This window comes from Chlorocebus sabaeus, chromosome 12 (genome assembly GCF_047675955.1).
Source record: "Chlorocebus sabaeus isolate Y175 chromosome 12, mChlSab1.0.hap1, whole genome shotgun sequence".
In the NCBI taxonomy this organism is placed as follows: domain Eukaryota; kingdom Metazoa; phylum Chordata; class Mammalia; order Primates; family Cercopithecidae; genus Chlorocebus; species Chlorocebus sabaeus.
The window spans coordinates 10,220,492-10,508,849 of NC_132915.1; the positions used below are offsets into that span (position 1 = coordinate 10,220,492).

The following is a 288,358-nucleotide window of genomic DNA, read 5'->3' on the forward strand; positions in this document are numbered from 1 at the left end:
CCTGACCTTCTCTGCAGTTCACAGGAGCAGCAACCAAGACACCACACCCCTCCCAAGGGCAGCAGCTGAGAGGTCATTTCCTAGCACACAGTTCCCAATTCTCATCCTCTGCTTCCATTCAAAACTTCCTCAAAAGCACTTCCTGTTTTCTGTGACTCTCCACTGAGTTTTGGAGAAATCTTATCTTCTGCCTGGAGTTCTGGAGCAGGTCACAGAGCAGGTGGGGGGTAGTTTGGAGGGGAGAATACTCACAGTCTGACCTCAGTCTCATGCCTGCAGATCCGTGGTGTATATAACACAAGGGGAATGATACTTTCTTGTGCAAATATGATTTTTTTTTCTTGACCTCAGTCTCATACCTGCAGACCCGTGGTGTATATAACACAAGGGGAATGATACTTTCTTGTGCAAATATGATTTTTTTTCTTTTTCATGTTCCCTTTACAAGGATGTCTACCCTATACAGACAGGGATATTGTTTTCTCACAGATGATCAGAATTTTAACAATGGGAATGTGAAGAGAAAAAAGAATCAGTGTTCAGAATTAGACTTTCCCGATAGATTCCCGAGTTCACAGTGATCCAAAAGCCAAGGCTGAAGAGAGAGAAGATTTTCTAAATTCCTGGAGCCAGTCTGAAAACCTCTCTTATGAACCTAGAGGTCCGCGTCATCAAGGAATTAACTGTCCGTAGCTTGGTGGAGTTGGAGAAAGAGGCAAGAAGAGTCACCTCCCGAACTGGGAGAGTGACGGGTTTTCTGCAAGAGGCTGAGGGCTGTAGCCTCCTCACACTCACACCTGGGGTGGCTGAGCTTGGAGCATGTGGACTCTGGAATATTTCCACACTCAGGCTTGCATGGAGGGTGGGGAAGCAGGTCAGACAGGTTGGGATGACCAAAGGCAGCAAACACAGACTGCTCAGAAGACCCCAGGACACTTGCACAACCATGGGAGGAAGAATGGCTCCCTGAACAATGAAAGAGACTAGATTTGGGGGAGTGTGATCCAAGTCAAATTTATTTCAAGAAGATTAAAGGAAAATGATAGTTCTGGAAAGCATACTGGAGTAATGAAGCCCAAGAGGAGGGTTACTGCATGGGTGAAACAGAAAGGGGCTAATGAGTTCCCAGAACGTGGGAGGAAATGGTCAAGTGTTGATGAAGCCTGGAAAATTCAAGTTTACAACCTCTCCTTAGGCCTACACTGTAATTCCCATGGCCACACTCTCATGTTCGGTTTTATTCAGGCATTAACAAGGACAAAGGTTGACAAACATAGGAAAGGAATGCTAGAGTCTCTTTCATGGTGTGGACATTCTCTTCATCAGCCTCATGTACTCAGCTTTGGGGTGATACTTCCTGGCTGCTGCTCTTCTTCCCCCACACCTCGTCTTCCTCCTGGCTGATTTCTCTGCATGATTTGCATGGTGGAGTGTTCAGGGAACTTGAGGGAACTACACACTCTATGTACAAACCTCATCCAGGCTGTGCCAGATAGTATTTTAGAATGGTCAGGGCTTAGCACCCAGGATCACCCATCCAGAGGCTTTGCAAGGGGTAGGCAGACATGGCCCCGAGAGAGTCCATGGCTTGACGAGTTGAGTGCAGGTTGAAATTCAGGCCCCACGGGCCCTCCATCTAGGCAACTCTGAGCAATCTACAAAGTCTGCATGAGCAGACAGAGAATCTGCTGCTGCACACACACAGAGCTCACCCCTGCTCACTAGGGCTCACCTCCTAGGATGCCTCCTGGGCAGACAGAAGTTAAGGCTGGCTTGCCACACTCACATTCGAGGACCAGGGACCTGCACCTGCCTTTGCTACGCTGACCAGTCTCCCAGGCTGTCACCACTGCCCTTGAAAGAGCTCACACTGCTGATATTCCAACCTCCTTTCTTGCTCTTGCCAAGAGGTGGCAAGAGGGTTCCCTTATTCACCAGACCACTGAAAACCAAACATTTTTTTTATTATAGTAAAAGAGACATAACATAAACTTGGCCATTTGCACAGTTTTTGAGAGCAGCATGAAGTTCATTTGCATTGTCGTGCCACCATCACCACCATCCATTTCCAGAACTTTCTCTTCATCCCAAACGGAAACTTCTAACCCATTCAACATTAAATCTTCGTATCCTTTTCTCCTAGCCCCTTAATTTTAAATGGATGAGGATAGTATTTTTGAAATAATAATGTTTATTTCCTGTTGACTTTCTTTTCGACAATCTGCCCTTGATACAGACAGAGGTATCCATTGTCTTGGGAGTAGTTAAGATTGTGAAAGGGGAAATGGAACGAAAAAGAGCCAAATGTTCGGGGTATAGCTTCTATTAATAAAACAACATTTTCGAGACCCTGGCTTTCAGCAAAAAGCCAGGCTTTATAAACAGAGGCAAATGTCCTTCCACATTCCAGCGGGCTGCTGGGAAGCTGGGTGGGCACTCAGGATGGCCTGGCTCCAGGTCACCTGGCCTTGCACCACTGTCTTTAGGAGTGAAAACAGTCCGTGAGCAGCATCATACCTGTGCTAACAAACAGTGGAGCGGGTATCGTGGAGGAGGATTCAAGGCGTCTTTAAAACCTGGAAGACAGAACAAGGGATGAGAAGTACAGGTGGCAAGTGTCAGCTCACGTAGAATTAAAATCTGCTTTTCCAGTCATCCAGCTCTGGGATGATTTGAGCAGAGACTGACTGACCCTTGTATTTCATGGCGAGTGATGCTCTGGCTGAACTTCGAGACATCCCATTTCCTCCTGACTCTTGGATCCTATGCCCCTATTTTAAGAGCAACCAGAATTACTGTGCTTCCTAAAGTGTGGCCTCACGCAAGGGCCTTGGGTAAGTTTTAGTGTTCAGGGGATGGAATAAACATGGTCATGAAATATGTCACGAGATGGGTGGGGCCTGAGGGCTTTCCCTGAACTTCTATGCATAGCAAAGAGCAAAGGCTCCTGAGCAAACAAAACACAGAAATAAACCTTTAGAGTCATGTGGCCCATGGTGAACTTTTCACTATTTCAGGGAAATGGAGAAAAATGAGGAGCACTGGGTAATTTTTTTTCCTTTTCCGCTAAGATTAAGTTATTCCATTGAAAGAATGTTAATTATTCTCAGACTATAACCTTCCTACTTTCTCTCTCTCTTTTGTTTCTTTCCTTCCTTGCTGCTCTTTTTTTTTTTTCCTCCAACAGAGTCTTGCTCTGTCACCCAGGCTGGAGTGCAGTGGCACTATCTCGGCTCATTGCAGCCTCTGTCTCCCGGGCTCAAGCGATTCTCATGCCTCAGCCTCCCCAGTAGCTGGGATTACAGGCGCGTGTCACCACGCCCGGCTAATATTTGTATTTTTAGTAGAGACAGGGTTTCGCCATGTTGGCCAGGCTGGTCTTGAACTCCTGGCCTCAAGTGATCCACCTGCCTCGACCTCCCAAAGTGATGGGATTATGGGCGTGAGCCACCGTGCCTGCCCTTCCTTGCTTCTTTACTGTCTTAATCATTTGGAATATTTTTTCTCTATTTATTAATTTCTTTCCTTCTGTTTCTTTTGGGGCGTTATGATTGGTGACAGCATTGGATAATTATTGCTGTTTCTGTGTTCTTCACAAAACAAAGTGTCAGAGTGTCAGTCCTCCATGTTCTTTATAAAAGTTTGCTATTTCATAACATTCCCAAAGTGTGGGAACCACTGGCAATAGCAAGTCTTCTCAAGGTTTAAGAGTCAGTTAAGAAAAAAAAAAAAGCAGCCAGGCGCGGTGGCTCATGCCTGTAATCCCAGCACTTCGGGAGACCAAGGTGGGTGGATCATGAGGTCAAGACATAAGACCATCCTGGCCAACATGGTAAAACTCTTTCTCTACTAAAAATACAAAAATTAGCTGGGCGTGGTGGTGTGCGCCTGTAGTGCCTGCTACTCGGGAGGCTGAGGCAGGAGAATCACTTGAACCCGGGAGGCAGAGGTTGCAGTGAGCCGAGATTGTGCCATTGCACTCCAGCCTGGGTGACACAGCAAGACTCCATCTCAAAAAAAAAAAAAAAAAAAAGCTACTCTTTATTGGATCTTTATTGGAAATAGCCTTAAGGGGCAGAGAGAAGTAAGATTCCTTTTTATTTCTCATTTTCAAATAAAAAATGAAAATAGTCATTCCAAAGTGACAAGAGAGAATATAATCAAGCCTTTAGTGTACTTTTGCCTGGCTTATGGAGGGATAAGATAAAAATGTCACTGGGTGAAAACAATGAGATAAATTCACAGCTGGGAACATTGTACAATATTGCCAGTGTTGCACATTTGCTCAGTAGCTGGCTGTTCTCCGTGTCAACAGGATGTATGTGGCTTGTTTTGACTCAAGGTCTTCCAGGAGTATGTGTCCAACCACCAAGGTGGGCAACAGAGTTTGGAGGCTGAATCCTTCGATACCTGGAGCGGGATGGCAATGGAACCACACAGAATGGCCCAGAGCACTGAGAAGGCAAAAGGCACCTGCACAGAAATTCAGCCCATAAAGTCAGGCAGAGAAGGACATGGATGACAATTGGATAATGAGTATTGGCATTAACAAGCATTGAAAATAAGTCACTAGACAATTAAACTTACAGTGTCAGAAAATCTTACAGCTTATGTATAATCAAATGAAACTAAACTTGATAGAGTGTTCACCAGATTTGACAATAATCTTTAAAATTTATGTCATTGCCTGTAATGGGTTTGGAGCTCAGAGTTTTCTAAACCAGTAATAACTGTAATTATTGAGTAATTAATCTGTCGTGATGGTGGAAAGAATGAATTTTTTCCCCTCTTGCTAAAAGAGTGAGATTACAGAAGTTGTTATATGTAGGAAAAAATTTGGTAAAAATTATAAAGTGTGTTAGCCATTGATTAATAACATAATGTTTTTCTGGGAGAAAAGAAAACCAGATAGAGTGCAACATAATGCAAAGTTTTGCTCAGCAATTAATGTTTTCTCTTTTTGGATTTTAATTGTCATGTACCGACAGCCAAAAAACCACATATATCGTGTCCAGTCCGAAATACAGGAAAAAATGTGCATAAAGATGTTTAGCCCAGCTTTGTTTTCAATAGGGAATAATGCCTGAGTGTTTCACAGTAGAGAATTGGGATATGACAACATTATTATAGTATCTTGCAGCCATTAAAAGGAATGTTTCTGAAAAGCTTCTAATAACATTGTAAAAAAACTGTGTCATCATCTTCCGTTTAAAAAAAGCAGGGTATAAAATCCAACACTTCATATGATTTCAGCTACATTAAAGCATGTCTAGAAAATACAACCAAAGGGAATAAAAACTTTCATTGCCTTAAATTACCCCAAAGGCAAGGGGCAGCCCGTGACCAGGGAGGGCCAGCCTCAGGACTGAAGTTGCTGACTTGTGCCTACGGTGGCAGCAGCTGCTGGTTTCTCCTTCCATGTTAATCTGGGTCACAGAATCTCGTGATTTACAGAAGCAGCTCTGGCTCATTCTTGGGTGACTGGCCTGCCTTCTTGGAAGACAGGATGATGCTCATCAACACTGGCTGTGACGCAACCTGAGGGCTCTGCAAACCTCCTGTGGGGCACACACTGGGGCAGGGGCCTCAGCATCTGAGTCTCTGCTCTGAGGATGGAGCGGGCAGGATGGGTGAGGCAGAGAGGAAGAAAGTTCTCCGGATGTCCTGGTTAGTCACCCTAATTGTGGGAAATGCACACTCATGGCTGAATCAGCAAGAATCAAGTCTCTTGGCCAGAAAAACAAGCCATTATGGCCTGAGAATCTCTCAGGACACACACACACACACACACCACACACCAAACACACACACACACCACACATCACACATACACACACCACACACACCCCACAGCACATACACACATGCACACATACCACACACACCAAACACACACACCACACACACCCCAAACACACACACACACCACACACACCCCAAACACACACACACACACCACACATCACACATACACACACCACACACACCCCACACCACATACACACATGCACACATACCACACACACCAAACACACACACACACCACACATCACACATACACACACCACACACACCCCACACCACATACACACATGCACACATACCACACACACCAAACACACACACCACACACAGCCCCACTCACACTACACACACATGCACACACCCCACACATCTCACACACATCACACATACACACACCACACTCACACCACAAACATGCACACACACCACACACACGCACACACCACACACACACCATACCACATGCACACCACACACATGCACACACCACACACACACACCACATGCACACCACACATGCACACACCCCACATACCTCACACACACACATCACACATACACCACACTCACCCCCACACACACCACATACACGCACACACACCACACACACCATACCACACAGACGCGTGCACACACACACCACACATATATGCACATACCAACAAAGACAGACTTACCCCATATATACACACATACACACATGCACAAAACATACACGTGCATATGCACACTATGCTACACATATGCACGACACGCGTACACATACATTAATGTACATGTACACAAGTGCACACACACATGCACAAAATACAGATGCATAATCTGCATATACATGTACACTCATGACACACATCCACACACGTGCACACACATATATACTGCAGTATAATATTCTTAGTAGAATAGTATGAGGGGCCTCAGTTGTGGTCAGATGACCTGACGCTTAGTCTGCATTGTTAATAATTGAACCGTGTAATTTTGTCTAAATCTTTTCATCTCTGCTTCCAGCTGGCAAAGAGTGTGGTTGACTCAAACCTCCTGGAAGTTCTCTTTAGTGGTAAAGTTCTGTGATTTCAATGGGAAAAGACGGTATCGTCCACCCAGAGCTCACCTGAGCTCCTTCTCTGTACCCTGAGGAGGATCCTGGGGGCTGGAGTCACAGCCCAGGGTGCTTATGAGGCCGTCCTCACCCAACACCAGCCCCAGGAGTGTTGCCACCAGGGATAGCCCAGTGTCTCCAAGGACCTCTGCTGTGAGCATTCCTGTGGCTTCTTCCCTGCCCCTCCTCCTCACACCCACATACTTCTTCCCTCCTTTCGGATCACGAATCTGCCTTGGGAGCAAATAGGCAGGAACCAGCAACCTTCTGAGGCCCAGCGCTTCCAGGAAGAGGTCAGCAGCTGTCTGTCCCAAAGGCATTTCCAGGAGTTCCTTTCTGCTCAGCGGAGGTGGAAGGGGGCTCACTGCTCCTTAACTCTCCCTAGCAGAGGTGTCTCCCTGGTCCACCCTCTCTGGCCGTGGCACTCACTTACGGCAGACAAGCGGCTCCTGTCCTGAGTCAACGTCTGGAAGCCACCAGGCCCTGGGTGGGGAGGATTTGGAGCCTGTCATCAGCATGTGACTTTCGGTTGTGATGCTCAAGTCTGACCTCATCCTCAGGTTGCCACGCAAAGCCCAGCTGTGATCCGGATCGCTGAAGATTGCCCTTGACAGCACATTCCTCAGGCAGCTGTGGAACTGAGCCCTGAGGACTCGGTGAGCCGGGGCTGGGCCCTCACCCTCACACTATTCCTCATGAACAGTTCCGTTTAAGTTCTCAGGAATTCATAGTCCTGCAAAGACTGTGGTGCCAGGTCTCACATACGAATTCAAACTAAAAACAAAACCCTCTGCCAAGCAAAGGAGAAAAGAAGTCAAACAAAATGCTCACTGCTTCCCCCTCTGAGAACGTTCCTTTTTTTTTTTTTTTTTGAAATAATAAATATTAAATTATTTAAAAAGCAATCAATCCCTTTTCCTGTCCCCCTTTTCTGGGGGGCCCTGCTTGGTTGAGCTGTTCTAAATACAACGGGTAGTCTTGTACAATACTCTGGCAGCTTTATTGTTACCTGGACATTTTTAGGTTTCAGCTTTATGTTTTTAGATTTTTTCAAAGAAAACTGTGGTAATATATATAAACACAAAATTTACTACTTTACCCAACTTGAACTGCACAGATCAGTGGCATTAAATATATTCATATTGTTGCGGAATCATCACCACCATCCCCTCCGGAAACTTTCTTCATTTTGCAAAACTGAAACCATCTTTTAATTAATTCATTCATTTATTTTGAGATGGAGTCTCACTCTGCCACCCAGGCTGGAGTGCAATGGAGCAATCTCATCTCACTGCAACCTCTGCCTCCTGGGTTCAAGCGATTCTCCTGCCTCAGCCTCCCGAGTAGCTGGGATTACAGGCGCCCCCCCACCACGCCCGGCTAATTTTTTTTTGTATTTTTAGTACAGACGGGGTTTCATCATGTTGGCCAGACTGGTCTCGAACTCCTGACCTCAAATGATCTGCCTATCTTAGCTTCCCAAAGTGCTGGGACTACAGGCGTGACCCATCACACCTGGCCTCCATCTTTTTATTATTTTTTGAGATGGAATTTTCACTCTCGTTGCCCAGGCTGGAGTGCAGTGGTGCAATCTCAGCTCACTGCAACCTCTGCCTCCTGAGTTCAAATGATTCTCCTGCCTCAGCCTCCCAAGCAGCTGGAATTTCAGGCACACACCACCATGCCTGGCTAATTTGTTTTGCATTTTTAGTAGAGACAGGGGTTCACCATGCTGCCCAGGCTGGTCTCGAACTCCTGACCTCAGGTGATCCACCCACCTCCGCCTCCTAAAGTGCTGGGATTACAGGTGTGAACCACCGCACCTGGCCCCTTTTTGCCCTTAATGAAAGCTTTCCACTTACTTCTAAGCTCAGATCCCTGCACTTCCCTCTTGGTTTTACAGCCCGGCTGTTATCTAGCCGTTGTTTATGCGAGAACAGCCAGGCTGGGCCCCTCACTTTGGAGTGACTTTTCTGTGGTCACTCTATCAGGGCTCAGGAAGACCAGTGTGATCTCTGAACAGCGACAGGACCAAATGTAGTTTTATGATTTTCGTGAATCCTGTAGTTGTCACCCTGACACCTTTCTACAAAAAAGACCAGCAAAATTTCCACTGAGTTCTCATTCCTTTTAGAAGGTGTAGGGGTTTAGATTTTAGAATCCATTGCAACTCCCACAAATGCCTTCAAGCCCACACCATACCGACTTTGGGTCCCTGGGATACTTTTGTCCACAATGGAGACCTCAGGCACCCCAAGGTGGCCCAAGTTTGGACGTGGTATCCAGAGACTGTTACACTATAGTAAAGAGGTGATGAGGAACATGGCGCCTGAGTGCATTTCACAGCAACTCTTAAGAGACAGGATCCCATGATTGGCTTTTCTGACTCCTAGAATTTGCACCTTTTGATTCTCACCATGGACACAAGAGGTAAGCTATGGTCTTGTTTCCTCCCTCCTGCAGGGGAGAGAGCCAGCTACGCAGTGGCCAGTTTCAGCCTGACCAGAGCTCCTGGTACAGAAGACCCCAAACTGCCCCCTGAAGAGTCCCAAGATGGGGCATTTCCCAAGATGGGGCAGTGAGGTGAGTGATCCTTAAGCTCTTGACCTTTGGGTTGCAATGATTCCTGACTGTGGTCCCAACATTTCAGGAGCCTGGGAACCCCACAATCATATGAACAGGTGCTTGTCCTAGGACTTGCATAAAACAAAAGCACTGGCTGGGTATTGTGGCTCAGGCCTGTAATCCTATCACTTCAGCAGGCAGAGGTGGGAGGATGGCTTGAGGCCAGAAGTTTGAGACCAGCCTGGGCAACATAGTGAGGTCATCTCTTAAAAAAAGAAAAAAAAAATTAGCCAGGCATGGTGGTGTGCACCTGTAGTCCTAGCTACTTAGGAGGTTGAGTCGGAAGGACTGCTGGAGCCCTGACTTTGAAGCAACAGTGAGCTATGATCATGTTACTGCACCACAGCCTGGGCCACAGAAGTCAAGCCCTCTCTCTCTCCCTCTCAAAACAAGAAAAGCATTAAGACTTTTACAGTAACTCAAATGTGTTTCCCCAGTATCCTCCCTCACCTTTCTTCTACTAACAGAACCCTGGTCTTGGGGAGAACTGCTCCTCCCCCAACAACTCACTGGGTGATGAGGCCAATCCTAATAACTCTGTCTTTTCCAAATTTGCACAGGGATAGCTATGTGACCCAAGCTAATCCACTAATCCAATCAGAGTCCCACTCTGGGATTTTACATATAGATGCTGCAAGAGACAAATCCCTTCTCTCTGGTTTTTAGCTACCTGCTGCTACAGGAAGCAGCCTTTTGAAGTAGGAGAGAGTGAGGCCAACATTCAGGAAGGAGCTGAGATACGAAAAGGAGTTTCCACTCCTTAAGGTGACCACAATTTCCATTTCAGTCTCATCCTCTGTAGACACAGCTATGTCTAGTTTTAATTTTATTCATCAGAACTTCTTTTCTCATTATAAACATTAATCATGTTTATTGTGGACAACTTGCTTGAAACAAAAATGAACTGAAAATGTAAGAAAGGCATGAAGGTCTTTTTGCTGTAGGTTTTCTCTTCCTCCTGGTGTCATCCCCTTCATTTTTGTGTAGAAGTGGCAGAGCTTCCTCTGTTCCCCATTGCCAAAACTAAAAGAGTCAATTTGGTTTTTTGGTTCACCCAAGAAAAATCTAAGGGGTCTGTTTTATTTACAATGGGAAGAAATGTGAAAATTATCTGGGCTCTTTTCACGTTCCCACACCATTCCAAATTTTGGTAATAATCAGCATCTAAAAAACCCTGAGAGTTTGGGTGTAATGATTTTGTAGGTTTTGGACTGGGTTGTCCTGCTATGTGGGATGACAACAGTAAAAACACAACAAATAAAAAGAAATCCTTTTGAATTAAAGATCAACAAAACGAATGCAACGAGCAACAGTTTATTTATAAAAAAAGAAAAAAACAAACAACTTTTTAACGACATTTTATAGATTAAGTAAAAATACCAGTATTAATATATATGTATATACATAGTGCATATATATATATACATATGATATAACATTAACATTACATGCTTCTCAGGACAGAAGAATTAGGACATGTTCCCTCCTATCAATTTAAAACTCGATCACAATTTAAAATCATGGAAGAAAACTTGCTTCCTTTATTTTCTGCTTTTAGACTTCAAGTACAGGAAGTTATCAAACCAGGATCTAAATGTGGAAACCATCTGCTATGCACCAATTACAAGGGACTGCCACCCACAAATGATGAGTCAGGGGTCTTCTGAATTCTTACATAGGTCTCTGTAACCCTACAACCGTGTCAACCTTCTACCTGAGATGAGAGGGAATGAGGAAGCGTGACAGTTTGTAGGTTTCATGTGGACGTTCACATTGACATTGGAACAAAAGCAAACCGAAAAATGTCTTCCGAGAGCAACAACACTGACCATGAAATCACCCTGGAGGAGGATTCCTTTCTCCCCTTTCCTTGCCAAACAAAACACAGAAACTGTCAGAAAACAAACACAAAACAAAACTCAGGGTGAAGCACCTCTGGCGATGATTAGCATACAGCAAGGGACAGAGAGGTAGCGTTTCCTTGGTGACAGCTCCTGGCTGACTCTGATGATTTCAAACACACCCTCTTCTGCAAAAGGCACTCACATATTGTCTGTTTGTAAGTCATACAGTGGGATTCCATACATGGGAGTTTCTCCTACAAATATAAAAGAGATAAGCTGAGGAAATGGTATAACAAAGAAAAGCGTATAAGAAATACACATTTTGGATAAATATGCACTTTTCTTTTTTGAAGGACAATCAATATAGTAGTTAAAAAAAGTCATTGAAAAGTTAGGAATTCCAGCAAAATTATCAGTAAGAAGCAAGGTACTGGAGGATGAGAGATGGAGTCCGAAACACTGAGAGGAGGTACACTAGCTTTTTGAGTGGCCAAAGTAAAAGATTTGCTCTGAAACTACAATGACCATCCACAGACAATGGAATGAGAGGGGGAGGGAGGTAGCGGCAGAGAAACAGGTCAAGCCGGAGGGAGGAGTGGTATCCCCCTGGCTATGGGCACAGGAAGAAACACCCTCAGCATCTCCAAAGGAAAGGATGGGCTACACCACCCCCTTGCTTCTGCAGTCCAAACAGACCCTGCCCAAGCCAGAGGCTGTCCTCACCGGGACACAACAGAGCTAATGGAATTGTAAGAGGTGCCGCTGTTGCAGCTCGAGGCATAGGCCTCCTGGCCATTGCCATCCAGGTTGATTTTGAACACAGAAGATGCCTTCAGCAAAAAGTCTGCAGCATCCCGGCGACCCAGCTCCCTCAGTTTGGACATGAGGGTGCCGACCGTGCTCTCAGGGTAGGTGGTCCACTCCCGCAGCAGGGCGTGGAGGGGGCTGGGAAGGAAATCCTTGGGAGCCCCGTTATTGGTGTTGTACTTTGCCACGAGGTCAGGGAGGCCCAAGTTCATGGCGAGAAGGCACCAGTCCTTCCCCAGGGGGTCGGGCGGGTCCAGCAGGCGACTCAGTTTCCTCCGAGTGAGGAGGTTCAGGTCTGACGCGTGGATGTCCATGCCGAGGCTGGCCTGCGAGTAGACATCGTGACACCCGAAGCACATGATGCTGCTGAAGCTTTCCTTGTACCCCCCCATGGTGTTGGTCAGTGAGGTTTCCTTCAGAGTCTGTGCCCGGAAGAAGTCCCGTGGCTGGTAGATCATGACAGGCTCGTGGTGCTCCCGCAGCTGCTGGGGGCTCAGGTAATGCTTCACGGTCAAGAGCCCTGGCAGCGTGGTGGCCATGACGTTCTCGATGGTGCTGCACACCGAGTCCAGCAGCAGGCAGCACTTGATCTTTTCTGTCTCCAGGCCGCGGACCTGGACCTCAATGCCCTGGCCGTGGTTGACCAGCAGCACCAGCAGCTCGGCCCCACGGTTAGCCAGCTTGCAGCCATTCACCCACAGGCGGATGTCCGCATCGCCCTCCGCGCTTTGCTGGTGGATCCACCGGCACAGGTTCACCTGGACCTTGTGAAAGATGCCACACGGGAAGGGGGTGAGGTGCTCCACGGGCACGATGCGCACGCCGCCATACACCATCACCTCGTCCTCCTCATCGGCCCAGGAGCGGTGCAGGCTGTCTGTCTTGATCAGGGCTGGGACGTCCACCATGGTGCCGCTGCTCAGGTCCCGGGCGCAGATGTCCATGGCATCGAGGATCTGCAGCAGCTCCTCCACGTCGCTGTCAGGCACCAGGCGCTGGATGTCCTCCACGGTGTAGCGGCCCCGGTAGTGGTGCAGCGCCCGCGGGGTCTCCACGGACAGCAACTTCCCCAGGACGTTTGTGCAGAGCCAGCGGGGGTCCAGGAGCAGCACGTCCTGAACTGTTTCACTTTGCATGATGTTGATCTGCGGGGAGACAACAGAAAGTGACGCTTAGGGGCAGAGCCCTGGCCAGGTGCACCAGCCACTTAGAGCACAAAAGGGCCTGATCCCGGCAATAGAGGCTGAGCAGATGCTCTAAGGAGTGACCCGAGGCCATTCCACATGGATGCATCTCAAAAACCAAACACCGAGTGGAGAAAAGCAGCTTGAAAATGTCAGAATAGAGATTCTGAAAAACAACTCCCCTGGAGTCTTCAAAAAGGCCAGTGAAATGAAAGAAAAAAAAAAGGGAGACAGCAACCAAATGCAATGAGCGATTTCAGACTGGATTCTGAATCCCAAAATAAGTACATAAATAAAAATACCTTTAAAAGAAATTCTTGGGACCAGTGGCAAACCCTTGTATGAGGATGCTATATTCAATCATAGTACTATATTAATGTTGTGTTTCTGGAATCATCAATTATATTGGGTTGCGTGGGAAAATATCCTTCTCCTCGGGAGATATAGGCTAAATTATTTAGGGAAGAAATGTATCATGTCTGCAAAATAAGTAAGTAAATAAATAGAAAGGAAAGGAATCGAGCAAATGTAGCAAAATGTCACCAATTGATCGGCTTAAATGTAGTAGGCTGGGTACCGTGACTCATGCCTGTAATCCCAGCACTTTGGGAGGCCGAGGCAGGTGGATCACTTGAGGTCAGGAGTTTGAGACCAGCCTGGCCAACATGGTAAAACCCCGTCTCTTCTAAAAATACAAAACTTATCTGGGCGTGGTGGCTCATATCTGTAATCACAGCTACTCGGGAGGCTGAGGCAGGAGAATCACTTGAACCCAGGAGGCGGAGGCTGCAGTGAGCCGAGATTTTGCCACTGCACTCCAGCCTGGGCAACAGAGTGAGACTCTATCTCAAAAAAAAAAAAAAATTAATTAATTAAAAAATAAACAAATGCAACATATATGAGAGTTCATGGTACTATCCTTGCAACTTCTCTAAAGGCTTGAAAAGTTTCAAAAAAGAGAACATTGTATTATTAAACCATTATGTGAATGTTTAACACACACATAGAGAAGGCCTGGAAGGATATGCTGCCATAGTTGGCCTCAGAGAAGGGGAGAGAGGAATGAGACCAGAGATGATGACCCAAGGGGACTTCAGCTTTTGGGTTGTGTTTATTTCTTAAAAAAATAAAAAAGGAAAAAAAAAGTGACAAAAACCAGAAGGAACTTTCCCTTTATGGAACAGTTCTGCTTCCTCTCTTGGAGAGTGACCGTCGCACTGGACTCCCTCACTTGGAGGCTCCGACTCCACCAGTGACCAGACGGTACTTTCTTGCCCACAGTCTGGCTTCAACCTGAAAGATGCCCCCTGTCTATGAGTCTATTCGGAATTGAACCTAGGCTGAAAATTCCTGGAGGGCAGAGTCAGTATCGATCTAGTTCCTGATACAGCATTGGCTGGAATACCATTTGCAGTTTGCTCCTAAACACTGCTCATTGCCTCAGGCTCAGGAAAGACAAACCTGTCCCACAGAGGAGGAGAGCAGGGAGCCAAGACAGTCAGCTAAATGCAGTGTGGGACCCTGGCCCAGAAAACAGAGTCAGAAGGGCCACTGGGGAGTTCTGAAGATCTGCAGATTAGATATGGAAGGCAGGTCTGGGGGAGGCCCTGGGCCAAAGTCAGGCCACACGATGTAGTTTCTGCTGCTTAATGTCCCTCCTTCTTTACATCTTCATTTATTTACTCAAGTCTCAAGGGCAAGCAGGGATGTCATGACAAATAAATGAGACTATATGCTATGATCTAGAAAGTTGCTGGTCTAGTACTAGAAAGCCAGGGACTCCTGTGCCAAAGGAGTTGAGTATTAGAGTTGACACATTTTTTTTATACCCAGCAGTATCTTTTCATCTAAGATGCGGTCCTTCACCTGTGTTCTTCCTTGGATTCAATCACTCTAAAGTATTCCTGGAGGTGTTGGCAGATTCGCTGGCTGTTTAGGAGTTTAAAGGCTGATGAAATTACTGCCAGGAGGCTCCAGTTTTCAAGGTCGCTGGCTTGTGGATTCAGGTTTAGTTTCAAGAAAACATGACTCATACAAACTGGCTATAGGGCCAGACCTGGCACCTGAGATTGGGGAGGTAAGCACCTGGCTTTTAATACTCTCAGAGCTGCTTTTGGTTGCAATATTCAGAACTGTTCTTCTTGGCCCACACTAGTTCATGCAGGCTCCCGATTTCACACGGTGGAGAAACATGAAGGCATTGCACCCTTTCTGGGGACAGGCACATGATGCCATTAGAACAGGGTTTCCACACCGCGCCCCGGTGCTGAATGTCACAGAACCAGAGCAAAGCCTCCCATTCTCAATCATTTCTGCAGGGCATTGCCTGCTAGAGTTTTTTAATGTGCATCTCTAATTGTGATTACTCTGTGTATCTGTGCACCAGAGTTCTCTGTCTTTGTGGCTCCAGACATCGTCTCCACAAGGATACCTTACTGCCTTCCTCAACTGTTTTTGCGCCCAGGAGATCTGTGTGGAGCTGGTAACTCCACGCTGATAGAAAGCAGCCATCCTGAAGGCTGCCAGGAGTAGCAGGCTAAGCTCCCAGTGCCCAGGGGGAGTGAAGAGAGACCCAGTCACCCAGGGCAGCAGGCACTGCACTCCCAAACGAACAGACTCTGGAAATAAAAGCAAAACACTGGAAACAAAAGCAAAACACAAGACAAACTGACAGCTCCTAGGGTGAGCCGAGAACTGCAGTTCAGAGCGTCATTTGAGGCTGTTTGTCACACGTCTGGAAATATTGTAGGTAGCTGGGCCATTTCCACACTGCTTCCCCAGGCTCACACCACCTCCAAGAGCTGGAATTTGGGGCAGGCTGAGTCCCTGGTACCTCTCATGGCCCCCTGCCTGGGCTCCCAGGGCCTCACCTCGCCTGTGCTGTGGAGCTGCTGAGCAATATGCCTGAGGTCCTCCTCGCTGGCCAGAGGGTTCAGCTGGTCCTGCACGTCGTACACAAACTGCTGCAGCGACATCAGCTGGTTGGGTCCATTGAGCTTCCTCCAGGAAGGCAGCGTGGAGATAATTTTCTCACACAGGTGAGTCATGGGAGGGCAGACCTAGAAGGGGCACGGCGGGACAGGTTAACTCACCTGCAGCTGTGGGTGCTCCAATCAGAGCCACAGTGGAAAGGAAGCCTTTCATTCAGGTGCCTTGCATGTGATTTGATGAATGAGTGGGTTTATTTTTGTTGTTGTTTATTTATTTTTTCTTTTTTTAGACTGGATCTCGCCATTGCCCAGGTTGGTCTCAAACCCTTGGGCTCAAGTAATCCTCTTGTCTCCGTCTCCTGAGTAGCTCTGACTACAGGTACACACCACTGCGTCCAGCCAGTTAGTGCCTTTTGGGTTGAGTCCTGAGGCAGTTGTTTTTTAGACTTGCCTTGAAACCTAATCTATTGTGCAAATATAAAGTTTTATAAAGGCTCTTTGGTTCATGTGAAATAGATTTTGAGTCTTCCAGGAATGTTTTTGGAACTGTGGACTCAGTCACTCAATGAGCTAATGTTCACCAACTCCTAATGTTTCACTCTCTCATTTCTTCCTCCCCCCCGCCTTTCTTCCCTTGCTCTCTCTCCCTCTTGTGACTCACTCAGGCAATGATCATTTTATGAACAGAGGAAAAGAGAATGAGTATCATCATCAATATTAGAGTGAGTGTTTACCAGTAAATTAGGCATTCATGGGGACTGTTGCTGAAACAGTGTTTCCAATTAGACCCATTCTTGGTATACAGGCTGAAGTGGATTTTTAACCTTTTAACTTGGTTAACTAAATCAGCCTGTGTCACAGACTCCTGTAATCCACATACCTCTGAATTAGAAACCACACAAGCCACAGGCTGCCTGTGCCGTGAATTCCACACTCCCCTCTCAAATTCTTTCATGTCAGCTAAATTCCACTCTGCATTCAAAAACAAAATTCTCAGGGGTGAGTGCAGTTGACATGGTGGGCTCCACCTGCCTGAGCTCAGGAGTTTAGGGGCTAGGTGGGGGGTGTCTGAGATGCAGCAGATCATGCCAGAGCCCAGCTCAAAAATCTCCAGGGATTCCCTCCTGCCTCAGGAATGCAGCCCAGTCCAGACCTGGTGAGGAAGCGCTGGGGCCTCACAGACCACTGTTAGTTCCCGGATCACCGCCCCTGGTTTCTGTGACAGATTCCTCCCAGGCCTCACCAGGCTACCCCCTATCTTCTGATGATGCCACAATGGGGATGCCCCAAAGAGGATATCTGGTGTGAAGGGCAGGGTTTTCTGGAGACAGGAAAGGGTTTTCCTAGAATTCTGCAAGCATGTCTGGAACGCGAATCTGGTGTGGAAAGCACAGCATTTTCCTATTAGCAAAGCAGTTAAAAAAAGAGAGAGAGAGAGAGAGAGAGAGAGAGAGAGAGAGAGAGAGAGAGATACACCCAGAGGCAGCTTCCAAGGTAAGAGAGAGAGACAGGCATCTGCCCACGTTTGTCCTCAGGCCTGGGCAGCAGGAAGAGTCCAGAGTGAATGCCACCACTTCTCCACTGGGATGCCTGCCCCTTTCTTACCAATTCTGGAGAGCTTTTTGAGCATTATGATGTGACCCTTTATCTGTCCAATGCATTGAGAAGGCTTTTTCCAAGCCTATTTCACCTTTCAGCTTTGGTTAATTGTTTGCCAGAAAAAAATTTAAAACATTTTTAGATTTTCAAATAGATGTATTTTCTTTTAAAATTTCTAGGGTTTGGCCGGGCGCGGTGGCTCAAGCCTGTAATCCCAGCACTTTGGGAGGCCGAGACGGGCGGATCACGAGGTCAGGAGATCGAGAACATCCTGGCTAACACAGTGAAACCCCGTCTCTACTAAAAACACAAAAAACTAGCCGGGCGAGGTGGCGGGCGCCTGTAGTCCCCGCTACTCGGGAGGCTGAGGCAGGAGAATGGCGTAAACCCGGGAGGCGGAGCTTGCAGTGAGCTGAGATCCGGCCACTGCACTCCAGCCCGGGTGACAGAGCAAGACTCCGTCTCAAAAAAAAAAAAAATTTCTAGGGTTCTAGATCTTGTTAACAGGTTTCCTCAGTCCCTAGTTATTTTGAAAATACACTCTCCACAATTTCTATTCAAGATATTTATTGTTTTATGTTTTTACATTTAAAAGTTTTAATCCATTTATTTTTGGACTTTGTAGGGTGTAGGAATCCAACTTCATTTCCTTCCAGACAAATAGCCAGTAGTGCCAGGTTCATTTATTAAATAATCTTTACCCCATTAAATTCAAATAACCTATTTATTTTCCATTACATTTCTAAAGATATTATGATTTACTTCTACACTGTCTAAGCTTTTCCTCCTATTTAACTGTATTGATTATCAGGGGCTTTATAATATGTTCAATTAATTTTTCCATGGAAATTTTAAGATAAAAATCCCAATCCCCTCAACCCATTCAGATGCTAACTGAAATTGTATTACATTTATATAACTAGGGGAAAATAAAATATTCAGTCATATCTTGCAACCCAAGAATGTAGTCTCGTTCCCTATGTTCATTTATTCTTTTCTGTCTTTCAAAAAAGTTTGTGACTGTTTTTCTACTTTTCTGAATTTTTAAAATATTCCACAATAAGTCACTTTTGAAATTTTTTTGTTTGTTTGTTTAATTGGCCAGACATGGTGGCTTACACCTGAGCCTAGGAGTTTCAGACCAGCCTGGGCAACACAGCGAGACCCTGTCTCTACCAAAAATCAAAAAAATTAGCCAGACATGGTGGTGCATGCCTATAGTCCCAGATACTTGGGAGGCTGAGGCAGGCAGATTGCTTGAGCCCTGGAGTTCAAGGCTACAGTGAGCTATGATCACACCACTGTACTCCAGCCTGGATGAGTGAGAGATCCTGTCTCTGAAAAAATAAAATAAGTATTTTTAAAGAAACCAATAAATTGGTAAGAATTTCGTAAAATTGAAGTGGTCCACCTTTGCCCATAATAACCCTTCATCTCCCATCATCTCTAAGTCTTCTTTTCTTTTCCCAGAGCACTAGAATAAAAACGTGTCCAGGCAGACACCTCTTACTGGGTCCCACTATGAAATAGTTCCCTGAAACTGAAGGCAAACCAGGAAGTACAAAGGGGTCCAGGCCCTCTCTAGGGTGTACTTACCGAAACAATCTGGCTTCGTATTTCTTGCAGGTGATTTCGAAGCACCTTCATGTCCTTTGACCCAGACGCCCCAGCATCCAGAACAAACAGCTTATTTGAAATGTGAAGATCATTTCCAAACCTAAGGGAAGAGCAGCAGCCTCCTCAGCAGTGACTCAATCTCCCCAGGCCTTTCCATGGAGGGGCCAGGCTCCTACTGGCCGAAGAGGCTGGTAGGAGGCAAGGAAAGTCCTGGTGTCCTTGCAAAGGCCCCTCCCCATCCCTGCTGTTGGTGGGCTCTGCCTCGTCACAGTGGGTGCAGAGACTCGGGGAAATTGGCATACACTCAGAGTCACAGGAGCGGGAACTTCAGGTTTGCACGAAGCAGCAGGAACACAGCATGGAAAGATGGCAGCTTCTCCCGAGGCAGGAAAGGTGAGGCCTAATGCTCGCACCTTACAAGTGAGGACAAGAGATACTGTGGAAAGTGGAGGGACTAAGAATAGAGGTGTGAATGCAAAAGCTACAACACTGACCTAAAAATATTAATAGAAGCCCCATTTTTATATCTGACAACAGATATAGTGTCTCAAGACAATAGATAAGTGTCTCAAGTTGATAATGCAAGATCAGAGATACTAGTATATTATATAAAGCTGCAGGTTCAAACTTTTTCGACAGACTCTAAGTAAAAACGTATTTTACATCATAATCCTATACATACCCATACTCATCAGTGAAACAAACGTCTTACAAAATAATACTTGACTTGAAAAGTACTCTGATCTATCCTATCCTATCCTATCCTGTTCTGTCCTGCCCTATCCCATCGTATCCCATTGCATTCATCCCATTTTAAAAAGAATTGGCCATGACTTGCTAAATGAATTTTAAGACTCACTAGTAGGTTGCAAGTTATATTGTAAGCTACACTGATGAGTGTTTCTGAACACTGAATACTGCATACTGAAATCTAAAGAGCTAAAAGAAGTCACCTCTGGGCAGTGTTGCTGGGAGGTAGGAAGAAGGGGAAAGACGGCTGCCTTTCATCACGTGCTCTTCATTTGTAGTTGATTTATTGTGTGGATTCATTGTTTTAATAAAAATGAAAAATAATCATTGTGCATCCCTAATCCAGAAATCTGAAATGTTCCAAAATCCAAAAACTTTTTGGGCAAAGACAAGACATGCAAAGGAAATGGTTATTAGAGCATTTCAGATTTAGAATTTTTGAATTAGGATGTTCAACCACTATGTATATGTAAATATACTGAAATCCAAACAAATATGAAATCAGAAACACTTCTAAAGCCAATCATTTCCAATAAGGGATACACGACCTGTACAAGAAAAGAGTCAACCAAGAAAGAACGACCTTTAAAACCTTTCTCTGGTTCATGAGGCTTCCTCTGTACTTTTCGCACCTCTGCTTCAGTTCTCAGGGAGAGGAGGCTATCCATGAGCTGGAGGCTAAATGGCTGCCCCTCACCTGTTCCTGATCTCTTTCAGCAACGATGTGTCTTTGTCATATCCAAACTCGCCTCCAGCCGGTCGAGGAACATTCATGATGTCAGCATGGGTGGCCACCAGGACAACTTGGAGTGGGTTCTTCAGCTTGCCACCGAAGGCTGGGGACACAGAGGGAACTGCTTCAGGGCGTGAGTCCTCCTACCTGGCTGCCTCTCCTGCCCAGGTGAGGGGGGTGTGTTGGCCTCATGCCCAGGCCGACTCTCCAGGTACAAGTGCAACCTGCCACAGACATGAAGGCCCCATGCCCGCTGTGCACTGTGACCCTAGAAGGCCCCAGCCTGGCCAACGACAGGATGAGCCATCTCCTAGGCCACAAGGAAGGTTGCTCAAAGTGGACCAGAATGACAAAGACAGTTTCTCAGTCTCCAAATAGCCCCTACTTACAAGGAGAGGGAAAATGTAACCTCTGACAAGGGGGATGCCATTTACAAGACCAAAGAGAGACCTCAGAGTGCAGCAACACCACAGAGATGGGTGAAAGATACAAACCTGCAAGTCACACAAACAGCCTCTCACTTAGGGGAGTGTTTAAAACAAACAAAAAAAAAAGGGGAAAGAAAGAGGCAAAACTCGCATACCCGGAGGGGTATTAAGCCCAATTCCTTGTATTATTATATGCTTTTCTGGAAAAAAAAAAATTGACTGCTGAGTGTGGCATTTCACCAGGAAAGGCTGCTTCTCTTGTGGGCAAAGACCAAAAGAAGTTTACTTCATGTTACCCTCTCCTCTGGGAATAAAGTTAACACATTTAGTCAACATGTTCCCTTTCTTCATTTCTCTTTTTTTTTTTTTTGAGACAGGGTCTCACTGTGTCACCCAGGCTAAGTGCAGTGGCATGACCTCGGCTCATGCAGCATCAACCTCCCAGGTTCAAGCAATCCTCCTGCCTCAGTCCCCCAAGTAGCTGGGACTACAGGCACATGCCACCACACCTGGCTAAGTTTTTGTATGTTTTGTAGAGATGAGGTTTTGCCATGTTGGCCAGGCTAGTCTTGAACTCCTGAGCTCAAGCCATTCGCCCCCCTCGGCTTCCCATAGTGCTAGGATTACAGGCGTGAACCACTGCACCCGGCCTCTTTCTTCATTTCTTAGTGGAATTACAGGATGAAGAAGAGCTCATTCTGCTGACTAATTCTGTACCCTTTAGGTAAAGGTGCAGTAGTTATCCAAGCAGGGATTCCATTTTGCACCAAACATACAATGACCATGGCTCTCAAGTGTAGAAAGAAAGTGAGAAATGCCTTTCAAAGGATTGTTCAGAAATCGGCCTTTGAGGCAGGAATATGCAATTGTGAAATGAAAACTCCCTGCACAACACCACGAACACCAGAGCCCCAGGAATCTCCTCAGAGTGGACGTCTCCCAGCAGGAAGGAGAAAGGAAGGTGGCTCAGCTGTTAGCCACAAACAGTGGGATCTGCCCATGGCCTGGTGCAAGGCCAGCAGCAGCAGTGGCAGGAGCAGAGCAGGAGCCTGGAAGGAGGAGGTGATTCCTGGCCAACCACAGCTGGGACATCACTGGCCCGCAGGGACTTAGCTCACCTATGGGTTCTTCAACTGGGACAAGGGACTTCAGGAAACTGAGCCAGAAAATCACTTGGTTCAGCTGGATCTCATAGGGCTCTTCTAGACTAAAGACAACAACATGGATTGATGTGGGATCATTTGCAGCAAAATAGTCATAACAGCAGAAATACACAGGATTTCCAGAGAACTCCCATACGCTGAAATCGCCAACTCCTACAGAAAAAGAAAAATGGTAACAACCGTGAAACACCACTAACTAAATTTCAATCATAATTTCTCTTAGCATTCCAAGGATTCGAAGTAGGCATAGTGATACTTATGGCATTCTTCTGTATGTGTATCATCTTGTTATGACTTGGGTATGGTTTTTCCCCACTAAAATTCACGTTGCAATCACTGATGCTCAGTGAGGTGATGAGGGAGGTGACGCCTGGTGGGAGGTGTTTGGGTCCTAAGGGCAAATCCCTCCCAAATGGCTTGGTGCCGGTGAGAGTGAGTGAGTGTGGTCTTGCTCTCGTGAGAATGGATTAGCTCTCGTGGGAACAGATTAGGTCCTGAGAATGTGGGTTGATGTAAAGCAGGTTTCTGTCCCTTCCCATGTGTCGACTTCCCCTTTGACCTTCTGCCACGTTTAGACCCAGCTCGAAAGCTCTCACCAGAAGCAAAGCAGATGCTGGTGCCATGCCGCTTGAACTTCCCAGTCTGCAGAGCCATGAGCTAAATGAACCTCTTTTCTTATCAATTACCCTGTCTTGCGTATTCTGTTACAGCAACACAAAATGAACTAAGACACACATCTACTGAAGTCCAGATCGACTTGTGTCACGCTTACATATCGATAGCATGTATATCCATGTCTGTTTCTCTACTTATGTCTACACCTGCTTAACTCTTTCCCTAAGTTTCATTATTATTTGTCTATCTATCTATCTATCTATCTATCCATCCATCCAACTCATGACTACTTCTAATACCCTGGAGTGCTACACATACACACACACATACACACACAAATAACATGCATGTACACATATATGTGCATACCTGGGTGCTTACATGGAAGAGTGTGTGTGTGTGTATACATATGTATTTTGTATTACTCCCCCTCAAATATTGGTATATTTTTAAAAAAGAGAGAACCACCTGGGGAAAAAACAAAGATCCACCAAGTCATATTATGCAGAAGTGTGAACACCACATCCATAACGACACAGTTGTAGCCTCATATATCCTTAATACGGACACTCCACCTTTACTTGCAGAATTTACTCCTGACAAGGAAGGAGCCAGGGACAAACTGCCCACTTTAGGATCGTGATTCCCAAACTCACAAAGTCTCACAGAGGATTAAATGAGAGAAGGTGGGTGAAAAGACTTTGTGTACTGAATAAGTATACATAAATTTTGGAACATGCCAGGGTATAGGATATTGAATGTAACAGTGACTATGAAAAGTCACCTGAATTTGGCTCAACAGACACTGACTTGGCCAGGTAAGCGAGGGCCCTGTCCAGGCTGCTCAGAAGAAGCACGAAGCATGCGCAGGTGTGAGAATAGGGACTGACCTGGCCAGGTAAGCCGGCTCCCAGGAAGCCTGGAACCTCCAATGAACCTGAGATGCCCCCTTCTACACTGCCACATCCTGCCAGGACTGTGGCCACCCACCACTGGCCTCTGGGGCCTGGCAGGACCACTTCCACCACGAATTTGAAGGCTCCCTTCACCTAGTTTACCCCTCAGTGCTTACTCTGTACCCGAAATCCTGTAGTCAAGATGCCCTCTGAGATCTAAAGGGTTTTTCTCAGCCTTGTAGTGAAGAAGGAGGGACCACCCTCCAAAGATGGCTGCTTAGGCCAAGTGTGGAAAGTTCTGGTACCCAGAAATTGGCTCTTGGAGTGTGGGGTCCTGATGTGGGTTGGGGCTGGGGCTGTGAGAGAGCAGATGGGAGCAGGGCCTGGGGTCCCAAGACAAGCTTCTCTTTTCTCTCTGCTGCCACAGCCAGTTCTGTCTGGGGAGCTCGGAGGAAGTTCAACTTTTAAGAGAGCAAAATGCGCCAGGCATGGTGGCTCATGCCTGTAATCCCAGCACTTTGGGAGGCCAAGGCAGGCAGATCACGAGGTCAGGAGATCGAGACCATCCTGGCTCACATAGTGAAACCCTGTCTCTACTAAATATACAAAAAAATTAGCCAGGCATGGTGGTGGGCACCTGTAGTCCCAGCTACTTGGGAGGCTAAGGCAGGAGAATGGCGTGAACCAGGGAAGCAGAGCTTGCAGTGAGCCGAGATTGCACCACCACACTCCAGCCTGGGTGACAGAGCAAGACTCCATCTCAAAAAAAAAAAAGAGCAAAATGCACACAGACTATGAACTCCCACAATTTTTGCCCCCGGTACAGGGGGACCCTCCACCCCCGTGGGCCTGGAGATGAGCCAAGGGAGCTGCCTGGAGACTGCATAACAGCATTGCTCCAGAGAGGGCGCTCAGGCTGGCTCCCACGCACTCTGAGTCCTAAGCAGCTACACTGCAGCACCATTTGTATGTTCCAAACACCCCTAGACTGCATCCTGCTCTGTAGTCCAATGGCCTTGGCATCGCCCCATCCCTAGAGTCCCACTGACATCTCTGTCTGCAGCCACCAGCTTGGCTGGCAGCTGCCACCAAGGTCTAGGCATGAGCCATTGACAGAGACCCCACTATCCCTAGCAGAGTAGTGGTTGTGCATTTTCATGTGCCCTAAGGGCGGAATCCCGTCTGCAGCCACTGCTGCTGTGTCCACGGGGTCTGAAGTATGTGCAAATCACACCCTCCCCAGCTGGCTGCATACGGCTGCTGACACTGAAAGCAGGACCACTCTTCCCAATAGCAGAGTCACAGTGCAGCCACTGCCGCCCTGACTCAAGCATTTGGCCAGGGGTGGGGATCACATGCACCACCAGCGGACCTGAGGACAGGCCTGCTGAGATGGACTCCACGATCCCCTAAGAGCCTGAGTATGTTGTCTGGGGGCCTGGGGATGACCCAGCCCAGTCTACCACCGCTGGCACCTGAGCACTCCTCTCAGTGGCCCAAGGTCACGCCTAGCCAACCTACCACTATCATCACATTGGCACCCACCTGTATGTGCCACCTGCAGGGCTAGGTACTGGCCTGCCTAGCCCATTGCAGCCACTGCCAACATCAGCACAGATTGCTTGTGAGTCAGAGGGTTGTCTCACTATGACTACTGCCATCACTCACACCACTCCTGCTGCCCGGGGAACTGAGAACCTGACTACCCACCTGGCCCACTGCTACTCCTAGCCCACTGCTACTCCCAGCCCACTGCTACCCACCTGGCCCACTACCTGGCCCACTGCTACTACCAGCGCTTCAGCAAGCTGCCTGGAGGCCCAAGAATCAACCTACCTGGACCCACTAGTATCAGTGCCAGCATATACCACCTTGGGGCCCAAGGACAGGCATGCTCAGCCCACCACTGCCACCACTAGGTTCTGAGGACTGGCCTACATGGTATCCCCATCTCCAGAAAAACTGTACCACAGCCTCTACTAACAACCATACCCTAAGCCACTAAGAAAATGAGACACCACTGGAGCTATTTACAGCTGAAAAAAAAATCGTATGGCCACTACGCTACTGCATGCACCCAGAATCAAAGCCAAAGTGCCCTACTCAACAAACACCATAGACACATCTTCAGGAAAATGCCCTCCCCTATGAAAGCAAGTTCAAAAAGTTCAAAGAAGTGACTGTTATACCAGATGCACAGATATCAATGTAAGGACACAAGAAACACGAAAAAGCAAGGAAATATTATACCTCCAAAAGAGCATAATAACTCTCCAGCAACAGATTCTAATGAAAAATAAACCTATGCAATCTAAAAAAAGTATTCAAAATCATGACATTAAACAAGTTCAGTGAGGTACAAGAGAATCCAGAAAAACAATACAAAGAAATCAGAAAAACAATTCAGAATATTAATGAGAAGTTTACCAAAGAATCAAAATAGAAATTCTAGAATTGAAGAACTTCTTGAATAAAATAGAAAATTTATTCAAAAGCTACAACAATAGACTAGATCAAACAGAAGAAAGAATTTCAGAAATTGAAGATAGGTCTTTTGTAATAACCCAATCAGACAATATTAAAAAAATAAAATAAAAAAATAAAGCTCTTGTGACATATGGGATACCATAAAGCAATCAAATATTCAAATTTTTGGTGTCCCAAAGGTAAAGAGAAACTGAAGGAGGTAAAAAATCTATTTATTAAAATAACTGTTAAAAACTTTCCAGGTTTGGCAAGAGATTTGGAAATCCAGATGCAGGAAGCTGGAGAGATCTCCAAATAGATACAATTGAAAAAAGGTCCTCTCCATGGCACATTATAGTCCAATTGTCAAAAGTCAAAGACAAAGGGAAGTCTGAAAACAGAAAAAAAAAAAAAAAATCTAGTCACTTACAAGGGAACGCCCATCAGACTCACAGCAGATTTCTCAGCAGAAATTCTACTGGCCAGGAAAGAATGAAATGCTATACTCAAAGAGCTGAAAGATGAAAATTGTCAGCCAAGGATACTACACTCAGCAAAGTTATGCTTCATAAGTGAAGGACAAATAAAGTCTTCCCCAAACAAGAAAAGCTGGAGGAATTGATCACCACTAGATCAAATCCACAAACAATGCTTAAGGGAGTTCTATACCTGGAAGTGAAAGGACAATTCTTCCATCATGAAAACACATGAAAGCATATATCCACTGGTAGAGCAAACATATTAAGGAAGAGAAAGGACTCAAATATTACAACTACGGAAAGCCACCAAACCACAATGATAATGAAGGAGAAAGAAAGGAATAAAGAATATACAAAACAACAAAAAAAATCAATTAATAAAATGACAGGAATAAACCCTCACATATTAATAATAACCTTGAATGTATATGGACTAATTTTCCACCTAAAAGATACAGACTGGCTGTTTGACTAACAAAACATGGCCCAGCTATATGCTGCTGACAAGAAATCCATTTTATCTACAAAGATACATATAGATTGAAAGTAAAGGGATACAAAAAGATATTCCATGAAAATGGAAACCGAAAGTGAGCAAAAGTTGTTGTACTTATAGCAGATAAAACAAACTTTAAGTCAAAAACAGTAAAACAAAAACAAAGAAGGTCATTATATAATACAAAAGGGATCAATTCAGTAAGAGGATATAACAATTCTAAACATACATGTATTCATCACCGGAGCACCCAGATATTTACAGTAAATATTATTAGATCTATAAGGAAGAGATAGACTTCAATACAACAATATTTGGGTAATTCAACACCCCACTTTCAGCATTAGGCAGATTATATAGACAGAAAATTAACAAAGAAACAGTGAATTTAAACTGCATGTTAGACCAAGTGGACCTAACAGACATTTACAGAACATTTAATCCAACAGCTACAGAAAATACATTCTTCTCATCAGCACACAGAACATTCTCCAGGATAGAACATATATCAGGACACATGAAAAGTCTCGACAAATATTTAAAAAATTGAAATCATATCAAGTATCTCCTCAAACCACAATGCAGTAAACTAGAAATTGATAACAAGAACAACTTTGGAAATTGTACAAATACATGGAAAGTAAACAACATGCTCCTGAATGACCACAGGGTCAAGAAAGAAATTAGGGGAGAAATTTAAAAAAATTCTTGAAACAAATGAAAATCAAAGCACAAGACCAAAACCTACAACAAAAGCAGTGCTAAGAAGGAAGTTTATAACAATAAACACCTATATCAAAAAATCAGAAACTTTCAAATAAACAATCTAATGATGCACCTCAAGGAACTAGAGAAGCAAGAACAAGCCAAACCACAATTTAGCAGAAGAAAATAAACAATAAGGTCAGAGAAGAACTAAACAAAATAGAGACTAAAAAAATACAAAGAACTGATGAAATGAAAAATTTTTTTTAATAATATAAACAAAATTGCTAAACCATTTGCTAGACTGACCTAGGAAAAAAAAAAAAAAAAAAGAGAGAGGACCCAAAAGAACAAAATGAGGAATGAAAAGTAAGATATTACAACTGATGCCATAAAAATACCAAAGATCATCAGAGATTATTATGAACAACTATACGCTAACTGGAAAATCTAGAGGAAATAGATAAATTCCTAGACAGATAATTTACAAAGATTGAATCAGAAAGAAATAGAAAACTTGAGCAGACCAATAATGACTAATGAGATTGAATCAGTATTAAAAAGCCTCCCCAAAAAGGAAAGTCCAGGTTTGGATGTCAGAAGAACTAATGATTCTCCTCAATCTATTCCAAAAAACTGAGGGGAGGCAATTCTCCTTAATTTATTCCATGAAACCAGCATTGCCATGATAACAAAACCAGAAAAGAATGTAACAACAACAACAACAACACGGGCCAAGATCCCTGATAAACACAGATGCAAAAAACCTCAACAATATACTAGTAAACCAAATCCAACAGCACACAAAAAAGATGATACACCATAATCAGGGATGCAAGGATGAGTCGACAAAATATATCACATCAACAGAAAGAACAAAAGCCATATCATAATCTCAACAGATGTCAAAAAAGCATTTGACAAAATTCAATATCCTTTCATGATAAAAGCAGTCAACAAACTAGGCACAGAAGGAACATATCTCAACATAATAAAGGCCATACATGACGAACCCATACCCCAACATAATAAAGGCCATACATGACGAACCCATAGCTGACATCATACTGAATAGAGAAAAGCTGAAAGCTTTTCCTTTAAGATCTGAAATAAGACAAGGATGCCCCCTACATCACTCCTATTCAACACAGTAATGGAATTCTTAGCCAGAACCATCAGGAAAAGGGAAAGAAATAAAAAGCATATAAACTAGAAAAGAGAAACTCAAACTGTCCCTCTTTGCAAATGATATGGTCTTATAACTACAGAAACCTAAAGACTCCACCAAAAAACTCTTAGATAAGAGAAATAAATTCATAATAAATAGGTAAAGTTCCAGGATACAAAATCAACCTACAAAAACCAGTAGCCTTTCTATACATCAATAATGAACTAGCTGAGAAAGAAATCAAGAGGGCAATTCCATTTACAATAGCTGCAATAAAAATAAAATACCCAGGAACAAATTCAGCCAAGGAGGTGAAAGACCCCTATAAGGAAAAGCACAAAACACAGACGAAAGACATTGAAGAGGATACAAACAAAATGCAAACACATGCTGTGGTCATATATCGGAAGAATCAACATTGTGACAATGCTCATACTACTCAAGGCAATCTACAGATTCAATGCAATCCTTATCAAAATACCAATGTCATTTTTCACAGAAATAGAAAAGACAACCTGAAAATTCGTACGAAAACAAAATAGTGGCCAAATAGCCAAAGCAATCCTGAGCATAAAGAACAAAGCTAGAGGCATCTCACTACTTGACTTCAAAATACACTGCAAGGCTATAATAACCAAAACAGCATGGTATTGATATAAAAACAGACACATAGACCAATGGAACAGAATAGAAAACTCAGAAATAAATCCAGGTATTCATAGCCTGGATAACTTTTGACAGAGGCACTAAGAACACATATTGGGGAAAAGAATACCCCTGTAAATAAATGGTGCATTTATTTACCCTGGGTAAATAAATAAATAAACATTTACCAGGGTAAATAAATGAATATCCATATGCAGAAGAATGCAACTGGACCCCTGTCTCTCACCATATACAAAAATCAACTCAGGATGGATTAAAGACTTATATGTATGCCCTAAATTATAAAACCAGTAGAAGAAGACAGGCTTTAGGACATTGGTCCTACAAAGATATTGTAGATAAAACCTCAAAAGCACAGGTAATAAAAACAAAAATAGACAACTTAGAGTGTATTAAACTAAACAGTTTTTGCATAGCAAAGGAAACAATCAACAGAGTGAAGAGACAATTTGTAGAATGGGAGATAATATTTTGCAAACTATTTATGTGACAAGGGATTAATATCTGGAATATACAAGGAACTCAAACAGCTGAACAGTAAAATAACAAACAGTACCATCAAAAAGTGGGCAAAGGTCTACAGTAACCAAAACAGCATGGTACTGGTACAAAAACAAGACACACAGACCAGTGAAACAGAAAAGAGAACCCAGAAATAAACCTGTACACCTACAGCCACCCCATCTGTGACAAAGTTGACAAAAATAAGTAATAGGGAAAGGACTCCCTATTCAATCAATGGCGCTGGGATAGCTGGCAAGCCATATGCAAAAGAATGAAACTGGATTCCCACCTTTCACCATATAAAAAAATTAATTCAAGATGAATTAAAGCTGTAAATGTAAAACCTCAAACTATAAGAATCCTAGAAGAAAATCTAGGAAACACCATTTTGGATACTGACCTTGAAAGAATTTATGACTAAGTCCTCAGAAACAATTGCCAACAAAAGCAAAAATTGACAGGTAGGACCTAACTAAAGAGCTTCTGAACAGTAAAAGAAATTGTCAACAGAGTAAGCAGATAACCTACAGAATGGGAGAAAATATTCACAAACTATGCATCCAACAAAGGCATAATCTAAGATCTAGAATCTATAAAAGAGTTCAACTAGCAAAAACCAAATAACCCCATTAAAAAGTGGCCAAAGGACATGAATAGACACTTTTCAAAAGGATACATACAAGTAGCCAACAGACATATGAAAAAAAGCTCAACATCACTAATCATCAGAGAAATGCAAATCAAAACCACAATGAGATACCATTTCACACCAATCAGAATGGCTATTATTAAAAATACAAAAAAACCCCCAAGAGATGCTGGTGAGGTCGTGAAGAAAAGGGAACACTTATACATTGTTTGTGGGAATGTAAATAAGTTCAGCCACTGTGGAAAGAAGTTTGGAGATTTTTCAAAAAAGAAAACTACCGTTTGACGCAGCAATCCCTTTTCTGGGTATATATCCGAAAGGAGACAAATTGTTCCACCAAAAAGACACATGCACTCGTATGTTCACTGCAGCACTATTCACAACAGCAACGACGTGGAGTCAACCTAGGTGCCCATCAATGGCAGACTGATAAAGACAATGTGGTACATATACATCATGAAATACTACGATGCCATAAAAAAGAAGAAAATCATGTCCTTTGCAGCAACATGAATGGAGCTGGAGGCTATTCTCCTAAGTGAATTAACACAGGAACAGAAAACCAAATACTGCATGGTCTCCCTTATAAGGAGGTGCTAAACATTCAGTACTCATAGATGTAAACGTGGCAAAAATAGAAACTGGGGACTACTAGAGGGGGTGGGAGGGATGGAGGCAAGGGCTGAAAAACTGTTGGGTACTATGCTCAGTACCTGGGTGCTGGGATCATTTGTACCCTAAACCTCAGCATCATGCAGTATAGCCAGGTAACAAATCTGCACAGGGACCCCTGAATCTAAAATACAAGTTGATAAAGAAAGGAAAACAAAAATGAGCAAAGAACCTGAACAGAAATTTCTCAAAAGAAGACATACAAATGGCCAACAGGTAAATGAGAAAAATGTTCAATATCACTAATTATCCAAGAAATGCAAATCAAAACTACAGTGAGACACCCTCTTACACCAATCAGAATGGCTACTATGAAAAAGACAAAAAAAAAAATGGCAGATGCTGGCAATGATGCAGAGCAAAGAGAATTCTTATATATCGTTGGTAGAAATATACATTAGTACAGTTATTATGGAAAACAGTATAGAGATTTCTCAAAAAGACTAAACATTGAGCTAACACATGATCTAGTAATTCCGCTACTGTGCATTTTTCCAAAGGAAAGGAAATCAGTATATCAAAGGGATAAGTGCACACCCATGTTTACTTCAGCACTATTCACAATAGCAAAGATATGGAATTGACCCAAGTGTCCATCAAGGAACAAATGAATAAAGAAAATGTGGTATACACATAACAGAATACTATTTATACTTGGACATAAAACAGAATGAAATTACGTCATTTGCAGCAACATGGATAGAACTGGAGGACATTATGTTAAGTCAAATAACCCAGGCACAGAAAGATAAATACTGCATGTTCTCATTCACATGTGGGAGCTAAAAAAGTTGATTTTATGGAGGTAGAGGGTAGAATGATAGGTACCAGGGACTGGGAAGGCTGTGTGTGTGTGCGGGGCGGGTAGGGGGAATTAAGTGAGGTTGGTTAATGGGTACAAATGTACAGTAGATAGAACGAATACGTTCTAATGTTCAACAGCAGAATAGGGTGACTATAGTTAACAATGCATTGTATTTTTCAAAATAGCTAGAAGGCAGGACTTGAAATGTTCCCAACACATAGAAACGATAAAAACGCCAAGTGAGGGATACCTCACATAATCTGACTTGATCATTACATACACATTCTATACATGCAACGAAATTTCACATATACCCCATAAATATGTACAAATATTATTAACTTACTCAATAGTCATTTATCAAGCACCTACTGTATGCCAAGTGCTTTACTAGGTGCTGACAATACCCCGGTGTTTAGTTTTACTGTTTAGGGATGGCAGCCAGCCATGCTTCAATCCTGGCTCACTCTGAATATCGGTCTGTGTTGAATTTCCTTCTGGAAGTGACAGATACAGCCCAGGACAAGCTCCCATTAGGGATGACTGGCTGTAAGCCCTGTCAAAGGGAAACCTGAGGTCCTTCCCTTGGGGCAGGCAGGGCATACCATTCAAATAGGCATTCTGGATGTCGATGGCCTTCGTGGACTGGTCATCAGCGGAGCAGTGTGGGTGGTGGGTCGGGGCCACGAACACCTCCAGCATCCCTTTGGTAAGGCCCGGCTCGAACATCATGCTGCGGCTCCTCACACTCACGTTCTCGCAGCCTGGGTACAGGTTGTTGATGCTCACTGAGACTGCAGGACAGAAAGGATCACATGAGTACTCGCAGAGGGCAGCGTGCGCCTGTCTCCCTCCTAGGCTGGCCTTGAGGTTTCCTTATCTGGAGTACGCCTCTGTCCCCACCCCAACTCTGGCTTCAGGCTGAGTGTGTCTGCCCTCACACGCGCAGAGCAGCAGTGCTCCCAGGAAGGCTGTGGGCTTTTCCACTGGCTCCACCTCCCCACAACCCTTTTCTGCCCCGCCCTGTGCCTGGGTGGCTGGTCCTAGGGACTGCATCTCTAGGCTGGCCTGCCATGTGATTTAGGGTCAGTCAAGGGGAGGCTGTGGAGAGGGTGGGAGGACAGAGGTCGGGTTTCTTCCCTTGTCACTTCCTGCTACTTCTCTGATACTCGCAGTCTCTGTCTGCCTCCACCTCCCGCTGAGCGACTTCTCTCTCTTGCACATGAGATTATTATTGCAGTGAAATGGAAAATGATTTCAGACAGTAGCAGGCCATGGCATTAAATAACGCTGCATCACACACTGTGAAAGCTCCTCCTTTCTGAAATTCCCTTGAAGGCTTTTCAGTTGTACTTGCAGCAAGTCTCTGCTTGAGGCCTTCCGATTTTAGCATTTCCTCAACACCTGCTCATCTTCCCCTTTAATAAAATCAGCGTACAGCTGGATTTTATTCACATTGGTTGCTGTTCACTGCATTTCTTTTTACTTATGGCAGTGGTACTGGGTTCCCATTTATGATAGGAATATTAACTGTTTCATTTTCAAATCAATGTACTTCAGTACATTTTAAAAAGTGAGTCAGTTTAAAGGAAACATTATGCAAACAATGGTGAACTTGTGGGTGTCGTAGGGGAGCTGAACAACAGAGTCTGGGTCCCCTGCATTTGGGCACAGAGCCTGTGCTTCCTCACTGTCTCGGTTACTCACTGGCCTGACCCTCTCCCCATCTCTCCCACCAGGCTTGTGCAGGCAGAAGCTGCCTTTCTGGTCAGGACTGGGACCCAGGACCCACGGAGGGTGCTCCATAACAACCTGGTGAATGAATTGCATTGGAGAAGGGGTTCATTGATCTTAACTGCAGTATCGTTGGTTTACAATTAATACAATAGACATTGCAAGGCACTAAAGAAGTGACCATTTCACCTGGGTATCTGACTTTAAAACAGACGATCCAAACACCAAGGTAATCCCTTACTTAAAGACCAAAGAGTTAAGACTTCGGACATGGATAATGGGGGTATCCCACGGAGGGGATGAGGAGAAGAAAAGTGGATCCTAAGGGCAGAGTTAGGTACAGGGAAAGGAGAAAGGGCACTTGGAGGGCAAGCTTTATTCTTAAAAACACAAACACATGTTATATTTCTGTAGGAAGTTGGCAGATAGGAATGTAAATATAAAACAAAAGCAAAATGATGTTAAGCCTTGATGTCAACATAGCTGCCATTTTAGTGTATTTCTCTGCCTATTGTTAATTCCAGTCTGACAAAAGCTGTGGGGTTGCCCAAGAATGGGTCTGTCCATTTCCCCGTGACCTGGAATCTGTGTCTGGGTGACTGCCTGCCAGGAACAAGCCTTGTTTAAGTGGCATGTGGCCGTGTGCTTAATGAGGAGAGCAGACGCTGGTAAATGGCAGTCATTCCTGCTCCTCAGTGGCAGTTTTTGTTGGGAGGATAAAAGGTTAGGACAGGCTTTGTACAAGGTGTTACGAAAACAATATGGGGAAGCACTGAAATCCCAGGAAATCATTTTTGTTAACTACTGCCCCCTGGTGGCGAAACGTGGCGACACCCAGGAGACCCGCTTCACCGGGTCACTGGGAATTCCTTCTGCAGGCTCCTCTCCGCGGGAATAGGAATGGCCTCTTCAAATGCTCTTCCTGGACATTCATGCCTCCTATGACCTTGAATGTTTTCCTTCCCACAGCTCAACAGCCACAACCCTCAGTGTCCCCACAGCTCAGTGATGTGCGCAACAGACAACTTCAAGTGCACCCTGTCCCATCTCCCGGCTGGGAGCTCAGCCTTGGCCTCCAGCGTTCTCAAGAGAACGGCAGTGGCAAAGGGCCAAAACTCTAAAAGCAAACTTCTTGCTGTCTTATGATATAAATGTCGCCATGTAGGCATCTCTCCCATTGAAGGGAAAAGGGCCTGACAATTCTAGGAGAGGTCACCGGAGCCCTGGCCTAAAAGAGACCCCAGCACGGCCTGCCAGGCACCAGCAGTATCCCCAGTAGGTGACAGTGGTGCTGCTTCAGGAACCAGGCCCAGTCCCTGGAGGCACGCTCAGGGGCAGCAGTTCCTCGGGTGTCTAACAAAGCCACGCTGCTCCGTCGGCCCCCAGCACACATACCCTCTGCCAGAGTCCAATCTCCCCAGGCTGCCCTCGAGGTGTCCTGTGCTTGTGCCCTGCTCTGCATTTCCAGGGCATTGCCTGATGCTGATGTACAAGCTGTGAGGGCAGCAAGTGCCTGGTGACCCGCCCAGTTCAGGGATGGGGGCATCCTCTCTGTCTCATCCACCTCCAACTCCAGCTGCCGAGCTGTGCCTCCCACCCAGGGATCCCTCAGCCACCAGGCTTCAGGGGCACCCACCAGCGCACACTTCCTCCACCAGGGGCAGGCTGTGCCGACTGTGGGGGCCCAGGGACCAGGATGGCCGCCTCCTCCCCAGATGCCATGGCTGGGCTGAAAGCAGCTGGCGTGACTACACCTCAGGGCTCTCATGCAGAGGGGCTTCTGTCCCCACGCCAGGACCCCCTCCCTGAGCCCTGGCTAAAGATGCTGTCCCCACAGTGGGGCATGCAGAAAAAGGGTCACCCTGAGACACCCTTCACCAGGAACCCGCTGCAAAGACCAGACACAGATACTGAGCAGAAGCAAGGCCATGGATACCTCACATCTGAGGCCAAGGGCAGAGCCGCAGGTGACATCGCCCCTCCCAGGACTCCACAATGGGCACTCCTGAACATCATCTGCACACCCACTCAGGCCTTGCAAACTTTCCAGATCATGACCTCATAACCTCTCTCTCCCTCTCTCTCCCTTTCTCTCCCTCTCTCATATCCCATCCTCCCAACCACAGAGGTTCAGGTTGCAGTGACCTTAACCACAGCAGGAGCAGGCTGCCTCCCTCTGAGAGAGCAACTGAATCCCACTTAAATCCTCAACTAGAGCAGAAATCACACTGGAGGCTGGGTGCGGTGGCTCACGCCTATAATCCCAGCACTTTGGGAGGCCAAGGCCGGTGGACCACAAGGTCAGGAGTTTGAGACCAGCCTGGACGACATGGTGAAAACCCACCTCTACTAAAAATACAGAAGTTAGCCAGGCATGGTGGCATGCGCTTGTAGTCCCAGCTACTTGGGAGGCTGAGGCAGGAGAATTGCTTGAACCTGGGAGGTGGAGGTTGCAGTGAGCCGAGATCATGCCACTGCACTCCAGCCTGGGTGACAGAGCGAGACTCCGTCTCAAAAACAAACCACACCGGAAAATGGAAAGGTGTGCCCGTGAATTCCTTAGGCAGGGTGTCATTGACAAGCACTGGCTCAGGCACAAGATGTTCTGGGATTTTCCACCTGTGCACCTCAGGAAGCCAACTGAACCCTCAAAACTATAGTGAAACAGTGGTAAAAACACCGCAGAAGCTGTCACATGGATTAAATGAGGTGTCATTCAGACCGTATTTCTCCCAGTTCCTGGCACACAGTGCTCTATAATACTGACATATGTATCAGCAATATAATAATACAAATTATAACTCTGTTTTGGTTATTCTTTCTTCTCCTCATTTCAATTCTAGAGCTGTGTTCAGAGACCAGAAGTTGAAAAGGGCATATAAATCTCAGCCAACTCTCCACAGCTACCCATGGCCCCTAACATCCCCCCTCACTGAGGGGATGTAAGAGAAACACAAACTTTAACACATTTGGTGTCCACCTGGGGAACAGACCTGGCTCTTCTGTGACATCATATACAGGGAATGAATCAAGACACGAAGCACAAAACTGTCCTGGTTTAGGAAACTCTTTGAAGGTCTCTCATCTTTCCACAAACGAACTCGCTCTGTCTAGAGGAGGCTTCAGTTGGAATCACACCCCAGATTGCATCGTTTTCTCTTGCTCACTGCCAGGTGTTTCCTGACAGCCCCTAACGTGAATCCATAACCCTGTCTGTGGCAGGCCCAGAAGGCAGCAAAGCTTCCCAAGGAGGGTGGATGTGACCGGAGAGACCATCCCTGAAAACCACTAAAGAGCCTCTGGAAACCCCTCTCCAACCTTGAACTGAGCAGGATGGTGCTTCCTAGAAATCCCTTTTTGTTGCTTTATGTATCTGCAATACTGGGTCTGCCTGTAGCACTCCAGAAAGAAGGATAAGGGGTGAGGACTCTTCTTGGGCTGGTACTTGTGTGCTATGCTTGGACTGTTTGAGTTTGAGCTCTTTTAGTCTCTAAGGTCAGAGCCCCTGAGTAGAATGCAATGCAATGTGCAATTGTGTCCCCAAAGCTGACTGTGCAAATTCTGCAATTTGCACATTTATGAGGACGGACCTTTGTGTCTGTGGCTGTGATTTCAGTGAGGCCCTGGTTCTGCTACTGCCAAGTCAGTTTGCTATTACTGGACAAGAGGCAGCACACACAAGGCCGCCAGCCACCCTGGACCTGAAACTCACTAAGGCCACAGGGTCCAGTACAGGCCAAGTGACCCAAACACAACTGCCTTCCCTGCTAGACCTTGAGAGGAGAGAGGGTAGAAGCCAACACCTGCTGCAAAGACAGGGGCCAGCGTGGAGGTTCCTACCTGTGGGCTTAGAAGCCAGGGGTGAAGGTGGGAACCTGCTGGAGTTGGTGGAAGACAGTCTGGGCCGACGCCTTCTGAAAAAGCTCCTCAGCAGCCCACACTTGAGAGATTCTACAAGGGTGGTTTTCCCGGATCCCGAGTGGCCAAACAGCTTGAGCTTAATTCTTGGCTGCAGGTTCTGTGTGGGTCGGAGCTGCTGGATGAAGAGTCCTCGGTGCGTATCCTGAGCACGGATGAGAAAGAGCCAGTGAGTGACAGGAAAAGAGGCAAATAATGATTCTCAAGGTTCCTAATTCCCAGCGTGCAGTTTTTACCCATGCTGAGGATAAGTTTCTTTCTTTTCTTTTTGAGATGGAGTTTCACTCTTGTTGCCCAGGCTGGAGTGCAATAGCGTGATCTCAGCTCACCGCAACCTCCGCCTCCCGGGTTCAAGTGATTCTCCTGCTTCAGCCTCCCGAGTACCTGGGATTACAGGCATGCACCACCATGCCTGGTTAATTTTGTATTTTTAGTAGAGACGGGGTTTTTCCATGTTGGTCAGGCTGGTGTCAAATTCCTGACCTCAGGTGATCCGCCCACCTCAGCCTCCCAAAGTGCTGGGATTACAGGTGTGAGCCACAGTGCCTGACGGTATGTTTATTTCTATCACCAATGAAAACTTTGAAAATTCAGGTAAGATTCACATAACATCAAAGTAACCATTTTCAAGTGTGAGAATCAGAGGCTTTTAGTGCATTTTCAGTGCTGCAGACCATCACTACTGTCTCCTTCCAGAACATTTGTGTCACCCCAAAAGGGAGCTCTGTACCCGTGAGCATTCACTTGCCATCCCCCTGTTTGCTCAGCCCCTGGCAACCACAGAGATGCTTTCTGTCTCTAAGAATTTGCCTATTTCCATCGCATTCTGATGCATGACAAGATGGGTGGAGCAACTGTGAAGCCTTCAATTTTTTGGGGGGGACCCCCACATTTTATTTAGAAATTTATCAGAAAAACATAATTGGATGGCCCAAATGTCCACTTCATAACTGTAGGTTTGGAATAGGAACTTTATCTTACTGTTAACTACCTACTAGCACTTTTGATTTAACTTCATGGCAATGTCACCTGTATGTGAATATTAAAAATATCTACCATCACTTTTGGTTTCAACCACATGGCAACCTAAGGAGCCTAGGAATAGACCTACAACAAATCGGGTGCGGTGGCTCACGCCTGTAATCCCAGCACTTTGGGAGGCCAAGGCGGGCGGATCATGAGGTCAGGAGATCGAGACCATCCTGGCTAACACGGTGAAACCCTGTCTCTACTAAAAATACAAAAAAAATTAGCTGGGCGTGGTGGCGGGCCCCTGTAGTCCCAGATACTCGGGAGGCTGAGGCAGGAGAATGGCGTGAATCCAGGAGGCGGAGCTTGTAGTGAGCCAAGATCGTGCGACTGTACTCCAGCCTGGGTGACAGAGCGAGACTCCATCGCAAAAAAAAAAAAATTAATATATTACCAAACACATAAAATAAAAAATATAATCAAAAATTTACCCTAATCAATTAAGAGGCTGAAAGAAAACACAAAGCCAGGAGATCAAGAAAGTTAGAAGCCTTCAATTTAATCATGAAATAGGATCAGCCCTGTCTAACCAGCTAGAACATCAGTCCCTCTCTGTGTGGAGGGCTCTGGATCCTTTAGGGCAGTAACGGGACAAGAGGATGAGAGAAGGGGCACTCCAAGGTACAAGCTCCATGCTGCAGAGGGGGCTGGGAACACAATATCCTCATTACTTTCTTCTTTTTCCATCCCATAGGGAGAAGCAGGAGGCTCCACAGAATGGAATAGTTCTCTACTCACTCACTCCTTCATTCACTCAGGGAGGTTCCCCCAGCCCCATGCTAAGCGCAGTGCTGACAACAGGAAAATCCAGACTCAGCCCAGATCCATGGTCTTGGGGAAACACAGACATGTGAATGATTTCACATCTAATACCAAATAAGAGTTTTTAACAGGATAGTGTAGGCAAGGTGTTCAGTGCACCCAAGGGAACCTGCTCAAGGCTTACGTGATGTGGCACTGACCATGCCACCCTGGTGTCACACCCCCTCACAGGCCACCATCTCTTCCCACCACTCTTGCCCTGCTCCCTAACGCGGACCTGTTTGGAGCTGTGAGGTGCAGCCTGAGGCCTCTTCCTCACCCTTACCCAGGAGGACCCCTCTGCTTTAACCTGCAGTTCCCACAAACCCAAAAAACCTGTCTTGACTGCCATCTCCTCCTGGAAGCTTCTTCCCACAATGCGTGGCTCTCCAGGGCGACCCCCCAGTGTGTTATCATGAGGTGTTCTGCCCTTCTAGACCAGGAGCCCATCTGCGGGGACAGATGGAATTCCCAGCCCCGGCAGGTGTAGAATCTCCATAAACCAGTGTCATATAAATGACAGAACTCAGAGGGACCCACGCAAGAGCATCTCTTTGTGATCTATACCTGGCGGGACCATTCCTTCAGTTCTAAATCCTGGGAGGTGCTCACTTACTGCTGATCTCTTCCAGCAGCAAAAGCCAGTGTTACTTCTGCTGTTACAACTGCATTACTACAAACTCACACATAACTCTCCTGAAGGCTTTGATTTTCCTATCTCCATTTTCAATTCCTAAGCCAGGACCGGACTTCCTCACCAGGAACTATACTGACCCCTGGTGGGCACTGTGGAAATCTGAGGTGGCATTTTAGTTCCCACAAGGTTGAGGGGATGCTCCTGCAGCTGGCTGGGTGTTCAGACACTGTGTAACAAAATGCCCCTCACAGTCAAGAATTCTCCTGGGTCCCCTGACTTGTGAGCATCTGATGAGCATTTATATAGGGGAAAAGCCTGTTTACAGTCATCTGAGCTGAGAACTGAACTACATCTTACACATCATCCAGAGGGTTTTGGGAGCAGTATTTAATATATACTGAGTTATCCACGAATGCTGCTGTTTTATAGACTGGCAAACAATGACACTGCTTTTTTCCTTTTATCTTTCCTGAGTGCTGTCTCCGATTTCTGGACATCAGCTCAGCACGCTGCTGTGGTGTTGGAGCTGCCATCCCAGCCCTCCAGTGTCCACGGGCGTCTGTGCGGGCTGCACTCACTGACGCTGCGGGTGGGTGCAGGGACCGGCCGGGTTTCCCAGTCTCCTCCTGCCTGTGCCCTAGCACATGCGTACTGACATCCAGCATATTTCACTATGCGCATGCTCCCACAAGGTTTGTGTCGTATTACAGTTAGGGCACACTAATGATCTTTTGAAACTATCTGTGTAGTAGGTACACTCGTCTATAAATTCTACTTTACGAGGATCAAGGGAGAATGACACAAGGCTTGCTGTAAAATGCTGGGGCAGTTAGGGTGGAGGTCATGACACCGAACGATGATCTGTAGAACATGAGGTGGTCCTTACTCTGGTGTCTTCTTCTGACCTCAAATCCCAACGGGTTCAGAGACAGAGCACCACAAGGAAAGGAAAGGGCTGGGGGTCTTGACAGCAGTGTCCCTGACTGATTACCTGAATCAGCAAAAACGCTGGACAGATTCTATTATGAGTTACTCACTGGGGGTGGCACCTGTTAGCTGGAAGGAATGGGGCTCTGAATTCTCCCCGGTGCCACATGCAGCAGGTGCGCCCATGCTGCTGGGCTGCCACCGACCCTGGAGCAATTCCACCTCCCAGCCTACTCCAGCCTACTCCAGCCTTCCGCAGCAGCCCTGGGTCTTCCTTGTGAGTCTAAGGCTATACCCACACCATGCCATGCATGAGCACCTGAGATGCGTCCACTGTGCTGAGCAGTGGTCACCTTCCAAGGTGAGCATCCCAAGGGGCAGATGAAACTTCCTCAGCTATTCCCTGACACGCAGCTCCCCACACACAGAGATTCTTGGTACCAGCCCGAGTCTGCTTCATCTGAGACCGGTGGAAGGCAGAAAACTGTTCCTGGTTAAATCCAGTCACTGGATCCCGGGTGCCCCATTTTGGTAAAGAAACTGTGCCATGGATCTGCCTGCAGCTCTTTCTTCCTGTTTCGTGCCTGTGGACCTTGACATGTTGAGCTTCAGCACACATGTCTGTCCTGTCTGCAGGAACGGGGCAAGCTCATTCCTTCTCCACGAGTCCCACAGGCCCTTCCACTCTCAGCAGACTCAAACCATGGTCAACTACAGACACCGCTGCCCCTGTGAGAGGCTTCTAGAAGCGATCGAACCTGCAGGCTGACTTGCTCCTGCGTATGAGGGCAAGCTATGCCTGTGCTTCCCCGTACTGACAGTCCAGATCACTCCTTCAAATTCCACGCAGGCCAACGCTGGGGCAGAAGCTCCTGGCAATCTGTTTGCCTGTTTCATGGGTCAGTCCAATAAATGGAGAAGGAGGGAGGAGGCAGCAGGAGGAGTTGAGACAGATGTGTTTCCTGTTTGCAGCGGTAACTTCCACATGCAAGGCGCCTTCCAGCTCATGCTATGCCTTCACTCACATTCCCTATGAAAACCTCCAGCTGGGCGCAGTGGCTCAAGCCTGTAATCCCAGCACTTTGGGAGGCCGAGAATGGCGTAAACCCGGGAGGCGGAGCTTGCAGTGAGCTGAGATCTGGCCACTGCACTCCAGCCTGGGCGACAGAGCAAGACTCCATCTCAAAAAAAAAAAAAAAAAAAAGAAAACCTCCAAGGAACCTTTGTGGTTAATACCATCTTCCTCCCTTTCAGATGAGGAAATTGAGGCTCAGAGAGGCCAAGGCACTTGCCCAAGGTGACAGAGTAAAGCCAGAACTCGCCACCAGGTCTTCCTCCCACTGCTGGACACTGAAAGGGAGGTGGTAGGTTCCTCAGAAGCAGAGGAGACAGGGATATGCACACTGAAGGTGAACCCCACAGCACTGAGGACCATCCAAGGAAGGCCCCTCACAGTGCATCCCACTTGGAAGGCACCTCCTGAATAGAGCACCCTTTGGAGTAAAATATTTCTGTGGAGGGACTCACCTGTCCTTGGTGTACCCCCCTCCCCTCCACCAGGAGCTGTCAGCCTTGGCTGAGATAGGCCCACTCACCCTTCAGCAAGTCTTTGGGAAATGGCACTGATCCAGACTTACAGAATTTACCATCACCCTGAAAGGCCAAGAAAAGCAAAATATCCCCGGGTATTTCCCTTTATAAGGAAATCTCAGCTGATCCTGGAAGATGACCTCTCATCCTCACTAAGAACCTTGGAGAATCTAAGCACATCCAAATTTAATGCAGTCATCCTGGATCAAAGTTTCTGAACTCTCTCCCGCATTGGTGGAGGCACGTTTTCACATTTCACTACCAGATGGCAGGTAGGGACGGGTTGGGGCCCAGAGGCCTCTCCCTGGGAAAGCAGCTTTCATCCACCCAGTGATCTGTCTCCAACCCAGAGGAGGCTCCAGGTCAGGTCTGGAAGGTGGTAGGAAGACTGATTTATTTGGAGGGGGCGTTCAGTAGTCCTTACACAGTGTGTGTCTAACACCAGTTACAAGACAACCCTGAGACCCGGCTGGCACAAAGGCCGGGATTGGTGGGCCCTCCCTGGCTGGGCCAGGCGGGAGCCATGTGCAGCCAACACCTCTGGGGGAGAGGAGAGGGGACTATGGTGCCACCGACATTTTTGGCTCATGGCTTGAAGTGCTCTCCAGTGTGTGCCCCCTAAGTCTGTGGGTGTGGCTGGAGGGTACTCAGGAGACCCCGGGGCATCCAGGGTGTGGGCAAGACCAGGCAGAGGAGAGGAGGAGCCAGAATCGAACTCCAAGGAGTGCAGAATTCTGACTCAGAACCTTCCCGGTGGTCCGGTGGTCATAAGGGTGTGTGTGTGCGTGTGTGTGTGTGTAGGATAGAGTATATTTACCTGTATTAGCTCTAATCACATCCTTTAAATATTTACACAGGAGTAGGAGCCTCCCTGGTATTCTTGCCCAAGGCTCACTAAGTAATAGAGCCTGAACAGCCCCAGTCCAAGCCCCGCACATCTCCCCTGGCTGCCAAGATCGCCTCCTATCAGGTCCCTCTGCTCCCCCTCCTGACTCTGAGGCTCCAGTCTGAGCAGCCAGGGGAATTCCTAAACTAAGGCAGAGCTCACACCTGCCTGCACTTGGCCCAAACCCAACCTCCTCACCCCCTGGGTAAGGTCTACAAAGCTGTGCCGCCTCTCGGTCATGTTGGGCATTGTTCTCTGCCTGCACCCCCAGGCACATGCTCTGGCCCTAGCCCAGTTACCCTCCTTTGTTGTTTTATGCTTGAGCTCCTCCAACCCTTCACGGCCCAGCCCCTTGCACTCCCTATTCCTCTGCCTTCCTCCAGCCCTTCCTCCGGCTGCTTCCTTCTTCTTGCCTTTCAGGTCTTGGTTTCAGTGTCACATCAGAGAGGTCCTCATCAGCCAGGTGAAAGCAGACTCCACCATCCTCTCATCTCACTTCATCCTGTTTCAGTTCCCTGCATGGCACCTACCCCAGGAGGCAGCAACCCTTTCTGTAGAGGGCCGGATGGTCGCTGTGGCAACTCAACTCCGCCATGTATGAACACAAGCCACAGACAAGAGTGTGTGGCTGTGTCTCAATAAAACTTTATTTACAGAAGTAGGCGGTGGGTTGCAGGCCATTGTTTGCCACCCCTTGACCTGACTTACACATTTTTCTTATCAGTTTCCTGGCTGGGTTCTGCCGATTTTGTTCATTGTGGTCTCTGCCGTGCCCAGAACAGCTCTTACAGTAGACACTGGAAATACCTTTTCAGTGCATGAGTGAATGAATGTTATTTGGTAACTGCATTGCTCTTTGAAGCCCTGGTGAATCTCCTAATTTCTACTTCTCTTTCTTCCAGTACTGGTTTCTCCCCAGCAACTTAGCTTTCACTTTCTCATCAGACAAGAGGACTAAACATTAGCAAGCTGATGGGGAAGACCACTCACGGTCTGGGAAGGTCAGATAAGAGCACTGAGAGGCGATGTGGCCCCGCCCACGTGGCAGGGTGCAGTGAGACTGCACGGATGGTGCAGCAACTCTTAATTATGCAAATGCGTTTACAGGTGGTGAATTTTTCCATCTGGGCAACTCCCAAACTCATTTCATTTTCCAAAATATTCCTGGCCACCTTTCTTCACTGTTGGGTCTTAGGTTTAGGAAAAGCAAACTACTTTTTTTTTTTTTTTTGAGACACAGTCTTACTCTGTCACCCAGGCTGGAATGCAGTGGCATGATCTCAGCTCACTACAACCTCCACCTCCTGGGTTCAAGCGATTCTACTGCCTCAGCTTCCTGCGTAGCTGGGGTTACAGGCACGCAGCATGATCCCTGGCTAATTTTTCTTTTTTTTGTATTTTAATTTTAATTTTTTTTGTAGAGACGGGGTTTCACCATGTTGGCCAGGCTGGTCTTGAACTACTGACCTCAGGTGATCTGCCCACCTCAGCCTCCCAAAGTGCTGGGATTACAGGCGTGAGCCACCGCACCCAGCCTACTTTTAATTTCAGGTTTACGGAAAATCTGATTAGGACGACCAAACAAAATAAAAATAAGCCAACTCCTCAACCCCCTTGAAATTCTTATTTTAAAATCAGGTAAGAATGGGACTTGTAGTGATTATAGTAAACATGGATGCTGATATAACATCTAGATCAATCCTTCTCCCATAGAAGGGGTCCCTCCTTTCTTCTAGAAGGAGAACTGGGTTTGGCTGAGCAACAACACAGTCCTCAGGCAGGTTTGGACAGCTGCATGGGGCTTTGTTACTGACTGAGCACAAGGAAGTAGAAGGTATAACTTTATTCTGTCATAAGGTGGTACCTACAGCCAGGCGGGGCTCTCAGGGACCCCCAAAACAATGATGAACCTATCAGCAACCTTTGGTAGGGAGAAGCCTTCATCTCTAGCATTTGCTGATTCCTGTGGTGCAAATGCTCCCTCCCTGGCTGATTTCAAGACCCCTGTGTGATGTCACCAGGTTGGAAAGACATGCTTGGCTCTCAGGGCCAATGCCCTGGTTCACTTAATGTGGAAGTGGGTCAGAATCGATCCCATGCAGCTCAGCCCTGCCCCCAGTTCCTTCTTCCCCAAGAGCTTTGGCCTTGGCCTCAGCTACCTTCTGTGCTCCTGCCCCTGAACTGTCCAGTGATCAAAACAGCCAGTCCCTCTCCCCTGTACATCTTCCACTGCTGTGGGAGAACAGGATGATTTTGGTTCTATTTCCAGATGCCAAATCCCATTGCTTCCGTAGCAAATAGAGTTTACAGACATTCCTAGGCAATGTCAACTGATGAGAGCTGAGACCACAGATAGAAAGTATTTCTTTTGCTCAACTGGCCCATTTGGAAACCAAATAAAATGGCAGGCAATGTAGGGCCACCATCCTCAGCTGTCCCAGATACAGACCTCTCCCCAGGACTGCGCTTTGGATCAACCTGCAGTGGTTCTTGCAGAGTGTGGTGGCACCGTAAGGGTTAAGGGAGAATGTGTGGAGGCATTCTTTTGGTTTTCACAATATGGCTGTAGGGAACGCTAGCATGTCAGATGCTTGGAGGCCAGGGACAAGAAACATCCTGCAAGGACAGGACCTCCCAGTCACCCAAACTGCCAACAGCGCCCAGTGAGAAACACTGGGGAATATCGAGAAGAAATGACATGGAAAGGAAAATGGTCCTAAGACGCTCTGCAGGGTGAATGACTTCTTCTTGCCTTCCCCTCCCCCATCTTGTACCCCATTGTCTCCTCCTCCAGGTGACCTGAGTTAGAACTGCAGATCAGTCCCCTTCCTGGTGTCCTCCGCAGGCACTGCCTGCTCCTGGGCTCCCACCACAATCCTCAGCAATGCATTCTCCAAGGAAGCTGCTGCGACAGCTCAATCATTTCCAATAACCAAATTCCAGTACCAGGTGTGTCCAGGTGCCAAGCAGTTACTTGCATGGGGATTTATATTCATACACAAGGAAGAAAGACCATGATTAGCAATGCTTGGCAGACAACTCCTCTCGTTCTGGCTAATGAGGAGCTAACGTTAAGAGCCCACTGAGGGATGATGAAGACAAACAAATTCCAGGGGCTCCTTGAACACAGCATCTAGAAGATTCTGAGGGAATCAGAACCCTGGGCCTCCTCACAGGAAGGCGATCCCTGCGCACTACAAAGCAGGGAGGCTCAGCACAGGCACAGTAGCCAGTGTGGAAAGGATGCATCCCACCTGGCCAGGAATCTGCCCTGGAGCCCCACGAGCCCACTGATTAAAAGCAGATAGCAGGTACTTCCAGGTGAGGTCGGGACCTCAGGTCTGCACTGATTAGCATGTTGCTCACCTCTCTGAAACCAGGTTTCCTACAGCAATGTTCCCCTCTGTAAACCTTGGGGATGTTCTGAAATCACAGTGCCCACCACACACACTGAGGACTCAGTGGTGGCTGTCATCACAAATGACACTCAGGGTGCCCAGCCACAGGGGCCACTGCTGCACCTCACAGCTGTTCCAGAGTGCTCTGCAGGATTCCAACAATAGCAGGAAACACGTGGTGCTCACTGTGTGTAGGCACTGTGCGAGGGACATCATCTACATTGACCCATCCAACCCTTATCACGGTCATGGGAGGTAGCAGCAGACTCAACCACTTGACAAGCAGGGATACTGAGGCACAGAGCTGTTGAGCAACTTGCTAGCTCACCCAGCTAGAACGTGGTGGAAGTGGAGTTGGATCCCAGGCCATCGGACCTCCAGTCTGTGCTCTCAGGCAATACTCTGTATTTTGTTTCAACATAAAGATAGGGGGGACCTTTCACTGGATTCTGGGTGCTAAGGGGGATGTTGTCCTTTAGGGCTTTAAGATGACTATGCTGGCCAGGTGCAGTGGCTCACGCCTGTAATCCCACTGTTTTGGGAGGCCGAAGTAGGAGGATCACTAAAAGCTAGGAGTTAGAGACAGCCTGGGCAATGTATTGAGACATTGTTGCTAATATAAATGTTAAAAATGAGCCAGGTGGGTGTGGAGACATGTGCCTGTAGTCCTAGCTACTTGGGAGGCTGAGGCAAGAGGATCACTGGAACCCAGGAGTGTGAAGCCACAGTTAGCCCTGACTGCACCACTGCACTCCAGCCTGAGCCACAGAGCAAGACCTCATCTCAAAAAAAAAAGAAAGAAAGAAAAAAAAAAAAGTGACTCTTCTTTTCCTTGACCTCTCCTTTAGAGAAAAAAGACCACAGGATAATGGTAAAAAACAAAATAATAATTTACTAAAATACAAAAATAATATTTTGCATTTTATAGTTTTTTGTATTTTATAAAATATATTTTATAAAACATGATATATTTTATATTTTTGTATTTTGTATTTTATAGCTGTAATAGTCCACTTCCCATCTCTTTTAAAAATCTAGGCACCAAAAACAAAGGAACTAATGGATGGAAGAGAAGAAAATCCCAAACTGAGACAGGGCGAGAGCCCGCCCCCAGAAATTCAGAATTCTAAATGGGAACAAGCCCCTTTCGCTTAGGATTTGGAGGAAGCTCCGCAGCCCGGTGCTTTGCATCTCTACTCCTCACTATGTCAGTCACCTAAGTGGACTGCAGAAAACGGGGACCGAGGACGGGAGAAGGACCTCCTACCCACCTGTCCGACCATCCCCAGCTCGTGCAACACTGCTCTCCCTCCGTCCTTTTTCTGAGCACTGTTTTCAGACTCGTTCTGGAAGGGCACATGTGGGCTTGCATCTCGCACAGTAATCTACTTTGAAGTCAAAGAACGGACCATTGCTAAGGGACCATGGGCAGCAGAACACAGCACAGCCCCACGAGATGCCTCCTCCCTCTGCATGAGGCGGGTGTCCCGAGTGACCCGATGGGGTGTTGCAGGTCACTGTGCTGCAACTGAATGTCTGCCTCACAATGAGCTGGCTGCAGGTCCCCCGGCCCCTGCTCTGTGATACAGTTTCTTAGATGGTCAACAGCACTCGAAGCTGAGAGCAAATGTGGTGAGCAGATTTCCAGAGGGCGGTAGTGGTGGAAGTGCTGGTGCTGTGTGAGCCGAGCCAGGGCCTCATACACCTGGGAGGGCACGGCATGGGGACTCAGGGACGCAAGCCAGGTGCAAGGTGCTGCAGGTGGGTTTGCAGCCTCTCTGGGTGGAAACCTGAGCACATCTGACCTACCAGGCTTATGCACTCAGTAAAGCTGTCAGGCCTGTCGAAGAAGCCTTTCGCCCTTCCTTATAGTGTTTCTTCCTACTAGTGGACCATAACAGAGACCTGATAACTAACAGGAAAAAACTGTGCTCTTTTAGCCTGTGCAAAAACCAGACTTCTCGTCTCCTTTCACTATCAATGGATGCTGCCTGGGTAATGGATGCACACCAGCCTGTAGGCGTGAGATTCTGTGTCCAATGCAGGGCCCCCTGCTGTGCAATCTGGCAAAAGCCAGAGGCTGCACATCCGGGCTTGCGTTGTGTCTGGTGTGGCTGGTCCTCTGCTTCAAAGATAGCGAATTTTAAACTTAGGAAACGCTATAGAAAGGCTCATTCTTGAATACTAACCACTCACGGGCTCTCCCTTGCCCCTGACCCTGCTTGTTTTGCCTGTAAAGAAAAAGGTTTCCCTTGAGTTTCCAGTCCAAATTCGCAGGCATAGGACACAGTCCATAATGGTACAGAGTGAGAAATCACTAAGCCCATCATTGTAATTTATGAATTTCTGGTAAGAACGGGTGAGTAAGGCTAGGGAAATTTTACCTGACTTATCTCATTCTGCACTTTCCAGGACAAAGGGGAGACTGAATCACAGCTCTCAAGAGTTTATCAACATCTGCTCAGTGCCTCTGAGGCCAGTTCTCAGAATCCAAAGCAGAAGGGTGTGAAAATCAGTCACCCATGATTTTACCCTTGCCAGGTCAACTCCAAGGAGTTTTAATATGCATATATGAAGTGTGTCTCTCCAAGTCTATATTCTGCATAAGGAAAGAAATTATCCCAATCTGTGGCTTGCCTGTTCCTGGCAAGACCACAGGACAAGTATGAAAACTCAAACTTCAGGGGCTGTGAAGGTTATGACCTCACCACTTCTCCCCCAGGCACTTCTCAGTCTATACGACAAGAACTTTGTGGGATCTCTGGAGCATATTTTGGACATTATCTTCTTAGCAAGCACTTAAACCAACTGAATTATCATTTTATTCCTAGTTTGCGTTTTTAAAAAAATGATTACCATTGTTATAAATTTTTTTAAAAATAGAGTAATTTTACAAATTTTTCAATAATGTTTAAAGAAGAAAATGTTGAGTATAATAGCAAAATCGAAAAACATCACTTCCATCATTTTCTTTCTATGCATTTTAACATAGTAGAGATTATTACGTATACACAATCTGTCTTCTGCTTTGAAGCCCAGACTCCCCAACTCCTATTAGTAAAACTCCTTAAAAATATTTAAAAGGCCAAAGCCATTCTATTCTATGACTATAGGACCCTTTACTAGACATTATTGTGGGTTATCTGATGTTCCCAATTTTTATTACTGTATTACAAATAATACTGCGGTGAACATCTTTAAGCATAAAATAGAGTTCCTAGATTAAAGGGTATGGCTATTGTGAAGTCTCCTGACACAACTTTTATGCTGTAGGCTGGAAAGGGTACACCTGCCTTTACTTAATTTTGTCATGTTTCTTTAAGCCTTAGAGCAACAATGTTTGATAAACAGGAGCTTAACAGCAATCTTGGAGCTCAAACATAAGAAGGAAAGAGGCAGCGTCAGCGTCCTCATGCCCCGCTACTTTGTGGGAGTGGTTTATTACAGAGAGAGTGGGAGGAGGAAAACCAGGCACAGCAACTGCAAACAGGCGAAATGATTTCCAAGTCCAAATAGAGAAGAAAACAGACAGGGAGCTGATGCATTTATACCGACTGACATGCAAACCACAGGACAGGCACCACTGTTCCTAAAACCTGGCTGTCTAGAGCCTCATTTTGTTCACTCTCAAATAAGGAAAAAGGCTGAGACTTTTTCACATAAACACGGGTAGAGAACTTCAGACCCATGAACAGAATTTCTCACCTTTCGAAGTCTTGCAAGGAGACCTGCTACGTGCTCATGCTGTTCCGATCTAGCAAGATCTTCTGCCGTCTTTCCATCCTGTTGGAGAAAAATGCGTTAGTTTCTTTTCTCTGAAAAGGAGAGCTGTGTGTGTTCCATACCCCAAGTCCGTGGGTCTGAGGCAGAAACAAGCACAGCAGGTGTGAGAAGCAAGCCAGGTGGACAATGTCCTGGTGTGTTTCTCTGGCTGTGCAATCCTTATTTCACTTGATTGTATAGGACAGGAAGACAAGCAGCAGCAACAAAGCACATGCTGGTGTCTTCCTGCCCAATAGCGACACCTTTCATGTCCACAGGTTTAATCACAACTCAACTGCCTCCTCAGCTGAATGGTTCCTCGCTGTCCTGAACCCCTCTCTCCAATCTCCCGTCGCGCAGACAGTCAAGATTCTCAGGTGCCAAATTCTAGTTAGTGCAAGCTACTGTGTTACAGTCCTTACAGGGACAAACCCAGTCCTTACGTGATACCGGCTCCTAGTAATTACTGTGCATTTCAAAGGAAATACTTAGTTTGACAGGCAATTTTGATTGAAAGATTTTTTGGTGAACAGAAAACAAGGAAATAAGAGCCCACAGCACTTTTATGCTTGCTTTTTATTTAGAGACTTTTCATAGGCTGCAGTTTCACACTGAATAAATTTGTTTCTGTATCTACACCATGAACATACATGATGAAAGCAAGCATTTATTGAACACCACCTCATAATACATGCCTAACCCAGCTCTCAGTGCTCTGCAAGCCTCAGTCCCTGAAGTCACCCCTGGGAGGTAGAAGCTGTCACTGTTCCCCTGCCACCGGGGAGAAACGGGACATGTAGGGGCTATTCTGTTGCAGTTTTAGAGATCACTAAAAATGCAAAAGTAGAAAAGGTGAAAAGCAATATAAAAAAATAAAAACGAATTTTTTTTTTAATAAAAAAGTAAGAATTTGGTTTATCAATCAATGTGTATCAATAACAAAGTTGCATCCCTGTAGAAGCTTAGGGATATCCGAAATCTACATAACAGCAACCTCTCAATTCCTCAACCCAAGTCACTCCTGGAGTCGTGCCTGGGGTCCCATTCAGATAGTGTTGCTCAATCTTGCCAACACTGACATTTTGCACCAGGCAATTCTCTGTTGCTGGGCCTGTCTTGTGCCTCTTAGAAATTTTAGTAGCATCTCCGGTTTCTACACACTAGGTGGCAGTAGCACCCAATTCCCAGTTGTGACAACCAAATAGGTATTGACAATTGTTGGGGGTCGGGGGTCAAAACTGCCCTGCTGAGAACCACTGCCTTAGGCTGCCAGTCGAAGCCCAGGTGGCTGCTCCGGAGGAGGCTTGTTGTGCAGTCAGAACTGCCCATCTCTCTCTGTTCTTTTAAATTCCTGAAATATCCCCCAGTGGGCAGGCTAGGGCTTCAAGCTTGCTTTGGGGGTGAAATAGGTGCCTTAACAGACACTGCATCTCCAACCAGGGATCCATGCCAAATACTCTAGTTTCTTTATGGATACAAGAAAAGTCCATAAAGGGAAGGGGTTCTCCATTACACTCTGGAATCATCTGTAAAACTTGAAAATATCCTGTTGCCCGGCTCCCACACAGACACTGCTGTCATCAGTATGGGGTACATCCTGGCCTCCCAGGTAATTCTATTATGCAGCAAGGTTTGGGAACCACTGCCCTAGTTAGAAGAAATCCGAGCCTTGACTGAAGTTTCCTGCCCCCGACACGTCTGAATAGGATGTTCCTCTTGTAGAACTCAGATGCACACAAAACACAGTCAGAGGCCTTTCACCGCCAGGCTGAACTCTCCACTGTTCAACCTCTTCAAAATCAAGAGAACCTCCATCAACAATACTTCCTCACGGCCAGGCATGGTGGCTCATGCCTGTAATGCCAGCACTTTGGGAGGCTGAGGTGGGTGCATCACCCAAGGTCAGGAGTTTGAGACCAACCTGCCCAACATGGTGAAACCCCGTCTCTACTAAAAATACAAAAATTAGCCATGTGTGGTGGCGGGTGCCTGTAATTCCAGATACTCAGGAGGCTGAGACATGAGAATCTCTTGAACCTGGGAGGCAGAGGTTGCAGTGAGCCGAGATCGTGCCACTGCACTCAAGCCTGGGCGACACAGCGAGACTCCATCTCAAAAACTAAATAAAAATATAAAAAATAATGTTTCCTCACATTTGCACTGCACTTTACAGCTTGCAAAACATGTTGCTCTAAAGGACACTATTCAGACTTTCAACAGAAATGCCTGGCGGTGCAGGAGACAGTTTGAAGTCGGGAGAAGACCCAGTTTGAAGTCCTGAACCCATCCCCCACCAGCTATGTGGTTGGTCACTCGGCCTTCCCAGGCCTGAGTTTCCTCATCTGCACAATGGAAAATGGTACCCTCCTTGCACAGGTTCTTGAGCAGGTGAGAGAAAACCAAATGCAAAGAACCAGCACAGTGCTAGGCACGGAAGAAGCAAGCAGTGTCAGAAATTATTCGTAGAAGAGCTGAGACTTGCTCTAACTACCTGGCCTTCTGTCTGAGAGGGAAAGGGGCAGAAGTCAGACCTCTGCATTTTGGTCTTGGCTCTACTGGACACCCTGATGGAGGCTGCAAAAGCAACACTAACATTTGCTGCCCTCCTCCTTACCAACAGGACTCATGGGCTCAATGAGGTGCATGCACTGAAAATATATAGAAAGATGGCCAAGTGTCTCGGCACTCAGCTGTCCATCATCTCAACGTGAGCCTTGGGGACCAACTGGCTGCAGAAGAGTGAGTTGGGTCCAGAAATCACAGTGTCTCTTGTGCACCAGCAGCCTCCCACACAACATTCTAGACTGTGGGCAGTGATTCCCAAGTTGGTCCCATGACATAGAAAGAAATCCATGGGAAGGTGAAAGGCCACTTCCCTTACTGTATTCAAGAAGCCAGAGCCCCACAGGCCAGCCAGTTTTAGGAGCCTGCCCGTCACAGACACGCTGCTTATGGCTGTCTGGGGAAGCGCTCACGGTCAGGACTTCTAGTGACACGAGTAATATGCTTTGCAACAGAACAGATGAGGTTTCAACTGGGGCAAGCACTGACAGGGAAACCTATTTGTGTAACCCCCAGTGAAAAGATGATCTAAAAGAATGTGCACAGTCATTTAAACATCTTTAGATATAGTGTCGGGGAAAATGTGGATTTTTTTGTTACCCTACAGAATTATAAGGGTTCATCTACTTAGCACTCAGTGAACAAACACTCCATGTCCTGCTTGGACTATGGTGTCATTCATTTTTTCCTTCCTTCCTTTGTACTTTCATCTAGCAGGTATTTACTGAGTGCCTATTATGCACAGGCCTATGGAAACAGCAGTGAATAAAACCAGCAAAAGTCCCTGTCTTCATGGGATCCAGAATCTAGTGGAGACGGCCGACAAGAAACAAATAGGTGAGTAAAGTACAGTGGGTCAGGTGGTGATAGGTGCTATGAAGAAAAATGGGGCAGGGGAGAGGAGGGGCTATCCTGGGGGTGGGGGAGGGATAGGATTTAAACTAGGGTGGTCCAGAAAGTCCTTCCTGAGAAGGTTAAGCTCGAGTCAAAACCTGCAGAAGGTGAGAGAGCAAATCACATGGATACCTGGGGAAGAGCTGCTCAGGCCCAAGAATAGCAAGTGCAAAGGCCTGGGGCGGTGGGTGGCCTGGGGCGGTGGGTGGCCTGGGGCGGTGGATGGCCAGCACTTTTGAAGAACGTCAAGGAAGCCCATGGGGCTGATGCGGAGGGAGAGGGGAGGAGGTGGAACAGAAGATGGGGGTCAGGGAGGCAATGTCAGGGGCAGATCCTTGGGGAAGCCCCCATTTGAAGGGCTCTGATCCCCATGAGAAGCCGCTAGAGCATCTGAGCAAGGAGGACAAGATCCGACTTATGTCTGACCAGGCGGCTGTCTGGGGACCCGGCTGTGGACAGGTAAGGGTGGAAGCAGGGAGCCCACTTAGGAGGCAGCAATGAATTCCCAGTGACCCCTGCCCAAGGGCTCATTCCTCCTAGGAGAAGTCAGGATACAATTCTAACAGAGCAAGGAAGGCAAAGAGACCAGCAGCCCACAGGGGCGAATCACACATGCCGGAGAGGCTGGGACAGAGGAGGTTTCCCGGGCTGCAGGTGAATGTTGATGGATGAGGAGGAGTGGGTGCCGCGGAGTCTTCCCCGAATGTTATGGGCTGTGTGCCCGCATGCCCGTAGCAGGCATTCCAAGTCTCTCTGACTCTGAAGGCAGAGGGCATCAGGTAGCCTTAGGGCAGAAGTGGGCAGACAGATGCGTGCCTGTGTGTGCTGACGCTGTGCGCATACTATGCGCAAGGGGTGAAGGGGGAAATGGGGAACTCCAGGGTGAAAGAACAACAGGTGCCAACTCCATGATGGGGGAGCCGGCAGGGGCATCCCAGGACCAGGACCCGGCCACAGCTGAAGGGGTGCAGGGGGCAGGGGAGGCTGGGCAGAGGCTGCGGAGGTCACATCCTGAAGGCACAGGAGCCCCAGATGGAGGTGAAAGTGGAGACCACCAAGCGGCTGGCATTTCTAGAAAGATAAAGGTGGGGCTGGGATGGACTGGTCCCAAGGGGCAGGAGGCTACCAAGCAGGGCCGGGCTAACAGTCCGACTGGTCCAGAGGAGACTAAGGTTAAGGGTGATGCCCTTAACCAGGTGGGGGCTGGATAGGCGGGTGCTTCGTGGTCATGGAGAATTGGGAGGAGACTTAGTAGGCTGCGGGTTAGATGCAAACAGGTGAGGAGAGAGTAAGGAGGGTTTCTGTGATCCTGGGCAGGGTGACAGACGCGTGCTGAAGCCCTTTGCAGAGGCTGAACACTGGGGAAGAGGAAGCACAGAACTGGAGGGAGGGGCCCTGGTGTGGGGAGGCCAGGGGCCGCTGAAGGTGCTGTGTGAGGCTGGCACTCAGGGGCAAGCAAGGACCAGAGACCTGAGTATGGGCCTCAGTGTTGGGCAGCTGCAAGTCTGGGGGCCAGAGAGGACTGGGGGGATGGAAAGGGAGAGGCTGGACTGCAGGGTGGACCAGCAGGAAGCAGAGGCCTGGGGAGAAGCAGGATGTGGGGACCTTCTCATCCCAGGCAGGAGAGTGTCAGGGAGCACCAAGGGCACCCAGTCCTGGGGATATCCAGTGAAAGAGGCTCGGGGCAGCGGCTGGGACTTGGGTGGAAAGATGACAAGGACGCAAAAGGAAGAGCTGGCTTTGAGTCAGGGAGGGATCACAGGGGCCAGGGGCAACAGCTGGGCCAGGCTCATGGGGGCTTCGGGGTGGCTGGGAAAGTTTTATTTCTTGACCTGTGTGGAATTCAAGGGTGTCTGTCTTATGGAAACCCACTAAGCTTTATATTGGTTTATGTGCTTTTTTCTATTTATGTTTTATTTTATAGTAAGAAAGTTTAGAAGGAAAGCTGTCAAGAGGTGAGTGGGGACTCTGCTGAGGGCTGTGTGAAGTGGAAGACAAGACAGTGGAGGGTGTAGGAGTGAGGGAGGCAAGGACAAAGAGGGGACAGGATGTGCAGCTTTGTTCAGGTCACCCTGGCTGAGGACTCAATGGAGTGGGCAGCAGGGGGCGCTGGTGGTTCTGAAGGAGAGGTAGATGGAACTGCTTCTGGAGGGTGGGAGGAAGGCGTGGGTGCTGGGCCTTCCAGGAAGACCAGAGGCCCCCCACCCAGGCCTTCACTTAGTCTGAAACCTGGGGAGTAAGGACGCGCTGTGAGTGCACAGAAGGAAAGCTTTGTATAAACCAAAGAATGTGAAAGATCTCAATAATTTAAGAATACTGGAAGCCCTTGCCAGATCAATTAGGCAAGAGAAATAGAGGCATCCAAACTGGAAAAGAGGAGGTCAAGTTATCCCTGTTCGCTGATGATACGATTTTATATCTAGAAAACCCTGAAGACGTCACCAAAAAATTCTTAGGGTTAATAAATTAATTCAGTAAAATTTCAGAATACAAAATTAACATACAGAAATCAGTAGAGTTTCTACATACCAATGACGATCTAGCCCCAAAATCGGGAAGGCAATCCCAACTCCAACAGGTACAAAACAAAACAAAACAAAAAAATCCAGGAATATATTTAACCAAGGAGGTGAAAGATCTCTACGAGGCAAACTAAAAAACACTAACGAAACAAACTGCAGATGAGAAGAATTAGTATTGTTAAAATGACCATACTGCCCAAAACAATCTACAGATTCAATGCAATCCCCATCAAAATACCCACCTCATTTTTCACAGAATTAGAAAAAACAGCTCTAAAGTTCATATGAAACCACAAAAGGGCCTAAATAGCCAAAGCAATCCTAAGCAAAAAGATCAAAGCTGGAGACATCATATTGCCTAATTTCAAATTACACTAGATGGCCACAGTAACCAAAACAGCATGGTACCCACTTAAAAACAGACAATGGAACAGAAAGGAATAGGGAACCCAGAAATAAAGCCACATGTTTACAGTCAATTGCTCTCTGACAAATTGATAAGAACATACACTGGAAAAAGGACACCCTTTTCAATAAGGAGTGCTGGGAAAATTGGGTATCTATTTGCAGAAAAATGAAACTGTATCCTTCTCTCTCACCATTTGCAGAAGTCAACTCAAGATAGATTAAAGACTTAAATGGAAGATCTTAAATTATAAAAATACTGGAGGAAAACTCAGGGAAAACTTTTCTAAACATGGGTCTAGGCAAATAATTCATGACTAAGACTTCAAAAGCATAGGGAACAAAACTAAAAATAGACGGACAGGACTTAAACTAAAAGCTTCTGCACAGCAAAGGAGATAATCAACAGAGTGAACAGACAATTTGCAGAATGAGAGAAAATACTGCAAACTCTACATTCAACAAGGAGCTAGTATCCAGAATGTACCAGGAACTCAAACAACTCAACAGCAACAACGAAAACCACCAAATAATCCCATTTAAAAGTGGGTTAAGGACATGAAGAGACATTTTCCAAAAGAAGACAAATGGCTAACAAACATGAAAAGCATGTTCAACATCAACAAGCATCAGAGACATGCAAGTTAAAACCACAATGAGGTATCAACACCAATCAGAATGGCCATTATTACAAAGTCAAAAAATAACAGATGTTGAAGACGATGTAGAGAAAAGAGAACTTTTATACATTGTTGGTGGGAACAAAAATTAGTACAACCGCTATGGAAAACAGCATGGCAACTTCTCAAATAACTAAAAATAGAACTCCCATTTGTTCCAGCAACCCCACTACTGGGTATCTACCTGAAGGAAAATAAATCATTATATCAAAAAGATACCTGCACTTGTATGTTCACTGCAGGACTGTTCACGGTAGCAAAGGTAGGGAATCAAACTGTCCATCAGCAGAGGACTGGACTTAAAAATTGTGGTATATATACACAACGGAATACTACTTGGCCATTAAGAAAAGGAAATCAGGCCGGGTGCGGTGGCTTACACCTGTAATCCCAGCACTTTGGGAGGCTGAGGCAGGCGGATCATAAGGTCAGGAGATTGAGACCATCCTGGCCAACATGGTGAAACCCCGTCGCTACTAAAAATACAAAACTTAGCCAGGTGTGGTGGCACGCGCCTCTAGTCCCAGCTACTCGGGAGGCTGAGGCAGAAGAATCACTTGAACCCGGGAGGCAGAGGTTGCAATGAGCCCAGATCAGGCCACTGTACTCCAGCCTATCAACAGAATGAAACTCCCTCTCAAAAAAAACAAAAAAAAAGAAAGAAAAAAGAAAAGGAAATCATGTCCTTTACAGCAACATGGATGGAAATGGAGGCCATTATCCTAAGTGAAACAACTGAGACACAGAAAACCAAATATCACATGCTGTCACTTAAAGTGGGTGCCAAATGATATGTACACAGGGAAGCTGTGTGTGGAAAATGAACAGTGGGGACTTGGAGGGGTGAGGGGGAGGGAGGCTCCTGGAGGATGGGAGTTTGTTTGATGGGTACAATGTGCTTTGCTCCAGTGATGGACAGGCTGAAGACCCTGACTTCACCCCAATGTAATATACCAATGGAGAAAATTGCACTTGTACCCCATGAATATATACAAATAATAAATCAATAAATAAATTTATTGATTTACAGGTTAGCATAATATTTGTATTATCTCGTGCTAATATATTATTGAACTTCATTTCCTCTGTCTCTTTTTCCTCCTTCCATGTGGCTGCTAGCAAACTTAAATCGAGGGATGTGGTGTGGTCAATGTTTCTGAAGGCAGCGTCCCCAGTAAGGCGCTCCAGTCTGGAAGGTCTCCCCGGCCCCACGGGAGAGGAAGCCCCAGTTGGCCGGGGGGGAGGGTGGGGGGGTCGGGGGGCGGTGCTCTGGGAGAAGGCTAGGCACACCCAGTTCTGCTCACCCTCCCATCTCCCGGGCATCCGCGCCAGCTCCAGCCACTGCGCTCCCACCGCAGGAGGACACCGGAGGCCGCCGAGCCCCGGCCTGAACAGGGCGATCCTCCCAGGACTGCCCCTCTGAGGACCGGGCGTGGCTTGCAGGTTCTAGCGATGCCTCCCACAGGGGCGCCCCCAGCCGCTGCCACGCCCTCAGGACCCGCTCCTTTCTGTCACCACACGGTCCCATTCGCCCATTCGGTGACTGTAATTGACGGCTGTGACTCTCGGGTCAGCGTCCCTTTCCCATTTCCAGAAGTCTCCTGAGGGGCGCGCGCCTGTCTTGTGCCCCCGGACTCCCTGCTCGCACAGCGCCACCGGTGTGTGCGGAGTGACTGAGGAGGCGGCAGAAAGAGCCGCACCCGCCTCGCAGGTTAGCTCTGGGCAACGTGGAGGCGCCTGGGGACAGAGGACGCTTCTCCTGCGGTGGGAAGCGAGAGAGCGAGGAGGTGCACGGAGGGACCTGAGGAGGAGCCTGGCGGGGACCACCGATGCAGCTGTCGTGGGGAAGGGCAGAGGGCCCTGCGGCTCATGGAGGGACTCCACAGAGGGGGCCGCACATTTCAGCAGCCCCAGCCTGCACTGTGGTAGATGCAACAGCGTCAGCTGCTGGCATCTTCAATAATGGTCTGGCTGGGTCTTTCATGAGGCCACACATCGGACAAAACTATTTACTCGTCTTGAAAATGCATATAAATGCTCTATTAGGGAGTAACTGGAACCTGTGCCCAAGCATGGCTGGGCAGGCTTGACAATGGCCCACGAGATCTAACGAGTCAGGCACAGCAGGGTGAAGTGGGTATGGTGTGTGCATTTGCGGTGGGTAACCAGGTGCCCTAGAAACGGGCCTCATCCCACGCGGAGTACTTGGTAATAACTGAGCCTGCAGAGAAAGCACAGAGCTGGGCGCCCCCCACGACTGCACAGATCAGACCTATTACTTCTGGGGAGGGAATGACATCCCGATAACATGAGTGCATTCAGGGAGGCGACATCCTAGCCCCAGTGGTCCGCAAACACTTTCTGTCAAGGGCCAGGGGAGGAGGTGTTTGGGCTCCGTGGCACATATGGTCTCTGTCACAACTGCTCAGCTCTGACACCTGGCATGGAAGCCGCCAAGGCCAATACAAACCTTAGGCATGGCTGTGTCCCAGTAAGACTTCATTTACAAAAACCAGCAGTGGGATATGGCCTGTGGGCCACGGTTTGCTAACCTCTGGATGATCTCCAGGAAGTGAGGCTCTCTTCCAGCCTCGGGGCCTGAGCTGGGCCGACACATTAAAGCACCACTTGGTCTCCTCAGAGAATCACCCTCTGTCAGCAAAGCTCTAATCTGTGAGCCCAGGACTCTCCCACACAGGCTGGATGGTCAGCCTCCTCTTAGGCCGGCAAGCACCCGAATGGTAACGTTTCACCGCAGCCGTAACATTGCAACCATACCTCATTAGCTGATGCATTTTCCTTCTTGAGTATTTCATGAAATGTGAATCAAAGGGTTTCCTCAGCAGGGAGGTGCTAGGTCTGGCATCAGCAGCAGGGAGTGAGGGAACTGAAGAAATCTCACTTAAAATACTCCACAGGCCTAAAGCAAAGCCTGACTCTTTAAGCAACTCCTGCTTATGGCACCCGGTAGTCTGGTCTTGGGCAAATATGGAGACTGCACCCAACACCCACTGAGGATTCTTCCTCCCCCAGCTCCTTCTAAAGGGCAGGGGCTCCAGTGCCCTGGGGCAGAGGAGCATTTAGGAAGGGGAAGTACACACATCCCACAATGCAGGGGCCCTGGTGTGTGATGCGGAAAACAAAAAGAGCAGAGGGAAGCAGCGGAATCCCTGGCAGAGCAGGGTGTGGGGAGATGAGAAGAGGAACATTAAGGAGACATTAGGTTGGGGTGTGTGGGAGAATGTCTGTGTTACTGCGGCGGAGGAGTGAACAGCAGCCTGGCTGCTTTAGAATGCAGAGTTGCCATGCAAGCCCTGTCCCTCCTGCCCTGGAGGCGCCAGAGGCTCCCAGCAGCTCCCTCCTGCACGAAGCCCTGTGAGCACTCACTGCGGTCAGCGCCTCCACGCTGGCTCCCATCAGACAGAGGTACCGGACCACGTCGAGGATCCCGTTGTTGGCCGCGAGGTGCAGAGGCGTTCGTCCGTACTGGGAAGAGAGAAAAAAGGTCAAAGGTCGTTCTTCTCATGCAGTTGCTGAGGATGACATTCCGGAGACACAAGGTTAAGGAAGGGGTCAGGGCCCACCAGAAAGAAGGAAGGAGCCATCTCCCTTCTCCTGAAACTTGCTCTCCACTGGGGCAGGCCAGCCAGGCAGAACCTTTCCAAGTGCTTTGCAGTTAAAAGAGGAGCTTCAAAATACAACTTCAAAGATAACTGAAGTAAGTTTCCTGCTGTGCTGGCCTGAAGGAGGCAGGAGCCAAGGGCTCAAGGCCCAGAGTTCCAGCAAGATCTGCACCATAGATCAAATGTAGGCACAGCCAGGGAAGAAGATACACGGAAGACATATATTGAAGACATCCTAATTAGTGAAAATCCCAGGACAAGCCCATAAGCCTTGTTTGTGCCTGTGGTTCCCAAATTGTGTGCCAAGGTAGCCCAGGGAACTGCACTGAATTCATAGAGGTGCCCAGGAATATCCTAAGTTTTTGATAAGAAAACTGGCTCTGAGACCAGGTGAACTACTCACTTGAAGTGGTGCAGAGTGTCATTATTAGACTGCACCACCCTGCCTTCCAGGACATCATGTCTCTCACAGCGGGGGGTTGGTGGCTGCCCTGGGAGGAATCAAGAGTCTTGAGGAAATCACTGTGGACAGGATATGAGGCCATGTCCACTCTGAGTCAAAGGTTTCAAAAGTGCAGTGCACTCATCACATTGTATGTAATGTGGTCATGGAAGAAGGAAAAGAAAATATTAGTTTTCTTTCTGTTTATATGTATTATCTTTCTCAGCTGCTGCTAAGCTGTTAGGACATAAGTGGTTACTAAGTTGTTTGGAATGAACAGAAGTGTTAGGGATTTCTTTTGATCTAGGGGAACCATGAAAAAATAATTACTGAAACCCTGAGGATGTTGTGAACTGAGAAAGTTTGGGAATGTCTTTTTTATGCTATGTATTTTTAAATATCAGTTTTTGTTATACAGTTAACACACGCTCTTTTTAAAACTCCAAGCAACCTAGAGAAACAAATAATACAAAATAAAAACCTTCCTTCTCCACTCCCCCCTTTACTCTCAAGCTCCCTGGCTCAGAGCTGTCCCTGTTTTAACAATTTGGTCCATTTCCTCCCAAGCTCGTATCTATGAATCCTCAACAGGAGAAAATAATTTAAACAGCCGAGATGTGGTCATAGCCCACCTTCCACTCTGCTCCTTGCTTTGTCCATCTAACAGTAGATTGGGAACACCTTTCCATGCCTGTAACAGGAGGGATCACATTCTGAATGCCTGAATCGCATCTACTGCGTGGCTCTCATGATTCATTCAGCCACCGAGGGTGGAAGCTAGGCAGTCTCAATTCCCGGCTAGTGTAAACACTGCTGCAGTGTGGGACACGCTCATATTTCTTTATTATTATCTTCTGCAATAATGCAGAAAGCAGATATTAAGCTTTCAAGCGTCCTAGAGTTCACATGAGAAGGAAAAGGGAAGGTTTTGAAGACTGGGTGAAATGTTTAAAAGATGCAATATAAGGGAGATGGAATTTTGGTTGTAAAATGCACAGTTTTATAGAAGAGAAGAAAGCTGAGGAAGAGAGGGTGATGAAGAAAAGGGCAGAGGAAATGGCCACTGTTGAAGGGCCCAGGTTGGGACAGAATGACACTAAACCCCTTACCTAGCCTTAAATTCCAGTTCTGCCACCATCCGGACCCAATGTCTCCAGCTTCATTTTCTCCCTTCCCCATAACCCCCTCCCTAAATACCTACCCCACACCCCTTATGTGTCAGTGATAGCCCACAGCAGACACACTGGCTTCCCCTGGTGGAAAACAGGCTTCCCTCTTCTCCATCTGTCAAAGCCTCGATCATCTTAAATGATCACCAATGAAAAGTCTTCCCTGATTTCTTTAATATCTGAATTACTGCTTCTGTGTTTCTGGAGCACCTTGTGCCCCACACAGCAGCAATGACAACATGCGATGCGGCTACATCTGAATGTGAGCATGTCTAAAAGCAGCCTGAGGGCAGAGCCATTCACCTTGGCATCTACTAGTTCCTCCCTCCACGCTGGGCACAGTGCTGCCCTGGAAGGGGATAAACACCTGACAGGCAGCCAGTCCTCTCCCATCCTCCCAGATGCATGCGTGTGCACAGCGTGCCTTCTGTCTGTCCTTAAGGGAAGTACTAACTCAAAGAGGGACAAATGGGTAAGGGCCATGCATTCTGCGCCATCTATTTCCTTTCCTTTCCGTGCTCTCTAACATGGCCAGTTAAACAGCCACTCTCCTGATTTCCATACAAGAAGGAGGAAGAATGCAGAAATATCTCACTGCGTGAGCATCAAACATAGCAACGAGGTCCTGTCACATACTGGTGACAGGGTAGGATTTGAATGGCCATTTTTATTTCTGGAGGAACTTAATCCAGATAAGGAAAAGGCAAGACCATGCAATGAAGAAAGAGCAACAGCCTCCTTGTGGCATGGGGGTGCCCCTCCACGCTCCCAATCGGTTACTTGAGTGTGTCTCTAGAAAGCTGGATGTGCTTTGGTGGGAAACAATGCCTTCTGTTACATACCTGTGCTTCTTTTAAGGCCTTCTAAAGCCCCCATCACCTTTCCTTTAAAAAAAAAAAAAAATAGCAAAACAAGCCTGACAGCAACCCTTCTGAAGAAGCTGAGACCCCCACAGTCAGGGCGTGCTGATGATGGCAGCATCAAAGCCAACCCGGGGAGCCTGTCTGTGGGGATGGAGATGCAGAGCTTGTGTGCAGCCAGCACCCTTCTGTCCAGGCAGGCTCTGAATTACGGGTCTGAATTATGCTGCTAATTCCAAGGGGTTGAAACTGGTACTGATGATTTTCACAGCAGCTGAGCTCCACTCAATGACAAAATCGTCTACAGAAGGCCCTCTATGTACAGCTGCTGTGCCATAGACAGTGATTATTTCTGTCAGCATTTATCGACTTTACTTATAGATATTTGCAGCCTGAAAAATGTAAGACTTTTCTAGTAAATAAGCCAGTGGTTTTAAAACACGAAAGTCTGGGACTGTGGATTTTTTAAAGAGTGTATTTAACAAGTGAAGTTGTGCATTTAGGTATGGAGTGAAACTGCGAAGAACACCATTCCCTGTTTGGCTTAGGGCAAAGAGATGCTCAGCTCCTCCTCTCCCCTCACAAGGGGAAAGCCGATTCTATATGCTGCACACATAGTAGGCCCCTGGGTGCACAGTGGGAACGTCTACAGAGAGTCAAATAAGTGCAGATGTCCCTTGAAGCTGCTTTTGATTCATTTGAAGAATCCTAGAAGGAAACCCAAGGTCTGGATGCTACTTCATACTACATTTGGCTTTTCCCTTAAGCCACTTATAGAACTGACTTGGCAAGATTAGAACGGGACAAACTAAGAAAGCAACCAGCAGCTAATGGCTAAAACCTGGGATACTGCCTTTCCACACAGTGTCAGAATGTGAAATTACCAATTTCAATTTCTGTTTGAGTTAATCATACAACATGCAAAAGGAATAAGTTTACATAAAAGTATAATTTTCCAGCTGTTTCAGATATTCTTTTTTTTTTTGAGACAGAGTCTCACTCTGTTGACCAGGCTGGAGTGCAGTGGCGCAGTCTCGGCTCACTGTAACCTCTGCCTCCTGGGTTCAAGCGATTCTCCTGCCTCAGCCTCCCAAGTAGCTGGGATTACAGGCATGCACCACCATGCCCAGCTAATTTTTGTATTTTTAGTAGAGATGGGGTTTCACCACATTGGCCAGGCTGTTCTTGAACTCCTGACCTCGTGATCCACCCACCTTGGCCTCCCAAAGTGCTGGGATTATAGGAGCGAGCCACCGCACCCGGCCCAGATGTTCTTTTACCTCCAACAAACCATACTAGAATCCCACTGGCATTGTATAAACCACTGATAAACATTTCCTGAAATTAAAAAATTAATTGTACTTGGACTTCATTTTTAGCATAATCGTAACAGCATAATGCTCGTCTTTAATACAGCTACACGGCCAAAAAAATCACAGGAATCTCCAATAGTCTATGTTGTTTGGTAATGAAAATCTATATGGAATTCAGAGAAAAGGGAAGGTGGTGGCTAAAATCTAGAAGTCAATATTTTTTATGAACCTAAAAGCACAATTATTTTCATTTCTCCATTTTTCACCAAATGATAGTGTCTCTTTGGTCTTACCACATTTATTTAGCACAAAAAAAGGTACTAGGAACTTTTGCCCATAAAACTCTCAATGTGGAAAGCTAAGAAGAAAAATATAGGTGTGATGGCTCATGCCTGTAAACCCAGCACATTGGGAGGATGAAGCGGGCAGATCACCTGAGGTCAGGAGTTCGAGACCAGCCTGGCCAACATGGTGAAACCCCATCTCTACTAAAAATACAAAAATTAGCAGGGCATGGTTGCACGGGCGTGTAGTCCCAGCTACTCAGGAGGCTGAGGCATGAGAATCGCTTGAACCCAGGAGGCAGAGGTTGCAGCGAGCCAAGATTGGGCCGCTGCACTCCAGCCTGGGCGACAAGAGTGAGATCAAAAAAATAATAATAATAATAAATAAAATAAAAAAGAGAAATACAGTCCTGGGATCAAAACTTAATGTCCTTAGACATTTTCCTGAAGACTTAGTGCTCTAGAAAGATGTTAGAATTTTACCATGAGCCTCTCGGATTCCTCTACAGAGCCTCATGCTCACATGCATTTACACACACACACACACACACACACGATTTCCATCAGTGTACACTGAGTTATGCAAAAAGTAATTTTGTTTATCTATGAAATTATTCAAAAGTCACATGTAAAATGCAACTTAAGATGGCAAAACCCCATAAAAAAGTACATGTCCATATAAGTAACATTCACTTTCAACAACAAACACATGCAAACAGAAACTTGGCCAAAATCCAGGATCAGGTGGGAGGACACAGAATCAGGACCTGGGATCAGGCAGGAGGACACAGAATCAAGACCCACAATTGGGTGGATGGACATAGAATCAGGACCTGGGACCAGGTGGGAGGACACAGAATCAGGACCTGGGATCAGGTGGGAGGACACAGAATCAGGACCTGGGATCAGGCGGGAGGACACAGAATCAGGACCCGGGATCAGGTGGGAGGACACAGAATCAGGACCCAGAATCGGGTGGGAGGACACAGAATCAGGACCCAGAATCGGGTGGGAGGACAAAGAATCAGGACCTGGGATCAGGTGGGAGGACACAGAATCAGGACCCAGAATCGGGTGGATGGACACACTTGGAAGCTGTAGGGATCCTGTGCTCTGTGCGTACCTTGTTTGAGATGTCCAAATTGCAGTTTGCTTCACAGAGGGCCACCACAATAGGCATGTTGCCATCTTTACACGCCACGTGGAGGGGAGTATTGCCGTGCCTGTCTTGATAATCGACGAAACACCCTTGGCTGAGGAGAGTCTTGATTACTTCCATCTGACACCGTCTTACAGCCAGATGAAGGGCAATGTGTCCGTCCTGGAAACAAACCCCAGAAATCATGAGAGCTTTACGCTTGGGCATGTGGTCTCCATCTCTCCACGTTTCCTGCCGCCACTGAGTGAGGTTTAATTGGCAACAAGATCACTACTAAAAGGCCTAGTGGAGGATTTAAATGAAGAATCCTATAGCAGACTCCTATAGCAGGGGTAAGGACTGGGAGGATGTGGAGCTTTACATGTTCCTCTCTAAATAATCATAGCCTAAGCTGACACCAGCTTGATCCACTTAGGCTTCGGCAGTACAATCAGATAGAACATAAGTAATTGTTGATACTCCAATGGCCTCTTTAATCAAAGCATTTGTAAAACACTTTTAAAAACATTTGCCCAGCAATCTTTGCCAATTTCCTAAATAGAGAGCCTATTATTTTACTTTGCACCAGGAAAAATGTGAAAGTATTGTGAAACAACTTGCTCGAGGGCTGTCATACAAATGAGAAGCAGATTTAACATGTCTAACCTCTGCATTCCGTGAAACACCAGCCCGGGCCTTCATTTGACCTATTACAGAATCCCTGATGAATAGGTGTGTTGAGTTTTAGGAGCTGGTGGAGAGTTCTGGAACATTTCTAAAACTTTACTGTGCTAGGGTTTCTCAGCCTCAGTGCTATTGGCATTTGGGGCTGGGTGATTCTCTGCCGAGGGGGGCTGCCCTATGGGCTGCAGGATGTTTAGTAGCACCACTGGCTGGGATCGATGAGACGCCAGTAGCAACCCTCATCTCTAGTTGTGACAACCAGAAAGTATCTCCGGACATTATCAAACACCCCTGGGGGCAAAGTCAGCCCCCATCCCCCACTCAGAACCATTGCTCTATACTTAGAAAATAACTTCACAAAGGGCAGATATTAAATCAACTACAGAAACCCAAATCTAACTGTATATAGCAACATCACAGCCTTGTTTTAAGTACAGAGCACAATAAAAACAGATGAGGCTGAATTTGTTTAATTAAAAACATGGAACACCTGGTCTAGCATCGAGATTGCCCGACAAGTAAGAGTGGTTTATTGTCTTTTCATAACACAGCAGATGATAGAAATAAGCAAAACATCTATTTCTTTGTTCATCTAAAAGTTAATAGTGTGTTGCCAGTGTTAGTCCTCAACGAGAATTGTCTCGGATTCAGTGAACATCACTGTACCTGCTCTAAAGCTTTAAAGCTAAAAATTACTTAGAGCTCAAAGTCATTTGATCAATTCATGGATTTTGTTATATGCCATGAATATTAATTATTAAATACAATACAGAAAAGTTCACAGAATCTTTGGAACAGAGAAGAGAAGGGGTAATTACAGTTTGCCGCATTCAAGTTTGTTATCTTAGGGAAACAAACTGAGGAGTCCTGTGGTCCCTCTAGACCCCTAGATCACTTCCCGGTACGTATGAGTCTTCCCCTATTATAAGGCACCTTGTCACAAGCATTAAGGTCGGCTCCATGTTCGGCCAGACACTCCACGATGTCGTGGTAGCCCCTGGCAGAGGCTGTCAGGAGGGGCGTCTCTCCTTCTCGGTTCTTGATGTTCACGTTACAGCCGGCTTCACAAAGGGCTTTGGCCACAGAGTAATAGCCGTGCCAGGCAGCACAGTGCAGGGGGGTTTCTTCTTCCTGGCCAAGGACACAAGTGCAGAGAGGAGGAGAAAACAACAGTAAGAAACAAAGTGTAAAGCAAGGTGAGAGTCCCCGTCAAATTTGGCAGAAATGCAACCAAGGCAGCAGAGGGAAAGAGCTCATAGGTACTGGAGTGAAATATTAATCTGGAATGAAATAACAACATGAGTGTGAGCCACCAGCATTAAGAGGTAGATCTGATGTCTCTCCTTCATTCGTTTTCCTTCCTCAACACTTGTGTGTTTGATGAATTTGGCTTTCTCAGCATATGACTGACAATGGACTTTCGGGAGCCCGCTGAAACCATCAGCCCTGCTTCTCTGAACAACAGAGCCTTCATGCAGGTGCATGATAGCATCTTTCTAATAAGTGCCTCGCTGACTTTATCTGAAACTACTAATAGTAGGTGAGCACTTCCCTGAGCATGAATTCTTCCAGCAACCTTGATGCCTCTAGCTTTCTGTCAGGTTTACAACACAAGGTGAGTGGTAACAGTGTTGTTGCTTTGGCTAGAAAGTAATTAGGAGAGCCACACACAAGTCAAGGGAAGTCCTTACAGACTGGGAGGCCTGTAGCTTCAGGATCAACATCGTTAGATACATAAATGCACCGATGAGAGGCCATCCTAATGCGGTGGTGACAAACGTGGACTCTGAAACCAGACTGTGTGTGTTCAAGCCCCAGCTCTACCACTTCTGAGCTTTGTGAGCCTGGGAAAGTTACAGAAACTTTCCCTGCCTCAATTTCCTCATCTCCAAAATGAGAATGATAACAGTCATCCATTTCATAGGGCTGTTCAGCAGATTGAATGCATGAATGAATGAAGTGGTTAGACCTGATCCTGGTATTAGCACCTTGCACACCTTAGCTAGTACTTCTGTTTATGAGTCCCTGCCCTTTGAGTCCTTGCCCTCTGCAGTGGAAGACAGAAAACCTAGCTTGGATAAAACTCTAAAGGCCACGACTGTACCATCTGGCTGCCTGTACATTCATGTATAGAGCAGAGGAAGGGAGGACGTCAGCTACGACCCACCTTGTCCTGGATATTGGGATTGGAGCCGAAGCTGCACAGTAACTGAGCCATGTCAGCATGGCCGTAGCGAGCCGCCACGTGGAGGGCTGTCTCTCCAGACTGCAGAAGAAAAGGAGCTGGTGATTCTAAGCCACATCTGTGAGCAGGCTATGGAGACCAGAACCCAAGGCCTACACCCAGGCCTGCCTGGTTCCACTCCATCCCCTTTGGTTCCACCCACTCACCTCGGGCAGATGGCCCTATAGTGGCTAGGATGGGGACCTGGGGTTGGGGTGTCCACCACACAGTCAGTATTAAGCCCACACACTTGGCACATCCTGTGAAGTGCAAACAACTCAGGAGAAGGCTCTCCCTTTTCCATGATGGCTGTTCTCGATCTTCTTTATGTACTGACACTTCTAGCTGTGTGATTTTCTTCTTTTTTAAACACAACATTCTCTTTACTATTGGGTTCATCATTCAGCAGTTACTTAAATGAACTATTTTACTTACTAACAAGCTTCTCATTTCATTGCCTATGATTAGAAACTTATTTTCTTATATTCTCAGAGATTTTCTCAGAAATTTTAAAGAATATCACTATTTGCCCATGTAATAACTTTCTGTGAATTAGTAACAGGTGCAAATCCTTTAAGATACTTTACTTCTATCCACCCCACAGAAAATCATCAGCATAAACAAATTTTAAGAAGACAAAACAAGATATATGGTTGCCACCTTCCAGATAACTGCCATAATAAATGAGTGTCTCTGATACGAATGTTACCCCCCAGATATGGTGCAATGCACAATCCATGCAACTGTGTGTGGCAGCTTGACTAAGCATGTTGAATTAGTCTGCCAGTACTGGAAGCAGAGAAGTGTTGTACAGTAGAATAAATAATGGATGAGTAGGTAGGAATCCCAGGTTCAGGTTCCCGCACAGCCAATTAATTCACAGGATTGTTATGTGAACTTAATGAAACACACACATATGAAAACAAGGTATCTTGATAAGTCAGTAACTTTTATAACACTGTTGTACCAAAAAAAAAGCCTTACTTTATTACTTTATGTGCATTGTCTCATTAATATCTTCTAGTGTCTGTGATTGTCAGGTCAGCACTATCAGCCACTTCAGAGGAGAATAGAATAGGAGAGATCCGCTTAAAAGCACAAGGCTGAGTCAGGAAGAAAATCAAATCGAGACCAAGGGTCTCTGTCTGGTTGTCTTTCTACTAGAACTTTGAGGTTTTTAAGTTACAGGGATTATAATTCATTGTGTGCGTATTATGGCAACTACCTAGAAGATTCTGGCTTAAGGCTGATTTCAATATTAAATCAAACCACAGGCAACAAGAAATTTCCAATTTAAATTTTCTGCTGGTGAATGTTGGTGCTGATTCCTCTCCTTCGGGTCCCGATGCACATGGTAGGCCAGCACTCACTCTCACATGAATCCATTTACTACCTCCTCAGGTTCCTCCTAAGATAAGTGGCCTTACCTTGTCTTTCACATCCAAAGGGCATTTGTTCTCATTGAGAAATTTCAAGGTATCGACGTGGCCATGCCGAGCAGCCCAGTAGATGGCATTGGACCCACCCTGTAGGAAAATCAACCTGGGGTCACATTTCTAAAAAGCTGACGGCGCCGGATGCATACATCCCTCAGAGTCACTGTATTTCCCTTCCTGCGTGATGACAAACCCCAGAGGAGCAACTCCCCAGAGGAATGAAGCCCTCATCCTCTTTTACACCTTTGACAAAGGTACCATGGTTACACAAGATGCTAGCATTAGGGGCACCTGGGTGATGCAGATAATGGAACTCTTTTGGAACTTTTCCAACTTTGTTTTGTAAATCTAAAATGATTTTGAAATAAACAATTGTTTATAAACAATTGTTTTCTGTTTGTAAACCCTCATCTCCCCGTCTGGTTAGGACTCCCTTACTGCAGGGGACCGGATCTACTCCACTTACAGCTCTGCTGACGTCTACAGAAGTACGCAAACACATTTCTGATGAGAATAATTAGATAATAAAACTTTTTCATGTGTGGCATCTAACACTGTCGAGTAAATGTGATCGGTAAGAAGGAAAATCTGGGTAGTGTACAAAGAAATGCTGACGTCAAGCAGCAGCGCCAAGGGGAGGAGAAATGATAAATGTTTGCCCCTCTAATGCATGTGTCAGGCTGTACCAAGCTGTTGAAAAAGCAGCTTATCTTCCTCTACAGGAAACTGAGAAACAAGTTAGGACATACATTTTTTTTCCTCTGTTACCCCGATAATTAAGAGACATTTGATAATACTTTAAAATTCAATTCATTTCAATAAAACAATTATGACCTTATCCTGGATATCGATTCTTGAGCCTCTTTTAATGAGCAACTGTAGTATTTGAATATTCCCACAGCCAGCAGCAATGAGTAATGGAGGTGTCCCGTGCTAGAATAGGCAAGAAAAAAAATTACTAATTTTCAGGTTTGGTAGGAAAGGAAAAGGCCAAATGATGATTGCGGTTCCCACACACCTTCCCCTGTCTCAACAGACATAGAGCTACTGCTGAGTGGCAGGAAGGGAAGACAGGTGGAAGGGTATAAAACCTTTCCTTCCCCTTTTGGATTCTCATCGGGGACATTTTCATTAGCAGGATGAGAAGATCTAAAATTTCATGGGTAGAGATACAATATGTGAATGAAGGAAGGTCCTCAATGCAAAAAGACCCTATTTGTAACTCAAATCACTCCCTAAACAGAAGTGATTTTAAGGAGCTTTCAATTGGAAGGAAGAATGGAGAAGCAGATGGGGTCCTTCCTTTGATATGGAAGGGCAAGGTCACTGTGACCCACCCCTCCACTATGCTGCAGAACAGAACCAGACCTTGTTGGGTTGGTTAACATCATAGTTGGACAATGAGCCCAGAAGGTGCTGCAGGCCTGGGACGTTGTCATCGTTGATAGCATGGATGATGGCTTTCATCACAAAGGAGTCTTCCTCATCCTTGAGAGAGACAGCCAAGATGGAAACAGAGTTACACTGCTAGCCATGATTCTCTTACCAACATAAAAGAAACCTGTGCTCACTTGTTAACAGGGGGATTCAGAGGAAACTAAGCCATTTATTCCCCAAAACCACACAGTCATGAAGGGACCTAGGAGGGAAATTTTTGCTCCTTCCATGTTGCAAACGAACACTATTTACTGTTTAACTGGGCTTTAATGTTATCGGCAGTATAGCCCAGAGACAGTGTCTGAGATCCAGATTTCAAATGATGATGATGACAAGTAACCTTTTGTGTTTATCTTAAGAATCTGTCAAAACACAGTTCCTAAAACCACTGTGAAAATCTTTAGGTATAACATACTCTCTTCCTGGAAAAGGAAAAAGAAAAACCTACTGAAGCAAAGAAATGATGCCTTTGAATAAGATATTCCCAATTTGGAATGTTTCCAATTACAGAATTATTTTCTGATCACTTGTATTTCTTCCATCACTATGTATAGAATAACATGGCAAAATTCTCTGAAAGTTGGTCCCAATTACAAAAAACAAAACAAAACAAAAATTTTAAAAATAGGCTCTAAATAAAGAAAACAAAGGCTAGAAATCAGAAAACTGATGCATTTCTAATCACAAAGGAAAAATAACCAGAAGAGTAGTGAACAAAAAACTTGAAAAATCTTTGCACTCTGTCAAAATTCACATTAAAACTAAGGAATCTGCTAGAAAAATCCTAAACAAAATTTTTGAAATGATAAACATAGAATTATGACCACTGGAATTTCAAATCTGGAAAAGTGAATCTAGAGATGCTGAATCTCTGCTTGTGGGGGAGAATGGAGAAAGCATGTCTCTCCATCTGCTTTCTCTTCTCTACAGATCTGAATCCAAACACTTTCCATGTGGGTTTTAGTAATATTTGTATAAAATGCATGTTTAAGAATGCCACCGGTTTTGCTTTTCTATCACAATTCAAGTCAATGACTAAGAGGCATTTACATGAAAGCGCAAGTCAAGAGAAATGGGGAAAACAGAAGGAATAAAGTAGATTGTTATGACTCACCCTGTGATTAGAATATGGAGATGAGGGAATCTGACCTCTGGGAGGGTATCTTTCCACCTGGAGCTCCTACACGACCCTTGGTCCCTCTCCTACCCTAAACTTTTCACTGTGACACATGGATCGTCTCCCAGTTGAATATTCAGTGACTTCAATTTGCAATCTTTAATCATTCTCATTATCTTACTTAGAGTCACAGTTTTTATCTTCTTGCTGGTTGCGCAGCAGCCACCCACTAACCATTCCCAAACAAAGCCTCCTCTTCTCTCTCTTTTTGCCCTAACCTGCTTCTCTTTTGGTTTTTTTTGTTTTTTGTTTTTTTTTTAAAAAATATCTCCAATCCCATTTCACTCCACAAGGCTAGATGTGGAGCCTCAGTGAAGCTACTACCTTAAGGGGAAAAACGGGGAGCTGGTGTCTGCAATTCCCACCCTGAAGTACTCGGCTCCACCGGGGAAATGCTGACTGTTCGATTACAGGGGCAGGGTAGTTCCCACAGGACGACCATGGCTGCCTCGTCTGGAGTCCCCTTCACCTCCTGATTTAACAAAGGCCCATTGTTTGATTGTCAGGGGAAAGTCTTGTTGAATTCGGAGGCTTCTACTCATATCTGAAGAGCTTATCTATGATTAGGTTTCAGTTTGGATTGGGGGGAAGATAAAGAAAATAAAGGCTAGAAATTGGAAAATGAATGCATTTCTAATTACGAAGGAAACATAACTAGAGAGTATTGAAACACAAATTTGATAAATCTTTGCCACTTTGTCAAAGTTCATATTAAAACTAAGAAAGCTGGAGTTATTCTCAAGGGCCTTGGGCAGTCAACACCAGGCCAACAATGCAAGCAGGTCAGGCCTTCTGGTCTGCTAGGAGACACATCAGCAAGCAGCACTGCACCTCCCTGATTCTCTGGTGCGTGTGTGTGGGAAGGTGACGGTTGTCTGTCCTTTCCGTGCTACTGTTAACCAAGATTCTTCTATGTCAGCGGCAACAGTTCATGCAAATTAGAAGAAGCTCTTTTCTGCTGGCTAGCCTCTCTTTTACCAAAATATCAGTGAGTGTGTCTCTGTGTATGTGCATTTGCTGTGCGTGTGTGCGTGTGTGTTGGGGGGTGGTCTGTGCCTACGTTTGCATCAAGGTGGAGGGTAGTGTTAGAGGTATGGGGCTATGAAAGGGGACAGCACCATCCAAATCAAAGAGAAAAAAAGAGGAAAGAAGCAAGAGGGTGCATAAATCAGCACCCCCAAACCCCTCTGAGGGGATCAAGAATAGGCTTGCCATTTCCACAACTTCAGGTTCCTGGGAGGTTGAATGAATAGGACAGCTTGGACATTCGAGTACCCAGTGCTGAGAAAGGAGCACCAGGGCACACGGGTTTGCTTACCAGAGTATCGTCGCTTCTGGCAACACTCATGTTACTTCTGGACAGGAACGACCTGGATAATCTTTGGCACAGTGATATCAAGCGAACGGATTGCTTTTTTTTAAAAAAAAAAAAAAAGGAGGGGAGGGTGAGGAGAAAAAAGGTAGGGTGAGAGGAGGAGAGACAGCTTATGTAACAATTGTCAAATGAGTACAAACGACAAAGCCTTTGAGATCGTGTTCACAGGCATGAGCACACACTCTCCCAGGTGGGCAATCCTACAGCAAACTGGGTTGTATTTGCTTCGAGAGTAATTTTAAAGGTCTTATAAATCAAGACAACAGGATATAGAGATTCTCCTTCCATGTTTCATTATTGAACTACAGAGCTGGACACCCCACATCCTTTCTCTCTCTATACTTTCTTCTCTGCTCTTTGGAGACGGTGATTTGACCCTTGCAGGTCCCCACTTAGAGAAGCACAGAATGCAGGGGCCTTGCTCTGTGTCCTTTGTGCCACATAAACAGTGATGGTAGACAATGTAATGACCAAAACGCGACAGCTGATGGAAGCATCAGCTGGGGGGCCTCTTAGTCTACAGAAAAAACATCTCTGCATTTACTCTCAAAGGCAAAAGTACAGTTAAAGAATGAGAGTGAGAAAGAGAAATGTATGGTTGCTCTCTCTCTATTTTAAGCCTAATTCTGAGGACTTTTTGAGAATCTAGTGCTGTGGTCTTCCTCATCCCTACCATAGCACCCCAAAATTGGTAGGTGTGAAAATGAGGTACATTTCTGGCCCTGAGCTGGGAAGACATGGTAGGTACCCACTTCCTCTGGGTTTGACATGACCCTGGGCACAGGAAACCATCCCATCACCTTCTTAGCCCTGAAGTGTGATTTCTTCCAAGACGTCTGCAATGCCTTCAGATCTATGTCCCACCCAGGCCATCCACGCTTAGGAAGGAGAAGAGGCCACCCTGCAAATGCTCATGGCCCCACCCCACCCCCACTCCAACCACTCACAGATAAAGGCAGGGCTGAGAGACCCACTTACACGAGTTACAGCACAAATGTAATCTCATGCTGCTTACCACAAAGAATGAACCTATTTAAAATGTGGCTTGTAGCATTAGAAAAAGATTTCACTATAATTTTATGGTGCTGCTATAAAAATTTGCATTGAGAATGGTTTCGATGGAAAAACTACAAAAGTACATTTAATGGTATGAGTTAAAGTGACTAAAATATTGTTTTTGCTTGTTTTTCAAAATAGAGTAATGGTGCAGAACACTACAGGGTGGATTAAAAAGAGGAAAGGATGTATTTTCCATACTGCCAGTATCAGAGGAGACGGATCCTGACTGCTCTACACAGGAAATAGAATTTGTTAATCCCTCCACAACAAACAATCTTACTTTCCACTTTTTCCGGGCTGCAAACTTCTTGAATTTCTCCATGTTTACTGCTGATGCTTTTCTACTAAGTGCCTGTTGTGTATCTTTAGGCTAAAATAAAAATCCAAGAAAAAAAATTAAAGCTCTCAAATTACGAAAATGTGTTATATGACAATTTTTTGAAACATCTCCTTATTCAGGATGCTTACGCATTCACCTTATTAAATTAGCATAGCAAGTTGGGATAACATGGAATATCTAGGCACCTAGTCTTAGCGGGCTCACTCTTATATCTGAGGGTTTCGTATCATCCATAAACACTGGGGAGAAGTAGAGCTTGGGGTAAAACTAAATCATAACTTTCCACACTGATAGTTTGGGAATGGCAATATTCATGGTGAGGCTATGTTATGAGGCATTCGAACTTGGGTATCACCAAGTAATATAGAGCTTGGAGGGATCTCAGAGGTCAGCAAAGTTAGTTTGGCCTATAGCAGGAGAATTCCTTGTACTGTATCTTTTTCAGTAGATGTATTTAGCTTTCGTCTTCCACCTCTGGGAGGAAGAGACACCATGGCTGGCGAGGAGAGCCCAGGTAACCGCTGGGAGCTTGCACAGCAAAGCTATTTGTCCCCAAAGGCTGTTTCTGTGATGTTCACTTCTTCGTTTCATGATTTCATTCTGTAACTATCATCCTTTACCACCCCTAATCCTTTCTGCCCTGGATTGAAGCAACTTTAATCCAAATGTCAATCAGGCCAGGCAGGTAATGTAAAGGTGTAATGTTCCAGGGGACCCTGTTCCCCAGCACCAAGGTGCCTGTGCGACTTCCCAAGGCCATGTGGAATGAGGGCTCAGTGTCAGCAGATCTTCAGATTTCCCAAGAGAAGCTAGAAATCCAGATTTGATTGATATTTACATGCTGGGATCAACATAAAATTTTAAATATACTGTTTGGGCCAACATCCCACATGTCACTCCAAACACAGTTGTTGAGTGGGCTTGACCTTTCACAATCCTGCTCTGTGCTGGCTTATTCCTCTCTCCCCACCTCTGGGATCATTAGGGATACAGTCTAACCTGTCAGCTTTTCTTAAAATATGATGCAAATAGCAAACTTAACACTCCAGGTGTGACCTGTGGTTAGCAGTACTTTAAGACACATGAATACCAGGGTGCCCAAACCAATCACATAGAAAGTGATCTAAACAGTGAAGTAATATGCAACTCACCTTGATCCAGGGATGCTGCAAACTATCTTGAATTGTCATTCTCTTCCTTGAGGGGAGGGGGAGAAAGGAAAAAATGCTGTGACCATAGCAGCAAATACTAAGGTTGTTTTCCTGCTGGCTGGGCCTGCCGAGCAGACACTCTGGAAAATGCAGTTCAGGGAAGAAAGCCAAAAACGACATCGGTCTTTTTGTGATTATTTCACTGTGCCTGCAGGGACTGACTGAGCAGGGGCAGAGGGCCCTGCTTGCACTTTCTGAAGCGTTTCACATGGCATGCTGCCCTTTGGCACATGAAGCAAGCAGGGTCTGAGAAACGTGGCCCTGTGCATGGAACAGGCACAGGCTCTGGGCTGGCTGAGGCCGTGGCCAAGCACCTTTCAGGAACATGGATACTCACTTTGGATCCTTGACCAGAAGTCTTCTTATGAAATCTTTGGCTAGCGCACTGGTATTACTGAAGTATTCGTCCTCAAATTCATAGTTGACGGCGGACACATTTGCTAACGTTTCTTGCTTAGTGTCTCCAAGAAATGGGGAAGCCCCACTTAGGCTGTTAAAAATAAAGTTGGGCACAGAACATTAATGACGACCCCTTGGTGTTGTCATTTTGCTCCTATAACATCCGGAGTGTGGAATAAGATTATAATCTGGTGCTTGAATAGTCACTTGAGAGTTTGATTCTATTTCATAGGGCTTTAACTGTCAGGACCAAAAGCTTCAGCTTCACGCAAAAGGATTCACTTAACAAGTTAATTTGGAACAGCATCTGGTAGTTTAAAGGAAACCTGTTTTCTCGGCAGTGATGGACAGCTATGCTTTCTTTCAGTGATTATGCTACAGTTTCTGATGACTCATTTCAATTTAGGAGAACATGTTTAATTAGTATAAACTAAACATGTTTTGGGGGTGTGAAATGAATATGTTTACATCAAAAGCATGCATAAGCTGAAGAGATCAACACAGCACATTTAATGGTTAATTAAACCTATGGTCTCATAGAAGAGAAGAGAGTATGAGTTGTGAATTCTGGTACTTACAGGATATAGGTTATTACCCCGATACTCCTAAAAACAACACAAAACAAACAAAAGAACACATCAGGAGAATAGTCAAATAAATCAGAAAGAAAACAACACCAAGGACATACTCCTTACCACATATCTGCCTCAAGACCAAGAGGTTCATAGTTGACTATCTCAGGAGCTAAGAGGAAACAAACACTCATTTAGCTTGGGAGGAAGCAAACTAACCAATTCTATCTTCATGCAACAACCAGGAACATGTAACGGGGAAAGAATCTTCCAGCAGGGGAGGTTTGCCAGAATAATGTTTATGAGATGTAAATGACCACAGGAGCAAAGGAACTTACCGACAAACTCTGGAGTCCCAAATATGTTTTTAAATTCATTTCCAAAGTCAATTTTATGGGCCAACCCAAAGTCAATGATCTTGATCCGAGGTTTGGGGACATTTCTATCCAAAAGCATTATGTTCTCAGGCTTGAAAAAAGAGAGAAATAAAAAGCTATGATATGTTATACTGAGGACAAGATGGCCGAATAGTTCTTCTCTACCCACTCCCAAAAGAAAAAAAAAAGGCCAAAAATTAGGGAAGAAAGGGTAGTTGAAAGAGTATACCAGGAAAAGAGTATACCAGGGTGGTTGAAAGAGTACACCAGGAAAGACTATACACAGAACCATTTTCCTAAGGTTCTGTGTTCACAAATGAGAGGAGGGGCAGACACAAAACGTTGTGAAGAAAATGTCAGTGTATCTTTAAAACATTTTAATTAAACGTATTTAGAGGTGATGTCTTAACTCTAATGATGAGAAAAAATCTGCAAGCCAGCTTTGTACAGAATTCATAGGGTGCGTCTTCTTATTTCAAGAAGGAAATACATGTCTTGCTCTAGGTTCTTCCTGAAGCAGGCCTGAGACAAGGAGGGGACAACAGGAAACACTCGGTAGGGGAAGGAGATACAGGAAACAGAAGGAAGCTGCTACGAAGTGTCCTATCAAGGTGGGGGTAACTAGGGGAATGGGAGACGAAAAGGAGAACTCAGTGTTATTCCAATTGCAGCATGAGGGAGCTGGGGTCTTTATCCACCACCTCTCCATCCTCCACGGCTGACAGCTGCTTCTGTGGAAATTTTTCTTTTGCATTTCCAGCTCCCAGGGCCAGAAACAAGATGCCAGGAAGAGTCACAGGTACTTGCAGCAAGCCCTCTTTTAGGCTGTATATGAGTGTGTGTCTTTTCACATGTTTGTGGGGCCAGGGGGGACATGAACGGGACATTGACAGCTCTGCTACAAAAAGAATGGGGACAATCCTCCCTCCTCTGAAATCCTGTCCCAGCTCTACGGGTCTGAATCATCTTCTCCGACAGAGCGCACACTGCTTTACCAGACCACTTGTCACTGCCTTGAACTGGAGCTTCTCACCATTGCCACTTCCTATTGCTTCTGTCGTGTCTTCCCTTCCCAAAGAGACCACACCTCTGTCATGGCTGGGAGGACGTCTTACATGCCGTTTCATCTCCAATTACATCCTGCATCCAGCCAGGCAAATGCCCCAATTAGCCAATCTGAGTTTGGTTTGCTTGATTATCGGTGACAGAGTCAGGCCACAAGCCTTTGCATCATTTAACACATTTTCTATCTTACCCTGCTCAGAGTCACAGAAGGAACTGGTGCCAGTCACTGGCTGCTGGCTAATGTCCCAGTAGCCAAGAGCAGCCCCCTTACTAAAACACCTGGTTCCTAAGACCCCTTGTATTCTTTACCAAGAATTCCAGAGTGTAATCAATTATCATTAAGCCTCTATCCCACAAAAAGGTTTGCCATCCCAGTGGGAGGCATGTATTCTATGCTTGCTGATTTATATGGATAATTCTGTTTGTTAAGCTGGTACAGGAAAAATAATGTAACTCTTTCAGATGCCTCAATTTTTCTTAGCAGAGAAACAACCAAGGCTGTGATCTGCACAAGCCTCTATCTGGCTTACACTTTGAAACGTACCTTAAGATCAAAGTGGGCGATTTGAAGGGAGTGCAGGTAGTAAACACCATTAAGAATTTGTTTGAGAAATTCAGTTGCTTCCTCTTCAGTTAAAGATTCCTTTTCAGCTAAGAAGTCAAACAGCTCGCCACCTGCAACGCTGAGAACCCGGAAGTAGAGGTTATTGGTGACAATTCTGTTTCACATTGATTCCTTCTCTCATAGACTACTGGTGTGCTCAAACATCAGACAAGAAAACAGCATAAAGACTATGCTGAAACCACCAAGCATGGAGTCAGAATTCTCTGTGCAGGCTGTTGACAATTCTGCATTCAGACACATTTGGGCTTGAAAGCACTTGGGAACCATTTTCCTAAGGTTCTGTGTTCACCAATGAGAGGAGGGGCAGAGACGAAACATTGTGAAGAAAATGTCAGTGTATCTTTAAAACATGTTAATTAAATGTATTTAGAGGTGATGTCTCAACTCTAATGACAAGAAAAAATCTGCAAGCCAGCTTTGTACAGAATTCATAGTGTATATCTTCTTATTTCAATTAGAGAGTACCTGAAAATTTTGTAACCTGCATGTTTAATTAATTCTTTAAAATTCAAATCCACAATATATGGTCTGATAAGGGTTTTTTCCTTTCTTGTTTAGTATTGGTTTGTATGTAAATACTAACACATTTATAAAAACCAATTTAGTAGCCTGGGCGCGGTGGCTCACACCTGTAATCCCAGCACTTTGGGAGGCCAAGGTGGGCGGATCACAAAGTCAAGAGATTGAGACCATCCTGGCCAACACGGAGAAACCCCGTCTCTACTAAAAATACAAAAAAAATTAGCCGGGCATGGTGGCGCATGCCTATAGTCTCAGCTACATGGGAGACTGTGGCAGAAGAATCGCTTGAACCTGGGAGGCAGAGGTTGCAGTGAGCTGGGATCGCACCACTGCACTTCAGCCTGGTGACAGAGAGAGAGACTGTTCAAAAAAAAAAATTTACAAAAAAAAAGCAAAATGTATGTGGTTGGTTGCAGATTTATTTAGTTTGTTTCTCTGTCCAGACTGCAAGTGGGTGGAGGGGAGTGGTCGGCAACTCCCACCCCAGCTATTGGCTACTGCTGTATGCCCCACTCCCTGCACAGAGCCAGGCACACAGCAAGCACTCAAAACTTTATTAGGTGGATGGATGAACAAGCTCCCCTAAAAACTCCACGGTAGCGATGAATGGCAAATAACAGGGAAGTTTTAATAAGAGTTTTTATAAGTTAATCTTTATCAAGTTTAACCATATATTCACAACATAATAATTAAGTGCAATTATGCACAAACTGCTGTATTCATTATCTTTCTTAGGGCAACTGCGCTCCCTAAACATTATACCTTCCGCATCTACATCTATTCAGAGTAAGAAAATTGGTGCTCATAAGATCAGATAAGAATGACAAAAAAGCTGTTTTCTTAAAAGTTTCAGATCCCACACGCCTTCACCCTCCAGGTCGGTGTTTTCTTGAGCATGGTCTAGAGTCTGTGGCATCAGAATTGTTTGGGGATGCTTTAAAAATGAAGATTCTGAACCTCACTTTCAATCTGCTGTGGGAGGGCTTCCAAGAATGGTGACCAGGAAACTCAGCATTTTTAACAAGCACCTGAAAAACTGAGACCATTTTCCCATGTCTTGATTCCACGGTCCTGCTGCCAGGCCTCCCAGTGGTTTATGGGGACGATGGAGTGACTCTCCTATCCCAGGGGCCTGGTGGAGGTAGCCGCACCCTCCTGTGAACAGTCCACAAGCCTCCCCTATCCCCCAGGGGACACAGCAGAGGCTGGGCCCAGCCAGGACGCCCAGGAGTCCAAGTGAAAGGTGTCCTGCATGGACCCAGTCTCAGGAGTGGCCGTGCTCTCCTCCTGAACCCTCCCTGCACTCCCCACCTTGCTCCTGGGAGATGCAGTCTGCCCCACCCTCTCCCCTCCCAGGTGCCCCTGGCCTCACAGCCCCCACATTGTCTCCCTAGGGAACAAGGCAAGGCCTCCCGCTTCTCACTTTTGTATCTTATTCTTAAAACAAACAAGAGGGGGAGAGAAAATCCTTCAATTATACGGGGAAAAAGAGAAAGTGGGAGATTGTGAACCAACCCAACCTGACGAAAGCTTTCCCATCACCCCTGGGTCTCCAGCCCTGGCTTCTGTGCTCTCTGGGGCGCCCCGCACCACTGGGGCTGACTCAGGCACCGCGGCCACGTGGAGTGGAGAAGTCAAGTGCCTGCATCCAGTGCAAGTCTTAACTTCTGCCATGAGCTCACCCTGAAACCCAGAAGGTTACCCCTTCTCTTGAGCCTCATTTCCCCAGAGGAGTCATAAGACCTCTTCCCTTGAAGGTTATGAGAATGAAAGGTAATAGACACGTGTAACTGGCAAGGCTGGCACGTGGGTAAGGTCCAGCTTGTGGGAACGAGTGTTGTTATTAAGAAGGCCACTGTCACCCCTGTAGCATACCACTGCTTCCCCCAGGATCCAATATGAAAGCCCCTTCCTGCCCGCTCCTCCTTCTTCAGCTGGCCCATTGGTTAAGCCTAACCGCTGTGCTTCCCAGGAAGAAGGTGAGGGGAAGGAGTGAAACTTCTGCTGTGAATGTGGTGCCCAGCCACCGGCTTTCTCTGTGGCCCTCTTCAGGGCCTCCCGACCCCTCACTCACACCCTGCTTGTGTTGTCATAGAGGACAGAGATGCATTTTTCAGACAATGGGAAACATCTGGAGTTTGGCTGCCTGGTTGGGGTGAATCTTCCAGCACCCACACAGCTGGCGCAGCCTGCTGGCCCTGAGTCCTTTCCGGGGGCTCCACTGTCCAGCCTTCTGGCAACCTCATGCTGCCCCGGCCTCAGGCTTTGCCCGCTCTTTGGCCGGCTTTCTCTCCCTCCCTGCCGACCTAAGCTTTCTTCAGATCCAGGATCTCCTGCTCCTGCCGGCTCTGTCTTCTGTGAGGCAGGATGGCAAAAACGAGGGGACCGTGGTTCAAATCCTGCCAGGGCCTCCAACCTCGCTGAGCCTCAGACTCCCCTTCTATAAAATAAAGGGTAAAACATCATAGCTTACGGAGTCGTCCTGAGGTTCCAGGACATGCAGAGACCCTTCTCAATCAATGCTGCTGTCTTTTTTCCCAGGTGGCTTCAAACTAGAAGTCCTCCCATGGCAGCAGGCGTGTGCGGGTGAGGGCTTAACAGCAGGCTCTTTGGGGTTGGGGTGGGCAGAGCCCATTCCTGAGGTGTCACATTCCCACCATGGCCGTCTCAAGCTCCCCATGTGATATTAGGGACCGTGGAGTTGGGGAGGGACGGGCACTGCAGCCGTGACCTGGGTGAGCGGGGATTGACACAGAACTGCCAAGCAGCCACCTGGCCTGCATAACATTCCACATTTTTCTGAAGACGGTCTGATGGCATCTCATCCTCGTGCTCTTCTGCACCGTGATTGTGCCATCCTCCCTCAGGCAGTGGGCGGAATCTGTGCCTCCACCTCTTGAATCTGGGCAGGCCCCGTGATCACTTTGACCAATGGCACAAGTGATTCTGCCAACTCTGCTGTGGTTTTTCTGGGACTGGGGGCCTCCAGGTCCCACCTCCTGAAGCCCTCAGGTAAGATACAAGAAATATGATGATGCCAAACCACTGTGCCACATAGAGAAACCCAGGAAGAAGAGATGTCCTTGGAGAACAAGGCCAAGGAGACTTGAGCAAGGGGACCCTCCAGCCCAGCCGAGGCCACAGAGATCAGAGACTGTCCATTCAGCGACTGAGCGATGAGGGAACATCACGGGGCCTGCCAAACTTCTATCAAGGGCAGATCCTAAACATTTTAGGCTTTGCCGGCCTTGGAGTCTGTCCCAACTACTCAACTCTGCTAATGTATCATGAAAGCAGCCACAGATGACATGACATGATGGGTGTGGATGTGTTCCAATAAAACTTTAGTTAAAAAATAGGTCGCAACCTGGGTTTGGCCTATAGGCCATAACTTGCTGACCCCTGATATAAAGACTAGGTCATCTCAGCCCAACCTGGCGTAACTCTCAAGGGTCATTCTGGCCCCAGAATTCCCTGTTGGCCAACTGGGGCTGCCACTGAATGCATTCCTGCTCCCTTCTCCTCCTCTCCAAATTTTGATCCTAAATAAAGTTCTTAATAAACACCATGCACACTTTTCTCCATCTCAGAGTCTGCTTCCCAGGGAACCCAACCTACACCCCCACTGGGTCTGGAGTAGTTTTTTTACACAGTCAGAGAAGGTTGGAACATGGGCTTGTTTACTAGGCTCAGTCAACAGAAATCTGGCTTGCCCTTCTCTGGCCTGGTCATCTCGTGCCTTATTCAGTATTTGTGTCCTCAGAAACTCAACTCCACAGGAGTAAGGACAGTGAATAACCCTGGAACCCCAAGAGTTAGGGACCCAGGAGTGCAAAGTGATAGTGCCTGATCAAGACTGGGAGAAGGAGAGCACTAGTTGATCCTCTCAGTTTTCATCACCGACCCTTCTCACAAGTCCCTGTTCAAATCTCAACTTGTTATGAAGCAGTCCATGTCATGGCTTGTCTAGGCAGCCAAGTCCTTCAGTCAGACATTAGAAAGCTTAGGAGAGACCCTATCCCACTAGGTCAGGACTCATCAACTGATGCCCAGAAGGCCCTATGTATTCATTCCATCCCCCATCATCCATACACATATACGTATACTCATCATACACATATACTCATCTTCCTTCATAGCTACGTATGTGCATATCCCCTTTCATCCCTACATACTCATCCCCCTTTACCCCTACATTGCCTTCATTTCTACATATGTACTCATATTCCTTCATCCCTACATATGTACTCAATCTCCTTTATCCCTACATACTGATCAACCTTCATCCCTACATATATACTCATCCTCCTTCATCCCTACATGTATACTCATCTTCATTTCTATATATGTACTCATCCTCCTTCATTCCTACATATATATTCATCTTCCTTCATCCTACATATATACTCATCCTCCTTCTTCCCTACATATATACTCATCCTTCTCATCTCTAATGTATACTCATCTCCCTTCATTTCTACATATGTACTCATCCTTCATCCCTACATATATACTGACCACCTTTCATTTCTATATATATATATAAACGTATCCTCCTTCATCCCTACATGTATACTCATCTTCCTTCATTTGTACACATGTACTCATCATCCTTCATACCTACATATGTACTCAACCTCCTTCATCCCTACATATATACTGATCTTCCTTCATATCTACATTTATAACTCATCCTCCTTCATCCCTACATATATACTCATCTTCCTTCATTTCTACATATGTACTCATCCTCCTTCATCCCTACATATATACTGATCACCCTTCATTCCTATATACATACTCATCCTCCTTCAACCCTACATATAAACTCATCCTACTTCATCCCTACATGTATACCCATCTTCCTTCATCCCTACATATATACTGATCACCCTTCATGACTATATATATATACTCATCACCCTTCATTCTTATATACATATACTCATCCTCCTTCATCCTTACATACACACTCATCTTCCTTCATCCCTACATGTATACCTATCTTCATTTCTACATATGCACTCATCTTCCTTCATCCCTACATATGTATTCATCCTCCTTCTCCCTACATGTTTACTCCTCTTCCTTCATTTCTACATATGTACGTATCCTCCTTCATTCCTACATATATACTGAACACCCTTCACTCCTATATATACTGATCCTCCTTTATCCCTACATATACTCATCCACCTTCATTCTACATACATACTCATACTCTTTCATCTCTACATACATACCCATCTTCCTTCAGTCCTACATACATACTAATTACCTTTCATCCCTACATATATACTCATCCTTCATCCCTACATACATACTCATCCTCTTTCATCTCTACATATATACTTATCTTCCTTCATTTCTACATATATACTCATACTCCTTCACGCCAACTCATGAAGGCAGATGTTTTTGCCATAAACTCTGCTTATAAAATCCTCAGTAATTAATCAAAATAATTGAAACTAAATGATTTCAGCAAAGGTTTGGGAGCACGATAAGCATTGTTTGGTAATTTGTTTCCTATCTGGCCCCCAAATCTGTGAAGGTAGAAAATGACTTGAGGATTTTTCACACGCATGCTGAGAACCAGAACTCAAATGCTCACAGTGTTGCTGAACAGCAGAATCTGGTTAATAAGGGAATCAGTCAAAAAACCTTGCACTTTTTCTCTTTGTTCCAAATTCCACAATTTGCTTAGGAGAAGGGAGGCTGATGGAAGGAGAGATGAGTAGTCTGTGCAGCAGATTTAGAAATCAAGTTAACCTCCTTTATTAGGGCTTTGAGTCAGTGTTTTAAATTACAGCTTTATCAGAGAAATTGTGTGAAATGAATACTAATGAACATTTGCTGTTTTCACCAAGAGAGCTGGAAAATACCATGGTTCTTTCTCCTCCCGCTGTGTCTTTTACTATCACCAAAGCCTCCCTAAAAGTTGGCATGACAGAAGGTATTTAGGACATGCCACTACATTAAAAACAAAGTGGGCCTTTTGAATAATGCAGGAGAAGGTATTGCAAGATTCTATTTTCTAAATTAACACATTCTGGAGGGTTCCTGACTTTTGCTAGGAATGGCCCAAAATGTAACAAGACTTAATTTGGGACCAGCTCTGGTTATCATTTAAGCTGCAGTGAACCCCTGTCTACATACTAATTACCCCATGAGGCCCATTTCAAGGCAAACATTAGGATTCTTCAGAGTAGAAGAAATCAGGCACCAAGTATGCTCCCCCAGGGCACACCTTCGAGGCGTGGCTCCTAGGTCATAAAGCCCTGGGAGGCAGAGGCGCCAGCTCCAATTCTGGCCTCAAGGGGTGGGTGACTGGAAGAGATGTAAGGAGGTCATATCACCTCTCTGGACCTCACCTTTGCTCTATATACAATGAGAGGGTTGAGTAACCAGGTTAAGTGGTTCTCTATCCTTAGTGTACACAACAATAATTTGGGGAATCTTTTTAATGCAATTTCCTAGTACCTACTTCCTGAGTGAGGCCCCAGAATCTGTACTTTAACAAGGCTCTGTTCATCCTGATGCAGAGATGACATGCAGATAAGCTCATTTCTCAAGGCCCTTCCAGCTCTGGTATTTTGAGATCCTCTGATCTGTGTGCAGATGTGGCAGAGCCTTGGCTATGTTCCCACCATACTACCTTGTTTCTTGCAGGCCCACAACTAAGGGGCATTTCCCAGCTCCTTGAATCCAGGACTACTTCTAGCCAGTAAAATACGGACCACAACAGGCTGGGCGCGGTGGCTCACGTCTATAATTCCAAAGTAATCCCAGCACTTTGGGAGGTCAAGGCAGGCGGATCATGTGGTCAGGAGATCGAGACCATTCTGCCTAACATGGTGAAACCCCGTCTCTACTAAAAGTACAAAAAAAAAAAAAAAAAAATTAGCCGGGCGTGGTGGTGGGCGCCTGTAGTCCCAGCTGCTTGGGAGGCTGAGGCAGGAGAATGGCCTGACCCCAGGAGGCGGAGGTTGCAGTGAGCCGAGATCGTGCCAATGCACTCCAGCCTGGGTGACAGAGAGAGACTCCGTCTCAAAAAAAAACAAAAACAAAAAACCAAAATGACGTGTGCCACTTCAGATGCAGTCCAAAACATCCGACATGATCCCCCACCCATACTCTCTTCTCTCTCTTTGGCCACCAGAACACAGGTGACCCAGCACAGGACTCCAAGAAGGATCAGGGGGCAGCAGAGACTAGGCAGAAGGAACATGGATCCCTGAGTCACTGCCTGGAGAAGGTCATCAACCTATCCTATCTGCATGAGACTTTGAGTGAGTGAGAGACGAATCCTATTACGTTAAGCTACCGGATTTTGTGGTTGTCTTCTGTCTGCTTTAAATATAAAACTATTTAATCAGAAGTAATAATGTAATACATTTTGTAAATTAAAAGACAGTGACCAATGCAAAGCACAGATCATGCTAACTGTTATGGTTATCTATTGCTGTGTAACAAATCTCCCCAGAATGTTAGGCTTTAACCATGACAATCATATTATGGATTGGGAATTCAGGAAGAGTTGGCTAGGCAGTTGTGGCTTAGGGGGTGTCATGGGGTTACAATCAGACAACGGCTGAAGCTGAAACGGCAGGGGCACTGGAGCAGCTGGGGGCTGTCTGGGCACCTCTCTCCTTGTAGTCTCATGTCTCTGGGTGGTCTCTCCATCTGGGCTAGTTTGGGCTCCCTCATAGCACACTGGCCTTAAGACAAATGGACCATTCATGGGCAGGTCAGGGTTCCAGAGCAAGTGTCCCAGCAAGCAGGTGGATGCTGCCTCAGAAGTCACACAGCATCAAAAGGGCCTATCCAGACCTGAGGGAAGGGGGATTTAGAATCCAGCTCCTGAAGGGGGATTTCAGGTGTTTGGTCCTACAGGTAGGACAGCAAATGACGATGAAGCCATCTTTGAAAAATATAATGTCACACTGACTATGATAGCAGAACTAAAATTTTCAATTTTATTTCATCCTAAATGTATACTTTAACAGGGTTAGGTCCAGGCATGGTGGTTCACACCTGCAAACCCAACACTTTGGGAGGCCAAGGTGGGATTGCTTGAGGCCACAAGTTTGAGACCAACCTAGGCAACACAGTGGGACTCCCATCTCTACATAACATTTAAAAAATATATTCAAAAAATAATAAAAAAGTAAAAGGGTTAGGTATAGGTAGTGTATTAGTTTGCCGGGGCTACACTAACAAAGTAGCACAAATTGGGTGGCTTAAAATGACAGAATTTCTTGCCTCAGTTCTACAGATTACAAGTCCAAACTCAAGGTGTCTACAGAGTCATGCTCCCTCTAAAGCTTGGTGGGGAATCCCTTCTGGCCGCTTCCCAGCTTCCGGGGCTTTGCCAGCAATCTCCGTGCTCCTGGGCTTGCAGGTGAGCACTCCTGTCCCCGCCTGCACCTGGCGCTTTCCCTGAGTCTCTCCCTGTAGGCTGCCCTCTGCACACGTCTGTGTCTGCATCCACACTCCCCCTTTATGAGAACACCAGTCATATGGGATTAGAGCCCATCCAAGTGCCCTCATTTTAACTTGGTCATGTAACCAATGAGAAGAATGATCTTCTCTTTCCAAAGAAGATCACACATTCTGAGGTCCTGTAGGTTACGACTTCAACAAAATTCTTTGTGGGGGAGTATCCAATCTAACCCATAATAAGTAATAACTCCTCACAAGCTGCGAGCAAAATATTACAGGTTGGCTACAGCAATTCAGGAAACAAAGGGAAGCAAGGAAAGGGGAAGATAATTAGAATCCACTGAAGTGTTTTCTTAGTCTTGCATTTGGATTCTCCTGTGAAGGAAGGGCTCATGCAGGTACTGCTATAACAATGTTTTCATTCAGGTCAGAAAAATATGGGTGAGAAATATATATTTGGGGCTCTCTTTGAGGCATAAGTAATTCCCCAAGCATTTTAAGATGATTCCTCCTTTACCATAACTATCCTGGTGTATATGGCATGAAGGAGTGAGGTGGTCCCAACTACCTCTTGGCTTTGCCTCTAACTAAACCAAGAACTAAAACTCAATGCTCCACCATCATCACTGTGTTTAATGTTCTTTCCTGTTAACTTAGGGGAAGCCTTGAAGGGTGTTCACATGCTCACCTCTCACACTCTAATTTCAGTTCCTTGGGTCGCTGGAGGGCTCTGCTGAATGAAAACTGAAGCTGGGACAGAGGAAGGGAAATAAGGAACACAAGGCATTCCTTTCTGCATGTGTCAAACAGGAGTGAGTTTAAGGTTGGAAATAGATTCAGGGGGTTGGAGACATTTTTTGCTTCTATGCTCTGTTTCCCTCAAATTAAATGAATCTTATCAACGAAGCTCCTAACCTTAAGGCCTCCCCTGAATTAGCCCTACCTTCTTTAAATCCAAAATGCAAGCTGTATCTGAAAATACATGTTCTGTCTGTTTTCACCTCCAATTCAAGTTCAAGTAACAACTTAAAAGGAGCTGCATGGATTCCCATAGAACAGCATGCACGCCTGGCACTCAAAGTTCATGGGGGAGGGGATCTTTCCTTTTACCCAGGGAGGTTGTGTGAAAGCAGGAAGGAGCCTCCTGAAGGTCCCTAGAACAAACCCCTAGGAGAAGAACATGGCTCAAGGGTTCAGAGGCACCGCAGGCAGTAGCCTGGTTGGCATCGGGATCTGTGTCCTCAGAGAGGTTAAGTTACTTTCAGAGGCACAGTTTCCGTGTCTGTAAAATGAGGATATTAGTTCCCACGGTTCTAATGGGATTGATGAAGAGAACATGGCTAGGATATGAGCATCTGGCACATGGCAATGGTGCCAATATTCCCTGCAGCAATCCTTGGCCTGAACTCCTCACAGTCATAGGAGAGAGAAAGCCTTGAAGCTCCTGTGAGTGTCTCTTGCCCAGGTCCTAGGTTGACAGCGTGGGATTCCGATATGGACCTCATGCTAATGACAGAATAGGGCCTGAACTCCTGTGGTTGAGAGTAGGGTTTTGCTGAAACAGATGGACATTCCTAGGGCCAAAATTCTGCGGAAGAGTTTGGCTCTTAGACATGAAATAGGAAAGCTGGAAGGTGGGCCACGGTTACATGGGAGAGGGAACACTCTGTCTGCATCTTTCCTTTAGGTCTAGACACAGTGGAGTTTAGACATTCCTGAGAGCAGCCAGTGGGGCAAGGGGAAAGAGAGCAAGCAGAGCAGGTGGGTGGCCAGGCTGAGGAGCGAGGAGGTGTTGGCCATTCCAAGCTTGGCACAAGAACCCTGAGATTTATAAGCAACACCGCCTACTTACTGTGACTCTATTTTCCTCCTGCCATTCTCAGCTCTCAGTAAAGTCTTATTTAAATTCTTCAGTTGTCCCAGCTGTGCAACAATAAATTAAGCAAAAACCATTTTTCTGCTTAGGCGAGTGTCAAGGGGACCTGAGGCCAGGATGGAAGTCATAGACGTGATGAGAGAGGACCCTCAGGAGCAAGGTCAACCTCATGGGCTGAGGCAACCACACCCAGACACCCCTCTCCATGTGGGCGCCTCCCCACGGCCAACCTGCTGGGGCTGAACTTGCTGAGGAAGATGGTAGGTTCCTTTACAGCCACGGTTCTGTTTGGAAAGAACTGAATTTTGGCTTGGTCTCTTACAAATATACTGACCTTTAGAAAAAGTTAAACCTCCATCTATAAAACTGAAGCTGCTTCTGAACATCTCCCCTCCTCCCCAATACAGGCCCTCCCCCTCCCTACCTCCCCAAAAGCATGCACTGTCATGAGTATGGTGGATAGCCCTCCAGAACTTTTTATATGAAAAGTCTATGCACCATATGGCATTGTTTTATTTACATTTTAAGAACATAAATGACAACAGAGTCTATGCATCAATCTGCAATTTGCTATTCCACCTCAGCAATATCCATCGCTATCGATCTCTTGCATCCTTGTCATTGTAGCCTAATGTTCACCGGAAGGTCCACATAAGAGTTTATTTACTCATTCCCTAACTGAAGGTCTTTATGTCCATTCCAAATTTTCACTATCACAAACTAGAAGGCAATGATTCCCTGTGCACCTGACTACTCTGAGGATGTGACAGGTTTTCTAGGCTCCAGGATATCTAGTTCACTTTGGAATTTCTGGGTCAAGGTAATGCTCAGTTGCAGGCTGTGCTGCATAACCTTATATTCCTCCAGCAGCAGTTCATGAAGTTGCTTTGGCTTCATGTCCTCACTTGCTTGGATTTTTTTTTTTTTTTTTAAAGAGACAGAGTTTTCCTCTTGTTGCCCAGGCTGGAGTGCAGTGGCATGATCTTGGCTCACTGCAACCTCCACCTTCCGGGTTCAAATGATTCTCCTGCCTCAGCCTCCTGAGTAGCTGGGATTACAGGTGTGCGCCACCACACCCAGGTAATTTTTGTGTTTAGTAGAGACAGGGTTTCACCATATTGGTCAGGCTGATCTCAAACTCCTGACCTCAGGTGATCCACCCACCTTGGCCTCCCAAAGTGCTGGGATTACAGGTGTGAGTCACCACACTCAGCTAATTTTTGTGTTTAGTAGAGACAGGGTTTCACCATGTTGGCCAGGCTGATCTCAAACTCCTGACCTCAGGTGATCCGCCCACCTTGGCCTCCCAAAGTGCTGGGATTACAGGCGTGCGCCACCACGTCTGGCCCTTGTGTAGTATTATTTTTGCCAGTCGAATAAGTGGAAAACATGAACCAATGTTTTATCATACACTTCCCTGCTTAGTAGCAAGATTGGTCATCTTTCATGTTTAGTAGCTGTTTGTACTTGAGTGGGTATAAACTGTGTGTCCACATCCTTTGCCCATTTTCTCACTGAACCATCATAGTCATTAACTTTAATTGACTGATGGGTACTCCATACATATTCTGGATACTGCGTCTTGATCTCACATATTCTAAATGTTTTCTCTCAATCTGTTATTCGCCTTCTAACTTTGCTTCAAGTGATGTTTTGTTAAATTTGAATACAGTCAAACTTATCAATCTGTTTGCAGAAATCAAGATTTTCTAAACTAAATGTGAGAACAACAAACCAGCATGTGGAATTTAGCAGCTGTGTGGCCCAGGGCAAAGTACTTAGTCTTTCTGGGCTTGTGGATGTTAACCATGGCTGCCTGTGGCCCCAGAGCAGCAGACGGCATCTCACAGAAGTCTTCCCCAGCACTACTGTCCCTCCCCAAGACCCTGCAAGTCTCTGCACTGGGAGCTGCTCGAGGGCAGCGTTACATACTGATGATCACCTAAGCCCATCACACCGGAAGCTGGAGCTCCCGAGAGAGCTGACCATGTGCATCTCCTCCCGACTCCGCATTTAGTGCTGCTATGCTGGCAGCTGGAGACTGGCCATGTGGGAGCATTTATACCACAGAATTAGGCAAACATTGCCAACCAAGGCTCTCTCCCCTGGGGAGCCTGTTGTTAGAGCTTTACCAGCACACCACCGACCTATAGTGTCCAAGGCACAGCATCTGCCTGCATGGCCTTCAGCTGAAAGCTGCTGTTCCTGCTGATGGACAACTCTAGTTAGAAAATTCTTTCTTATAGCAACCCGAGATCTACCTCTGGTCACATAGGTGCTGGTTCTGCCTTCTGGAACAGCGATGAACAAGCTGTTTCTGTGAGAGGCTTGCTGGGCCATCCACTCTCTCTCTGCATCTGTTCAACTGTGCTATGTATTCTATTTTGCTTTCCTTCTTCACCATTTGAAAACGTAAAAACATTTTCATTTTCTTCTTAAGGACTGCACATATGCAGGTGACAGTCTCGGGCCCACCGGCTATAGTTTGTCAACTACTCAAGAACAATAGAGGTCACAGAACACCAGCTGTGCTGTCACCTGCACAGTGAGCCTCCCACATCCGAAGATGGTTATCATATGCTCTCTGGGTGTTTTCTTCCCAAGCCTAAGGTCCTGCCAGTGTTGCTCTTAAAGTCAATTCCAAATAAAGGTGATTTAGTAATGCTTAGAGAATCCGCTTCACTGGGCCTCTGGAGCTGCGGTGAGCATTGATGCTACAGGTACAGTTGATGGCAAAAGATGGACACAGAAAGCTGACCCGAGGTCAGTCAGGTGCTCTGGCCAACTCAGGAGTGTCACAGGATCTGGAAGAAGGCAGGGGACAGGGGTCCTGTCCACTTGCTGACTGAGTAATCCAGGGGAAGACACTTAACCTTTCTGCACCTCTGGTAGAATAAAGATGGCTGTAAACCCTTTGGCACTACCCATTGAGAGCTGTGGTTTCTTTTGCTGCATTGCCTTGAATCTGAGCAAGCTCTGCGTCTGCTCGACCAATAGAATCTGAAAGAACTGATGCTGTGTCAGTTTCCAAGCTCAGGTCTTAAGAGACTGGCAACTTCTATGCCTTGTTTTAGAGGACCTGCCCTTAGGTCTCAGCTGCCATGCTGTGGGAGAGCCCAACTAGCACCGTGGAGGAGCACAGGTAGAGTGGAACCAACAGCCCTGACTGAACTTGCGGCTGACAGCCAGCACTACCTTATCAGTCATGTGAGAGGACATCTTGGAAGGGGGTCCCCTCTGAATGACCTGCAGCATGTCAGGGGCCATCTAAGTAGGAAATCCTCTAGCCCCAGGCATCCGCTCCAGCTGTGGCTGCAAGGAGTAGGGAAAAGCTGTCCCTGCTGAGCCTTGTCCTAATTTCAGATTTGTGATCAAAACAAATGACTGTGGCCACTTCACATCAAGAAGCTTTGAAGTGCTTTCTTTTGTAGCAATAGAATCTCAGAACCCTGCCTCCTTGGGCTTTTGTGAGGATTAAATGACATGATGTATACAATACACCCTGCATATAAAAAGTGCTCAGTGAATGGCAATTATCAGCATTTGGAAAAAATAAAGCTGCCTGAGTTCCCCTCCCAGTCCAGGAACAAAGTGTTACCTCCTATCTGAGGGGTTTTGCTCCTCAGGCCCAGCTTTCTACAGAGGTGGATGTTTTTTCACCGTCTCTACATTAAATGAGATCAAATGAAAGGCGCTTATGAGCAAGAGCATGGCACACGGTCCTTGTGCAGGAAATGCTAGCTCGATCCCCTGCACAACCCCTTCCTCTCAGGAACCCAGAACCTTTCATAAAAACCATCTTGTCTTACACCTCCACCCCCAACCCACCCTCTAGCCCATAGTGTCACCACTGCACCCGGTCCCCAATGTCTCCTAAAACTAACGGGCAATTTTATTCCAGTTCCTTTGTGTCCTGCTTGATCATGGGGACAGTCACTACCAGCACAGAAAACCTTATGTTTCAGGGATGTATGCCTCGTACATGAGGGACCAAACCTGTTAGCTATGCCAACTGTGCCAAGAAAAGAAAGATCCACATTTGGAAATACTTTGGGATCCCCAAAAGGTCTCTAGCCTCAAAAACGTGGTCTTCCAAAGGCATGAAAGACTAATCTGTGAAGCTGCATTAAGGTCCAGCCTGTGTGGAAAAGGAAGATTTTTAAGGTAATCACTTTCATTCATAAATGAAAAAAGCAAAACCGTGACTTTCTTTCAGCATCCAAGATGGAAACAGAATGCTGGATTGGTGAAAAGAAAACGCACCATGATTTATTAACACCAGCAGGCCCGGGAAGACGTGGGGCCAGATCTCTTTACTCAGCTGTTAAGAAGGTGGAAGTTGTTACCAGCACAGCATAATAAACAATTGTGTTTTCAAGTCCTACTGGGCCCCTTATATGATTACCCAACCCACTGACTCAAATGATGGCATGCTCAAATTCAGGGCCAAATGATCGAGTGGCAGTTTGCTGAGGCGTGGATTTTCAAACAGTAGGCTGCAGTTCTCAGCTTGACATGGAATTTTTTTAAAGTTCTATTATTTATTTATTTTTTTGAGAGACGGAGTCTCACTCTGCTGCCCACGCTGGGGTGCAGTGGTGCAATCTCGGCTCACTGCAACCTCCGCCTCTCAGGTTCTAGCAATTCTCCTGCCTCAACCTCCCGAGTAGCTGGGACTACAGGCGCGTCCCACCACGCCTGGCTAATTTTTTGTATTTTAGTAGACATGGGGTTTCACCAAGTTGCCCAGGCTGGCCTCAAACCCCTGAACTCAGGCAATCCACCTGCCTCGGCCTCCCAAAGTGCTAGGATTACAGGCGTGAGCCACAGCGCCCAGCTTATTTTTTTCTTAAATTGAGGAAGCATTATGTGGAATATAAGGAGGCATTTATAAAACAAGCCAACAAACCAAAAACAATCTTTTTTTCTCTCTTCCCCTTTCAGGGAAGAGAATCTACCTTCCTTCTACCCACTGAATATATCAAAATGACTGGAGTTCTTGAAAATGTGCTCTTGGTTCAGAGACTTGGTTTGTAAGAGACAACCTTCAGGAGAGGACAACCTTGAGTGCTGTTTTGTGAGGTACCGGAGCCTGCTGCTCAGGCAGCAGGGTGGCACTCACACCCTGCAGGGTGTCTGGTGTAGGAGGTTGTCACACCTACGAAGGATTCACAGAAACCACAGCCTCCTACCCCAACACTGGGCATTGGCTCAGGTTCTGATTCTCTGCTTGCATGTTTGTTTCCACAGGGGATAGGGAGCGAGGGGGCACGGGAAAGAGAAATGGATGGGGGAGGTACCATAAAAATACTCCAAAGAGATGAAATCAGAATTTGTTAAAGTTCCCAGAGACCTCTTACAAATGAAAATGGTGAAGGCCATCAACTCAGAGAGATTAAAAAAAAAAAAAAAAAAAAAAAAAAAGATGTGCAAGTCAGCAAGCATGAAAGCCATTCTAGAACGGTGGCTCTATGTGCATCCCAAGTCATTCCATGAGTCCAAAGGACGCCCTTGGAGAGAGGTGGTAATGTGTGAAAAAGGGCTCTGAGGTTGCCGAGGCTCTACCGAGCCCAGCTTGGTATGATGTGGGGGAACTGCGGATTGCCGGATTGGTGATGAGAGGCTGAGGGTCTAGAATCACCCAGGCCACTGTTCTAACAGGCAGGAGAGGGTAGAGAGGGTTGTTCAACAGTGTCCACTTCAGGTGAAATTAAAAACAAATTCAGACGAGAAACTCTTAGCATGAGAAAAAAAAGCCCAGAGTCAGAGCGAATCCTTAGCTGCCTGCATCAGGAATGCAATGGATTTCAAACCCAAAGCAAGAGGCAGACCCCCTAATGTTCAACATCCAAAGAACTGCCACCACAGACCACCCTGAGCTCTAGATTTCAAGAGAAACACAGAGTCTGGCAAATACTCAGAAAATGGTACACCAGCAACGGGAGTGATACACACAAGGAAGATGATGAAGACTGTTTCCTTACTGGGAAGGTCAGGGAGGCCGGGAGATGTAGAGATGCTTACTGCAGATGGCTCCAGGAATGCAGGGAATCTGCACTAGGTGGTGCAGGTAGGCAGCCCACCAGCCTCTGGGCATGGAGTCCCCCAGTGCAAAGGCCGAGTCTGATAACTGGGTCACTGTGAACGGGATGCGGGTGTGTAGAGACACAGGCCTCTCCCCACACCTTCGGGTGCTGCATGCGGCCCTGGGGTATGCAGCTGGACCTTCCCGGTGATCATCTACAGCCACAGACAATTTCAGCCATTTACCCCAGTGCTCAAAGTAAGTGGGCATGACCAATCCATGTTGTCCCAGGGGAGGAAAGGGAAGGAATCCTTGCTCCAGGCAATACTTGGAGGAGGGAGGGTAGAGAGGAAAGTGCCCGAGAGACAAACTATAGCTCCATCCTCCAGTGGGCACATGGAGATTCCTGGGCTGGAACTAAAGAAAGTGCTCAGGCACAGAGAAAAAGACACTCAGCAGCCAGAGTGGCCGCAGCACATGCCAAGTCTCTGGTTGCTTTAATGGCTTCAGCCCAGGCTTTGGAGACCCACAGAAATAATTAGGCCAATCAAAAGTGGGGCAAACGGAAAAGCAGGGGCCGCCAGGCATCTCTTCAGCCTGGGTAATTACAACTGGCACTAGAACAAAAGGCCGGCCGGAGTAAACCAAGCAGGGACAGCCACAGATGGAGTTTTTCTCCAAAATCAATCTGCCTGGGCTAGTTGAAAACAAGGGAAGGCTATTATCCGGGGAAGCACAGACCACCAACTCCTCTACCACCACCTCCTCCTCCTCCTTCTCCTCCCTGTCCTCCTCCTCCTCCTCCCTATCCTCCTCCAGGTCCCCCTCCTCCCCCTACTCCTTCTCTTTCTCCTCCTTGACTGGGCTTAATTCTCCCTGCCCTTTCATGACCTGGAAATCCCAGGACAGAAGACCACCGGCCCATCAGAGGCACACAACTGATCTGAAGGATGTGCTGCCTGTTCTTTAGCCACCTTGAGACGTGGAGAGCTGCAATTTTAACAGGCATAGAGCAGAGCGATTCTTCCCTTAGTCCGAGGAGGGGGAAGAAGGGTTTGAGGATGAGGAAGCGATGGAAAATGGGAAAGATCTGGGATTCACTTGGCAGGTGGTAAGGCTGTCACTTGTTTTCCCTCTCTGAGCTCTGAAAAACCTGGCCCTGAGAGGAGAGGGAATCAGAGACCAAGGAGGGGCATGAGCAGAGGGTCTCCACCACCCACTTGGGGAGAGGGGCAGGGAGTAGGTGGCCTGAAACCCCGCTCTGCTGAAAGCGCGGGCTAAGAGCAGAGATCTGCCCCCACCAGAGGCCTCTAAGGAAGGGCAGATGAGGTTCAGATCTCCCTTTCAATAGCATCATCTGTCCGGGCCCATGCATGCCAGGGTGAGAGCGCGGTGGGTGCCATGGAAGATGCTGTAATGGATAAAGGAGACTTAAGATTGTCTGAAGAGCTGATATTCTGAAGGGCTCATTGGCTTTCTCTCCTTCTTTGCAGAAATGTGCATTGGCACCTGTTTCGCGATGGGCATGACTCTACCAGATGACAACAACAATCAGAAGCATCACTTTCAACTGCCCACCTTTGACTGTCATCAGCTTCTAGCATGACAAGGTCAGCCATATAATAGGTTCTCCATGCCTGCCCGTGGAGTCCCATCGACTGTCCTTCTATTGGGCTCATTCCCATCCCATGCATCCAGCTCGAACACAGGGTCCTGAGTCTCAGTCCTCTCAGGCTCGGGGTGGAAATCAGCTCTGCTGACAAACTGCCCTGTTTTCATGAGACAGGACTACTTAGAGCATGGCAGGTCACGTACTAGGTAGAGCCTTCTGGAAACAGTGCCTGTGGCTCTGTTTTCTCTCTTCACCCCACTGTCCTTGCCATGAAAAAGCTCCTCATTGTGGTTCCTCAGGGTCCTTACTGTTGTTTCCCAGCCTGTCTGCCTGACAGAATTCAACTTTGACCACTTTCACTGGGCACTGACAGCGCACTAGCATGTATGTCCTCTCCTACAAGCGTGGCATAGAAAAACAAACCAGTAAAATACTGGCACATCCCCAGGAAGCTCACAGTCCACTGCAGAAGAGACACACAAACGTTTAAAATATAGTACAGCATGTGCTATAATCGACACACGCCTAAAGAGTGAGGAAAACACAAGTACAAAAACAATTAAACCTAATGGGAGTGGGCAAGAAATCCAGAGAGGGTGACATGTGAGCTGGGTTTTGATGGATGAGTAGGAGTTCTACAGGGGAACAGGTGTGATCCGGCAATAGCAAGACATTCTCTGTGGGTGGAGCATCAGGGCAGAGGCAAAGTGGGGTGGAAGAGACATGGATGGATATGGGGACCGGCTCGGACACAGGTTCAAAGGCTCTGCACCACTCTACCAATCATGGACCTCATTCTGTGAGCAGGAGGGAGCCATACAAGCTTAAATATTTCTTGATGTATAATTCACACACCATACAATTCACTCTTTTAAAGTGGACCACTCACTGGGTTTTAGTATTTTCAGGGTTATGCAACCATCTCCACATTCTAATTTTAGAACATTATCACCCCCAAGAGAAGCCCTGTGTCCATGAATAGCCACCCCTGTTTCCCAACACACTCCCACCTGCCCTCGGCAGTCATGCAGCTACTTTCCGTCTCCACAGATGTGCCTACTCTAGACAGTTCGTGTCAATAAAACCATACGGTGTGTTGTCTATTGAGTCTGGCCTCTTTCACTTAGCATGTTTTCAAGGTTCATCCATGTTGTCGCACACATGAATACCTCCTTATTTTCCTTGTCAAGGAGCAGCCCATTGTATGGACATACCATATTTTGTTCACTAGCTGAGGGACATTTGGCTAGTTTCCACTTTTTGTCTAGTATGAAAAATACTTCTACCACTTTCATGTGGAAATACATGTTCATGTCTCTTGCGTACCGTCTGAGGAGTGGAAATGCTGAGTCCTATGGAAACCATGTTTAACATTTTGAGGAACAGACAAACTGTTTCCCAAAGTGGCTGGAACAATTTACATTCTCACCAGCACTCCAATTTCTCCCCATCCCTGCCGACACTTGAGAGTGCCTGTCTTTTTTATTATAGCCATCCTAGTGGGTGTGAAGTGCCATCTCACGGTGCTTCTGAGTTGTAGATCCTACTGACTCATAATATTGAGCACCTATTCATGTGTCATTCACCAAGATTCTTCAGCAAGAGAGGCAGCTGTTTTGTAATCAATCCCGGGGTGAGCTCAACAGGAGAGAAACTAGAGGATGCTGTAATAATTCGGGAAGAATTCTCGAGATTGTGAGCCACGGCCAAAGAGAATGGTAATAAGGGGAGACTCAGAAGCTCTTTCAGCGGCAGAGCCTGCAGGACGTCATGGAAGACTAGATGTGTGGCACCATGGAGAATGGGCGAGAAGAAAGAGGCAAGGAGAGCTCCAATGTTCCCAGTCTGAGCAAACAGGAAGATGCGGATGCCACGGACTGAGCTAGAGAAGCAGAGGGGAGTAGGGGTGTGGAGGGAATGCTATGAGTCCAGTTTAGGACACGTGAAGTTGAGGTACCTGGGGAGACCTGTCTGGGTGGAAATGTCGAGTAGGCCCCTGGAGAAGTAACTGTAGGGCTCCAGAGAGACCTAGAGATACATCTGTAGGGATTACCAATTTATTAAGAGGTGACAATTGAGTATTATGGGCTGCATTCAAAGTAATACATTTTGCAATAAGTATCAGAAAGTTTTTGGCAGCACCCTTTCAGTGCCAGTAGTGGAAATGGAAGGTAGATGAAAGTGATCTGAAGAGGGAATGAGAGTCAAGGAAGAGACGGGAGCAAATACAGATTGCATCCTGTCTCCATGAAAACCCTTCCCATTGCATCCATTGTAAACATGGATGCCAAGGAGCACCAAGACCACTCACATCCCTTCTGAGATGGATGCCGCACCCAAGCGGTAGAAGAGGTAGGTGAGCTTTCCTGCTGTGCAAGTGGCCCTGGCAATGGAAAGCTATCACCTGCCAAAGAGCCAAGACTTGTGGCCCTCACCCTCCATGTCTCTACCTCCCCGTTCCAACAAGGAAGTTTACAATAGGGAAAACAAAAGGGGCTCATGCTTCCAAAACATGTACTCCCTTTTAAAGAATTTCTGATGGGCACAGTCTTTGAGAAAAGAGGGCATGAGATCCAATGGACCCTAACTATGCAGTGACAAATTGTGCATTTTTCAGTGGAAGGATGCCATTGGGGAAGGGGGACGCTGGGAAGTTTGGGTTGTCCTAATTAGCTACAGCATCAGGTCTGAAGTGTCAACTGGACTAGAGAACCAAGACAAATCTCTTTGAACCTGGAGAGAGGTTACTTTCTCCCTGCCTCTCCAGATCATGCTCCAATCTCCTACATCCACTTCTGGGTTTAGGGAGGCTGCTCATAGAGACTGAATCAAAAGGTTCCCTTGAAAACAGGACACTAGTTTGGTTTGGCCAACAGGTAGCCCCACAGAAAAGGAGAAGAGTTTCCAGCCATGTGGCCGTGGATTTGGCTGAGGCCCTCTACTGAGGCTCAGCTCATGTCATGCAGTGCTCTCCAGGAAGTCATCCTTTCCAGGGTCCTCACACCACTCCCCTGTTTTACTTTTCAGGTCCAAGGGTGACGACAGCTCCGTTCTCAGAGGGTGCTTCCCCATCACTTATCATGTCCTCCCAACCTTGCATGCATGTTTGTTAACTCTCAAATTGCCTTGTCTGTGTGGGTCATCTGCTTCCTGGTAGGACCCAAAGTGACCCAAACCCTGATATTCACTTTGCTCTTTAGGAAACTCGGTCAAGAGTTTTCTGAAGCTCATGCAAGTAAATGAACATTTCCCCTAAAAATGTCCTTCTCCCTGGACAACTAACTGGTTCTTGAGCCACACGTGACTCTTTTTCAGATCCTGCTGTTCTTCCTGCTCTATCTGGATTTGACACCCCTGTACTGAGCCAAGCACAGTCTTAAGTGCTGTAAGTGCCACAGTAGGATGCAGTCTTGCCCTCAAAGAAATATATCCAAGGAGCATATAGGCACATACCACTGCCACACCAGAGCCCCCACGAAGCCATCCCACTCCTGCACTTCAGCAATCCCACTGGAAAACTAGAACATCTTCTGCCCACCTCCAACTTCATGGAAATGCTAAGAAATGAGAGGCAAGAACAATGCAGCTGCGCTAGGGAAGGAAGCAGAAACGTGAGGGGCGCTGGAAGGCCAGCTTGGCTTTCAAAAGCTTCTAAATCCTTGCTTTCAAATGGAGCAGGAGCAAATGTGTCTCCAGAACCACCGGAATGTGACAGTCACTCTCAAGAAAGAAGAGTAAAGCTGGCCAACCAGCCCACAGACAATGGGGCCTTGCAGGCAACATCCTACAGTGGCTTAGCAGAATCCTAGGGCTTGGAAAACTCAAACAAAAGAATTCCCTCCCCAGGAGGCTACTGTCTGAGAATGAGCATCTCTCCACCTGCTCCTGTGACCTGTATGTGGACAGAGGGGGCACAGCGTTCCTTATCTGCAGGGTGGTAATGCCACTCTCCCGGAGTTGCATGCAAGGATGAAATGAGATCACTTCAGGGAGGCGTCCACCGTGGCTGACTCAGAAAGGTAAAGTGAAGTGCAGTTTCCCTTTTCCTCCAAGGAAAGCCACTCAGTCGTTTAACCATATCCTCTCTTCAGGCAGTTTGGGAAGACCCAGCCTAAGTGCAAGTGCCTTAAAAGTAGTGAACGTTCTACCCTACCTTTTCGAAATTATCAACTCTACTTGAATTTTCCTATCAAAATATTAGGGGAAATGTCAATAACACTTCTGTCATCCAGGGAAGACCAGGTCCTTGAGTCCATTTCTACGTAACTTTGTTAACTGAATAGTGTTTGCATCTCATGGTAGCCATGCTCAGTCACTGCCTTCATTCAGAGGCTGGAAATGAAACTGACATTTCAACATGGAACAAGCACATATTCCCAGCGCTCCCGCTGGAGCCCTGATGTTCCTCATTTGCATCGCAGTAATTTTGACAATATTAAAAACAAGTTACACACAGGGAAAAAAAGAGTTGTTAAATAGAAGAAGATGAGGTAATACTTGGTTATCTGGAAATACAAATTAGGAGAAAAAATCAGTGTAAGGTTGTTCTTGGAAGTATTTGCTTGTGAATCCACATTTTGCAAGGCATGAGGCAGAAGGGGATGCTCTGAAGGGCTCAAGGATGTCCTGGGAAGACTGCCACTGACCTGCTTGCAGATATTGATCTAATAAGGCAATGCTCCCAGGACCTGCGGCCTAGGCACTCTCTGTCTTGGAGTACCAGCTGGAGACGAACCATCCCTGGCTGCCTGTCTAAAATCATCACCCCAGTCACCATTCCAGAATTCTGGGCACAGCGAGACCTGGATGTGGACTCCGTATGACTAGAGTGGAGGAAAGTGAAACAGAAGGTTTGAGTGGAGCCTGACCACCAAACGGGCAGCCCCGGGGCCTGGAAGGAACTTGGCTCTGGGTGGAGAGAAGGAGCTGCCCGGCCAGGATGGTGGCAGCCACAGTGCTGGGGAGACCATGACGAGGATGGGGAAGATACTGGGGCAGTGAGGAGAGGGAACTGGGCAAGAGGCAAAACCAGTCCATGTGAGGGGATAGCTAAAGCCACAATTCCACAAAGTTCTCTTCCATCACACCCGCTTGATGTGCAGGTTGGGGAAGCGGTTGGCCAAAACAGGAAGAAGATATGAGATCGGCGAGAATTTCTAAGAGGAAGTATGAACAATTTGCAGGATCTGCACCACCCCAGAGAGTGGTGCAAGAGAGTCCGGTCCCTGGGAAGGAGTCTAAGAATAGTCACCTGCCTAGAGCTGTGGCGGTCCCTAAGCAGCATTGCCTCAGTTTCCCAAATTAACCACGATCATGAGTCTTAAGCAGAGATGAGCAGAGATTCCAAATATGACTTACAGCTCATGTAATCAGCATGGAGAACATCATAGCAGATACTAAAGTTATGACTATATCCTAAAAACCCCAGATCTATGAGCTCACAGATACCACACGGGTTTTGTTTTTAAGATGCCTGTTGTCTCAGTTTTTCTTAAGACCATGCAGAAATCAAATAATCCACTTCAGTGAGTGAAAATACCTATTTAATAACATCAAGGGAACACTTTTCAACTGAACTGGCAAGAAGTGAGAGTGTGGGGGAAGACACACACAGGGTTTTCTTTCTCAAGAGAATGCCTGGATGGAAAATAACCTATTTTACATGATTTAGCTCTGCTTTGAAAGGCAGAGACTGCTGCCAAATGCACTTTACTTCTCTGCTCTTGCCTAATAGTAGATATCTGAGGAGCGGGATGCCAGAAGTGGAACCCACAAGAGCTCTTGAAATTACCTTGTGAATAAAGACAAAAGTTCAAAAAGTCAAAAGAGCTGGCTCGAGCTCAGAAAAGAGAGAACAAATGTGGCAGCAAAAGAAGGCACTGAGGAAGTCTGAGTGTGTGCTACTGTGGTTCGTGAGCGCCCCGAAAGAAGCAGAGATAGGAGACGGAAGGGCTCTGCACCACACACTCCATTTATCAGCTTCCCTAAGTCCCAACCACCGCATTCAGCTCTGTACCATTTTTGCCACTTTTAAGATCCTTTGAAACCATCACTTTAATCACTGCATGTGTTTCCTGAAAGGCTCTTGTGATTCTGATCTTGCTGACCAAGGCACCATGTGTTCGTCTACATACATGCACCATGCTGACATACAATGAAAAACAAAGTTGTATTTGTATTCTGATTATTTAGCAGCTCAGTTTGGTTATGAAAGACAGAGTGAGCCAACTGAACCGTGATCCTACAAAAAGCGACCTAATACCGCACAAATGTTTGAATATAACTTGGCAGTTGTTTGTGATAGGCAAACTGAATTCCAGAAATTATTAACTTAGCCAAAGTATACAGAGCTAAAAAGAAGAGTTGTTCAATAGGCACACAGGATTTCAGTTTTGCAAGATGAAAAGGTTCTAGAAATCTGTTGCGCAACAATATGCATACAATTAACACTGCTGTACTGTGCACTTAAAAATGGTTAAGACGGTAAACTGTATGTTGTTTTACCATGATTAAAAACATCAGTAAAATTTACCTTTTTAAATATAAGAAATGCATTATTCATTCCATGCCCTGCACTTGGCCACAACCACAGCAGACTGCACTAATTAAATGGAATTTCCTGTCACAAAGAAAGAGAGAGAAAGCTAAATGGGGTTACTCTGTTTTAAAGATGTGCTTCGAAATGGAAGCAGAACAAATAGGGGGAGAAATATAGGACTGGAGAACTGAACTGGCTTGATTTCCCTGGAACAATCCACCATGCTAATACTTACTCGGACATCTTAGCACTTTTACTTTACAATTCTTAACATGGTAACCTTTCAGACACGTGATCCGGAGCTACTCGGGTGACCATCCTGAAGCAGGCCAGAAGCTGGTGATGTCCATTTCTTCCTTACCTTATGTTAGACTCCAAACCCCCAGCCCCTCTCCAATCCTTCTCTGCTCAGGCTATCTGCAGGGAGTAAGATGTACGTATTGCATCATTTTGCGGTTACCTGATGGCATTACCATAATTAGGCATTATGATTTGTTTTGTTTCTAACTTGCTTATAGAATTTTAGACTAACATGTGAGTAGGCTCCCAGTCCAGGACATCTAGTTTCTGTTAACTGGTGCCTCTGTGTTAGTTTCCTAGGCCTGCCCTAACAAAGGACCACAAATGGGGTGGTTTAAAACAACAACTTGTTACCACATAGTTCTGGGGGCTGGCAGTCCTAACTCAGAAAGTTGGCAGGGCTGGTTCCTTCTAAGGGATGTGAGGATGAATCTGCTCCATGCCTCAGTCCTAGTTTCTGGTAGGTTCCTTGGCTTGTAGATGCTTCACTCCACTCCTCTGTCTCCACAGGGCCTTATAAGGACACCAGTCCTATCAGATTAGGTTCTCTATGCTACTCTAGTATGGCCTCAGCTTAATTAATTACATCTAAAACGATCTCATTTCCGAAAAGGCTATGGTTTGAATGTTTGTCCTCTTCAAAACTCAAGTGGAGATTTAATTGCCATTGTAAGAGCGTTGAGAGGAGGGGACTTTAAGAAGCAATTTAGGCCATAAGGGCTCCTGCACCTTCACGGGTGGGTTTAGCACTTTTAAAAAAGGGCCCTTGGGAGTGGGCTCTTGCCCTCTCTTGCCACGCAATGCCTTTTGCCATGTTATGTATGACGCAGTAAGAAGACCCACATCAGAAGCAGCCGAATGGACTTCCTGCCTCCAGCACCGTAAGACATAAACTTATTTTCTCTATAAATTACCCAGTCTGTGGTCTTGTTATTGCAAAACCCAAAATGAACTAAGACAGGGACATAGCACGGCAACATATCCTTTGTGGGGAGCACAGCCTCTCAAAAGATGAACCCAGACCAGCAGCATCCTCATCACCTGGGAATCTGTTAAAAATGGAAATTCTGGCCAGGTGCTGTGGCTCACACCTGTAATTCCAGCGACTTGGGAGGCCAAGGTGAGAGGATTGAATAAGCCCAGGAGGTCGAGACCAGCCTGGGCAACAAAGTGACACTCTGAAGCTACAAAAAAATAAAAAATAGCTGAGTGTGGTGCCACACACCTGTAATCCCAGCTACTCAGGAGGCAGAAGTGGGAGAATCACTCAAGCCTGGAAGTTCAAGTCTGCAGTGAGCTATGAATGTGCCACTGCATTTCAGCCTGGGTGACAGAATGGGACCCTGTCTCAAGAAAAAAAACAAAAAGTCAATTCTGAGCTGGGCCCAGTGGCTCATGCCCCAGTCCCACCTAATCAGGAGGCTGAAGAGAGAGAAGCGCTTGAGTGCAGGAGCTTGAGGCCAGCCTGGGTAATATAGGGACACCCCATTTCTACAAAAAATAAAATTAAATAAAAATACAAACACCTAGGTCCCACCCCAAACCCACTGAATACAAAACTCTGGATGCTTGCCAAATAGTCAGACAAGCTCTTCAGGCAATTCTGATGCATGCTAAAGTTTAAGAGCCACTAAATTAAACTGTATACTTAAAAAAAAATCATTTTATAATGCTAAGGGTACATCCTGCCCTTCCCATAGAATCACTAACCCTTTGAGGCAGTCTTTCTCATGTTACTTCTCCTATAGTAGCAATCAACTTATTGCTTACATGAAACAGACTAGAATTTGGAAGTCTGTGCAAGACACACAATCTTCAGATGCTTTATTTTGTCTGTTCATGAATACTATGAACTGACTGCCAATATTAAAAAATCTAGATTACAGACTTTTCCTGAAAAAACTAGAAGAGCTGACAACACTGAATTCAAAATTACACACAACAACAATCAACTGATTGGTGGCTGTCCCTTCGGGGTGGGGCCTCAGTGCTCCAGTGGGCCACAGTCTCCACAGCTGGCATCCCTGACACTGAGGCTTCATGGAGGCCAACCATCCTCATTGACATTGTATGCCTATCCCCTAAGGGCACTTGGGTTTGAACAATGGCTGGGCAGACAGCTAGACAGAAAAAGGCATAACTATCCACAGACCAAAATACTTAGCTGTTTCTGAGCAGCCAGTTTAGGAATGGCAAGCTAGAAGCCAGGGCTGCTGATGAACAATGCCACACACTTTAGAAATAGCATCGACTTTTAAGTTCTGTGAGTTTGGCTTCGCCCTTCACCAGATAACAAGGCAAGTTATGAAATGATGCAAGCACTGGAGATAGAAGTTCTGTAGTGGCTTGCCCATGTGACGACGTGTGGGTGAGCCGCAACACAGTAAGAAGAAGTTCTAGTATCGGCACGACTTCATTAGAGAACAATGGGACATGGAGGACATGAAATCTGAAATCGTGATTCTAAGAAATCACATTGGCCTCCTTCAGGTGTATGCTATGCTGAGCTGCAATGACAGATCCTCTGTGAAATGATGCTCCAGTGAAGCAGGTGGGGGAAAAACACATGACTTTAAAGCTACTTTCAGGCTTGCAAAAATGTTAAAGGGCAGCTCCTGGACTGGGATTTGATAACTGTACCTTTAATGCAGATCTCAAACACTTTCTGTACAAAGGACAGAAAAGACACCTTTTTGGGTCAGTGGCAGTGGTTCATGAAATATCAAGTGAAGGTGTAGTTTGGGATGTTTATTTCAGTGGGAAGGATAGGCCTGGAGTCTGGAGGAGAGAACTCACATATATATAGGTAGAGACAGGCACCAGGCTTTCAATAAGGGCACTCGCTTCAACAGTAACCCTCAGAGGAAGTTCGACTTGCCGTGGAGCTCATGTCAAAGCAGTAAATCCAAAAACTATATCCACTCAAAAATTACTGAGCCAGAAGATTCAGACCAACAGCCACTATTACCTCATGGGGTTATATTCTGAACAAGTTCTTCATTTTGATTCTCTCCTTAACCACCACCGTACTTCAAAATTCTTAAGAAAGAAAAGTGGAAATGGAATCTGTCACTGATGACTAAAGCTTCTGTTAAAGACATTAGAATTTAGGATGGTAATTTTCTCCAAGGCAAAGATGACTGTTTCTCCTGGACAGATTTAATATCTTCAATAGTCTATCAAAAATTATGAAATATAACCTCCAAAACAAGTATAGCAAAAAGAAAAAAACTTACAACACACCTCTTCAAGGTAATGCAAATACATAAAAAATGGGACAGACTTCCAAGACGCACTTTCTGTTCTTAGGTACTTAGTGCTACTGTATTATCAGGGTTCTCCGGAGAAACACACGTCGTACTGTGCATACGCATCCTACGCATCATACGCATATATAGAAATTTGCTCACATTATTATGGAAGCTGGCAGGTACCCAAATCTGCAAGGTGAGTCGGCAAGCTGGCGACTCAGGAGAGCTGATGGTGCAGTTCCAGCCCAAGCCAGCAGGCTCAAGACGCAGGAACTGCTGATGCTTCAGTTTAAGTCCAAAAGCAAGGAAAAGATGGTGTCCCAGTTCAAAGTCATGTTACGCAGGAAAAACGGTCTCCTACTCAGGGTCAGCCTTTCTGTTCTATTCGAGCCTCCCAGTGATCGGATGCAGCCACCCACATTCGGGAGTGTGTTCTGCTTTATTCAGTCTACCGATTCAAATGCTAATCTCACCCGAAAACATCCTCACAGACATAATTATTATTCTGACCAAATATCTGGGCTCCTCATGGTCCAGTCACGTTGACACATGAAGGGAACCATCACAACCCTTCAGATGCCTGGGTGGTGAAGAGGCAAAGACAGTCAGCTCCCAGGGGACACTAGAATTTATGAAGAGCAAATAACCAGGGACCTGTCTAGCCCTGTGAAGGAAGCGGCCGGCTCCTAAGGGCCTTCCCACTCACTCTATCTAAAAGCTGTTCCTAGTGAGCTTGCTCAGCTTTCATTTAGGGTCATGATGCAGTTAACAATGTAAAGCTGTATGCCAAGATGCAACTACCAGAAAGCCTACAACTGAAAAACAGTACAGAGCCCCACTGGTGGAGCAATTGGAATTTTCATCCATTGCTGCAGGAACTGTAAAACAGTCTGCTCACTTTAGAAGACAGCTTGGCAGTTTCTCATAATGTTGAACACACGTTTACTCTACAATCCAGCAATCCCAAGACCTCTAGGTATTTACTGAAGAGAAATAAAAACCTACGCTCACACACAAGTCTGGATGCGAATGTTTGTAGCAGTTTTACTCATGATTATCAAATACTAGAAACAACCCAAATGGGTGAATGGATTATAAAAAATCCATACAATGAAATACCAGTTAGTAATAAAAATGGACACACTCTTCATATACAGATCTCCAATGCATTATGCCGAGTGAAAGAAGCTAGTTTCAAACACTTGTATACTGTATGAGTCTATTCACTGGACATTTTCAAAATGACAAAACAATAGTGATATGGTTTGGCTCTGTGTCTCTACCCAAATCTCATGCCAGATTATAATTCCTGATATCGGAAGAGGCGCCTGGTGGAAGGTGAATGAATCATGGGGGTGAACTTCCCCCTTGCTGATCTCCTGATAGAGTTCTCAGGAGATCTGGTTGTCTGAAAGTGTGTAGCACTTCCTCCTTCTCTCTCTCTTCCTCCTGCCGGCCATGTGAGGATGGTGCTTGCTTTCCCTTTACCTTCTGCCATCATTGTAAGTTTCCTGAGGCCTCCCTGGCCATGCTTCCTGTACAGCCTGCAGAACCATGAGTCAATTAAACCTCTTTTCTTCATAAATTACCCAGTCTCGGGTCTGCCTTTATAGCAGTGTGACAATGGACTAATACAAACAGTGAGGAAAACCAGCTCAGGGCTTGCAGGCATTAGGTGGCAGAGGGTAGGCATGACGGGGGTAGTATTAATACAAGGAGTACTGGAGTATTTAGGGGTATGGGAACTGTTCTGAGCCCCAATTAGAGTGCTGGTTACATGATTTACATGTGTTAACTTTCATAGAATGACACAACCCTCCTCCAACACTGTATTTGCTCTATTATAAATAAAAATTTTACATAATCAAATGGTAAAAAAATCATTGTATGCCACCCAATTTAGGCATAGGGTAAATGCACCTAATGGGAACTATCTGTGAATTGGGGTCAGTCAACAGAAGTTGAATGCGCAATATGTACATGCCGACAGGCACAAGAGGGCCAGTGACTCATAGGCATTGCTCAAATATTTTAGTATGAAATGAGGATAAGTGACATTCTTGAGTCACTGGGCGCAACCTGGGAATTATTTGAAAAGGCAGAATAGTTGTGATTTGTTATGTTTCTTTTTCCAGGCACTCTGTATTCACTGTCTTAAGGCAGGAAATGTAGGCTTAAAGACAAGAAAGGATTTGCCCTGGATTTTGATCCCAGTTCTGTCTGGTTTCCCAGCCCCCATCTTCACTCTAGGTTGCTGCCTCCCAGGAGCCATATAAAGCCACAGTGAGGATTATACCATGATTTGTCCCTTTTCCTCTCTTGTACCCTAATCAAGTCCTTAATCTACTGGCCCCTTAAAGCTCTGTTCTTCCTTTAAAGCCAGAGTTCCCAGTTGCGAGGGTGTGGGGGCACAGGAGGAAGCAGGAGATTTTGCCCTCAAGGTACATGTGGCAATGTCTGGACATATTTTTAGTTGTCACAACATGGGGGAAGAGTGCTACTGGCATCCAGTAGGTAGAAGCCAGAGATGCTGCTAAACATTCTACAATGTTTAGGACAGCCTGAAGGAAGAGTGATTCAGTCCCAAATGTCACTTGTGCCAAGATTGAGAAATGCTGATTTGGAAGAGGGGAGGAAGGGAAGAAGGAAGGAGAGAGGAAGGGAGGAAAGGAGAAAAGGGAGGGAGGGAGGGAGGGAGGGAGGAAAGAAGGAAGAAAGGAAGGAGGGAGGGAGGGAGGAAGTAGGGAAGGAAGGAGGGAAGGAGGGAGGGAACATATTAATCTCATCTACAAACCAGCACAGAGTTAGCTCTTTAAAAATTCTTATCTCATTTATCTCCCCATAAACCTTCTGAGATATTATTAACCCCATTTTATGGTTAAGAAATTTGTGGCTGAGATCCATAGAGAAATGTGCCCAAATCCCAGTGGTGAGACAAGATGCTGCGGGGACTACAGGCACCTGGGACTGCAAAGTCGAGGTACCTGCAGGATGGTGCCTGGGAGCTGGTCTGGCAGTTCTGCCAACCTTCTCCTGTGGTCTTAAAAATTTCTTCTTACCCCTAAGGTATCTGCAAAGAAGGAGGCTGTTGGATTGCAAAGAAGAGGACTGTTGGATGGGCAAAAGGGCAAATCTGAATTCAAGAGGCTGCATTCAATGGATGGAGCCTGTCATTACTAAGCCACCGAGGATGGGTTTGTCCTCAAATCTTCTTTGGTTCCAGCGTCCCTCCTCCCTCAAGGCACTCATATCTCGCCTCCATCCCAAAAGCCCGGAGACAGACAGATGTGCGCCCCAAGCTGGCTTCCTGTCCTCTCCCGCTAGCATGTGCTGCTGGACTCAGCCACAGGGAGTGGGGCCCCACTCGGCACAGCAGGCAGGAAGCTGGGGACCGGAGGGGTGGGAGAGGGAGATGAGAAACACCACAGAAGAACCCGCCGCAATCAGTTTCCCATAATAACATCCGATGGGCACGGCTTGCCTGAGAAAATCAGCAACTTGCTTTAAAAACAAGTCCTATTTGAGTGATTCTGGCTCAGTTTTACCTAATCATATAATTAGTGTTGATGGATTCAGCAGTTAAAAATGGGGTTCATGCGTTTAAGATAGAGGGAGGGGGAAGAGATGGGGGAAGAGATAAAGAGAACAGAGGAATAAAGGCAGAAAAAAAAGAGAGAGGACAGGAATAGAGAGGGGAGAAGGACATATGTTTGAAGCTTAACGAGAAACTCAGAATATAGATGTGCTCATGACAAAGATGAACCCCAGAAAGTGGTGAACCCCAAGAATGGGAGACCCTCTTGCAAACTGGGTGAAACCACAGTGATGGGAGCTGCTTTTTAGAGTTTGTTCTAGATCCCTGCAGCTGGGTTTCAGGTCAGGCAGCATGGCTCTCACACACCCCGTACAGGAGAACCAATTCCTGATCCATCTCTTGGGCTCTCTGTGGCGTGGTCCGGCTGGAACGAAGCTGTGGCTGACGCCCACCACACTCTCTCCCGCCCACCACACTCTCTCCCGCCCACCACACTGTCTCCTGCCCAGCCTGGCCCAGGCAGCACTCACAGTTCCAAGATCAGAATGACGTCCGTCTTGTTCTCATAGACTTCGTGCAGGGTGATGACATTGGGGTGCTGGATCTCCTTCAGGATGCTGACTTCCCGCTCGATGTCCTCACGGCTCACGCCCCGCCGGCTGGACTTAGTCCTCCTTTTCTTGATGAATTTGGCGGCATACTGGAGGCCGGTGCTTTTCTCACGGCATTTCTTCACAACTGCAAACTGTCCACTGAAAAGAGAAGATGGAGGATTCTTGATCGTTCATTAAAAAAACAGGATTTGAATGAGGACGTGGCATGGTGCAGAGGGGACAAGAGAACTGTGAATAGGAAAGTTCAAATTGTGGAAAAGTAACCAATTAGGTAGGGATGTTTCTTATCATCATTCAGTTTCACTAAGCCTGTTTCTTTATAAACAATGCTGCAAGGAATATAAACTCTTAAAAAGTGTATTTTATTGAAAGAGTGATCATATCTCCATTTGTGTCCTGTCTTCTTTCCCTCCCACTTCAGGTCCTAGGACAGCAGCAAGGAGCTCTGTGCTCTGACCTCACTTCCAGCAAGCTCTTTTCCTGCATGTCTAGTCTCTGAGCCTGGAAAACAAGGGATTGAGACCAGAGAATCGGTAAAAAAAAAAAAAAAAAAAAATATATATATATATATATATATAAAAATATATATGGGAGGTGGAGCTTGCAGTATATATAAAATATATATATAATAAAATATATATATATGTATATGAAGCCCTGCCTTCAACAACGTATTTCTAGCACCAATATTAACCAATTTAAATACACAAACAGAAAAAGGTCTATTATTTTGTTCACAATTAAGTGATTGATGTTGGTCACTTCTCTGGCATTATCTTCCCCTCTCCTCCCTTCTGAAAGTATTTCTACCCAGGGATCTTTGTGGTTCTGGGGAAGCCGATTCCACCCCTAACTGTAAATATGGATCATGTGACCTAGGCTGAGCCAATCAGTCCACTCCATTCTCCTGGTCACAATGACAGGCATGTGACCTAAGTAAGACCCTTTAGAGGATGCAGAGACACAGGTTTGCTGAGACTCTTTTCTCTTTTGAGTGTGACAGAACCCCCAAAAGCCGCTGCCAACAATCTTGGGACCATGAGGAGAGTCACTCTTAGTTTGAAGACAACCACTGCAGAGGCAGAGCCAGTAAAAGGGAAGAAACCAGGTCTGCAGTGACACCATGGAGTCGCTGGATCAGCCCTGGCCTGAAACCATCTGCCTGTGATGTTTCAGCGACATAAGCCAATAAATTCCTTTTATGGCTCAAGTCAGTTTGATGGGTTTTCTACTTCCGGCAGAGGAAAGCACCCTAAATGTCACAGCAAATAGCCAGATTCCCTTTCCTTTAATATATGTATTACAGTCTTTAATATGTAATACATATATTAAAGACTGTAATAACAGAACTTGACTCAAAATAATAGGGGGTAGGCAGTAAGTGGGTGAGATGGTGAGAGGTACACAGGCCCCGCTGATAGCCAGTGGAACGCAATGCAAAGACCCTCCTGGACCCATGCTGGTGCCCTTCCTTCTTCCCTAGTGCCCGAGGAAGGGTTGATCTGTCCATCGCAGGATCTGTACGTTTCTTGGCAGCTGCTGGAGTACTGCTATGTAAAGAATTACCACAGGTATTTTTAGCTGGCTTTATCCTCACGTGAAGACAAAAGCCAGAGAGAAAAGCAAATTAAGGATAATATTTTGATGTTAAAGAATGGATACTTTAAAATATTACTCATTTACTTTAGCAGTAGGAGGCCAGTGAAGAAGACACGCAGAGACAAGGATTATCTTTATAGCCATGTCAATTTTTTTGCATGGCAGGCTGTTAATACCCACTTTCCCCCTGCAGCAGGATAGCTGAGAAGCTGAAGAATAAATCACACAGGAATGCCAGCACCGACTGCCTGTAAACTCGCTACCTTAAACAGTTACGGGGTCTATGTAATGACTTTATTACAACCAAAACCCAATTTCTCTGAGAAGTAAAAACCTTCCCTCTATTGTGGGGTGGAGGGTGGAGAGATGGGGCATATGGAGAGAAGAGGGGAAACAGCCTGAATTCAAAACACAGTCAGCTGCTTCCTTTAGAGTCCAGGCCCCTCCTTACAAAGATATTATTGTGTCCCCACCAGTTAGATTCAAAAAGACCCAGGATAGGGAGACCCAGCCCAGCCCAGCCAACCAACAAGCAGCTGACAGTTCAGAGGCTGGGCCCATTCATATCTCACACATGGCCACAGCAACTTGTCTCAGAGACTTACAACTCAAGGCAGACTCAGTAGTTTCAATCATGGTGCTTTAAAATTCAAAACCAAAAACGTCGAGAGAGAGAGAGAGAAACAGAGAGACAGAGAAAAAAAAACCACTTTGGGAGGCTGAGGTGGGTGGATCACAAGGTCAGGAGTTCGAGACCAGCTACTCAGGAGGCTGAGGCAGGAGAATTGCTTGAACCTGGGAGGTGGAGCTTGCAGTGAGCTGAAATCATGCCACTGCACTCCAGCCTGGGTGACAGAGCAAGACTCCATCTCAGCAGGGGCGGGTGGGAGGGGGAAGAAAAAAGAAAATCCTTCTGACAGGAGAGTCACAAAGAATTTCAGTGTAAGCCTAGATACAAAGACTCTTCCACATGTGTTTTCACCTCCAAATGTTCTATATCGGAAGTTTCTCCATTTTATTTACAGGAAGATGGTAAGTAAATCAGGTGTTTTCACCTCCAAATGTTCTATATCGGAAGTTTCTTCATTTTATTTATGGGAAGATGGTAAGTAAAGTCAGGTGAGCCCTGATGGCAGGATGAAGGCAGGTGCTGAATGTCATGTGCGCTCATGCCCAGGCGAACTGGGCGCCTTAGTTACAGCGAAACCTGGGGAATTTACTCTCTCACCTGACAATGGATCCCTCACTTACACTGCAGGGTCCCCGCACAAAAAGTGCTGGCTGGTGAGGAGGGGATAAGGGCTGGTGGTTAGGAAGGCTCTATGTGGATGCTGGGGTACTGGCTAATCCTGACTGCAAAGAGCAAAATGAGGGTCTAGAATGAGCTTGAGAAACTTGTTCTAGACCTACTGCAATGTCACCTCTTTTAAGATACCATTCCCTATTCTTCTTTGACACCCCTAACAATCTATTCCCTTTCCTCCAATCTGCCATATCCCTGAGTCCAAAGAGCCCCCCATACCCCTCAGGGGAACCTGCTGTTTTCTGCCCATTCTTGCCTTTCCCACCCTCCCAGACTGCCGATGCCTGGAGGACAAAGGGCTGCCAGGCTCATCTTCGCATCTCCTGAGGCCCTGGGTGCAGACTTACTTCACGTAGTCCATGCACAACGCACATATGCTGCGGCTGATGCCTGAATCTATAACCCTGTGAGCCCGAGGAGTTAGACAAAGGGTTCTGCATAACAGTTCAACCGAATTGTGTAGTGCCTAGGAGCCAGCAGTGTAACCCAGGGTTTATTTAGGACTTAGCCACTCTAGGCCTCAGTTTTCTTATCTGTAGAGTGGGCATAATAAGTGCCTGCTTAGAGGGAAAAGGATGAAATGAGCCAATATGCATGAAGTGTTTAGAACAGCACCTGACCATGGGGAGTCTTCATTAACTTTTAGCTGTTATTAATCTGTGACAACTGGAGTTATTTTCATCAGCACACTGTTGCCTCCGTCTCGCAGTGATGCAGTATTACCCGCCAAGTACCTACCTCTCATGACCGCCAGAGAGAAAAGAGCCCTCATAGTACCAAAAAAAAAAAAAAAAAAAAAAAGGCCACAGCAGGGCTGCACTGTGCTAACAACGTGTACAACTACTGCTGAACCCTCACTCCCTTCCTCCTTTTGCTGCCTGTCCCCACTCAGAGGGTGTGTTGTCACATAACTGCTCAGGCAGGCTGGCCCTGGCCTTGGGAGCTCAGAGTCACAAGCTGAGCCAAAGTGCCAGCAGCCAGGCCCACCTGGGGGCCTTTGGGGGCCTTTGTGTGTGCTGGGTAAGCCTGTCAGGCATTTCCACGGCACAGTCTCGTCAGGCAGTCGGCAAACTGTGAGGACAGACCTCCCGGAGGAGCAACTCTTCCCTAACCAGTCATTTGCCTTGTGAAGTCTAATTCGAGTTGGACTGTTGGTGAACTGCTGCTCTGATCCCTTCCTTCCTGGGCAGCTGGGCCTGGACCCGCTTTCCTCCCTGGATTGGGACTCCTTCGGGGGGACAGTTCCTCTTCACCCATCCTCTGCCTCCCCAAAGACAACAACAACTTAAAAAAAAACAGCTTGTGTGTCTACTTTGCTGGTGAGGATTCCTAAATCGTGTGCCTGCAGAGGAATACCGTGATCCAGATTCAAGGGTGACTTCACACAGACCGGGGAGCAAAGCCACAGCACACAAAGCAGCAAGACCACTGCCACAACCACGCTGGGGGCGCTTGTCCCTTCTGCCCCCTCCTCACACCCATGCACTGAGGCCAGTCAGTAATCAACAATGATACGGTTGGCTGCATTATTCATTAATTACCATTAATACAGCTAGGGCTGTTCAATGGATGGGGGGAGGTAGCTCTTTACTGGAAAACAGAAATTCTTTGTATGCTACGACATTTAATTTTGATAAAGCAGTACAAGTGATCCTTATTATTCATGGATTCTGTACTTGTTTTTTTCACCTACTTAGTAACTTTTTTTTTTCTTTTCTTGAGACAGGGTCTCGATCTGTTGTGCAGGCTGGCGTGTGGTGGTGCAATCACAGCTCACTGCATCCTTGACCTCCCAAGCTCGAGCAATCCTTCCACCTCAGCCTCCCGAGCAGCTGGAACTACAGGAGCATATCACCACACCCAGCTAATTTTATTTTTTTTTTCTTTGTTTTTGTTTTGTTTTGTTTTGTTTTTTGTTTTTTTTTTTTCCCGCAGAGATGGCGTCTTGCTCTGTTGCCTAGGCTGGTCTCGAACTCTCGGGCTCAAAGCAGTCCTCCCACCTCAGCCACCCAAAGTGGGGGAATTACAGGCATGAGTCACTGCAGCAGGCATAAAATTTATTTGTAACCTCCAAGTCAATATTTCTGGCACTTTCGCAGTCACTCGTGGACATGCACGGATCGTGGAAAAATGGAGAGGATTGTGGAAAATTGGAGAGGCGGCTGCACACGTTTCTAGCTGAAGTCAAACAGCTGCCTTCTTGCTTTGGCTCTCACACCATAAACGAGTGTGCTTTCTGCAGTGCGTTTAGTGTCACATTTTTTACTGGTAATTTCACTGTATACAATGACCCCCAAGTACAGTACTGTGGTGCTGTCTAGTGTTTCTAAGCACCACAAAGCTGTGATGTGGCTCAGGGAGAGACTGTGTGTTAGATAAGCTTCATTCAGCCATGCGTAATGTGCTGTTAGCCATGAGTTCAATGTTAATCAATCGTGTGTGTGTGTATGATGTCTTTAAACAGAAACATACATAAAACAACGTTATGCAAAAATGACAAAAATGATTTGACCAGAGACTCACAGGAAGGTAACCCTGGGTTTCTCCTAGGAGCAATGGTTTCGTGTTTGCAGTGAATTTCTAGAGAACAACTCTCACACATAATGAAAGTCAACTATACGCCAACTTTTTTTTTTTCCCCAAAAAATGCACTAACATTCTCCATCATTTAATAACTGACAAAACACTCTGTTGCATTAGATACAGATGTCAAATTAATGTTAATATTAAAAACTTTCCACTAAATGTAATAAACATTTATTAACTACTCATGGTCAGATACATACAAAGATAATGAGACACATTCTTCCTTTAATGAGTTTTATATTCAAAAATTTGATTCAAATGTAATCACCAATTTTATTAAACAGAGGAAATGCATGGCTAAAAGGAGCAAGCTTCATAAAGAACAGGCTGACATCTAATTTCTCTGACTCACTAATATATCTAATCTGACTACTACCTCTGCAGTCACTGAAGAAACTGTAACCAGGATTACATGCAAGGATCTTTACACGTATTACTTTATTAATAATCACAACTCTATGAGATACACGTCATCTCTTCTGACCAAAGAGAAAATCAGGTCTCAGGGAGATTTTTAAAGACTGTCCCAAATCACTGAGTCAGTAAGCTGCATAACTAAGAAATGAACTCAAACTCAAGTGTATTTGCCTCCAAAGCTCCAGGTTCTGACCCCACCGCTGTGTGGACCTTGTACACTTTATGTTTGTCATACAAGTCATCTTACTGTGAAGCTACAGACAGACTCCAGCATCACTCTAGGAAAGTGCTTTGTGAGGGGAAAGCAAAGGGCAGGGGTTTGTGGTTAAATCTGTTTGGGTCATGTTGCCTTCTCTTCTCAATTGAAGACTCACAAGGTGTCTTAATTAATTAAAATCTTTGCTTTAAGATGCTCTGAGGTGCCACGCAATAAAAGTACACCATGTTTGTGCAACCAGGAAGCATTCTAGTAACAATCAGAAAGAAACCCAAGTTGATTCTTAAGGTCAAGGCACAAGGATGGCAGCATTCCTATTTCTGTAGGTCTTCTACAGTTCCTGGTGCCTTAAAAAGAAACCTGTTTACCTTTTGTTTAATCCAGTCAGTTCTTACTGTCAACTTTCTTTATAATTTGTGGGAGGCTCTGTTCACATGGGAGAATGAAGGTGTGGACACACAATGTCAGAGAAGATGTAACATTCAGAATGGAAGGAAAAAGCATAATCTGACTGGACATGATAATTGATGTCTGCTGCATGAGCTGGTGCCAAGCCCAGGGTCTAACCTTTTCATTGCTGGTCCTGATCCAGACACACCATTAAAACAAGTTCTCACCCGGAGCAGGTGGGTGCAGATCCAAAAACAAGTGACGAAAACAGCATCTCCTTTTTCATGTTTTTACTTTAAATATGCATCTAACCAACATATGCCAGTTAAAAATTATTTATGGTAACTAGTATTACGATGAATTCCCTACATTAATGCTGGAAACAGATCTGGTTTAAATCTAACAGCTGATACGTTCCATCTTTCCGCTCCTCCCAAGTCTTTGCAATATGGTTTCTCATTAACACAAAATAATTTCTACTTTTGAACTTGCATCAAATCCCTGGCTCGGTTTCAGCGGTGGTTTATGGGTGATCTATTTCAGTAGAAGACTTTTGCTGCCAGAGCAGCAGGGCAGCTTGAAGTCTGCCAGAATATTAGAATTACAGGTTGTAGGTAAGGGGTGAGGAACAGGAACGGTTTCTCAAGGATGAGTTAACATCTGATAATAATTCACATCTACAGCAGGAGATAAGACCCTGAGGGTTCACAGACTAGGGGAGAGACAAGCATGAAATACTTCGCTGTGGGAAGAGGAAAAAAGGGGACTCAGTTGCTGTTGCAGAGAGGGTGCAGTTAGGAGACCCCTGCCCAAGCTGGCCTCCGAGGCTGTGCCTGAAGGCTGAGCGTGAGTCAGGAGTGGAGGAAGGTGTGTGTGTAGGGACAGGGTTTCCTAGAGGAGGAACAGCGTGAGCAGAGGCAGGAAGGCATGGAAGAGCCTACTTCCTATTTCTAGAGGAAGAGAGGAGTGGCAGGGAGGTGTCAGGCCAGACACACAAACAGGGCCCTGTGCAGATGAAGCAATATCAGCCCCAGCTCCGCCAATAACTTGAGAAGGCAGGAGGCCTCTCTGAGCCTCAGTTTCCCATCTGTGCAAGGATGATGACAACATGAAATGCGGCCATGCATGTGAGTGCACACTGTTGTCTCTAAACACATCAAGCACATGGAAAGGATGAAAATTACCAAGCTGTCTAAGCTTCGTGAACTTCTCAGAGAAGCCAAGAAGACAAGATTTCAGGAGCTGAAAAGCAGCACCAAACTTCCCCTTGACATTTTGCTATGCAACAAGTTTGAAATCTAAATGTTAAGTCTCTACATTTTATTCCCTCGTTGGAACTCAACAAAGCTATTTTCATTTCGGATGGAGACGTATTTGGTTTGCCCCCTTTGGTCCTCAAAGGCCCCTGCAGCTTTGCTTGGATGCTGAAGCTTTCAGCTGGAGGTAGGTGATGGGAAGCAGACAGCATCTTCCAAAGACGGACTCACAGAATGTGGCAGAAGTGATCCTGGAACTTCCGCCTGAGTTCTTAGGAGCTTCCTCTTGGAAGCCAACCAGCATGCTGGGAGAAGCCCAGGCTGTGTGGAGAGGCCGTGTGCAGACACTTCCGCCCGCAGCTCCAGCTGAGCTGACAGCAGCTGTGAGAGGCCAGGCACGTGCGTGAGCTGTCATGGACATCTGGGCCATCAAGTCTTCAGATGGCTATAGGTCTAGCCAACCTTTCAATGTGACCACCTGAGAGACCCAGGCAAAACCCTCTAAGCTGGGTCCAGGCAGCCCAAAGAAGCATGAGAGTTAAGAGATCATCATAAACCGTTATTTTCAGCTACCACGTTTTGGAGTGGGTTGTTATGCAGCAGTGGGTCAGCAGAACAGCACTGAAGAATCTGGGATGGTGGGTTTAACAGATCACCCCAGAAGTCGTGCAGAGGAAGGACTTGACACAGAAGGTGACTAGGTCACAAGCAGCCTCACAGGAAAGCATGGGAAGAGAGTGAGGGTGTCCAGGCCACCCTGAACGCAGGCCCTGTCCCAGGCTCAGAAAAACGGGCCCTCTCATCCCATCAGCATGCATGGACTCACTTTTCAACTTCTCTGCCTCTCATCATGGCAACAATTTCCCACCTTTCAAGGAAAATTCTGCATCATTTAGGAAGGACCTCAACACAAACAACAAAACCCAAAGACCCTCATTGAGATGCCTTCAGTGTTCTGGCTGGGCAGGGCTTGTTGCTGGCCTCCAACTTTACCTTCCCCAGTCTCTGCAGTGAAGCAGATCTCCACCCTGGGAAACACACAAATCCCAAATGCTATACACGATCCAGTAAATGTGGCTACCTAATCTTCCTCCCGCCTAGTCTGAATGCCCAGTGCGTACCTATGCTGACTTCACCTTTAGCAGAACGCGTGTGAAGAGGAAACGCTCTCTTCAGGAAGCAGCTTCAGCGGGAACCCCTTCTTTGATCTTAACCCCAACAGGTTCACGGATTTCAGCACAGGATGAAGGCAAACCCTGTATGGGAACTCAGTACTTCAGCACCAAGTGGTACACAATTCCCTTGGAATGGAGGCCACACTTGGAGTTGTTCTCTTTCTGCCCTTTGAGAAGCTACGAGGCAGAGGAAAGCAATACTTTTCATCGAAAAAAAGCAAAGCAGGTGATTTTAAAAACATTATTATCATGAAAAAAAGTACAAACCTCCAAAAACTTTTAAACTAATACAAGGGCTCGGTTAAATAGGCTGTGATTTGTAGAGCAAGTGGCTCAGGTTGCCACGGCACCAACAGGGAAAAGTGGAGTTTACCGAGGGGATAAATAGCAGTCCGTCACCCTGGGAACCAGAACAACACGCAGAGGTAGGAATGAGATGCAGAAAGAGAAAGACGAACAGCACAATGGGCCAAGGAGAGCAGAGGAGAGGTGGGTCCCTTGGCGAAAGCATCCTCCCAAGGACAAGGTCCCTTGGAAGACTGCAGAGAAGAAGGTGGCATAACCAAGGAACCAAGGCCAGCGTGGGTCGGGCTCCACGCACTGGTTTGGTATTGCAAGTGGGAACACAGAAACCAAATACGCTGAGTGTCAGGTAGCTCAAGATACCTCTTTATCATTAAGAAATTTGCAAATCAGAGCAGTTGAGGATTAAACAGACGGGAGATTAGAAAGATAGCAGCGGGTGCCTTCGTTCACTCCCCCTTGTCCCTATGATACCTCTTTGCAGGAGGAAGGTCCAAGATCCATCTAGAAGAATATTTCCCAAAGTGGGTCTTTGGAGCTCAAATAAAGAGATGCTGCTTGGAGAAAGGGTGTCAAGGCCAAGCAAGTTTTTAAGCAAAGGTAGGTAAACAAAGTCACAACAGGGTGCTATATGCAGGACTCAGTCAACACGGCCCTTTCCACGAGGGGCAACAGCATTCGGCATTTCACATGGTTTGGGGTTGATGTTAACCACAAAACTTTTTTCCTTCCTTACATATTTTTGGTTACGAAGCATTTTAAGTCCAGTTTTCTTGGGAAGGTGTGCTTTGGTCCTCTCTCCCAGTTAAATGGGAAGCATCTTGGAAGTGGACTCTGCATTCACTGTTCCCTTTGCATTTGCAACACTTTCAGATTATTCCCTAAGGCAGGATGCCAATCACAGTGCCTGCTCCTTCATGGGCTGCAAGAGCCAAGCACAGAGCTGGAGGTGGGAGGTGCCCAGGGGGATTCAGACCTTCCTGGGACTGACCCATTAGAAGAGTGGGGACCAACTGAGTCAGGCCTGCGAGAGGAGGCCACCCACCTCCTCAGGCCTGGTGTTTCCTCTGCCTCCTTCTGGCTACTGGTGAAAGGGCTGCTTAGAGGCCACAGGCAAATCTATGATGGATTCAGCCCTCTTCACCACTTGAAACTGGCAAAGGATTTGGAGTTTTTCTTTTATTTCAGGCAGGCAGTGGGGCTGGGTAATTTGGGTGGCAACTGAGAGCAGATGGACTCGGTATGGACAGCACAGTAAATACTGGCCATGACAGCTACCTCCGAGGAAGAGCGTGGTGGTGACAGGAAGGAGCCCAGAGCCTGGCAGACTCCTTAGAGCAGAGTCCTGAGCCTAGAGATGTACCACTGCCTTCCTCTAAGCCCAGTTCCTTCACTTTCTGGGACTCACTGCCCTAGTGAATCCTACCCTGCTTCCCATATGGTCCACGACGTCAGGAATTTACTAACAAGACACGTCAGTGCAACAGACTTTCAACCGCCCAGTGGGCGGTGTGCAGAGTGAGCAGGGGCCCTGGCTTCAGCTAAAGGATATGTGAACTGCACCCACTTTTCTCAGCACCATCCCTAGGACCTAACACAGAACACCTGCCTGCTGTTTGCTGTTTGTTTTTGTCTGTAAAGCCACAAGGGAAAGGAAGGAATAAGTGTTGGGAAAGCATAATGTGATACAATCTAAACACGGCCTCTGGTGGATCAGACAAATAAAATAAACAACGACACGCCATACATTTTCTCCAAATATAGTAAACCCTACAGCGGAATCATAGCTGAACTCTGAGTCCAGTTTTAAGGAGACTAAAATGCCCTTATACAGAAAGAGTAGCTACAGATTACTGTTATGCCAGGATCGGCTGTTCCATTTCAATGAATGCTGACCACATTGGATGACTGGAGATCAGAGCTTCCTGCCCCAAGACCCTAGTTGAGCCCCCTGGCTCTCGAGTGATTCTGGTTGAGACTCAGAGGGCTCAGCTCCTTGTTTGATCACTTTGACTTCACCATGCTATTGCCTTGGGCCAATCCCATCATTTGATCATCTTGACTTTGTCATGTAATCCCCTTTCAGCCAGTGAGTCAAAGTTAACTGGACCATAAGGAATGATTTGTTCTCAACTTGGCAAGCTGCTCTTGGCTGAAAAAAAATTGAAAAAGAAGGCAGAAGGTTCATATAACGTCATGGGGAAAGAGAAGACAAATAAAAAGCTAAGCTAAGTTCCTTATTCTGTGGCCAAAAGAATAGGAAGAAAGTCAGATGTGTTCAGGGTGCTAAGATTCGAGACGGGCAAGAATCAGCTAAAGGGAAAGAGAAAGGACAGAGCTTGGTAGCCTGATGGCAGAGGTCATTACCATGCAAATACTCTACAAAACTGCCCAGACTGAAATACGAATTGTGAGATACTCCCCTCCAATATTCACCCTGCTCAGTTCTGGAGCATGAGAGGAAGTGAACAAAGAAAGATGTCTAAATATTTTCATGGTTTCTCCTCTTGATTTAAGTCAAGATACTATTCGTCTGCATGTTTTTAAAGGGTAGGTTTGGAACCCTCTGTCATGCTGTCATTGGAAGAATTAGCTCCACCTTATACCGGGAAGTCTGCTCCGAACTGCCCTCAGTGTCTTGGCAGAAATTCAAATATGCCTGGCACTACGTGGCATTTAGTGCAGTTGGGTGGCCAACGTACTTGGGAGACACCATTCACAGGTCTGTCCTGCTCTGGAGACTGAATACAACTGAGGGTAGCCAAGCTTCTTTGGGGTCTTCCGTGTCTGGAATTGCAAGAGTCAGAGGCCCAGGTCTCAGGGAGGCAGTGAGTGGGTGTCTGGTTGTCAGCCCGGCAAAGAAGAATCCTTTTCACAGTGCTCTAGGCCAAGCCATTTCCCATGATGTCTACAGATCTGTCACCTTGGCTCTGAACCAAGTGGGGACTCACCTCATGGAGGAAGTCTAGGGGGAGGAGAAAATGGGGAGAGGACCACAGGGTCACTTCAGGGCAGGCAAGAAGAGGCTGGCAGGGAAAGGCACTGCTGGAGTTACCTGAAGTGACAGCCACTCAGATAAAAATGAAAGATGATAAGTTAAAGAGAAACCGGAGCTCCCGGGAAGCCTGAGTATTCTCTCAATGGAAGCAGACCTCCCTGGAAGCCAGCCACGAGGCTGACCTCACCCCCACGGCCTGATCCGAGCAAGCACGCGGCTTACTGTGAGAGCCAGGGCAAGGCCGTATCCACCACGGCCAGGAGAGTAAAGAGACCGATGGCCTTAACTCTTGGAAGTGCCACTTTTGAAGAGAATGTGTCACTAATTAAGTCTCAGGTCAAACACTAAACAAAATAAAATACAATTTGTGTGAATGAGGTTTGGAGGTGGTATCTCCTGAAGCAGGGATTGTAAACCCGACGACCTTTCCGTGGAGCACTGCTTCCAAAAAAGTGTGGAATATGACTTCTATGGGACATGAAGTCATCATCATCATTGGGGGGTTTTAGAAGCTTTGTGGATGGAAACATAATCCCCTGGCCAGGAAATGGGTGAAATGGGAAGTCCACTGGTGGGCGAGAAGGAGGAATGACCTCCGCTATAGCCCATGCTGGGGTTGGGTGGGAAGCCCTTCCTCTCGCTGGGTTTCCTCTTTATCATCTGCAGTGGGCCGGCGGTAAGGAGCTCTATACCCCTCCCCAACATGGGTGGCTGTGGGCCCTGCAGAGCTGGGGGTCAACATGGTCTTGTCATTTGCATCAAGAGGCTGTGCCTGTCTGCAGTGATATGGAAACACTGAGGCCAGACAGCCTGGCCTGTTTAAAGAATCCACCATGCTCAGCATAACGGGGCCTAAAGGAAATGGTGGCAATGGCCCTGGAGTGGAGGACGGTCTACCAGGGAAGCAGGGATGCCTCTAGTTACACGTGTATCATCACAGGCCCCCGGTTTAGACTTTCTACTCCAGGGTACTGACTTCCATAGGGCTCTGCAATGCCTCCAGAAAGGAAGGCAACTGGACTTCCAGGTGAAGAGGTGGCTTCATGGTGGAGGCAAGCTCTGAGCAGAAGAGGCTGGCTACAAAGCTGTACAATCCTAATAAATCAAAATCTGGAGCTTACTTCCCACTTAATGGGCGCGTGAATGCACAATAATAGAACTCATTTTTCCAGCTACTTCATCACTTGTTAGACATGAGATACATCGCTAGTCACTACAATGAGAACCACAAACAAGTAACATGAATACTAGAAGAACTGGTTTGTTGAGTTTAAATTTTAATTTCCTTCATAGTGACCTACCAATGCACTAGCTTTTAAAAAAAAATTTAACCACCCTTGTATATAGGATTCGTTCTGAAAAATTAATACCACTTTTGAATCCCCAGAGCCTAACATAGTATATTGGAGAAAAGTTTAGTATTAATACACGTTGACTCAATGCTTTATGGGTTCCTCAATTTATATGCTGACTACCTATCTGTTTACATTGTTTCCACTGACTTTCTGAACACGGAAAAACAATTGCTCCAGCACTGAAAAACATTATGCAAGATGTCCATCACTTGCTTTAAGAACATCCTGGCCCAGGGCAGTCCACATGCGTTTACTTTTCCCATTTACTGGGCTCCGATTATTTTACTAAGCCCTGGCCCTGGACTTAGTATATAACTGGCCCTGTGGGGGCTGCCTACATGCTTTTAGAAGCCTAAGGGTCAATCAGTGTATTTCAGATCCTGTACATTCATCCGAAAAGCAAAGCCTTCACATGGGCCATTGACAAACTTCACGGCAATTCTCCTGGTCTCCTAGAGGCTAATTGCTTTGACTAAGCAGTTGCCTTCAGCCATAACTTCAGGTAACTGGGTAGATTCCCTAATTGGAACACAACCGAAATATTTTGTAAATAAGAATTTTTCATAGTCATTAAGTAATTTGTAATTGGCCCTTGAAAGGATAATGCAGTTTGTTAACTCCAAGAGGTCAGATTTCTAAAAATTGGGAAATTGGAAAGTAGGACTCAAGATCTTGTATGAATACAACAGAATGGCACAAATAGGCGGGGTGCAGTGGCTCACACCTGTAATCCCAGCACTTTGGGAGGCTGAGGTGGGAGAATTCCTTGAGCCTGGGAGTTCAAGACAAGCCCTGGCAACATGAGACTCTATCTCTACAAAAATTTTTAAAAATTAGCTACGCTTGTGGTACATGTCTGTATTCTTAGCTACTTGGGAGGCTGAGGTGAGAGAAAGGCTTGAGCCCGAATGCTAGAGGCTACAGTGAGCCACAATCATGCCACTGCATTCCAGCCTGGGTAACAGGCTTTTTTTTTGACCTGTCTCAAAAAAAAAAAAAAAAAAAAAAAAATTTAGGTAGCACAAATTATTCAGGAAACCTCAAAGAACTGAAAATTGGGAAAAAACTCCAAAACTTAAGTTCAGTTCTGAGAAAGAAGACGGACAGAAAAGGGTTAAAATGGCTGGTCATAGCTGATGGTGGAACAGGCATATAGCATATAGGAAACAAAACTAGGCAACTCTTTTAGCTTCCTTTTTTTTTTTTTTAATTTTTTTATTTTTTTGAGGCCAGTGATCTGCACTTGGGGAAACATCAGGAGAACATTGTTAAGGTGGAACCAAAGCCTGAAGTAAGAAAAGAGATAATAAAAGATTGCCTGTTAGGTCTTTTTTTAAAAATTCGAATCTCCAGGTCTGAGTAAGTTAAGTCGCAGTGTGGCAAAAGCAATCTCAGATCACTGCTGGCAATCATGGGCAAATACGAATGCAAGAAGCCATACTGATGTTCAGAGGGAACCAAAGTGGAGCCCTCTCCAAGATCAAGTAGCTTATGAATTCCTAGAAAACATCAAGAATCAACTTTTGATCTGATGAATTAGAAATACTTAGCAAATGGTCAATGAGTAGCAAGAACTTTCCCCTTGCCCACAACTGGGTTGTAAGACAAGTAGAATGGGAACGGATATAGATTTTAAAAGTGTTTTGATGTCGCCAAGGCCTGTGACATCATTTTTCATGATATTTTGGTAGATGAAATATGAATCACCATATGGTAGATTTTGGTGAGTGGACTGCAGGCTCCTGTATTTACGCTGTCCTCAACAAGGTATTTATCACGACATCTTTACCCTGATACTTCATTCAATATGTCATATGGAAGCATATCTCATCACATTTTTGAATGGCTAAGAGAATCATTCAATATACTAATATACTCACTGACAGAACTGGGAATCTAAATTCTTCCAAGAAGCTGAATAATCAAATTTGCAAAAGGAATAAACAGGAATTTCTGTATTGGGGTTCAAAGAAATGAACCTCACAAGTACAGGATTGGGGGGACCTAGCACAATAGCAGTTCATATAAATGCTAGCTGACCATGAATGACACAAGGGTGGTGTAATTCCCCTGCTAATGGTGTCAACGCAGCCCCTGTTGAGTTTAAGAGGTGCTGTGCTCCTGTGCTGGAGTCTGGGCCCTTCACTTAGTGGGAAAGACGCTATCGTATACATGGCAGTCAAGGGAGGACAAGCACAATAAAGAAGGTTTTGCTTCTGGGCATGGGAACCGTCCATATTGGAAAGGTGGTAGAGGAAATTATACCATCTGCCAGGAATTCACAAAGGTATTTCAGAATCAAGTGGGAGGCTGGACTATGGTCTCCAAGATTCCTTCCAACCTTAAGATGCTCTGCACTGGACAGGTGCGGTGGCTCACACCTGTAATCACAGCACTTTGGGAGGCCAAGGCGGGGGGATCACCTGAGGTCCGGAGTTCCAGACCAGCCTGACCAACATGGAGAAACCCTGTCTCTACTAAAAATACCAAAAAAAAAAAAAAAAAAATTAGCCGGGCTTGGTGGTACATTCCTGTAATCCCAGCTACTTGGAAGGCTGAGGCAGGAGAATCGCTTGAACCTGGGAAGTGGAGGTCACAGTGAGCTGAGATCGCGCCACTGCACTCCAGCCTGGGCAACCAGAGCGAAACTTTGTCTTCAAGAAAAAGAAAAAAAAAATGCTCTGCACTAATCTGGATGGTTCTCATGGAGGTTTTCATTTCGTGCACTCCTCATTTAATTAAAATCATACATAGCATGGAGTAAAGTACAAATCCTGTAACAGACTTTCTTTTTCATGCATTTTCTGAATCTCTGTGATCATGATGTTTCCAGACTGAAAGTTAAAATAAATCCATATTTCCATCAACTTCTCTAGTCTCTATTTGGAAATGTATTTTGTGCATCTGTGCCTTCCGAGTGACAGAGAGTATCTACAATCTGAGAGGAAAGGCACAGTTGTGAGAAACAATGCTAGATGTTGCCCTCCTCTGCCGTTTACCATCTGTGAACGCTGATCCTCACAACCTTTGCTGAGTCTCAGCATGGTCGATTGGGAAATAAAACAAAACAAAGCAAAACTGAGTTGAATAATGCTTAGCCTATAGGGCAGCTGTAGCACTCAACAGAGACAGAAAGGTATGATTATGTTTTAGATACTGCCTGCTACCACACAAATACAATGTTAATATTTGGAAGGGTTTAAGAGACATCACGGCTGGGAATAGAACCGCTGTGTCTATATCCAAGGAACCCTAACAGGTTTAGGTCAGTTTCTAAAAGGGATGGAAAGAAAGGAAAAGATCCTTTTTCAACAGGATTCAGAAACCATCAATTCAAGTCTTCAAAAACCAAAACTTAGCAAAAATATCCAGACAGACAAAATTATTTCAATCTCCTGCATGGCATTATGACTTACGCACTTTGGAGGCAGAGGGCTTGCTTTTATATCCTGGCTTTGCCATTTACTAGCTGTGTGGTCTCGGGCAAGTTCCTCAACCTCTCTGTGACTCAGGTACCTCGTTGATTGACAAAGAACGTTTTAACCATATCTTCCCCAAGGGGCTGTTGTAAAGATCAAATGAGTTATACACGTAAAGCTCCTTCAACAGTGCTTGATATGTAATAATATGATCACCATTATTGTATATAGTTGCTTAAAACCATCTGCATCTTTTAGGCATGTGCCAAAGCTCATATGTTGTTCTATTCGAGAAAATAAGAGAAGGCAAAAAGCCAAGCCAGCTCTCCTCTATCGTTTTCTGAAGAAGCCATGTTGAGCAAGGGCTGCTGAATGGATCTCGTGAAGGCTGCTGGCTTAAGGACACCTCGGCATGTGGCAGTGGTTGTCACCCTTTCATTTAAAACTGATTACACTTATGAGATACTGAAGTACTGACAGCGAAGGAAAGCACAGGAACAAAAATGACCAATTCCCACGTCTTGGGCCCTTGAGTAACATTATTCTGATGTCTTTCTGGCCTTAGACGTGGATGGTCAAATTTTGTGGGTAACCTCACCCTGGGATAATAAGAAGTTATTGCTCCATCTCTTGAAGAGCCACAGCAGAAAGATTCTAACTGAAGCTGTTTGAGGCTATTTCTAATTCAAGCTTGCATGAATTCAAAGAAGCCTCAAATTTCTCATGCTGATTTTGAGGCTCTGATCATGCAAGGTACTTATTCTATATAAGAAACACACGGTGAGCATGCTCCTGAGAAACGCTCAGTGTTAGAAAACAAAGGTCAAAAGTAAAATTTAAATAACCTAAGGGAATAGAGAGTGATCTACTTTTTCTTCCATTATTATTAACGTCGATAAATGCTGCTGGCTGCCTTATATGAAGGCAGGGAACATGGTGGAGAGCTTCCTGCCAGAGAAGCTGCCTGCCAGCTTCCAGACCGTACCCATCTGCCCAACTTTGATGAACTAGACAAACTGTACAGTGATTAGAACACATCCCCGACTTCTGAATCTCAGCTTTAGGTGAGGGGGAAGAGGGAGTTTGATCTTGCTAAAACACAGGACAGTGCTGTACATCTCCTCCTCTCAGCAAATGCTCACTGGACAGGTGGGTGAAATTGATTTATTCAGCCTTGGTCCTTGGAATTCCAAGTTTCTCTTGTTAATGTTTGATTTATTGGCTCAACCACTAAGGAGAATGTTATTTAGAGGTTTTTCTCTACTAGCTACTTAGATTATGATAATAAGATAAATAAGGTAAACAAACTGAAGAAGGTGACTTTTAGGACACTCAAGTTAACTTTCCAAATGCTGGCTGTCACAGGTTCAGAAGAGTTAATGTTAGTGACTCAGAATAAAACACATGAAAATGAACTTTGCACTGGTTCCAAAATTCTAACCTCCCTCAGACACAGGCAAAAAGAATAAAACTTTACATGATAAAATCTATGAAAACTTATAGTCGGATTATCTTAAGGTTGACTTGATATACATTAATCTATTTAAGCACTAGTGTCAATTACTTGTTTAGATGACTTGTCCAATAGTGTTTTATCACAGGAAGTAGGTTATAGTTATGTAATCTTCAAATTACATAACTACATAAGTATATACATATATATAACTATACGCAAAGGATAACTGTATGCATACACATACATTTAAATTTTAAGCAATAATCATTTATAAATTAAAACAATGACTTACTTTAAGACAGAGTAGTCCATCAGAAATATAATACAAGCCACAAATGCAAACCGCAGGTGTAATCTGAAATTTTCTCTTTTGTCCTTGGAGACAGGGCTTCACTCTGTTGCCCAGGCTGGAGTGCAATGGGGCACCATCTCAGCTCACTATAGCCTGGATCCCCTGGGCTCAAGTCATCCTCCCACCTCAGCCTCCCAAGTAGCTGGGATTACAGGTACACACCACCACATCTGGCTAATTTTTGTATTTTTTGTAGAGGTGGGGTTTCACCATATTGCACAGGCTGGCCTCACGCTTCTGGGCTCAAGTGATCTGCTCCCCTCAGCCTCCCAATGTGCCGGGATTACAGATGCGAGCCACCACACCCAGGTATCATTTGAAACTTTCTAGCAGTCACACTAATAAAAGTAAAAAGAAACAGGCAAAATTAACTCTAATATTTTGTTTATCCCAATAGATTGAAATGTTATAATTTAAGCATGTAGTTAATAATGAAAATGATTATGATGGATTTTGCCCTTTTCTGAGTGCTTGGACCCCAGTGTGTGCTTTACACACGCACAGCACATCTTGTTCAAACCAACCCCACTTCAAGTGCTCGATGGCCACAAGTGGCCTGTGGCTGTCATGTCAAACGGCACAGCTTTAGGCTAATTTTATAGCTATAATATAAAACTAGGACATAGCTTAATTATTTATAGAAGGGAAGCAGAAGAGATAGTTGTGAAGTCACTGAGATGAACCACAGCTAAGTCAGCACATTAATCATTGGAAGATAAAAGGTATGACTGTTCACCTTATTAGAAGAATAACAGAGACCAAAATTAGCTTAGAGACCCAGACTGTGTATTCTGGATAATTTTCTTAAAATGATGTGAATACACTTCCAGCTCGTAATTTATGTGCACTAAGATAGTTTACTTTTTAAACATATTCTACTGTTTGGAGTACAGGAGCCAAATGGACAACCTACAAGCTACAATAAGAATTTGTGTACTTGAAGGCATTTACAAGTCTTCATTCAGCTTTGTTTAGCGAATTCCTGTTAGTATAATCACTCGTTCATGAGATGAGCTTATGGCTCCAAAAGGGTAAACATCAAGATTTCCATGGTCTGGGAAATGACTTTTTGGATATGACCCCAAAAGCACAGGCAACAAGAGCAAAAATAGACAAATGGAACTACATCAAACGAAAAAGTTTCTGCATAGAAAAGGAAACAATACACAGAGTGAATAGATTACCTACCGAACGGGAAAAAGTATTTTGAAACTGTACATCTGATAATGAGTTAATAGTCAAAACATATACGTGGTACTCAACTCCATAGCAAGAAAACAAATAACCTGATTTAAAAATGGGCAATGGACTTAAAAGACGTCTCTCAAAAGAGGATATACGGCTGGACGCAGCGGCTCATGCTTGTAATCCCAGAACTTTGAGAGGCCGAGGCGGGTGGATCACCTGAGGTCAGGAGTTCGAGGCCAGCCTAGCCAACATGGTGAAACCCCATCTCTACTAAAAATACAAAAATTAGCCGGGCATGGTGGTGGACGACTGTAGTTCTAGCCACTTGGGAGGCTGAGGCAGGAGAATCACTTGAACCCGGGAGGTGGAGACTGCAGTGAGCTGAGATCATGCCACTGCACTCTAGCCTGGGCAACAAGAGTGAAACTCCATCTCAAAAACAAACAAACAAAAACACACACCCACAATGAGCTATCGTTTCTCACTTGTTAGAATGGCTGCTATCAAATAGACAACAGACAAGAGTTGGTGAGGATGTGGAGAAAAGAGAACGCTTGTACACTGTTGGAGAGAGTGCAAATTAGCACAGCCACCATGGAAAACAATCTGGAGGTTCCACAAAAAATTAAAAATAGAACTACCATATGGTCCAACAATCCCACTAGTAAGTATATATCCAAAGCAAATGAAATCAGTGTGTCAAACAGACATCTGCACTCCCATGTTTATTACAGCACTATTCCCAATAGTCAAGATATGGAATCAATCTACGTGTCCATCAGTGGATGAATGAATAAAGAAAACGTGGTATATATACACAGTAAAATACTACTCAGCCAGAAAAACTGGTAAGAGAAATGAGTTCAAGAGAGCTATTTTACAACATGGTGACTATAGTTAATAATGTATTCTGGAAAAATGCTAAGAGAATGAATGTAAAGTGTTCTCACCACAAAAATAACCACGTGAGGTAATGCACATGTTAATTAGTTAAATTTAGTCATTCCACAATGTATACATACTTCAAAACATCATGTTGAATACAGTAAATGCATGCAATTTTATCTATTTAAAAAATAATTTTAAAAAGATTTGTATGCAGCATACTAATAATATGGCTACAAAAATATATCCAGCCCCAATATTAAATAAAAATAGAGACTGTGATTCAGCTGATTTTAAAAGTGTGGTCCTCCCTGGTAGGTGGATTTTCTGCATGATCTTAATTATTTCATAGTTACCCTCACCTCCACCTCCATCCCCATGGACAGAAGAAAGAAGAGCAATGATAGAGAAAACATGGTAGGCTGGAAGGTTCCAATGAGGCTGAAGAGCTATCATCATGGAAAGGGTGGGCTAGTCCGTGGGAAGGAGGTACTGTGAGTATGGCTGCCTGGAAATGGAGGTTCGGGTGGAGCTTCCAGTGACAGCAGTGCGGTGGAAGAGAAGGTGGCTGGAAACGAGGAGGTCAAGGAACTCCAAGGTGGGGTGCAGGTTATGACAGTGGGGAGATGAAGGGGAAGGCTACAAGCTTAGATTGTCACTGCTCACCGGAGTCTGTTCTTTCTCTACGCATCGCATTTCTTAAACTTGGGGCCAATTCATTTCTTCTCCACTTTCAAGTGATCCCAGTACCGATATTCATTATTTCCCCTTGCTTGCCTCAGTTGTAAGAATTAGCAAGCCTGCTGCTTGCGGTTCATTACATTTGCTGCACGCACTTGCAGGTAGAGTGCTGAGTGCTCCTGCCTAGTGGCAGGTTTAAATAAGCTGAGGAACAACTGGGGTCTCTACCTGCATTCTCAGTGACTGCTACTTACATTCATTGATTTACTAACCCATTCAATGAGCGTTCCTTGAACACTGAAGTGTCAGGCATAGTACGATGGGAGGGCATTTTTCTCAAATACCACAATAAAGGGGGAATCTGTAATAATGAAATATTATTCTTCCCCAACCTGGCTGTGAATTGCAACCCCTTAAGAGTCTTTCTCCTTATTTACCATTTCTTTTCTGATTTCCTTCATCCTATTAAATAACAGAAAGAAAAATGGCATGCCATTTTTAAAGTGGCAAACGGTATATACTCTTGACCTGGAGAAGACAAATCCTGAGATCACAGAGGTCAACCACTTTTTAACAAAAGATGAAGGAATCTGGGGTCTGAACTTACCATGCAGCAGCTGCTACTGCTGTGGTTCTGATCACCCAGTATTCTCAAGGTCTTTTATGGTACAGTGACCCCCTTAGAACCAGGGAGAACTGGCTGGGCACGGTGGCTCATGCCTGTAATCCCAGCACTTTGGGAGGCCGAGGCGGGTGGATCATGAGGTCAGGAGTTCAAGGCCAGCCTGGCCAAGATGGTGAAACCCCGTGTCTACTAAAAATACAAAAATTAACCAGGAGTGGTAGCACATGCCTGTAGTCCCAGCCACTCAGGAGGCTGAGGCAGGAGAATTGATTGAACCCGGGACGCGGAGCTTGCAGTGAGCTGAGATAGCGCCACTGCACTCCAGCCTGGGAAACAGAGCGAGACTCCATCTCAAAAAAAAAAAAAAAAAAAAAAAAAAGAAGAAGGTGGGAAAACTGGCAAAGTGTGACCATAGTAAGGAGAAACACTTCACGGCCATCAGTAAACATATCAGAAACAACTGAGGAGGCACATCAGTCTCAACAAACTTGCCAGCCGCTCCTGACCACATGTTTTAGGTCTTGAGCACCGTATTGAAGAGCAGGGAAGACTGTCACTCAAAGTCAACCATTTCTAAGCTCCAACAGGCTAGACGCTTCAGTCCCAGAGACTGTAATGATCGCTGTTTCTCTGCTGGCTTTTTCATGACGTACCTAGCCTTTTATAATAACTCATTTCACCTCCAACTCCACTTTGCTTTCACCGCTTGGTACAATCAGAAAAGAAGCCAAGATTCTAGCAACTCTTTCAGAATTGTTTTATGTAGACCCATTTCAGATCTCACTAGCTACTCCAGTTCATTAAAAACAGGAACCGGAGGAGAAGGCTACACCTGGTACAGGGCCACATTCCAGCAGAGCACAAAATCAATCTTTGTTAAAAAACGTAAAGTTGATCATTTTAAGTGGTATATTTGAAGGCCGCCTGGATTTGTTTTCTTTTTAAACGTTGGTTATTTTTTGTAGAGCACCGAACTCTATATGCGAGGTCCTATTCAAATTAAATTTCAGTTAAAATGTCTTATTACATTAAGCCCAAGAGTCTCAAATTAAAGAAAATGAGTGGGAATAAATGTTTAAAAATACATATGACCTCAGGGCACATGATCTACTCCAGATGAAAGGCACAAGATGAATTGCTGGTTTGTTCCCTGGCGGCAGACATCTTCCTGTGTAGCAAAGTTTCTCCAAGTTTCCAAATCAGCCCAGTCCTGGAAGTTTTCAGGCTGACTCTGTTTTGCAGGCTGGTCATGTGAGCACACTGCTTTTGACCCAGAATGGCTTATCTTCCACGGGGCCAGAAGGGAACTAGCGTAGTTAGGAGGAAAGAATCAGATTCTAATTTACAACCCAAATGAGCTACAACTACACACAAACAGCTGAAATGGGCTGCAAAGCCTCCAAAACCACAGGTTGTGGAGCCTAATTATTGGTCATGATAACTATGCAATTTTAAATCCATTTTGATTTCAGGATATCGTTGTAAGTAAAATTAACTAAGTTTCTTTTTTTTCAAGTTACAGCTTGATTCCATCATCATAGCTTGTACTCAGGCAAACCAGGGTTTATTTGCCTACAAAGAGACTTTATTTGCCTATTTACTTAATATCAGGATGTTCAAGGGTAACCCCTAGCCAGGTGCCATTCATTGCTAGTCTCCGCTCCTCCCCTCAGAAGGGAAAATGAAAACAAAAGCACAACTATGCAGTTTGAGGAAAGCAGTGTGTGTCCAAGGAACAGAGGTGTCTCTGAAGATATGGACGTTTGCAGGCTAGTCTGAACAGCGAGGTAAAGAGTGTGCAACAGACTTTTACATGATAATTTTGAAAGCGGTTAAGGAGACTGAAAGCAAGCGGAGAGAACTCGGATAAGCTATGCGATGGCTATCTAACTGGGTCACGCGTTCATTCTGCTAACTGTTGCTGACTGGGAGAGGGTTTAGTGGTCCCATGGAGTTCTGTGCAATTTACATTTCACAGTAGTGTCAATGTCAAGTTGTACAAAGGGCACACGCTAAAATAACGATCAAATATTCACATTAAGTGTCCCCATATGCTGACAGACCCATACTTGGAGCACTGCTTCCCCTTAAAACTTCAGAAAACCTCTTTAGAAGCTTAACCGCTCGGTGCTACGTGGGAGAGCCATATGTGTCTTCTTTACAGGGGCAATCTAATCACTATTGGGATATCACGTAAGGCCAAAGTGATGGGAGCCTTAGAGCAGGTAGTAAAGTCATATAGAGTAGGAGCAGGTATTAATCTTTGTATTTGGTCTTATGCTAGCTATAGATATAATCTTGTATACAGTAAGTGCTCAATATCCAATGAAGTCAACTATGAAGCAAGAAATTCCTCCAAAGATAAAGAGATAGAGGACAGAATTCATTCCTGTGTCGTCTGCGATGGAGATCATATTTTCCAAACACAAAACTAGGACAAGTTGTCTAAAAAGTAAAAATATGTTTATGAGAACAAAATATTTGAGATTGCTTTCCATTGGGAACCACCCCCATGGAGGTTTCCAGTTGCCATCTCTGGAAAATCCCTTTTACCATGGAAGGTAACCATTCACAGGTCCCAGGGATGAGGAGGAGGATATGTTTGGGGGTCACTATCCAGCCACATCCCCAGAATGAGCTAATCATAATGACACCCCTTTTTATTTATTTATTTTTAAAAATAGGAACTTAAAGGAAATATCAGGAAGAAAGAGCACACAGGGCAGTTTCATCAGTGACGGTGAAGTTCTCTGACCCACAGTTAAGGATTTTCCCTGCCTGCCTCCTCAACTGCTTTATCTGCTGTAACCACTGCCATTAAATAACGAGGCCTTATATAATGACATGATTCTCCATGTTTTTCATACAGTCCAGTTTCAACGAAAACAGCATTCTCTATATACCAGTGAGTCCCCACCAAGCCACCACTTGGGCCTACAGACATTTAACACACATTCATTCCATCACTGCTAGGCTTTAGAAAACCTTGATCCACAAGTGGCTACTTCCTAGTAGTAAGTTGGATAATACTACTTAATACATTTTTATTAGAGGAATGGATGGATGGATGGATGGATGGCCGGATAGAAGGATGGATGAATAGGACAAAACATGTTCAGAAACCTTTGGAATAAAAGTAAGGCGATCATTCATTCCTGCAGCCGATTTCCCTGAATTGAAAAACAGAAATAGAAGAATCACTTTGAAATAATAGAAGAGAATGTGTCAATCTGTAGCCAGAGTAGAAGAAGACTTCAATTCTTCTTTCCGCTCTTGTCCTTCTCAGCTTTTCTACCTCCCAAGTGATGCTCAATTCTGGGTGCCTCTGCTGTTATTCACAAAGTAGAGCAACTAGGGTGTAAAAGTGCCAGAAGCAGCTTTAAAACTATGATGGATCTACTATCTCCCCACCACCTTTCCAGCACAGAGCTTCTTCTGGGAGGGTCCCAAAGCTAAAGTTATTAACCTACATGGCTTTGCCACTGTGACAAGCCAGGATGACTGCAAGATGTTAAATGAAAGGGTGGAAATGTGCTCTTCCTCTTCTCTATCTGGGTAATGCACACTCAGTTTGAAAGGAAAGTATGCAACAAGTCATTCATCGCTTCAATCAAACATCATTTATCAAGAAAGTCTAAGAAGATGGAGTCTCTGATTATTTTAGTCAGAGGCCCTCAAAGGCTTCCCTTTATGATGCACTGAAGAAGTGCACTTGAGTGTATGTGAAGGGAGTGGGGAAATGTGTGTATTGATGGGGAGGGGGTGCAGTGTCACCTTGAAATAGATTACATACACTTGGGTGAGCCTGAATAATTTAACTTTGCAATGCTATGTGTGCCTTTTGCTGCAACATCCCAGAGCATTTATTAAGGACCTCTATGAAGGTGGCCTAAACGCCACACTGGTCTAGGCTGGTGTGCATGGCACAAAGAGGTTAAATGGTACAAAAGCATTAGAGATGAAGTCCAGATACAATAAAGATGGAGCTGCAAGAGCAGAGCTGAGAAGCCCAGATGGCCTCAAATCCCAAGATAAGACGAAAATCCCCAAACTAAAGCTGTCAGACATTGAAAGATAAACATGACTCTGAAAGATGAGTAAAAGGAAGATGAAGACACATGGGTGTAGGAATCTGTCACCACATTCACAGAGAGCTGCTAAAGGTCAAGAGCATGGACACTTGGCTCTGCAAAGTGGCAAATAGGATTATTTTCTGGTTTTGTTTGGGTTTTGTATTTTAAGATAATAGCCAACTTTAGCAAAAGTACAAGGAAACAGGCACTGTCTTATTCAGAGTGGGAGTAAAGACAACACAACCCTTCTGGAAACAAATTTAGCTCCGTGTAACAAGAACCTTTAAAATGTTTATAACTTTTGGCTCAGCGCATCTACTTCTAGGAATCTATCCTAAGGAAATAATCAGAAAAGCAATCAAAGATTGCTTTACAAGGATATTTGTACCCACCATGGAAGACATTCACCAGAGGAAAACGGCTGAGCTAATTATGATAAACTCACATGGTGCAATCTGATGCCAGCTTTGAAAATGAAATTAAAAATATATCATGCATTATCATAATGTAATATTCGGTTAAAAATGCAAGCCATGCAACTACATACATCCGTATGATCCTAATTTTCTACTAAAAAGGACATATAGATGCAAGGCTGCAAGCTAATACGGCAAAATGTTAACATTTAATGGGATCTTTCGGGGGATGGGATTACGAGAGAGTCCTATTTTCTCCTTCAAAGTTTTCTATGTTGTTTTCAAACTTTCTACATGAGCATGAGTTACATTTAAAATCAGAAGAAGGCTGCCATCAAAAAATATCAGAGCACCAGGAAATGAGGTAAAGGCAATGGAAATGTTCTATGGCCTGTGGGTAGCTTCTCGCCGCATCCCTGTCATCTCCTCTGAGCACCTGTTTCAAAAGAATTCTTCCTCCAGTTCCAACCCCCACCCCTACGAGGAGGGGAGGGGAAAGGGAGAGACCCAGACAGAAATTCTCTAGAGCAGAATTTTTCAATCCTGGTTGCACACAGGCATCACTGGTGGCGTCTTTTTTTTTTTTTTTTTTTTCCTGAGACGGAGTCTCGCTCTGTCACCAGACTGGAGTGCAGTGGCACGATCTCAGCTCACTGCAACCTCCACCTCCCGGGTTCAAGCAATTCTCCTGCCTCAGGCTCCTGAGAAGCTGGGACTACAGGCCCGCACCACCACGCCCAGCTAACTTTTGTATTTTTAGTAGAAATGGGGTTTCACCATGTTGGCCAGGATGGTCTCGAACTCCTGACCTCAGGTGATCCACCATCCTTGGCCTTCCAAAGTGCTGGGATTATAGGCGTGAGCCACTGTGCCGGATCACTGATGGAGTCTTTTAAAACATCCTGGTGCCTGGGCTCTGCCCCAGACTCATTAAATCAGCATCTCTTGTATTTTAAAATACTTTCGTATTTTTAAATGTTCCTCAGGGAAGTCTAAGATTCAAAGAGCCTCATGGACATAGAGACTAGTAGCTGTCAGATGTTAGCATGCATTCAGATCACCTGAAGTCTGGTTAAAACACAGATTGCTGGGCCCCACCTCGAGTTTTCAATTCCGTAAGTCTGGGGTGGAACCTGAGAATCTGCATTTCTAACCGGTTTCCCGGTGGTGATGATAATGATGCAGGTCCAGAGTGGTCTCTGATAATGCATCTCATTATCATCACTTTGAGAACCACAGCTGTACACCCACAGCTTCTTAGGTTCGCTTCATTGACCTTGAGTTCCATACCAGATTCCCATACATATTTGAGTGACAAACCAGAATATTGCCTCTTCCCCTAAACACTGAGCAGCCAAGTTTTGATCCAAAGAAGGCAAAAGGACAATCAAGGAAGAAAAAGGAATTGCCCATTTATGGGGCAGCTGCAGGCTGCTGGGCACTGGGCTGCATCCGGCATGTCCATACCTGGAGCTCACCTCGTCCTCACAGCAGTGCTATAAGGAGGGCACCACCATTTCTACTGTAGGTCAATTAAAACCGAGATCCAGGGCCGGGCGCGGAGGCCAAGGAGGGCGGAGCACTTGAGGTCAGACATTTGGTACCAGCCTGGCCAACATGGTGAAATCCTGTCTCTACTAAAAATACAAAAATTGTCCAGGTGTGGTGGCGGGTGCCTGTAATCCCAGCTACTTGGGAGGCTGAGGCAGGAGAATCACTTGAACCTAGGAAGTGGAGGTTGCAGTGAGCCGAGATAGCGCCATTGCACTCCAGCCTGGGAAACAGAGAGAGACTCCATATAAAATAAAACAAAACGAAAAAACGAGATCCAGAGAAACACAGTAATTTATCAGTAACAGGCAGCTCATGAGGGGCAGAGGCCAAAATGCAATTAAGGCTCACCAGTCACCCAAGCCTGCTTTCCTGCCTCCAAGAACAAACACACTTGACAAGATAAAACCATCCCCAGAAGCAAACATGTGTCTGAAGAGACATGATTTAGATGACAGTAGAAAACATAAGAGCAAATATAGGAGTCCACTGTGCTTTGCTTTTTATTCTTATAATTATTAGCACAGATAATGACGTAACACAGTCACTACAGGAAAACATTTGCTCAGCTTGCCTTTAGCACAAACTCAAACACATTTTCATTAACTCTGACTCATGTGTGTGTGTGTGTGTGTGTGTGTGCACGCGCACGTGTGTGCGTGTGTGCGTACATGTGTGTACGTGTGTGTATGTGTAAGAAGAATGAGCTCATCGAAGTCCACCCAAGTTTGGAATGCTGAATGCTAACATTAGAGAGATGCTCACGCTGAGATATCTGACTACCACTAACCTGAGCTTGTTAGAGAAAAAGCAAAACATTGAACCACAGAAGGCATTTGTAAGGCACGTGAAATTGAGATTTGGCTTCTTGGGTTTCAGGACTTCACTGCATTTGCAGCCTTCCTCCCAGGCATGGCTGGGTTTGTCGTGGGCCCCATGTGGTATAAATTCTATCTGTACCTTCTGTTCCGCCCTGGACTTCCCTTGCCAGGGAGCTCCTTAATGCCTGAGAATGTGAGGGTTGTTTTGTTTGAGTTTGAGATGATTAGGTCGAAGAAAATTATTCCTATTTTTCTAGCACTCTTCATACATTCTCTTCTAAACGGAATAATTTGTGTTTGCTGTCAGGTCAAAAACAGTCAGGAGGGCCGGGCGCGGTGGCTCAAGCCTGTAATCCCAGCACTTTGGGAGGCCGAGACGGGCGGATCACGAGGTCATGAGATCGAGACCATCCTGGCTAACACGGTGAAACCCCGTCTCTACTAAAAAATACAAAAAACTAGCCGGGCATGGTGGCGGGCGCCTGTAGTCCCAGCTACTCGGGAGGCTGAGGCAGAAGAATGGTGTGAACCCGGGAGGTGGAGCTTGTGTGAGCTGAGATCTGGCCACTGCACTCCAGCCTGGGCGACAGAGCGAGACTCCGTCTCAAAAAAAAAAAAAAAGTCAGGAGGGAGAGATAACATTGAGCCCTCTTATGAGTCTTCATCTGTACAGAAATCTGGAAAATTTCCACTCAGTCCTGCACTAGCTCTCAAAATCTATTTGATTCTCCACATTTAAATAATATTGATGTCACTCTTCAAATTACTCCTTTGTAACCCCCATGGAGGAACAGTGACATGCCTGGGAGTTCCAGCTCGGGGCTTTGTTTTCTCGAAATTAGGATCTCAGAACCCACACACTCCTTAAGGTTTGTTGCCCTCACCACACCCCATAAAGCACTCGATGCTGACACAGACCCATGCATTCCCTCTGGTGCTGACGCGAGGCCTGTTTTTCTACTCCTGCTGTGATTGTTATTGTAAAGCTCTTTTGCCGGGCTCTAAACACACGTGCACATCCCCAGTAAGCTGAGACCAGCATGAGAGAACAGTTATGAATGTATGCATCTTGCCTTCTACTTTTATTTTATTTTATTTTACTTTATTTTGTTTTGTTTTGTTTTTTGTTTTTTGTTTTTTTTTTGAGACGGAGTCTCGCTCTGTCGCCCAGGCTGGAGTGCAGTGGCCGGATCTCAGCTCATTGTAAGCTCCGCCTCCCGGGTTTACGCCATTCTCCTGCCTCAGCCTCCCGAGTAGCTGGGACTACAGGCGCCCGCCACCTTGCCCGGCTAGTTTTTTGTATTTTTTGTAGAGACCGGGTTTCACCGGGTTAGCCAGGATGGTCTCGATCTCCTGACCTCGTGATCCACCCGTCTTGGCCTCCCAAAGTGCTGGGATTACAGGCTTGAGCCACTGCGCCCGGCCTGTTTTGTTTTATTGAGATGGAGTCTCGCTCTGTTGCCCAGGTTGGAGTGCAGTGGTGTAATCTTGGCTCACTGCAACCTCCACCTCTCAGATTCAAGTAATTATCCTGCCTCAACCTCCTGAGTAGTTGGAACTACAGGTGCACACCACCACGCCTGGCTAATTCTTTTGCATTTTTAGTAGAGATGGGGTTTCACCATATTGGTCAGGTTGGTCTCAAACTCCTGACCTCAGGTGACCCACCCACCTCAGCCTCCCAAAGTGCTGGCATTACAGGTGTGAGCCACCGCGCCTGGCCTTATTTTATTTTTTTGAGACAGAGTCTCACTCTGTTGCCCAGGCTGGAGTGCCAGGGCATGATTTCAGCTCACTGCAACCTCCACCTCCCAGGTTCAAGTGATTCTCCTGCCTCAGCCTTCTGAGTAGCTGAGATTACAGGTGCGCACCACCACGCCCGGCTAAATTTTTTTTTGTATTTTTAGTAGAGATGGTGTTTCACCATGTTGGCCAGGCTGGTCTCAAACTCCTGACTTCAGGTGATTTGCCCACCTTGGCCTCCCAAAGTGCTGGGATTACAGGTGAATAATCCCACTGCGCCTGGCCACCTTTTACCTTCAAACTTAGATGATTGCCAGCAGTTTTCTCCTCATATTTGCACTCCATGCCAGCCGTAATTAATTAAATTATTAAGCCATGGTTAATTAATATCACCTCTAAGGGCCAGCTCTGCCTCCTCTTGGAGGAATGATTAAGAGATCCAGCATGACTGCAAACCTCCCGTGACATATATAAAATGCCTGGGAAGCATCTGTTGGAAATTTTTGGACCAAATCCAAACATTACCTAGGTTTGAATGACCTTAAGACTCCAACGAGGCAGAGACAGTAGTTGTTTATCCCAATATTTGACCTTCACTGTGTCCTGGGTCCTAGAATTACCAATTTTTAGCTGAGAATCTGGCATTTGGTAAAAAGACTACTGTTCCTAGATTTCCTTATGGCCACATAACTAGCTAGCTGTGGCCATGTTGTTATGTTCTGACCAATAGAATGTAAGCAGAATTATTGTGTGCAATATCCAAGGAATGTCTTTTATGGGAAAGGACATGCCTTCCTTTCTCTCTTCTTTCTTCCTGCTAGGTGGAACGAAGATGTGATGGCTAATGCATGAGCAGTCATCTTGGGCCATGAAGTCAAAATCTCATGCTTAGGATAGCACAGTGGCATAATAAAAGGAGCCAAAGTCTTTGATATCACAGAGCTGCCATATCAGCCTAGACTCCTTCTATATGATATAGAAATAAAGTCCTATTTCTTTAAGTCATTATTATTTGAGGTTTTCTATCACAAGCAGTCCAAACTAATCCTAAGCATTCAGTAATGAAAATATCTCTAAAGAAACCTTCAAAACTCCAAATAATCAAAGGTGAGCTCACATTAGAATTACAGAGATAAGGGGCATGAAGTCAATCCTGCAAGAGCATTTCTCAAAGCTTGGTCAATTCCTGGACACTGGCTCCCTAGCTTGGTCAATTCCTGGACACTTGGAGTATTGGAGCTTTACAGAAGTAACTAGAGAAGAAGATCAGGGTCCTGAGGTGACAGGACACTGACATAAAGTGCTGACTGGAGTTGAAGCCACTTTCTTCTTCCAGAAGTCTGATCCTTGGTGGTCAGGAAGAGGCAGCACAGCACAGCCCAGCCATGTTGGGGAAGCCCTCAGCTGTGCTGTCCTTCTCTGCAAACACACCTCCTTCAGAGCCACATATTCCCACTCTTGCAAACGCACCCCTCCCTCCCTCTCTGCTCCTTCTCCCATCATCTCTGGATGTTATATTACCATATCACTGTGTGCAATGAACAGAAAGCCAGTGTCCCCATCTCTCCAGGGAGCAGGGTTTCCATCCAGGAGAGACAGAGCTTCAGTGCCTCCTATGAGGAATGTGCAGTGCACGATGCGCTCGCCTGGAGGAAGACCTGGCTCAGGTTACAAGGCAGGAAATGAAGCTCATTCCCCTGGGCATCCAAGGTGGGTTTGTCAGCTGTGGCAGATGTCAGCGAGAAGGAAAGACACGAACTTGTGCACAGCCTTCAGCACGATACCATTTAACATGCAGTCAGAGCCATTTAACATGCAGTCAGAGGTATTATGAGGAGGGTAGGCGCTCTGAACCCTAGGAGCCTGGTGCTGTCTGTGTGGCCTTGCAGAGATCACAGATAAGCTTAGAACCCCAGTTTGCTCTGTGTGTTGTAAAAGCGAAACTCCTGTCTTCAGAATCAGCATCTGGAAGGTGGGAGGAGAGCTGTGTGTTTCAGAATCTCAGCCAGGCTTGGCAATCTCTAGCTTAGAACCTCACCACTCAATGCGTTCTGTGGGCGCAGCATGGGCCTCATCTGGATGTGTGCTTTAAATGCAGAATCTCAGTCCCCGCCCAGACCTACAGTGTTAGGCTGTTCTCGCAATGCAAGAAACAAATACCCGAGAATGGGTAAATTACAAATAAAAGAAGTTTAATTGGCTCACGATTCTGCAAGCTGTATAAGCATGGCACTGGCATCTGCTTGGCTTCTGGGCAAGCCTCAGGGAGCCTTTATTCTTGGGGGGTGGTGAAGTGGGAGCAGGCACTTCACATGGGGAGGGCACAAGCCAGGTGACGGGGAGGAACCACACACTTTTCAGCAACCAGATCTCACCAAAACTCACTCACTATCACCAGGACAGCACCAAGCCAGGAGTGACCCACTCTCATGACCCAGACACCTCCCACCAGGCCCCACCTCCAACATGGAGGGTTACAATTCAACATGAGATCTGGGTGGGGACAAATATCCAAACAATATCGCCTACTGAATTGGAATCTGCCTGATCCTCACGTGACTCATAAGCACACTGAAATTTGAGAAAAGCTGGCTCCCATTTATAATGGCACGACTTCAAGGAAAATATATTATATTTAGTAGCCATTGTCATAGAACCCAGTCTACATACTTGCTCTTCATTTGCTTCATTTAAAAAAAATAAAGACCTCTTACTATGAGGATTAAAAGTGTTGATGTATAAAGGCCACAGGGCAGTGTGAGAGGTTAATGAATGCCAGCTTTGTTTTTGCTGCTACTACTATGATTATTAACCACCATATTCACCGGTCTAGATTTACCAAAATTCAAGACAACCACTGAGGGATGGGAGTTTCCAATGCTGATCAAATCTTTCGACTTGTGACTTTTTTATTTCCGGCCCTTGGCATGACAGAATCCTCCCCAGCGAACAAAGAACATTTAAAAGGTGGCCTTGACTGATCCACAAAGGCAAAAGAAAACACAAACCCCGGGAAGGAAGATCCCTGGGACTCCAGGGTCTGCAACCAAAGAGCTGGCTCGAGCCAACAGCAAAGCCAACCACTTAGTCCCTCAGAAGGAGAGAGGCCTCCAACCCCCATGTCCCCATCCCAGGGACACAGAGGCACCACCTTCATGTGAGAGAGTAATCAAGGGTATCCCCCAAAACTCTGAAGGCCCCCAAACTCTCTCATTGGCACGCACGCACTGCCCACGGATCACCGTGTAAGGAAAGTGTGCAAACGCTCTCTACATGGCATCAGCTGAAGCTGGACTGCTGGCAGACAGATGGGCAACCGCAGGATGCAACCATCAATTTGTGACACTGGAACGTTTGCAAGGAGACAGATCAAATGGGGAGAACCAAACCCTCTGTGTTCCCTTTTCCCTCTCCTCCTGCTTTGCTTCTGGCCTTTGTGTGTGTGTGTGCTGGGGGGTGGGGGATGTGGCCTAGACTCTGGGTCTCTTCGCAGGAAGCCAAGTTCCCTCATGTTTCAGCTCCAGGAGAAACCAGTCCATGATTACAATTTCACAGGCAAACACCAGCAGCGGTTCAGACACTTGCTCCAGGTTCCCAGCAACGCTGACTCTGCAGAGAGAAACAGGGAGCAGAAGCCTGGGGTCCCCCATCTTGTCCTCAGGTAATGGCTTTTGTTCCCAGGGTACAATTAAGTCACTGTTCCCTTAGTGTGTGTGTACCGAATACACAATGCCTTCTATTCTCAAGGCCTAAAGAAAACAGGCGTTGGCATGAGGCATCCACATTTTCTTTAATGAACTAAACAGCCCAACCTGAAATTCAAGTGCTAAACTTTCAAGAGCAAACAAAAGGCTCGTGTTCCAGTCCAGTTCACTGAAACCAAGTGACTTTTCTATCAGCCTCAAATCCTGGGGGTGTTTACTTACTTATTCTTCTCTTATCAGCACAGTCAGGGGTCAGTCCCACATGTAAGCAAGGGAAGCAAACTGAGCATACGACACTTCAGATGGGAAGAAAAAATTCTCTGAGACTCTTACTCGTCACCCTATGTGTTTCCAAATGGCTTCTCTCCCCTCTCTGCTGTACTCGAAATCTGGGGAATCAGGCATTTTGAACAGCTGTACAGGCAGTTCAATCTCTGGAATGAAATCTTTCGTCTTCTAAATCACTGCCTCCTTCCTATAAAGAATTCCCTAAGACGTACATGTCTGTGTTAAGCCAGGTTTTCACTCCTCAAGCAGTCCCTTGTTTGTAGGTGCCACATAGATTACAGTTCTGCAGAGGAAAACGTATTATTTACGAGAGGTGCAACTGGCTGTTTGGGATTTTTTGCATAACAAAATAATGAAAAGAATGGGAAATCTCCTGTCCCAACCTGGGGATAATATTCTCCAAGGTAAAGCAAAGTATTTGATGATATAAAAAGAGGTATCTGGTAGAGTTACATCAAAGCCATTTGAAGCTGTTATAAAATTAGTTCCCTAAACATAATTTTTCTCTTCTTTGCTAATGGACAACTTCTAGTACCTCTCTGTGTTAATAATTAGACAAGGTTGGAGTCAGAAGTGAAGTTTCTATTAGACGAGAGGCATAAACAGCAAGAATGAAGTGCGTCTTGTGTACATATGGGAGGGAAAATGAGGTTCAAGAGTTCATAAAAGCTTTAGTAACATTTGATCAGCAGTGTTTGTGCCTTCTCTTTCCTGGACTGCAACTAACATAAATTTTTATCTTATCAAAAAGTGATTAAAAAAAAAAAGAAAGTGACCAGTTATACAAACTTCAAGATAAGGTGTAAAAGAATCTGATGCAGGAAAAAACATACATTGTTTTTGTCTTATAAGCATTTCTAGCCATTAAGACTCAGAGACACAAATATAATAAGACCAGAAATAAAATCATGACATTCAGAAGTCTAGAAGTAGTAGTTTATGGTGATTTCATTAATCAGAAAATAATACCTAAAACTTCGTTTACCAATTTAGTGAAAGGTGTTTTCTGAAGTCTTAAAAATAAAGGAAGAGGACAAATAGTTCTCAGCCTTGCATTTACAGCTGTTTGGCATCACTTCTATAAACCACCATTCCAACCGAGAAACTTAACACCAGATTAATGGACTGGAAGACCTCTCGTAGGGAAAGCCTGGGTTTAACCAAAAGGCACCGCTACACACCCGGATGCATCCGCGTTGACACTGACAGGACCCCGTTCTGCACCCACTTCCTCTGGAAAACATGGCCTATCAGTCCGAATTCTCTAGCAGTAAGAACTTAGGTAATCACACGTTTTTAGCCTAAACTGAAATCCATTTCAGGAAATTGATTTCCCATTCAACTGCTTGTCAAAAGTAGGACACTAAAGTATTTATATGTATTAATTGCAAATAATGAAATAACCTATCTGTGTATTTCTATATGGGCACCTGTGATGAAGCACTTAAGCCAATGATCACCTGAGTCTTGCTGGAGGTAGAGTTTTTAAAAATACAGGTTCCTGGGCTCCCCCTTGAACCCAGGATTCAGTCCATGGGGGCAAAGTCAAGCAATCTGCATTTTAACGAGCTCCTGGGTGCTTCTGATGCACAGCAAAGTCTAAAACTCACAGACTAGAGTAGTAATTCTCAACCATCGTCAGTGGGGGAGCTGTTGAAAGTCCAGATGCCCTCACCAGACTCCACACCAATTAAATCCTAATCTCTGAGGCTGAGCCCAAGTACAGGCAGTGTTTAAAGTTCACAGGGATTCCCCAAGCAGCCAGTTGAGAACCACTGAGGTTAATGCAAAGGGATGCTGCTTATTAAAACACAGGTGACCTGGAGAATTTCCTCTATCAAGAGAATCTGCCTTACCACACACCTCCAGTATTTTTTAATCACTCCTACTGAGTTAGCTGGATTCTGTATTCCTCCAAAATTCCTTTCTCAGTATAAAGTCTGCTCATCACATCACACCACCACATATCTGAGGACAAGAACTGAGTTCTTTACTGTGGAGAGCTCCCCTTTCCCACGCAGGGAGTACATGATCAAGGCTGCAATTTGGAAGCGGACCTGTTTTGCAACAGCCCCAACACTATGTGGCTCAGATACCCATTACCCACTGTGCAAGGATTTTTAGAAAATGGTTCGTAATGACTTGGGTGGATCACACAAGGCACATGTGACAGCCTTCCCCTTCCATATCCTGGTGGGTTGTCACCTTGTGCAGAGAGGACGGAGGAGGCATGGTCAGGCTGCAAGGTGACGTCACCCACACTGCATCCCACTTTCCCACTCTCTTTAGCCAACATTCCTTGAAGCTGAGGGACCCGGAGCAGGCACAAGAAGATGCCTCCATGAAAAAACATCTCCCCCACGGACTGCATTAATTAGAAGCTAAATTGCTCCAACAAAACTCTTTTCAAATGCAAGCACCATCAAAAGAAGCCTCATTCACCAAGGAGTGTTGCTTTAATCCACTGATCACAACTGGAGTGTTGTGTGGGATGGTGTTTGTTTGATCCAGAGCAATGGGCACAGTGTTTCGAAAAGAACTGAATCCACTGTCAATATTTTAAAACTCTGATTCCCAGCAATGCATGAAGACTTGGAAGAGCTAGCAGGGTTGGCCCACGGCCTGCAGGCAGTCAGCAACCAATGCATAGCGACTGCCCCTTCAGACGGCCCCGTGCGCTCCAGCTGGACACAGGCCCGCAGCTCCCCAGTGCCTTATGCCTGGGTGGCTTCACTCCTCCTCACTGCTGTCTGCAGAGCCAACTCTTCTTTCATCAGTAACTCACCCTAAAGGGGCAGAGCTGGTGACAGCTTTGTAATCACAGTTTTGGTCTTCTACTCATTCAGCCATGAGACCTTGGACAGTCTTCTTGAATCCTTAGTTTCCTTAGCATTACTATTTCAACTGAATAGTGGCAGCCTTTTTGGGGTGTCTATAAATATTAAAAGGAACTGAAAGTGAACATGAAAGCATTTGAAAATGATGGAGCAGTATGCCCATGCAAACGATCGCTAGCCAATCCATTCAACACAGCAACTCAGAACCCTTGAGCCATGCTTGGGAGGGATGCCATGGAGGGAGGTCCGGTGGGGTGGGGCTCACAGACTCATTCTAAAGCAATCTGAGGAATCCAGGTGGTAGCCCCATGAGTGCAACAACTCCATCTCCAGCACTGAGAAAAGCCCAATCCTAACAAGGGCTCCTACCATGACAAGCGTGCCCGTGTAAACCAAGAGGCTACAAGTTCTCGAATTCAAATGAAGAGGCTACAAACAGCATCCTCACAACCAAGCCTAATTCCCTGGCTACTTCCAGTCTGACCCCGCGTCTCCAATTGTGACCAGGGTCTACCGATCCACACCTGGTCTTTCTCTAACAGGAAGAAACACAGGAGGATGGAAAGACATAGAGGAGGGGTGAAGACAGTCACTTATTTCTTCCCCACGCCCCATTCCCTCCCCTACCCCCATTCCCCCACAGCCTGTAGCTCCTCTCCCTATATTATCAGTTTAGTACGATATTTGCATTTTGGCAGGATTTCCCTTTTCCAGGGCCTATCAGCTGAGTCGAGGAGACAGCAGATGGCCTGCTACACAGCTCATTTGAGTACATATTCGAGACAATAATCAGCTACAGATTGACTTGGCACCAGCCACCATGGGAGGAGAGGCCAAGCGTTTCTAAAGTCCGCCACGTTCCCATGACTTTGCCTTCACTTGCTTTGCCAATAGAAAGAGAATATTTTAATTTCACAATAATTTGTTTTGGAAGGAACTCTAGATTTCATAAGCAGTCCATCTATATCTTCAGATGCACTGCCAACGTGAATTCTGGGGACCGTCTCTCTGCATTCGCAACCCTTCATTAATGAGCTTTCTTGCTATTTTTCTTTGCAACCAGGCACCTGAATGTATAGGTATCAGTTCATGCTCCTTCCATAGTGACTGCAAGGAGGGACATCATCGATGCCCTGCCAAAACCCCCTGTATGCTGTGATAAAATTTCTGTTTCATCAGTGCACTGATGTGTTCAGATAAGGAAACATGGTTGGCCTGAGATGACCAGCTTGCTAGTGTTTGCTGCTTTCCTTTCCTCCTTCCAAGAGCCCAACCAACGTGTCCAACACTTCCTTGTTCTTATTCTGAACATCAGTCTACGATTTTGCTTTGTTTTATTTTGTTTTTGTATTTAGTATTTGTCACAATCAGCCAGGTTTGGTCTAGGCTAGTTCTGCAGTCATCACTACTTACGTAATTGATTCTCCTCACCTTATTTTTGGTAGATCGTTTAAATAATCTGAGCTTGCTTAGTTAGAAAATTTCCTTACCAATAACTATTTACCTCCCTCCACTTTTCCTCTTTAATTGGAGCATTCGGGGCATTCCTTACAGCCTCAATTTTTGGAGGCCCTACTTTGTTGAGTCCTATCATCTTGGAGATAATATAGATTCTACTTTCCTAAAGAACAAGAATGGCTTAATGGTTGACGACCAACTCCATAATGACATAGCTGAGATGCAGTTCCAAGAACTCTTAACAGAATGCTGAGGGCCAGGCGCGGTGGCTCACGTCTGTAATCCCAGCACTTTGGGAGGCCGAGGCGGGCGGATCCCGACGTCAGGAGATCGAGGCCATCTTGGCTAACACGGTGAAACCTCATCTCTACTAAAAATACAAGACATTAGCTGGGCGTGGTGGCGGTTGCCTGTAGCCCCAGCTACTTGGGAGGCTGAGGCAGAAGAATGGCGTGAACCTGGGAGGCGGAGCTTGCAGTGAGCTGAGATCGCACCACTGCACTCCAGCCCGGGCGACAGAGCGAGACTCCATCTCAAAAAAAAAAGAATGCTGAGACAGAAAGACAGAAGTTTCAAATCTCAGCACTGCCACTAAATGCTGTGTGACCTCAGGCAAGATGTTCAACTTCTCTGGGTCTCAGTTTCATCATTGGCAAAACAAAGGGAATAATACCTACCTCTCAGGGTTCTTGGAAGAATGAAATGAGATAATACATGTAAAGAGCTTAGCACAGTGCCTTCCATATGGCAAAGGTAAGTGTTTGTGTACAACTAGGAGTAGCAAGTAGCAATAATAAAAATGATAGTAGCAGTGGAAAAAGGAAGATAAAAAGAGTGAAAAAAGGGGAAAAGAACAGTAAATTTAAAATGGTAGGTCTGGGTTCAAGCCCACACCTCAGAGTTCAAGAAGTGAGATCTGAGTTCCTCATCATTTTACTTCTCTTTTAGACAGAGAGAACATCACACACTCAGCCTTCTTTGGAGGTCCAGAAGCCCAGAAGGTAAATTCCCTTCAATCTGTAACCCGAGTTAGTGCCATACTAGCCATTCTCCTACTAGCCTGCTGCAATGACCTGTAGTGAGGCACTTCACCTCTACTGGCTTTACTTTCCCCAAGTATAAAATAGGGGGCATTGGAAGACATGATCCCTCAAGTCCCTCTGCTTTTGATCCTGAGAGCTGCATCCTCAAGTCAGATTCTGCTCTGGACAGAGGATGGGGTTGTGATTCTTCAGTGTTTTGCTTTAACCCCTCAGAGAAGCTCCCAGAGGCAAAGTTGTCTCCCCGAGTTGAGTTCTGTCTCCTGTTCTTCTTTCTCTACAGCCTCTCTCTACAGCCTCGACACTCGTTTTTCATGCTCTCAACTGTTCGCCCTCCAGGCTGCCAGGACCTCTGCAACACATCCTGGGAGTCACCAAGGAGCTGTGGTGGTGCTTTCTGGAGCACTCGTGACCTGGGGCCCTTTGAGCTCCTGTGTGAAAAGTCTTTCTGGGAATTTCCACAGCACACTGCGTGCCAGCGCTCAGCAAATGTGGAAAGGGTCTTCCTGGTTTTCACTGTGTTTTCCCAGACACAGTGAAGCCCAATTGCCTACAGCCAAAACCAATGAAGAAATGAAACCACAGGGCTATCAGCTCTTCCTCTTCAGAAATCCAAGCGTCTTTATTGCTTCTACCACATAAGAAAGTTGGAATCAGAAGAGCCAGTGGCACTGGCTATGGTTTGAATGTGTCCCCCAAGTTGATGTGTTAGAAATTTAATCCCCAATGCAATAGTGTTAAGAGGTGACACCTTTAAGAGATGATTAGATCATGAGGGCTCTGCCTCATGAATGAATTAACGCAGTTATTGTGGGAGCTGGTTCCAGATTAAAAGGATGAGTTTACCTTGCTTCATCACTCTCTCTCTCTCTCTCAATCTCTCTCTCCCTTCCTCCCTCCCTCCCGCTCCTTCCTCCTCCTCCTTCTCCCTTCCTCTCTCTCCCTCCCTCCCTCCCTCCCTCCCTCCCTCCCTCTCTCCTATTTCTTGCCTTCTGCCATGAAATAACACAGGAGGAAGGCCATAGCCAGATGCTGGTGACATGGTCTTGGACCTCCCAGCCTCCAGAACCATAAGCAAAATAAACTTCTATTGTTCATAAATAATCCCTTCTCAGGTATTCTGTTAGAGCAGCAAAAAGTGGACTAAGATAGAAGTCCTCATTTCCCAGATAACAAAAATGAGCCTTAAGTGGTGAGTCATTTGTCACACATGTCTCAGTGTATGGGACAGCCAGGACTGGTCAGCCATACTCCCTGACTCCCAGCACAGTGCTCATGATCGCACAGTAGTTATTCTGTATGCCTTGTCACCCAATAACCCACCATGCCTACTGTGTGTCAGGATCTGAGTCGGGGCCCAAGAGCCAGGGGAGAGAAAATAGACTGTTTTCCTGCAGAGGTCAGCATCAGACTAATCTGAAAACAAATCAGCAGAGTGTACTGTAGAAAGTAAAGTGCCAGTAACAGAGATGTGTATGGAGGACTCCAGAGGGAATCTGGAGAAGTACCTGGGTTTTGAAGATGGGACAAAGAAGCTCCAAGGAGGAAAAGGGGAGACGGGCATCCTAAACTAAATAAAGAACATATCCAAAATGGTGCCAAAAACTATGCCATGTGGCAAGGTCTGTGTGGCTGTTACAGAGGGCATGAGCAGGAAGTGGACACTGATCATCCATAGGGCACAAATACACCACTCCAACCTTAGAGGCCCAAATGGCAATCATTCTCATGCTCACAACTCTGGGGGTTGCAACATGGGCTGGGCTCAGCTGGGCAGGTCATCTGCTCCTCCTGGTGCTGGCTAGGTTCAGTCACGTGTCTGCAGTTTAAGGGGCGGGGGGTGGGAGGCGCTGGCTGGTGGGCTGACAGCCTCACCTGAACATCTGGTGGTATGTGCTGGCTGATGGCTGGGCCTCTCACTTCACGTGGCCTCTCATCCTCCAGGAGGCTTGACAGAGCATCTTTACATGACAGCAAAGTGTCCCACGAGAGCAAGGTCTAACCTTGGACATCACACATATCTCTCTGGAAGACTCTGCTGGGCAGAGCAAGTCACAAAGCCAGCCCCAATTCAGGGAATGGGGGAGTCAAGCCAAGATACAACAGGGAGGCACAGTTATCCGAGACCATGAACACTACGGCCCACCCCAGAGTGGAAAGAAATAGTGTTAGTGCAGGTGTTCACACTGTATCTTCCAAATGGGAGTGTGAACCCCTTAAATTTAAAAGCATTCAAGGAGCTTAAAAATATATTCATCTCTGTGCCCTCAATTGTAACTCCCATCATTCTTCCTCATACAGTATGTGTCTAATAAACTTGTGTGACTTGATTGACTAAATCCTCACAAAGGCATGTACTTATAAACTTAGGAATTGGAGCTTACCAGGAGAGAACGCCCGAAGGTACAGTTAATAAAAAACAAAAAGTCTCTTTTGCTTACAAAATGCTTCTAGACAACAGAATAGAAACATGATTATTTCACAAAGAGAGACCCAAGATCTGTCCTGAAATTCACCAATAACAAATCTCTAGGCGGATCATCACCCTCCTTCCATTGTCCAACCTTCACTCCAAATCACATCACTTGTCATGAAAAAAGTAAAAAAGTTTAAGAGGTCAGCACTTGTTTCAAGTTCTATAAAAAAGCCGAGCAAGGCATCATGCCTGGGAAGAATCCTCTTTAAATCATTCCTTAAGTTTAATATACAGCAAATTGTCTTTGCTTTGCAATAGCAGCAGACTTTTGCTTCAATCTGTCTTCCAAATTTGGGCACCTGACATGCTATTATTTGATGAGTTATACTTGGCAAGGTTTATTTATTTCCTTCGGCACACTGTGCTTTAAATTAAGCCAAACAGTATGTCAGGTGGTTACATGGACAATCTCAACTTCTTTCAGGTGTAAATAATGTAGAGACTTTGAGTTAGCAAATGACTCAATTCCTTATACTCTTTTCTATAAAAATACGATATAATTCTCTATTCAAATAACTACTGTGGCAGTGATAGTCATCAAATATTTCAGAGTCCTCTCCTTTCAGCATGAGGTAGGAGGACACACCCATGCTTTCACATTGAGTGTGGCCATGTGACTTCTGGCCAATGAAAGTGGGCTCAACTCCTAGCATTGGTTCCAGATAAAAGCCTCAAGAGCCAGTCCTTAATTTGTGACACCCTCTTCCTCGCCAATGAGACTGCAACTTTCCAATGGAGGCTTCACTAGCTTTGGTCCTAGAGTTATGACACATGAGGACATGACTCCAACTAACTCACATTTGTTATTGGGGTTGTTTGTTACAGTGGCATGACTTTGCCCAACCTAACTCAATATAACTGTGATGAACATAGAGCTCAACTGCTGTGTCTTCGTTCCATCACCTGAACCCCAAGAAGGTAAATACTGAAGACCACCAGGTGGATACAGAACTGCAGGAGGCCTGCCCTGCACGCCCCGCTTCCCTCTCCCCACGAGAATCCCCACATTACTCAGGGCAGCCATGCGTCTCTTCTCCACGCTCTGGGGTGGAGTGAGGGTCCCTATGGCCCAGCCTGGATGATGAGAAGTGTGCAGAGCCCCTTGCAGCTAGCTCACAGGGATGCCCATTCAGGGGGCCAGTAAAGCCAGAGTGCATCCCTTTTTGCTTCCCTTCCCTTTCCCTTGCTTGAACCCTGGGCATGGTGGATGCAGCTCTGGCTGCCACCCTAAGGAGGGGGTCAGAACCCAGGGGAGCCTGGGTCTCCGATGGCCCTGAGGGGCTGCCAGGTGAGCACTGTCCACACACAGCCCCACTCCTGGATGAGAAGAAAATGAATCTTTAACTTGTGCAAACTGCTGTCTAAGGGGCTTCCACTTCTAGCACCCAAATGCAATCCCATCAAACTGCCACTGAGCAGGGGAAACCCCCAGGGCAGGCCGGGGGAATTTCTTTATTCAATGGGAAGTTAATGACCCAGAGAAATAAAAAATCAATGAGAGGTTTCGTTAGAATAGAAATTCACTCCAGCTAACGTATTTGGTGTATTTTGTAGCAATGACTGGGGAGGGCATAAAGGCTCAACTCTTGCTGCCCAAAAGATAGGAAATAAGCATGAACGGCTCCTCGGCTAATATATTAATGGTTCAGATATTTTAATTTCATATGACATTTTCGGGAAAACGAAGGGAAAGGAAGAAAAGGTAAAAGACAAGAGCACTCAAATGTCCACTGATGGATGAATGAATACATGACATGTGATTTATACACACAATGGAATAGAATGTGGCCTTAAAAAAGGAAACAGATCCCTGCCAGGCACGGTGGCTCACACTGGTAAATCCTAACACTTTGGGAGGCCGAGGCGGGTGGATCACCCGAGGTCAGGAGTTCAAGACCAGCCTGGCCAACATCTGTGAAACTCCATCTCTACTAAAAATACAAAAATTAGCCAGGTGTGGTGGTGGGTGCCTGTAATCTCAGCTACTTGGGAGGCTAAGGCAGGAGAATTGCTTGATCCTGGAAGGCAGAGATTGCAGTGAGCCGAGATCATGCCACTGCACTCCAGCCTGGGTGACAGAGCAAGACTCTGTTTCAAAAAAAAAAAAAAAGTATGTTCTGACATATGCCTCAGCATGAATGAACCTCAAGGACATCATGCAAATGAAATAAACAGGTCACAAAAGCACAAATATTGTGTGATTCTACTCATGTGAGGTATCTGAAGTAGTCCAAATCACAGAAACAGAAAGTAGACTCGTATCTGCCAAGGGGTAGGGGAAGGGGGAGTTTGTGTTTAATGAGCACGAAGTTTCAGTTTTACAAGATGAAAAAGTTCTGGGGAAGTGTCACGCAACAATGTGATATAGCTGACACAACTGAATTGCATGCTTTAAAATGTTTAAATGGTAAATTTAATGTTATGTGATTGTAACCACATATTACAATAAAGTTTCAAATAAATTTTACAGTTCCAAGGGCAGGCTGGGCATGGTGACTCACACCTGTAATTTCAGCACTTTGGGAGGCCAAGGCAGGCAGATCACCTGAGGTCAGGAGTTCTAGACCAGCCTGTTCAACATGGAGAAGACCGGTCTCTACTAAAAAAAAAAAAAAAAAAAAAATACAAAAATTAGCCAGGCTTGGTGGCATGCGCCTGTAATCCCAGCTACTAGGGAGGCTAAGGCAGAAGAATAGCTTGAACCCGGGAAGCGGAGGTTGCAGTGAGCCGAGATTGAGCCTTGGCGACAGAGCAAGACTTCATCAAAAAGAGAGAGAGAGACAAGAAAGAAGAAAGGAGAGAAGAGGAGAGGAGAGGAGAGAAGAGGAGAGGAGAGGAGAGGAGAGGAGAGGAGAGGAGAGGAGAGGAGAGGAGAGGAGAGGAGAGGAGAGGAGAGGAGAGGAGGAAGGAGGGAGGGAGGGACGGAAGGAAGGAAGGAAGGAAGGAAGGAGAGAGATAAAGAAAGAAAGAGAGAGAAAGAGGGGGGAAGGAAAAGATTCAAGGGCAGAGGAGGGAAGAGGAGAGAGGAGACTTCATAAACCAAGCGGAGGGGCGGGGTGGCGGGAACAAAAGAAGCCAATGGAGGCAGAGAAAGGGCAAGATAGGGGGCATGAAGGATGGGGGCCCTTCTGAGGAGGGGGCACCCGAGTCTGGGGACACTGGGTCACTCACTGGGGCAGCAGGCATCAAAGGTCCACACCAGAGTCCTTTCCAACATCCGGGACTATTGTAGACATTCGCCTGCTTACTGGTCTCAGTTCAAAAAGAATCATGGAGCAATTCTTGGAGTTCAGAGATTCTCACAGCCTGAGCTGCTTAGTACCTAGGAGGGGCTCAGTAAAGATCTTTCAGATCAATCAGTGACCAAATAGTGCTAATCGAGTCCAAGGCGTCCTACATCCTGCCTTTGAGACCGTTCTGGAAGGTCTCACAGCTGCAGGGAAAGTCCACCACAGTAGCTACTAGTCACAGTGAAATTTAACTAAAATTAAAGAATATTAAAAATTTACCTTTTTGGAAACACTAGTCCCATTTCATATGCTGAACAGTCACATATGGCTATAGCTGCTGCCACACTGGGCGGCACAGAACAGTCCCATAATTGCAGAAAGGTCGATGCACAGCACTGGTGTAGATGCTACCCTACCCTGCCCTGCCCTACCCTACCTTACCCTAACGTACCCTAGCCTACCCTACTCTACCCTACCCTGCCCTACCCTACCTTAGCCTACCCTACTCTACCCTACCCTGCCCTACCTTAGCCTACCCTACCTTAGCCTACCCTACTTTACCCTACCCTAGCCTAGCCTAGCCTACCCTAGCCTACCCTACTCTACCCTACCCTGCCCTACCCTAGCCTACCCTAGCCTACCCTACTCTACCCTACCCTACCCTAGCCTACCCTGCCCTACCCTAGCCTACCCTACCCTAGCCTACCCTGCCCTACCCTAGCCTACCCTAGCCTATCCTGCCCTACCCTAGCCTACCCTAGCCTACCCTACTCTACCCTACCCTACCCTAGCCTACCCTGCCTTACCCTAGCCTACCCTACTCTACCCTACCCTGCCCTACCCTAGCCTATGCTAGCCTACCCAACTCTACCCTACCCTACCCTAGCCTAGCCTACTCTACCCTAGCCTACCCTACCCTACCCTACCCTGCCCTACCCTAGCCTACCCTGCCCTACCCTAGCCTAGCCTACCCTACTCTACCCTACCCTACCCTAGCCTACCCTAGCCTACCCTACCCTACCCTAGCCTACCCTACTCTACCCTACCCTGCCCTACCCTAGCCTACCCTAGCTTACCCTACCCTGCCCTACCCTAGCCTACCCTGCCCTACCCTACTCTACCCTACCCTACCCTACCCTAGCCTAGCCTACCCTAGCTATCCTATAATAAAAAGAAGCCTACCTGGGGCATTAGAAACTCTAGAGTACTAGAGGTGACACATAACCTCTGCCTTAATTTTTTCATTTGTAAAACAAGGATAATATTTCATCTAACTTACAGGGTTAAGTGGATTAAATTAGATAATACACGTCAAGCACAACATCCCTGTCTCAGAGTACAGGCTCTATGAATGCCAGCTGTTATTTTGTTGGGGAGAAGGAGATAGATGATGCATGCATGTGCGCGCACACACACACACACCCCTCTGATTTCTTACAGAAAGAGACCATGACTTACCCTCCCCTCCCTCAGAATGGGAACAGTTTTCAACAAACGACTGGAATGGGTGGTACCTCCCCGGTGCCCCACTGGGTACAGGCCCCGTAGGCAGGTTCCAGGCAGTCTGGTTTCTCCTTTCCCACCTGCCTAACAGGAGTCCCCTGATGTGGAACACGGGAATCATGCCTTCAGGGTGGGGGAGCCCAAACGGGTAGGTGCAGCTCACAGGGCGGGCTCTAACTGAGTTCCCATGTGGCTACAGCAGGCTGTCCAATGAGCCCAATGAAGCAATGAAGGGGTCTGCAGACAGGAACTACCAAGTCAACAAAAACCCCCTCCATCACAGCCCTTCCCTGCAATGACAGGTAACAAACAGCAGCAACCAAGAGACCAGCTAGTATCGGGGAATTGTCACTTTTGTCAAAAGGGACGTTGGTGTGCAATGACCACCTTACAGCTTGTATATGTGTACTCACACGGCTATGTGTGTGTGTGCATGTGTACTTATGTATGTGGCGCATATTATCAAGTGATTCTGAGATCCCGTACACATGGAAGATTTTTAGTTGCCAAGCTTATTCCACTAGATCCCTTCATTTCTTTTTCGGCTTGCTTTATTGATTCTGTCCCATTGATCTGTGGGTATATCCTCAGGGGTGCAATGCAGTACAGTGGGCTGCTCTTGACAAGAGAGCATGATCCATTTTGGTAAGTGTCTCCTGGGATGCCTCAGGGAGAGGCGTTAACAGGCCAAGATGCAGACCCACTGTGCAGGTAACATGCCAGCCCCTAAGAGATTCCATGACCATCATGTGAAACCAGACGGACCACAAGCTTCCTGCAGCTCTCAAGGGGCTGGCGAGATGACGGGACTGTGACAAGCTAACTGCCCATTATCACACTGGGCAGGACCTCACGGCACTGACGAACAAAATTAAAATGAAAGATTTATTATGGCTGAGCAAGTAGAAGAAGGAAAACATCCAAAAGATTCCAAACTGACTTATCCAACAAGAGACACACCTGGCTAAAAGATTATGCTTTTGCTTTTGTTTTTTTTTTCAGACGGAGTCTCACTCTGTCGCCCAGGCTGGAGTGCAATGTTGTAATCTCGGCTCATTGCAAGCTCCGCCTCCCGGGTTCAGGTGATTGTCGAGCCTCAGCCTCTCAAGTAGCTAGGACTACAGGTGCCTGCCACCACACCGAGCTCATTTTTGTATTTTTTGTAGAGACGGTGTTTCACCATGTTGGCCAGGCTGGTCTCGAACTCCTGACCTCAAGTGGTCCGCCCACCTCGGCCTCCCAAAGTGCTGTGATTATAGGCATAAGCCACCGCGCCCTGCCAAGGATTAGGTATTTTTTTAAATCCAATATATTTTTCTTTTGATGGTTCATTTCTCAATGAGTAATATTTTAACAGGAAGGGGATTCTGTAAGAGATAGAAAAAAACTCTTCTAATGGCTTTGTCCCATGATCATTTGTCAGTAAAAACTACTGGCCATTTAATATTATTTTAAATTTAAAATTTCTTAATAGGCATGGTTTTAGAACTCACAAAAGAGGATGTTTTGAGTCACAGAAAGAAAGCTGTATTTTCTTCATGAGATGAATAACCTGATTTGGAAGGATGAGGAAGGCAGAGGATGACGCATAGAAAGAACAGGAGGGGAAGGCACAGGACAAAGGGTCTCCCCTGTTAGGGCCACGGTGGGAAATGAAGATGTGGGTTTCCAGACTCTTCACAGATGGATCTGAGCATCCCTCACAGGGCAGCCTGGGTGGATGTGTGGCTGCCAGGTAACATTTGCTTTGAACAAAGGTTCTGAGCCCAGAGGTTTGAAAACCACTGGCCTTACAACACCAGACACTGGGCTTCAATGATGGTGAGGAAGAGCTGCTCCTCCCTTCCCGCAACACCGCCAAGAGAGAAGGGTGAGGGGAAGGCCAGGCCGCCTTCCTCTTTTCTGTCCTTTATGAGATACGAATCCCTAGAGGCCATGGGCAAAGCTGAAGGTCACCTGCCCACCTCTGCCAAGGTTCCTGATAACACATCTCAGAGAAGCTCCTCTCCCACCCACTGCAGGGCTGGCTCCTCAGGGAACACCCCCAAGGCAGCCCAGGAGGCCCGACCTGCAAAGGCTCTGCCCAGCAGGCGCAACTCATGTCTCTTCTCATTCCCCACTGGAAACAAGGACCAGGAAAAGCCATTCCAAACCTGAGGAGGGCATTCCTTCTCCTGAGGGTATGGGCTGAGGAGCCACACAAGGCCTCCGCTGGAATGTTCTCCAGCGAGCTCCGGGAGCGGGAAGTACCACAGCCTTGTGCCATGACCACGAGTGAAAGACCTCACCTTTCAGAGAGCAAACCCCGCTCTGTGAAAGGGTAGCTGAGGCTACTCCACAGGGCTTCGGCAGGAGACTGCCACCCTCTCCATGCTCTGCCAACTCCCCGCACTCCTGACATTAGCACCACGGGGTCAGACTGTAGCATTCACTGCTGTGGCCGGAATCTGACCCATGCGTGACTTCCCACAGACACTGAATAAATCCATGATTCAAAAACAGCAAATGGAAGCCCCTTTGCCCGTGACGGGCAGCATGCACGGTGGGTACAGGCACACACACGTGGGCACCCTCCCCAGCTCTGTGGGCATTGACAAAGGAAGCCTGGGCAAAGTACCTTGTCTCTCTGCACCTGTTTCCTCCTCCATAAAAATCAACATAATACTTGTACCAACCTCACAGCGCTGTTGTGAAGATTAAATGAGGTAACACAGGAAAAAGTACTTAGAACAATGCCAGCCCACACAGGTGCTGGGCTGCATAAGTCATTATTAACTACATGTCCACCCAAAATGTCCTTCTATTTTTGGGTCCTGCATCACTGATGAGTTTCAGTGACGGAGATTAGAATACAAAAAAACCAGCTCTTCATCTGCCCCTGGGCAGTAAGTACCATGGTGGCATTTACCCTTGCTACTTCCTTCATAATACCTCATTTTCTCATTTGTCTTTTTAGGAATAAAACAGTATCTACTGGCAACACGTACTAGTGGCTACTTCCATTCCTTTAAATAATAATTTTCCCGTGCAATTGTTCAATCATATTGATACGGAACTTGCCTACCTTTTAGTTAGCTGGTAATTTTTTAATAGTGTGCTCTTGCAAGATTGCATATTTGTTCTTAACAATACGTTTTAAAGTGCTTCTGGCCACAGTGGCTCACGCCTGTAATCCTAGCACTTTGGGGGGCCAAGGCGGGCAGATCACCTGAGGTCAGGAGTTCGAGACCAGCCTGACCAACATGGTGAAACCCCGTCTCTACTAAAAATACAAAATTAGCTGGGCATGGTGGTGCACGCCTGTAATCCCAGCTACTCGGGAGGCTGAGGCAGGAGAATTGCTGGAACCCGGGAAGCGGAGGTTGCAGTGAGCCGAGGTCGCGCCACTGCACTCCAGCCTGGGCAACAAGAGCGAAACTCCATCTCAAATAAATAAATAAATAAATAAAATAAAGTGCTTTATGATAAATTTCACTTTGTTTTTTCTGTTGTTGTTTGTGTTACTAGTATTTCTTGAGGAGGCATATCAGATCACCCCAGGCTGTCATTCTCATCTAGTCCTTGTGTTTGTGACAGAGAAGGAAAAGAGAGAAGGCAAAAGGGAGGGCAGAGATGTTGCTTAAAAGGTCAAGACAAGGCTGAGCTGGGACCTAATTGTCTAACTTAATGTCTGCTTAAGCACGTGCTGTATTATGGAAATGCCCTAACAGGACAGACAGATCAGGAACTGGGTTTTCTGGGACCATGAGATTTAGAAATAAGGAACTTCCTTTGCTGAGAAAACAGGATGTTATGTAAACCCCCAAGTCCTTAAGTCATAACACTGAGGCTGCCCTTGGGGGCAGGGTGATGAGACCACGGGGCACGCCCAGACAGTTTTCCCCACCTCTTTGCTCAGGACTCTGAGAGGTCCATGCAGGGTTCCTCCACGGTTCTAGAAAGTTCCTTGGCACCCAGAACTCTCTCCAGAGATCAAGGGGCCTCTACGACTGATGCTATCATTAAATTCTCACTGTAGATTGTGGCAGAGAACTTGCCACCAGAAGAGCTTCCCTTTAATGACCTCCAGGAGAACTGGCTGAAGCTAAGAGCAGAAGCCCTGCCACTCTCAGACCTCCGGGGGGGGGGGGGGGGCGGGTATGGGGGAAATGGCTACACAGCCTGGGCGGGAGACAGCATCAGCTTCCTCCCTCCCTCCAGAGCAGTCAGGCTGAGGCCAGCTCTGCTCATTTGGGTCCAGGTTGCCATGGAGATCAGCGGTCTCCCTAGATGCCTCCTGACTATAAAAGCAACTAGCACATTACTGCAGAGGGATCTACATGAGCGCCCTAAGTCCTACTGCAGAGGGGACCTTCCTGTGGAAGGCTCCTAAGGGTGATCCCATCCATCTTTGATTTGAGTTCCAGCACAGTCACTGTTACATCCGGAGGTAAAAATTCTTTAAACTGAATTTCCTAGATGAAGTAAAGACTTTTTTTTTCAGTATTACATTTTATTTTTACTGCTTCTTCCAGTATTGCACAATCCCATAATTATTGCTATTCAGCTAAAAACATGCCTCGAGGCATTGCAGAAGATGAGAACAATAATTTTAAAAACTGGAGTCAGCAGCACGAACTCTTGAAAGCACTGGTATAAAAGCATTCAAGAAATAACTTCCTCTGGCTTCCTTGGATTTGTTTAAGAGATTACTAATGGCAAAATCAAGTGGGAATTTTAATGGATCAGTAGGTCTTTATGAACTAAGTTCCCTAGATGAAAATCAAAATGCTGCCCGTGATTTATGCCTTAGAACAGGACTGTTGACCTAAGGTCTGGGAATCTGCTAAGACTGTGGGCTTACGCATTGCATATTTGAGAGCATTTTTCTGAAAAGGGAAGCACGTAGCTCTTGACTACTCTCCAAGGGGGTCCCCCAAATGTTAAATTTAGAGTTTGCTTAGTTGACAGCAGAGTTTCCCCATCTGGTTCCCTTTTGTTGTTCTAGTGAACAGGTAAAAACTCAGTGAAAGGCAGACTGGGAATGTTCTCCTGCCTCCCCTTTCTGCCCACAAGTCACAGGTCTCATCCTTTTTCTTCCACTTTCTCTCCTTATTGCCCTCATCTGTGGAATATTGAAAATAAATATTGAGGCCAGGCATGGTGGCTCATGCCTGTAATCCCAGGACTTTGGGAGGCCCAGGCGGGCGGATCACTTGATGTCAGGAGACAGAGACCAGCCTGGCTAACAGGGCGAAACCCTGTCCCTACTAAAAATGCAAAAATTAGCCGGGCGTGGTGGCTCACGCCTGTGATCCCAGCTACTCGGGAGGCTGAGGCAGGAGAATCACTTGAACTAGGGAGGTGGAAGTTGCAGGGAGCCGAGATCACGCCACTGATCCGGCCTGGGCAACAGACCGAGACTCCATCTCAAAAAAAAAAAAAAAAGGGGGGGGGAAAGGAAAAGGAAAAAGAGAAAAAGAAAATAAATATTGAGCACCCTAAGCGCCAGGCATAGTGCTCAGGGCTGGGGATACAGGGACAAACAAACAAGACACAGCCCATGTCCTTAAGGGACGGAGGAGAGTCAGATAAAAGAAAAGATCCCATGAATGGTTAACTGAACGCTCCTACTAATTATCAAGAAGCATATGCACAGGATGATGGCAAAGGCAGAAAAACTGTCGTGTAGATACCAAATATTTCCAATTGCCCAGCCCCACCCACATGACAGACACAAGTTAAGGAAAAAAATAGTCAGGTCTGATGAGTGAGATTTTGCTTGGTTTTCTTCCTAGCTGGCCAGTTGGAACTTAAATATCAACAATGCAAGGACCAGAACAACGTGTCTTCCCAAAAGTAGATTTAAATTCAGAGACAGAAAGTAGAAAGGTCATTGCCAGGGGCTAGGAGAAGGAAATGTGGTTAGTATTTAATGGATACACAGTTTCAGCTGGGATGATGAAAAAGTTCTGGAGAGAAATGGTGATGGCTGCAACACAACGTGAATGTTCTTAATGCCACTGAACTGTGCACTTAAAAATGGTTCAAATGGTAAATATGGCCAGGCATAAAATGGTTCAATGGCTCGCACTTGTAATCCCTACACTTCGGGAAGCTGTGTGGGAGGATCGCTTGAGGCCAGGAGTTCTAGAACAGCCTGAGCAACACAGAGATCCCCATCTCTACTAGAAATCTAAAAAAAAAAAACAAAAAAAATTAACGGGGTACAGTGGGGCATGCCTATAGTCCTAGCTACTTAGGAGGCTGAGGCAGGAGGATCACCTAAGCCCAGAAGCTGGAGGTTGCAGTGAGCTATGATCGCACCACTGCACACCAGCCTGGGCAACAGAGCAAGACCTTGTCTCAAATTAAAAAAAATAAAAATAAAAATAAAAGTACATTTTACAGCATGTGCATTATATAACAACAAAATTATTTTAATTGATTTTTTTCTGTCTGTACTTGATAAAAAGAGATGCCACCAGTGCCTATGTCTGCCCAGGTGCTAGAGAAAATTAGTGTGTGGGTCACAAGTTTCACAGCCCTAATGTACACTAGGTTCTTCCTTATTTTCCAGAAAGTGGTGCCCCTGTCACTGTTCTAGCTGGCACACTCCTTCCAGCTGCAGACATCCCCCTCCCTTGTCCTCTTTGGGATGGGGTCAGCGGGGTTGGCACTGAAGTCCTGGGTACAGAAAGCCCTGGGCTGTGGTGTTCTGGGCAAACCAAGCGTCAACTCCCTACCCGAGGACTTCCTGCCAAGCAGTATCCCCTCCCTACTTGCTGGCCTTGCCAGGCTCTGGGCTTCCTACCGGCTCCTGGAAGCTGTGGGACCCCCGGCAGGGCCCTGCCTGAGCTGAGAGGCACAGTCTCATGTTTCCAACACCAGCAGCCTGAAAGGTGAGCCAGCCCCACAAGGCCTGCTGGCTGGTTTAGAACTTGATCTTGGTTATCACAGGGACTCCTCGCCCTCCAAGCCCCTCTGGCTTACTGGCAGCTGAGATTATTCTAGAGTATAGTTGTTCATCTAGATTCTGGCTGCCCACGGAGGCATCTGAGACTCGCATCTGCTGCAGGCTAGACTTTCGCGTGTCTATCAGCAGCGCCCGTCCCTCGGAGATGACAGCACAGGGTGATGCTTATCTTCGGGTCTCTCCTCTTGGGCTCTGCGGTGACTCTCTCCGGCTTGGTTACAGCTTCTCCAGGTCGCTGTATCAGGACCTGCACTGCCCTGAGAGTTCATGGGCCACTCACCTTCCCTTGAGGATGAAGGAGAATGTGACCCTGGGCCAGCCCCCAGCTCCCATCATGGGCCCACGATGGGTCCCTGGGTCCCTTCTCTCGCCTTTATCCTCAAAAGCTGCTGTCCTGTCCTTCATCCACTGTCACTACTGTCCCGGGAACAGGACAATCTCCCCAGCTCCCCACTTCCTTACTGGTCCAGGTGACCGGATCTGTCTTTAGGTCTTTAAGGACTTCATCACCAACCTCAAAGGGAAACCAACAGATTGGCTTAAAATCTAAACAGGCTGGACACGGTGGCTCAAGCCTGTAATCCCAGCACTTTGGGAGGCCAAGGTGGGTGGATCATAAGGTCAGGAATTCGAGACCAGCCTGGCCAACATGGTGAAACCCGTCGCTGCTAAAACTACAAAAATTAGCTGGGCGTGGTGGTGGGCACCTGTAATCCCAGTTACTCGGTAGGCTGAGGCAGGAGAATCACTTGAACCCAGGAGGCAGAGGTTGCAGTGAGCCAAGATCGTGCCACTGCACTCCAGCCTGGGTGACAGAGCAAGACTCCGTCTCAAAAAAAAAAAAAAAAAAAAACTAAATTAACAGACATGATGATGTTGTCCAGTTTTGAGAAGCAGGATCTGTGGTTTGTAGCTGCTGTCTCCACCGGACTGAAGCGGCACTGGGGAAGAGCTGTCCTGCCGCTACCCAACGTAGGGGGACTCACCAGCTGGGCCTTCTGCCTTCAGAGGACCATCCTTCCACATCTGTCCCCAGGTTAGCCCCCTCCCCAGGGTCAGGGTATGTATCCAAGAGAAATAAAAGCACATGTCCACAGAAACACTTGTGCAAAAATGTTCCTAGCAGCTTTATTCACGACAGCCAAAACCGGCGCCCATCAACAAGCATGGCTTGCTACAGCTTGGCTTAGCCATAGTCCATTTCTACAATGGAGCACTACTCGGCAGTAAGAGCAAATCACTGGTACATAAAACAACCCAGGTGCTGGTGTCATGGGTTGAATTACGACCCCCTCAAATTTGTATACTGACGCACTAATCCCCAGTACCTTATTCGTAAGGTAGCTTTATTTGGAAATACGGTCATTGTAGATGTCATTAGTTGAGACACGGTCACCCTGCAGTAGGGTGCGCTTCCAATTCAACATGATGGGTGTCCTTAGGAGGACCACAGGTCTTTAGGGGGAAATTTGGACACAGAGAAGCAGAATGCCATGTGTAGACTGGAATTATGCTGCCACAAGGCAAAGAACTTCCAGGAGCCAGCAGAGAAGCCTGGAACAGATTCTAAATGACACCTTGATCTTGGACTTCCAGCTTCCCAAACTGTGAGGCAATAAATTTCTCTTGTTTGAACTACGCAGTCTGTGGTATTTTGTTACAAGAGCCCTAGCACACTAATGCGGCTGGCAACAGAAGTCTTACACAAAATAATAAACAAACTCTAGGATCTCATCCACACACAGTTCTCAAACAGGTTAAATCAACCTACGGTGAAAAAATCAGAACACTGGTTTCCTTTGGAGGGATGGGGTGGGAATGATTGAGAAGGGGCAAGAGAGAACTCTCTAGGGTGATGGTTAACGTTTTGTGATTATCCTGACAGGGGTTCAGGTTACCCAGGGAATGCAACTATCAAACCTCGTCAAAGGACGTGCTTAGGACTTCTGCATTTCACTACATATAAACTTTACCCGACCCAGAAAAAACCAGCAACAAGCACCGAGCTCTAGGAAATGACACGCACGACGAAGCCTTAAAAGGGTGAGGTATACAGACACCTGCAACTTACTTTTAAATGCATAAAGTAATGAAGATTGGCGTGATAGAGGGAAAGATTTTTTAAAAGTTCATTGTGGATCTGGGTAACAGACACATGGGTATTCATGATACTTTTTTTCCCCGACTTTTCCATATATTTGGAATTTTTCATAACAAAATATGGAAAAATGTTACCACACTGATCACGGTTTCTTTTGGTGCTCTGCTACGAGCTGTACAAGTGCGTTACTGAGGCTCTAGAAGGCACGTCATAAAAGCAATCTAAAAGGAGGGGCGAGGGGACATTATTTTGTGCTGAGATCTCATGTACTGTTTGTGATGAGAAGTGTTCTTCACTCTACATTCTTTGTAAAACTAATTTAAATTGTGTGAAATGCCTAATTAAAACAGAATAAGGTTTGGGTGATACTAAGAATTTTTTCTTCATTTCAGAGATAGTGAGGATAACCCAAACCAACAAACTACATTAGCATGAAATCCCCAGCAATCTCGTTACTATATACCCCCTCCATATAAATCATTCTATTATCAAGATACATGCATGGGTATGTTCACTGCACCACTATTCACAATAGCAAAGACACGGAATGAACCCAAATGCCCATCAATGATAGACTGGATAAAGAAAATGTGGTACATATACATCATGGAATACTATGCAGCCATAAAAAGGAATGAGATCAAGTCCTCTGCAAGGACATGGATGGAGCTGGAGGCCATTATCCTCAGCAAACTCACGCAGGAACAGAAAATCAAATACTGCATGTTCTCACTTACAAGTGGGAGCTGAGCGATGAGAACACATGGACACAGGGAGCAAAACAGCACACACTGGGGCCTATCAGGCGGATGCGGGGAGGGAGAGCATCAGGAAGAATAGTTAATGGGTACTGGGTTAATACCTAGGTGATCGGATGATCTGTGCAGCGACCCACGATGGCACACATTTACCTATGTAACAAACCTGTACATCCTGCAAATGTACCACTGAACTTAAAATAAAAGTTAAAGGCCAAAAAAAAAAAAAAAGAAAAAAAAAGGAATGAAATCCACTCAGTGGGTGGTGAATTACCAAAAGATGCATTCTTTACAGTCTACTGGGGAGGGTGGGTTTTGTCCACAGCCCCACAAAACAGAACCAGAGCCTGAAACATACACATGAAAACTCGGCTGAGAACCTCAGGTACAGAGTAGGGCAAATCTTCAGGGCACGCTCACCAGGAGCAACATCAGTACTGTGCTCCCAAGACAGCAGCCAAATCCATGGAATGCTGGCTCAGAAATGGTTATCCTAAAGAAAAGATTTACAAAATAATAACAGTGCCATGCTTTCCTCTTTGAGTGAGGGAAGAAACTCTGAATACAAAATTTAGTTGTTGTTGGGGAATCCAGTATTTCAGCATTACCTTAAAGAAAGTATCAATCAATTCAACTTTTCAATAACCAAATGTTTTTTATTGATTACATTACCAAGCTTATATTTTGCAAGAGAACAGACCCAGGAACAGGAGAAACGTAGTCCACAAAGTGGTGAGAGAGAGAGAGAGAGAGAAAATATAGGACAGAATCATCATTCCCATTTTACAGATGGTGATACTGAGGTTCAGTGTTCCACATCACATAGCTACTCAGGGGGAAAACCAGGGTTCTAACCCAGGCCTTCTGACTCTGGCCCTGGTGAGAAAAAAGATTGATGTTTAGGAAACAGCTTTGCCCCTCCAAGCCAAGGGGGCCTTGCAAAGGTGACAGTGAAGCACACAGCCTCTGCCCCCAAGCTAAAGAATGAATCCTGATTTGCTGGCTGTGTGACCCCAGGCAAGCCTTACGGTTTGTGCTGTATTATTGTTGCTTAGAGAAGGTAGCATAACAGCGTTCATCGGATGGAAGTCCCAGTGAAGTGCTTAGAATAATGCCCGGCCCTGAACATGCAGACCGAATCCAGACCTGTGCTGGTCAGCACTACAGCCACCAGCCAGGCGAGGGAGGTGACTCATTTTTTTTTTTTTTTTTTCTTTTTTTTTTTTTTTTGAGACTGAGTCTCGCTCTGTCGCCCAGGCTGGAGTGCAGTGGCCAGATCTCGGCTCACTGCAAGCTCCGCCTCCCGGGTTCACGCCATTCTCCGGCCTCAGCCTCCCGAGTAGCTGGGACTACAGGCGCCGTCACCTCGCCCGGCTAGTTTTTTGTATTTTTTAGTAGAGACGGGGTTTCACCGTGTTAGCCAGGATGGTCTCGATCTCCTGACCTCGTGATCCACCCGTCTCAGCCTCCCAAAGTGCTGGGATTACAGGCTTGAGCCACCGTGCCCGGCCAAGGAGGTGACTCATTTTATGTGTCAACCTGCCTGGGCCCTGGACACAGATATGTGGCCAAACATTGTTCTAGATGTTTCCGTGAAGGTGCATTTACCAGGAGATTAACACCTAAATCAGCAGACTCTGAGTAAAGCCAGCCACTCTCCCTAATGGGGGTGGTTGGGATCATCCAATCAGTGGAAGGCCTTGAGTAGAAAGAGACGAGACTTCCCCGGGAAGAGGGGATTCTGCCAGTAGATGGCCTTCAGAGCCCCAGCTGTGTCATCAACTCTTCCCCGTTCTCTACCCTGCACTCCCACCCCTGCCCCACTACTGCAGCGAATTCTGGACTTGCCACCCTCCACAATCACAGGAGCCAATTCCTTAAAATCAATCCCCTCCTCTACACACACACACACACACACACACACACACACACACACACACACACTTTCTCTCTTCACACACACTTTTGGTTCTGTTTCTCTGGAGAACCCTAATACATGTAGCTATTTAAATTAATTTTAAATTAACTAAAGTCCACGAAAATTAAAAATTCAGTTCCTCAGTCTTACCATCTGAGTGCTCAGTAGCTACACGTGGGTAGGGGCTACTGTACTGTTCAGCGCAGATACGGAACATTTCCACCACTGTGCCAAGGTCTTTTGAACTGTGTTGATCTAGAGAAGGAAATGCATTTTTTCTCTGGAAGCCAGTACCAGGTTTGTGAAGACAACAGTTCTTGGCATTATCATCATCATTGTCATTAATACAACATTGGGATTTTATTGATTATTTTTATATCAAATTATTATTATTACTATTATATTGGGTTTTCAAAGCCTCCTATCATTTTTTGTTTTTAGGGACAGGGTCTGGCTCTGTCACCCAGGCTGGGGTGCAGTGGTGTGGTCTTGGCTCACTGCAACCTCTGCCTCCCAAGCTTAAAGCATGCTCCTGCCTCAGCCTCCTGAGCAGCTGGGACTACAGGAACTTGCCACCACATCCGGCTGAGTTTTGTGTATTTTGTAGAGATGGGGTTTCGCCATGTGGCCCAGGCTGATTTTGAACTCCTGAACTCAGGCGATCCACCCACCTCAGCCTCCCAAAGTGCTGGGACTATAGGCATGAGTCACCGCACAGGCTGATTTTTTCTTTATAAAGGTAATATGGAATGCAGAATGCTCTAGGCAGTGCAGCCTCTTCTAACCTCATCTGAGTCCTCTGTTAAAGGAACGGGTAGGGAAAACAAAGAGATGAGATGGAAAGGAGGGAGAATGGAATACAAGAGAGTAAAGACAGCTGGGTAGAGAGAGGATGGGGAAAGACAGAGAAAGGCTCATTCGTCTTGTCACCCAAAGCCAACACGCTGTCTCTGGATTGACCCCACATCTGTTTTCTGCATGTTTGATACTTTAGCATTGAGGCCTTGTTGACCCTGCAGGCACTGCCCCTCCCAGAACTAGCAGATTCCTAGAGACCTAAACTCACCTGCACATCTTTCCTATGCAAACCAACCAATCCAGAATTCAGACCACCCACCCCTACCTCCTGTGGGCCACAATTCTGCCTTAACTAACCAAGGGTCAGATGCCAGGCAAACAGGGAGAGTATCCACCTCCCAGAGCCTGCTGAAACTCCCCTAACTAGCCAGCCCTAAATCCTGCCCATTCCTTTCTGCGGAAACCACAGTAGAGGCTCTTGCCCTCATTTTCCCCCCACTCCCGCTGCCTCCTGACGGACCCTGCTGCTTCTCAGTGCGGCCTGCACCGCATGGGATGCTCCTCCTCTTGGGAACTGTGAGATCTTTTCATTAGCGGCCATCTCCCAGATCTGTAAGCTTCACCCTATCTGAATAAAGCCTACATTTTAAAATGGTTTTGCTCCACCACCACCCAGTCTCACCACAGGAAAGCTCAAGTTTATTTAATTGAACATCAACTTCCCAGCCAAGAAGCTGGCTGGACTCTATGACTCAACCCTCTATGCTATGGGATTACTGAGAATCTGTAAGTACTGCAAAAACAAAAACAAAAAACAAACCCTCTTCTTTCACACTTTCGGAAGATGCAACAAAATGGTCTATCTTACAGAATCATGAGCAGTCACTGAAATATAGCATCTTATGGAACTGATGAGACAATCAGATGAACCCCTTTATTTTAAAGCTGAAATGCGGCTGGGTGTGGTGGTTCGCGCCTGTAATCCCAGCACTGTGGGAGGCTGAGGCAAGTGGATCACCTGAGGTCAGGAGTTCGAGACCAGCCTGACCAACATGGTGAAACCCTGTCTCTACTAAAATTACAAAATTAGCCAGGTGTGGTGGTGCATACCTGTAATCCCAGCTACTTGGGAGGCTGAGAGAGGAGTATCTCTTGAACCTGGGAGGCGGAGGATGCAGTGAGCCAAGATATACGCCATTGCACTCCAGCCTGGTTGACAAGAGCAAAACTCCATCTCAAAAAAAAAAATTTTTTTTTAAGCTGAAATGCCTCACCAAGGCTCACCAGCCGAGACAAGTCTAAACATTCTGACTGACGCCTGTCTAGTATGCGTATTTTCTTCTCATATCTTCCACATTTGCCTAAAATTGAAAGAAACTAATGAATTACTTAGAGTTCTTGCTCGTGGTCTACTAATCCTCTAGTATTATGTATATTTTAATTAAAGCAGTCATTAAGATCTCTTCATCCCAAGTAACTGCCAGAGCTGAGATTATTAACCACAGTTTAGCTATTGGTTCAGGAACCCTTTCTAAAGCCCATTAAGCACTTCCTAACGCTGCACCCGGGAGCCTGGTCTGCAAGGAGAATTAGGGAGACCAGTCAAGTGGAGGCCTCAGATTTTCTGAATAAAAGGTGTTAAGCTTTGGCAGCTGGTCTGACAGCCTCTGCTCTTCAGGAGTTTTGTAATTGCTGCAAAGTGCAGGGATAGCTGACGATCATCTTCCAGATAGGAAGACAAATCTGAAAAGCTATCCATCAAATTCCAAAAGTAACCTAGAGTGTGTGGGGACAACCACCAAGAATACTGAAGACGGGCTTGTCCTCAGGTCCAGGGTGGCCTTGTCTGTGAGAGGCTGGGGACTGGGCTGCAAAGGCGCATGGAAGCCGAACTGCGTCACTACCTTACCTTGCAGGGGTAGGGAATCGGACCAAATTAAAATCTTCATTGTTCAATTTCATCCTCTCGCAAAATGTCTGTCTTTCTGCATTTTGGGTACTGGTAGGAAAATGAGCTTTACGTCCGTCTTAAATACGCCTTTTAAAATGATCGCTTTCCAGCTGTCCCATGTTCCCAGTTTGAAGTCTCACATGCATAATCCAGCTCACCAGTAAGAGCCCGAGAAAAAGGACTGTCTGTAGGGGCTGCCCAAAGCCAGCTATTAAAAATAAATGCTACAGTCACCAAAAATATCACAAAAATAATAATTTTCAGAAAGCAGCACATTGTGTTTGGAAGGAACATTAGAAAAATTTTTTGGGGTGTGTGTGTATACTTATATGCACATTTACATGTACATACATTAATGTACACAAGTGTGTATGTATGCATGCATACACATACATACACACTCACATATATTCTCATGTACTACATATTCTTCAGCATATCTATAAAATTTTTCCCCGTTCATACATGCAATGTCTAAAAATGAAAATTTGTCATTGTCAAAAAGCATTTATTAACTAAAACTCATGACAGAGATTTGAGTTAGTGCAGTTATGGGAGATTTTTCTCATTTTTCTAAAATCTAGATAATGAATTATGTTGAGTTAAGCTAACATATTTATACACTTATTCATGTATGAAAATTTGTCATTGTCAAAAAGCACTTATTAACTAAAACTCGTGACAGAGATTTGAGTTAGTGCAGTGATGGGTGATTTTTCTTATTTTTCTTAAAATTTAGATAATGAATTATGTTGCTTGTATAATTTGTTAAAGAGAAGCTAACATATTGATATACTTATTCATGTGTGTTCCTCTTCTGAAACTTTAACTGAAATAATTTTATAGATATAATCCCTGCCTTCCAGAGGATTATATATTTACAACTTCTACCTTTTTTATTTCAACATGAGTTCGTTTTAAAATATGACAGATTGCTAATCAAGGCCATATGAAACCTTCTGAGTCCTCAATCCTTAAAACTATAGCATAATATTATAATAAAATCCAAACACACAAGACTACAAAAACAAAAAAGAAAAAACAAAACCCTCTTCTTTTACACTTTCTGAGTATGTAACAAAATGGTCCATCTTACAGAACTGTAAGGGATCACTCAAACATAGCAAAGATAATGCATTTAATCTAGATATTTAAAAAGTGAGTCTTTTACATTTTTCCCAAGTTTTCAATCACCTTATCCAGCTCACAAACTGTACTGCCAAACAAGCAATGCTTAATAAAGCAACTATTTAGAAGAACCTCAGATAAGGACAAATGATTAATTTGCAGAAGGTTCCATGAAATGAAAACATAATCCTGAGTCATTTTGGCTGCTTGTGTTGTTTTTATTAACTACCTAAGATTCCACCGATCGACCTCTCCAGAGAACATTTATTAACAAGGTATTTTAAAGAAACTGCATTCAAAATGACTCATAGTCATATTCAACTATTAGGCAATGGAAACTGTGTGTATGAAAGTGTTCATTTGTAAGTGATAAGCACTGAGAAACTCAGACATATGCCCATTAAGGAGGCCATTATAATTTTGTTTTTGTGTGAAGGTCTCCTTCTTGCCTTTTCCCTTCTACTGTGGTAAGAGCAATTTCCTTATCAGATCATCTGTTTTAGACATTCTTAGCAGAACTGTCACAGCCCCGACCAAGAATTATATGTTGTTTTGCACATAAATGTGAAACCTTAAGTAGCATTTTAATATGTTATTTTATTTTAACATTCTCTAACTTGCTTTAAATCCCTACTTATTAAAATAATTCTTATAAAAGGTCCACAAACTTCACTGCAAAAACAATAAAAATTTGTTTTCTAACGTCACCCATGCAGTCTATATTATGCTAATTAATGGTAAAAAGACATGCTAGCTATGAGCCAAAGTACCAGAACATCTATTCATGATTGTGATGCCATTTCACATACGTCCATGAACTCTGTCCTGGGGAGCGTGAGGCATGCATACGGGCATCCCATTGCGGAAGGCCCAGTGAGGAGTTCCATGCTGACTCCAAAGCCAGACGGATCTGGGCAATGGTAAAGGCATTAATCTCGGACTCAGACGGACTTGAGTTTCCCCTTCTCACTGGCCATCTGTCTTTAGGCAACTGAGCCACTCAGCCACAGCTTCTTCACCCTTAAAATGGGAATGATCTTTCCTACCTCAGAGGGTTTGGCAAGCCTTCCGGAAGTCCCTGAGTGTAAGCCAACCAGTACCAGAGGGACTTGGTAAATACTGATTTCTCTTACAAAGCAGAGACCACACATAGGAAAAGCCAGCAGGAATCCCTACGGCACAGGGCAGCTCTGGCAAGGTGAGGAATGATATGCATGCTGGTTACAGTGTCACACTGAAATGCTGACCACAGGGTCAGCGATGCCTGGCTCACAGCATGACTTTATTCCTTACTCTCTGTGTCACTGTCGGCAAATCCCTCAATTTCCTCATCTGTAAAATGGGCATGATGGCATCAGCCTCTTAGGGCTGCTGTGATGATTCATGAGATGATCTATAAGATGCAATGCTAAACACTGACACCGTCAGACCTGTCTTTGGTACTCAGGATATGTTACCTGTTATTGTTCATACGGAATTTCCCACCTTAGAAAACTCAGTATTAATCTTTCACTGCTAATCTGGGATTAAATGGAGCTAAATCATTATGAAGTCCTAAAGGTACAGATCAGTAGGAAATTTTGCTGACCCCTAGAAAAACCCTGTAAGCTATTTTTATCTAAATAAGTCCCTCTTTCTCATTAGAACCAAGGGTTTATAATTCCTGCTGCTGTCATTAAATTCAGGGTCTAAAACAATCTGCTGATTTCTATTTCCTGAAAAATGTTTTTTGATTCTGTGTGGCTATCAATACCATTTTCAAGATGAACGAAAGCACTCTCTGATCTGAGACCCAAACAAACAGGAAAAGCATAAATATGCACGGCCTATATAGACAGGTGATAGATACAGAACAGGAAAACATGTACCACACTGGGTAATGGTAATGGCTGTACAAGTCACCATAATATCTGTTGCTATATAATACATAAATAGTAGTTCATGAAAACGTTATCTTTGAGAAGTTCTACCTCTTCTTAATTGTCTTCAGTTTGAAAGTAAGTCTCACATTTCCTCCTCTGCATTTCTCGACTGATTGACTAGAGTGTTTTTTTCTGAAAGCCACACGATGCTTCTAGTTGGACAGAGTCTAAACTACAACAGCTTATAAAGTCTTTCTCCACATTTTTCTTTCTTTCTTTCTTTCTTTCTTTCTTTTTTTTTTTTTTTGGAGACAGAGCCTTGCTCTGTTGCCCAAGCTGGCGAGGAATGGCGCCATCTCCGCTCACCACAACCTTTGCCTCCCTGGTTCAAGCAATTCTCATGCCTCAGCCTCCCGAGCAACTGGGATTACAGGCACACACCACCACATCCAGCTAATTTTTCGTATTTTCAGTAGAGACAGGGTTTCGTCATGTTGGCTAGGCTGGTCTCGAACTCATGGCCTCAAGTGATCTGCCGGCCTCAGCCTCCCAAAGTACTGGTGTTACAGGTGTACGCCACCATGCTGGCCCTCCATCATTCTTTAAGAGCTGACAGAAGAACCACTTACACTCGGGATGAACATAAACTACATAGGAACATACAAGCTTTTCCCACAAGTGGAATAAAAGTAGGAACCAATATTCAATGTTTATTAAAAAGATGTTTTATTGAATGTTGTGATTTTATATTTTCTAAGAATGGTTTTGATAATGTGAACAAAATCAATAATATTACTGCTTGAGGAATTTGAAGCATTTTCATAAAAACGTGATAAAGTAGAAGAATGTTCCTGATAATTATTTCAAATTACTTTCATTCCTGTGTGAGGCTTGGATAGGTAAGAAAAACTCAGAACATATTTCTGTGGTGTGTATGTCACAGTACAGATGAGCTCGAGGAAAGAGAAAACAGTTCAGTGCGAGTTTACTAATTCAACAATTGTGGGTCAAGTATATGTCAGCACTTAAAGTTAAAAGATAGTTAGTTGTAGGTTCCCTTAAGAGATAGGTAAGTGAGCAACTACGTTGTGGTATGATGTACATAATAATGGAATTATTTACTACGGTCACACTGATAACCCTATTATCAGTTATAATTATTTATCTCGGCAGACTGATTTCACAGCTTTCGGGAAAAGGTTACCTCGTAGTTCCCCTTTATTCACGGGGGATCCATTCCAAAACCCCCAGTGGATGAGTCAAACCATGGAAAGTACCGAACACTGTGTCTACTAAGTTTCTTCCTCTATATATACATACCTGTGATGAAGTTTAATTTATAAATTAGACATGGTAAGAGATTAACAACAGGCCGGGCACGGTAGTTTATGCCAGTAACCCCAGCACTTTGGGAGGAAGACGTGGGAGGATTACCTGAGGTTGAGAGTTCGAGACCAGCCTGGCCAACATGGCAAAACCCGATCTCTACTAAAAATACAAAAAACAGCTAGGCGTGGTGGCACATGCCTGTAATCCCAGCTACTCAGGGGGCTGAGGCAGGAGAACTGCTTGGGCATGGGAGGCGGAGGTTGCAGTGAACTGAGATCACACCACTGCACTCCAGCCTGGATGACAGAACGAGACTCTGTCTCCAAAAAAAAAAAAGAGATTAATAACAATAAGTAGTAATAAATACAACAATTATAACAATACACTGTAGTAAAAGTCATGTGAATGTGGTCTCTCTCTCTCAAAATATCTTCTACCATATTGTCTTAGCAACCTCAGTAAATCATTTTTTCTTTCCTTATTAAGTCGAGAACTTTTACCTTTTCACTTAAAGGAAGCATTTGACAGCTTGTTTTTGGCACATCCGAACTGCTGGCATCGCTACTCTTGGGCTCTGGGGCCATTAAGAAGTAAAATAATGGTGCCTTGAACACAAGCACTACGGGACTACGACAATCGTTGACACGGAGAGGGCTCCTGAGTGGCCAACAGGCAGGGAGTGTAGACAGTCAGCGAATGTAGACAGACATCGTGAATAGCTGGACAAAGGATGCTTCCAATCTTGGATGGCATGAGACAACGGGAGATTTCATCGCTCTCCTCAGAAAGGCACGCCATTTGGCCGGGCCCGGTGGCTTACGCCTGTAATCCCAGCACTTTGGGAGACCAAGGTGGGCAGATCACCTGAGGTCGGGAGTTCAAGACCAGCCTGGCCAACATGGTTAAACCCCGTCTCTATTAAAAACACAAAAGTTAGCCGGATGTGGTGGCAGGCACCCGTAATCCCAGCTACTTGGGAGGCTGAGGCAGGAGAACTGCTCAAACTCGGAAGGCAGAGGCTGCAGTGAGCCGAGATCGTACCACTGTATTCCAGCGTGGGTGACAGAGCAAGGCTCCATCTCAAAAAAAAAAAAAAAAAAAAGTGAGAAATTTAAAACTTATACATTGTGTATTTCTGGAATTTTCCATTTACCATTTTCATATCAAGGTTAAATGTGGGTAACTTTAACCTCAGAAAGCGACACCAAGGATAAGAGAGGACTACCGTACTTAGCTTTCACAATCACATAAAATCCACGTCTTAAACTACACATCCGTACATGTTAAACTTCAGTAATTGCTTTAATATAATACAATTCTTATCACTTTCAGAAGACTTAATTTGAGCTAACATACAAAGAGTTTTCATAAAGTCTACATATAAGATATACGTAGCATCCATATGTTTATACATAATATATGTAGTATATATTTTTTATATATGTAGGCTTTTATGAAAACTCTTTGTAAGTTAGCAATAAAATTAATCTTAAATTAGTTATAATTTCAATTTATATTTTAAAATATATATGTTTAAATATAAATAAAATAGGTATTTTAAGAAATATATATTTTAAATATATAAAATCCAGTGGGGCTGTTTAGCACATTTCTTAGCATCCAAACAAACTTACTGTCTAACAAGCACAAAGATTCATCAAAGCCAATGACACAAAAACACTTAATTTTTAAAACTAAATAAATTTTTTTAAAGTCAATAAACAGTTTATAAAGCTCTAATAATTCATTGTGGTTTTGTAAGTTAATTTTTTAAGTTACAAGTCGCATTTAATGTCAAGCAGATGAGGTTTTGTTTTTTAATCTGTTCCAATTTTCTTTTTCATATGCGGGCAATTCCTGTGGAATCAGCCAACAAGAAAACAGCTGGGCAGAAAGTCACTCCCATAAATACTGGGTCTCACCTATTTCAGTATTTTAAAAGAACTGTTCAAATTTGTGTTGTAACAACCTGTCTCAAAGACAAATGAACGTGTTATTGAAGATTTCAGTGCACTTCAGTTAAAGGCCTTTCAAAGTGAGACAGTAATAGAATCTTAAGGCGAATGGAAGGATATAGCTTTTATGTACATAACATGAGCACAGATCTGCAAACTAAACCAAAATAGACATCTATACACACTCAGACATCTACACACACTCAGGCATCTACACACACTCAGACATCCACACACTCTCAGACATCTACACACACTCTCAGACATCTACACACAATCAGACATCCACACACTCAGACATCCACACACTCTCAGACATCCACACACACTCTCAGACATCCACACACACAGACATCTACACACACTCAGACATCTACACACACTCAGACATCATCTACACACACTCAGACATCCACACACACTCTCAGACATCCACACACCCTCAGACATCCACACACCCTCAGACATCCACACACCCTCAGACATCCACACACGCTCAGACATCCACACACCCTCAGACATCCACACACCCTCAGACATCCACACACGCTCAGACATCCACACACGCTCAGACATCCACACACCCTCAGACATCCACACACCCTCAGACATCCACACACGCTCAGACATCCACACACCCTCAGACATCCACACACCCTCAGACATCCACACACGCTCAGACATCCACACACCCTCAGACATCCACACACGCTCAGACATCCACACACCCTCAGACATCCACACACCCTCAGACATCCACACACCCTCAGACATCCACACACGCTCAGACATCCACACACGCTCAGACATCTACACACCCTCAGACATCCACACACCCTCAGACATCCACACACCCTCAGACATCTACAGATCTACTTGGGAAATGACTGAATATTTACCATGATTCTCTCTGGGACTGGGATTATTGGTGATTTTTTTTCTTCCCAGTTCCCCACCTCCAATGGCCATTATTACTTTGATAATTAAGGGGAAAAATCTTTCTTTAAGAATAGATGGACTCCAAGAGGGCAAACCCCCAAGTCATTCTTCAGTGCCATTATTTGGCTCAATTATTAGACTATACTTCAGTGGGAAATTAACATCTTAAATTTCCTCTGAAAAGATTCCACAACTATAGCCTTGGTGAATTCATTTAAACAACGACATTGAGATTGTAGCTTTAGCTTTAATCAGAATCCTTTTGACCTTAAAGTAAAAATGGGAAGATACTGAAGTCTTCAAGCCATCTGCTGAGTTACAAAGCATTTTGGGCCAGTAAAACAACTGTAATTCCTAAGGGATTTTCGATAAAAGCTGGCGGCCATTACTCTTGTAAATGAGAGACATTACGACTCCTCTCAACCCCCAGCTTGCCTCAGGCCCTGCTATCTGATGTTTATAGCTTTAGGGGCTTGATTTTATGAGGATACTCCTTCCTGGGCCTCAGAACCAATCTGGTCCTTACTAAGATTTTCTTCTAACTTCACAGCTGCACACTTCACACCATCTGCTGCTTCCAGAAATCCTCCTCCATTAAGAACAGACGATAAGAAATGCATCCTCCCTGGCATTCTCCAATGCTCCTGCAGACACGCTAAACGCGCACACACAGGTCATATCACATATGCCACATACATAAAGATATGCACTTACCATGTATGCCACATACACTACACATCTACACACATGCCAGATACTCCAGGCATGCATACCATATTCCACATACATACATATACACCATGTATATCACATACTACACACATGCACAGCCCATCCACAAACTACACATACAAAATACACAAGTATACATACACACACCACATTCACACCACACACGCACACAAAGCCCCACACCATACCCAGAAACATCTCCCCATACACCCAGCCCATCAAGCAGAGCTGGCTGGCTGCATATGCACTACGTGATGGGGGAGGGGGATACAGATGCACTAGGGCTCCCAAAACACATGAAAACCTCAGAGGGGCCAGGCGCGGTGGCTCACGCCTGTCATCCCAGCACTTTGGGAGGCCGAGGCGGGCGGATCACGAGGACAGGAGTTCGAGACCAGTCTGGCCAACATAGTGAACCCTGTCTCTACTAAAAATACAAAAAATTAGCCAGGCGTGGTGGCAGGCACCTGTAATCCCAGCTACTTGGGAGGCTGAGGCAGGAGAATCGCTTCAACTCGGGAGGTAGAGGTTGCAGTGAGCCAAGATTGGGCCATTGCACTCCAGCCTTGCTGACTGTGTGAGATTCCGTCTCAAGAAAAAAAAAAAAGAAAACCTCATGTCTCATATCAACTTTTTCAAGGTAAAATTTAATCTAAAACAACTATTACTGCTCTGATGATATGACTAACATCACTACTCCACTAGAAAAATATAAAATAATCAGGTTAATTAAAGTTCTTCCCCACCGTTGAATTTTGAATAAATTTATTGTTACTGTGCCTAGTCAAGACAATAAAGAATTTAAATAAGAATAAAATATTCTCAAAGAGAATATAATTTGCCCTCAAGGCAAATAACATAAGAAAAGTAGCTATAAACATACGAATTTGCAAAAGAAACAAGATAATCCTAGTTACATTTAAGTCTGACATGGGTAGGAGGTGGTTGGAGAAATCGGCTCCCTGATTTATTTATCAATGCAATAATAAATAAAGCACTTAAATCAGTATTTTAAGTGCTTTGATTTTTATTGTGTTATTTATTGGTTAAGTTAAAATTATTATTTCCCAAAAGATTTTTACAATTCCCACATGACTTACAGATTTTTTTTTTAACTAATTGCCCAAATCTTAGGCTCTTGGCTTTCAAACTCAGTACAGACAGATAAAAGCCTTAATTATTTAGCATTTCCCCAGAGGAAAAAGTCTGCATCATAAACCACATCTGGGTCACGTGCTCATGCACATGGTGTCTTGAAAAAACCTTCACTTGCAGATAGGCACCAAGACTTACACCTTCTGCCCTCGCCCATCCTGAGGACACGTTTGGGAGCTCTCTGTGCTTTGTGGGTCCAAGAACAAACCAGAAAATCCAGACACCTGACACTAGTACCTCTGCTACATGTCCTTAACCCAGAGGCTGTAGCTTTAGGGAAGAGGCTGCTTTGGGGACACCAAACTGCTCCTGAGCTCCGAGAGCACCCAAGGGCTGATCTGAGCAACATACTAACCTAGAAAACAAGAAAGAACATAAATGAATCAGCTGGCAAGCCCCATTTCACTTGGGAGGGGGAAGAGGCTGGGGAACAGGTATAAATAAATGACCCTCTTTGAAAAATCAAGTATCATTTTGTTTCTCATTACCAAGGTAACAGTCTGCTGTGGAAATTTCAGAAAACTGATGAGCAAATGGAAAATAAAAATCACCCAGATGTAATCCTCTGCCCAAAGACAAGCACCATGGGCCTTCCGGTTTACATCTGGGTCACCTTTTTCCCCCTCTTACATACAAACATTAAGTTGCCTTAACTCTGTGTCTTTGGGGAAGGATATTACTATACCATTGTGTACTTTATTTAAAATAATATATATTTATATAATGATTTTTGCAAGAATTTATTTAGAAAGCTTATGAATTGCCATAGTCTAAGATATCTTGAACTATGGTCCTACGATAAAGAGAAATAAAATACTGATGGGCTATATATTTAGGTTAAGTAGGGCAGAGACTAACCTTTCTTGGAGGAAAAAAAAATCACATTTATAGACAGTATTACATTAAAGGAACATTATATATTTGATATCAAAGGAGACCTTCACACATGAGAACCCCAAATTAGGATCCCATATAGACCAAGTTTCCAATGTTCAGCTGTTTTTAATCACACTCAAAGCTTAGCAGGGCTTATAATTTTTATGGGCTTATAATTTTTATGCAATTCAATACTAAAAGATTAGTTTCCTGTAAAATGCTAGAATTAAACACCAAAATAAATCTAAAAAACACTAGTGTGATACAGCATGCTCCTAAGCATTGCTGTGCTGATTTTCTGCTTGATGATGCCTGGAGAACAATAATCCCCCCGTCCTTAAAGTGCAGGAAAGGGGGGCTAATGGAAATGCAGTTCTCAAGCCAGAGGTGACACCAGAAACAGGGCCTATTACAATAGACAGAGCTTGGCAGGATTTGCCTGGGGCTAGAAACACACAGAACACAGAAAAATGGATGGTCTCTGTGTCATCTGTGTATCCATTTCCACCACGGGCTTCAAGAAACTAAGAACTGATGGTGAGGATTTCTCCTTTAATCTTCTGAAAACTGCTTTCCAGAAAGTGCTCTTCCTATTGATAAACACATTTGCACACATCAAATCAATTACAGAAAATAAATCAAGAGTCGGTCTCGGTGGCTCATCCCTCTAATCCCAGCACTTTAGGAGGCCGAGGCAGGTGGATCACCTGAGGTCAGGAGTTTGAGACCAGCCTGGCCAACATGGCGAAACCCTGTCTCTACTAAAAATACAAAAATTAGCCAGGCATGGTGGTGCGTGCCTATAATCACAGCTACTTGGGAGGCTGAGGCAGGAGAACTTCTTGAACCTGGGAGGTGGAGGTTGCAATGAGCCCAGATCGCGCCACTACACTCCAGCCTGCGTGACAAAACAAGACTCCATATCAAAACAAAAAGAGAGAGAGAAGAGAAGAAAAGAAATCAAGAAAGGACACCTCACACTTTAAAAATAAGGGCATCTAACAGGAAGGCATTTAAACCATTTACTCTACCTGTCCCGACAGCCCTTACCTAACGAGAACACTGAAAATGCATGAAGTGGTTTTTGCTGATCCTCAGGTTGGAAATGGAATCCAAACTAAAGCATCCTAGTAATAACTCAAACTCAACAGAAAGTAAACATCTATGGAGTATCTCTGCCTGGGAATCAACATTGTATGGAGGGCCTTCGAAGATCCAGTGAAATGTCCAGTGTGGCACTCCTGCCCTTGAGAGCAACGATTGGGAGAGGCAGAAATTGTCAATTTAAAAATTGCCAAGCCAAACCAATTGGAATAGCATGGCAGCATTAAAAAAAAAAAAAAAAAAAACCCTGTCAAAATGAGCCAACTGCATTTTGGCCATACGTGTGGCATATCGCACATTGCACATATACTGAAAAGTATGTCTCATGTTTACCATGCACTTTTTCCTAAGAATTCATAGCAGCTTGCAAAATTAAAAAAAAAAATCTCCCAAGAAATTGGAATAATAATTCCCACAGGATCACAGTCCAAGAAAAGTGTTTTTAAAATTGCAAAGCATTATGCAAATGTATAATCAAATGGGCCTAAAGGACAGGAACCTGAGAACTGCTGTTACAAAATGAGTGGACACGGCCAGGTGCGGTGGCTCACACCTGTAATCCTAGCACTTTGGGAGGCTGAGGTGGGCGGATCATCTGAGGTCAGTGATTCGAAACCAGCCTGGTCAACATGGCGAAACCCTGTCTCCACTCAAAATACAAAAATCAGCCAGGCATGGTGGCACATGCCTATAATCCCAGCTATTTGGAAGGCTGAGACAGAAGAATCGCTTAAGCCAGAAAGGCGGAGGTTGCAGTGAGCCCAGATTACACCACTGCACACCAGCCTGAGAGAGAGAGAGAGACTCCATCTCAAAAAGGACGGGACGGGACGGGACAGGATGGGACAGGACGGGACAGGACGGGACAGGATGGGAAGGGAAAGGAAGGGAAGGGATGGGGTGGACACATGGACCAATTAGAAATTGATTCTATCATAAAAGAATTCTTTGACCGTCAAACGGTTCCTCACTGAGTCCTTCAGGTGGCAGGCTGCCTATGTCTTTCAAAGCTCCAGGTGCCTTCTCTGCTCATCTCTGCTCCCCAGCAGTGGCTAGCACCCCACAGGAACAGGTGCCTTCCAGCCTGAGTTGGCCTGCGGTCTTGGACCTGTCCACCCGGCTGGTGCTGCCTGTGAACACACAAACACTCCTTCTCCTGCCCCTGGATGCGGTCTGAGAGAACATAAATGTGTAGTAAAAGCTAAAGATGTCAAAGACTTCAGCATCTTTAATTTCACAGTATTGATCTGGTGCCTAAGCGCTGATAAATGTAGTTCTCCCAACAGTTTCTCAAAGACTGCATTACTTTATGGACAATTACATTCTTTCATTTTTACATATAGATATGCATACATATACACACACACGCATGTGTATATATATTTTATGTGTGTGTACACAAAATTTACAATGTGTGTGTGTGTGTATATACAGGCACACATTTTTTTTTTAAGCCAGGCCTTAATTACATTGTATCATTCTGCTTGTTCCCATCTGCTTTTAACTCCCACCTTTTAATCCATTCAGAAAATGAAAATATTCCACACCCTTCAGACTATGCCTAATCAACAGTGGAAATAAAAGCAACCCATTGTTGAAATGTACTAACATCTGCAACTTATTTTGAAATGCATCAAAATTGAGATAGACAGATGACTGTACAGAGACGCGATAAAGGAAATGTGGCAAAATGTTAGTAATTACAGACTCTGGGTGGAGGGCAAATTGGTGTTCCCTGTACAGTTCTACCAACTTCTCTGTATATTTAAAAATTGTCATAATAAAATGTTGGAAGAGAAGAGGGAGAGGTTAGAAGAGGAGACATGAGGTTTTTTCCTTCTCACAAAGCATCAGCTGGCTCTATTATGAACGCCTGGCTGCATGTATTCAACAGTTTACACATTTCTTCCATTGTCTAGCATTTTCATTTTGTATAGGGGGTATGAAAATGCTATCAAAATAAGAATTGCTACATTATAATATACATGAAATGAACACATTTTAGATTTTAGAATTTTCTTAAAAAACATAGGATAAAGGTACAACATGCCTACCCTAACGATATAAAACAGGGGTCGGCAAACTTTCTGCAAAAGGTTAGAGGATAAATATTCTCAGGTTTGAGGGTCACATGGTCTCCATCACCATGACTCAACTCTGCCATTGCTGGGCGAAAGCAACCAGAGACCAAACAAATGGACATGGGTGTGTTCCCATAAAACTATTTATCAACACTAAAATCTGAATCTCATATAATTTTCACGTGGCACAAAATATTGTTCTTTTTAAAAATCTTTTTCAATCATTTAAAATTGTAAAAACAATTCTTAGCACAGGGGCTCTACAAAAACATCGTGGGCCAGATTTAGCCTTGGAGTTTATAGTTTGCTGAACCTTGAAGTAAACCATAGGACCCCGGCAATGTCTGGCACCGGTTAATCATGGCACTGTGTGATTGCCAACATGAGGAAATCAAAGAGTGTCATTAATCCCAATTTGGCCAGAAAGAAGAGATCGGGCCTAGCTCAGCACTAAAGCTTGTTTATGAATGTGTTTGTCAGTCATGATGATGCCTCTTAAAAGGCAAAACCAAGAGCCAGGCCCATAAGCTCTAAGCATTTCCTAGAACACATTAATATCAGCCCAGGGGACACACAGGGGGAAAACTACTGCATAATAGGGAGGCCCTTGGGGATTTCTCTGAACTCATCCCCACCTCTCAGACTTGCCTCTCTTCCTGCATTCCAATATTCTCTAATATTCTGTAGACATTCCTTTATGTTCATAGGAAACAATAAGACAATAGTTGAACTTTCAGGCAACCAGCCTTTTAAGCTACGCACAATAGACAGTACCTGTACGAAATCCTGGGCATAATTCTGGTTGTGACAGTTCAATGCCCTACACTGGGGAGAGGATTGTTTTTTCTCAGCATTACACTGAAGCGACGGCTCCTCTGCCTTTATCTACTCATTCGCAGGTCAATGCTGCAGCACGGATTTGCACCAGTCTGAGACACTCCAGTCTTTGCTGTGCAGTGAATACCCTCTCACCCCCAACTTCTCCATTCACCACCTACAAAGCCTTCAGATGGACTCACTGTCCTAACTATTCTTTTTTCTATTTATTCTGGGTCCCTGAATTACAAAGTATACTCTATGAAGAAAACATAGGAAAGCCCCAAGGGAAAAATCAGGCCCATTTTCAAATATTGTTTCTTCTTTGAATGACCAGGCTGGAAACTGGTGGCACCAGTAATGAACTCCAGCCAGCTACTGGCAGTGAGCATCGGGCATGGATACAAGACCAGCCCTCTAGTCAGAGGGGACTCATGCACAAGCTATGATCCACACTGCATGCAACAATGCAATGATCAGAGCATTTTTTCCTTAACTAATATTTTTGACATAGATCTCTCCCCCCAGCCCCCTTCTCACTCGAGAGAAGAAATTAGATAGATACTTTAAAATATATCCATGCTTCCACTTGGCTATCCAAAGGGTAAGCATTTCTTAAATTCACTGGTCTCTGTTTTTAAAGGTCTGATGCTAATGCTTGGCTCACAGCTGCTCCATCCCCCTGGGGAAGGAAGTTACTTAAAACCTCCTTTGAAGAAGAGACCTGCATGAATATGGAGAGGTCAGTGGTCTGGCCCCAATGACTACCTTTGTTCCAGGCAGGATGACCTTCAAAGGAGCCCTTGGGGGTTTCCTTGGATGTTTGTTCCCACCTGCCACAAGGAGGCTCCCCTCTGTGCATCCTTCATGTGGCTCCAGCACATGAAATCCCAATGTCACAAAGGGAAACTGGCTCAGTCTGTCCCATAATGTCAGAATTCCCTATGAAGGTGGGGTTTAAAAATTAAATAGCACGTCTCTCTTTTTAAAGAACCAACTTCATATTCCTCAAACAGAAGGAAATTATTCTGAAATTTCTGAAGAAGTACAGTGGATAAAAGAACTTTTCATCCATTATTAAATCTAAAAGGGAGTGCATGGGGCTGCATATTAACTTCCTCTTCCAATTTCAAAACGGGTCAAGGAAAGCAGATACAAGATTTGACCCTTGGAGACACTGTTAATGTGCTTAATATAAATTCCCCATACAAAACAGACTTGAAATGAACTTGCACATTTAAAATCAAGCTACCCTACAGAGGGCTAGACGTAGGAACTGGTAATACAGCCTGTGTCGGTTACGCAGTGTCTTTGAGATTGATACTAAAAGTTACATCTCTCAACTGCTTCCCCAGGACTTTTGACGACCAAGTGAAAGCGGCAGGCTCAGGGTGTGCTTATTCCTCACATTCCGGAAACTGTTCTAAGTTACGGTGAGTGGAATAGTAACAATAGACCATCATGGGAACTATGTAAGTTCTCATTGGGGAAAAGAGAGGGGCAAGATTAGGCTGTGCTTTTTCCATTCCAAATCCCAGAGGGGGAAAGCCTAAATAATAAAAACAGCACTGCGTTGAGGACTTAGGCACATTCTCTCATTTCGTCTGCACAGATCTCCAAGGCAGTTCTCATTATCTTAATGAGGAAGCAGGGGTTCTGAGAAGCTCTGGCAGCATTAGGGAAGTTAGGGAGGCATCAGCTCGTCCTCTGCACCAAGCAGTCTCATGAATCCCAAATTCAAAGGGCCAGAGGTGAACAGGAGGAAATTTAAAGCAGATGACCACAGAACAACACAACAGGTCTGATCTGCTCTAGGGGCAGGTGACAGGGACTCCTTGCATTCTCCCAGCCTAGCCTGAGCCCCGTGGGTCTGGTGGCTTCTTTGCTCCAGGCAGCCTCAACGCAGTCAAGAGTCCTTGAGATAAAGGAATGTCCACTGCATTTCATGTACTGTTAAAGCTCTGTCCCCTCCTGTGCAACCTGGGCCTTCCTTCCCCCTTTGCAGCCAAGAAATAAACACAAACTGATCATCCAAAGGCTATGCCATGCAGCCCCCAGACCATGTGGTATTCACTCCATATCTTTTTACTGAACAGCTACTATATGTCAGGCACTGTTGTAGACGCTCAGGATAAAACAGACACCAACTCTCCTCAGAGAGTCACAATAAATGATACCCTTAATTTTTAATTTAAGAGATAAATTAGTAGGATTACGTTAGAAATACCTTAGAAACTACTAGGTACGAGTGTTACTGGCAGCGAATCTGCATGGGTCTGCAGCAACCTCACTTCTTTTCTCCTCAAAAGAAAGAATTCGACCAAGAGGGCCTAAGGCAGAAGAAGAGACTGAGCGAAAGCTTATTTAAAAGCGTTAGAGCAGAAATGAAAGGAAGTCAAGTCCACTTGGAAGAGGGCCCAGGAGGCGACTGGAGCGATCAAGTGTGCGGTGTAACATTTTGACTTGGGGTTTTACACGTTGTCATGCTTCGGGGGTCTTGTGTCCCTTCTCCCCTGATTCTTCCCTTGGGGTGGCTGTCTGCATGCTCAGTGGCCTGCCAGCACCTGGGAGGTGAGCACACACACTGTGTTTACTGGAATCACAGGCATGCTCCCTTGAAGTATTCTTCCCTTACCAGTCGAATGTCCCTGGAAGGTCATGTACCAGGGTAAAGTGCGGCAGAAAATGGGGTATGGTGTGAGGTTGGAAGGGGTTTGGTTTTTTTTTTTTGTTTGAGACCTCACTCTGTCACCCAGCTGGAGTGCAGTAGCGCGATCTCGGCTCACTGCAAACTCCACCTCCTGGGTTCAAGCAATTCTCCTGCCTCAGTCTCCCAAGTAGCTGGGACTACAGGTGCCCGCCGCCACACCCGGCTGGTTTTTTTGTATTTTTAGTAGACGCGGGGTTTCACCGTGTTGCCCAGGCCCGAGCTCAGGAGTTGGAGGTGATTTTTATAGGGAGGTCAGTTTAGCTTCACTGAGAAAGTGACATCTGAACAAATGCTGCAGGAGATGACAGTTAGCTATGTGGCTCTCTGGGGCAAGAGCATTCCAGGAAGAGGGATTAGAAAAGGCAACGCAGGCCGGGCGCGGTGGCTCACGCCTGTAATCCCAGCACTTTGGGAGGCCAAGCCGGGTGGATCACCTGAGGTCAGGAGCTCAAGACCAGCCTGGCCAACAGGGCGAAACTCCTTCTCTACTAAAAATATAAAAATTAGCTGGGAGTGGTGGTGGACACCTGCAATCCCAGCTACTCGGGAGGCTGACACAGGAGAATCGCTTGAACCTGGGAGGCGGAAGTTGCGGTGAGCTGAGATATCACCATTGCACTCCAGCCTGGGCAACAAGAGAGAAATTCCATGAAAAACAAAGAAAGAAAGAAAAGAAAAGGCCCTGTAACAATAAGCTTCCAAATGGACAAGGCATCAAGGTGCTGACGCACGTTCAACTTCTCTCAAGTCTGATTCACATAGGCAAGCATTTAAAGTATGCTGCTCTTTCACAGCACATTAGTATCAGTGTCAATGCAAGTGGCTTGGTGCACAGAATTCGAACTACCTATATATGTAATGGTGTATGAAATATTGTGGGATGCATGTGTGCAATCAGAAGGTTTCTGAAATTTAATTCTCCATTTCAAAGTCAGTAGAAAGGAGGATTAATGACTTCGGCATTCTGGTCAGCAAACAACTGCTCGCAGACGAGGTCTCAGGCATAAGATCACTTCCCATCCTAGGATTTTTCTCCTGGCTTAATGTGTGTGCCTCAAAGAAGTATTTTAAATGTCACTTGCAAAAAGAGGAGGGTGTGAAATAAACACCTGGGAATAGTCCCAATAATCTGGCCAGTAACAGTTCAGAAAGCAGCTCAGTGTTTGGAAACTGTCCAAAGAAAACATCAGGCTTGTGTTTTGGTGTATTTGTTAATGGAAGACAATTTTGCACACGTGCCTATTTAAGTGATGTTTAAAGGCTTTGAGGATCTTTTGCCAGGTCACCTTCCTGATAGACCTAGATGCAGAGAGAGCATCTAATTCCAGGAACGGACCTCGCCTCAGCAGGAGCAAGCTCTATTTTGTGCTCTGCTGGAGCCAGCTTGGCCAGCCCAGGCATTCCCTGTACAGTGCCTGATCATCTGTGTAAGGCCAGTGAGTAACAATGGAAGCAGAAACGTTCCTGTGGCATGGAGTTGCTATTTCTAAACTTGCAGACCCAGCAGGCTGCAAAAACTATTGGGCCTAGGGGTCCTGAGAGGAATGAATCAGTGTCAGAGACCGAAGAGGCCCATCTCCTGCAAGCCCCTCAACCTAGAGCAGAGGATCTGAAGGCAAGCGATTAGCCCAAGGACGTACAATACTCAAGAGCACATAAGTCAAGGGCAAAGCAGAGTGTCTTCAATGCCACCCTTGGGTGCTTTTACAGTCACTGGGAGACCAACACCGAAAGAGGCAGAGTGAATCTCTACACCAGGCTTTGCTCTTACAAAATGTTTATGGAATTTTGTTTCCATCAGCTAAATAATCACAACTAACAACGTCATGGGTCCTTCACCTTCAGATGTCCTGTTTCACAGTCAAAGGCCCTGGGCAACTGGTTCTTTCTTCCCCTTCCTTCTTGGCCCCCACTGCTAATGGGAAGAAATTCTTACAATCCTCCAACTGTTTTTGAAGTACAAACAGCATATGGGGATGGTTATGTTTGGGTTCCGAGTTTTCAGAGAAGTCCTTATAACATGTCTAATTGGCATTAACATCAAAGAAGGCATGTTGTTCACCGGAGAGAGGAGAGAAGAACCAAGGATGGCAGAATGGTAAGCTGTCAATCAGACTTGGGCACGGTGACACTACCACTACCATCTCATCACTATAAAGGACAACTCAGTACACAATTATACAGGGTGACTTGGGGGATGCTGCCCCAAAAGCTTTGTCCTCAAAAGAAATACCAAATACACCTGGTTAGAATCACAATGATTCTCTAGAAAGCTTCCCATAGACTAGTGGAGTGAAATAGAATACCAGGAAGGCATTGGAAAAACCCAAATGTCATTCAGTTGACGAATGAATAGACTGTAGCATATTCATACAATAGAAAACAACTCAGCAATAAAAAGAGATGAACTATTAACATAGACAGCAATGTGGAAGAATTACAAATGTGTGAAGCTAGCCAAACTTAAAAGGTATACATGCCATGATTCCACTTCTGTGTCTGTCTTGAAAAGGTGACACTGCAAGAACAGAAAACTGACAGTGGTTGCCAGATGAAGGGAGGTGGGGAGCATTAACTATAATACATACATGGAAATTTAGGGGATTATGAACTATTGTACGTCCTGATTGCAGTAGTAGTTCTATGACTATACATTTGTTAAAACTCAGAATTGTATAGTAAATGGTGTGAATGTTACTGAATATAAATTATACCTTTTTTCCTTCTTTTTTTTTAATTGTTGAGACAGGGTCTTGCTACATTGCCCAGGCTGGGGCTGGAATTCCTGGCTGTAAGCGATCCTCTTGCCTCAGCCTCCCAAAGTGCTAGGATTACAGGCATGAGACACCACTCCTAGCATGTAAATTATACCTTAAAAGGAGCGAAAAAATCTAGTAGAAATCAGTAAAATAGCAAAACCCAATAAAAATTTTAAATATTTATTGTTTCTTGGTAAATTTAATATTTTAAAAACAAACTTACAGGGATACTCGATCTGTAGGCCTATAGCTCAACTGAGCCTGGTCATGAGCTTCAGAGCAACTGAGCCCTCACCCCAGGCAGAAGGCGACAGGAAGGGAAAATCAAGCTCCTCAGACATTCGGTACCTGCCCCACGCCAGGTGCGAGGAGCTGGGAGCAGCCACCGTGCCAGGTCTGAGAGAGTTCACAGTGGAGAGAGAGAGGAAAACATAGAAGAGGTGGACCTGAGGCCCTCAGCCCTAACAGGGCTGCTCTGACAAAGAACCACCTCAGATTCTTTTTAGAAACTGACATTTTGGCCTTCATTTATTCAACACATTTTTTAGATAAGCACTGCATTGGGCATGGTGCAAAACAGATGCAGAAAGTTCTGGTACTCATCCAAACACACAAAAAGACACAGACTTCCACCCAACTGTTTGCACAAGGCCATCCACAGGATCCCAAGGGGTACAAGGGACCCAGGGAGACCTCAGGGTGCACCGTTCGCACTGTTCGGTTTTTGTTTTTGTTTTTAATCTTTATATTTCCATTGGTTATTGGGAAACAGGTGGTGTTCAGTTACATGAGCAAGTTCTTTAGTGGAGACTTTTGAGATTTTGGTGCATCCATCGCCCGAGCGGTAACCATTGTAATCCATTTGTAGTCTTTTATTTCTCACCCCCTTCCCACCCTTCCCCTCTAAGTCCCCAAAGCCAAAACAATGTGTATAACATGCTACAATTTCAATAAAAACATGAAAAAATTATGTTTCTAGAAGTGGAATTATGTTTATTGTCTTAAATATGCATAGAATATATATGGAATGATCTCAAGAATCACTAGAAGGAGCTAGTCACTGGAGGGCAAGATACTGTCTTTGACTTTCAAACTGAGGGAATGTATTACATATTTCATTTTAAAAGATGTAAAGGGACCTGTCTGAGAACAAAAATATAACTCTTGTTCTCCATAACTGGCCATTCCAGTTCAGTATTGTTGGTGACTACTGTCTTAGTCCATTTTCTGTTGCAGAATGGGCAATTTATAAATAAAAGCGTTTATTCAGCTCATGGTCCTGAAAGCTGGGAAGTCCAAGAGCATGGCACTGGCACCTTCTTGCTGCATCTTCTTGCTGTCATCAAAACGTGGCAGAGGGCATCACATGGCAAGAGGGCAAGAAAATGCTCAGTAACTATGCTTGGGTCTCTCTTCCTCTTATAAAGCTACCAGTTGCACTCCCAGGATAACACATTAATCCATTAGCCCTTTCATCCATTAACCCACATATGAATTAATCCATTCATGAAGGCTCTGCCTTCCCAATCACCTCTTAAAAGCCTCACCTCTCAACACTGCCACACTGGAGATTAAGTCTGAGCATGACTTAATCTCTATATTCAAACCAAAGCAACTACTGTAAGTCACCAAACTGCTAGATAAGAAGGTCTTCTCTTTCCTAAAAGATGGGGAATAAAATTGCCAAAAGATTGGATAAAGCTGGAAAAAAAGTACACCGAATGAGCTGTCATCCTCCTCTTCTTTGTACCACACTGCCCCAATGCTGACATCCTAACAGAAGGCAGGACATGGCAGTTGAGTTCTGACAGTGGAGACAGTCTCTGGTGCCCCTCCTTTCCTGTGATTCTTCAATGCCCACCCCTGACCTTGTCCTCATGGGATAAGAACTGGAGTCCCATGGACTGGCTCCTGGTCCCAGCTTTGAAACCTCATTCATCCATCCCACCAATATTCAATGAATCTCCAATCACACATTCAGCACCTCCTTGGGTCTGGGGCTAAAGACTGAATAAGACAGATGAGCACCTGCCTTTTCAGACCTTGACAATGGAGCTAGTGATGTGCTCCAGCCTGCCTGTGTTGGCTCGCAAGAGACAACTGTTCATTTTTCAGGTATTTCATGACCTGGTTGCTAAACATAGACCCCCTTAGGTGATACAGAATCAAACAATGCTTCAACCCCTGCAACAACACCAAAAGCTTAAAACATAGCTAGCGCTATTGTAATCAGCAGTGCTGAAGCCAAAATGAAGCTCAGCTTAAGGAATATAATTTGCACAAGGTGAGAAATAGTCTAATAGTAGATCACATATTAGATTTAATGGTAATAAATTTACTGGGTAAAAAACTAGTGAATTGGGATGCAACTCTGCTTGTCAAACCATTGTCAGTCATAGGCTGGCCACAGTAAAAATCAATAAAGGCATTCTGTGAGCCTTACATTGGCTAAATGGAATTTATAGTAAAGAGTGCACGTAGTTTGCTATTAGTTGTGAATTGCATCATATACCCTTTATATCAGTACATGTATGGATGTATGTGCATGTATATTTATACTGAGTATGTATATACACCTATGTATGTATGCACACAGGTATGTATGTATACACACACAAACATTTCAATTCACCACTGCATTGAACTCTGCTGCCTCAAGCTTAACTTCTTTGAGCTCTGGTTTCCCAGTTTTTCAAAGAAGTATAGAAAACCACTTCCCACTTGTCTTCAGGGGTCAAAAAGAAACCACATAAACTATACAATTGTTACAGATATCCTAATTCATCTCCCCAAAGTGGCTGATTTTTAAACACCTGCTTCAAACAACTTTCCCCTTGTCTTCCGGCTTTCAAGCACCTGTCTTCTTGTCTTCAACCTCTTTATTATCACAGGAGGAAGTGCAACCCAGAGAACAAGAGCTCCACAGAGCTGAAAACTGCTGTCTCCAGCTGTGCCTGTCCCTGTCTGAGCAGGGAGGACTTGGCTCTCCAAGGCCCTTTTGCAGCCTCACACCCCAGCAGTTCCTCCACTTCCTCCCAAAGTGCGAGGAGGCTAATTCACACCTTGTTGTGATGCTGGCAAGGCTCTCAAACCCTCAGCACCAGAAGTCGATTTTTCCATCAATCCGTTTACACAATTCTGGAACCCTCTGCTTCTTCTCTCTAGGTGCAACTCCAAGCTCTTCCTATAGAGCTCACTTTAAACCATAATTAAATCCTAACCTATTAGAACACATGATATACCTTTCTACAAGCATGAGAAGCAATTAAAACTTACCTGGGAAGAAGTCAATTCTATATTAAGACTTCCTTCTTCCTTTTGGAAGCTCCAATTTCCTTTTTGTGGTGGTGTTGTTTCCTTATCTTCATTGACAAAAAAAGTCACAGCATTTCAGAATACTCAAACACACAAACATTAACAAAGGCACTCACAGTGACAGCCTCGTCCCTGGTGTCTGGATCAAAGGCCAAGCTGGAGAGCAGGTATGTCCTCTCGGCCCTATTCTCTCGGCATCCCATGGCTTCCCTCCCACTCTCACTTCACTGATGCCCCCGAGAGCAGTTACAACTATGCAGAAACGAAGCCACTTTTGAGAAGGTTGGGCCCCACCTCATTGTCACAGAAAAAGACCAGGTCCTGAGGAAAAGTCAGAAGTGGTGCTACTGTGTCATTGCTCGGAGGATGCTGGGAGCTCCTGGGCCTGGCTGCCATCCCTGTGTCCCAGGCATGGGGGCAGAGAGAAAGGCAGAAGGACACTCCCCAGTTGGCAGTACGGGGCAGCAGGAAGAGTGGACCACCGGTCACGTAATCGCCCCAAACCACCACGCAGACGTCTCCGACGTGATCAGCCAGACAGCTCCAGGGAATATGGCTTTGGTTCATAAAAGGTTTGGGTAAACTACTCTCCCAGAAATTGCAGGAAACCAACCAATCATCCTCAGATTCCTGGAGCACCGGGACAATACAATTGTCACTGGGTTGCAGCAAGGAGGGAAACTGGTCAACACCAGCCCTCCAAGAGGGGGGAAATACCACTCCTGTCTATTCCAGAGTACTTGGCATAGGCCAACAGCAGTCTTTTTATAGGGGCAACTGTGGAATCCTGAGAAGAGGAATGAAGGTGATGGTGTACGCGGGAGGCGCCCGCCATTGGTGCCTGCTCTCCGGGGCCCCTTGTTGAACCCAGTGATAAAGCTGGGGTTGGGACCAGGGGTATCGGCCGGGCCCAGAGCCCCAGCCCCAGGAAAGCAGACAGGGACAAAGGCCTAAACAAGCAGGACTGGGCACAAGGCCCCAAGCTAAGCTGCTTTTCCTCCTATCAGTCCGATGTTACTTACTTGACTTGGCCAAGGAGCACCTCTTGCAAAATCCTGTTCTAATCTGCTCAGGGCAGTTTTTCCTGCGATCTCTACTTCCTCTTGACTACACGTCAATCTTTTTATTTTCCTGGAAGGATATTACTGGATGGACGCCTGTGACCCTTTCGAAGGGGTGGCTGTTTTCACTAAGGGTGGAAGTTCATCTAACATTTTACAGCTGCCAAATACTGGGCTCAAGCCAGACTTTTCAGGCACCAACATGGATACCCACATAGCTGTGTAGACGTGGATATGTCAGCAGAAACCTTCGTACAAACAGTTCGACGCTTCTCTACAGATACAGAGAAATAAGGAAAAGGTGACCCTCCTAGAGAAAAGTTAAGCCATCTGGGCGTGGTCAGATCACAGGCTCCGAAGACATTTGGCATAGTCTACAGTCATTTTCAGAAATTACCACCCTGAACCCACCTAGTAAGCAGTTGTGAAGCTCCAATTTTCAAGCATCATCAAAAAAAGAGCAAGATTTGACAGGACTGAGTGGCTGACATCAAAAAGATTGGCGATGGCAAAGGGTTCACATCAGTGTCCTCAGGTTTTTCCTTTCAAAGGGCAAATATGGCCGGGCGCAGTGGCTCACGCCTATAATCCCAGCACTTTGGGAGGCTGAGGTGGGTGGATCACCAGAGGTCAGGAGTTCAAGACTACCCTGGCCAACATAGTGAAACTCCACCTCTATTAAAAATACAAAAAAAATTAGCCGGGTGTGGAGGGGTACACCTGTAATCCCAGCTACTCGGGAGGCTGAGGCAGGAGAATCGCTTGAACCCGGGAGGCAGAGGTTGCAGTGAGCCAAGATTGTGCCACTGCACTCTGGCCTGAGCAACAGAGTCAGACTCCAGCCTGGGCAACAGAGCGAGACTCTGTCTCCAAAAAAAAAAAAAAAAAACCATAAATGGCAAATATTCCAGGGCAAACAGCTGTGCTGTAAAAACACAAGTTCAGCGACAGATGTGTGCTGTTTTCTCTCAGAACCCCACTAGCTGTGCTATGGGGCAGATGGGGACCCAGGCACCTATGATCACTGGTGCGCATTTCCTCTTCTGTAGAAGAAATGCGGTCAACCACATTTTATTCCCACTAGACTCACCTCCCCATTCTGCTTTCAAATTTAAAAATATGGCACTCAGACTAGCTACCATGGTAATAAGTACCAATAGATTTGGGGAAAATCATCAACAGGATGGAAAGGAAACCACCATTTTATCTGAAGCCTACTCTACCCCAGCTAGTAGAGAATGATCTGGGACCCACTTTGCACCTTTACGGGGCTGTCACCTCACAGGGTTATGCCAAGGATGAAAACATGTGCACAACACGCTATGCATCTTCAGGAACTTTTCAGCGATTCCTCGGTTTACCTTTAAAACTCATAGGAACCATCGCTACAATCCTTCAGTTCAGGATTTTGTAATTCTGACCAGTTAATGAAGTTGATCATCAAACAACAGATATTTCTGAAGGGCCTTGCAAGATATGGGGAACAAAAGAATTATGACACTTTACAGGCTCACAATCCAGGAAAGATGCGCACACAGAGAAAGGGGCGGGGTGGGGGGAACAGTGGGGAGTCTTAATGCTGGATGAATGTGTCAACGAGGAATTACCCCAGGAGTCTGCAGAAGGAGGACACTGCTTGAGGTGGGAGGCTCAGGAATGCCTTCAGAGGGAAAATGGACTATAAACCCAGTACACAGAGAAGTAGAGAGGAGGGCCCAGCAGATGGGTTCTGCAGATACCGACCACCAGCACTCCCGGAGGAAAGCAGTAACGCAGCAAGCAGCAAGCCTGCTATTGGCGCCCACTAAGTGGACGCCCTTCCTGGTTATTCTCCATCTGTCCCATCTGTCTGTCCTCCCCTGCCCGCAATCGCATTCTTCACTCTTCCCTACACACTGCACCACTCTGGGCGGCTCCCTGCAGGTGGTTCCTGTTAGGTTTGGCTAATGAGACGCACTGGTGGGACTGTAGGGGCAGGAATAGAGAGGCTGTGATGTTTCCTTCCCCGAAGTGGCATGTACTGGTGACCCCCCCCCCCCCGGTGGCTCCAGTGCAGCCCTAGGCATGGTACAGGCTCCCCTTCTGCTGCCAGACAGTATGTACCTGACCATCCCATAACCTACATGTGGACCATCAGAAGGGCCCAGGTCCGTGCCAGCACCCTGACTGCCACACCTTCCTTTTGCACAATACCCTCCAAATCCACCCCTTCAAGCTTTTCCAATCCACCGAGCCTTGGTTAGCACATGGGAGAATGCCCCAACCCCAGGGTGCCCACATACTGTAGGAAGCATCACACCTCCTGCCAGGGGGTTGAGGAGCTAATTCAGCCACGTGGGCTGCCCCGGCCACACACGCAGCATGCTAAACCATCCAGCCTGCTGAAGAGGCAGCAACCAGAGGCCTAAGAGAATAAGAAACAAGGAGTTACCTAACGCTGAAGAAAAATTAGAAATCAGCCTGAAAAAAACTCACAGCTATTAGGCGGTTTAGAAAACAATCACCAAGATGGCAAGCAGGATGTCACCCTTGGGAGAGAGCAGAGGGAAGCAAGGTCAGCTAGCAATGGGAAGTTTCGAGGCCAGGACTCAGGACTCATGACTCACGAGGCCTGCTCAGCAGGAAAGGCAAGGCAGAAACTCCGTGTTTGCCATGGCTGGACTGAACCCCAGGGAGAACAGGCCCGCTGGAAGAACCCACTATGGCCTAGACCACAGACCACAGCTACGACCTGGCTGGCTCTTGAGCCCCAACAGTATGCATGCTGCAATGCTAGCAGTGTGCAGGAGGATGTGGAATCCAGTAGAGACACAAGGGAAAAATTGGAGTAATGCTGGAGACAGAATCCCAGCTTCCACACCAAGGAGAAGCACAGAAGCTGGGGGGGCAAGTACAGCCAGAGAGTGAACTCCAAGTTGGCATAAAGCAGCAAGAGGCCACATTCATCTGCCTCCCTTCAGAGGCAGGGACTCGCTGGCTGGGCCACTTGGGCAAGCCCGTAACTGTGCAACTCTCTGCTTTGTGTTCTCCCTGGGGATTCAGTCGACTGTGCGGTGAGAGCTGGGAGCTAGGGAAAGGGGGGCAAGGGCACCTGCTGACCATTGCAGGGCAATGGGGGGAGGCTGGTAAGACCGACCTGCAGGAACGGGTCATTAGGAGTGGGCAGAAGAGGTCAGCAGGATGGACCCTGAGAATGAGAAGAAAACGGGAGCTACTGGCCCTGCAGCTCCTGCTCAAGAGCACCCTGGTAGAAGCTGCTCGTTACCCACGTGGTCCCCTTTGCTGATGACCACAGATCCACAGAGTTGGAAGGGATCCTCAGAGGCTATCGGCTCAACTTCCTCCCCAAATCGGCAATCCGTTCCTCAACATCCCCACCAGGTGGGTACTTAGTGCAAACACTGCAGTGTCTACCACTCGTGACCTCACTTGCAGTCTGCTCTGCTCTTGGGCAGTTGAGTTTTTCCTACTAAGCCATGCTCTGCCTCCTCATGGCTCCTACCACTGACCCCCAGTGCCTCCAAGACAAGCCTATCCCCATTCAAAAGACCATCTATGTGTGTTTTCACGGGCTTCAGAGCCAGAGAGGCTCAGAGCTGAATTTCAGTTCTGCCACTTACTCATTTCAGCAAATTAAATTATTTAATCTCTTTAAGCCTTGGGTGATTCATCAATAACACAGGGCAGGGCTTAGCAAATCATGGCCCACAGGGTAAATTCAGACCATTGCCTGTTTTTATTAGAACACAGCCACACCCTTTTGGACACATGATGTCTGTGGCTGCTTTCAAGTTACAACAGAGTTGAGTTGTTGCAAGAGAAACCATCTGGCCCAGGAAGCTTACGATATTTACTATCTTTACATAAAATGTCTGCCAAGCTCTGAAATAGAGGACCCCCACAGGAGGCTGGTTTGGGAATTAAATGCAGTAATATTTACAAAAAGATGCACATGGTGCTTGACTCCACAGCTAAGTAAAATACATTATTCATGAGATGCTGGGGTTCTCCGGCTTTTGCCTTCTTTGGACTCCCCCAAGTTTGTCAGCGTCTCTCCCAGAACAGGACACTCTCATGTCACAGATGCAGAATGACCTCAGAGAAAACAGAGAAACCAGCAACTCCCATTGTGGACATTCAATTTCTATAGTATAGACAAAAGCTGTATTTTCTTCTTAATGCAGTCACAAGGCTATAGGTTCCTCAGACATTTGTAATTATCTTTTTTTTTTTTTTTTTTGAGATGGAGTCTTGCTTTGTCGCCCAGGCTGGAGTACAGTGGCGCCATCTCAGCTCACTGCAAGATCCACCTCCCAGGTTCACACCATTCTCCTGCCTCAGCCTCCCGAGTAGCTGGGACTACAGGCACCCGCCACCACGCCCAGCTAATTTTTTATATTTTTAGTAGAGATGGGGTTTTACCGTGTTAGCCAGGATGGTCTCGATCTCCTGACCTCGTGATCCGCCCGCCTCGGCCTCCCAAAGTGCTGGGATTACAGGCGTGAGCCACCGCGCCTGGCCGACGTTTGTAATTATCAAAGCTCTCAGACTCTTCTCCAAAAGGACACTGTCATGACAAGTCTCCCCACTGCTGCATTTGGGCAACTGCTTTTTCTCTCCAACTTAACTGTCTGGCTTCATCTTTATATCTGTTACATCTAATCATGTCGGACTCGGTTCAATCCAACCAATGGGAACCCTCCTTCTATTCATTCATTCATTCATGTCACTCACTTCAATGTTCAATCTGGGGCTGCTTCTTGTGCTCAATTCAACACCCAGAAAACAAGTCACAGACCTAGATCACGGGAGCTTCCAGTCTTCAGGAAGAGAATGACATTTGAAATCTATTATACAAATAGGTATGGAATTGCAGGAGCTATTTGAATGGAGAGGGAAAAGTGATTCAACAGGGCTCTGACACCCGCCACGTCTTACCAACAGGTTCTCCAGGTCATACTCATTGTCTGTCTCAGCCCAGACCTCTGGGGCACAGGAAACTACACACTCCTGGGACAGTCCATACAAATCAGAGTACAACAGCAACTGCCCTAGACCTCAGCGCACACCATCTGGCAGCCTTTTCTCTTCGCTTGCCAGCTCTGGACACCCAAGGTCAGTATCTTCTCTCAGCTCATTCCACAGGAAGCTCGGGGCATCTTTTTTTTTTTTTTTTTTTTGCCCACTGGGTGCAGGCTCCTCCTTCCCTACACTAGCTCCAGACCCCTAAGCGTATCAGTCAAGACTGATCTCTCTTGATCTTGCAGTCCAGTGGTTCTCTACGGAGGGTGGGGGAATTTTGCGCCCCCTCACACATTTAGCAATGTCTGTAGACATTCTTGGCTGTCATAAGGAGTGTGAGGAGGTGGCTGTTACTGGCATCCAGTGGGTACAGTCCATGGATGCCGCTAAACATCCTATTAAAAATCTCATATCCTAAAATACAATGCACAAGACAGCCCCCACAACAGAAAACGATCCAGAACAGGCTGTCACTAATGCTGAGGTTGAGAACACCTGGTTTAGAGGAAGCAAGCAGAAAAAACAGGCATTGAACACATCGTATGAGCCAGCACTGTGCTAGATATTTTAAACTTCTTTAAACTTCCCTTCCAAGACAGTGACAGTAGAACAGGTCACAAAATGAGCTGCACCACCCACTACCCAATTTCCAGACATGGCTTAGCAGCTAGGGAGTCCAACTACTGCTTTCAGCATTTTAAACACACTATTCAAGGCCAATGATCTTTCTGAACTACGGTTTTCAAAACGTGAATTACAATACCTACCTCCAGCTGCTGGTCTAGAGTTCCTAGCAAATCTTAGTTTCCTTACAGCCATTTCTTTCATGTCTTATTTCCAGTTTTCTCCAAGGAAGGCAAGGGTAGAGACACACACACACCCCCCCACATTTGCACACACCTGCTTACATTTTTATGTCGTCCACAAGAATCTGAATGAAGGAACGAAACCTCCAAGTCAGAATGATCTCTCCTTGGTTGAACTCCAAAAAACATTTTTCCTTGCTTCATCTCACTTCCTATTTAGGCTTTTTAATACTGTTGGTTGCACAAAAGTCTGTCTACCCTGCATGACTAGAAGCTTGTTGAGCTAGAGGGCCCTGCCCAACACCGCAGCAAGATGATTCAGATATTCAATCAGCCCTCGAGCAATGAACAAATGATGGGGCAAATATTACGGTTCAAATGATAGTTTCGTTTAACAGCCTATTTATGGTACCTGTTTATAGCTTATTTGTTATTTGTTAGTTCCCTTGATGTTTTACCTAAATTCACCTTATAGACCCAATTTCCAAGCATTTTCCTTTTCAGATTTTGTCAGTTTTATGTTACTTTTACTAACTGAAGATACCCACCCAACAAGCCCAAAGAACAAGAGTTCTTTAAAAGAAAACAGCCTCCCGGCCAGGTGCACTGGCTCACGCCTGTAATCCCAGCACTTTGGGAGGCCGAGGCAGGTGGATCACCAGCCTCTGAGGTCAGGAGTTTGAGACCAGCCTGGTCAACACGGTGAAACCCCGTCTCTACTAAAAATACAAAAATTAGCCGGGCATGGTGGCACGTACCCATAACCCCAGCTACTCAGGAGACTGAAGCAGGAGAATCTCTTGAACCTGGAAGGTAGAGGTTGCAGTGAGCCGAGATTGTACCACTGTACTCCAGCCTGGGCGACAGGGCAAGACTCTGTCTCAAAAATAAGAAAGCAGCTCTCATGCAGCAGCCATGGTTCCTGAACAAGCCGGACCCCACTCCAGGGGAACAGAATGAGTACTTAGACATGTAAGTGGGCATTTACCCGCAGCAGCTGGCAGGGCCTCGCCATTCAGTACATCCTAACAATCCAGCCTTTCAGCCACCAACCTAATAGGCTTTTCTTGGCACGGACAGTTCTGGCTTGGCAAAACACTCATTTTCACATCTTAAATTGGTATGTGTCAGAACTGAATGGAGCTTCAGAATCTGCCGTCTGTCTCACATGCTGCACTAGGCTTCGCTTGGTCGGGGACTCAGGTGTCCACACTCATCTCAGACTCCTTTCTCCATAAAGATCCATGAAAAAAAAATCAATTATTTGTATCCCTAATCAAATTCCCAGTGTCTTATTTGGCCACTTAAGATGGCTTTTAAGCCAGGTGTGTTGGCACATGCCTATAGCCCCAGCTACGCAGGAGGCTGAGGTGAGAGGATCACTTGAGCCCAGGAATTTGGGGCTGCAGTGAGCTAGGATCACGCCACTGTGCCTGGGTAACATAGGAAGACCTCGTCTCTAAAAAATAAACAAATAAATAAAAGACGGTTTTTCATTGAAAAAGCAAGCTAAAAAAATAAAATCAGGCCGGGCACAGTGGCTTACATCTGCAATCCCAGCACTTTGGGAGGCTGAGGTGGGTGGATCACCTGAGGTCAGGAGTTTGAGACCAGCCTGGCCAACATGGTAAAACCTCGTCTCTACTAAAAATACAAAAAGTTAACTGGGCCTGTAATCCCAGCTACTCGGGAGACTGAGGCAGGAGAATCGCTTAAAACCAGGAGGCGGAGGTTGCAGTGAGCTGAGATCGCGCCACTGCACTCCGGGCCAGGTGACAGAGACTCCATGTCAAAAACAAACAAACAAAAAAAACCACACACACACACACACACACAAACAAAAAAACTACCTTTCAGGAAATGAAGCACACTGCATTAAAAACACGAATTTATGTGCTCACATAGTCTCAGGTTCCCTATAACACCAGGATGATATCCCTCAAAGCATGTCCCAGCAGCCTTCTTGCCGAGCAGCTAACTCCTCCTGGCACAGAGCAGTTTGTAGTTGTCTCTACTTCCTTAAATGCATCTCTTCCCATCTTAATAGATCCTCCTTAATATGAAGCTTTTCCCTTCCTTTCCCATGGTGTCTGGTGGACTTTGAAAAGGGTATCCTTGAAGCTCTGCCTTCAGCAGTCAACTTTCAAATGCACAGCTAAGTTCCTAGTCAATATGTTTCTTAGGAACCCTAAGCATCATCTAATGAACACATAATAAGGTGGACTCACCAAGGGAGCCCAGCACATAAACTGAGTCCAGCTGGAAGGAGGCAGGCATACCTAGAAAAATGGATCAGATAAGCAACGGCAAACTTGGCAGAATAAGCCCACCGGGCAGGCTGAGCCAAAGGAGAGACAGGCAGAGGAGAAGAGAGGGAGGAAGGATGAAACCGAGGAGAAGTGAGCCGTCACCCGCACTCCGCCTGTGGGAGGCCAGGCCAGGAACGAATGGAGAAGAGGTAGGACCGAGGAACACAGATTCAGAAGAATGTTATACTGTCTCTCTCCCTCTCTCTCCTGTTCCTGCTCTGTCTTGTTAACTAGCGTCCACCTCTCGAGCACTTGCTGTGTGCCTAGCACTGTGTCAAGCACTTTACACATATCACGGGCATCCTCACAACCACCTTACGAAGTAGCAGTAACGACTATCCCCATTTTACAGACGAGAAAAACTAAATCTCACAGAAGTCAAGTGACCTTCCCAAAGTAACAGCTAACGTGTTTTGTGGAGACAGGGATTTGGGTCCAAAGCCCTGAAACACTGTTCTAATTTCTGCATATGTACCTTTATAAGGCAACTAAATAAACATGGCTTACTGTGCACTTAGCTTAATCCCAACCAGCACCAGAGACAAAAGGCCATGTTCCCTTCCCTCAGAAAACTCACAGTCCATAGGGGAAGCCAAGAATCCCACGCATACGTCCCCTGTAAGAAGAATGTCATGTGGGCAGTTATCTACTCCAAATCTTGAAGGAATACAGGAAATCAGAGCAGGAGCCTTCCTGGAGGAGTAGCCCAGGAAATGCTCTGGAGAGGGTGCCAGGAGGAACTGGCTGGGTCATTTCACATGTGTCTTTTCCTTCTCATTCTCCAGGTTATTATTACTTCTCTCAATGCAGATAAACATTCTTTGCACTCGAGAGAATGTTGCTTCTAAAGACAAGACCTACAAAATGATGGTTCATATTAATGAGTCGTATTGTTAAAACAGGATCTACTCATTCAATGCCCAAATCAAATTGATTTGGGACTTCCTGCTTCTCCATGGCCACAAGGCTGACAGTCCCCTGTCCGCTCCATACATGACAAGCGTTATCTCTTCCAGCCAACGAAGGGGTGGGGAGGAACGCACAGACTGACCACTTTTCATCCTGTAGATATTCCACTTGTGCTAATTCACTTCCTCTCCCAAACAATTGAAACAGATACCTGAGGCTGGACGTAATAGAATATATGATGGAGACCAGGGCACACCCTTATCGATTCTAAATGGGCAAACAGTAAATATCTTCTGTTTAGTCCATCTATAGTGACTTAGTTAGGAAAAGGGCAAAAGCGGCCTGGCCGTGGGCTGACTGGTGCCACTGTCTCCATGAATGGCAAAGGAACGGAGTGAGTGAGAAAGGGGCCTCCTCCATGTGCTGTGGTTCAGAAGGAAAAGAAACCGCGATCATCTGACGCCAGAAGAGCTCCCAGGAATGAAATCTGTGAAACATTCTGGCATCGCTCCCAGCCGTTCACACACTGATTGTAGAGACTTTGAGTGGCAAAGCCAATATCTAGGAAGACAATTTTCTATATTCCCATCCCAAGCGCACAGAAGAAAACGCTGGCAGGATGGCCGGGCGCGGTGGCTCACGCCTGTAATCCCAGCACTTTGGGGGGCCAATGCAGGCGGATCACCTGAGGTCGGGAGTTCGAGACCGGCATGACCAACATGCAGAAACCCATGGAGAAACCCATCTCTACTAAAAATATAAAATTAGCTTGGGTGTGCTGGCGCATGCCTGTAATCCCAGCTACTCGGGGGACTGAGGCAGGAGAATCACTTGAACCCGGGAGGCGGAGGTTGAGGTGAGCTGAGATCACGCCATTGCACTCCAGCCTGGGCAACAAGAGCAAAACTCTATCTCCAAAAAAAAAAAAAAGAAAAGAAAATGTGGCAGGCTCTGCTTTCAATTATACTGATGTATAGGCCAATGAAATATTATTTTAAGGTAATAAATAACTTTTTAGCACTTTTTGCCTTACCAAATTCCTAAGGACAGCTCTTCTGTGTATTATGTGCCATTTAGCATCTCCAACATCAGCAGTACCCGTTAAAAGTTTGTTCTCCACAGGGTACGTATACCTGCAGCGCCCGTAGCTTTGTTTTTATAAAGCCAAACAGCTTGTAACTCCTAGTCTATTAAATATTACACTCCAAAGGTTGCAGCCTTTCATCACTTTCCCGGAGACACACATTTCTGCTGCTTACCCATAAACCACAGATGGCCCCAAAATTGAGCTTTACACAGAGGAGGCAAAACAATTTAGAAAAACCTCTCAAAGGAGGGTGGAAAGATCAGAACTGAATCAACACTAAATTCTGACCTCTCCTCTCTGCCTGTCCCATCATAACCTTCTGCCACTTTTTTTCTTACATCGCTTTAGGTGCACCTATCCTCCTCTCTCAGAGGCAGCCCTGTCCTGGAGAGACGTACGAGGTGCTAGGCAGACACACAGACAGGCAGCTCAAAGGAAAATCTAATCATTTTCATGAACGGGGAAAAAAAGAATGGCATTGATGTCTTTCTCTACATGTCTTTTTCACCTGGAAAATTCTATACTGTGGGTCAGGTGTCAGGGGATGTAGCAAGGTCTCAAAAATCCTGACAATCTTTTTAAGGTAAAAAGGAAAAGGTGGACCAGCGCGGCAGCTCATGCCTGTAATCCCAGCACTTTGGGAGGCCAAGGAGGGCAGATCACCTGAGGTCACAGACCAAACTGGCCAACATGGTGAAACCTCATCTCTACTAAAAATACAAAAATTAGCCGGGTGTGGTGGCGGGTGCCTGTAGTCCCAGCTACTCAGGAGACTGAGGCAGGAGAATCACTTGAACTCAGGACGCGGAGGTTGCTGTGAGCGGAGAGCATGCCACTGCACTCCAGCCTGGGCGACAGAGTGACACATTGTCTCCAAAAAAAAAAAAAAAGGAAAAGTTTATACAGTTTTGAAAGTAAAAAGCAATGAACTAAGATATAACTATTCAACAATGAAAATTAGTTCATTCTTGTAAGTGAAAATTTATAACAACTGCACTTAAAACATTTACCAGCCAGCCCCATTCATCACATATTTCCTAAATAAGAATAATCAGGCAGTTTTGACAGAAAATAAAATGTGTCCCAAAAGAAGTCCATACCTCGAGCCAAATTTCCCAGCCAAAACCCATCAGGCTTATGAATATAAGCGCCATCAATATAAACTTTTCACACTCCAGAGATCGGCAGTTTACAAGCACTCATTTGCTGAAACATTATGTTCTTCGTCCAAAGTTGTATGTGTTTATAAAAGGAAAAAAAAAAAAAAACCAACAACATTCTCCCAACCTCCTTCCCTCCCCTCCCCACCACTCTGGCATCTCTAATCATACGTTAGGTTACTGAATAAAATTCCTCAAGCTCACAACTGAAACATCAAAAGGTAGTACATAAGGTAAAAGCCCCGTGAACGCCGGACGTGGTGGCTCACACCTGTAATCCCAACACTTTGGGAGGCTGAGGCGGGCGGATCACCTGAGGTCAGGAGTTCAAGACCAGCCTGACTAACATGGGGAGACCCTGCCTCTACTAAAAATACAAAATTAGCCAGGAGTGGAGGCACATGCCTGTAATCCCAGCTACTTAGGAGGCTGAGGCAGGAGAATCGCTTGAACCCAGGAGGCAGAGGTTGCAGTGAGCCAAGATCGCGCCATTGCACTCCAGCCTGGGCGACAAGAGTGAAACTCCATCTCAAAAAAAAAAAAAGGCCAATGATCACTTATCAGAGTAAGCAACGTTATACATAAATGACCACAGTGTGATCCATAAGCCACACCAGCTCTCAATGTCACAAAATTAGCCAGGCGTGGAGGCGCATGCCTGTAATCCCAGCTACTTAGGAGGCTGAGGCAGGAGAATCGCTTGAACCTGGGAGGTAGAGGTTGCAGTGAGCCGAGATGGCGCCATTGCACTCCAGCCTGGGCAACAAGAGTGAAACTCCGTCTCAAAGAAAGAAAAAAAAAAAGGCCCCATGATCTCTTCTCAGAGTAAGCAACATTATACATAAATGACAACAGCATGATCCATAAGCCACACCAGCTCTCAGTGTCACCTAAAGAAGAACAAAGTGACAAACGCATGTCACTATGGATCACGCTTGTCAGGTATCTCCAAAGATTAGTTACTATCACATGATTGTTTTGTTTTGTTTTGGATTGGGATAGAACATAAAATACAACTATTTTAGGTTTTAGATTTTTTATGTGTAAAAACCCCCTAGCACATTAACTCTAGAGCTGGGATACAACTGTACTTACCTGAGAAAGATTTACTAGTTAGAGAAGGTTAGTTTAAATCCATTTTAGTTAGATGATGTGGAAAATCGGAATGTCAACTTCTTTTTCCTTCCACCCTAACTGCACCTTTTAAAAAGTTCATTTATAATAGAATGTACCCAAAGTCATACATTGGATTTATTATAAATAATTGTACTGTCATATAACCTCTTTCAAGCCGAGAAAGGATGCATTCCATTTGGAGAATTTACCCCAACAAACCAGAACAAAACAATTAAGTATTATCTTCCACATAAAGTCTCAAACAATCACACACCAACTGTAAGCTAGCCAGACTAGCTGTGGCGTAATGAAATGAGAAGCTGTTGGTCACTGGCAGGTAGGCGCACAGATCAGAGACAACACTCTTAAGACATTACATTATTCAAAAGTTAAATAACAATGAAAGTGTTTTTGGAGTTTTCTAAAAAGGTAAACCATTAACTTGGGACTTTAGTAAAACTACACCACATGTTAACATCATTCAGAACTGCAAGGTGCAAGCCACTTGGAAAAGGAAAGAAGGTCCCAGTATGTCGCTAAGGCCTGCAAAAGTTCTGAGCTCAAAGGGCTGACCCTGTTGCCTTTGGCTAGGCCTCAAATGAAAACCTACCATGAAGCAGCTACTGTTTATCCCTAACCATTTTCTCCATGCAGATGCTGAAATAAATCGGCATCAAATGGCTGCCTACTTCAGCTCTCTTAAATATCAACTTCATCTGGCTTTCAAAAATAGAAAATTGTCAAATCCTAAGTAGCACAGATAATGAAATAGGCCTAGCCCAGGGTTCTGGGTCCACGTCTTATCACCTTTTAATCAGCTGCCTGGAGAAAGCCACTCGACCTGTCCAAACACAGGTGGATAAAATGTGAAGGGAGGCAATGCTGGTCACTCAGCCGTCTTCCAGGTCAAAGTCCCAGCCGGGTACAGCGGCTCACGCCTGTAATCCCAGCACTTTGGGAAGCCGAGGTAGGTGGATCAATTGAGGTCAGGAGTTCAAGACCAGCATAGCCAACATGGTGAAACCCCACCTCTACTAAAAATTTAAAAATTAGCCAGGTGTGGTGGTATATGCCTGTAATTCCAGCTATTTGGGAGGCTGAGACAGAGAATCGCTTAAACTGGGGAGGCAGAGGTTGCAGTGGGCCAAGATCGCCCCACTGTACTCTAGCCTGGGCAACAGAGCAAGACTTTGTCTCCAAAAAAACAAAAGGCCGGGCGCAGTGGCTTACGCCTGTAATCCCAGCCCTTTGGGAGGCTGAGGCGGGTGGATCACGATGTCAGGAGTTCAAGACCAGCCTGGCCAAGATGGTGAAACTCCGTCTCTACTAAAAATACAAAAAATAAGCCAGGTGCGGTGGCAGGCACCTGTAATCCCAGCTACTCGGGAGGTTGAGGCAGGAAAATCGCTTGAACTCGGAGGTAGGAGGTTGCAGTGAGCCGAGATTGCGCCACTACACTCCAGCCTGGGCGACAGAGTGAGGGTCTGTCTCAAAAAAAAAAAAAAACAAAAAAACATAAACCAACAAAGTCCCTGAGCTCGCCAGGGTACTCTTCCCCAATGGAAACCACTCCCCTCGTGTCAGCAGGGTGGCTTCCTTTGTCTCATAATCAGAAATAAATTTCTACTAAAATAATATTCACTTAATTTATATAAAATGTTAGGTACTCATGGCAGTTGACTAGAATGAAGGATGAAAGTTCCTAACACATTTCCCTGCTGAGTCACGCCATATGACCTTGACCATGTCACTCCCGGATATCAGATACCCAGCAGCTTGCCCCTCACCCCCAATCACCTGGAAAGAAGTGGTCTGGATTACAACTCTGCTAGGAGGGAAGAGACAAAGGCAGAAGAGCCAATGTTGCCTCTCCTGATATAACACCTGTATACAACTACAGTCGGCCCTCTAGACCTGTGGGTTCTGCATCCATGGATTCAACCAACCTCGTACCAAAAATATTCAGGGAAAAAAACTGCAACTATATTGAATATATACAGACTTTTTTTTCTGGTTATTATTCCCTAAACATTATAATGCTACTACTTAGGTAGCATTTACATTGTACTAAGTATCATTAAGTAATCCAGAGATGATTTAAGATATATGGGAAGATTACATCGGTTATATGCAAATACTATGCCATTTTATATAAAGGACTTCAGCATTTGTGGATTTTGGTGTCCCCAGAGGTCCTGGAACTAATCCGCCATGGATACTGAGGGACGAGTGCACTGGAATTTATCTGGGCATCCATCTCTGAAGGTTTCCTATGAGTTTTTCATGGCTTCGCAGGGGCATATGCCAATGATATGGGGCGTTCAGGTTCCTCATTGGCTGGGTGAGACACAAGCTGATGGTAAAAGAACATGGGGGACCAAGAAGCGAGCTTCCATGTTCCTTGGCTTCCTGACCAATAAGCACCTCCACCCACTCTGTTCCTGCCCCCTTGAACCTACATGATGCCTGCCCTAGTAACCCAGCAACACGCTCCCAGTGCCAGCAAGCAAGCATTCGAACAAACTGCCACTCACCAACACCATCATGTCTTCGCTTCGTATCCTGGAAGATTATTACTAGACCTTCCTAAAACGTACACACTTTTAAAATCACTAACTGTTGCCTTTAATCTATGTATCGGAACTTTATCTCTCTTAAAACTTTGGACCCTTTCCTATCAGAGGAAACATCTGAGAGCATTCTGAGTCAAAAATACTAAGAGGAAAAATGTCACATTTAGCACAGTCCTATAAGGATGCAGAAACCCACCAGTGGCCTGTGGTTCCCATTTCCGAAGAAAAAACATGCCAGAAAGTCTCTCCCCTTCTATGAGCCACACAGGGTTGCCATTAGTCTTAGGACTGACTCCAGCAATTCGCAGTGAACCAGCCGAGAGATGCACTTGGACTGCCAGGACTTACGACAACTTCTTACTTCAATGAAAATGCCTATGGATTTTACGCCGAAAGGGCAATGTTTTAAACTTGAATTATTAGCTTCCAATGACCATCCAAACCAAGGTAAAATATTTAATGCTCCATTTCATTTGTTTTGTTTAAAACTGATCTTGTGCTTGAAAATTTTGGCTGCTGTGCTCATGACTGCTGAGCCACAAAGAATGCAAAAACAAGAGCAGTTTTATTTTGATGAGCGGCAGCCATTATATCCTAAGTGTTCATCTTCACCGCAAGCCATCATTTATTGAGGGCCTAATACATACATATTCTTTCAAGTTGCTTTACATATATTGATCCACCAGTCTAGTCTATCAGCATGCATTTACTGAGTGCCTTCTAAGTGTCATGCATCAACCTGGGCATTAGAAATAAAAAGGGAGGAGCAAGTCCAAGGTAATGGCCCCATGGAGAAAGCAGATCATCAAATAAGCAGTTATTATGCAATGTGGTAAATGCCGTGATGGAGAAAACAGGTTAATAAAAATAATAAAAATAATACATTAGAGGCCAGGCACAGTGTCTCTGCCCTGTAATCTCAGAGCTTTGGAAGGCCGAGGTGGGAGGGCTGCTTGAGCCCAGGAGTTCAAGGTTACAGTGAGCTATGATAATGCCACTGCACTCCAGGCTGGGGAACAGAGTAAGACCTGTCTCGGAAACATATATATATAAAAAATATATTACATACATACAAATATATATATTTTAGACACATGACACTTAGCAGGTGTTCAGTAAATGCGTATCTATAGACTAAAAAGACAGACAGATATTAGCCAGTGACTGCATGATAGAAGTTTAAAGTCACATCTGCAATTCTCACAACACCCTACCAGGGTTGGTGTCTCCCCACTTTCCAAATGAGCACACTGCCTCTCTAACAGCATCAGCCTCTGCATCATCGTTTGTATCGTACATCCCCATTCTGGTCTCAAAATTGCACCTGCCAAACTGCACTAGCTCATTTAGGCATGCATTAATCCTGATATTAATCAATGTAGGAAGTCTATGGCACACTGCACGCTATGGGGAGAAAGGACCACAACAACTCCACACCACAGGGCATGCCCCAAAGAAATCCAAAAGCTGGCTGCAAAGAGGAATACAAGACTAATAAATGTCAAACAGGATGGAACATGTCACTGGGCAGTCTATGGTCATGGACAAAGAGAGTCTCAGAGAAGTCACCTGACTTAAAAAGGGGAAACTCATTGTGGAAGGATTCATTAAGGAAGTAGGACTTAGGTCTTGAGATCATATAAGGTCAGATGGTGCAACAGGAAAGAAGGGCAGTCCCTCAGGAAAGCAGTGTACACAGAGAGGTGCCCAGGAGGCTCACAGGTTAGGCTGAACGACGGCCAAGGGTGTAACTAGAGCCCGACAATGTGGCAAGTCAGCCCGCAGCTGCCCAAGGTGCCAACTGATAAGAGATGCTAGGGCATCCTGGGGCATTAAAACAACCCGGTATAATAGCAGATGGAGAAAACTGCATTTATAAGAACTCCTCCCAGAGACTATTACACATAATAGAGGCAGTTCTTTGTTCCACCTCCTGGGACAGAGGGTGAGACCCTAAAGGGCCTCCAGGAGCCAAATTGAAGGCCACCAAACCCCCTTCTAAACATAACCCGTGCATCTGCTGCAGGGACTTGCTTCTGTTTGCGGGGTGTGCCAGCTCAAAGCCAGGGCTGCATTATTCAGAATCATAGCGGAGGGTGAATGCTGTCAGCAACCCTTGTCCTCCTGACCCTTTTCCTATAGGGCATCCCCTCCCAAAGTTGGTAAACAGAAACTTAAAGAATATTGAGTTGCCGGCCAAGTTATTAGCTTGCCTGGGGCACCCACATGTCTCAGCCAGTCTACAGGTAATATCTATACTTGTTTAATTCTCTACTGCTGATAAACTACTTTTACAAGTTAGATTACTTGATTTTTACAACACCCATGAAATAAGCACTAGATCTCTCTCTTATATTATAGATGAAAATCCTGAGTGTCAGAGTGGGTAAATGGCCTGTTCAAGAAAACTAGTAAGTTGCAGAGCCAGGTTTTGGACCAGGGTATCTGTCCAGTGGTCCATCTGCTCTATCACTGCTGCAATAGTTGTAATACTTTATAAAGTTTCTGACAGTTGACAGAGAGTTTTTACAGAAGTCTTAGGCAGTACACACAAATACGCACATTTTCAGTTTTCCTAGAAATAAAATAATATTAACAATAATACTGTACTCTACTTCTTCAAAATCTCATCTTTTCTCCTGGCTATGTACTGTGTCTCACTACATTTATAAGGTAAGTGAATCGTTGTTATTTACATGACTGCTAAAGATATGTAAGTAAAGTATTTTTGTTTTTTTGGTTTTTTTTTTTCAGACAGAGTCTCACTGTGTCACCCAGGCTGGAGTGCAGTGGCACGATCTCCGATCACTGCAACCTCCACCTCCCAGGTTCAAGCGATTCCGTGCCTCAGCCTCCCAAATAGCTGGGACTACAGGCACACACCACCAAGCCCGCTAATTTTTTTTGTATTTTTTGTAGAGACGTTGTTTCACTGTGTTAGCCAGGCTGGTCTTAAACTCCTGACCTCGTGATCCGCCCACCTCAGCCTCCCAAAGTGCTGGGATTACAGGCGTGGGCCACCGCGCCTGGCCAAATGAAAGTCTTAAATCTCAGATACTGGTCTGCAGTAACTCACTGCTTAGAATGACCTTGCATTTGTGCCACATATCTGCCCATTTCCATTTTCCTGCTACCAAACTCCTGCCTCCACTTCCAATCTTCCCTCAGTGATACATGATGTCATATAAGCAGCATCTTCCTACATGTCCATCTTACATCCGGACTTGTTTTCAGGAAGTGGCTACATCCAAGGCAGACATAAAATCACAGGACTTGAACAATTTTCCAAAACCCAATCATTCACTCATTTTTTGGCTAAAACAGTAGCAGTTATACAGGATAGATGAGTCTATACATTTCATTTTTAAAAACTTCAGACTTCCAGGTTTTCAGAGCATTTCTTTAAAATTCCTAGGTCACATAAATTATTTAATAAACAATTTGTCAGTTTACCTTGCATAGTGGGCAGAACGTTATACAAAGAAATGTACACGGAGCAAATCAATGTGCTAGTGACAAATAAGCAAACCACTCACTCCCCTCATCATCACGCCCACGAAATAAAGATCACAAACTCCCTTCGCCAACCACAGGGAGGCCTCTTTTTCTATTTCTTTCTCATAACACATAATTGTACCAAAAAATCATAATGAAAATAAGGTCATTATACTTAATCCACAATACAATAATCTCAACTAATTTCAGTCATCTCTCTAACAACACTTAAATGATCAGGCCGCACTACGCAAATCAAATTAAAATGTAGTTTTTTGCTTTTTTCTTCCAGTCCCAAAGGAAAACTCCAAATACCACTCATCTTGCTGAAAACCACAGGAAAGTTATTTAATTCCAGTTAAACCAAGTATTTCAACCGCACACTCTTAAACTTTAATCTTAAACATATCCATGAAATGTGATTTTTGAAGAGTTTTCCTTATTTACTCACCAGATCATCAATATACAGAGCGTTCTTCCTAAGCACAGGCCCCCATCGATGTTTTCAGTCAGTACTAAATATTTAGAGAAATACTCTGCTACAGTTAACTTTTTAAAAAATTCTACACTATCGTTTGAATTTTTAAAAAATTTAGTTAAGCTTAGTTTCCATAATTCTCATTAGGTAATCCAGGATGTGGGTGTTTTTTAATTTGCTTTTCATGGAGAAAAAGAAAGCTTTGTATCAGGACATCAGATGTATATGGGAAAATACATATTTCAATGCACATATAAGTACATATTTTGTTTGTTTAAATATCCTTTTGCCTACTCCACTCACAATGCAAATACACCACAAATTCCATAAATTCAGTTTTAAACGTAGGTATGAAAACTAGGTTTTCTACTAAAGTTGACCAGAGCCCAAAACACTGTCTAATACACACTCAAAGGAAACAGCAATCAGCCCTTAGATGCCCCGAAAGAAACCATTCTTTGTTTACCTAGAAACGGAAAGATTTTACACTGAGAATCACAGCTGCTAGGGCAATGGAGGTATGTTCTGAATCCAGATACCCATATTAGACTTTCATTGATTTGTTAAAAATTTAACATTGTAAATGAAACCAAAGCAACCACCAATACCAACCACATAATTAAATTCCTGGTTGGAAGAAGTTTCAAAATCCAAGCCCAACATCAACATCTGACAAGTCTCCATTTACCACCTACCAATACTTGCTCACATTACACTGAAAATTTAGATAGAGGAAAAAGTACTAAGATTTTTAAAACCTATTAGTTAGTTTGTACTCTCCGTTTAAATCACACATAAAAGCTAACTCCAGTTGCAATTATAATCTTAGTGTTTGTCCTGTTGTCACAGAAGGGCAAGGGGCTGACAAGAGTTAGTGCAGACAATTAAATGTTTTTGTCCAGGGAACTTGATCAATATACTGTGCATCACAACCTAGCCCAGAACGGCTGCCTCTCCTCCACCCCCAGGCCCTTGGATCAGGCAGTTTATCGCTGGGTTAGTAACTCTTTTCTCTATGATTTGCGCATCTCCAGAAAGGGCGAAGGAGACACCTGATTCGAACTGCATTTGTTTACCACCCAACGGTCCCATCGTTATGCATCTCCACAATCCAGGAGGGTACGTTTCCGGGACCCCCTTTACCTGCCAAGTTCCTCGCCGGTGTCGTAGTAATCATCCACGTTTTCCTGCCTGAACACGGTCATGATAAACTGTCACGCCTCACCAAAGCCCAGCGCACTTCAGCTCCGCTTCCCAAACCATCACCACCGCTCCTGCGCCTCCGTGGCCCCCTCATGCATCAGTCTCCAGTCCTTTTGGGGGGGGGGGAAAAAAGGCAATAATAATAGTAAAATGGCAACCCCAAAAGGAAGTAGACCTCCCCGGCGCTAAGACCCGCTCGCTGAAGACCGGGTCTCCGAAGCTGCCCCTCCTCGCGGGGTGGAGAGGAGCACCCTTTGTTAAAGCTGGGCGGTCAGAGACGCCCCCGACCCCTCAGCCTCGTGCGCGCGTGGGGCCGGGCACCACGGCACCCCGAGGTCCGCGTCCCCGAACGCTGGGCGGTCTGTTCGGATCAGAACCGGCTCCGGAAGTGACTGGCCTCCCCGCCTCCCCTTTCTCTGCACACACGCCCACCCAGCTTTCCCACCTCCAGGGACGCAGCGGAAGAATGAAGCCCTCGCCCAGACGGAACGCTCCTCGCTGGAAGCATCTCTCTCCAGCCTGCGGCAACGGTGGCACCCCCGCGCCACCTCTCGGCTCCCGCGCCTCTCCTGCCACCGTGGCCACCCTCTCCCCTTCCCCGAGCGAGGCAGTCCCCGGAGCCACATTCCTAGCGACTCCCTCTCCGTTACCCGGCCGACCCGGCGTGCGGCCGCCCGGGGGAGCAAGGGAGGGAAGGGAGCGGCCCACCGAGGCGCGGCCGTCCGCTCCAGATCCCCGCGCCCCGACACAAAGCGCCTGGTCGGGCCGGCGCCACCTGTTCTCACCCGGCCCGCGGGGCTGGGGAAGCCTCCCAGCTGCGATCGCACTTCTCCCCGAAGCCAAGTTTCCCTCCGCCTTGGCCTTCTCAGTTGCTCGAGGCACTGCCCGGGCAAACCCCACCGCGCTCTGGCCGGGAAAGCAAAAGCTGGCGCCGGGGACCAGGGGGACCGGGGAGCCGCGCCTGGCCACTCACCCGGGCGCCTGGGAGCTCCCCGGGTCCCTCCGGAGCGCTGTCGGAGGCCGACCATAGGCGCCAGCGCCGGAGACAGGCGGGGCGGCGGCGGGAACACAGCTAGGGAGGGAGTCGGGGGCGCAGATCCCACGCAGCCGCCCAGGCGCCTGCACCAGACTCTGCCGCCGCGAGGGTCGCCGAGTCCCCTCCGCGGAGGGAACAAAGTCCCTGGCGTTGGCTCGGCCGGGTCTCCTGCCCGGGCTCTGGAGCAGCCTCTCGCCTCCTTGCCGCCTTTTGGGCGGAGGGCGGCCGGCAGGCGGCCAATGGGGACCCTGCAAGCGGGCTGGCGGCGCGGCCCACCCACCTCCGAGCTGCCCTGCCTGGCCGGCGCTGCGGGTTCTGCGCGGCGCTCGCTGCTCCTCCCAGCTCCGCGCTCCGGGCTCGCTGGCGCGCTCTACCGCGCACACCCCGCACACACCCACTCGCCCCACACCCACGCCGGCCTGGGAGCCAGTGCGGGCGCCCCACCTGTGACACACTGCTAAGCTGCCCTCTGCCTGGGTTCCAGGGAAACACGGTTCTTTCGCCCCGGGATGTGTACTGGGATCCCAGCTTGTGCCGGGCACGGTGCTCGGTATGGGAAAATCACAGAACAAAACAGGTTTTTAAAAATCCCTGCCCTCCGGAAACCTGCATTCTGGTGGGACAGATAGATAATAAATATGTAAGCTAATTAATAAGGTAATCTTGGAGGATCTGTCCTATGTTTACCACAAAACAGGTTAATGGAATAGAGAATGGCAGGAAGGGAGCGGACCTCATTAGAATGGGTTCCTCTGCCGGACTGGTGTTGGAGCCGAGGTTTGAAAGCAAAAAGGTTTGCAATCCGAAGAAAGGTCTCCTAGACCCAAAGAAGCAACAGAGACGAAGAATTTATTTGTGCTATCCAATATGCTGTTGGCTATTGTTGAGATGAAATGTAGCTAGTCCCAAATTAATTGTGCTGAAAGTGTAAAATACACGTTAGAGTCCAAGACAGTATGGATAGGAGAATGAAAAATATCTCATGAATATTTTTATATTCATTACACGTTCCAATGATAGTATTTTGGATACATTGGGTTAAATAAAATATATTACTAAAATTAATTTCACCGGTTTACTTTCTTTTTTTGACACAGAGTCTCGCTCTATCACCAGGCTGGAGTGTAGTGGCGCGATCTCGGCTTACTGCAACCTCCACCTCCAGGGTTCAAGCTATTCTCCTGCCTTAGCCTCCCCAGTAGCTGGGACTACAGTCAGGCGTCACCATGCCCAGCTAATTTTTGTATTTTTGGTAGAGACGGGGTTTCACTGTGTTGGCCAGGATAGTCTCTATCTCTTTACCTTGTGATCCGGCCGTCTCAGCCTCCCAAAGTGCTGTGGTTACAGGCGTGAGCTACCGCGCCCGGCCTCACCTGTTTACTTTTTAAAAAGTGGCTACTAGAAAATATAACAGTACTTATGTGGCTTGCATGAGATTTCTGAGGACTGTTCTGGTCTACACAAAGATCCCATATCCACTGGAGACCTCTGTCCACTTTCTCCACTTCCCACCCCATGCTCCCACCTAATGTTTGGGTGGGGACGAAGAAGGGTTGATTCGCCACATCCCGCTGCTGGTGAACCCCAAACGGAGAAAAACTCCTAAAGGGAAATCGATTTTACTGCCTAGAATGATGAAAACTGACAGATGAAGAGATTTCCCATCCACACCGTTGTTCAAATCCCCAGGCTTTCTAAACTGAGTTGGTTCAGATCTCTGTGGTTCAACAGAAATTTTCAACTGTGAAGATTTTGGCCTCTTGAAAACAAGGCAAAACAAAACAAAAGACTGCCCCTCAAGCCTTTCGGCAAATCCAAATCGTAGTCTTTTTTTTTTTTTTTTTTTTTTTTTTTTTTGGATACAGAGTTTAGCTCTTGTGGCCTAGGCGGGAGTGCAGTTGTGAAATCTCGGCTCACCGCAAACTCCTCCTCCCAGGTTCAAGCGATTCTCCTGCCTCAAGCTACCCAGTAGCTGGGATTACAGGCATGTGACTACGCCCAGCTAATTTTGTATTTTTAGTAGAGATGTGGTTTCACCACGTTGGCCAGACTGGTCTCGAACTCCTGACCTCAGGCGATCCTCCTCCCGGCTCGGCCCCCCAAAGTGCTGGGATTGCAGGTGTGAACCACTGTGCCCGGCCAAATGCTAGTCTTAAATAACATTGCATTAATGACCCACAGGAAGGGCACACAGGAATCAAGAGGAAGTCCCCATATTGGGAGATCGTATTAGCTTAAGCGGTGAGCTTGGTAATTAACACAAAAGGATCTTGAGGGGTGAGAAATACAGTCAAAAATAACAACAAAAATAAGAATGATTCATCTGGGAAAATGCAAATGAATACACCTGTTGGGAGAAAAAAAACACAGATGTTTGGGATAAACTTGGAAGGTGTTTGTGGATGACCGCCATATGGGTAATATTTATTTTCTGCAAAACAAAAAAAATACATTTTTCAAGTCAATTAAAAGGATTGAATCTATTTGGCAGCTAGAATGTCTTAATTACCGTAATGGACAACGATGTTCACTGGAGATTTTCTGGAGTAGTGAGAAAGAGCATGAAATTTGGAGTCACAAAATTAGATCTAGTATTGGTGGAACCATTTAACAGGTTAATAATCTTGGATGAGTCACTAACACCCAAGCTTCACGTGTGCACCAATTTAGACAAGCATTTTAGAAAGGGGAAATGTGAGGCGGGCGCAGTGGCTCACGCCTGTAATCCCAGCACTTTGGGAGGCCAAGGCAAGCAGATCACAAGGTCATGAAATCGAGACCATCCTGGCTAACACAGTGAAACCCCGTCTCTACTAAAAATACAAAAATTAGCCGGGCGTGGTGGCGGGCACCTGTAGTCCCAGCTACTTGAGAGGCTGAGGCAGGAGAATGGCGTGAACTCAGGAGGCGGAGCTTGCAGTGAGCTGGATTGGGCCACTGTACTCCAGCCTGGGCAATAGAGTGAGACTCCGTCTCAAAAAAAAAAAAAAGAAAGAAAGAAAAAGAAAGGGGAAATGTAGTCATTTAAAAACATATTCACAAATTCTTTCACACTCTCCCAATCAAGAGGTGAAGTCTAATTCCCCTCTCAAATATGCACCAACCCTATCTGCTTGCTTCTAAGAAAAGGTAGTGGCAGTGGCACAGTGTAATTTATTTCCAAGGTTAGGTCATAAGGCATTAGAGCTTCTGCCTGCTTGCTTCTCTCTCTCTCTCTCTCTCTCTCTCTCTCTCTCTCCCTCCCTCCCTCCCTCTCCCCCTCCACCCACTCTAAAGCCTTCAGCTGTCATGATTACCCTAGGGCTGCCGTGTAGAGACATGTGACAAGACCACAGAAAGAAGGAGAGATGCCCAAAGAAGCCAGCTGCCCAGCCCCACCCTCACTCACAGCTGTTTTTATCTTCCAGTTCAAGTTCTGTGAGCAAAATCAATGACTTTTAATGTTTTAAGTCATTACTTCAGGGTGGTTTGTTATGTAGCCATAGATTATCTTCTTAAAAAGAAAAATTAAGAAAACTTAACACGTACGTGGTTCCAGACAGACTAAATTATTCTCTCAATTAATCTTTAAATAAATTAGTGAGTTTTCTATTTAATAAATAAATAAATTAGTGGTTTTTCCACTTTATATGTAAATGTCTGAGTTTCATCACTTGTGAAATGAGGATGATTATAGACTCTTAAATATTCCTCGGGTTTATTGGGGCAATCTAAAGAGATAATGCATGAAACAGGACTTTGTACATTATAAAATACATCAGAATGTTCGATATTTTATTTTCTATCATGTCCCAGCAAAAAAGACTCAGAGAGGCATCTCACACATAGAAGGCAACAATGTAAGAAGTCACACATTATGAGATGTCAGTTGAGAAGGACTTCTATAAAAATAATTGATTATGATATGGACTATGGATTATAATTATAACAATCATGGCAATAATATTTTAAACAAACCCGAGTGTAGATTTTAGAACATTATTTTACAGCCGTATTAGGGTAAAATAACTGTTGCTATAAGACCCAACAGATCTCAGAGGTTTAACACATTAAAAATGTGTTACTTGCTCTCAGTGCAAAAGTTTGCAGGGTGTAGGCAGAGATCAGTTCCACAGTAGTCATTCAGAAACCCAGGTTTCTGCCATCTAATGAATCCATGCTCCTCCAGTGTAAGTTCCTCAGTCGATCCTTTCCATCTTTTGGCTGATGAGAGAAGAGACAATACAAGGAGGACTGCACTGAAGGTTTATGTAGGAGGTCAGACTCGAAGTCTGAGACAACCATTTTCTTGAAAGATATTCTCAGCTCAAAGTGGACCATATGAATTCCGTTCCACCTTTTGTTTGGTTTTTTGTAACATGGCTTTGGTTTTATCAAGGGCTAATATTTTTAAGAATGTTTCTGCATTGTGGTTTCACTGTTAAAGATTCTGTCCATTATGCAGTTGAGAGCCTCTGATAGAGGCAGCCACATGACTGATCCCAGTTCCTCCCAGCATTGAGTGCTAAAACTATTCATTTCTTCTCACCAAATCATATTTTCTTTTATCAGACAAAAGTATAGAGCTCATTCTGTTTCTCATTTTGCCTTGGATTCTCCAGAAAGCATGTGGCAGGCTCAGAAAGCACAAACCTCCATCTAATGCCCAATTTACCATCTTCTCTGATCTCATCCATAAGCATTTCTTGAGTATCTAGTGTCCACCAGATGTTAGGGATGCAGATATAAGAGAAACATTCTCTGTCCTCAGGTAACTCAGCCTGATGAGGGAGACGGATCAACAAATAGACCTGCGATTGTGCTAAATATAATCCATTTGTCGCTCTACATCTAATCTACTCTCTGAGCCGTAAGATTATTTTCACGCGTTCCTTGTCCTCTGGTTGCTGGTAGGTTTAGCCAATGAGGCACCTGACATGAGATGAAGGAGAAGGAAGGAGAGTGAAGCCAAGATAGTCTTTCCTCTGCTCTCCTCCCTGCGAGATTGCCTCAGTTCACAGCCAAACACAGGTTGCTGCTCTTCACCACATCCCCTATTTTACACGGTTTTCTCTTTCTGGGTTTTGGTAACCACACTCTCTCTCCTCTGTCTCTTCGAGCCTAGGGTTGGTGCCAGCTCTGCTATTACTAATTTGGGTTCCTGCTCCATCCTTTATGGTCCCCCTGCACCTCTCCCATACCTCCCTGAATCGTCCTAATTTGAGCATTCCATCTCTGCCCTCTGGACCCCTAAGTGACAGCGTAATGAGAGAGGAGTCTCAGAAGACGATGAAAACAAGCAGGCAGGGTGCTTAATTCAGATAAGGGCCGGTGGAGGGTGAAGGTGGAGGGAAGGCTGGGATTTCAGGGAAGTTTCCTAGAGAAGCTGACATCTCATGAAAAATTTGAAAAGAGATTAAGAGTAAGCAAGATGAAATGGTGGACAATTGGGGTGGTGGGTTGTGGGACAGTGGGGGTTGGAAAGGAGGGCATCTAGGCAGAGGAAAACAGCAAGGGTACAATCCTGGATATGAGAAAGACTATGACTCATTCAGGCGTCTGCAGGTAATCACAACCAAGGCAAGGAAATGGCAAGAGGCAAAAGTGGAGAGGAGAAGGGTCTCTTCCGTCATGCCCAGAACTCAGATGAGATGGAGGGGTGAACCAAGGTAGAGCTTGAAGGTCCTTGTCCATCATGCTCAGCGTGTGGCTGTATCACTCTGAAGATAGCTAATTAGTGCTAATTTAGCACAAATGGTGGGTATAGAAAAATAGCGAGATGCTTTAAGGAGGTAGAAATCACAGGACCTGGGACCTCAGTACCCGAGGAAAAAAACAGAGTCAGGGTGACACCCCAAGTTTTGGTTGAGTGATTAGATACATCTTACTGCCATGTAGGCTGAAATACAGATATACATGCAGTTTGGGAGAGAAGATGAGGTCAGTCTTAGGATTACGAAGATTGAGGTACCCATGAGGCATCTAGATGATGTCCAGGAGATGTCTGGGAGATGGGCGATGGGTACCTGAGGGATGGGGAGAAAGTGAGTCTGGCGTATACTCCAGGGGGGCTGCAGGCATAGAAGGGGGTGAGGCCACCTAAGGACAGGGTGTGCAGGATTGAAAAGGAGAGTACTAGTGGCAGAACCTTGGAACAGTAGCATATGAACCCAAGCAAATACAGAGGGGCAAGAATGCCTGGCCAGTAGCTGAAGGTTGCCAGTTGATCTGATGAGCAGCTAAAGGGTTTTGCTTTGTTCATTTGTTTCTTGGGCAGAGAACAGGTGGAGCTAGAATGGGCATCATCAATGGGTGGTGAATTAAGACTTCCTGCATATGGAACGCCTCATTATGCTTCCGGCATACAGTATTTATTGCATCATGAAGATTTGCTGTCTTCTTGGTCTGGTAGGTCCCTAACTTCCTTATCTATGCTTAACACATCCTATGAGTTTCCTCCATCCTATTTTTCTTCTTTTTCAGAGCAGAAATGAATATTCACAAACAAAATAGCAAATGCACATTACTCACTTCCTGCTGAACTGTGAGTGATTTGCAGTACCTCTCAGATACCTTCTCCCAAGATTTCTCCAGTCTCCCAGCCCTTTTGCAGTGCAAGGTTTTAAAGATGAGGGGCTTCCCATTACCTGCCTGGCCATCTGAACTAGAAGTTTGTGAGCCCAGGTTTACAGTGTCGTCACTTGGGGTTTTGCCCATCCTTCTTCTCTAGTCCTACTTTCCCTCTGACTCAGGTTTTTCCGCCCCCCGCCCCATTTTCATGTATTGTGCCCTGTGGTATTGAATGCATTAAATTCCTTGTAAAAACAGGCAGTGTGCAAATAAGCACTTAAAAGTCACTGACCAGTGATCTGGCATTACAGTTTTACTTTTGCCTTTAGCCTAATTTATTTTATGCCTGGACCAATTTCGTTTAGGTTCTGTCACTACCTGAAGCAAAAGATTGGTAACACTAAAGAGCATTTGCAAAACTCAAGGCTTGGAATGTCAATCAGGTTCCTAACTGAATGTCATGGAGGTGCCTCGTGGTAGTGTATGCATCACTCATTTTGCCAGCATGTGCAAATTTAGCTTTTGTATAACATGTACATTTTTATTCCCACACGACTCACTGGCTACTGAGATTTTTTTTTTTTTTCTTGAGACGGAGTCTTGCTCTGTCACCCAGGCTGGAGTGCAGTGGCTCGATCTCGCCTCACTGCAAGCTCCGCCTCCCGGGTTCACACCATTCTCCTGCCTCAGCCTCCCAAGTAGCCGGGACTACAGGCGCCCGCCACCGTTCCTGGCTAATGTTTGTTTGTATTTTTAGTAGAGACGGGGTTTCACTGTGGTCTCGATCTCCTGACCTTGTGATCCAACCGCCTCGGCCTCCCAAAGTGCTGGGATTACAGGCGTGAGCCACCGCGCCCAGCTGGCTATTGAGATTTTACGCAGTTGGCTACCAGGTTCTACAGCATTTCCCTGTAAGAATATTTGAATATATTAGTTGACCCCAAAATAATGGCAAAAACCACAATCACTTTTGTACCAACCTAATAATTGAAAAGAAGACTAAAACATTCAAAAGAGTTTCTTTCTGTTTCGTCAAATAAACGTCAAGCAAGACGGAAAAATGTCAGCAGTCAGCATTATTCATCCATTAGGAATGGATGTACCAATCATAATTACAGATAAAATCTGAACTTATATTCTCATTGATTTACTTTCTATTGCTTCTAATTTTTTTCCTCTTATGATGACTAATGAACTGCTTTCAAACCATCCAACTTAACACCATTGATTTCTATTTATTTTCCTTTCAGCAAAAATTATAGTAAAAATATTTTCAGTCAGTATCAAAATTCATCTTTTTGGGTTGGATAGGTATTAAATATTACAGAAGATTCAATATCAATGAAAGCCTCTAGGTTTCCTGGCATGGTTTCATGAAATAAAAGTCCCATTACTCAAGCCAGTGAAGTGATTTACAGCCTTATTCATAGCACTTTGGTAGGATTTATAGAAACATTGCTTGTAAAAAAAGACAAACTTGCCATAAATTTTTCCAAAAGGTTCTGTCAGTTTGAAGATTTGCAAAGACAGCAATAATCTTTGATCCATTCAATGCTGTATTCACATTCCAAGAGCTCTAAATGTACACACTTATAAAATTGGTGCCTTCTGTCTATATAGACTTACTATGTCCAAATATACTTTTTTGGCAACCATGTCAAAATATGGGTGCAATTTAATGTGTTGATTAAGCATTTTATATCATTTTCTTTCTTTTCTTTTTTTTTTTTTTAATGTTTTTAACAGTATCTCTCACTCTGTCACCCAAGCTGGAGTGCAGTGACGTGATCACGGCCCATTGTAGCCTCAACTTCCCAGGCTCAAGCAATCCTTTCTCCTCAGTCTCTCAAGTAGCTGGGACTCTAGGTATGCGCCAGCACACCCGGCTAATTTTTCTTTTTTTTTTTTTTTAAATAGAGATGAGGTCTCTCTGTGTTACCCAGGATGGTCTTGAGCTCTTGGGCTCAAGTGATCCTCCTGCTTTGGTCTCCCGAAGTGCTAGGATTACAGGTGTGAGCCACGACACCAGGCCTCATTTAATTATTTATTGAGTAATAAGGATGGCAGTGAAAAAGACCCAGGGATTTATGATGTAGAAGCACTGTGATCACATGTTGTATTTCTTTAGAATCCTCTTAAAGAAAGGATCTACTTGGGTTTTTCTTTGTTTTTGTTTTTGTTTTTTTAATTTCCTGCTTACATTTCCTAGAATAAAGTCAGGAAATGGAGTTCCCTAATTACAACCAATCCCCTAATCCAGGTTATAAGAAAAGGCAAAACAGTTGAACACGCATTGCCTACCTCTTCTGCCCTCCCTCACTTCACTCCCTTCCTTCACTCCCCTCCTTTTAGTCTACCTCACCCTCTTAAGCTTTAAAAAACACCCCTACAATCCTACCCAGCTTTTTGCACATGTGATTAATTTTTCAAGTATTAATAGATTATTTCATCTGTTGCAAAGTTGTATCTTAAATGATGTAAATACATCTTTTAAAAATGTTTCTTGACTTTGGAGTAATTTGATTAGGCATTTGATTGTAGGCCACATTATAAGCTTTTGAATAACTTGTAGGCCGGGCGTGGTGGCTCTCACCTGTAATCCCAGCACTTTGGAAGGCCGAGGCAGGTGGATCACGAAGTCAGGAGATCGAGACCATCCTGGCTAACACGCTGAAACCCCATCTCTACTAAAAATACAAAAAATTAGCCATGTGTGGTGGCGGGCGCCTGTAATCCCACCTACTCGGGAGGCTGAGGCAGGAGAGTCACATGAACCCGGGAGGCAGAGGTTGCAGTGAGCTGAGATCACGCCAATGCATTCCAGCCTGGGTGACAGTGCCAGACTTCATCTCAAAAAAAAAAAAAAAAAACTTTTAGGTTCCTTGAGCATTAGAAGTCTATGTCTTTTAGAAATTTGTGTCTTAGCAAACCTCAAAAAGTTCGGGAGTGTGGGACCAGGAGCACAGGGAATATTTAATTCTGAATTAATTGCTTTTGTTGTTGTTGTTGTTATTATTATTATTATTATTATTATTATTTGAGACAGAGTTTCACTCCTGTTGCCCACACTGGAGGGCAATGGCGCGATCTTGGCTCACTGCAACCTCCACCTCCCAGGTTCAAGTGATTCTCCTGCCTCGACCTCCCCTAGTAGCTAGGATTACAGGCAAGTGCCACCATGCCCAGCTAATTTTGTATTTTTAGTAAAGTCAGGGTTTCTTCACATTGGTCAGGCTGGTCTCAAACTCGCGACCTCAGGTGATCTGCCCACCTCGGCCTCCCAAAGTGCTGGGCTTACAGGCGTGAGCCAACGTGCTTAGCCTTAATTGCTTTTTAGTGTAATGAATTAACTACAATAACGCCCTGATATACAGGTGGTCTTTACTTGTAACCAAAATGCATTTCGGTAAACTTGAGCATTATGCAGTTCTTAGTATAACAGAAAGCTCATTTCCATTAAAGAATGTTGTACTACTGGATTATACTGGAAATAACTGGAAGCTGTACTGCTGACCAAGAATTTGGCATCAAATAAATCATGGCAGTAAACAAAAATATGTCATAAAAGCCAAGGCTCAGCAACTATAACCTCCTTGGAAATACAAAGCAGTAAGATTATGCTCCAAGAATGATAAAAAGGGGCATAGAGACACTATACATATCCACCATAGCACTTCATTCATCGTTATAGTTGTGTGTGTGTGTGTGTGTGTACAAAATCACATAAAATGCAACTTTATGGTATTATAAATTCTAGTTAAAATAGGATGCCACGTAAAACAAACATTAATTAAATAGTTTGCCAATAATTGTGCTGTCCTTCCTAGAGTTTGGAAGGACTTTTGGGTGGTAATTGGAATGGGCCAGGTCCCTAATATCTGTCCAAGAAAATGTTGAGCTGATTCCCTTTTCTCTCTTAGAAAAGTTCCTTAAAGCAACAAGAGGCTTTCAAGTTCATTGTCACTGTTGGCTGCTCCAAAGGATGGTATGAGGTACTCAGTGTGTTAGTTCCTGATATCAATGGTTACTGCACAGAAAAGTGTTTTTTTTGAGGATCTCATATTTGACCAAAAAAACCCCCCTTCACTTTTGCATCTTCAATTTGTTTACAAACACTATTTATTATTAAAAATAAAAAAGGTCCCAGAAAAGAATAAACAAGAACCTTTTCCAGGTCATTGGAAAACCTTGAACCTATGAATAGTTTTATGTATTTTTCATACATTTGCTGAGTGAGGCATATAAGAAAATCCAACCAACCTGAGCTGTTCCCTTAAGACTCTGACAGAAACCACACAGTGGTGGGTAAAGGGTGTTCTGAATCTGGCAGGATGGTGAATAAGAAACTCAGAAACTCTCTAGTATGTTTCAGGGTACTAGAAACATATTAGTAACACAGAGCAAGCATCATTTAAAGGTACATCTGCCCCTGAAAGAAAGCAAGGAATAGGCCGGGCACGGAGGCTCACACCTGTAATCCCAGCACTTTGGGAGGTCAAGGCAGGTGGATCACTTCAGGTCAGGCGTTTGAGACCAGCCTGGCCAACATGGTGAAACCCCACCTTTACAAAAATACAAAAGAATTAGCCAAGCATGGTGACACACTCCTGTAATCCCAGCTACTTGGGAGACTGAGACAGGAGAATCGCTTGAACTCAGCGGATGGAGGTTGCAATGAGCTGAGATCGCGCCATTGCACTCCAGCCTGGGCGACAGAGTGAGACTTCATCTCAAAAATAAATGAATACATAAATAAATAAATACAGAAGATACAACCAGCTCTGACAGCGTGGGGGATAGGGTTGGGTTGGGTTTTTAATACCCAGGTGAGACAGGAGATGAGACTTTTAGCACTTTTGTCTCCAAAAGACAAAACTTTCAGTAAGAGGTGGCCTTGAAGAAAATTCACTCACTTAACAAAAATTGATAACAAAACGCTGATCCGCCATAAAATCCACGAGAATTTATGTAACCTCAGGCCTCATCCTCACATGGAATTGCATTGAAAATTTATATTTTGGCCGGGCGCGGGGGCTCACGCCTGTAATCCCAGCACTTTGGGAGGCTGAGGCGGGCGGATCACGAGGTCAGGAGATCGAGACCATCCTGGCTAACACAGTGAAACCCCGTCTCTACTAAAAATACAAAAAATTAGCCAGGCGTGGTGGTGGGTGCCTGTAGTCCCGGCTACTTGGGAGGCTGAGGCAGGAGAATGGCGTGAACCCGGGAGGTAGAGCTTGCAGTGAGCTGAGATCGCACCACTGCACTCCAGCCTGGGTGACAGAGTGAGACTGTCTCAAAATAAATAAATAAATAAATAAGTAAATAAAATAAAATAAAATTTATATTTCATGATTGGTCGAAAATCATCTTAGTCAAATAAGTGTTTCTCCACTGGTGAACTCTTCTGGAGAGACCAGTCCTCATCCCACACCAGGGAGAATAACCAAGCCCCACTGAAGATGAGCTCACAATGGAAAATTGCAAAACCTTTGAGGAACCAATGTGGTGTAATTAGGTACAGCAGATTTAATAAATAACCAAGATAGTTTCACTCCCACTAACTTCAGATAACAGGACAATTGGATAGAGACTGTAAAATAAGAATGTTTAAAATGATTAAAGACATAAAAGAAGGAACCGCACTTAAAAATGTTAAAAAGACAAAACTTAAAATAGTTGACAGCTTGTTAATGGTTAATTGACAGTTGTTAGGCAACTGTCAAGCAGCATGGATCACAGGAATTTCAATCCAAAAAGAGATGACAAGTGGGAGCTGTGGCTCTCACATGTTTTGACTGCACTGGATTTTTCTCCATACACTGCATTCGACCATAATTCATTTTAATGTCTGTTATTTCAAAGCAAGAATAAGGTGGATAGTGCACCCATTCCCAAGGAGAAATAACAGATTTGTTTGGTTTAAAAATGTGGACCAGGCTGGGCGGAGTGGCTCATGCCTGTAATCCTAGCACTTTGGGAGGCCAAAGTGGGCTGTTGGCTTGAGTCTGGGAGTTTGAGACCAGCCTGGGCAACACAGTGAGACCTTGTCTCTACAAAAATACAGAAATTAGCGAGGCATAGTGATACGTGCCTGTAGTCCCAGCTACTCGGGAGGCTGAGGTAGGAGGATTGCTGAGCCCAGGAGGCAGAGGTTGCAGTGAGCCATAATTGTACCTCTCCACTCCAGCCTGGGCAACAAAGCAAGACTTTGTCTCTAAATAAATAAATAAATAAAAGGAAAAAAGTGGACCAGATATTCCTATGGAATTGGTTAGTGATTGCAAATTCTTATTGGGACCATCTCTATGCATTTGAACAATTTCACACTTTAAAAATTGCGTAGTGTTTTTCTTTAACCAAGTTTTTAGAATTTTACTTGTATTTGGCCATATTTGAGTTGGTTAGACTTTAGGTGTCTACTTTTTTCCTCTCCAGATCAGTTTTGATGCTGTTCCAATCTGTTCATCTGTCTTTCTGAGAGTATCAGGACATAGATAAGGAAGGTTTTGTAAGGCAGAACCTTGCAGAACAAGCTGGAGACTGGAGTTGAGGAGACTTGGCTTCTATGGCTCATTGTACCATTAACTCTGCCATGGGGCATTGAGCAAATGGCCTAATAGCTCTCAATACCAATTTCTCCTTTTTTAATTTTTTTAAACAAAACTTTGTACCAGACAGATAATATGAGTAGGTAAGGTGGCAAACAAAACACATATGCAAACCAGATTTCACTGGTGTATAATGCCTACTTGACTGGATTTATTTTTTTAGAGACAGGGTCTTGCTATGTTGTCCAGGCTGGAGCGCAGCGGCTATTCACAGGTGCAATCATGGTGCAGTATAGTTTTGAACTCCTGGGTCAAAGTTATCCTCCTGCCTCAGCCTCCTGAATAGCTGGGGCTACAGATATGTGTCACTGCACATAGCAAATAGACTGTTTTTTAGAGCAGTTTTAGGTTCACAGTCATATTCAGCAGAAGGTACAGAGATTTCTTTTTTTTTTTTTTGAGATGGAGTCTCACTCTGTCACCCAGGCTGGAGTGCAGTGGCGCCATCTCGGCTCACTGCACGCTCCGCCTCCCAGGTTCATGCCATTCTCCTGCCTCAGCCTCCCAAGTAATTGGGACTACAGGCGCCCGCCACCACACCCGGCTAATTTTTTGTATTTTTAGTAGAGACGGGGTTTCACCGTGTTATCTAGGATGGTCTAGATCTTCTGACCTCGTGATCCACCTGCCTCGGCCTCCCAAAGTGCTGGGATTACAGGCGTGAGCCACCGCGCCTGGCCAGAGATTTCTTATATAACCTCTGTCCCCACGTGCAGAGTCTCCCCCATGATTAATATCTCCCACCATAGTGGGAGTACATTTGCTCCAACTGATGAATCTGCATTGACACATCATCACCCAGAGTTCATAGTTTACATTAGAGTTCACTCCTACTATGTACATTCTAAGAATGTGGACAAATGTATAATTGTAGCCACCATCGTAATGTTATATACAACAGTTTCACTGCCCTAAAAATTCTCCATGCTCTACCTGTTCATTCCCCCCTCTTCTCTAACACCCAGCAACCACTGATTGTTTTACTGTTTCCATAGTTTTGATTTTCCAGAATATCATAGTTGAAATCACAGAGTTTGTAGCCTTTTCAGATACGCTTCTTTGACTTAGTCATAAGCATTTAGGGTTCCTCCATGGTTTTTCACGGCTTGATAGCTCATATCATTTTAGCGGTGAATAGTATTCCTTTGTCTAGATGTACCACAGTTTATTTATCCATTCATCTACTAAAGGATACCTAGGTTACTTCCAAGTTTTGGTAATTATGAATAAAATTCCTTTAAACATCTGTGTGCAGGTTTTTTGTGTGGACATAGATTTTCAACTCCTTTGGGTAAATACCATAAACCTTGATTACTGGATCCTAGGGCAAGACTATGTTTGGTGCGCAAGAAACTGCCAAGCTGTCTTCCACTGTGGCTGTACCATTTGGCATCCTCACCAGCAATGAATGAGAGTCTCTGTTGCTCCACATCCTTGTCACAATTTGGTGTCATCAGTGTTCTGGATTTTGACCACTGTAACAGGCAATATAGTGGTATCTCATTGTTTTAGTTTGCATGTCCCTGATGACATATGCTGCGGACCATCTTTTGATAAGCTTTTCTTTCCATCTTTGTCTGTTAAAGTCCATTTTTTAGTGGATTGTTTATTTTCTTATTGCTGTGGATCACTATTTCCTAAACTGTGTTCCACGGAGTTCCGTTCTTTGACATGCTAACAGAAGTGATCTGTGAGCAAAAAAAGCATTCCACGGTCAGATAAACTTTGAGGAATTCTAAAGTAAAAAGAACTAAACAGTTTCTTTTCAACACAACTTCTCAGACCTTTAATAGGGTATTATACAAGGGCGTGCTCCAAGGCAGGAATTTGGAGTGCCAGGTTTCCCTAACTTATTGAACCTTATTTTGTCCAGGAACGTAAGAACAACAAGAAACATTAAGTATTTGCAGACTGCTTTGTATATCTTTCAGTTCCATTGTTCTGTATATAGCCACAGGGATACATTCTTGTTTATGTGCTATTTCTAAGGCAATTTAGGCAGATATAAATATAGGTAATACCACTTCTATGGAAATTATGATTGTATATACCAGAGCACTCCCAAATTTGGAAAGTTTCTCTTAGAATATTAAGCATCCTGGCCGGGCGCGGTGGGTCACACCTATAATCCCAGCACTTTGGGAGGCCGAGGCAGGTGGATCACGACGTCAGGCGTTCAAGGCTATCCTGGCCAATATGGTGAAACCCCGTCTCTCCTAAAAATACAAAAATTAGTTGGGGCTGGTGGCGCACGCCTGTAGTCCCAGCTTCTTGGAAGGCTGAGGCAGAAGAATCACTTGTTGAACCCGGGAGGCAGAGGTTGCAGTGAGCCGAGATCACGCCACTGCACTCCAGCCTGGTGACAGAGCGAGACCTCGTCTCAAAAAAGAAAAAAAAAAGAATATTAAATATCCCTTAGGCCCAGCTCCCGTCTTGTTTTCTCCTGGAAACTTTTTCTAGTATTTCTGTTCTACATTGATCTCTCTTCCCTAAACTGCTGTGACTCTTTAATTATTTCTATGTAATTAACCCCCTAAATATGTATTCCTTTGAATAACTTTTATTATTCCATGTTTGATGATCTCATTTCTCAAAACACATTGTTCTTCAGGAATGTTCCTTGCGTTATTACTGCTCAGTGTCCCACAGCTTAGCAGAATGTCCTACATACGGGACACTTTTAAGTAAAACTGTCAAATATTTGGTTTTTTTCCTAGGTATTCCTTACTTCCTTCCTCCCTCCCTCCCTTCCTTCCTTCTTTTTCTAGCTTTTGATTAAAGATATGCTAATTGAAAACATAACAGCTCTATTTTCAGAGAGGATCACAGTAGTGCTAAATTAGATCCATTGGCTTCTAAAACTCACTGCAAGCTGTTTCAGAACACCAATGCATAGGTGTTCCTGAAGGTGCAAACTTTATGGCACCTTTAAATTATGCACCATGACAAATTTCCCCCACGACCAATAGGGTGTACACCTGCCAGGAAGCAGAGAAAAATGTATTTAATAATGACTAAATGCATTGTATTTTGACAGTGAAATAAACTATTTTAAAATATGATCGCAGCAAGGCAGACTTCTAAGCAGCATTGCAAATGTTTGACATATCATGTCCTGCCTTTGGAGTGTTCTGTAATCTTAAATAGGATTAGCCAGGTGGATTTCTCAATACTCTGATTACAGTGCAGAGGCAACCAAATATTGTTAAAATCTGTCATCAGGGAAACCCAGGGCTTTCAATCTTCTAGCTGTTGAGAACTGTGAGTTCTGTACAAATGGTAACCTAGAAACAGAAGCAACCAAAATACTTGAATTAAAATGATTCACACGATTGGGGAAAACGCAATACATGCTTTTGACCGAGGATAATCACTTTTAAAAAGAATTGCAAAATGTACTAAATGTAATTTAGTTCTACTCTGAAAACAAATAAATTACAAGAAAGCTTTTTTAAAATTTTTATTTTTAGACAGGGTCTGGCTCTGCTGCCCAGGCTAAAGTGCAGTGGCTTAATCACAGCTCACTGTAGCCTGTGGGTGATCAGCCTTGATCTCCTACCTCAGCCGCCCAAGTAGTTGGGATCACAGGTGCATCCCAACCTGCCTGGCTAATTTAAAACATTTTTTTTTTTTTTTTTTGTAGAGATAGGGTCTTGCTATGTTGCTCAAGCTGATCTCGAATCCCTGGCTTTAAGCAATCCTCTCACCTCGGCCTCCCAAAGTGCCGGGACTACAGAAATGAGCCACCACAGTGGGCCAAGCTTTCTGTTAAAGAAAAGGTTTGTAGAATTTTCTTCAAAGTGATATAGAGAGTGCTCCTGGAATTCTTGAAAGAGAGTACATATTGATGTATGTCATATAACATGACATCTTGTATTTAATTTATGGTATGTGCATCCACTTAAAATCTTCCAAGTGTGGCTGAATGAGCTGTAGGAGAAATGGCAGAATTAACATCCTCTCAATCGCTGCTATGATAGGTTTGTTTAAAATAATTGTTTACAATTTTGTGTTGAAGGGCAGTGTCTAATGCAATGACGTGCAAGATACAGTTTTTTAAAAACAACTTTATTGAGGTCTGGTTGACATAAAAAGCTGCACATGGCTAATATGTACATCTCAATAAGTTTGGGTATAAGTATATATTTCTGAAACCATTTATCAAGGCCAAAATAGAGCATGAGACTGGGCGCAGTGGCTCACGCCTGTAATCCCAGCACTTTGGGAGGCCGAGGCAGGCGGATCACAAGGTCAGGAGATCTAGACCATCCTGGCTAACACGGTGAAATCCCATCTCTATTAAAAAAAATTAGCCGGGTGTCTTGGTGGGTGCCTGTAGTTCCAGTTACTCGGGAGGCTGAGGCAGGAGAATGGCGTGAACCTGGGAGGTGGAGCTTACAGTGAGCCAAGATGGTGCCACTGCACTCCAGCCTGGGTGACAGAGCAAGACTCCTTCTCAAAAAAAAAAAAAAAAATAGAGCATGATACATTTTTTTTTACAAGCTTTCATCATCATATTTAACACAGGATGTAAGGCCATTAATTAAGTACCTGAAAATAGACAGCAAGATGCTGCTTTGCAAGGACATTATTCAATGGTTATAAACATGCAAATACGCTAATAAACCATTTGTTAATTGGCACTGAAGGGTTATGCTTTGCCTATTCTGATAATAGGATGTGACATCAAAGTGGTCCTGTGAGGATCTAGCAATGGAAGTTTTCAACTGGTCCCTTTGCCTTTAGGTATATAATTTCCCATTGTTCTGCCTTCCCCTGGAGGTGTCCAAACCAGTGTTTACAGGGATGCGGATGTGATCCACCACTTAATTTTAATGGACAAACACATATGAGTTACATTTATGTTTTGGTCCCATGATAAGAAGATGTGATTACCTAGGCGGACATTAAGTTTCTTACTAACATCACCTCTTCAGTCTCATGTTTTATTAACATTTATGACTGCTGAGGTCTTATCTTTCCCTGTTTTATGTTTTCTTCAACAAGACTCCCATTTAGTCTGGCAGGCAGAACACGAGGGGAGACTTCCTTGGAGCTGTCCCCAAAGGTTGTCCCGAGTGACAGAATGCTGTATTTGGTTTGGTTAAACATTAAATGCCATGTCATTGTCAAAGTGGCCACATGACCTCACCACCTTCACAGTGTGGGTGAATCTCCCTTAACACTGTGAAGAAGGGAAGTGAAAGGGGAAGTGAAGAAAGGGCTACTGGAGGCATCTTCCTGGGCTCAGAATGGTCACGTGGCCAAGGAAACTTGCCGTGACCCAGCCACCGCAGAAACCACACACTCCTGGTGCTCTCCTTCCGGGTGTGACTCATGACTCCAGAGTCCTGGGGGAGAGGGGAGAGAGAGAAGTACTCTGATATCAGCGGTGCTATAAGAATCTTGGCCGGGCACAGTGGCTCGTGCCTATAATCCCAGCACTTTGGGAAGACGAGGTGGGCGGATTACTTGAGGTCAGGAGTTCGAGACCAACCTGGCCAACATGGTGAAACTCCGTCTCCACTAAAAATACAAAACCTAGCTGGGCAGGGCGGTGGGTGCACCCCTGTAATCCCAGCTACTCGGGAGGCTAAGGCAGGAGAATCACTTGAACCCAGGAGGCGGAGGTTGCAGTGAGCCAAGATCATGCCACTGCACTCCATCCTGGGCAAAAAAGTGAGACTCCATCTCAAAAAAATTTAAAAAGAAAAAAGAATCTATCATATTCATTTACAGATAACTTTTTTTATATAAACATTCTAGGGGCAGAACTAACAAAATAGAATCATATCTACGCAAAGACTTTTATCAAATATAAGGTATCCCGCATTTGCAAACTACAGCTAATTAGTTACCTTTACCCCTGCTGTCTTTCTCCTGTCTTCTCTATCTCCTTAAAGCTGGTAAAACCAGGATACTCCCCTCCACCTCCTCTCTCATACCCCTACTCCAGCACCAGGCTGGGCTGCACTCCCTGAACTGTGAGTCTGTGACCCGGGCCGTCCTGCTGGGCTTCCAGGGGCTTCCCTGCGCTTCCCGGTTATCAAGGCAGCCTAGGAGAGGGTGCAGCAGAGCACGGGCCACACGCGACCCCCCAGCACCCACAGCCCCCAGGTTGGCTCCTGCTCTGTGTGGGCTGGCCCTGTGACAGCCTCGCCTTCAGTCTTATTTGCATTCTGCTGTGAAGCAAAGATTCATCTTCCAGGCCCTGTTCTCCCTGTTGCCCTGAAATGGGGATCTTGCCCTGAGCCCTATCTTGGGATGGCAGCCCTGATACTCTTGCCTAGTTTTTCAAAACCCTGCTCCCAGGAGAGAGGAATGTTTATTTTCCTGGGATGGTGCTGTGGTGTGGCCCCTAACCCAGGTTCCCCTTCAGGGATTGCAGGCTTCACTTCCTCAGCTAGCTGCTGGAAGTGCTCTTGGGACAACACCCTTAGCTGTCAGCCCACTGTGGGACTTGCCCCAGCTAGGGAGAGCCTTCTGGCCCAAGGCCACATCCCCTAGCTGGAGCAGGCTGCATCCACTGGAGTGGTCTCCTGAACTTAACATAACTCTGAATGGGTGATCCCAGCTCTAAAGCTCCGGGAGGGGCTGTCTGTAGCCTTCATCATGGCTGCTCCACTGTGTGCTCTGCCAATCCTATCTCCTGTCCTTCCCTCCTCAAGTATTCATCCCAAGGGCACTCACTAATTAACCTCCTGCACACCAGTTTCCCCCAGACCTTGACCTCCAGATCTTCTGAAATGACAACCTCTGCTTACCTGTGTTCACATCTTCAGAGCCACCTGGATTCCCTTGCTAGACTCTGCCCACCTGGTTGGCCACCCATTTTTCAAGTAATTCTTGAAATTAGACCGAGTTCTATTACTTCAAATATGGAGAAGAAGATAAGTTTACTGAGGTTTTATGTAAAAGCTGAAGGAAGCTTTCCCCCTACATGAAAAGCAGAAAGGACAATATTTTCTATGCCTAATAGATCTTGATGCTGTATTATAGCTATTTTTTCTCTTTTGTTGTTTTGCCACAATTTTTTTACAATTATACTTAGAACCCACTGACTTTTCTGGACAGATAAGGAGACCCATCTCTGTCAACTTATCTGGACAGATAAGGAGACCCATCTCTGCTTAGCCTGGCTGCTCTGGTTAATAAACATACTCTGAGTTCAGGACAGGCAAGGTAAAATGCCATATGCAAAGGCAGAACAAAAGGGAGAGAAAACAGCAGAACTATAATGACCAACATACACAATTATTTGTCAGTTAAAAATGTAATATTTTTTGGCCGGGTGTGGTGGCTCACACCTCTAATCCCAGCACTTTGAGAGGCCAAGGCGGGCGAATCACGAGGTCAGGAGATCGAGACCATCCTGGCTAACACAGTGAAACCCCATCTCTACTAAAAATACAAAAAATTAGCCGGTCGAGGTGGCGGGCGCCTGTAGTCCCAACTTCTCAGGAGGCTGAGGCAGGAGAATGGCATAAACCCGGGAGGCGGAGCTTGCAGTGAGCCGAGATCGAGCCACTGCACTCCAGTCCGGGCAACAGAGCGAGACTCCTTCTCAAAAAAAAAAAAAAAAAAAAAAAAAAAAATATATATATATATATATATGTATAAAAAATATTTTTTTCTGACCAACATATGCAATTATTTGTCAGTTAAAAATATAACAATTTTTTTTTTTTTTTTTGAGCCTGAGTCTTGCTCTGTTGCTCAGGCCAGAGTGCAGTGGCACAATCTTGGCTCACTGCAACCTCTGCCTCCTGAGTTCAAGCAATTCTCGTGCCTCAGCCTCCCGAGTAACTGGGATTATAGGTGCCCGCCACCATACCTGGCTAATTTCTCTATTTTTAGTAGAGATGGGGTTTCACAGCATTGGCCAGGCTGGTCTCAAACTCCTGACCTCAGGTGATCTGCCTGCCTCGACCTCCCCAAGTGCTAGAATTATAGGCGTGAGTCACCATGCCCAGTTAAAATAATTTTTTTTAAAAAAATGCACCAACTGTCATTTTATCTTTTCTGTAATGATCCAGAAGGCACCATGAGATCTTGAAGAATTATGAGCATCTTTTATGGAAATTCCAGTTAACGGAGATTTGGGGCTGCTGGGATACTGCCGAAATCTGCTTTAATGCTACACAGAGAGTGAATATCTATCACATTGATATTCTTGTCTCTTCGTTTAACTTGAGCTGTTGAATTGACTTTTAAAACCATGCACTTTTGCCTCAACTCACTTGTTTGAGAGGCCAGTAGGTTAACTAGATAACAGGTTCTAGTTCTACCAAAATCTTTGTGAATCTGGGTCACTTTGGCAAAACGGGAGGTTGAGTTGGATGTCAAGCCCTATGTCTATGATTTCTCATAGTTTGCTACATCAGAGGAATCTCATTTTTCATTTTTAGAGACAGGGTCTTGTTATGTTGCCCAGGCTGTTCTTGAACTCCTAGCCTCAAGCAATCCTCCTGCTTCAGCCTCCCAAATTGCTGGGATAACGGGGGTGAACCACTACACCCAACAGCACCAGGGAAATCTTATTAGGGTTCTTAAAGTCAGATGGCTTTGGTGAAGAGCCTCCTGAGCTTTCACCTTCCAGTCTGTAGCTTATTCTAGGCTGTAGATTCATAGCTCACCTTTTGGCTGGCACCTATCCTGAATGACAGATAAGGCCACCTACTTACCCACAGTGTTTCCCTGTGAAGTATTTGTGTTTATCTGTTCTGCCTCCATAAAATTTTAGCTTTGAACTTCCAAGAAGAAAGAGAAAAACAAGAAAATGAAACCTCATAATTATTTAGTGGGAGTTGTACACATTGTTACGGCCACAAATTGTCTTTGCAGGCAGATGCTTCATTTTCGGCTCCCTTCCTGCGTAAACATGAGCAAATTACTGAAATTACCTATGCCTCAGTTTCCTCCTTAGAAAAATGAGGATAATAGTATCTACCTCAGAGGGTTTTTGTCTGTTTTAAATGTCTGTATAGGCCGGGCGTGGTGGCTCAAGCCTGTAATCCCAGCACTTTGGGAGGCCGAGACGGGCGGATCACGAGGTCAGGAGATCGAGACCATTCTGGCTAACACGGTGAACCCCGTCTCTACTAAAAAACACAAAAAACTAGCTGGGCGAGGTGGCGGGCGCCTGTAGTCCCAGCTACTCAGGAGGCTGAGGCAGGAGAATGGCGGGAACCCGGGAGGCGGAGCTTGCAGTGAGCCGAGATGGCGCCACTGCACTCCAGTCCGGGCGACAGGGCGAGACTCCGTCACAAAAAAAAAAAGAAAAAAAAAAAAGTCTGTATAGCCTGGAACCTGGCATACAACAGAGCCCAATGAAAGTAGATTTTATTTTTATGATCTGATTTGCAATATCATGCCCATCACATAAAATTATGAGGAATGGGATGATTACTGTTATATATTGTGGAGATACAATTAAGATAAAAATAATGACAAAGAAAGGGCACCATTTAATTTTAAACAATAGCTAAATGGTTACCCTATATTTCCTGTTATCATCATGATCATAGAAGGGAGAAAGACCTGGCATTGACTCTAGCAGGAAGGTCTAGAGAAGAGATAACAAGTGAATAGATGACAATTTTATGAGCTCAAAGTGAGCTCAGAATTCATTCCTCAGCAAAAATAGAACAGTACAGATTTTTCACATACTCTACGTTCTGAGAGGAAAAAAATAACTCACTGAGAGAAAAGGATAAAATAGTGTAGGAGTATTTCAAAGTGGTCGGGGAAAGAAAAGTCTTCTGGTTGCTCCTTTGAAGTTCGATTGAAATGAGTCTATTCCCTACCCAAGAAAAGAAGATATGATTTGCAGTGTATATTTAATTTTTTTCTAAAAATATGTAGCTAAGAGAAAGCCAAGGAAATATTTTCATTTAAGAGAAGCCAACTTTGGTGTTGTCTTCTGTGTGGGTGGAAAGTGCTGTGTTTTTATTCTTGCCAATCAATAACCAAAATTCAGAGTCTCAATACACATTCCCATGCAATGATTATAACCTTATCTCGGTCTTTGGGGAGGCTAATGTTCAAAGCAGTCAAGTTCTCCAAGGATAAATGTTTCTTTCTCCAGTTGATGTGTGCATTTCCCTGATGGACAACCAAGAAGTTACTTCAACTATTCTATCAACATTTTTCACTGCTTGAAATTAAGCCCCATTCTACTCAGAGTTTGCATCTGAACATACCCTTGACACATTCTCCTTGGTATGTTTGGAGCAAGGCCGGAGGCGTGCTGCATGCTGGGGTGGACAGAGCATACGTTTAGAGTCAGATAAACCAGGTTCAAATCCCAGTGCTGCCACCTTACAAATAAGTAAGCCTCAGTTTACTCATTTGTAAGAGGGGATAATGGTATCTATTTCATGGGGCCTTTATGAGAATTAATGAGGTCATGTATGAGTTCATTGGGGAGGTATGAGTAGGGTGTAAAGCTCTGGAGATTTCACACTGCCTGAATTCGAGTTCCATTTCTGTCATAGTTGTGTGACATTGGAAACACTGGGGTCGGTTGTCTTTATGTATAAAGTGGGGAGAATGGTAGTTCCTGCCCCATTAGGGTAGTTGAGATGATTAAAACTAAATAATAGGCCGGGCACAGTGGCTCATGCCTGTAATTCCAGCATTTTGGGAGGCCGAGGCAGGTGGATCATCTGAGGTCAGGAGTTCGAGACCAGCCTGGCCAACATGGCAAAACCCCATCTCTACTGAAAATACAAAAATTAGCCAGGTGTGGGGGCGGATGCCTGTAATCCCAGGTACTCAGGACGCTGACGCAGGAGAATCACTTGAATCTGGGACACGGAGGTAGCAATGAGCCGAGACCGCACCATTGCACTCCAGCCTGGGAAACACAGCAATACTCTGTCTCAAAAAAAAAAAAGAAGGAAAGAATATATGACAGCTAACATGTGCTTGGTTACTGTTAATCAGCATTATTTCTTTTTGGTCTTCTCTATTGAGAAGGCTTTATTTCTTTGCTCTTTTATCATGGGGATTGTTTTCAACCCTCTAAGTTTCTTAGCTTTTCATTCTCCTGAACTTCCGAAGCAGTTTTTTGCACCTCTCTGACAGCACTGTTTCCGAGGGGTATTTTTATGTGTCGGCTTTGCTGGGCTATAGTACCCAGTTATTCAAACACTCATGTAGGTGTTACCATGACGGTAGCTTGTAGATGAGGTGAACACCTACAATCATTTGACTTTAAGAAAAGGAGATTTTTCTGGATGACACGAGTGAGCCTCATCTAGTCAGTTGAAAGTCCTAAGAGCAAAAACTGGGGCTTCTAGGAAAAGAAGAAATTCTGCCTCAGGACTGCAGCATCAGCCCCTCCCTGAGTTTCCAGCCTGCCGGCCTGCCCTGTAAATTACAAACACACCAGCCTCCACAATTGCATAAGCCAATTCCTTAAAATAAATAAAGATTTCCTTATCTGCTACTGGTTCTCTTTCTCCAGAGTGCCCTGATAATTACATGCTACCTGCTTATTCATTATTATGATGATTATATATTTATTGACTCTTGTTTTTTACTTTGTGTGAAAACATTAGTTGTATGCATCATTTGCTCTCCAGGATAGGAAGCTACTGGAGGGCAGGACACATTATATAGATCTTGGTGTCTGTCTCAGTTCGTGCCTGGGGCTGCATCTGCTCCATGGTGGATTGAGGCCATAACTTTTCATGCCCCAGGGTCACGGCTCTACACGCTCCCTGCATCTGAGTTCCGTTTGGCCATTTCCACGTGGGTTGGTACAGTGTTTTTATTTTTTATTTTTATTTGTTTATTTATTTTTATTATTTTTTTGAGACAGAGTTTGCTCTGTCTCCCAGGCTACAGTGCAGTGGCACGGTCTTGGCTCACTGCAACCTCCGCCTCCCAGATTCAAGTGATTTCTCCTGCCTCAGCCTCACTAGTAGCTGGGAGTACAGGCGCGTGCCACCACGCCAGCTAATCTTTTGTATTTTTAGAAGATACAGGGTTTCACCGCGTTAGCCAGGATGGTCTGGATCTCCTGACCTCGTGATCTGCCCGCCTCAGCCTCACAAAGTGTTGGGATTACAGGCGTGAGCCACCACACCCGGCTTGTTACAGTGTTTTTAAAAATTTTAAATTAGTTACCAATGTTTAAAAAAAGGAATATTTCACATAAAAATTTGCGGATTAAGCATGTAACGTCAGTAGATTTGGAATCATCAAGCCCACATTCCTTCATGGCAACAGTTGGGTGGAGTTTCACGGGGGTTGCTTGTCCAGACGTTTCTCTTTTTTAAAAAAGTGTATGTTTATTTTTAGAGACAGCATCAGCATCGTGTCTCCCAGGCTGGAGTCCAGTGGTGCAATAGCTCACTGCAGTCTTGAACTCCTGGGCTCAAGGGATCCTCCCGCTTCAGCCTCCCAAAGGGCTGGGATTACATGCATGAGCTACCATACCCGACCTCTGCGTTCTCTTTTAAAAGTTGTGGGGAGGCTGGGCATGGTGCCTCATGCCTATAATCCCAGCACTCTTGGAGGCTGAGGCAGGTGGATCACTTAAGGTTAGGAGTTCGAGACCAGCCTTCTGGTCAACATGGTGAAACCCCGTCTCTACTAAACATACAAAAATACAAAATTAGCCAGGTGTCATGGCGCATGCCTCAACTCTTCTGGAGCCTGAAGTGGGAGAATCGCTTGAACCAGGGAGGAGGAGGTTGCAGTGGGGTGAGATGTCTCCACTGCGCTCCCAGCCTGGGTGAGAGAGTGAGACTCTTGTCTCAAAACAAAACAAAACAAAAACGCTAAAAGTTGTGGGGACCTAACAATCTGCAGGGCCCCTAAGATTATGTGTGTGTGCATAGACATGTACTTTTTCATCTAAATTATTTATAACCTAAGTATTTCGTTAAATAACCTAGTTTTCTGTACCACTTACATTCCAGAGGGGAAAACAAATACTAGAGGAAAGGGCCTTGAATGTAAAATTCCAGCAATGACAGGTTGTGACAGTGTTTTGGCTCAAATCCTCCAAATGAGACCAACGCCTTGACTCAAATGAATTGTTCATGGAAACCGCAGATGCATGTTTATGGTATCAAGTAGATTTAAAGTTACTGTGAAAACTCAGGGCTGCTTTGAGTTCAATCCCCCGCCAAAGCAGCCATTTCTCATTTTCTATTTGTTTACTGTTTCTTTGGTCCTATTTGCTTTGCTTCATTGTGCTGAATGAAAGGATTCTGAAGCCTCTCCTGATTCATTTCAAATTAGAACCAGACTGAATTAACTGCCAAAAATGGACTATTATGGTCTGGTCTCTGTGAAATGATTTAAGACCCAGAAAAGTTATATTTTCTGAAACTAGAAACTTGAGACTCTTTATTAAAACATTAAGTGGGTACAATTTCAGGCCTGCGTGCATGTATGATGGGCAATCTAAAGACAAGTGCCAGCCACGTTCCTGGGTGGGTTTGCATCATAATGAAGAAACCAGAAGAAAGAAAATTGCCTACCATCTTGGCCTAGGAGTAACTGCCAGGAGACAAAGGGCCGAGCAGTGATGGACCCTCCTGGTTGAACAATTCTTTTTTTTTTTTTTTTTTTTTTTTTTTGAGACGGAGTCTTTGCTCTGTCGCCCAGGCTGGAGTGCAGTGGCGCGAACTCGGCTCACTGCAAGCTCCGCCTCCCGGGTTTACGCCATTCTCCTGCCTCAGCCTCCCGAGTAGCTGGGACTACAGGCGCCCGCCACCTCGCCCGGCTAGTTTTTTGTATTTTTTAGTAGAGATGGGGTTTCACCGTGTTCGCCAGGATGGTCTCGATCTCCTGACCTTGTGATCCGCCCGTCTCGGCCTCCCAAAGTGCTGGGATTACCGGCGTGAGCCACCGCGCCCGGCCTGGTTGAACAATTCTTAATCAAGGAACACTGGGCTCATGGCTGGGAGCCTGTCCCCACATCTGTTTGGGGCCTCTAGGGTCGTCAGAGGAGCTGACAAGGAGTTTTACTGACCATCTTGTGAGATGTGCATGACGGTAGTACCAATGTAAATTATTAGGTGATGGAATTACTGGGCTTATTTAAAAAGGAACTACAGGCCAGGCAAGGTGGCGCATGCCTGTAATCTTAGCACTTTGGGATGCTGAGGCAGCCAGATTGCTTGAGCTCAGGAGTTCGAGACCGGCCTGGGCAACACAGTGAAACTCTGTCTCTACTAAAATACAAAAAAATTAGCTGGGTGTGGCAGAGTGCACCTGTAGTCCCACGTACTTGGGAGGTTGAGACAGGAGAATCACTTGAATCCTGGAGGCAGAGGTTGCAGCGAGCCGAGATCCAGCCATTGCACTCCAACCTGCGTGACAGAGCGAGATTCCGCACCAGCCCAAGCCAGAAAAAGGAACTATAGGGAAGGAACACCAGAAAAAGGAAATTCCCTTCCCTGTAGAGAAGGGAAGACTTTTCCTCTACCCCCTGAGGTTCATGTTAGTTCATCCATGAAATCAACTGACAACAGGCAGATTAACAGGAGAAAAGGCATATAAGTTTATTATATGCACGGAGGCATCACAGGAAAAAAAAAAAAAGTAGCTATCGGAAAAGCCAGTGAGATTTAGGAACTTGTATACCCTCTTCATATGGGAGAGGGGAGGGGGGATATTGGCAATTCAGGGGAGAGTAAATGGTTTTGGGGGAAAGATGGATAGGCCCTTGGAAGAACAGATGAGAGCTGGCAGCAAAGTTTATCTGGGTATGGAACTCACTTCTAGCCACCTCTCCTGCGATAAGACTTAATCTTCTCTGGTTGATGAAACTCCCCAGGTGGGGACTGATGACAACTGAGTTTCTTCTGGAGGATCCGTCTTTAGGCAGATAAGAGGAGTTTAGAGAAAGACTGCATTTGTTGCTTTTCAAGAGCCTTCAGCTGAAGGCAATCAATATACCAAAGCAGTATATTTGGGGGTGGCATTTTCTGAACTTCTTTGCTCTGGTCCCCTCAGCTGTACCATTTTAGCACGTCCATCTGCTAGCACTGCTGTCTCTTTGCCTGAAGGCTTTCTCTGTCTGCTGGAACTCATAGCACATGGTAGGACAGAAGTGCCTGGGAATGAACGCATGTGCCCCTCCTAGCAGCTTTCAACGAAAGACTAATGGGAAGTGGTGTATAAACACCCTAGCTCCTTCACCCTGGGTGGGGGACATAGCTTCCAGGCACATATTTCACACTGTTTCCTAAAGTTCCCAGCAGGACTAAGCCCCAACTGCCCACCTTGGCAACTGGTTCCTAACATACCCTTTATTGCCCTCCTTGCCTTCCCGGCTTCACTTCTTTACTCCTCTACCAATATTCTTGGGGATCTCCTTCCAAATCCACCACTTGCACTTGAACCCGAGTCTCAGGAAGGGCCTCTAGGGGAACCCAAACCAAAATAGCATCTATTTTCCAAGTTTCTGCTTTGTCTGTAGAATAACACTTTGCGTGACTGGGTTGTCATATGTCTGTGTTCGTTCATTCATTCATTGACTCATTCCCTTTGTCAAAAAGAAAAAAATATATATTGATTGAGTGCCTACTTGATGCAAAATCACTGAGCCAGCTGCTGGAAAGACAGTGGTGAACAGACATAGGCCCTGCCTCGAGAGCAGCCTGTCCCATAGGAATGTAATGTGAGCCACATATGTAATTTATGGAAAAAGAAGAAACTCAGAGTGTCCAACAGACTGCCATTTGAATGTGTGCTAGGCCTTTGGAATCCTGTGCTCATTCTCCATTTGCAGCTGTGCTCTGTTTGAACTAGCCATAGTTCAAGTGCTTAATAGTCACATGTGATGAGAGGCTACTGGATAGAACAGCCTAGTTCTTAAAGTTTACTCTAGTGAGGACGGGGGCATCAGGTCCTGTAAGAGGTGATCAAACGGTAGGGGATTGCTCACCTAAACTGTTGGTTCTCCAGCTTGGTGAGTATGCAAATGGCCTGCAGAGCCAATAAGAAACATGGAGTCCAAGAGTCATGGAAATACAAGGCCTGGGCCTTCATATTTCACCAAGTTCTCCAGGTGATCAGGATACACACCAAGGTTTGACAGCTGCTGCCCTACTTCACTCCCTGACCTAATCTCCCATCTGTCAGTTCTTTATGTAAGGCACTCTTTGCCATCTTGTTTGCATCTTGGATATACCTAAAAAATACGAATGCTTGAGTCTCATCCCCAAAATTACTATTTAAGTGGTAAGAAGTGAGGCCCATCTAGCAAGCTATTGAAGATCTCCCCAGGTGATTAAGGAACAGCCCAATTTGAGAACCACTGGCTTAAATTATGGCAGGTAATAAAATAAAACATACTGTTTAGTTTTGTAAAAGTATCATTTTATGTAGGGGGTGCCAGAAGGAAGACTCTTGAAGGAATGGACACATTTTCCATCCCATGAGAAGTGATTATGAATATTCTCTTTTTTTTTGAGACGGAGTCTCTCTCTGTCTCCCAGGCTGGAGTGCAGTGGCGCTATCTCAGCTCACTGCAAGCTCCGCCTCCCGGGTTCACGCCATTCTCCTGCCTCAGCCTCCCAAGTAGCTGGGACTACAGGTGCCCGCCACCTCGCCTGGCTAGTTTTTTGTATTTTTTAGTAGAGACGGGGTTTCACCAGGTTAGCCAGGATGGTCTCGATCTCCTGACCTCGTGATCCCCCTGTCTCGACCTCCCAAAGTGCTGGGATTACAGGCTTGAGCCACCACGCCCGGCCAATTATGAATATTCTTTACGTTCATTCTGTTACTGGAAAGGGGTCCCAATCCAGACCCCAAGAGAGAGTTCTTGGGATTTTGCTCAAGAAAGAATTTGGGGTGAGTCCAGAGAGCAAAGCCAAAGTAAGTTTATTAAGAAAGTAAAGGAAAAGAATGGCTACTCCATAAGCAGAGCAGAAGCACCTGGTGCTCAAACGAGTATACTTAGAGTTGCTTCTTGATCATATGCTAAACAAGGAGTGGATTACTCATGAGTTTTCCAGGGAAGGAGTGGGCAATTCTGGAACTGAGGGTTCCTCCCCTTTTTAGACCATATAGACCATTTGTAAACTGCCATGGTGCTGGTGGAAGTATCTTTTAGCATCCTAATGCATTATAATTAACAACTAATGAGCAGTGAGAATGACCAGAAGTCACTTTTGTGGCCATCTTGGTTTTGGCCTGCCTCTTTTTTTTTTTTTTTTTTTTTTGAGACCGAGTCTCGCTCTGTCACCAGGCTAGACTGCAGTGGCACAATCTCGGCTCGCTGCAACCTCCACCTCCCAGGTTCAAGCGATTCTCGTGCCTCAGCCTCCCAAGTAGCTGGGATTATAGGTGTATGCCACCATGCCCAGTTAATTTTTGTATTTTTAGTAGAGACTGGGTTTCACCATGTTGGCCAGGCTGTTCTCAAACTCCCGACCTCAGTGATCCTCTTGCCTCAGCCTACCAAAGCGCTGGGATTCCAGGCATGAGCCACCACATCGGCCTTTTGGCCTGCTTCTTTACTGCAACCTGTTTTATCAGCAAGGTGTTTGTGACCTGTATCTTGTGCTGATCTTCTATCTCATCCTGTGAGTAAGAAGGCCTAACCTCCTGGAAATGCAGCCCAGTAGGTTTCAGCCTCCTTTTACCCAGCCCCTAATCAAGATGGAGTCGCTGTGGTTCGAATGCGTCTGACAAGTCTGCTCGTCTCTATTTTCTGACTTTTCTAAGTGTGCGTGACATTTGAAATAAAGATCATAAAACAAAAGCCAGTTAAAGAAACAATATAAAAGTTGAATCTAGGTTTATCTGAAATTTTTTGTTTAGAAAAATTCTCAGGAAATTGGTCTGGTCAGTGAGTAGGCTTTTGAAGACTAGGCCAGATGTTTCACTTGCGTCCATGTGAAGAGACCACCAAAGAGGCTTTGTGTGAGCAACAAGGCTGTTTATTTCACCTGGGTGCAGGGGGTCTGAGTCCAAAAAGAGAGTCAGAGAAGAGAGAGAGGGGTGGGGCCGTTGGCTATTTTATAGGATTTGGTAGGTAAAGGAAAATTACAGTCAAAGGCGGTTGTTCTCTGGCTGGCAGAGGTGGGGGTCACAAGGTGCTCAGTGGGGGAGCTTTTGAGCCAGGATGAAACAGGAGAAGGAATTTCACAAGGTAATGTCATCAGTTAAGGCAGGAACAGGCCATTTTCACTTCTTTTGTGATTCTTCAGCTACTTCAGGCCATCTAGATGTATATGTGCAGGTCACAGGGGATGTGATGGCTTCGCTTGGGCTCAGAGGTTTGACAAGATGTACGGGTGGGCCTCACTACTCTCATTGCTGGACCTCTAGTCAGGTGGGCCTGCTGAGGTCCTGAAGCCTACTCAGCACCTGAGCACATATGCATGATGTTTTTTGCTGGGTTTGGTCTGTTAAGAAGAGAGAAAAAAAAAATCCCGGCTGGGCACGGTGGCTCACGCCTGTAATCCCAGCATTTTGGGAGGGCGAGGCAGGCAGATCACTAGAGGTCAGAAGTTCGAGACTATCCTGGCCAACATGGCAAAACCCCATCTCTGCTAAAAATACAAAAATTAGCCAGGCATGGTGGCACACGCCTGTAATCCCAGCTACTCGGGAGGTTGAGGCAGGAGAACTGCTTGAACTCAGGAGCAGGGGTTGCAGTGAGCTGAGATCGTGCCACTGCACGACAGAGCGAGACTCTGTCTCAAAAAAAAAAAAAAAAAATCTAAAATATTAGGCATTCGCTTCAGGCATAAACCAGCTTGCATTTAAATTAAATATTGAGTGACTTTAAGGCTATAAACATTGATCTTCTCTTAGACCAGTCGCATTTGTCTGAATAGTCAAATTTAGAGGTGCTAAAGTTTGTGTGTTTATATAGATAATGCCCCATGCTTGACATTGATCTGAGCACTTTAGTGAGCCTAATCATTTATCGAAATGGAGCCAGGTCTTCTATTTTAACTGCTGTGTAACATGGTGTTTCAATGGATTCATGCAAGTCACATAAGGTGTCTTTTAAAGTTCACTTTGAAAAATTAAAATGAGGCCAGGCACGGTGGCTCATGCCTGTAATCCCAGCACTTTGGGAGGCTGAGGCGGGTGGATCATGAGGTCAGGAGATCGAGACCATTCTGGCTAACACAGTGAAACCCCATCTCTACTGGAAAAAAAAAAAAAAAAAAAATTAGCCGGGCGTGGTGGCAGATGCCTGTAGTCCCAGCTACTCGGGAGGCTGAGGCAGGAGAATGGCATGAACCTGGGAGGCGGAGCTTGCAGTGAGCCAAGATCACGCCACTGCACTCCAGCCCGGGCGACAGAGTGAGACTCCGTCTCAAAAAGAAAAAAAAAAAAAAAAAAAAGAAAAATTAAAATGAAATTAAGCTGAAACCGTTGCTGTCTTTTAAAAAGTTGTCCAACAGCGACTTGATCTGGTCTTATGGAAACGACGTATTTAAAGCAGAGGAAGGGGCAATATTTTCATTGTTTGGTTTTTGTGTCTTCATTGGTTTTCAGAGCTATGTTTATGTGTTGCATTTTGCATTCCCTTCATGGTGAACTTGACCTGAAAATTTTTAGGGCGGTCAGGTGTTAAACTTCTTTTAGTACCATGCAAACTGGTTTAATTCTTCCAAAACAGGTTTTCGCTTTGGAGTATAAAATGACAAGGGAAATGAATGCAGCCAAGATCCTTATTTGAGCCCATTCAGACTGGTCTAGACCCATCCGATGAGCTGGGGGCAGGTCTTGAAGGGGCGATTTGCATGAGCTGATTTGCATCAGCCCCCTGTATCGTTAAATGAAAGGTAAGGATGATTATCTTGGCCTGGGGGAAAGAGAGAATTGGGAGGGTGTTTTGGTGCTGGGTGTCCACCTTGCTGGCTCTGGTGGAGACATTGGTGCAGACTGCCAACCTAAAATTATAAAAAAAAAACACCTCAATCTAGTTTAGAGAGTTTATTCAAGTGCAAAAGTTAAGGACTGCAGCTGAGAAGACACTTCCAAGTTGCCTTGGGGAGTGCTTCGAAGAACAAAAGAGAGGCTCACATTTTTTAATGAAAAACAAATCAGAAGGGGCTGAATACTGAAGTTGTTTGTCAGGAATTCTCATTGGTTTACAGAAATAACATTGGTTAGTGATTGGCCATACACTTCTGAACTATAGAGCCTGTGGCATTTTCTGACTACTTGGCTTCCGGCTGTAAGAGGTCATTATTTAGCTCAAAGGGGAGTGAAAGGACTGCTGTTAAATTTAAGTGTCTTTCTGGGCCTGATAATTTGAGAGACTCCTTTCCTCAGATAAAAGATTTTTCTTTCTCAAGACTCAGCTCCCTTCAGCTTCAGGTGACAAATTGCGTCCCAGTATCAGCCAAGTTTTCTCCCCAGTCTCCAGAGAATGCATCACCAGCTGTCACTGAGGCTTGACACCCTTGGGAGCATCCAAGAGAGTCTTGGGAACGGACTTTGACCTTCCTCCGATGGGCGCCGGCAGCGGGGAAAAGTCCCTGAGTATCATCAGAAAGGGAAGAAAACACGGAACAGGGAAAGGAAGAGCGTGTAGAATGTGGCTGAGGCCAGATGTGACAGCTCACAGGAGACACCAGTAGAAACACACAGACATAACTTGTGACATTTTCCAGTGTTCTAAGACAGGTCAGGTCAAGACTGTGGGCTTTCCCCATTCAACCACTCCATTCATACTCATGTGTGTTATAGACAAATTTAAACTGGAATCCCTTTGATCCAGGAAAGTCGATGTACATTAGCAGCAGAAATGCTTGTTTAGCCGAATAGGTCCCTAGGTAGTAAAGGGACTCCACACAGCATTATTTCTAGTGAAGTCTTTGATTCACAGAAAGATTCTTAGAAATCTTACACTAGAGTGTAACAATAAACAAGCAACTGTTTGGATTTTCATGCAGGAAATGCTCTTGGCCAGCAATCACCCTCAGGAAATTTTCAGAAATGCACGTGATGCCCAAAGAAGTGTTGTTTGGGGAATACCTAGTAATTAGTTCCAAAATCTTACCAAACAGCAGCACAGGCCTATAATTTCTATGTAAACTCAGCTCACTGTTTGAGTCATACTACGTTTCTTTTTTAGCTCAAGATTTGTCATCCACTACAAAAACCTCCTTTGGCTATACAAAATAGACAGCCACTCGAAATTGCTGGAGGGAAAAGCCAGTTTGCACAATGGGGGTGGCATGTTTGGGTGAGAAAACCAGAGACTCAGAATCGGGAAATGCCAGTTCCTCCCTTCACTCCTGTGACCTAAAGAAAGCACCTTCACCTTGAGAATCTGGCCTTTCTCTTTTAATTTTTCTTTTTTTCCTTTTTTTTTTTTTTTTTGAGATGAGTCTTACTCTGTCACCTAGGTTGGACTCTAGTGGCACGATCTCAGCTCACTGCAACCTCTGTCCTCTGGGTTCAAGCGATTCTCCTGCCTCAGCCTCTCGAGTAGCTGGGATTACAGGCGCCTGCCACCATGCCAGGCTAATTTTTATATTTTTAGTAGAGATGGGGTTTCACCATCTTGGCCAGGCTGGTCTTGAACTCCTGACCTCGTGATCCACCCACTTTGGCCTCCCAACATTCTGGGAATGTGTGAGCCACCCCGCCCGGCCTGGCCTTCCTTTCTTGTAAAATGAGAGGGTTAAGTCGGGGTTCGTAGTCAATAACTACGTGTTCAGTCAGTAACAGATTCATATCAGGGATTTCCAAAAACTTTCCCCAACCCAGTCACCACCATTTCCTTTTAGGACTATGATTTTCAAGGTCTGCTTCAGTCTTCATAGCTTTACATGTCTGGGAACTTACGTATTAAATTTTTTTTATAAGAAAATTATCCTGTGTGTAATGGAAATGGAAATATCTCTTGCTCTCCTGATTTCAACCTGCTGAATAGAAATATTCACATAACACAGCATTTATAAAATAAAAATCACTCATAAGCATATCTTTCAGCAGTAACCACAGTTCACATTTTACTGTGGCAGCATCTAAACGTGTTTCTGTGGAGACCCACACACATTCATTTTTCCTAGGGTATTTTCAGAAATCTTCCTAGTCTCCATCTGCTTTGTTTTCTTGTTTGCCACATGTTATATGGATTTCTTTCCATGTCAATATGAGATCTTTTAATGTCAAGAAATACAGATCAAGTCATCATTTTCATGTTCAATGGTTTGCGAACATTCCATCACATAGTTAAATTATAATTTCTATAACTCTTCCCTATTCATGGGCATTGAGATTGGTTCCTTTTTTTTTTTTTTTTTTTTTTGAGACGGAGTCTCACTCTGTTGCCAAGCTGGAGTGCAGTGGTGTGATCTGGGCTCACTGTAACCTCCGCCTCCAGGTTCAAGCGATACTCCTGCCTCAGCCTCCTGAGTAGCTGGGAGTACAGGCATGTGCCACCATGCCCGGCTCATTTGTTGTATTTTTAGTAGAGACGGGGTTTCACCATGTTGGTCAGATTGGTCTCGAACTCCAGACTTCATGATCCACCTGCCTTGGCCTCCCAAAGTGCTGGGATTACAGGCATGAGCCACCATGCCTGGCCTATTTTTTTTTTTTTTTTTTTTTTTTTGGTATGAAAACGAAGCTAAGCCGGGCACGGTGGCTCAAGCCTGTAATCCCAGCAATTTGGGAGGCTGAGATGGGCGGATCACGAGGTCAGGAGATTGAGACCATCCTGGCTAACACGGTGAAACCCCGTCTCTACTAAAAAATACAAAAAATTAGCCGGGCATGGTGGTGGGCGCCTGTAGTCCCAGGAGGTGGAACTTACAGTGAGCTGAGATCCGGCCACTGCACTCCAGCCTGGGTGACAGAGCGAGACTCTGTCTCAAACAAACAAACAAAAAAGAAAACGAAGCTAAGAGGCCAGGCTTGGTGGCTCATACCTGTAATTCCAGCACTTTGGGAGGCCGAGGCGGGCAGATCACTTGATGTCAGGAGTTCGACACCAGGCTGGCCAACATGGTGAAACCCTGTCTCTACTAAATAAACAAAAAATTAGCTGGGTGTGGTGGCATGCACCTGTAGTCCCAGCTGCTCAAGAGGGTTAGGCATGAGAATGGCTTGAACCCAGGAGGTGGAGGTTGCAGTGATCTGAGATCGAGGCACTGCACTCCAGCCTGGGCGAAACAAAGACTCTGTATCAAAAAAAAAAAAAAAAAAAAAAAAGCTAGTATAAATATCGTTGTTTATTCAATGCTTATTTTTCTAAACTCTAGCTATATTGGCATTATCATCCTATGAGATTTTTATAAATCATCAAACAAAAGATGACATCTTGCTTTATTTTTATTTCTTGGACTACTGGCAAGGTTGAACATTCTTTTATGTGTCTATTGACTATTTTACTTTTTTCATTTGTAAACTGGTTATCTATACCTATTATACCTATTTCCCATTGTTTTATTGAAGTGTGAATTTTTTTCCTCATTGCTTTGTAAAGAGTCCTTCTATACTAAGGATATTCTTATGAGTTTTAATACAGACCATATACCTTCATTCTCAAATTACTCTCATTTTCAGTTAAAGTTCAATTTACCCGTTAGCATATCATTTATATATTTTTTTATTACTTTTATTTTTATTTTATTATCTTTTTTTAGATGGAGTCTTGCTCTGTCACCCAGGCTGGAGTGCAGTGATGCGATCTCTGTTCACTGCAACTTCTGCCTCCTGGGTTCAAGCGATTCTCCTGCCTCAGCTTACCAAATAGCTGGGATTACAGGCATGTGCCACCACGCCCAGCTAATTTTTTTTGTATTTTTTTTTTTTTTTTTTTTTTTTTTTGAGATAGAGTCTTGCTCTTTCGCCCAGGCTGGAGTGCAGTGGCCGGATCTCAGCTCACTGCAAGCTCTGCCTCCCGGGTTCAGGCCATTCTCCTGCCTCAGCCTCCCGAGTAGCTGGGACTACAGGCGCCCGCCACCTCGCCCGGCTTATTTTTTTGTATTTTTAAGTAGAGACGGGGGTTTCACCTTGTTAGCCAGGATGGTCTCGATCTCCTGACCTCGTGATCCGCCCGTCTCGGCCTCCCAAAGTGCTGGGATTACAGGCTTGAGCCACCGCGCCCGGCCCCTTTTTTTGTATTTTTAATAGGAACAGGGATTCATCATATTGGCCAGGCTGGTCTCGAATTCCTGACCTCAAGTTATCCACCCGCCTTGGCATCCCAAAGTGTTGGGATTACAGGCGTGAGCCACTGCGCCCGACCGTAGCATGTCATTTATAAAATTGATATTTGAGGTATGTTGGGAATAGGAGATTGCTATATGTGGTAGGTCAAATCTTATTTTCTATGGTAAATTAATTTATTTTCAAAGTTCACTTTTTTCTATTTCTTTCATTTCACTCCCACTTTTCATACAATACCTTTTCCTCGGCTCCCAGCTCCTACTTCAGTTCCCCAAAAGTGAGGCTATTAAGACGCTCACTGATTAGAGGATTTGAACATTTTAAAAGAGAAGTGGGTGGTGACGGCACATTATTGAAACTTGAAAGAGAGCCAGTGTGATATAATTTCACATCGGGAGCTGATCACTATGGCAACGAGGAACAGATTTTGAAAAATAAGTTTCAATATAATAGAATTAGGAGAGAAAAATTGATTAGAAAAAAAACCTGACTATCTTTTGTTTTACTTTCAGCTTGTTTCTCATATGCATCAAAAATCTACATTAGCACCCAAGAAACGTGTTTCTGTTTCAAAAGCAAATACATTTTAATTATGTTTACATGGTATAAAGCCACAAAGAGGAAAGAGGAAATGCTTTGTTTGTAATAATAGTGACAGTATCTCTTTGGAGTCTTTTATTTCAGAAGAAATAGTTAAATTTAAAATATATGCATAACTTTGAGTTCTTTTTCTAACTTATTTATTCTTTTTCTTTTTCTTTTTTTTTTTTTTTTTTTGAGATGGAGTCTCACTCTGTCACCCAGGCTGGAGTACAGTGGCACGATCTTGGCTCACTGCAACCTCCGCCTCCCAGATTCAAGCGATCCTTCTGCTTCAGCCTCCCAAGGAACTGGGACTACAGATGTGCACCACCACGCCTGGTTAATTTTTGTATTTTTTTTACTAGAAATGGGCTTTCACCATATTGTCCAGGCTGGTCTCGAACTCCTGACCTGGTGATCTGCCCGCCTCAGCCTCCCAAAGTGCTGGGATTACAGGTGTGAGCCACTGCGCCCAGCCTTGCCTTAACCCATTGAGCCACTGTACTAGAAGTTGAGTATACAATTAACCCTTAAACAACCCAAGGGCTAGGGACACCACCCCTCCTCACAGTCAGAAATCTGTATGTAACTTCTGATATCCCCAAAACTTAATTACTAATAGCCTACTGTTGACCTTACTGATAACATAAATAGCCTATTAATACATATTCTGTATGTAATGTGTATTATATATTGTATTCTCTTTTTTTTTTTTTTTTTTTTTTTGAGACGGAGTCTTGCTCTGTCGCCCAGGCTGGAGTGCAGTGGCGCGATCTTGGCTCACTGCAAGCTCCACCTCCTGGGTTCACGCCATTCTCCTGCCTCGGCCTCCCGAGTAGCTGGGACTACAGGCGCCCACCACGGCGCCCAGCTAATTTTTTGAAGTTTTAGTAGAGACAGAGTTTCACCATGTTAGCCAGGATGGTCTCGTTCTCCTGACCTCATGATCCGCCCGCCTCGGCCTCCCAAAGTGCTGGGATTACAGGGTGAGCCACTGCGCCCGGCCATATATTGTATTCTCAAAGTAAACTAGAGAAAAGAAAATGTTATTAAGAAAATAAAATTTAAAAAAGAAAATCATAAGGAAGAGAGAATATATTTATTAAGTAGAAATGGCTCATCATAAAGGTCTTCATCTTCATATCACTGAGGAGGAAGAGAAAGAAGAGGGGTTGGTCTTGCTGTCTCAGGGATGGCAGAGGCAAAAGTGGTGGAGGAGGTAGAAGGGGAGGCAGGAGAGACAGGCACACTAGGTGTAATTTTTGTGGAAAAAAATTCATGTATACGTGGACCCATGCAGTTGAAACCTGTGTTGTTCAAGAGTCAGCTGTACAACATCGGGCAAACCCAGACATGGTCTCTATTCTCATCGAGACTTTCATTCCATAGAAGATATTTTCCCATATCCTTAAATACTCCTCAAATAATGAATTCAATTGTATAACATTGCAGTGTTTGCATATGTATTAATTTATTTAATGACTCTACTGTTAACATTTAGACCAGTTTTAATTTTTCATTATGACAGATGATTAAGAGCTTATTTGTATATTAATCCGAGTTTCTGGTTATTTCTTACGTATTGTTTCCTAGAAAGAGAATTACTAGCTTAAAATACTTAAACCAGTTTCTCACCAAAAAAAAGTAAATGATAAAATCACAGTCTTTCAGTGAAAAGATCATCTTGTCAACAATACTATTTCTGAAGTGCAGCATGGGTAACTAGGGCAATAAATTTCTGCCCCTGCCCCCAGACGGAGTCACACTCTGTCACCCAGGCTGGAGTGCATTGGTGTGATCTTGGCTCACCGCAACCTCTGCCTCCTCGGTTCAAGCAATTCTCCTGCCTCAGCCTCCCAAGTAGCTGGGATTACAGGCATGCACCATCACGCCCGGCTGATTTTTGTATTTTTAGTAGAGACGGGGTTTCACCATCTTGGCCAGGCTGGTCTCAAACTCGTGACTTCAGGTGATCCACCCACCTCGGCCTCCCAAAGTGCTGGGATTACAGGTATGAGCCACTGCGCCCGGCCATAAATTCCTTTATTATATAAGTGTCTCCTAAAGTTGATGTTGAGAGTAGACTTTAGCTTCAGAAAACAAACCAAAGTTTAATAAAATGTCAAAATTCAATATTACTCAATTAACAGATCCTTTGTAGAGAATGTCATTTTTGATAAGAAAGAAAGAGATGTCAAATCTATCCATCAAGGTTGTGTTTGAGGGAAGAACATGATCCAGGTTTGAAGCTAATTTGCTTCTTCAGGGGATTAGTCCCAGAGGTTAACAACCAAATTAGAAATGTCAGAGTCCAGTGATCTAAGAAGCCAGTTATGAGCTGACAGCCTTACTGGTCCAACATCACTCATGACCATCATTCCCTGTGACCAGTGGTGTCTGCCCCAGCAAAAATGGAACACCTCATTTTTATTCCATGGAGACTCTCATTTCTTCTGTCTACATTGTCATTTTCCAGAATATAGAATATTCATAACAGAAGGAATTGTATTTGTTGAAAAGACATTTTAATTACACTTTACAAATCATTAGACCCACCAACATAGTATTCTACAGAATTTGCATTTGCAAGAACCAAAATTATAAATGCCACTTCCTTTTGCTTGGCTCAAAACATATCTACTCAGGGAATATTTTTCAATTAACTCCACTTCTCCCTGAGGATGAGATTAGAAGAAAACTGTAAAAATATTAGAAGTCTGGGGAGCTAGTCTTGGGTCTGCATTTGTGTGACCACAGGCAAGTCACTTATTCTTTCTGAGTCTGTTTCCTCACTTATAAAACAAGGATGTATTAGTAGATGATCTCCATTGATGTCCAGTGGTCCTTCTTTACTTCTCATCTCCCCACTACGCATGCATGGTTTATTCTATTTTACTTATTATCATATGTTGATTTGTTAAAGATCATGATTATCAGATCTGTATATGTGCTATTTACGAATGTTGTCCATTTGGAACTTAAAGGTAAACTTTCTATGGAAAAGGACGTCATACCGTCTCATCCTCCTTGCCATCTTCTTCCTCTTCCTCCTCCCTCTCATCTTCCTCTTTATACGCTTTTTGTTCTGCTCCTTGCCCTCCACCTCTTCTGCTTCTCCTCCTTCCTCTTTGTATGGCTGTCGGTGCCTTAATGTGGCTTTGCAATGGTTTTGCTTAAAGTGAGATGCCTAGAGGGAGACAGAGCTAAATGACCTTGGGTAAGACATTTAATCTCTTTGGGCTTTGATTTTTGCTGGCCTCCCTTTTCAGCCTAAACTCTCATGACTCCCCTACACACACACACACATACACACACACACACACACACACACACACACAGAGTGTACCAACTAAAATCAATCCCTTTGCTCTCACTGATATCTGCTTATACATTTCTTCCTCTAAACTGAAGCTCAGCCTGTCCAGTGTGTTGCCCTCCAGCCCTCCTGAATCTCTTGAGTCCAGGCTCCAAGGCCTGGTTCACAGGCCCCCTGAGCAAGCCTTCCTTGATCCTTCTTGCAGGTCAAGTTTGCATTGTGATTTCAAACACTCACAAGGCCCGCTCCCTTTCTAGCTCTAGCTCCAAACATGTATTAGTAATTGACAAAAAAATAACAAAATATTAAATATATAAATCAATGATAAAGGCATGTCTTCTAAACAAGACAAAGATCTCTCTCTAGGCCAGAAAGTAGGGCAGCAACACAAAGCATGGAGCTGGTTTCAAACTACAAGCCAGCTGATCTCTGGAACTGAAAGAACAGTTAAATTTCTGTGGAATAATTAAGGTCAAAATACCCCCTGAAAGGTGGGAGACAGCATCAGACAACACTGCCTAATGCTGGAGAATTCCACAAAATCCCTGGCCTGCAAACAGAGGCTGCAGGAAGTGCTGGTCCTACTTGGAAGGTAATGTGGTTTGGATCTGTGTCCCTGCCCAAATCTCATGTTGAATTATAATCCCCACGTGTTGGAGGTTGGTGGAAGGTGATTGGATCATGGGGGCAGATTTTAATGGTTTAGCACCATCTGCCAGTGCTGTCTTGTGATAGAGTTCTCATCAGATCTGGTTTTTTAAAAGCATGTGGCACCTCCCGACTCTCTCCCTTTCTTCTGCTCCAGCTATGTTAAGGGAGGAGACCACCCCTCATACTGTCTTATGCCTAATTTCTGCCTCCAAAGAAAGAAAAAGTAAAAACTAAAAGGCAGAAATGAAATCCACAGGCAGACAGCCCGCTGCCACACCCTGGGCCTGGTAGTTAAAGATCGACCCAGACCTAATCGGTTCTGTTATCTATAGATTACATTGTATAGAAATGCACTGTGAAAATCCCTATCTTGTTTTGTTCTGATCTAATTACCAGTGCATGCAGCCCCTAGTCACATACCCCCTGCTTGCTTCATCAATCACGACCCTCTCACACGCACCCCCTTGGAGTTGTGAGCCCTTAAAAGGGACAGGAATTGCCTACTCGGAGAGCTCAGCTCTTGAGACAGGAGTCTTGCCGATGCCCCCGGCCGAATAAACCTCTTCCTTCTTTAACTCGGTGTCTGAGGAGTTTTGTCCGAGGCTTGTCCTGCTACAATGTGAAGTGGTGCTCCCCTTTTTCCTTCTGCCATGATTGTAAGCTTTCCTGAAGCCTCCCCAGAAGCCGAGCAGATGCCAGCATCATGTTTCCTGTATAGTCTGCAGAAGAGTGAGCCAATTAAACCCCTTCTCTTTATAAATTACCCTGTCTTAGATATTTCTTTGTAGCAGTGCAAGAATGAACTAATACAGAAAATTGGCTACCAGGAGTAGGGTATTGTTATAAAGATACCTGAAAATGTGGAAACTTTGGAGCTGGGTTATAGGCAGAGGTTGGAACTGTTTGGAGAGCCCAGAAGAAGACAGGAAGATGAGGGAAAATTTGGAACTTCCGAGAGAGTTGTTAAATTGTTGTGACCAAAATGCTTATAGTCATATGGACAGGAAAGTCCAGGCTGATGAGGTCTCAGATGGAGAGAGGAACTTACTGGGAACTGGAGCAAAGGCTGCTTTTGTTATGCATTAGCAAAGAGGTTGGCTGCATTTCATCCCTGCTCTAATGACCTGTGGAACTTTGAACTTGAGAGTGACGATTTAGGGTATCTGGTAGAATAAATTTCCAAGCAGCAAAGTGTTCAAGATGTGGACTGGCTGCTTCCAACAGCATATGCTCATATTGTGAGCCTCAGCCTCCTGCCTCAGCTCGCCCTCCTGCCTGCCCTGACTTCTGGGAGTAGGTTTGCATAGACCTGCCTGTCATGGAACACATCCTGTTTGCAGGATGCATCCCTCCAGGTAATCTACCATTACACATGAAGGCAAACAGGCAGCAGCCTCAGTCCTCAGAGATGGTGTGGTTGTTTTTTTCTGTCAACACCTAAACTGTGGGATATTTGTATTGTATCACATAGTCATAATATTTGTGGTCTTATGAAACGTGTGTTACCTTTTCTGTGTATGACTTCCTTGGTAAATATTTTCTGGGTCTCCACTGATCTTGTTATCAGAATTAACATTAAAAAAATTCGCCAAGAACAATTCGTTTGTCACACTAAGAGTTGTTTGTTTGATCTGTCGGTTTGCTATGTAAACTAAGACAAATATTGACTTCACTTTTCAAATTGATACCTCCAGTATACATATACCATTCCCCTAAAGAGAGAACACCTGCTTTGAGTAGTTATTATTAATCTATTTGGTTAAATAAAGGGAGAGCTCTACTAATAATAGTTGACATTTCTTCCTTACTTTTTAAAAATTTAAACAGGGTGTGCTCATCAGATATGTCTTTAAAATTAGCTAAGGGAAATCTCCAAATAAAATGCTGTTTGTTGGAAACTTTCCAGATCCACATGGTTTTATTCGGTTAAAAAAAAATTAAAAACAAAAAAATCAAAACTAACAAAAAACAGTACAAGACGTGAAGTCCTCAGAGAGGGGAATAACACACACCAGGGCCTGTTGGGGAGGTTGGGAGTGAGAGAAGAGAACTTAGAGGGCTAGTCAATGGGTGCAGCAAACCACCATGGCACATGTATGCTTATGTAACAAATCTGCACATTCTACACATGTATCCCGTTTTTTTTTTCTTGTTATTTTTGGTTTTTGGGTTTTTTTTTTTTTTTTCTTGAGATGGAGTCTTACTCTGTTGCCCAGGCTGGAGTGCAGTGGTGCGATCTTGGTTCACTGCAAACTCCACCTCCTGGGTTCAAGCGATTCTTCTGCCTCAGCCTCCCGAGCAGCTGGGATTACAGGCACCCACCACCACGCCCAGCCAATTTTTGTATTTTTACTAGAGACGGGATGTCACCATACTGGCCAGGCTGGTCTCAAACTCCTGACCTCATGATCCGCCCACCTCAGCCTCCCAAAGTGCTGGGATTACAGGCACTTTGTTTTTTTTTTCAGAAGATATAAAGAAAAGAAAAAAAAGAAATGACGTCCTGACATACTCTGTTCTCAGCTGTTCTTCAGAGATAATCCTATGGAATCTTTTGAGGTAAACAGTCTGAGAATCTTTTCCCAAAGGTGCTTATAAATACCTTTCATCTCCATCAAAATAAAAGCAGATGTATTGTGGGGTTGAATTTCATGTTCACTGCTTAATTAAATAATAACTTAAGAAAAATGAGGGGCTTTTCTATGTTTACTGATGCTGAACTACTCTATTAAGCAATTAGGTTTCATTATTCTATCATTGATAATAAGGATGATGATAATAATTAGTTGTACAGGAGTGGGCACATGAAACTTGAGGAATTGTAGGCCATCCTCCCTACTGAGATGCTAAAAAGGTTTCTGGATCTTCCTAAATTAAACTTAATTTAGTCTGAAATAACTATGGGCAGCAGAATAATTATATCCAAAATGTTTGTGTCTTCATATAAAGTATGTAGCTCTCAGACCTGGGATCCCCTGAGATTTGCATATGTTTGAATCTTAATATAGAGCACAAATTTCACTTTAGTTTATATTCAGGAAGATTGCTTGAAAAATTCTTAAGAATTAATGCATGTCAGCCAAGACCACACATGTATATTAATGGGTAGACAATTATGTTAATGGACAAATAGCTTTCTATTATAATTGTATTAATTATAAAATTTAAAAATGTATTAATTATACATTTTACTAGCAAGTAGCTTTTAGAAGTTCCGTTTTCGAAATAAGGCTGAACTTATTCCCATTTAACAGAACGAGGAGCAAAGGTATACGGAGCAAGTGACTTGCTCAAGGTCACAGAAGCAAAGTAAGATGTGGAATTCACAGCACTTGAGCTTCCGTTTCTTGCTGAGTTCTTCTCTGTTGCTTAGGAACAGTGGTGCTTCTTTACCGAATAGCATAATATCTGTAGAACGTACTATTACCACTGGAGAGTTTTTAAGTGGAACTAAAATTCCTGTTAAATCAGTTCTTTGAATTCTGTATGTAGAAAAAAAAAAATCCTCAGAAGCAATCACAATGTGAAGAGATTGCATTTTGTCAAGTTAAAAAAAAAAAAAAAGAATTATTCTCCTAAGAACAAAATGTCGTGTCATTTTTCTCTTGGAACTCCCTCTTCTGCAGTATTTTTAATTAATTTATTTGTTTACGAGGTGATCTCAGTGTATCACAGCCAAAAGGAATCTGTTGCTCCTAGGAGGAAATGGTAATGAAAGAACTTTGGAAACAACAAGAATAATACAGGCAAGAACTGACTACTTACTAAATGCTGATACTGATTTGAACCTAGAACTGGTTTGAACACCTACATGTGTCTATTAGGTTCATGACACTATCTTGGAACAGTGCAGTGGTTATGATCCTAAGCTGTGGAGTCAGATCCAGCCTCCAGTCCTGGCTGTACTCTTCATTATCTTGGGACTATTACTCTAATGCTGTGGTCTTTTTTTTTTCTTCTCTTTCTTTTTCTTTTCTCTCTTTTGAGACAGGGTCTCATTCTGTCTCCTAGGCTAGAGTGCATTGGTCAATCACACCTCACTGTAGCCTTGACCTGAACTCAAGCAATCTTCCACCTCAGTGTCCTGAGTATCTGGGACTACAGGCATGCATTACCACACCCGGCTAATTTTTAAACTTTTTCTGGAAACAAGGTCTCCCTATGTTACCTAGGCTGGTCTTGAACTCCTGGCTTCAAGAGATCCTCCTGCGTCGGCCTTCCAAAGTGCTGAGATTTTAGGTGTGAGTCACCACACCCGGCCCACTCTGTTTTTTTTTCTTGATGCAAAGCAGGGAAAGTAATCACATTCACTTTAGATTAGTTAGGAGTCAAATAACATAATGCACATAAAGTGCCTAGCACTATGTCTGGCGCACAGAAGGTACTCTAAAAGTGTCAGCTATCATTGTTTTTGTCAATATTATTAATCAGAAATGATATAGGCATGGATTGGAGAGACAGCATCTGCATGTATGAGGAAGTTTCTATGTACAAAATTTTGCAGCCTTTCAGAATTGGAAGGGATCTTTAAATTCACTGTTCAACCTCATCATTTTCTGATAAAGAAACTGATGTGGAGAAGGTCAAAATGATTCATTCAAGGTCTATCCCCAGGATAGACAATGCCAAAGTCAATATAGTCAGTGTGGTCAGGCTGTGTCAGCCTTCAAGTGAGAGTTGGGAGAGGGGTTGTGAACAAAGGCAGAGACTTGGGGTGAGATATAAAACAAAACTGGGATAATAAAGCTGGATTCTGACAGGCCTTGAGAGCCAAAGCAGGCGTGTGTGTGTTTGTATTGGCATGGTGGTGAGAGCACGTTTTTCTCAGAAGCCAATTAGTTGCTATGGCTGCCAAGGTGTAAGAGGACACCATGGAACAGTGGAGCATGCAAAGTCCTGCTTATGAATGTATCTGACGGACAATGAAGAATGCAGATAGGGCTCAGCCATGGTAACAGGACTACGGAGCATTCTAGAGAGAGGATCTCCCAGAGTGGAGTGGCAGAGAGGGGCACTGCAGAGAGGTTGGAGGAATGCAGGTACCCAGGGACCACGTGGTCACGCCTGTCCATCCTGCTGCCACCACAGCCCATTTATTAGGGCATTAGCCTAGAAAGGACTATCCAGACCCTGCTGGCTGCTTGTCAGGGGAGGATCAGGGCGGGCTGCAGGCAGCTGGGTGCTCGCTAGGAATAGACCAGAACTTAAAGAGACCAGAACTTAAAGTTATTAGCAACTCTGTCAGTCATCAGAAACTTTTAACATTATAGTATCCAATGTCAGATGGTCTAAAACATTTTTCTAATTTCCTCTTATAGGATGCGGCCTTGGAAAAGATACCTAAACACATACAAAACAACTAAACACAGACAATCTCTAAAATACTAAATTTTTACTTCCAGATATTCATTTTTAGAATTTAATTCCTGCACTAAGCATTTTTTTTCTTTTTTCTTTTCTTTTCTTTTTTTTTTTTTTTTGAGATGGAGTCTTGCTCTGTCACCCATGCTGGAGTGCAGTGGCATGAGTTCATCTCATTGCAACCTCTACCTCCCAGGTTCAAGCAGTTCTCCTGCCTCAGCCTCCCAAGTAACTAGAATTACAGGCGCGTGCCACTACGCCTGGCTACTGTTTTGTATTTTTAGTAGAGATGGGGTTTCACCATGTTGGCCAGGCTGGGTTCGAACGCCTGACCCCAAGTGATCCACCCTCCCTGGCCTCCCAAAATGCTGGTGTTACAGGTGTGAGCCACATAAGATGCTATGTCCACTCTAATCCATGGCTTTTCATCTATTACCATGCTGACTTTTCCTTGGTGAATGCTGTCCAGATTTTGTGCAATGGGCAGGTGAGAGGCACCTATCTTGGTGAGAATGCTGGGCTGGACAGTCCTGGGACACGAAAGCAAAGCAGCATGAGGTAGTGGAGCTGGGGTGGAGAAGAGCACAGAGGAGCCATGGCCACATGTGAGATGGCCATCAGGAACTGAGGGGTAGGGTGGGGACAGAGAGAGAATGACCAGTGAGATGGGGGCCAGGTAGCTGAAAGAAGAGTTGGTAAAGTACATGAGGCATGCTGAGGTGACACTTTTGGGACTGACTCTGCAAACGGAGGCACTGTGTGGGTGCTTGTTGTATGCTGTGGTTAGATATGCCACAAAACAGAAGCCAAGCACTTTTTTCATTTGCCACTTGACTGCAGTATTGTTTTCTTTCTTTCTTTCTTTCTTTTTTTTTTAAACATATTGTATTAGTCCGTTTTCACACTACTGATAAAGACATACCCGAGACTGGGCAATTTACAAAAGAAAGAGGTTTAATGGACTTATAGTTCCACATGGCTGGGCAGGCGTCACAATCATGGCGGAAGGCAAGGAGGAGCAAGTCACCTCTTAAGTGGATGGCAGCAGGCAAAGAGAGAGACTTGGGAAGGGGAACTCCTCTTTTTAAAACCATCAGATCTCCTGATACTCATTCACGATCACAAGAACAGCGCAGGAAAGACCTGCCCCCGTAATTCAATCATCTCCCACCAGGTTCCTTTCAAGACAGGTGGGAATTGTGGGAGTTACAATTTAAGATAAGATTTGGGTGGGGACACAGCCAAACCACATCACAGATAAAGACATTTCAGAGCCTTCCCCTTTAGAGTCTCTCCTGAAAATGACCTCTTTGGGCATAGGGCTATACTCCAGATTCTTCCTCCAGAATTAATCTTGGTTGCACATAGCTGGAAACCCCGTTATGCAACTTAAACAAAATAGAGGTTATTTTTCCTTTGGTATAGGAAAGATCTGGAGGTAGAGAGCCTAGGGCTGCGATCAGGCAGCTGAAGTTCTCGTGATCGGCAAGCTGGGCTTCGTTATTCCTTCTCCTCCACCATGGTCTCATGGTTGAAGATGGCATCTGGTGCTTGACCCACTAACTCAGAATTTTCCTGTGGAATCCAGAAGGGAAAGTGGAAGAGCAGAGGAGTACCCTTCTCAACTGCCAGTGCCCTTTAAGGAAGGAGCATGGAAACACCACTTCTGTTAACATCTCATTGGCCACCCTGAGGAGCATGGCCTTCTGGGAAATGTAGTCTTAACGAGGCTGTGGCTGGCTGAGGTGTCATTCCGATCTGTTAGGGAGGAAGACGGGAAAATGAATATTGCAGAGGCAGCTGGTGGTCTCTGCCACAGACCATCCCGCCCCCCTGCAGTCTTTCATGTCTCTCCCTGCTCTATTATCAGAAGTTTCCTGGCCTGTCTATGATTCCCAGCTCTTAAATTTTTTTTGGTGGAGGAGTGGGAAGAAGCTAACATGATAGAGTCTATGAGGATTTAATATTTATTATGAAAGGGTTACTGTATGGATGAACTTTTAATAGCATAATTTCAGGTATTTGCAGTAATCTGAAGGAGAACAGACATTATGAAGCAACTACGCTTTACAGATGGAAGGTCACACTGGATGTCACCTGCTCCCCGGGGTCCCGCAGACTTGCTGGCCTCCCCTCAGCTCTCCGTTGATTTTTCAGAGCTGGATCTAACAGAGTCTTCTCACCTCCAGTCTTCAGGCTGCTCCACTTTCCAAGTCAGTGAGTTTTAACCCTGGCTGTACACAAGAATCAAAACATACCTCTTTCCAGAATACCGTCATGTGTGGCTTAATGACAAGCGTAGGTTCTGAGAAATGCATCCTTAGGCAATTTTGTCATTGTGTGAATATCATAGAATGTACTTACACAAACCTAGATTGTATAGCCTGCTACCCACCTGCATTACAAACATGTGTAAAATGGGACTATACTGAACACTGTAGGCAATTGTGACACAATGGTATTTGTGTGGCTAAACATATTTAAACAGAGAAAAGGTACAGTAAAAATATGGTATAAAAGACCAAAAAAAAAAAAAAGGCACCTCTTTGTAGGGCAGCCCCATTATAATTTTATAGGACTACCATCATATATGCAGTCTATTGTTGCTCAAGATGTCATTATATGGCACATGGCTGTTCATGTATCTGGACTCCAATATAATCTCCAAGGTTGTGTTATAATCACATGCATTTTGAAAAAGCATCCCAGTTCATCCTGATGGGCATTCAGTGTTGAGACTACAGTTTTTGGACATTTCTGATTAATGTGGAATAGTTTTTGTTTTAATGCTTCAGACTCATCTCAAAAATAAAAAATGGGGAGTTAGTTTGAGAATGCCTCCCCCCGACAACCATTTGCCTGACCAGGGAAGCAGTGCCTGCTAGAAGATGGAATTCTGGAATTCTGCATCAGTAACTGAATCACAGAGCTGTGTAACTGAGGATCTCTTCCTCTGATAATGGGGGTGTTTGTTGGAGTTGCCTGAGGGGTTTCTGTAGTTTGCTGAATCAGACTTTTCCTTGAACCCTAATTCTAACTTGGGTGGCTATCTTGTGCAGGAAAGAAAAAAACTTTCCCTCTACCGTCAAGTTTATCACTGGGTCCTGTGTATTAAACTGACAAAGACCAATAAACAAGAGAAAAGGTTTATTTTTCATGCACATGGAGGAAGCAGGTTTTACAGAAAAGAAATAAAAATCTTCCAAAGAAGTGGTTACGACATTTTAACAAAGAGTAATAAATTGTGATAACACAAAGGAAAAGGAATTTGGGCTGTGTGATGGTTAATTTTTTTTTTTTTTTTGAGATGGAGTTTTGCTCTTATGGCCCAGGCTAAAGTACAATGGCGCGATCTCGGCTCTCTGCAACCTCCACTTCCCACGTTCAAACAATTCTCCTGTCTCAACCTCCCCAGTAGCTGGGATTACAGGCATGGGCCACCACACCTGGCTAATTTTGTATTTTTAGTAGAGACAGGGTTTCTCCATGTTAGTCAGGCTGGTCTTGAACTCCTGACCTTGGTGATCCGCCCGTCTTGGTTTCCCAAAGTGCTGGGATTACAGGCGTAAGCCACCAAGCCCAGCCTGTAATGGTTAATTTTAGGCCATATAATTCAGCAGGACCATTGGTACTTGAGTTCCCTAGGCTCAGTTCACAGAGGAAAAGAAGACTAGGGCCTGGCTTATGGACGAGTCTGCACAATAAGCAGGCACCTAAATGGTGCAAAAGTAAAGAGTTGTAGCACTTCGGCTCCCTTCTGGGACATCCTTAAGGACAATAATGAAAGAAAATCTTCACAATGGGCAGAATTTCAGGCAGTTCACTTTGCTTGAAAGGAGAAATGATCAGATATATGATTATACACTGATTGGTATACACCGATGGTGAAGGAATTGGAAAGAACATTATAAGAAAATTGGTAACAAAAGAAAATGGGGGAAGAGGTATGTGGATGGAACTTTTGGAGTGGGCAAAGGATGCAAAGATATTTGTGTCCCATCTGAATGCTCACCAAACGGTGACCTCAGCAGAGGAGGGTTTTAATAATCAAGTGAATAGGATGACCCATTCTGTAAATACCAGTCAGCAGCCTTCACCAGACACCCCTACAATAGCCTAATTGGCTCATGAACACAATGGCCACAGTGGCAGAGATGGAGGTTATGCATGGGCTGAGAGACATGGACTTCCACTCCTCAAAGCTGACCTGGCATCAGAGACCAAAACTGAGCCCCATTGTGGCACCATTCCCTGGGGTGATCAGCCAGCTACCTGGTGGAAAAGTTGATTACATGGGAGTATTTCCATCATGGAAAGGGCAATGTTTTGTCCTTACTGGAATAAACACATACTCTGGATTTGGATTTGCCTTTCTTGCTAACAAAGTTTCTGCCAAAACTACCATCTGTGGACTTACAGAACATCTTATCCACCACCATGGTATTCAACACGACATTGCTCTGACCAAGAAACTCACTTCAAAATCAAAGAAGCGTGGCAGTGGGCTCAGAATCATGAAATTCACTGGTCCTACCATGCTTCCCACTACCCTGAAGCATTTGGCCGGTAGAACTATGGAATGGCCTCGTGAAGCTGCAGTTACAGTGCCAGATGGGTAACAATACTTTGCAGGGCTGGGGCAAGGTTCTCCAGAAGGCTGTATATGCTCTGAATCAGCATCTAATATGCGGTTCTGTTGCTCCCATAGTAAGCATTCATGGGTCTAGGAATCAAGGGACAGAAGTGGAAGTGGCACCACTTACCATCACCCCTAGTGACCCACTAGCAAAATGTTTGCTTCCTGTTCCCCTGACTTTGTGCCTTGCAGGCCTAGAGGCCTTAGTTTCAGAGAAAAGAATGCTTCCTTCAGGAGACACAACAAGTCCATTGAACTGGAAGTTAAGACTGCCACCCGACTGCTTTGGGTTCTTCATGCCTCTGGGTCATCAGGCCAGGAAGGGAATTATAGTGTTGCCTGGCATGTTGATCTTGACTACCAAGGGAAAATTCTACTACTACACCACAATAGAGGTAAGGTATGTCTGGAATACAGAAGATCCTTTAGGGCATCTCTTAGTATGACCACATCCGTGATTAAGGTCAACTGGAATTTACAAGAACCCAATCCAAGCAGGACTATAAAATGGCCCAGATTCTTTAGGAATGATGGTTTTGGTCACCTCACCAGGTAAAGAACCATGACCAAGAGATGCTCGCTGACTACAGAACTGGTAGCAGAAAAATGTGGTTATATATGCCAGCTGCGAACATGTGGTCAGTTACAAAAATGACGACTACAATTGCCACGAGTATTTCCTCCCTATTTTGTTAAGAATATGTTAAAAATATGTTCACTACGGTGAATTGTGGAATCTAGGTAACAGGGTTTGTCGTTTATTAGAATCAGTTATTGAAATTAGTAGTGAAATTCCTACGTATGTACCAAAATATATAGAGGCTGGTTATAAATCAGCAAACCGCTAACCTAATTTTCATCTATAATAAGGTAGGATACAATGTACTACTGAGGGGGAAGCTCTTGAGAAGTAGGTAGCTGTGGCTGTGAACCATTTAAAGAGAACAAGAAATGCTGGGAGCAATGCAGTAGGATTGCTACTAACAATGCAGTAGGATTGCTCTTCTAACATCACTGGATATTTTATTTTATTTATTTGTTTAGAGGCAGAGTCTTGCTCTATCTCCCAGGCTGGAGTGCAGTGGTGTGATCTTGGCTCACTATAACCTCAGCCTCTCGGGTTCAAGCAATTTTCCTGTCTCAGCCTCCCAAGAAGCTGGGACTACAGGTGCCACCATGACAAGCTAATTTTTGGGTTTTTTTTTTTTTTTTTGAGACTGAGTTTTGCTCTTGCTGCCCAGGCTGGAGTGCAATAGCGCAATCATGGCTCACCACAACCTCCGTCTCCCGGGCTGAAGCGATTCTCCTACCTCAGACTCCTGAGTTGCTGGGATTACAGGCATGCGCCACCATGCCCAGTTACTTTTATATTTTTATAGAGATGGGGTTTCTCCATATTGGTCAGGCTGGTCGCAAACTCCCGACCTCAGGTGGTTCGCCTGCCTCGGTCTCCTAAAGTGCTGAGATTACAGGCATGAGCCACTGTGCCCGGCCCAATTTTTGTATTTTTAGTAGAGACAGGGTTTTACCATATTGGTCAGGCTGGTCTTGAACTCCTGACCTCAGGTGATTCACCCTGCCTGGCCTCCCAAAGTGCTGGGATTACAGGCATGAGCCACTGCGCCCGGCCATCAGTGGATATTTTAACAGCTCTCTCAAACTTTGAGATTCTTGCCACAAGACATGAAATAAAACTCAAAACTTTACGAGATTTTAGTTGAAACCCATCATGAACTAATGGTTTAAAAATAGCATAGAAGAGAAAACATCAAAGTATATTATTATATATAGTAAGGGTAAGAAATGTTTCATGTAATTTACAATTCAATTATACGTGTATATAAACTTATTTATCATATAAAATTTATTTTATAATGTAGGTAATAGCCAAAAATGCTTAGAAATCACTGAACGCCTTTGGCTTGTAGATATGGGGCTAAAATAACTAAAATCCAAATGCACAGATTAACTCTGCAGATTGCTATTTTAACTTACAATCTGACCAGGTCTCTTACTGAAAATTGAGGCTTTTACCAGAAATCCCAGTAATTAAAATGAGAGATATGGCAAGATTTGAAAGATGTTTTTTAAGATCCTCCAAACTTTCTAAAATGCCAGCTATAGCATTTCTCTTGACTCAGGAAGCCACATCTCCTATGTAGAAGAAAGAGAATAATTTTTCACAAGCCCCATCTCTTATTGATGCTCTAAAAATATCTACGATTCAAACACAATATGATCAGGGAGGTGAAGTGCAAAATTCAAATGTCGTATGCAGAAGAACCTGAAAAGATTCATAAATTCATGGCATTAAAAGTCTAGACGTATTTTTTTGAAACAGATTTTGGGAATGTTTCACCACAGGTAGGACTCGAAGTATTTATATGAGTGTATTTTACTAGAGATTCAGCATAAAGTGGGCTGGGATTAGCTCACCAGCCATGGTTCTGCCAGTTCTCTGGGTTAACTCATATAATCTTGAATTAAATGTTGGGCCATACTAAATGACACAGAAAGACCATGAAGGGTCATAATCAGGAATAGCGATTACAAGAATTTGTGTAACATACGCTGGCCTGGATGTTTTTACCTTTTCTTTCTCTGACCCTTGTTAAATCCCTAGGTAGAACCCAGAAAACTTTCCCTTTTCTCCTGCCGTGAAGATTATGTTAACAAGAGACGCAACACAATGTTTAAAAAGAGCTTTACAATCTGTTCTTGAAAGATCAAAAATCTGATGAAATTGACTGCAACTGAAATGGGCTCCTTGATGTCAGTGTGGTTGAGAGAAGCCAGGGTGTCTGAGTTCAAACGACAGCAAAAGCACGGTGAATGTGGTCATCGAATTATGCAGCAGAGCAAGCACAACGTGAAGACTTTAAGGGATTATCCGGCATTCATACATTTCTGGCTGTCATTTTTTAAAGTGTGGGAACCTCAAGAATGAAACCAACAGGCAGCCCATGGCTGGATGGAAAAAAAATTAGCTTAAACTATCACGTTAGAAAATAAGATTTCTTATTGTATTTGTTTTTTATTTATTTTTATTTTTTGAGACTGAGTTTCCCTCTTGTTTCCCAGGCTGGTTCACTGCAACCTCCGCCTCCCGAGTTCAAGCGATTCTCTTGCCTCAGCCTCCCAAGTAGCTGGGATTACTGGCATGTACCACCATTACCCACGCAGAGTGGGAAAAGATGTACACCGTCTGCTTACATGAGGTGGTATCTATCACAACCCCGAAATAATTCTAAAGCTTTCTGTTTAAAGCAGGAGAATTTCATATGTTTGTCAATAATCCTGCAAACTCCATATCCCAAGAGGATTTAATTCAAAGGGTGGAGTGTTTAGAAAATAAAAGAAGGCTGGGCGTGGTGGCTCATGCCTGTAATCCCAGCACTTTGGGAGGTCGAGGCAGGCGGATCACCGGGGGTCGGGAGTTCAAGACCAGCCTGACCAACATGGAGAAACTCTGTCTCTACTAAAAAAAAAAAAAAAAAATATATATATATATATATATATGTGTGTGTGTGTGTATTTATATATATTTTGTGTGTGTGTGTATATATATATAATGTATATAATTAGCTGGGCATGGTGACACGTGCCTGTAATCCAAGTACTTTGGGAGGCTGAAGTGGGTGGATCACCTGAGGTCAGGAGTTCGAGACCAGCCTGGTCAACATGGCAAAACCCTGTCTCTACTAAAAATACACCAATTAGCTGGGCATGGTGGCACGTGCCTGTAATCCCAGCTATTTGGGAGGCTGAGGCAGGAGAATATCTTGAACCTGGAAAGTGAAGGTTGCAGTGAGCTGAGATTGCGCTACTGCACTCCAACCTGGGCAATAAGAGTGAAACTCCATCTTAGAAAAAAACAAAAACAAAAACAAAAACGAAAACCCCAAGTAAGTTCCATTTCACCAACTCACAGATATGATTAGCCTGAGTTTCCAGAAAAACAAGGAATGAAGGAGAGACTGCAATCCTGTACAAAGTGCCTAGAACAAAACAAGCACCAAATTATTACTTGCAAAATGCCAGCCGTATTTAAGAACTGGCTCTTCTTTAGTTAAATTTTAAAACCGAGTTTATTTAAATCATTTCTTAAAACTTAGTTTCATCCTAAGCAACTCTGTTCATTCTTTTTGTATTTTTAAAATTGTCTTTAAGAGACAGGGTCCTTGCTCTGTCACCCAGGCCAGAGTGCAGTGGTGCAATCATGCAGTCATAGCTCACTGTGGCCTTGAACTCCTGCGCTCAGGTGATCCTCCTGCCTCAGCCCCCACACCCAGTCTATCTTCATTCAATCTGATGAATGGCGAAATGGTTACATTTTCAAACGCATTTTTAAACAATTACATGACCTATAAAATAACAAATATTCATCAGATAGTGCCTAAAATCACTTTGCATACCATCTGTGGCATCTGTACAGGAATGTGTACCATACTTTGGGAAACAATGCTCCAGGTACATGTTGGAGATTATTATTAGTATTTATCTTTGGAGGCTGAGTATTCAAAGCCTCCCTCCAATAATGCAGGTGGTATATTCTCAGTACTATATTTAGATAAATTATCAGGAAACTTGACTCCCAATGTCGTAAAAATCCTTTAAGGGTCTATCTGACCTTACTTTAAAGGTCACTGCTGCTAGGCAACACCTTTCTTCTGGGATGTCGACCACATTTCTTAGATTTTATTACCACATTTCTTAGATTTTATTAAGCACTTTTCTTATCACGGGTAGAGGTGGGGAAACACAATCTGCTTCTATCTAGCATTTCAGTAGAGTCCTAAGCTCAGAGAGGACAACAAGATTTGGTTCGGAAGAGGTCACACATTTCCTCCTTCGTTTTGCACATCTGTGGGGGTCGTGTGCTATAGGCAGTGTGCAGTGGATTGGAAAATGAGGAGCTCTGTGTTTCCATCTTTGAGCTGCTGCCTACTCCCTGGGTAATCACTGGCCAGCTTCCCAACCATAGGTCGGTCTCCTGTTGTCAAACCAGTTAGAGCAGGAGGCTGTCTCAACTGTGGGGAAGATCTGATTTCGGAAGTGGAAGCTATTCTGCCCCATTCTCCCTCCTGAGCTGATCAATGGCAATTATTCACAACAGTGACACATGGTGGGTCATTTTCTTTTAATCTATTGATTTTTAATCATAATGGAGAGAACTCCCCTGTTGCAAATCTGGAAGAGATGTTCTACGCTTCGGAATTGTCAATCTTTCTCCTTGTTTTAAAGGAGACTACAGCATTCAAACCCAAATCTAAATCAAAACCTAATTTCTTCAGGTGGTTAATTGAATCAAAAGAAGAGTTGTTTCTAATTACCAGCTGTGTCCTGATTGCAAGGTTATTTGTATTCATCCATGACTAGCAAATTCATAATGCATGAGGCCCTACACAGCCACTTGCCTTAATAGCCCTCTTTTTAGAAAGCTGATGTCTCCAAGGCAAAGGATGCTTAACGCAATGTTTAGTCACGTTGAAGAGCCTTGATTGACTATTCCTGAAGTAAGCTTGTAGAAAAGGAAGTAGTTTCCTAATCCACCTCAGCTTCTCCTCCAATCCACTCCAGCTCCTTTCTCTCCACCACAGGAGAAGCATAAAGCTGGAAGGTACAGGAATACACTCATCTGCTGACTCTGCCTTCACTGAGAAGGCTGGGACAGTTCAGTGTATTTTCAGCCTTCAGAATATCCGTGGTGAGGGTCCTCTATTGTCTCACATTTTAGTGCTCAATTATTAGGATTTCTCTATCGGCCACAGAAACTGGACCTTCCAGTTCCTCAACAGAGTCATGGGAAAGATCCCATCAGGAAGAGGATTGTTGCCTCTGGCAAGATTTGACCACCGGTTTAGAGCAAGTTACAGTCGTGGTTTCTACAAAGTAGGTTGTTCCTGGATGTGAGAGGTGGCCAGCCATCAGTAAAATCGAGCGTAAAGGGGCCACGTGAATACCAGTCATGCCAAATGCACCTTGGAGAAGACTCTCAAGCACAGTGCATTGAACTTTTGGGGAAGCATGCCCCTTCTAGGAAAGGCATACAGTCTCAAGAATTCTGACTTAAAATCTTTTGGAGTGGGAAGAAAAAACCACAGTCTATGTGATGGAATGGGCTGGTGGTCCTTACATTACCTGGGTTAGACTTTACATTACCACCTAGCTTTGTGAATTTACACAAGTCACTTAACTTTTTTGAGTGTCAGTTTTCTAAGCAAAAAATGAATGAATGAAATATTTACTAAGATCCCTACTAGCTCTATGATTCTGTGGTTCAATTATTTACTTTCACTTCTAGAACCTCATTTATACCTCCGAACAGTTAACTCCCATTTCTACCGTAGTGTCTAAAAATTAATGATATCCACAAGATTAAACATTTCTAGTGTCTGATTCCACCCCCGTCCTGCCCCTGCCCCAAGCATTTCAGCAGGATTTTTATTTTATATATATAAAATATATATATTATATTATATATGCTTTATAATATATAAAGCATTCAAACCCAAATCTAAATCAGATAGATAAATACATTATATATATATATATATTTTTTTTTTTTTTTGGCTGAGATTTATTTTATTTTTTGAGCTTGGAATTCACTATTGGAGCATGTCATGGATCATGCCTTAACTCTCTTGTGCTTGGTCTTACCAATGAAAAATGGAAGATGCATACTGGCAGAGAAAGAATTTAATAAGCTTTGGAATCAGAGAAACTTAGGTTCAAACTCCAGCTGAAGCACTTACCCTGCGTGACTTTAGGCAATTATTCAAAACACCTTCTTCTTTAAGTAGAGATAAAAGTTCTGCTTTTTTTTTTTTTTTGAATCAGGGTCTCTCTCACTGCCCAGGTTGGAGGGCAGTGACTCAATCATGGCTCATTGCAGCCTTAACTTCCCCCAGCTCAGGCGATCCTCCCACCTCAGCCTCCTGAGTAGCAGGGAACACATGTATGTGTCACCACACCCAGTTAATTTTTGTATTTTCTTGTAGAGACGGGGTTTCATCATATTTCCCAGGCTGGTCTCAAACTCCTGGGCTCAGGTGATCTGCCCATCTCAGCCTCCCAATGTGCTGGGATTACGGGCATGTCTGGCCAAATTCTTGAATTTTATGTAGAACTCTTAAGAAGATTAAATGGTCTTCACATCCCCAAAGCATGTAATGGCTCACTCATTCAAAACTCACCTTTCCACTCCATTTTTTGAGATTTCCCCAACCTCGTGGATGATCCATCTTGCATATCAGAGTTTCAGTTCCTCTACCTCTTTAAATACTTTTTTATCCTACCTAAACTATTGATCACCTTGGCCATAACATGAACATTTCATCATCTTAAATGCATAATTATTAAAAATTAACTTCAGTATCCCATTATCTGACCCCCACCTCCTATCCTCTACATCTCTAACACCAGTGTCTTCACTCCAACAATTCTTCAGTCTCAACAGGCCTTTAATCCTTTGATCCTAGTGTATTTTCACAATCAGGCACTCTATTGCATTTTCATTTCCCTTACTAAGGTTAGAGTAGATGGTCCATCATACTAATCACCTCTCGCACATTCCACAAATTTTGTAGGCCCTCTCTTCAATGGCTTACTCCTCCTCTAGCAAACATGCAATCTTGATTAAATCCCATTCTCTACCTCTTCTGTTCCTTTACCTGGGCAGATAATTATTGCTGGACAATAGCACAAAACTGTGTTGACTGCTTCTTTTAAATTATTATTATTATTATTATTATTATTATTATTATTATTATTTTGAGATGGAGTCTTACTCTGTTGCCCAGGCTGGTGTGCAGTGGTGCGATCTTGGCTCACTGCAATCTCTGCCTCCTAGGTTCAAGCGATTCTCCTGCCTCAGTCTCCCTACTAGCTGGGATTACAGGTGCATGCCACCATGCCCAGCTGATTTTTGTATTTTTAGTAGACATGGGGTTTCACCATATTGGCCAGACTGGTCTTGAACTCCTGACCTTGTGACCCACCCGCCTCAGCCTCCCAAAGTGCTAGGATTACAGGCATGAGCCACTGCACCTGGCCAACCAGTTCTTGCTTTAGTTTCATGATCACAAATCTCAACTGTACATTCAATGCCACCCAGTAACCTTATTGTTGGAACAAATAAGTTGTTCTTCAAAACTCAACTCTATGGTCGTAAGTGGTGAGGTCATAAATCTACCCTTCCCTTCTCTCTCCTTCCCCGTTTCTTCACCCTGGCCATCACCTTGGCCTTCAAAGTTCTCATTTCTCTACCTTATTTGGAAACAGTTTCAAACTTCCTTCTTTCGTGTTTTGTAAGTCAACCCTACCCCTTCCTTTCCCTCCCCTCCTTCCTTTGCAAATCTCATGTTTACCCTATTTGGAAAAGTTCAAGACTTAGCAAATCGGGTTGGCTTAGATTGTGCAGTCTGACCCCAGCCAAAGGGGAAAAGACAGAAGCAGGAACTGCCTTAGGAATAAAAACTCCTTCTCTCCTTTGTGTGGTGTGCTCTTGCAATCACTTTGGACACAGGCGGCACCCTTCTGCAGAAGTAAATTGCCTTGATGAGAAATTTTCGATCTAAGTGCAGGTTCTTCTTTGTGGCACCTAGCACCAATTTCCAACACTTATTTTATTTATTTACTTATTTATGTATTTATGTATGTATGTATTTATTTATTTAGAGATAGAGTCTTGCTCTGTCATTAGGCTGGAGTGCAGTGGTGCGATCTCGGCTCACTGCAACCTCTGCCTCCCAGGTTCAAGCAATTCTTCTGCCTCAGCCTCCCAAGTAGCTGGGACTACAGGCAGGTGCCACCACTCCTGGCTAATTTTTGTATTTTTAGTAGAGACAGAGTTTCACCATGTTGGCCAGGATGGTCTTGATCTCTTGACTTCATGATCTGCCCACCTTGACCTCCCAAAGTGCTGGGATTACAGGCATGTGCCACCACACCCAGCCACCCAGTAACCTTATTAAGCATCCCTAGTATATTAGTTTTTCCACTGTTTCGTATGACCACTTCACACCTTCACTCCCCTCAGATCTTTCACATTTCTCTCCATGTGCCTGATATTCAACAAGATGACAGAAAGCCTTAAGCATGTACACACTCCATTGTCTGCCACTGCCTCTGCCTCTACACACTCCTGTTGATTATTAAGAAGGAAGTCCAACACGTCCACTTTGCCCTTGGGCTTCATTTCCTCTTACCTGCTTGGGGACTTTTCTCCTGCAGTTACTGCTCTTGCACCCCTAAAACCTATTTTTTTTTCAAATTTCAGTTATCCATTTATTTATTTATTTATTTTGAGATGGAGTCTTGCTCTGTTGCCCAGCCTGGAGTGTAGTGGTGTGATCTCAGCTCACTGCAACCTCTGCCTCCTGGGTTCAAGTGATTCTCCTGTCTCAGCCTCCTGAGTAGCTGAGATTACAGGTGCATGCCACCACACCCAGGTAATTTTTGTATTTTTAGTAGAGACAGGGTTTCCCCATGTGGGTCAGGCTGGTCTCGAACTCCTGACCTCAGGTGATTCACCCACCTTGGCCTCCCAAAGTGCTGGGATTATTGGTGTGAGCCACTACACTCTGCCAAGTTTCAGTTATTTATTAATCAGTGTAATCTCCAATAGATTACATCTACATGATTTCATGAATTTAGAGGATATTTCCTGGTTAAATGGAAAATTGTGAGGATGGCTTCTGGAAGACCTTCATTCTAAAGCAGATTTATAACGAAACATTTCATTTAGAAATATGGACCTTCTTTCTTCAGTTTACTGTAATCCACATTCACTGAGTAGAACTTGTATTAATCATTGGGACCCAGCTTTTTCCAGGGCTCTGGGTTATTCTTTCTGTCTCAGCTAACATCTGGATTGAACAATGCCAGACACAAGACATACAGTGCTGCTCCAGTATCTCCAATAAATACAAAACTCCAATAAATACAAAACTCCAATAAATACAAAGAGGGGGATCAAGCTTGGATGCTTCTTGGTCTGACTGACGATCTGGTGGAGTGTGTTTGTGGCAGAGGACTCCTATTGGAAAGGAGAGAATCAGCCTAGCCACCAGGTCCCTGGGCTAAGTAGTATCTGCACTGAGACTGTGTGGATGTCCTAAGCCCTAGCACCTATTTTGTGACAAGCATCACACTGACCCTGGGGTATGAAGACCAATAAGGCAACACTCCTTCCCCAAAGCCCTAAATTTCCAGCAGTTAAGATCATATTCTCTTAGGGGAATATGCAAACCCCTATGTGAGCAGAGGTAGCTTAGGGTGTTAAAATAAAAACTTTAAACAAATTATTTTGAGCAGAGTTTAGCTGAGCAAAGAATGATGGGCAGCCTCCTGAGCCAGAATAGGTGCAGAAAGACTACGGCACTGCCCAGTGGTCAGAGGATTTATGGACAGAGAAAGGAAGTGAGGCACAGGAACAGCAGGACTGGTTACAGGTTGGCCTTATTTGCATACAGTTTGTACAGTTGGCTGCCTGTGATTGGCTGAAACTCCACAATTAATACAAGAGTAGGTTACAGTCTGTTTATACATCCAGATAGGTTACAGTTCACTATGTACAGAGGAACCTTTTGAGGTAAGGAGACAGCTTTAGGCTAAACTTAATTTAACAAGGGATACATTGGGTTGGAAAGTTGGGGTGGGTGTAGGGAGGAGAGGCAAGGAAATAATTCCAGTGTTTGACGGAGATTTAGTAGGAACACTAAAAATCATCATTGTTTATTTGGAGCTAATTAAGTTTCCCATAATCATTAATAGTAATCTTACTCTCTTTTTATTGTAATTCTGGGCCTCTTTTTATTTTTAATAAAGTAAAATGCTCTTATTTGTGTGAGATCAGTCACTTAACTTGGTAGGGGTTCTTGAACAAACCTATGGTCTGTTTTATGTGTTCTATTTTTTTTTTTCGCTTTTGTTTTTCTTTTTCTTTTTTTTTTTTGAGACAGAGTCATGCTCTATCACCAGGCTAGAGTGCAGTGGCATGATCTCAGCTCACTGCAACCTCTGCCTCCCAGGTTCAAGTGATTCTTCTGCCTCCGACTCCTGAGTAGCTGGGACTACAGGTGTGTGCCACCACACCTGGGTAATTTTTTTGTATTTTTAGTAAAGATGGGGTTTCACCATGTTGGCCAGGATGGTCTTGATCTCCTGATCTCGTGATCTACCCACCTTGGCCTCCCAAAGTGCTGGGATTACAGGCGTTTTTTCACTTTTCAATAGGTTTACTCATCTTTTAAAATAGAGAAGTTTTAAACTTTTATGAGGTTAAATTATCTATTGATTTATAATGTTGTGTTTTGTTGTCCTGTTTAACAACATCTTCCTTCTCCAAAGCATACTTTTCCATTCATTCCTTTAGCACTTATTTTCGGAATGCCTACCAAAATCTAAGAATTTTGGTGGCTCCCAACGTATTTATTAGGCAATCCTCTTCAGGCAACTTTCAATTTTCTTTGGGGAAGGGACACATTTGAACAAATCCATTAATAATTCTGGATTATCATAAAGGCTTTGAGGGACATACACAGACTGATATGATTGCTACCACCTGGGGAAGGAGTGAAAAGGCCACTAAGATAGGATGCCAAGAGAGCTGAGGCCTGAAGGATGATGAGGACCATGTCCCACGTCAGGGGAAAGGTCTTCAGGTGGAGGGAAGAGCAAGGACAGTAGCTCTCAAGCAAGAAAGGGCATGGTGTGTAGCAGCAGCAGAGAGCAGATTGCTGTGGAGGGAGCTTCGTGAGCACGGGGAATGTGTGGTGAGATGAGGTTGGGGAGACAGGGCACAATCATGTAGGGCCTTGTATAGGACCCTGCTGTCCTACGTCCCCCACCTCCTAACCTGACTCCTCTGGAGAAACTTTCTTAATAAATCAAAGGCATTGGTGGGTGTAGTGACTCATATCTGTAATCTCAGGACTTTTGGAGGCTGAGGCGGGTGGATCACCTGAGGCCAGGGGTTCAAGATGAGCCTGGCCAACATGGCAAAACCCCATCTCTACTAAAAATACAAAAATTAGCTGGTTATGGTGGTGCATGCCTGTAATCCCAACTACTCGGGAGGCTGAGGCAGGAGAATCGCTTAAACCAGGGAGGCAGAGGTTGCAATGGGCTGAGTTCACACCACTGCACTCCAACCTGGGCAACAGAGTGAGACTCCACCTCAAAAAAAAAAAAAAAAAAAAAAATCAAAGGCATGAATGCACTCAGTGTCCACTTCTGGGGAACTTGACCTAAGATGCTGGCGAAGAGTTAATTTCCCCACTAGGTGCGGGAATGATCCAAGGGTGGGAAAGCCCATGTAACATCACTGGGGACTGCTGAGAAGCAGCTTTAGTGGAATTTAGACAGAAACCAAATTGCAAGGAATAAGAAGGAAGAGGATATTGCAGACAGTTTGTCATTCCTTTTTGTGTGGCCTACACTTTCTGAAAACTCTTATTATGTTTGGGATATTTCCAGCCTTTTGCATCTTGCCTCACCAAAACAGAACTCAGAAAATTGAGATTCTCAGCCTCTCTAACAGCTGGAATGCAGGAACGTGATGTATACAGCTTCTCATCAAATACACTCATATTAACCACCTGTTCAGAAACCAACAGCTTGGGAAAGAGACTTTCTTGTGGGATCTTTTACTACAGTTGACCCTTGAACGACATGGGGCTGGGGCAATGACCCCTGTACTGTCAAAAATCCATGTATTACTTTTTATTCCCCAAAACTTAAGTAGTAATAGCCTACTATTGACTGGAAGCCCATATAAACAGTTAACATATATTTTATATATGCATTATATATCGTATTCTTACAATAAAGTATGCTAGAGAAAAGAAAATGTTATTAAGAAAATAATAAAAAAAATATACATTTACCATTTGATATGGCTAGGCTTTGTATTCCTACCCAAATCCCATCTTGAGTTATAATCCCCAGCTGTTGAGGGAGGGACCTGGTGGGAGGTGGTTTGATCATGGGGGTGGTTTCCCCCATACTGTTCTCATGATAGTGAGTGAGTTCTCAAGAGACCTGATGGTTTTATAAGTGTTTGGAAGTTCCTCCTTTGTTCACTCTTCTCTCTCTCTCCTGCCACCATGTAAGATGTGCCTCTTCCCCTTCCGCCATGATTGTAAGTTTCCTGAGGCCTCCCCAGTCATGCATAGCTAAAAGTCAATTAAACCTCTTTTCTTTATAAATTAATCAGTCTCGGGTATGTCTTTATAGCAATGTGAGAACGAACTAATATACTATTCATTTAGTGGAAGCGAATCATCATGAAGGTCTTCATCCTTGTCATCCTCATGTTGAGAGGTTGAGAAGGAGGAGGAAGAGGAGGGGCTGATCTTGCTGTCTCAGGGGTGGCAGAAGCGGAAGAGGTGGAACAGGAGGCAGGAGAGGCAAGCACACTCACTGTGACTTTTGTTGAAGAAAATCCACGTGTAAGTGCAGTTCAAACCTGTGTTGTTCAAGGATCAGCTGTATTTTTGTTGGGTAAGCGGTAGCAGAAGCTTTGGCTTTTTGAACAATAGCAGTAGAAGTGGCCACAGCAAGGGAAATTTTGGTTCCTCTGCCAGTCTTGTGGCCTGGTTTTGGGCATTCTTTTTGGAGACTCAACCTCAGCAACTCTGGTTCTCCAGCACTTCCAACAATATCTTTTTAATAAACTTCTCTTTGGAATACCTAGAGCCAACTTTGACTGCTTGCAAACAGTAACTGTGCCTGAGAGAGCAGAGGATGAGAAATTGGAGCCATGGTGGGCAACCTTTTCAAAGTCACAGGAGAACAAAGAGAATGCTAGTAGGTGGGGCAGTCAGCCTCTGAGTTGGCCCCCAATCATTATTGCCTTTTAGGGTTCATGTACTTTTGTTGTGCCATGTTGTACCAAGTCTGCTCTGTGCGACCACCAGAATACAGAGAAAATAACAGTGTGTGACTTCCAAAGGTAGTTCGTAAAGAAATTATAGCTTCTGCATTGGCTGCATGAATCATACACCCTAGGAGAATGCTAGCCACCATGTTGTGAGAACACTCAGGCAGCCCTGAGGAGATTCTTACACAGAGAGGACTCCACTTGTCAACACCAATTTGCCAGCTTTTGCAGTGAGCTACCTCAGAAGTGGATTCTCCATTTCCATTAACCCTTCAGACACTGCGGCCTCAGCTGACCTGACTGCAACATTTTGACAGACCCCAAGCCAGAACTGCCCAACCAAGCTGCCACTCAATGCCAGACTCAAAGAAACAATGGGAGAGGAGAAATACTTATGGTTGTTGCAAGTCACTAAGTCTTGACATAATTTATTATGTAGCAATAGATAACTAAAATATAATGCTTAAAGATGGTTTGTTTCTATAGGGCAGGAGAGAACTGAGTCTATTTATAACAAAAAGAAAGGACAGGGCACATGTAGAGAACTGCTGATCTAAGGGCGAAGGGAACTGAGCAAGGTTCAGAGAGAGAAGGAGGGAGAGAAGGAGGAAGGAAAAGAAGGAAGGGAGGAGGGAAAGAAGGAAGGAAGAAAGAAAAGACAATGAAGGAGGGAGGGAAGGAAGGAGAAAGGGAAGAAGGGAGGAAGGGAAGGAAGGAAGGAGGGAGGGAAGAAAGGAGATCAAAGACGTAGGGATAGCCTTGGCAGGCAAGAGGACCTGTTTTTTCTTGAGATAGGAATAAGGAGGGAATGAGATGGATAGGGTTAAGGATGAGCATAAAGAAGAGGGTAGATTGAGAGCTTCATCGTATCAGCAAAGTAGAAGTCAAGCAAGATCATTTGCAAGGACTGAGGCAGCCTGCAGTGAGGAGGTCTATTTTGTAAGCTTACATTTATTTAGTGTTTTTTCAACATTAACAATTTTTCTGGGGGCCAAAGCAGGAGGATTGCTTGAGCCCAGGAGTCCAAGACCAGCCTGGGAAACATGGAGAAACCCCATCTGTACAAAAAATACAAAAATTAGCTGCATGTGGTGGTGAGTGCCTGTAGTCCCAGCTGCTTGGGAGACTGACATGGTAGGATATCTTGAGCTGGGTTTGCAGAGGTTGCAGTGAGCCGAGATCGCACCATTGCACTCCTGCCCAGGCGACACAGTGAGACTGTGTTTCAAAAAAGCACTTTTTTTTTTTTTTTTTTTTCAGAGACAAGCTCTTGCTATATTGCTCAGGCTGGAGTGTAGTGGCTACTTACAGGCGCCATCAGTGTGCACTGCAGTCTTGAACTCCTGGGCTCAAGGAATCCTTCTGTCTCAGCCTCATAAGTAGATGGGACTATAGGCCTGCACCACTACACCTACCTTATATTTATTTAGTTTTTATTTTGTGCAAGCATTGTGCTAAGGTCCTTCCATACAGAATTCCATTTAACTACTTTACCAGCTCTACGAGACAAATGTCATTTTGTTAAATGATTCTTTATAGATGAAGAAGCTGATGCTAATGGGAAGTAGGGAAGCAAGAGGTAAGCCAGTTCTGTCAGAAACCAGACTGCAGCTCTCTTCACTCCCTACACCCTTTCAGTGGTTTACTTAAGAATGACTATTGTGAGAAATTTAAAAAGTGATCAACAAGAGGTTAGTCCAAGGAAAAGAAAAAAATGTCCTTCAAGAAAATATAGGACACTTGGTCTTCACAATTTCAACCGTAAATATAGCCACAAGGACAAACCGACGTTTTCTTAGCTGTTTAAATTGCCTCTGTGCTATC

General features: G+C 45.0%; 1 protein-coding gene and 1 pseudogene across 5 annotated transcripts; both read right to left on the bottom strand.

Moving 5' to 3' along the window:
• Positions 1–10,807: 10,807 nt before the first annotated feature.
• Positions 10,808–221,191, bottom strand: DAPK1 (death associated protein kinase 1). Of its 5 annotated transcripts, none has more exons than XM_037998596.2 (27): positions 221,101–221,191; positions 219,725–219,894; positions 113,895–114,116; positions 81,180–81,318; positions 79,532–79,661; positions 79,317–79,365; positions 79,200–79,226; positions 78,560–78,712; positions 78,163–78,208; positions 76,952–77,041; positions 75,556–75,648; positions 72,992–73,111; positions 72,458–72,556; positions 71,615–71,713; positions 70,131–70,229; positions 68,897–69,094; positions 67,265–67,462; positions 61,838–61,936; positions 51,331–51,408; positions 38,280–38,502; positions 33,311–33,499; positions 22,540–22,737; positions 20,958–21,096; positions 19,490–19,610; positions 16,235–16,423; positions 12,097–13,325; positions 10,808–11,627 (listed from the first exon to the last, which is right to left on the bottom strand). In XM_037998596.2, exons 2-27 carry the CDS (start codon positions 219,784–219,786, stop codon positions 11,594–11,596), a joined length of 4,323 nt encoding a protein of 1,440 aa, XP_037854524.1. In that variant the 5' UTR covers positions 219,787–219,894; positions 221,101–221,191; the 3' UTR covers positions 10,808–11,593. The 5 variants fall into 5 exon arrangements, with proteins under 5 accessions (XP_037854524.1, XP_007967860.2, XP_037854523.1 ...); XM_007969669.3 differs by lacking the exon at positions 221,101–221,191 and adding an exon at positions 220,758–221,085; XM_037998595.2 differs by lacking the exon at positions 221,101–221,191 and adding an exon at positions 220,570–220,747.
• Positions 221,192–282,393: 61,202 nt separating this feature from the next.
• LOC119624165 (cytochrome c oxidase subunit NDUFA4 pseudogene) lies at positions 282,394–285,242 on the bottom strand (annotated as a pseudogene).
• Between the last annotated feature and the right edge of the window lie 3,116 nt (positions 285,243–288,358).

Coding starts and splice junctions, on each gene's coding strand:
- DAPK1 (XM_037998596.2), bottom strand. CDS start 219,786: ATGACCGTGTTCAGGCAGGAAAACGTGGATGATTACTACGACACCGGC. Junction 79,662..81,179: donor TCGCCCACTTTGATCTTAAG/GTACGTTTCAAA, acceptor TCTTTTTTCAAG/CCTGAGAACATAATGCTTTT. Junction 78,209..78,559: donor CTTCTGGTCAAGGATCCAAA/GTGAGTATCCAT, acceptor CCTCCCCTCAAG/GAAGAGAATGACAATTCAAG.